This window comes from Ammodytes marinus (assembly GCF_949987685.1).
Source record: "Ammodytes marinus genome assembly, chromosome: 15".
In the NCBI taxonomy this organism is placed as follows: domain Eukaryota; kingdom Metazoa; phylum Chordata; class Actinopteri; order Uranoscopiformes; family Ammodytidae; genus Ammodytes; species Ammodytes marinus.
This window is the reverse complement of record NC_137219.1, coordinates 24,447,270-24,705,922: the sequence shown is the minus strand read 5'-3', so window position 1 is coordinate 24,705,922 and position 258,653 is coordinate 24,447,270. Positions and strand designations below refer to the sequence as shown.

At 41.2% G+C, this 258,653-nt stretch overlaps 6 protein-coding genes across 10 annotated transcripts; 2 read left to right on the top strand and 4 right to left on the bottom strand.

The window, feature by feature from the left end:
* Positions 1 to 16,149: 16,149 nt before the first annotated feature.
* Positions 16,150 to 126,654, top strand: daam2 (dishevelled associated activator of morphogenesis 2). 5 transcript variants are annotated; one of them, XM_080042303.1, is made up of 27 exons: positions 16,150 to 16,302; positions 56,655 to 56,930; positions 67,735 to 67,824; positions 83,109 to 83,183; positions 88,546 to 88,640; positions 97,683 to 98,016; positions 99,318 to 99,428; positions 99,727 to 99,830; positions 100,343 to 100,409; positions 100,552 to 100,669; positions 101,169 to 101,307; positions 103,942 to 103,965; positions 104,536 to 104,594; positions 104,754 to 104,938; positions 105,449 to 105,748; positions 106,359 to 106,466; positions 107,940 to 107,969; positions 109,750 to 109,859; positions 111,085 to 111,169; positions 111,582 to 111,688; positions 112,536 to 112,624; positions 116,469 to 116,637; positions 116,996 to 117,103; positions 117,441 to 117,501; positions 117,803 to 117,934; positions 121,520 to 121,690; positions 122,785 to 126,654. In XM_080042303.1, the coding sequence occupies exons 2-27, from the start codon at positions 56,763 to 56,765 to the stop codon at positions 122,995 to 122,997; spliced, it is 3,252 nt and encodes a 1,083-aa protein (XP_079898429.1). In that variant the 5' UTR covers positions 16,150 to 16,302; positions 56,655 to 56,762; the 3' UTR covers positions 122,998 to 126,654. The 5 variants fall into 5 exon arrangements, with proteins under 5 accessions (XP_079898429.1, XP_079898431.1, XP_079898432.1 ...); XM_080042304.1 differs by lacking the exon at positions 16,150 to 16,302 and adding an exon at positions 43,032 to 43,169; XM_080042305.1 differs by lacking the exon at positions 103,942 to 103,965.
* An 8,712-nt stretch (positions 126,655 to 135,366) lies between these two features.
* On the bottom strand, positions 135,367 to 146,650 carry LOC307262008 (interferon-inducible GTPase 5-like; the record flags this gene model as incomplete). The annotated part of the gene is made up of 6 exons (XM_080042738.1): positions 146,597 to 146,650; positions 142,590 to 143,152; positions 140,388 to 141,021; positions 137,478 to 138,040; positions 135,797 to 135,905; positions 135,367 to 135,403 (listed from the first exon to the last, which is right to left on the bottom strand). Exons 2-6 carry the CDS (start codon positions 143,143 to 143,145, stop codon positions 135,367 to 135,369), a joined length of 1,899 nt encoding a protein of 632 aa, XP_079898864.1. The 5' UTR covers positions 143,146 to 143,152; positions 146,597 to 146,650.
* A 6,707-nt stretch (positions 146,651 to 153,357) lies between these two features.
* On the bottom strand, positions 153,358 to 159,212 carry LOC307262007 (eosinophil peroxidase-like; the record flags this gene model as incomplete). Its single annotated transcript, XM_080042737.1, is given in 12 exon segments — positions 153,358 to 153,388; positions 154,553 to 154,790; positions 154,899 to 155,069; positions 155,159 to 155,417; positions 157,006 to 157,166; positions 157,573 to 157,817; positions 157,819 to 157,934; positions 158,028 to 158,234; positions 158,327 to 158,450; positions 158,767 to 158,798; positions 158,800 to 158,909; positions 159,092 to 159,212. Coding segments are annotated over 12 exon segments (1,815 nt in total).
* A 10,876-nt stretch (positions 159,213 to 170,088) lies between these two features.
* LOC307261341 (prosaposin-like) lies at positions 170,089 to 174,747 on the top strand. The gene is made up of 10 exons (XM_080041858.1): positions 170,089 to 170,179; positions 170,291 to 170,346; positions 171,273 to 171,347; positions 173,074 to 173,196; positions 173,307 to 173,420; positions 173,517 to 173,594; positions 173,751 to 173,934; positions 174,165 to 174,223; positions 174,302 to 174,367; positions 174,447 to 174,747. Exons 1-9 carry the CDS (start codon positions 170,128 to 170,130, stop codon positions 174,356 to 174,358), a joined length of 798 nt encoding a protein of 265 aa, XP_079897984.1. The 5' UTR covers positions 170,089 to 170,127; the 3' UTR covers positions 174,359 to 174,367; positions 174,447 to 174,747.
* Positions 174,748 to 197,824: 23,077 nt separating this feature from the next.
* On the bottom strand, positions 197,825 to 200,581 carry LOC307262006 (interferon-inducible GTPase 5-like; the record flags this gene model as incomplete). The annotated part of the gene is made up of 2 exons (XM_080042736.1): positions 197,825 to 198,462; positions 200,026 to 200,581. 2 exons carry the CDS (start codon positions 200,579 to 200,581, stop codon positions 197,825 to 197,827), a joined length of 1,194 nt encoding a protein of 397 aa, XP_079898862.1.
* A 26,964-nt stretch (positions 200,582 to 227,545) lies between these two features.
* Positions 227,546 to 250,582, bottom strand: LOC307262005 (cilia- and flagella-associated protein 100-like; the record flags this gene model as incomplete). Its single annotated transcript, XM_080042735.1, has 11 exons — positions 227,546 to 227,668; positions 227,957 to 228,046; positions 229,442 to 229,648; positions 234,433 to 234,562; positions 234,959 to 235,113; positions 235,201 to 235,243; positions 237,411 to 237,750; positions 245,442 to 245,617; positions 245,757 to 245,837; positions 245,932 to 246,095; positions 250,550 to 250,582. The coding sequence occupies 11 exons, from the start codon at positions 250,580 to 250,582 to the stop codon at positions 227,546 to 227,548; spliced, it is 1,542 nt and encodes a 513-aa protein (XP_079898861.1).
* Between the last annotated feature and the right edge of the window lie 8,071 nt (positions 250,583 to 258,653).

Genomic DNA, 258,653 nt, shown 5'->3' with positions numbered 1-258,653 from the left:
CTGTTCAGTTGTCCAAATAGAGGATGTATTGCACTTTACGACGCTGGAGCTCGTGACTATATGGCATATGGAATACTGCAAGGTGGCATTTGATATAGAATCATATCTTGACATGGACAATACCAAGTTGTTTTGTCTCTCTCTGTAGCTCTTGAAATTGTAAGGTCATTTCCATGTCAGGTAATAAAATCCTGTTTGCTTATCCTCTGTGTGTTCGTCTTTCTTCTCATCTCCTCCTCTTTCCCCAAAGGCCTTGACAACCAACATCAGCAGAAGTCTTTATTAACAAATATGGGGGAAGTTTGAGTCTTTGCATTATACAAAATTCCACTATTCCGAGAAGGAAGAAAAGCCACGTCCACTTTCTACAAAACAATTATACTACAGTGTAGTTAAATCTGTTTCCTTGACAGACAAGTGCACGCTGTAAACACTAACCCGAGGGCTGTACCGGGCCTGTTATAGGGAGCTGTGAACTGCTTTTTTTTTTTTTTAATATCCTGTTTTTGGTCCATGAGTTGTCTTTAGCTTTAGCTGACATAGCTGTGGTTTCACCCCACAGAGGCAACCAACTGTACTGCTGAGTTCAAATGCACGGAAAACACAGACTCCAAATCTGGATGCGAGGCACTTTTACTCCCAACAAATACGTTTTTATTGTTTAAAACCTTTGCATGCATGCTCAGTGTATTTTCTAGCTTCATATTCATATATCAGTGATTTCTGACACTTTTGACCTCTTTCATATTTTCTCTGTTGGGTTGCCAGTGTGATCAGATGACAACTAAAAAAAAAAGTATGTTAGTGTCACAATGGAACTGACACCATGGATGATGATTGCACATGCTGAAATTTGCAAACTTGAAAGCATGCCCACACACATACACACAAACACACACACACGCGCACACACACACACACACACACACACACACATACGCACACACGCACACACCCACACACGCACGCACACATACATACATGTTTCATAAACTCTGAAAAGACAATGATAATTTTTGTTTTGATTACAGATAATGGTTTGCTTCAAAAGAGAAGGAACATTTCATAACATGTAGAACCGAGGACATGTTGTGCTTGTGTTGACAGCAAAGAAGAAAACCTGTTTTTTCAGTCATCTTTGCCAGCAAAAGTCACCTTTGTCTGTCTGTGTGTTTGTGTGTGTGTGTGTGTGGAACTGGCAGTTTATCAAAAAGGTGTGTTCTGTGTCAGAGGAGAGGGAGTTGAGCCTGGCTGGGAGTTGAATGTGCTATAGCGCTCTCCTGAAAGACTATCCCTGCTTTCCAATACCCATACTTCCATACTATTTAGTATGCCAGAAAAAGTAGGATGTCCCAATACATGCAGGTCAATTGTAGTATGCTGAAAATACATAAATGCCCCACTAACTCCAATAGCATTTTGGAGTATTCGTCTTTATTCTTGACAGTTCTCGACATTATGAAAAAAAAAACTTCCTTATTTATTTATTTTTCTCTCCTGTGGCCCTAAAACTCTTCTGTACTTTAGTATGTAGTATAGTAAAAAGAAAAAGTATGCAATTTTGAACGCAGGGTATATCTGGCTCGGTTTGTGTGGTGGTGATTTTGTTTGGGTGTCGACTTGGTGCCCACTTCAATGCATCTTCTATTACTAACTGGATCATCAGTGCAACATGCAGTAGTGAGGACATCTGAACATGAGCCAGAGACATAGAAAAGCGGAGAGAAACAGTTGTTGTTCCTTCCCGAAAATATACATATGGTCTCGAACACCTGAAAAAAACGTTGACTTTGATTACATTTATTTTGTCAAAAGGTTTCACAAAATTATATTAGGAATTACAGGTGTATGTATGTTAGGATAAGTTCAACACTACCAGATGTAAGCTTATTTTAATAAATGTGTAAGCTAGATATATTTTATATTTCTTCATTTGACATTTTATTTGTAGACGTAAAATAATAATAGATTTTAGCATTGAACAGAACATTTACAGTCCCATAATGCTTTGCAATCACTGGTGCATCTCAGATGTCAACCCTAATTCACTTACAGTAACTTAAATGTGAAACCTGAGTGTGTGTTGAACCTGAGTGTGTGTTGAACTGAGAAATAAGAACTTGTTGGACTGTTGGATTTGTGTGTGTGTGTGTGTGTGTGTGTGTGTGTGTGTGTGTGTGTGTGTGTGTGTGTGTGTGTGTGTGTGTGTGTGACATGGACCTTATTAGAAGTCAATATGTTGAATTAACAAATGTATTTATTCTAAGGTAAATGAATATGAAAATGTAGATAAAGTGCACAACCCATCATATTTATTTTATTTGAGCGAACTAGATGTCAAATTTGTATTGCCATCGCATCACCCAGTCACCCTTGAATGACAAACAACAACCTCTCCTGTGGAAGAGCCTTGCTGTAAACTTAGAAACATCAAAACGTGGTAGCCTATAATATTTCCTCAATTTTTTAAGGAAGAATTGGATTTGTCTCTACAGGGAAACCCCTTGTTAAAAAATGCCATCCTGTTATGCACAGTAAAGGATCCCACACAGACAGTGTACTTGCCACTGCTTGCTCACAGCTCCATCAGCAGCCAAACAACAAGCAGTTTGGGGAAGTATTTGTGTTTTTCTCTGCATATCTTTGTTGTGCGATCATTTCTTATGCATGCGCGGCTATGTTCTGTAAACGTGAACATTATTTGTGAGCGTACACACGCACACGCACACACACACACACACACACACACACACACACACACACACACACACACACACACACACACACACACACACACCCAGGCTAGTCCACTGAGCAGTAAACACCACAGCTCCTGGCTAATCAGTCCCTTATGAAGGCATCTCTTGGCGTCCCTTTCAAACGGAGCGCGGTTCTTCGATCGGGGCCAGGCCATTATTACAGACTAGGGCGTAGATGATGCGTCAGTTAAGTTGCTGCCTCTCAGTGGCTTAGTGGCTTGAGGTTTAGATAGATTCCATAGGATGTTGCTCTTTGACTGTCTGTGTGTGCTTGTTTGTGTGTGTGTGTGTGTGTGTGTGTGTGTGTGTGTGTGTGTGTGTGTGTGTGTGTGTGTGTGTGTGTGTATGTTGTCCCAGTTCTGTCTGAGTGTGGCCGCAAGAAGCTTTGTGGTGGAATGCCAAGATGCTCCTCTCCAACCACAAGGGACGATTAAAGACAAGACAAGCTTCTGCTGCCATCGTACCTTGCTTATACTGTGAGCCACTCAGTGTCGTCACACACACACACACACACACACACACACACACACACACACACACACACACACACACACACACACACACACACACACACACGTGAAATAATGCATGCTAGAGTGAATACAGCAGTGGTGAATGGGAAAGACATGTTTTCAGCCCAGGGCACATTGGTAACCATGTTTATTAAACAAAACCAAAAAAAAACATAAGTACAGATATATCGTCAAAGGAAAAACTACCCGTAACCCCCATTCAGCCATATTGAGTTCTCACTATGTCAACTGCATGGGATATGCCCTTGGTAACATCTGAGTACACCACATTCACACAGCTATATTGAGTCGGCCTGGGAACAAGGTGGATTTGAAACACCAGTGCTTTTTGCAAAGTGACTGAGTGAATAACTGTTATGGTAGCTAGTGGAAGGTCATTAGTGTGTGTGAAGTGACCTGTACAATGTAAGTTTGCTTGTGTGTTTAAATATGACATTTTTAAACTTCCTAATGTCCATTTCCCATTCTGACCAATAATGAACAAGTGTATACAACCGATTAAGATCTTCACTCATGCTCACTTGAAAAACATTTTATTTATAGGTTAACTGAAGGTAGAATTACATTCACTTTTGCATTCAAAAGTAATTAACATAATATTCATCACCCCAGAAAAAAAAACTCAATACGGTAAAAAAAAAAAAAAACGCACAACAACAACAACAACAAAAACCAAAATGTTGCAAAGTGTGTTACAGAGGTCAAAGAAGGTAGATAACACAAAAAGACTAGAAAATGTCAAAGTTCAAGAAATCCATAAGTGCAAAAAGAGTTCTGGCACACCAAATGAAAACAATATTTTTCAGTGTCTGCGCCCTAACACAGGAGAGGTCCTTCTAAACCATTGTCATACAAATCCGATTCCATTTCAATCAAATCATTTCATTAGAAAAACTTTCAGGGAGCTGAATCATAATATTGTATATATTTATTTATATATCTTTTTTTACAGTATCCCTTTCAGTGTAGGGACCTTGTACATATCCTTCATTGTTAATTCCAGCCATGACCCAGAATTAGCACCAACCAAAGCGTTGAGTATATAGCTATCTCAGGCACTCACCATGCTGTAAAGTCCAACGCTATTTAAAAGTCTGGTATACTTGCAGCAGCAGCTTCTCCTGGCCTTCTTCTTTCCCCTCCACTACTTTATTTTTTCTGGTCAGTAAACTGCGTCCAAGGGAATTCTTGAAGGCTTTGGTTATGTGTTATTCTCTGAGGTCTTCTGCCCTGTGTTATGCTTGCAAAGGGCCCAGGCAGGCGTATCATACTTCAAGCCTGCATTCCTCAAATACTGTATATGAAAAAATCTCCCAAGACCGGCAATATTGTGGGGATGGATTTTAGGGAACGTGCAATAAGTCATAGACAGTGGAGGGTGACCTTTTATAGAATTTATTTTTTGAAACCAGTCACCATGTTTGTTTCTCTGTCAGAACCAAAAAAGCAATCGTGATGGAAATATGGCAAGCTGAAGGTTACATGCTTTTGAATCATGTGTGCTGGAATGTTTTTACTCATGCTCTTCCCTAACCGAGTTCTTTTTTTTCACAGCAGTCAATGTGATTGTAAAATACAAGCCAAAGACAGAGGAGAAAAAGGGCTTATCTTAAATACTTGACAACACCCCACAACATAAAGGAAAAAAGCAGTTTTCCAAGCAATTGTTGTAGAATTGTGACTTTTTTATAGGAGGGGGGGAATGAGTTCAGGAAGAAAATGCTTGAACTTGAAGAAATATTTCCTGGGCCAGTGTTTGAATATCAAAAACAAAGCAAAATTCACACGTATTAAAAAATTTTCTACGGAAATGCCGTATCTTGTTCTCCAAAGATAATCTTGAGTTGTATTTCCTGCTGTCAGTAAACATCATGTAATCACATAACTCTCTCTCTTTGTTGGCCTTTTGATGAGAGCTTGATAAACACGCCTCAGCACACTTCCAAAACACTATTTGCCGGCGTGTAGAACGGCTCCATTTGCCTGGAAAATCTGATGCATACCTTCTCCTTTTATAGCAACTCTCTTGCTTGGTCTTTTTTTTCATTTTCTTTTAAATAAGAGGTGGAATTTTAAGGCCATTGTTGCATAATGGACATTATGTCATGAGTGTATATTGATGGCAGCCTGGAATATTTCTCTTGTCTTTTACTTTTAGACCATTGAAATAAACCTAAAGCCATCTGTGTTAATAAACAGTATGTGCTTATATTCCCTTCTGTCAACTCCCCAGGCATTTGTCTACATTTTTCAGAAAATATCTTTTGGAAAAGATATTTGGGAAATGATGGAAATGGTAACATCTCGTAAGGCCCTTTTCCATGACATGGCACCTGCTCTACTCTCCTTTCCCATTAGAATATATGATAGTACCAATGAATAATGTATTCATGTTCTCAACTTGTAACATTAATCAATGTGCTTATGTGCACTGGGATCTCTTCAGAGAGTGGCTGGTAGACTGGATTGTATTGTTGGTGACCAAGGTGAGGAACCTCTGTACTTTTTCAAGCGACCACTGTGTGGTTGTCTGGGATTGAAAGAAAATAGACTTAAGGCTCAAAAACTATGACTGGCTGCTATAGCTTGGCTGTCTGTTGAGCAAGATTATAGGTCGCCGCCCACTGATGACGCTCTGACCAATCAGTGGTCTGCATTGTTTCACGTTACTGTTTAGACCCCGGTCCCTGGAACCTCGTCAGATGTGGGACCAAAAAAGTAGGTAGCATACCAGGTATTTTTTCATGGTAGAAAACCCAACAATGCTTTTGATAAAAGTGAATGAACAACACTCCGTTTTGTTTGTTCTTAGTTCTCCTTACACTTTGTACAGTACATGCTTGTCAAGTGACTCTCCTTTCCCCTGCTCCTCCCTCCTGTCTATTCCCTCCATCCTTCCTTCCATCTCTCCATCCCAGCTGTATGTGGTGAGGACGTTGGACAGCGGGTTACAGGGACATTGGCTGGGCGGTCCCACATGCTTGGTGGCTGGGGGGAAAGTAAGTGGATTAGGGCCTTCCTTCCTCCGTGGGTCTGAAAAGGCCCTGGAGCTCCAAACGCAGAGCTATAACCACCCAGTATAAATAGAACACAGTGGGGTTTGAGAGAGCCCACATCTTCTGTCAGGCAAGTAGCATGGAGGCAGGTCAGAATGAAGGATTGAGTATACTCACAGAGAACACGTGTACAATGAAAACATCGGTTAATGTTGTGAACCCTTTGTAGCAGATTGGGAGAGCAGGAATGCAGTACAATGAATGATCATGAAATAAAAGACGGGGTTGAAGGAGAGCACTAGAGGAGTACTATGTGCAGCTGGGATGACAAACAGACTAAGCTAAACAGAACTGTAGATACAGTATATTGGAGATATTGGGAATGGGATTTCTACAGTTAATCCCACTTCTTCTTCTTCCCACTTTTTGTGAGCGATGATGACTAGGCCAAGTGCCAGGAACTCTCCAGGTCGACTTTCTCCAACACACATATATAAAGAGGACACATATATAAAGTTATGTAAGACTACAGTGGGGAATGCTCTCTGGCTATATACTGTATAAACTGAATGTGGGAATTTGACACAAGAGCACCCCCCCCCACACACACACACACACACCCCTAGTGGGTCCGCCAAAATTCCTGGAGGATTCTAGCATCCAGAATTCCTCCTCCTCTGCAGTATATGGTGGAGTTACAATGGAATACCTGAACTCTTCTGGCCTTTTGAAGTCCTATTCACAGGACGTGAGCGGTTAGTCCACACTGTTGTTGCATGCCATTCCTTTACACAATAAGCCCGTGTTATGTCACTGGCTAATAGCCTATACCCCTGGCCAGAACCCCATGATGTGTCAAGCCAGTTCAGGGAAGTCAGATGGGATGTATGGGGCGAAAAAACACACCAAAAGTAGTAGCTTTTCAATGCAGATATTGTGTCTTGATAAAAAGAATGTTTTTTGCTCTGCACTATTCACTTCTTGCTTACATAATGCTCTACATGCAAAGCAGTGTGAGGCCACTCCATCAGACTTCATGTCTCGTTGTATTATTTAGAATCCGTCGCATGAAAATAGAAATGGGGACAATTCCTTCAGGACGTTTTTTTTGCAGGAACAATGAGTTGTGTTTGTAGATGACTTTGTATGTCATTTCCACAGAGGCCACACTTAAGAGATTAGAGTGAGTGTGTTTTGAAGTAGCTTTATTTTTAATTTTGTTCATTTTCCTACTGTCCAGAGAGCAATGCAAATTAAATTTATTTAGTAGTTCATAAAAAATCTATATTTTTGTCAACCTCATTGTCCACTACTGAAGGCATAGACATTGTTTTTTCCAGCACTGGTCAATACTGGAGATCTTTGGCTATTTTTCTTTCATAACATGTATTATTAGGGGAGACCGGGGTAAGTAGGCACACTTTTTACTCTAGTGAGAATTGCTCATCACCTAAACATCTTTCAATAGTCATTCCTACATTACATTGAAGCTTAAGGTGTTGGCTTGAAATGTGAACCCCATTTTCCAACTTATTGTAATAAAGAAGAAATGTACCATCAAAGACACTCTAACACATTGTGACAACCAACCCCATCAAGGGGTCGGTTGTCACACACACTATGGGAAAAATCTTAAAAAGAAGGCAAGAAAGCAGAACTAAATTTGAAAGTTTAATTTCATTGTCAAGTTGAAAAATAGGCCTACATAACTTTATGCATCTTAACACAAAATGAGCAAGGAATAAACAAAAAGGAAATCCATATTAAGACCAACCTTCTGTATGTAACAACATAAAGAACAAAACAAATAGGTCTAACAATAATAGCCTACTCTAGGATACACACATTCACTATCTGAGTTACAGTGATGGCAAATGTAGGGTCTGCTCACTAACTAAGCAGAGATTGTGTGCCCACTGGTTGCACATACAACACTTCTCCCATACCTCTCATGAATGGGTGCTGGAGAACGTTTCCATACAAACCAAACACAAACTATCATCTTCATCTGATGAAGACTTCTCCTCCTGTCTCTTTCTCTTCTGTTTCTTCTTCCCCAGCTGGGGTGGAGTGCACTGGGGTGCAGTAGCCTTGGCAACTGGTCTAGTTTGGGATGCACTGGGTCGTTTTGATTTTGTTGCCCTTTTTCTCTTTTGCATGCTAGCTGCCTTTCCTGCTCTATTCTCTCCTTCTGTGGGGCGTCAGTGTGGATACAGCTTGACATTTTCTTTTGTTATTGGGTTCCTTTCCTGGATAACATGTGACAACCAACCCCCCAAAAAATGTGACGACCAACCCCAACTGGAATTTCTTGCTAGCATCAAGGCCAACAACCATCTGACAACTAATTAGCTTGCTAAAAACAATCTAAACTATAGCTTACCCTTCACACTTTTTTAGGGTAACAAGTGTTTTGTTATAAACCCATTGTGTAAAAGCCTAGAAGAAAAATACTGAGGAGCTAAATATTTTCAATTTGACATGAAAAACACTAAGTCCTCTCACCTCAAATTCAGCAGTCTAACTCCAAGGAAGACTATGTAGGTGACCTCTGATCCCAGTTGTGGATATTTACATACCAAAATTTAACAGACAGCACCTTCTGGTTCCGAGATATAACGATTGTGACAACCTACCCGTGTGACATATTACCCCGTTCTCCCCTATATTTGATTTATACAAAGAATAAAGTCTGTATCCAAAATCTGCTCTGTAAAAACGTTGGGCACTGATATGTAAATATGAAATAAAGATTTGTATATTCTGCGTATGTATTCAAACATTTCAACTGGCAAAGTTTCATGATGATGTATATCATCATGCAAATGCCATTTTGCCCCATCCACATGCAGTGTCTCGCCAGAATGGATTTGCAATGATATTCTGTATCTTTAAAAAGCTCTCTCTCTCTCTCTCTCTCTCTCTCTCTCTCTCTCTCACACACACACACACACACACACACACACACACACACACACACACACACACACACACACACTCTCTGACCATACACCAAGTAGATAAAAGCTCCAGTGCTCAGCCACCGTGACATAGAGAAAGACAAATGTAGATAGACTTCTTTGATGACAGACAGGAAATGAAAGGGAGTGTATCACACCAGGCAGAAATAGAATAGAGAGGCGCGTCTTATTGATTCTCAGATTTCGTGCCAAAGTCATCACACCATATGTAGTGTATGTATATGTGTGTGTGTGTGTGTGTGTGTGTGTGTGTGTGTGTGTGTGTGTGTGTGTGTGTGTGTGTGTGTGTGTGTGTGTGTGTGTGTAAAACCAGCATCGCCTGCAGTTTGATAGACAATAAAGGCCCTCTGAGTTGTGTTAGACAGCACAACCAGTTCAGCTGTTCAGAGCATGTCAGGTCAGTTGAAACATGAAAGTTTCCGTAAAAAAAGGGTGACATTGTTTTTTTTTTAGCTATTAAATGTTTCCCATTGTAGCCATGTGTCTCTTATAGATCCCAAAAACCACAAATTTAAAGACGGATATCGCGCGTGTATGTTCAGCCAGCCACTGTATGTTTTACGTATTGTGACACAACTCACAACTCATTTCATATTATAGGACCATTCTTTTTGTTATGCATTTGAATACAAATTAGATATAATTAACATGTTATACATTTCCCAACACATATTGCATTCATTTTGGAAGGGCTGCTTTAAGATACTTTGCTGGGTACCACTGACCCACTGCCTGTCATGCAACCTATTCATTTGTCATTGCAGCCAAACATTTCAAACTAACAGTGTTTAAGTGGTGTCAGAGATGACACAATAGACAATACATGTCAATCAGGAATCGGTCACAGGGGAAATTGACCATATGTGTAAAATGTTATTATATAATTGCATCTGTAAAGTATTCTCTGCTATTTTGCCATGCACATAATCCACATTTTGTTTTGCTTAATTGAGCCACAAAGCCATTCATTCAGGTGGCCATAAGGAGCGTGTGTGGTTTCGCGTGCCCAACTAAAAATAGAGTGGAACTACCAGCCCAAACCGGTACTGTCGCAGTCAGGTTTAGGAAAAAACAGCCGTTGCTAGTAATGATACCTTCAGGGCTGTTCACAACAGAAAGCTCTTGATTAAAATGTAATGTCGGATCATCAGATTAACGAACAAAACGCTGCAAGGTGTCCTGTGGAGGATTACTTCTTACACACACAATGGTTATGTTTACCTGTGAGTTCCTGAGAATCCTCATGCGTGTACACAAGATAAACAAAATGGGGTCGCCCAAATAATAGAGTTCAGTATAGGGAACCCTTTAGGGTAACATGTATGATGTGAATCTAAGCATTATAAGAATTCAAACAGCATATTGACAGGAAAAAGGCAAACTGTTTAACCTCTTTGTCATCCTTTATTTATTCTGGGACATTTCCCTTACTCTCTTTTTGCAGGAATGCCTTGCACATATACAGTTGTTCTCATCCAAGTGACATAGACATCGATGAAACATGGCTGACCTCTCCCACCGTTGCTCTGTATCACAAAGTTAAAATCACAAAGTTAATGCAAGAATGTAACCAAATACTGTGGGTAATATGATTGAAGCACACTCAAATCAAATAAAATCAAATCAGTTTTATTTGTATAGCCCACAATCACAAATACATTTGTCTCAGAGGGCTCCCGCCCCAACACATACACCCACTCACTGTGGTGGTGTAAATCCAACACTAACTTTAAATCAAAACCTATGCTGTGGTAGGTATTTTGCAAGCTTCTTTTTCTTTCTTTTAGACAAAAACGAATTAAAACTAATTATGTATTTGGGGGACCTGCCTTTGTTAAGTCCTGGTTGGCTCCAATCAAGTTGTTGATTTCAGAATTGACTCTGTACAGAAGTTTTTTTTTAGCTAAATAAAGTTGTGAGCAGCCTTTCTATTTATTGGCCTATACACCATAGCATGTGGCATTTTGAACACATTTCATCTGGAGTGATGGAGTCCACATGTACATCCTGGGGCTCTTTTTAATTTTTTAACCAAATCCTGAAGCAAACTGACAACACTGTGAACAATACAAGTAGAACAAATATAAATAAATATGCAAGCGCAAATTCAGATTAAAACACAAATGTGACACGTGGAATATATTAAGTCCTTTCCCTCATAGCGATCCCCTTATTTTCCCCCATTTAGCCTAATGGACAAACATATCGGAGTAAATGTCACCACTTGCATTGAAGGTTTCAGTCATTTGTTCAGCTGGCTTGTTACTCACGATTTGAGGTAAGTGACCGTGGTCAAGGGCATTTCATCCTGACAAGCAATCCTGTTTCTTGATACCCAAGGTTCAATATCATGCAGTTGTACCCAGTGGCGTGGAAATGAAAAATGCTTTATGAAGGTATCATAAAGTGTGTGTGTCATGGCAACAGCATGGATTTCTTTTAAACTTTGATCTAGACGAGTATTCAGTAGAGAAAAGTATGGAGTCTTTACTTCAGAGTTTGATGAAAAAGTTACATTTGTTGAAAACTAAATGGCTGGTTAGGGCAACTTATTCATTGCATTCTCTTAAAATTCGTATTTACTCTCCACTACACTGTGCTTAAATTATGATATGAATTTCCTAAATGAGTATGCAGTGGTCAAAATGAAAGTAGAAGAGGGCTGAAATAGCCTGACTTTAAGTACCTAGCATTGGTCCCACTCCAAAAACAATGGATCCATACACAACTCAGCCCCAGCTCCTCAGTAGTTACAGTCACTTCTCAAATGTTGGAAAACTCCCTTCAGAACCACAGAGCAAAAATTATACAATTTTGTGGCACATAAACTGATTTTAATGCGTGAAGGTTTTTCTTACTAAAGTATTGGATACAAATTATGTATTTATGTAGCTATTCTGGCTGTTCTTTATACGCTCATAGAGAGACATTTGATATTTTTGATGTATTTTAGTTTGGGATGTGTAATAGAGCATATGCATGGATCATGTCAGCGTGTCAGCAGGTTTGACTGTATACTCAGAATGATGTGTGTACGTGCATACTAAACGGACATGTGGGTATTGAGTTAGCGCCGTCTCTTGCCTGGGCCAGACACCCCTGAGATGCTGAGGTGTCGACTGGACCTTTTCACATCTGCAATCCTGTCAAATCAAGACGGCCTACCAACAACTCACTCAGGCCCCTGCCTGACGGACGCTCACTAAAAATCCTCCCCGTAACTGCATCTGTTAGTCTTGGCTTTCCCTCGCAGAATATAAAAGCTTTAGGGTTTCAAAGTAATTGGAACAGTTTGACGTGGTCCGCTTGATTTCTGTGCCTGGACACCACTTTTTTTTAGAAGTGGTCCGTCTCCTATTGCCAAACCCCTTGCAGTCCAGCAGTGCCTGTGTGTTCCACACGTTTGAAGAATTCCAAGTGCACTTGAGTAGTGACCTCTGAGTTTAAAAGCCAGAGTAACTCTGAGACCCGAACAGATATGAACACTCATCGGGAAGTTCAATTTGTGGTGGCGTTACTAAAGAACACTCTTTGCCTTAACATAGTGGGTCCCGTTTACAGAGCCTATGCTGTGTATAAGCACCAGATTACTTTTCAGGAGATGTTAACCGATTCTGACAAAATGTGATTTTAACTACAAGCTTCTCCGGAATCGCCCGCTCCACCTATAATTAATAATTATAGGTGGAGCGAATATAACATGTCGTATTTATATTTCAAATAATAGAATAGTTAAGATATAGGTCTGAACTGACTCTTGGCACCACATCAAGTAAAACCTCACTGTGTGTGTGTGCGTGCGTGTGTGCGTGCGTGCGTGCATGCATATGTGTGTGTGTGTGTCCCGTGGGTGTCGTGCGTGCCTGCTTGCGTGCGTTTGTGTCCAAACGTCGCCAAGTCTAATTGAGCGACTGTGTTTTTGGGGGTCAGGCTGAAAGGCTCAGGTTGAAGTTACTGGTGGAGTGTCATTATCTGACATGGATCTAACTCCCCCTATGATATACTATCCGCTCTGGATTATAGATTTGACCTGCCCTCGGTTTTGCCAAATTGAAGAGATTAATGGAGGCCTCTCGCCTGGTTCTGTCCCAGGGGCTGAAACACTTGCTTTGGACTGGCTAATGTCACTGTGTTGTTTGACAGGCCCGGGGCTGTGGAGCTCCCGGATAGTTCCATCAACTCCTGAAACTTTAGTCGACGTGACCGCACACTCACCGTCTGACTAACTGGACACTTGAGGGAGTTGATACCATTTTAGTCCTGACCAGAAAGTAAAAAGAAACCAATGAAAACTGTATCGCTGTATTTACATTATTTAAAATCACAGTCTTAGTAGAGTAGAGTTTGTTTATGTAAGGTGAGACACTGCAGAGCAATGAAAAATTCCATTTATTTTGTCATTGGTGAAAAATCTATATATTTGACAACCTCAGTGTTAACTACTTAATGTTAGACACTGCAGGCAATAACATTGGACCATAAAAGGTCCAAACTGTACATTTAGGGGTTTATTTCACTAAACCATGTCTGTTTGCGTGTCTACACAGTATTTCTCCTGTACGGCCACTATCTTCAACATTAGTTTTTTTCAATACTCTGAACCAAAAATCTCAACTTCCATCGATTCTTATCATTATTCTGAAGGTTATTACAGATAGATTTGTTCTTATTTTGATACTTGTCTGATTAATGATACATTGTGGTCTTGAAATCGTGCCGAAAAATGCATTTATAAGACCTGTACATAGTATTTTATCCAAAATCTCTTTGGTACATTTTTTTAACACTAATATGTTGTAAAAAGTAAATAAAGGTTTGAACTCTGGCTTTCTCCCACATCTAGGAGTAAGTAATCAACTGGCAAAGTTTCATGATGATATCCGTGACTTAAACATAATACCGTATTCACCTGCAGAGTCACGCCATATCTGGAAAGTAAAAGCACACGAGGATTTTGTTTGAACTGGAAGTACAATGACCACTAATCAGCAACCCTAAACCCCCACACTGTTCTGTATGACAGTGTGTGAAAGAATGCTAAGAGCTTTGCAAACTATTTTGCCCCAATAGCACAACGGTATGTGAGGAATCCCAAACAATGCAGGTAGCGGGTATGTTTGTGCTTTCATTTTCACACCATGGGAGCCACAGTTTTGCAACACCTTTACAGGCTGTCATATCACACACCATCTAAATAGTGAAGCCCTTTGCTTATTTAAGTTCCTAGTTAAACTTGCTACGAGAATCTTCTAAAAGCTTGTGAAAAAGTCAAAATGTTCCTTTGATGTTCATAACTGACATGTTGCAAAGTTGGAAGGAAATCCCTCAAAGCGTTCATGAGATATTGCACTCACAAGAATTGCCCGGACAGACGGACCACAATGCCATTCTTCAAGTCTTTTACCTATTCTGTGAGAAGCTTGCCCTCTTAGCCAGCTGATGTTGTTGTTGCTCATGGTTCATTCATGTAACTTAAGAAGTCATCGTCTCCATGTGTTGAGAGAGACAGTATCATGGGTCCAGCCATGACACTTTTTTCCTGACAGCTCTTCATCTCCCATACATACAGTGAGCCTCTCCACAGCGTGAACAAGCCTGCATTTCACGGCTTCACTCACTTCACCAACACTCTGTCTTGTTTACTGACCTTTAGCGGGGGGGAAAAAACGATTTTTCTCGCTGAAGATTCATCTCACACACTTCACCCATGACATCACTAGCCTGGCTCCGCCCGCCCACCTACTTCCGCCCAAATTTTCATTTGACAGCACAGCAGGGGTTGGTATTGTTTCACTCTCCAACACATGTAATGTATCCATGTTTAAGTCCAGGTCCAGGTCAGAGTGGATGGATTACGGGCTGTGAGCAGATCAAAACACCAACCATTCATACTTTTTCCTTCATATTTCACTGGTTTATATGCTTAGCAGCTGTGGGGGGGGCAGCCGGACCTTTGCTTTATTTTTGGGAAACTTCATCGGAGGTAATTTCACAGTAATCTCTCACATTATTAATAGTTGCACTGTTCAAACTGTTTGTGTTGTCCAACTGATCAATGAATATATAATATAATGTCTGTTGTCTGATTTGTGGTTATTACTTCACAAAGGGTTATCTGTTATTGCTTTTCTAAAATATGTAATGCAATGCCATACCTGTTTTGCTACAGGGAGCATTTAAGTCTGTATAAGGTCTGTATATTGTGCGTACATCACCATCTTTAAAGCCCATTATCTCAACATCAGTTTTTTGATTACTCTGAAGCACAAATATCAACTTCTAAAACACTTAATTGTCTGATTTATGATACATTTTGTTCTTAAAAACATGCAGAAAATGCCTTTTCAACACCTGTAGATAGTATTTTTTGATTTATATAATGAAAAAAGGCTCTTCAAAATCTGTTCAGCAAAAATGTTGGACACTAATATATTGTAAAAATTAACTCTGGCTTTATCCAAAATGTCGAGTTTTTTTTTAAATAGATGCAAATGTGGCATACGCACAATTAGATATCGCCAAATATGCACCTATATTTAAACATTTCATAACAAAATGGTCAAAAGAAAAATCATTGTTTTAATGTTTGTAATCAACTGGCAAAGTTTCATGATGATATATATAAGTTATAAAACGTAACCATATTCACCTGCAGTGTCTCACCATAACAAGCTCATGATCAGGCTTGTCATGTCAACATCATCCTCCAACGTGGAGGATGATATTGACGCATGCGCACACAGAGTGGAGAGACAGAGCGACGGACAAGCCAGGCAGAGTGCGGTAGCTTTAAGAAGAGAGGGGAGGCGTGGTGCTGCTGTTTTGACCGACTTGTCAGTGCCTTCACTCTCCACTATCATTCACGCTGAATGAACAGCCCTGCACAGCCAAGCGCTGGGCATCGGCTGGCTATTTATTTAGCCCCAACGCCAGACTTGAGATTGTGTCCACATATTTGCCCAGTGCACAGACAGGGACAAGGGATTATTGTGACCGAGCCAGTTAATTGTTTTCTACGCAACGAAGCTGGAAGGTGAGTTTACGATTTTTACGCAAAGTCAATTTCTGAATGGAGCGGTACCTTGTGATGGTAGGAAGCAAGAGGGATCAAGTCATCGGCTGGTAAATTGTAAAAGCTGTAACCTAGACCCAGCTGCAGTGTTGGATGCTTTTTTGGGTCATTTTTGAAATGGGATTCAAGCACCACTCTTGTGTTTTAAGATGCTACTGTGCTTTGCCTATGCTGTTGTATTTTTTATTTATTTATTGCTCACAATGCCAATTAAGGATCCAACACCTGATTTGAAGCCCGCTTGTCCTCTGGATGCATTAATATTGAAGGGTTTATGGGGAGTTTGAAGTGACTAGTGGCTTAATATTGCCTGCTACCCATCACATTTCGCACGTTATCGACCGCCATTAGATGCCAATTGCATATGCATTTTGTGCGCATGACAGTCTTCCTCCATAGGTTGTTTAATTGTAGATGTGACCTTTGATGACAACATTATCACTTCCCGCTATCAATACCGATATGTGACATAATGATAGAGAGTATGTATTCTCCACATGATGCGCAATGCATTTGACCTGGTTATTAGGCTTCTCCATGTTCACTGGAATACACGGACACATTTTATTTTCCCGTGGCCGTCCAAAGAGGGCGCTGCCTCTCCTCAGCAGCTCTGTCACAGCACATCAGAGTCATACTGCAAAAAAAAAATTGTCTATAAATATATCAAGGCATGAGTCATAACGTTACATTTAGTTTAAATCAGGTGGAGGATTCCCGGATCTGAGTGAGCTTCTCCTTATTTTTTTAATCATGTTTGCTTCAGTTTAATAGCTTTTTCTCCAAGAATAAAAAAGATGAAATGTCACTATAATATTTATTTATAATATATTTATGAACCTCCATATACTTCCCTCTGTTAAGGATGAAGGGAATTATACAACCTCTTTGAAAAATATTTCTTTACTTGTTTGTTGAAAAAAAATCCTACTTTCAGATTAAATTGATTTCTATTTTTATTTTCTGATGATTGACTCTTCTTGCAGTGGGCACCTCATCCTATTCTCCTCCTGAGCTCCAGCAACTTTTCAGGACGTGTTTTCCATCCAAACATATAATATTTACTTCTGTAGCAGAACACGGGCCTCTCCTCATAACCTGGCTGTTCTAAACTGCAGCACGCATCAAACAATTAATATGCCGTTGATTGGTAAAGGATTTTTATTCTCCTACATCAGTTACATAATTGCTGTCCCCCCCACCCCCTCCCCAACCAACATTCTACATTTGCAATCAGAAAAACAAAGCTAAATGCTAGTACACTTGAGGGCATCCATACCTCTTAAAGCCCACACTGTTTGTCAATCTATTGGATGGGGATCGTATCGAGAGCTATTTAATCTAACTGAACATCTGGCAGTGATGGCAGCTTTGAGAGCCTCCTGCTCAGTTGTTTAGGCTTTGCAAGCGTAGCACCATGCTAAGCACTACAGGGCTCCAGACTAACTTTTTTCATTGGGTGCACCGGTGCGCCTAACTTTTTCATCTAGGTGCACCAGCATATATTTTGGGTGCACCAAATTAGTGCTGCATGAATTGGAGAAATGCGATTATAGTGGCCAATATTGCGATTTGCGACGCAATATAATAAATGGTAGGCTATTATGATTCTACTTTCTTGGTTTTCAAGGAAGATTTGAGAATATTGACAGCTTCGATACCTGATCTCAATTTAAAACAAGCACATATTAAGAATCAGTGAAAATATAAAAAATAAAGCTTCTACTAGGCCTATACTGTTTTCAAAATAATAAAAATTATAGTTAAAAAATGTAATAAAAAAAAAAAATACTTCCCCATTAAAATAAATGCATTCTTCCAAAGACAATAGTCTTTATAAGCATTATCGAGTCTCCTTATCGATCCGGGTCTTTATCGATACCACTATCCATACTTTTCTATTATTTTGTTGAAAGATAACTGGTATTATTGCTTTAATTGCCCATAAGATGATCAGAGCTCAAGATAGGATGTTAAACAGGTCATAATTCCATAGTTAGGCTACTATCTATTTTATATTGCTGAAAAAACAAGTTTTTCACCAAAACTGTATTATTAAAATTTCTCTCCAAAAACCAAATTTTTTTTTTTTTTGTTACATTTGAACACACCATGATGACCTTTTATTTACCTTTGCCTAAAATTTATATTACCGAGGTGACCTGAACACAACACATTTGACACCGTTAGCAACTTTTTTTAAGCTAACTAGCTCTATATCACATGCTATATCCTGCCGATTTTAACATGGATTTGAAAACTGGATAACTATTTTTAACTGACAGGACTTTCTACACCGTCCGGTTGTATGATAACTACCGCTGCTTTGAATGACTGTTGATGCGCACGGTGCCGACTCTCTGAGCCCGTCTGCAGCAGCAGCTGTGCGCATTTTTTTTATTTTTTTGGACTACAGGTAGACGGATACTGAGTTGAAGGAGTTTTTTTTCAACCCAAAGACAGTTCATGGTAGGCAACTCTTTTATATGCCTTTGTTTTCCGTCACAGTTCAGCATGGATGCTGCTGCGCGTCGGCGTCCATGTTTGTTTGTTTACTCTGCTGTCGACTCGGCAACCGTCTTGCACGCCGTGTAGGTGCGCGCGCAGATACACCGACACACACACACACACACACCCTGGCTGTGTCTTGATTCAGAGACCACGCACTTGGTAGGACGCAGTCTCGCGGTCTATGAAGGCTATAGCCTATGAAGGCCGATTTTAAGGCCGGTTTTAAGGCCAACGAGCCTTGTTAAACGAGACGGTCTCCGCAGGTCTCCGTTTACGAGCATTTCCGGTTTACGTAACAAGCCGTTACCTTGCGTGACGACTCGCTGCTCCTGTGCTGCCTAGCAACCCTGATTGCTGCCAACGGAGACAGCCCTGTCAGCGGAGGAAAAAAGAAAAATAAGTTGTCTACCAGACGAAAAGAAAAAAAAGTACAAGAAAAAAAGAAAGGAAGATAAAAGTTAAGAAGATGGAGCAACACGTTGCTGTTTTGTTATTTTTTATTTTATTTTATGCAATCTCTGAAAAAAACGCAATGAATCTTGGGATATGTTGGGCCACGAAGGATACATCTGATGCAGCCTTCAAAACTGCTTCAAAACCGTGAAACGAAGGCTGCATTTCACGACCGCATATGAGGAGCCTTGCAAGGAGCCTTGCAAATGGGACAGCCTTTGCGCGCCGCTATGACGCAATCGGTCTTCAAATGCAGCCTACGAGGCCGGTTCCAAGACCGCAACCCCTGAATCAAGACACAGCCACTGTCAGAGGGGCGCTACCAAAAAGACGAGAGGAGCAGTTGGAACGTATAGACACACGCGCGCACATTTATCCTACATTGAATCGCAATCGCAGCAGCCAATTTTGCGGTTATGTAATTGCACTAGCTGCTCACATCGCAATTAGATGAATCGTGCAGCACAACACCCAATATTACATTTAATATGACGTGATCAATTTCAGGTGCACTGGTGCGACCAGTGGAAATATCTGGTCGCACTCCACAGATTTTTGGGCGCATGTGCGCCCAAATTAGGCGCACTCTGGAGCCCTGCACTAAAATCATCCCCTCCCCTCCCCTCCCCTCCCTCCTCTCTCCACACAGCTTTGCCTGTAAAGGAGTACTTAATATCTGCTACATTCTTCCTACTGGATCAAGAATGGTGGGAGTGTCCACGTAAGCCCTTTGCTGTTTTTCTGGCCAAAGTTCAGAAAAAAAAAGAGAAACAAACATTTCAAATAATTCTTACGGATGAAAGGATTGAAAGGGCTTATGAAGTAGAAATGACATTTTAATCATTGCTAACCCTTCAGGAGTAAGTGGCTGGCCAGGATTTGTCCATGTAAGGCATGCCCACGGAATTTTCAACAATGTGTTAATGCACGATACTCTACTACAGCCAGGCATCAATAGGCTGCTGCCCAGTGAACCCCACAGACTGTGTGTGTTAATGGACAACATGAGCGCTGGATGGATTTATTGAAAAGCCCGGCACTATGGCTGGCTGGCTGGATATACTGTACACCTCCTAAAGCTGAGCTGCATCCACTGGAGCTTTTTAATATGCTCTAAGCTTTTTCACAGGTTCAGCCTTCGGGGCATGTCAAAAATCATACGTATAAAACTGGAATATGTGTCTGTTTACCCCCTCACATCCGACACAAGAGCAGCTGCTGCAGCAATTTGGCTTAGCTGGCCGTATTTTTTAAGTTTCCCAGTTTTGATTATAGTAGTACATAATATCCTTGTCCAGCTATACCTGTGTGTTTTCAGAAGGGAAGGAGGCAAGAATAACAGGACAGGACATCCAAGAGTAACAAAGCCACTGGGCTGAGGTGCTGAGGTCCGTCTGGCTGTGCCCCCTGCTGACTAAAGTGGAGGGTATAGTGAACTTCTGGTTGTGTGTGTGTTAGGATTGCTTCTGTTTGAGGAAGGATGGCTTGTAGGCGTTCAGGTGGATGTGTGTGTTTTGACCATGTATGGGGCTGGCCATATGGTACATGGCTGCAGCATGAACATCTTTTGCCAGCAGAGGAAAGACAGAGCAATGGTTTCCACCTGTCTGAGGCAGAGGTTTACTCACTTCTACCTGGGATGGAAGTTTTGATTGGCAATTGTTTCTGATATCATTGGGCCCTTGAAGGTGATAATCTGATATGGCGGGCAAGATAGGTCACTCAGTAGGTTTATATGCACATTTAAGTGGATCTACGGTTATAGCTCAACTAGGCCATTTCATTGGACTACGGCCCTTGTCCCAGTATATAAGCACCAGAGGGGAAACAATTGATTGACCAAAGTATGTCCGACTCAGCTACGATAAGTGGTGATTTGCCCCCTGTCAGCTGCTTTTGGCTTGCTTGTATTGGACCCTTTTTCGGTTGACCTATTACGTCCTAGACAAAATAACAGACTAACACATGTTCTACTGTTAGTGAGCAGCAGACTGGTACCATGTTGAGTGGTGATGTGGATAACTCTACAGCGCTGTACATTTAGTATGTGCTGCACACACATGTTTCTTCTTCTTCCTTGGTTGTTGTTGTTTTTTTTTTCCTGCCCTGGGTTTTTTTCAAAACCCAGGGCAAGAGACTGTAGAGCATGTGCAGAGCCTAACCCTGGCCAGTTAGGGTCTGATTGAGACATACACATGCAAGATGCATGAGTTATTCCACTCCTGATCTCATTATCTTGGTGTGTTAGTTTGAGTTTCAGAAATTAGATTTAGTATGATTTAGACGGACTGGCCTGTCACACAACTCTGGTTTCAGTCAGACTAACACAATAATTTAATTTTTTCTTCCAACATCATGTTCACATACGTGTTAATAGCTACCCTGCTAAAGGCTTCTGTATGTTGTGTGAAGCTGTTTCACTGGTTCATTGTATGCTTTATAATGGGCACATTTGGTCCAATTGAGACTTTTGTTGAATCAGTATTCAACAGGTCATTACATCATCCAGATGAGCACTGAGCCCCCCCCCCCCCCCCCATGTACACAGCACTTGCACCCTTTTAGTTGAGCATTCCAAGTCAATGGCTTTGTCCTAGTGTTACCTCATAAACCTTGCATCCCACAAGTTTGCCCGCCACTGTGCATGTATGAGGCCTTGGGTGGTGGATAAGCAGGCAGCATGCTGGCTTACTGTATATCTGTGCAGAGCTTTCTGGCACGGAGTAAAGGAGCCTGGAAGTAATTAGCAGTGAGGTTTTAATCCTTTACCAGACTGTTTGTTGTCTGTTAAAAGTGCCCCCCCCTTTTTTTCTACCAATCCTCATTTACTAGTGGTTATGACCCCTGTCCCACCCCACCCCCCAAAAGCATAGAAAGGTTTACATGTTGGTGATATACATACTCTCTTCAGTTGGATCCACAAAGATCTAAAAAACAAAAATGTATGTTCACATCTTTATCTTTACTCTGCTAAGGGTCATTCCTTTAGTATGAGTATGGCTCTGGTTTACTTACTTTTTTAATGGGGGTGCGAGATTTAAAAATACGTTTTGGTTTTATTTGAGGTTAATATACCTTGAAATGTATTTATGTTGTTTATATAATAAAAGTTGACAGATACCTGATGTCTGGTTGCTACAGGTTCTGGTCTGTTTCTCCAGTACAGTAGTTGGGAATGAAAACCCTGGTAGACTCTTGGCATCAGATCAGCATTGTGGTTACCCAACTGTGAAGCAGTGCTTTGATATGATCTTGATGTACATTTGCTGGCACTTATTCCTTAATAATAATGTGTATCTCTTTGCGTCACACTTCCATCCTAGTCTTGTTATTGTGGTAAAGTTACGCAACTATCGATCTATTTACCACGATGGCTTGGAAAGCCCAATATCCACATAGGCCATGTGTCATACCTGTTTGATGAACGAGGAAACCTCTCGTCCAATGGGAGCTATTAAACTAAACAGCGCTTGACACTTTGCATTCTTCCGCTGCCCCCCCCCTCCCTCTCCCTTTTCTTCCTCCGCAATCTGTCCCTGTAGTGTAATTTCCTGCCCGTCTCACCAGACACACACACACACACTCTCTTTCCAAATCTAAAAAAAAAACAAGTCACGCAAGGATCTAGTTAATTAAAATATCATACTTTATTATAGGATAGACACCTCACGCACTATTCTCCCACTTCTGCACTATGTGTCATTGTTTGCTTGGCGTTTGTGTACTCAGGCCACTGTAGTGTTTTTGGAAACAGTAGCTCGCTACCTTGACTACCTGATTAGACTTGCATGCTTCCACCACTGGAATAAATTACAGGCAATTTCAGTCTCAGTTTCAGTCGCGAGTACCAATTCTACGCAAGCTCGCCTGTGGCTACGGTAAAGGTGGTATTTTGCGTTAAGTGATAATGAGGACCGGATGGCTGGTTCTTCAATCACATCAGGTCTGAACACACAGGGAGCAGGTGCTCATGGTAAGATTGGATTTTTAATGTCTAGAGGAATTATTATCCTATCACTGGGAATAATTTAGCACTAGGGGGTAATGGAGGTTGAAAATATCCTAATATATCTTGACTTCCTGACAGCCCCCCCTCCACCCCCTCTCAGAAAACTATCTAAATAAAACGGTTGTTTCAGTCCCCTGTCTCCATGTAGTCACAGGCAATTAGCTCCCGTCAAAATATGCTGCTGGACAGAGGGTTGCGACTCGGGCATCCAAACCCATTGCTCCTGCCCCTTACGTTTTGGCTAATATCACTCTGAACTAGCAAGAAAGGGCCAGATAGATTTTGTCAGTAGATGGAAGGAGGGGTGCAGGGGTTCCACTTTGGACCTGTGCACGTGCTACCTCTCTGAGCACAAAGCAGCTCTTTCACTTGGGAGCCGGAGCACATATGGAATCGTTTATCAAACCTCCAGTGCGTCAATCCTCCCCGTATTCTTCTCGGCTGCAGGTTTCCCCCTCACCTCCGCATCTCAGATTAATTTACAGAAATGAATCTGGCTTTTCCCTCTGAAATAAGCTTTAAATGCTGCACATGTAGATGCTCTCCCATTGGCGCATCCTCCTTGGTACTCTTCAATACCTTTTTAATATAAACACCTTACTGCCTCGAGGTGGGTGTACCACCTACACTCATCCACATGAGGTAGATCATTTCATAGTGATGCATTTCTTCAAATTGGGCCAGTGGAGTTTATAACAATTCATCCACTGATACTTTCACCATGTGCCATTTGGCTTCAATTACAGCTTTCTAACTATTTCACCTACTTTCAGGTTATGTGATCTTAATTCAAGGTCTGCCTTTTAGTAGATTTTGCTTTCGTCGAATTTATTAATGTCAACCCAAAATTCTAGGAACGCTATTTTAACAGTAACACGATAAGAGCGTGACATCATCTCTAAGGATCTGCCTCTAAACTGCACAGCTGGGTGTAGATAACGGAGCAGCTTGGATGTTTATTTTTTCCCCTTCTGCATTCCAGCTTCTTATTTATAATGGCTGTGATATGCAGCTCGGGGGGTTACTTCTATAAAAGGAAGTTTGAAGATTTTTGCCGATCCACTCGAGGGGAGGCTTGCATGCATGCCACATTTAGATTTCCAAGAGACGGACATCAATCATTCGGTAAAAGAATGGCGAGTTTGGCTTAGGTCAAAGACAGTTGGAGACATGACTGAAAAAAGCAGACACTGCAGAATCCCTCTTTTGTATCATCCAGGTGTTTTGAAGTTCTTGTTTGTTCTCCTCTCTTATTAGTCAAAAATGCAATTAGCAATTGCCAAAGCAGATGTGTGAAATGATCATAATAGATGCAGCTCTCTGTCAGAGGTCAAACCTATGTTTTTTGTTGAGAATGGACTCTACACATGGTGAACTGTGGGGAAAGTCGACCTTTGACATGTGACTTGGTGAACTGCATGGCTGGCCCTCTAAGGAACAGAGCTGTGTTTACAAAGAGTCTCTCATTATGGACTTTAGATAGCTAATGGCATTCAGAATCCATCCAGAGTCATGTGGCTTTGTTTTGCCTGGGACTTGCAGCGCAGTTCAGCCAGTTCATCTTTAACCTGAGGAGTTCATCTGCTTGCAAGCTAAGTAGCTACGGTACCTATTGCAAAACCGAGGACAAATCATTTGGCACAGATTGTCTGCCCCTGGGTTTTTCTTATGCATTGTGCGTTTCCCATAATCAAATCCTCCCTAAATTAGCCTAATGTCCTCAACACTAAAATCCAGATGTCCTTAGTGGCCTGACACCCCATTTTAATGTCTAGCAGATGGAATTTGTAGTGGTGGATTGTGCTGAAAACAGATTACCATAATGAGGTCATTTACCAATGAACTGTGTGGGTTTTGGCAAAACCATCTAATAGAGGCCCATACCAGCCCTCTGACTTTCTAAAGTTATTTACAGGTTAAAAATCCCAGAAAGAATGCTGAGTACTTGCTTGGACCACTGAGCAGCCTTTCCTAGAACGGTGTTTGTCTACAGAGTGCAATTCACTGTGAGGGGGCCTCCTCACAAGAGGTACGGCATAGCATGTACTTCTTTGGGCTGTGTTATTGTAACTATCGGATCTTCCTCTTTCCCTCCCTTCCTCCGTCTCCTTGGTGGATGAGGGTCCTTTTTCTCTGCCCTGTGCGGTTCTGTTTGTGTGTTTGATTGTGGGAAAATGTCTTAACTGTCCGTGAGAGTCCCCCGCTCTCTGGACTGGCTTTTCCCTTGGGGTCCTCCAGGCTTGGAGAGGCTTGAGCTCCACCACTGCTCTGGGGCCCCTCTGCTCCCAGCAGCCCCTAGAGGTTGTACTGGTTGCAGAATTCCACTGCCCTGTCTTTCGAGGCCCAGAATCACTTGACCAAGACGTTTTTATTATTATTATAAGCAGTCCACTGTCTTTATAGCCAGGCTTGACAATGACAACAAAGTTTATCTTTTGAAAAGGAGGAGATCCTTCAGGCGTCTGAGCACAGTGATAAAGAAGCCTGGCCAAATGCACTCCCTACCAATGAATCATTTCAGATTGGGTGCTGAGATGGAGACATGTGACACAGAGTGTTGAGAATGGGCCAGGCTGTGGAGGGTTTACTTTGGCAACTCCTGCAGAATGTCCTGGCTCCAACGTCGGTTGGTATTGAACCTGAGATAGGTTGAGTTTATAGCTCTGAATTTGCAGCTTTGTTAATGAGACGTGTTCTGGTTCATGTAGAGTATATTTCATTGGACTGAGGGAATTGCCTCATTAAACTAAGTCTGTGGCTTTTTGTGTATTTAAATTTTGAATTCCACTTTTCCTGTCAATGCATTCAGTTGCCACTGACGTTGATACATTGGTAGAGTTTTAGTTTCACATCAGTTTCATGGGATTCCCCCTGAAGTACAGGGTTTGTTTCATTCTCCCGTAATACAGTAGTGTAACTGGAGGTTATCAGATTAAATTCAACAATGACATACCTGTGTTTGACTTTAAACTGTCGTTCTTAAAACAGCAATAAAACTCCCACCTTCATCCTCAATTCAATTTCAGCAACTGTAATTCCCTTCGCTGGTGTGTGACAAATGCTTTTATCAAAGTGTTCTAAAGCTGGAGCCTCTTAATAGGATTGAACATTTAGATCTTGTCTTCTTGGCTTTTTCCTTTGTAATCCATCATAATTATCTTATACTACCCTCACCTGCAGGGTTTGGAAGCCATACAACCATGAATTGTTCGACCCAAGACAGAAAGAATGGTTTGAACATACAGTATCAGGAAAAACCCTCCCCAGTGAGGGGAGTATATGTTTTAAAACCAAAAGCCATTGTTGAACAGTAAAACATTTTACAAGCTCAACACTGTCAGTCTTCTTGGTAAGACTTTTTGTTTTACTAAATTTGGCTTCTATACCTTCCCACGCATGTCTTTCCAATCATTCAATGACTTTATGGTGCAGTTCAAATCTCTTAAGTAGGATGGAAAGCTGTGACAGACATTTTAACTGTGTTCTACAGGCTCTCTCCAAGCCTGTGATGCATCATCCGAGCTAAGTGCCATCTCATTGTGTTGGAGCTTTGAGATGGATGGCCGAGTGCGCTTAAGGGTCCAGGAATGATAACAAATGGTTTGCTTCTTTTTTTTTATTGTTGCTATCGAGTAACTAAACAGACAAACACCATCTGAAGAGTGGACGTGAGCCATAGATCCTTCATACCCGACAAAGTTCTTCTCAAAAACTCCTTTTCGCCAAGCGTCGAACCGCGTGGTTGGCAACAACTAAAGCATTGAGAGAGCGTATGAATAGGGGTCTGTCTCAGGAGAGGCTAGTTGAAATGGGGCCTGTTTTTGCTTTTATCCCTCTGGAGAGAGGCAGAGTGATCTCGCACAGGTTGTTGTACTGGCATTGCACTTCAAATGGACCTTTTTGAAAGGCAAGGCGTTTATTTGCGCTGCGTTATAAACTGTGTCATTTTCCCCAGATCTAGCAACCGTGGGTGTTCTCCATCACCGGCACACTTTGCCAGGCCATTTCTTCCTCACCGTTTGGTTGGGATGTTCTTACATATTAACCTGTGACGCTACCCCTAACTCCCCATCCTTACCTGCTGTTGGTATTTTTCCCCGGTCTACTATCATTCTAAAAAAAGGATACTTTTTCTATCTATACTTTCCATGATCGGATAACCCATGTGGTTCTCGTGCAAATCCTGGGTCTTCTTTCCATTTTTAAAGTTTTGCAGATGGAGAGTGGGGGGAAGCATGTTAAAACAGTTGTCATCCTCCTTTTGTAAAACACTCCCCACTACCTCATGGTGAATATCACAGGTGGACATCAGGTGACCATTGTGTTGCTGTTCTTTTGGTTACTGGGATACTGCCTCCCTCCCCCCCCATCCTCCTCCACATCCTCCTTAGCATGGTGCAGCAGCCTCTCAGAGCAGTGGGCTGTTTTTCTTCTCCTTTCCACTTGTATAAACCAGGGGACTATCTGCCATCAGCATTCAGGAAGTGCGGGGGTAAACAAATGACAGGAGCCAGCGAAGGGAAACTCAAATGACCCAGGATATGTCCTAAGCAATCACGCAGAAGCGGGGTTATTTTTGGGTAGTTTCTGTATCTATGGACATTGTGTTTTCATAAGGCCTTATTTTTTATTTGTTTATGTGTCCGGGCCAGGCAAACTCGTTTTCCTGCACTCTGAGATTACATTGGTTGGGGAAAAAATTAAGTGGGTTTGCTGCTTCCTTTTCATTGGAAGCGTCATCATCCCTGACTTTGCCGAGTGGCGCATGATGCAATTTCTTTTCCAGGCCTGCCATTGACTAATTAGTTATTTAGAGTGTATTCACTTGCAATACAGTCAGTTCTTTGCCTCTGCGGTCGTGTAGCTCCCGTCTAACTCCTCTCCACTAATGTGCCTTTTGGCTGTGGTTGCTGTCACTTCTTTATGCTATTTCTGGTGTGCAGTTTAAAAGGAAGGATAAGGGTTTGCCTTGGCAATTTTCAAAACGAGTGTCAATATGAGAGAAATGCAACACCTTGAGCCTGTGTCCATCTAAACAGAGCCTTATATATTTCTTTAGGCAGTGATCCATATAGACATTTTTTAAAGTTCATCCACCCCCATCCACCACCTCTCATTTACCCATTACCTTCAGGGTTGGCTACCATCAGCTGTGCCGTGTAGCAAGAGGACATTAAAAGATACTGTTATCATCGGAGAAAGAGAGGGAGATTAAGAGGTGAAATAGGTGGGGGGGTGGGGGGGGTCAGCTAAATCACACTGATCCTAGGACAGTAACCATGTCCTTAACCACATGTACTGGGATTGACCCTAGATGGGGGCTGGATTAGAGGTATTAGGCAGGCGGACTAGACCCTTCATGCAGACTTTTAATCTGCTATCAATCAATACACGTCACTGTTAACCAACCCCCCAACCTCTATTCTGCTAACCTTTCAAACTACATTTTTTTATGCATACTTAACTGCCTCAATGACTGAGGTGATCATCTTTAACATATATGGATCTTTACCTTATATGGATGTGTGCTTTTTTTTCTAGTCATACTACTGAAAGTTAAGTAATTGGTTGTGGAGTGCTGATGGGAGTGACATTTTGAGCAAAACATTGAGCTGTGTATGTGACCGTAAAGGTCTTGATAAAAATATTTACGGAGTAATGACAATTTGGCAAAGATAATTAGATGAGATTTTTAGTGAACTTAGTGTGAGGTTGGAGCATATGATTTGTACCTTCCATTTAAGTTAATGTAAAGGCTGCAATACACTGATAGCATGATTTGTATAGTTCCCAAGTTCATAGACTGAAGCAGGAAGATATTTAATTCGTATAAAAGTGTCATCTTTCTTCAAATCTTTTTTGAATTGCTCCAAGGCAGCTTCTAAAAAACCGCCTTCCCTTCCTCTCTCACTCTTTCCCCTTCCTTGGATCTCCACCATGGCTCATGTGCTGGGCCCTGATTCGCTGCCAGGTTGCCTTGACGACTGGAGCGCAGTACATAAACTGGGCGATGTTTGGGGAGCGCGGCGTCGTGAGGCAGGAAATCTTGAGCATTCTTTATCTCTCACCCCGTGGATGTTGCTCTCAGCCGTTCTCAGTGGGGAACTGGAGCCACATAAGCAAATGGGAAGCCTTCTTCTTTTTCTATCAGGTCCTATTTTCCAACTTTGTTTGTAAGCCAGAGATAAATAAACTCTCTTGAGTTCTGGAACAACCTATGCCTATTTTTCTTTCAACAGTGGGAAGAAAAATGAAAGGAGGGAAAAGGAGAAATCGTTAGCGAGAGCCAGAAAAATTAGCAGTACGTTCAAATATGATCAACCTCAAGGAGCTTTCTCAACGATGGCTGAATTTTTCATTCATTCTGACTTCCATTCAGAATTCTTATTTTTGTCACGCAACACAAGACTCAATTCACCGATGAGTGAGCATGCATCCTCCACTGCACTATATACGGCCTAAACATGCATGGACTCACTGTATATAGCACAGATGAATGAACACACTCTCTAACCCTCATTACATTGCCTTCCTGACATTCCATCCAAGCTTTGAGGAAGAGGAAAGGGATCTGCTGATGGGCGGCCTTGTTGGTCTGGCCCATGAAACAGAATGGAGGGAAGCAACCTGCTGTGATGCATTTGTATGTTGCATTCATTTGAACACACACACACACACACACACACACACACACACACACACACACACACACACACACACACACACACACACACACACACACACACACACACACACACACACACACACACACACACACACACACACACACACACACACACACACACACACACACACACACAACTTCACAAGCACACAAACTTGCTTAGAAACAAAGTGCTAAAGCAGACCGATCATAAATCTGTTTCATACTTTTGGCTACTGGTCAGTGCAGTGGTGTGCAGTTCATTTCCCAGACCTGTCCTTTTTACCTGTTGTTTTGCATTTGTATACACTTCAACTTAAAACACTTAAGTAAGTACTTAGTAATATACATTACACAGTTGTTTCCGTTAAACCTAGAACATGATGAACAATACTGATTACGATATGCAAATGCTGAGATTTAGGATTTACATTGTGTTGCGCTTCAAACACTGAAAACGAAAGGAAGATGTGGGAAAAATGGCCCCAATCAATGTTGTACAATTTTGGGATTATTTGTGGTTTGAGAAGACAGATGTGCAGCATAAAGCACATCGAAAAGCACCACAACCATGACAAGTGTAAGGCGAAAAAGTGTAGGGATGTTTGGAGACGCTGTAGCCCAACTGTGGATGACCATTGCCAGACAATCTGTATGAAAAGGGATCATAAAGGCACAATCAAAATGAAAATTGAAATATCCGTCAGAAAAAGTGCGATTCAATATTCATTCTAACTTTATTTAATGTCGATAGCGCAAGCTCTCATTTACAACGATGCTGAGAGTGTACAACACATACGGCTCGCCCATAGAGGGCGATAGGGCGCCGCCCTCCTTGAGCCATATCAGCAAAAAACGAAAATATAATTATGAATAATAATGATGTTTTTTTGTTTTTTTTTGTATTAATAATCATAATTTATGATTTCAATACAGTTTTTACCTGCATCTAAGTCTGAATATCATTGTACAATCAGCGTCTGTGCTCTGTACCGTCACTCTGGGGCGATGTCGGGCTGGTTGAAAATCGCCCCCAGCGCTCTCATAGACATCAATGTAAAACTTTTTTTTTTCAAACTGCAAGCCTCGCAATGCAATCTCTATGGGTTCCGGGGGTGCTCGCCCTAACGTGTTGTCGTCATACGTACAGTAAACAATAAACCAATTACAGTGACTGATACAGTCACATGTCCAGTATGCAGCCCAGAGCGGTCATATTCAAGACCAACACAACTTTATATCAACTCAGGCTAGGCTGGCAAGCTACTTACTTGATCGGACTCGGACTAGGTCTTTCCCAGACAAAATGTAACCATCAAGCAAGTATCTACCAAGATGGATTGGGGGATCTTATAAACGCGGATTTTCACGGGGCTCGTTTGAACGGCTAACGAGGCTAGCAGGATGCTAATGCGCTAACGCTCTGTCCTGCTGCCGCTGCATGATGATATGGACTGTATACTGGCTTTTTATCCATCCTGATGGCAGCACAGAGACCGCATGGATAACTTTGGGTGTCACCCCTATGCATCATCTCTCAGAAAAGGTAAAACAAACATTAAACATCAATCTGCATATACGAGCCAGCGCCGTTCAACAGCTGATCGGCTATTGAACGGCGATCAGCTGTTGATCGTCGTTTAGCTGACAGCTGCTTTCACCGTCCGACATAAACCCGCCTACCAAGTGCTGTAGACAGTAGTAACCCAAACCAATGTGATGATTAGCACTGTTAATGTTGCACATGCTATGCCAGCATCCATTTTTGTCTCCTAACTTTTAAAGGAAGCCTATCTGAGGAGCACACTGGTAGATGACAAGTTATCTGTGATGGCCACAGCCGGATAATTAAATCATTTTAGAGCTAAAATAATTTTATTCAAGAAATTAACTAACTTAATTTCCAAAAATACTGTACAGTGCAATGCTTGTCTAATGTTGCCAGAGTGGTTATGCCAGATGAACAGGAAAAACAAACAGTTAAATGCAATATGACATTGTCATATGCTATCTGATTTAGGTTAATTTTGGGTCATATTTCCCATCATGGCAACAATTGCCCCCCCTGAGATTATTGTCAGGAGCCGCCACTGATACCGTGAGAATACAGAATCAACAAGTCGGTAAAATCAGTCCATAAAACAATATAAAACCAAGATTAATTGAAAATTGTATTAATTGAAAAGCAATGACAAACATATTGGCCAAATAGTTCTTCACTTCATTAGGCCAAAGCTGAGTAAGACATTTTGGCTTCACCTAAGGAACAGTGTCACTCCAGTAGCAGGCTGTTGACAGGGTTGCTTTTCAGACATTTTCTTGTTCTCTAATCAATCTGTTTCTTTCATCACAGTCTAAACAAAAAAATCAATTCTCATGATTATTTAAATGGAGGCTTAAGGCTGTATTTAAAAAGGGAAAAGGGGTGAAGTTATGAAGCAAGGTCACTGGGTTCCATTTCATTATCCCGCCCCTGCATGTCAAGAGGGCAGGTGTGTTAACTGTTGTGGTCATAATAATGCCAGTCCTCTATACATTCCCACTGTCTCGGGAGGAAAAAAGGGCAGACTCATTGTTCTACCAAAGGAAACTAGGATGCAGGCAGAGGAAAAGCTGCAGAAAAAAATAAAAATAAATTGCTGACCCACATTTTTGTTCCAGCGTGCAATAGGACAACCATTCGAAACCCCCAACCTGACCATTTAACTTTAAATAGCATGTAATCTGAACAATGTGTGTTGATTGTGTGCTGCCAGAGCACTTGTGATTAATCCAGCTTTGTACTACGGAGGTCAAGGCTTTTTGTCGGAGTAGGTTTTCATTCAGTGGAGGCCAGTGAATGGGGCCGATGTTCATTGTGTGACAACCATATCTTGTACACCTTTTTCTGGAACAAATGTTTAAAGCATGGGTAATGCAGCCTTTAGAATGACATGCAAATTGAATAACAGCATATAGTGACTTAAATGATGCCTGTAGTCCTGGCTTCGATCTCGCTCATTGGATTCTACACATGGCCGCAGTTATAATGTCCCTGGGGATACACTGCTAATTGGGTTCAGTAAAGGTCATGCTATTAAGTAAAATCTGACTGGCAACTATTATGTATACGTCTGTGTGTGAATGCTTGCTTCTTTCGCAGTTGTGAGGACCAAACAAGAATATAATGTTTGTGATTGTGCAGAGCTTAAACTAAGGAAATGTTGCTACTCTTCAAAGCCTGCATTAACATACTGTATGTTTTGACCACTCGGGTGCTGCAAAAAAAAAAATTAGATGCAAACACAACATCTTGTAAGCAAACAGTTGCTATTAGCACATCCATCAGATTAAGATCGGTTTTAGTATTCATTTGGACTCATGATTTTACAAATGTAAGTCAAATATTCACTTTGGATGGCTCTGTTTTGGCTATGAATGACACCATTTAAAAATGTTGTGAAAAGCCTGCTGTATGGAGGGGTGAGATGTAGGAAGGGGATGCGGGTGCACACTGCCCAGTCATGGACTGTCTCGCCTCATTTTCTCATTGTGTTGAACATGAGAAGTGAAGAAAGTAGTTGTATAAAGAAATAGAGAATGCATTACGCGCCCCACACACATCCTGCGTCTACCTCTGGAGCGCGTCGCGTTACCTTACTGCTGCCTCTCTCGGACTTTTCTCGGACACACATGCAACGTCTCAGCAGCTGCTGCTGCAGCGCTGCTTCTAAAAGCCCTATCTTTCTACATAGAGTTTTCATAGATAATTCCCATTAAAAATGAAGTTCTTTCATGTCATCTATGATGCATATGATTTATATTGAGTCTGGACAGTAATCCGTGCGCCCCATTGCCATTTTCTTTCTTTTTTTTTGCCATATTTTCGCTTGTTGGAAGTTTTATTTTGAAGGGGACACACCAGGAAATGGTGAAACTACAGCGAAAGCTGCCAGTATGAAGTCAATATGACTCTCAGCAGAGTTTCAAAAATCACTTTACTGATTTATACGGGAGAGAGAGAGGGGGGTGTGGTCGGGGAAGAAGAAGGTCGTAGACACAGATAGAGCAACGGAAAACTGTTGCGCTCATCATGATCTCTTTTATTTCTTCACTATATTGGATCTCTATATGTGTCATTTATCCAAAAATGAAATGCCAGAACTAATTGAAAATTAGGTTTTAAATCCCTCGGATTTTGATTGCACAATCGTGAAATAAAGGGATTATTCGCGTATACGACTGAGGGATGTTTTATTTTGAAATAAACACACCGGGTAAACGTGTAACTAGAGTGAATGCTGCTGGTATGACTGTCAGCAGAGTATTTCTCTATCAGTTAAAGCACAGAGACGCGAGAGAGACGCGCTGCTCTCAGAAAAAAATAGGCGAGCCTCCTGAGGTGAAGGGGAGCGTCGCTGCAGACGTGCCTCCGACGCGCCTCAGCAGTGCGTCTGAGGTTGGATGTGTGCTCGCTCTACGTTGATTTCACAGTCTGTGACCAAAAGTCAGACGCAGACGCGAGGTAGACGCGCAGTAGAGGTAGGATGTGTGTGGGGCGCGTTATGTTCTGACCTCTGCAGTGCACACACCATTGACTGACCATGTGGTGTGGCCATACTTGTCTGATTGTACAAAATTCCCACTTGTGGTCAAGGGGTTTCTAGATAGTCTGTTCAACAATCCAACCAGCACCACATTTCACTTATAATGCACTCTTCACTTTTTCAAAGGGCAACTTGGGCATGAATGTAATCAGTGGAGAGTCCTCATCAGTGTAGCATTACAAACCTGTCCCATGTCAGAGCAAAGTGATCTGATTCAAGCCTGCGTTCTTAGATAGTCTTTTTGTAAGCTTGATTTCACAAGCGTTGTGGGTGTGTGTCTGTGTACACTTTTAGCAACAGTATAATGAGCACGCCTGCAGAACTGGCTTGTCAGAGTGTGTGTCATTGAGAAGCCGGATGAATTTCAATGGCACGGGTGCTTGACGGGTGCCTGCCCTGGGCTCAGCTGGCTTTAATCAACAGCATCATTTACCCCTCTTGGGGGGGTAATCTGTGCACAATGGGCCCCCTGAGCAACACTCATCTGCTCCTCTGCTTCACACATCATGGTGCAATATGTATTTATAATGCCTCTCCTGCACACACAGCAAGCATACACTAAACAGTATTTTTCTCTCAATGTTCTAACATAAAAATAGACATATTGTTTGTTTAGAATAAAGAAAAAAAAGAAGCTGACACATCCACACTGTTTCAAACAAAAATACTTCATTGCAGTGGTCCAGAATGCAAAGAGTGCTGGATATATATATGGGAAACGTATGTAAATATCCTGTACATATTGTTTGAATGTATGCAGTTATACAGTTAAACAGTGTAGCACAGTGTCAGATGTGGTAGGTGGTAAGATTAGTCTTCAAGTGATATCTCTTCTTGCACTGTGACATAGATGGAAAGGAGTGGATTGACAAATTTAAGATTGGGTTGTTATCTGTTTAGCTTGTGTGTAATCTCCACTCACTTGATTTGTGTACGCAGAAACCTGATTGCTTACTGCAGGCTGGGCTGAGTGCTTCTTATCAACCAAAAGAGCGAGGTAGTCCCTGAAAGTATGCATGACAAGGGCCCTGTGCAAGAAACATGTTGACCCAAACAACAACAACATAAACATAATCCATGTTATTGTCCAACATAAAGACACTGAAGACAATGCTCAGTAACTATTCGGGAGGCCTTTCTTTGCGGGGGAACAATATGTGGCAAAGGGCTCTTTAAGTTAGGGGGGTAGTAAATCAGTGTTATAACATGTCTGACCGTCCCCGCCATACAAGAGGCAGCTGGACAGATACACTCCGTTTGGCTGGATGGAACAAGAGGCACATGTGCTTGTATAATGCTGATAGGTCGAAGGTCTAATGTTGCCCAGGCTGGTTTTCTATACATGTATACATGGTGCACAGTCGTAGGGGAAATCCCTTACATGGGGGGGGGGGGGGAACATATCCAAATATGTCTCTAAAGGGGTTTTGACTTATTCTACTGTTGATCTTATTAAAGCTACTGTTTTCCCCATTCACAATTGGAAATTATCATCTTTACTTCAGCATTATAATGCAATAACCACTGTTTGAATGGACAGAACAGATTGCTCTGGCCTACTGTGTAGAGATAAACAGGAAGTGATTGTTATTGTTATGTCATCTCTAGAGAGCTTGTAAAACAGTTCCAGCTAGCGAACTACGATCCATCAGGGTACCGACCAAGTTACTTCAGTACTACAGTGTACCAATTCTTGCAAAATCAATCGGTGCCAAATTTTGTAAACCTGAGAGCACATCAGAGTGAGAGAAGAGAGAGAAAGTAAGAGAGCGAGACAACATCAACATCGTCGTCGCAGCTTCAATTCCATGGTCAGCCCAAGTCTTCCAATGTGTTCACACTAGAGTCGTCCTGCAACCGTAAAGCTCAGTACCTGAACTAAACGGAGAGAATAAAGCACAGTAACGGTATCAGTTCAAATGTGAACGGTACCCGACCCTAGCAGCATTACTCAGACTAAACTTTGGGTTTATTAAGGTTAGTTTGACCAATAATGGCTAAGCAAGACAATAGGGTATGATACTAAACTTGGTTAAAAGGAAATTCACTAAATCTAGTTTGTGATAACATCTTTTGAAAAGAGAAGTTTACTTTTTCCTTACTGTGGCTTCAAAGGTTTAGTCAGTTCTTGCTTTGGCCGGCACAGCATTATGCAAAGCTTAGTTAATTATTTCACCAATTTCTGTGCATTATGACATTAGCTAATCATCACAACTATACCCAGCTGATTTAAATGTGTGGCACACTGTCTGTTTCCAGTGGTGCAACCAGGTTCAAGGAGATTCACACCCGTAACAAGAGCCCAGGGGTCAAGGAAAAGGGCTAAAGGCCAGCCACACAGATGTGCACCTGTTCACAGGGGCCCTTCCTTTACTAGAACAGATGACTGTCAGATGTTTTTCATGGAGATACTATGACAGTCATGACCGTGTGTGTGTGTGAGTGATATGAGGGAGTCGGGTTACCCCCTAAAATGCCCTGTTAAAAAATCGGACCAAACCTTCCGTTACACTTCCCAGACATACTTGGCCATACATGGACAAATGCCATGTTTTGAAGGGACATTAAAGCCTTGATTTACATTGTTATGAATGGATGTTAAGAAGGCACATTCTTACACCTGCAAAAGCTCAGATGTGGGACTAGGCATTTGGGTTCAGTCTGTGGTCAGCAAAAAAAGGAACTAATTATGAAAAGTCTCTCCTGAAAATATTGGTACCTTTTTTGAGCGTTTTCTTTGAAGTGCGGCATGAGAACCGATAATAAATTGTATTGTCAGTTGTACAGCTATAGTTGATCTCTGTGGAGAGAAGTCCCCATGTTGCCAATATAATATCAACTGGGATATATAAACCTGGCTTTTTAATGAAAGCATCTGGAAAAGGAGCAAGGCCACTACTATTCTCAGTCTCTTTTTCTCTGTTCCCCAGTTCACACACCTGGATTCGTTCTGGTCAAAAAGGACGTATGATATGTGATGTATTTGAACAAAAGTAATGATTTCATGTAGACCCTTTTTGTTCATGATGCATATTTCTAAAAAACTGGATGTGTCGTCCATCCTGAAAAATCTAGTGTCTACATCCAGTTTACCCAGTTAAGCAATGTAGCACAGTGGCACATGTGGAGGCTGTGTGGATTTCGCTGTAGCTTTAGATCTCAAATTGCACTGTGATCTAGATGGGAAGGAATGGAGTGGCACATTAAGATCGGGTTGTTGTTAGTTTTGCTTGGATGTAATTGACCATCATTCTTTTATTCCATTATTATTCTCACCCTCTTTGTATAGTTGACATAGCCGGAATCATTGTGGTAAAGAAAAGGCCCTACAAAAAGTGATGTTTTAGTATTAAGTTGGGTTACTTTGCGACAAAACCGGTTCTAATGTCAAAACGACCATCACAGCATTTCCACTGTGAGATGAAATTATTCTGACATTATTGGAGGTCTAACAGTGATGGCCTTCATGCCCACAGATCAAGGCATTACGTCATTAGTTAACATGATGAAGCTGTCATGAGTCAGTCATCCGAAAAGCTTGGACCATTGTCCAAACATGACAGCATTTAGCTGGCACATACCCAGGCAGACAGCGGAGGTACTTTGGGAGCAGGCGGTTGGCTGACCTCTGACCCTGCCCAGTCTGCCCCATGGGACAAAAGAGCCATTCAAAATAAATGCCCAGTGGCTTTGCAAAACACCCCAAAAAGCACTCTGCTCTCAGTTCAAATGACATGGTAACCATGTGGAAATACTTGTTGATTCTCAGTTGAGATCGGTAAAAGCAGGTGGAGTACTGTATTGCTGATGGGAGAATAGAGAAAAGTTAGAATAGAAGTACATCGTTGCAGTGGAAAGTAAAAATGTATGTACAGGAGGGATATATGATTTGAATTTTTGGGTTCAAATGTGTATTTTTGGTGTCCAATAGAAGCGGTTTTCATGGTTAATAGTTCTAAAAACCCATTATTTTACTTTCACCGCCCATATCTTCTCCACCTTTTTTCCTGACATTTTTTTCCATCATATGTCGTCTTTAATAAAGACAGGAACGCTTGCCACCGTAAGAACATAGTGACTTCAATTAGATTAAAAGTTTATGGCTTAACAGTCATCAGGCTACTTTTTCTATGAATGCATTTGAAAGATGGAGAGATATAATGTTCCCCGGCTATCATGATTAATAGCAAACAAAGAATAAGACTATGTATGAAAATGTGAGCGTGTTTGTTTATGCTGTCACAAGTTCAGGCTTCGTGCAGCGGTGGTATTTTTTTCTCGCTGGTAATTTATCTCTGGGCGGGCGTGAAAGAAATAGTTGTGTGTGTGTGTGTGTGTGTGCAAAGTGCTGTCACAAGGAATTCCTGGCTTAAACAAAACAAAGTTAAATGAGAGCTGCCTGGTCAGAAGAAACCCCTAAATAATACATTAAGGAACAACATGTCGTAAAACATGACTGTCATGTTTGCTCTGGCAACTGCTAGTTTGGAGGAGGACTCTCGCCACTTTTCTTCAGTGACAACCCTGGAAAAAGCTGCTTCAGATGCCAATGCAGTTTTAAACACCTCTTTACAGCCTTTTGCTCCAGCTGTGTTCTTGGCCAGTTATCATGCTTGGCCGTTGTATAATAGGTTGTAAGGAGAAAGTGTTGTTTATGAGCCTGGAGACGAGACCACCTTGGATCACCCACTTCTTATTGTTCAATAAGTCCAGGGGTGTCAAACTCTGGCCCGCGGGCCAAATCTGGCCCGTTTCAATATTTAATCTGGCCCGCGAACCAATTCGGCAATTCCATTCAATTTGGCCCGCGAAAAAAAAAAAAAAAAAAAATTGCGATTTTTTTTTTTTTTTTTTTTTCTCATGTGGAGCCTGTGCCATATTGGCACGTCGCACACGCTCCCAACCGTTAGGACACTCGCATAGCTTACCACTAGGAATGTCTGCTGAAAGTTCCACAGCTCAGGATTTTAAGCCATGAATTGATGGACTTGCATTGAAGAAAAGATGTCAGTTTTCTAATGGCTGTAAATAGGCCAATCTATGGGGCTAAATAGCATGCTAATATGATTATTGATTGTGTCAACTGTCTAAGGATGAATGCTAACATTATCTGGTTTCTAACTTTTGCCTGAAGTTACAATATAGCTCACTAACTAACGTTAGATACCCGCTGATAGCCCACCCCTTTTGTTTCCAATGGTGGCTTTGCATTTCATTACCAATGTAAAGTGACATAAATAGTTAACACTGGTGCTGGGTCATGATTCCTATAAAAAAATAAAATAAAAAAACGTGATATGTTTTGAATGTGCAGAAAGTTTTGAAAAATCCAAGAGAAAACATATTGTGGCTCAATCCAGGATGCCTGAGAGCCATACTGCATTATAGTCCTTTATAATTGTTTCACCAGGAACCTGAATGTTGTCTTTTCCTTTACAAAAATAAAGACATTTCCACAATAAATTGACGCAGATAAGGCACAGAAAACCAAAACAGATAAATCCACCAGAATACAGGAAATTAAGTGTTTGACGCACAAAAATTTCTGGGGGATCACCCCCATACCCCCCACATATAATTTGTCCCCCAAAATATGTAAACAAAATCTAGCCTATGCCTCGTATGTACGCAGGTTATATACCTAGATATGTTGTTTGAGTTTTGGATTAAAAAGAAGGCATGTCAGTAAGCGACATATCTGGCCCTTCGTGTGATTATCATGTCGTAATTCGGCCCTTTGTGAAAATGAGTTTGACACCCCTGAATAAGTCCATTCCAGCTTCTCACAATGTGCCAAGTTCCTTTTTTTTTTACTGCCCAAAAAGTTGCACTGGTTTTGCCAGATGGCGATTTTCCCTGTATCTGCTTCCTTAGTGGGTTACAGGAGAGTTCAGACTGCCTGATCAGCAAGCTTCACCCAGCTGACTGACAAGTGATTGTGTGGAGCTACCTGTCATTTCACCAGGAGCAGACCTAGCAAATAGGAAATCGCCCTACCTGAAGTGCAGATGGTTTTATCAGTCGTGACACCATCCAGTTTGATTTACTGTGGGTAAACACCGACCTCACTTGCGTTTTTAAAGGAATGTTCCAGGGGTGGGGTGTGTGTGTGTGTCTGTGTGTGTGTGTGTGTGTGTGTGTGTGTGTGGGGGGGGGGTGTATGTGAAAGTTCACCAAAGCCAAGTTTGTAGAGGCAGCAAACTGTCGCTCTAGTTCACAATGTGGACGTTTGAGAAGAGAGTGTGGAACCTCTTTTTTTTTTTCATTCTTTCTGCAAAATGCTTGCTGTCCAAGACAAGTGGGAAAAAAATCCAAAAGGAAAGCTGAACAGATTGACCTACGGGTTTGTTCAATTTCATCCGGAAAAGGTGGAAGTATGTTTATTGCAAGCAAACCTAGGCCACTCCCTTCATGTCAATTAACAGTCCGCTTACCAAGATTTGGAGCATGAGCTTACCCTTTAGTCTGCAGAGTTTCCTCAGGGTGTCATCCCTTGTTCTGTGGATGGAGATATGACACTAGAGATAGAATTGAAGTAATGCAAACCTGACAGTGAGGCTGCACAGAACAGAGAAAGACAGAAGCGCTAGTTAAAGTTGACATCATGGAGATAAACTGGTTTCGATTGAGAGTGGGGCTAATGAATGAGAGCACTCTGGCATTACGGCCAGCAACTTGGTTTCATCTGTCTTCTGTCTGTAGAGAAAGATGAAGAATGGTGTTATGATTCCTGCTTCATCCACTCTTTGGCATATCAATGCTATTTACAGTTTGTATGCTGATTTTCACAACAAGAACCACAGTTTGATCAAGAAGAGATGGTGGATCTGACAACCCGGTAACTGACCTGCTAGAATGCGTGTCATGTATGATAAGGCAGAGACCCTGTCCCAGCAGTCCATGTCTTTGCCCGTCTCTGCCCTGTCCCTCCTGTCAATCTTTATTATCCAATGTTATAAGACAATACCCGAATGGATGGTGGATCTTGTACGCATTTGGGTTCTGCTTGATCGGCTATGGGACACAGAGCCATTGTGTTTCTGATACCGACTATCAAATGCTATTGATTGCCTAAGACCTATTCACAGCGCAGTATCATAGGTGCAACATGTATCAGTCTTGCCCAATGACAAACAAACCCAATCATTGCCTTTTGATTTTAAAGGTGTTTATAATTGTGTCCCTTTTGAGGTTACTGTCCTTTCCCAAAATCTGGTCAGAAGCTTTTTATCTATATGGACATTATAGAAGCAGATGTCACCACCAGACCAGCCATCACCTTGCCCAACTTATGTAACAGACACACAGTCTAGAGGAAGATAAGACCACTCAGTATGAAATCAATTCACATGTGACCTTTTGTTTTCAAAGAGTTGGACTGTAAAGGAAAAATGCCAGGCATCTAGTAATGTCAGCAGATTTGTATTGATCAGTGAACTTTGGGTGAGGAGGTTGTCAGTGATGTCTTAAGGTCTTATAGGTCCGACAAAAGTGAATGAGGAGAAAGGATGATGCGGGGTCAGGGGTCTTTGTCCTGGCCAGTGCTTTGGCAGTCCTGAGGTTTGTACACTGTCTGCACTCGCCGACCCCTCCATATTATCACAGCAACATACTTCAACTCCACTTCACAGAAACCATCCACAGTGTGGCCCTCCAGCGGACCCTCCCCCCCCCACCCTTCAACCGTTACATTTGGCTACGTTTATGGTGTGGACTTGACAAGGTCAACAGAGCTGTACAATCAAGATATCCTTTCTCACCTCCTCAATGGACACTAATTGGATGTCAGGAGAAACCTTTTCCTGTGTGTGTGTGTGTGTGTGTGTGTGTGTGTCACAGGGGAAATTCCTAATAGAGAATCCCATATTTGGCTAGACTTTGAGAGTATGAGTGCTCCTGTGGGTGTGTTTGCTAATGTATGCGTTGGCGATACGAAGACGCGACAGGAAAAGGGGTTTCCTTTGGGCGTTGTGTGATATTCCCAAATCTTTTATTTTTTTGTCTTCTCAGCTAGAGAATGCATTGGGTGGAGTCGGAATTATGGGCAGGGGTGGAAGCACAGGCCACCAAGGGGTCATTTCCTTTCATCTTGCCTTCTCCCTTGGCCATAAACAGAAGATATATGCACATTTGTACATGAATGCATTTTTCTTCCAAGAAAGTCCATCCCTTTCAATGCGGACATCCACATAGATGTTGTCATACACTGGAGTTGGAATCCAGAAGGGGAGGGGAGAGGGGGGGGGCTTGTGATCTAAAGACAGAGTGCCAGAGAGAGAGAGAGGGAGAGAGAGAGAGAGAGCGGGGACAATGTCAACAGCTCAGCTCCAAGCACAGTCAGCTGAAATCCCTAGCTCAGCGCACAGGCTCGCGGAGAGCAGACACAACGCAGCAGCCGGGAAACCTCATCAGACTGGGCAAAGGCAATGGATTTCTGCCACAAAACACAAACTCCAAATGGCAAAAAGAGGGAGCTAAAGCCCAATGCTGCAGAAATGCTATAAATTATTCTTGTAAGCTTGCTTTTTTTTTTAAAGTTCTTAAATTTCCATTTTGACACGGACACAGGGACAATCCATCTCACAGGGCAGACAGTCTGAACTGGGTAAGTAAGAGATACTTGATCTTGCCACTGATACTCGTAACCCTTCCCAGTCAATGTGAGGACTAGCGACACCACAATGTTGTTCACCAAGTAGTGGGAGACTGCATACATATCTACAGATGTTAAGGTTTAAACCCAGTCTGTCCATGCACTGCGTCCCACCTTTTCAATCCAGCCATGAAAACAGCCAGACTATCGTAGCCAATAAAATATGTGTAAGGCTCAATAGAAATCTGAGCAAGAAGGAAGCTGGTGGGCAACAAATGCTACTAATCTGACTAAGCTGGTAAAGTTTCCACATTTTTGTGTTGTTGTGATTGGAGTGAAAGAACATTATACAGTATTTAATTTATTTTCTACCATGGTGGTTTTATAGGTCATAAATGCCAGCAAAAGCTGGCTTGTGAAATGTGCATGGTCTTTATGTTTGGGTTCTTTCTCCAGTGGTGTTGACAGCATGCCTTGCTTCACCCCTGTGTGTGCTGGTGCATTATATGAGCAGGGCTTTTTTTCTTCTCCGCATATTGGCGGTATAGTCTTGGAATCGGTTTTAGGTGAGAGTCTGTTTCATTTTCTTTGGAAATGGCTGCATGATTTCATGGATGGATGGGGCTTTAGCATTATTAAGTGCAGCAGGAGAGAGTTAAGAGATTGATATCCATGTTTGGTTTGGAAAAAGGTCCAGGACATGAATGTGAACTTCTCCATAAAGTTCAGGCAAATAGTTGGAATTTCAGGACTTGAGGGAGGATGGGACAGTGTCATATGAAATGGTCACAGGCCTATTTTGGGTCCTGGATGTGGACTGATCAAGATAATCATCAATCACACAGTCAGCCCTTTGGTGTTACCAGTGGCCCAGCAGCCAGACATTCCATATATGCTGTATATCTCCTCCCAGCAACAACTAAACCCAATATGGAACTAGACGAGCAGACTTCTTCTTACTTCTAAATGGAGCCGGCTTCTTCTTGGGGTGTTGTAATTGCATTTTCTTTTATAGACCATGGCAGCTCATACCAACAATAAACACAGGGTCATAATCTCCTAGGGATCCTCATTAGAAGGAATTCTAAAGCCCCCTTTTCCATTTGGAAGCATTGCCTATCCCAGTCCAGTGGCTGTCATCTTAGCAGTAAAACCATTGCATGTGTCAAAAGTACAGTGAAGAAAGTTCATACCCCAGCCCTCCAAAAGTTCCACCTGTGAAACTGGTTTGGGATGCCTTATGGTTTGAATAAGTCTGATTGCTTGTGTAGCACAAAACATTCCGAACCAATACCACAGTGTTTGTGAAAATTTTTTAAAAGGCTGATCTGGAAGATAACAGCAATATGGAAAGGAAAAAGACAAACAGTTTTCTGGCAACATTCAAAGTAATTAATTCCTTTTTAGTGGCTTGCGTTTGAAGGCTGATGTTTTTTTTACAGATTTTTACAGTCATAGGCAATGTGCATGTTTGTTTGATGTAATTTTGCATTGTGAACAAGATAGTATCCATTTCCACCACATTAAAGGCTTACTCTCCGGTCTGCTGGAAACCTTCCTACACTCACGTGCACCAGGGAGCATGCAGAGTGACATCGCTGAAAGATTTAGCGTGTTGGGAGGGCTTAACCGAAAGTCGAGGACCTGCATGTAGCATACATACACACACCCACTGCTGCCTCAGCGCTCTCTGGGCTTTTCATATTTTATTGCCCATTACGGATGCATGAACTACTTTTGCAGGATTAGAGGTAGTGCGAGGCAGAGTTAGTCAATGATGGTCTGCCTTTTATCACTTCAGCCCTAGCTGCTGACTGGCAGCTCAACAGCTGTCTCATTAGGATAGCTGCAAAGATAAAAAGATATGAGCTATGTAAAGCCGCTTAAATTCAACTATCGGTCCTTTTGGCTTGGACTATCATCATGTTGTATTTACAGTGGAGCTGTTAATGTGTCTGGGGGACAGAACCCAGGAAGCTTTTAGGAGTGAGGCTGCTTTTCTTCTTTCTCCTTCAGTGGAAGTGCCCTGCCTGAGTGTGTTAAATGGAACTATTGTAATATGTGCCAGTGACACACTTTCTGGGGGCTTGTGATGTGTAAGCATATCTCCTCCTTTACAGTGCCTCAATTCAGTGCAGCATTACTCCAGGCTATTTAAAAAAAATCCTGGTCACTTCAGAGAGCTCTGCCTATATTGGTTACTATAACTGTCCTAGAAGAGCATTCCAGTCATTACCCAGAAGCCCTTCTCTCCTCTCTGCTGCAGCTGTTGACCTCTCACCCTGGCAAGATTAATAGCTTAACAATGCACAATATGGGGTGCCCCCTTCCATCCGCTGACATTGATGGACATATTGAAACCTTGGGCGCAAAAGGCTGAGAAGCCAAACAATGGCACACTGACAAACACATGTCTATTGAAAAAAAAACTGCTGAGCTAACCATCGAGTAGTGTTGTTAGCAGAAGCATGAAACCATTTGGTGAATAGCGGGTGAGTCAGTGTGTGTTTGCTGTGTTTGAAAGCTCATAAGTTACATCTTGCACAGCCAAGGGGAGCTGGATCTTCTCAAGCCCTCTGTGTCATTTGGATGAGCGCACTGCACTGATGGAATGGATTTATTCCCTCATGGGGTTGAACACAAGAGTCTCTGGGAAGACCAGCATCCCTTCCCTCTCTTGAGAGCCATGGTAACCAGCTCTGAGGTTGTACCCGTGCCAATGTAATTTTTCTAAATATATAATAATAACACGTCTTTAGTTGGACTGGGAGCTCGTGATTCCGGCGTTCCTCCCATATGAAATAAGAAAATGGATTTGAACCGACAGGGTAGCGCTTTGGGGTTCGAGGGGAATGGGGACGGCAAGTATCCGATTTCATTCCGAGCCCTGTTAATGTGTGGGAATGTCGGGGCCTGTGGAATGTGGCGTGGCTGACTTTCTTCTCAATCCCAGTATTAATAGCATGGTTATCCCAGTGATCCGCTCTATTTAACAAGCAGCGATGTGACTTGAGGAGTTGTCCCGTCGGCCGGGCAGAGAAGTGGGTCAACAGTGGGTCTGACTTTCTGATGTTGCCCCCCCCCCCAACACCCCCCACCGTCCCCCCCTACTTCAACAACTTTCTTCCTGTGCCAACAATAGCATCTGTATTTGTATTGTTAGAGCCCCATGCAGCAACTGGGACACTTTCCTTGTGCAATATGTGGTTGATCTTCTGAACACAGTTACTACTATACAAGCTCAAAACAGGAACACAAATACATTTTTAAATAACGCATTGGCAAGTTGTCTTACAAAAAGGGCCCCCAAAACTTGTCTGCGAAGGATTGGGGAGTTGTTGTGCGATTCTCCCCCCCCCCCCCCCCAAAAGTCATCTTCTTCTGCATGGGTTCTTATTTCAACCTTTCTCCATGAGTCTTGTATGTGTGGTTCGTGGCTTCTAAAAAGGGCTTTAGCATGTTTGATATTTTTTCTTTCAAACTGCAACTGTGCAAGGTTTTTCTATACACAGAGTTCTTTTTATACACACGTTTTTGCTTTGTTTTGAAAGGAAAAGTCAATATAAAAGTTATAACAACCCCCTGGTATGAATGTTTTCTCACATAAGGAAATGTGTTTTTCTGTTATTATTTTGAATGGAGCTGAATGAGATGCCTATTATTAATGACATCCCTGGAGGACTGGAAACATCTCCCCCTCCTTCTTTTCCAGTGGTTTAGTTAAGGCATTTCCTCTTTATGGGTGAGGTGGGTTACTATGCCTCATAGCCCCATTAAAACTAGCAGTGCTTATCTGAATGAGGCTAGAAGCCAAAAAGACCTAAGGGAATTTTTAAAAATGTTGGTCGAGAGTAAAACAGTTTATGGTATGATATTGAAAGACTGCCACGTAGGTGGTGGATATCTGTATGTTCACTGTTTATTCAAATCAAAGTGGATTGATTTGTATTAAAATGACACAATATGGACATCACGTACAGTTTGAACCGCTAGTATAGAATCACCAATATATGAATATGATACGAAGAACATTTAACAACCAGTCAATTTTCCTGAAGGGACAATCAAATAAAAGGTCAGTAACCACTGGGCGACTGTATATAATTACACTTTCCTTGCATTGGCCGACAAGAGCTGTTTGTAAACAAAGGAAAATGAAGAATGTCTCTCCGTCTAAATGTGATTGCATTTGCCTTGAAGACAGTCTGGAAATATTTAAGCAACAGTATTAACGACAAGCTATTAGAGTGATTAATAACAATTGTGGTTGTGGTCAATTTTAAATGGGGATACTTTGACTTATTCACTTCTTCCTCATGTTACACAGAGAGCTGGCCTGATACTGTATGACAGTCCCATGGGTCTGACTCAACCACACCTCCAGGTTCTCTTGCTATTGTTCCTTCTTACAGACAGTATATACACTTGCATTGCTTTGAACCAGTTTGAAGTCCATTGTCATGATGTCTTGGATGTTTCATTTCACTATAAGGTTTCCTGCCACGTGTTTTGCCACTGACTCAGTCTTGGCCCAGACTATGTCCTGGTGTCACCGTCTGAAGGCACGGCTCCCAGCCCAACAGCTGAATAGGTTTTTCAGCTGTCTCATCCTTTCATCCTCACAACTTCCCCTATCTTGATTGCAGGGCAGAAAGGAAGTGATTGAGGGAGAACATAAGCAAAGGGATGACGGAGGTTTGGAGGGATGGTTAAAAAGAGTGCCGGGGGTTAAGAGAAGGGTGGTTTTCTGATCTTGTGATTCTGAGCTCTTTTCCTGGAAGATGCACGTAGGCATGAGAGCATAGACCCTCCTTATCAGTAGCCTCCTATAACCCTTTTAGAGTGTCTGTGGATGGAACATAAGCATGGTCACCATGAGTTGGTTTCAATGACTGATTGAAATTATTATTCAAACTTAACTTTAAAGTGGCTACGAGGAACTTTCAGTTTGTTTTTTACAACCATCCATGGTGATTTTAGTACGGTTTAGCAAACGCATGCTTTTCTCTTCTGCCGGACTTAAATCGTTCTGTCCAGGTTCGCGGGAGATCGTTCCCGTGCAATGGAAAGAATAATTGCTACATACAAATTGCAATGTTTTGGCTGATGGTCTCGTTGGCTGTTATGGTCCATGTATGATCATCAGAGGAAAAATTGAGACTGTTTCATAAACATTTAAAAGTTCTTCGTAGAAGGTTAAGGTTTGAACTTATTTACACGTAACATTAACTTAGTATTTAATTGCTTTCAGAAGTGACACCATACTTTATTTTGAAAATCATTCTCTTCCTGGTTATATAATTTGTTTTCTGTACCAATTTAAAGAGGCGGAGAATGTTTTGGATTTAGCCCATGCTGTCATCGCTAAAAATAACTGTCCACTTGAAGATCAGATGCACATGGGACTCCAAAGCTAGGGGAGGGAAATGTAACGTTGCACTGGCTGAATGTGCTATCCCTGCCTGCCTTAGCCTACCCTGTCGGGCCCCAGCAGAATTGTCCAAACCAAATCCTCTGGCCCATTGTCCAGGCAGGTCCACATGAGAAAGCCACTCTGTGTACACTCTTATGAAAGCGCTGGCCCTCTGTGTGCTTTCAGAACGAGCGCAGGAATGCATCGCATGCAAATGTACCGTGAAATAACGGTAGCCCCTCCGCTGTCAGCTCCAGTCATTTGTCACTCGAGGCCGTAACTCGTTGCTAACCACGGAGACTCTCGCTGGAATAGATGGGTGATGTCACACCTCAGGAATGCAAGTCACAATGTTTGCGGTGGACTAGACACTGCTGCATGTTTCTAATGTGCAGCACATTTGTGTTGATGTTTACATTGAATTAATCAAGGATGCTTCTCAGATCAATGACATTTCACAATTCTTTTGACATGAATCTTGTAAGCTGACCACCCAGGGTTCTAATCCACATATAATTGAATGAGTGATCCATGAATAAAATCTCTTTAATTGGTGTCAGACAGAACAAACTAAGATATGTGTTTATATATGTGTGTGTGTGGGGGGGAGATGCTTGCCTGTATGTTGCAGTAATGTAATTGATTAGCGCTACAGTGTGGCCTCTCACCCTAGCGGGGCAAGATGTATGATGTGTACATGGCTTCTGTGAGGCCTGAAGCAGTGACACTGGGTGGGCCACATATCGGATGGGGTCAATGGGAGAGTGAGTTTTCAGTGTCCCAGGTGATTTGGCTTGGAGACAGTAGCTTCGGGGGAGAGGAAAATAATACAAGCGTCCATTTAGTCATTGGACAGACAGGCAGACAGTACAAAGGGATGGTAGGCCATATCGGAGAGGCCATGTCGAGGGCACCAGCCTCCAGAGGGTGGCACGTCTCCAATGTATCCAATGGCTGGGTTTGAATAGCTACGTCATGTCAAATTAATGAGTGTGAGCGGTGAACTACCACATCAAATGACACAATTCCAGTACACATCCATGACTATCAACTAGTATGGGCACATTCAGACATGTGTGCCACCCACAACTTCATTAAGAACTGTTGGTGTGTGTTGGTGTTCCAGCCTGTATCATTTGTGGTTCAAATGACAGTTTTTGACCATTTTGAATGAGACTTTATGATTAAACGTACAAAAGAAAATCCCTTTTCCACAGCAAACATAGGTGTCACCAAATCCACGAGGACTATTAGGATGTATGCTTACACTGGTGCTGGCTCAGTCAGTCAGATCTGTGATTCATTTGCCAGCTGCATGCCCACAACACCAATCCCTTAATCCGCCCTGCTAATGGCATCTTGTTCCTGTCTGTGCCAGCGTGGCACTGCTCCCCCCCCCCCTCCCCCCCCATATCTGGATGCTGGCTGCTTATGTAAGTCTGACTCTACCCTCTTGTGCGCGCCCAGCACCCCGGCAGGGATGGTCCTCATTTGTGGGACCCAGAAACAATATGTGTGGAAAAAGAATGTGTGCTGTAGGCTTGCCTCTGATCTTTTTATTCAGTGCCTCTTACTAATCTGGTGCTCTGTCTGCTCTGCTGTGCCATGCCTATTGTACTTTTTTTTAAAAGGTTTTATGGACGCTTATTTTCTCGCATTCCTTTCTTAACCTCTTGTGTATTACTGGCTTTGGGGTTGAAATAGCTGTTATAAGCATCCACTCATCTATCCATGTGTTCTAAAAAGATGACAAGTGTACTTCTTTAAAGGGAAAGAAGTCGGGTCACAGGTTACGTCAAGTCAAGTCAGTTACTTCCACCCAAGATACAGCACTGTTACCTGTAGTATGCAGACTTTATTAAGACCAAGTATTAGTAGCCCAACTAATAATGCTATTATTATTATTATTATTGGCCAATGTATATCATTATCATAATAGTAGTAAGCAAGCTAATGTTTGTTGTAAGGGAACACTAGCTTGTATCTGGCTAATGTTTGCTAACATCAACAGACACTCACCAATCTCAATGTGTCTCAAATGATGAACAGAGTTCGATGTTGTAGTTCGGCTGTCAGAAATCTTTGGTGAGCAGGTATTACATTGAGAAGTGTGTTGTTTTCCTTGTGGAATTTCACATTTGAATTTTTTTTCAATGCAAAAGTGAGGATCCTTGGCACAGACGCAGCCATGGCGATGGTCTGGTCTGTGTTGTTGTCATGGCAAGGGAGTTTGACTGACAGTCAGTCATCCAATCAAATCATGACAATCACATACCAGGGACCTGTTTGAGTCTGCGCACTCCAGACAGGAGAATGAGCAATATGTATGTTAATCCAGGGGCACGCGGAGTACCTTTCAGTTCGAGTGGAAAGAATAATGGGAATGTGTAGAGTAAAAGAGTGTTTTGATTTTGGGAGAGAAGGAAAAACAACAACAGAATCTTGACTTTGTATTTGGTACTAAAAGCATTGTGTCGTGTGTGACAGATGTTGGGGAGAGCATTGAAATGATGCGGGCACAGATGTTTGGGAGCCTGATCTCTGCATAGATAAACTTCTTCTGTCTCTCTCTCTCTCACACACACACACACACACACACACACACACACACACACACACACACACACACACTACGAGCAGCAGCCCGTCTCTCCTCACTGTATTGCCCCCTCCTCCTCCAATGACCTACTTCCCGGCGCTGGGGCTCAGGCGATGAGGTAGTGGGGCTGAATGAGAAGTGGCAGCGGTATCTCCCTTTATCCCTGCCTCTCTCTCTCCCTCAACTTCTACATCTCTCTCTCTCTGTCTGTCTCTCTCTCTCTGTCTCTCTCTCTGTCTCTCTATCTCTCTGCTCGACTGCTCTCCAGACTCTTCCAAACACAGAGCAGGCAGCAGGCTTTCTCCTCTCCTCTCTCTCTGCTTCTGGGGGCTCACGGTGTGTGAGTATATGTGACTGCATGTGTGTATGTGTGCTCACATCTGAGTCTTGGAGTGGGTGTGTCTCTGAATGTGCATGCGTGTTTGTTGCAGTTGCAATGCATTAGCAAGGGATGTCGACAAAATGTGCGTTTTCAGTCTTTCTGCCACTCTGTGTGTGTGTGTGTGTGTGTGTGTGTGTGTGTGTGTGTGTGTGTGTGTGTGTGTGTGTGTGTGTGTGTGTGTGTGTGTGTGTGTGTGTGTGTGTGTGTGTGTGTGTGTGTGTGTGTGTGTGTGTGTGTGTGTGTGTGTGTGTGTGTGTGTGTGTGTGTGTGTGTGTGTGTGTGTGTGTGTGTGTGTGTGTGTGTGTGTGTGTGTGTGTGTGTGTGTGTGTGTGTGTGTGTGTGTGTGTGTGTGTGTGTGTGTGTGTGTGTGTGTGTGTGTGTGTGTGTGTGTGTGTGTGTGTGTGTGTGGAACTTCTTGGCTGTCATGACAAGCCGATAGCAGTGACACAACTCTATGCACCTCTTCCTACATCAACCATTTTGACACACAGAGGGGATTGTAAATAGCACAAGGAACATAGACATCCACTGTAAGTCTTTCAGTGATAGATTTAGTTTTTCCTAATGCAACCATACATCTGTTTCTAAGCGATGAGCAAGGAAGTAAGTGTGTGTGTGTGTGTGTGTCTGTGTGTCTGTGTGTGCGCTTCTGTGTTTGTGTGTGTGTGTTAGAGAGTGCAGTTTTCCATGTCACATTCATTGGATGTGTGACAACTCACTGACACGAAAGAACCAGAGAGGGAACAGCGGAGAGAGAGAGAGAAAAAGAGCAAGTCTGAAAATGGAGAGCACAGCGACAGTGGGCACACAAAGAGAAATGAGGACAAATACATGGAAAGGATTTAATATTTAGAGAAATTCTTTCCGATCCATCAATCAGCTACATGTTGTAGCCATTTCTTGACCAACAACAGTACATCCATCTGCCTAGTCTACTTGTGTAGTGTATTTTTTTACAACTTAAGCAGACAATATACATGTTTATTAGTTAACTTAAGAGTTGTTGAATTACCCCCGATTATTCCAAACGTTGTGTGCGCTGACAAAAAAAAGCTGGTGTTCATATACAGCTTAGGATCTGTAAATGGGTATTTTAGTCTTAACAAAGGGGCAAAGAACCGTTGCCATGAAGGGTTGGGGCTACTTTTATTTAAGTAGGGATTCAATCTTGGCCTATATCGATAGCATTGTTGCTAGCTACGGTGGGTTTGGCCAAGCCCCTTATTTTACATACCCGTCTACAGGGCCTTGGCTGTTCGTAATAACACCAGATTTTGTTTCCGTCAAACGCACAGTACAGACGGGTAGCAGTTTGTGAAGATACGTATATCCCTTATTTTGACAAGATCTAATACTGATTTGGGCTTCGATTGACACGGCAAAGAACAAAGCTTCCAAAGATACAGGTCGGTCTTACTGTTTCACACTTTAGATATAGGCTAGCTGTTTGCCCCCTGACCCAGTATATATGCCCAGGCTATAGATACATAAAACAGTCTCTCAAGCAAAGAAAGTATGGGCGTCAAAAAGGAAGGAGCAGAAATATGACAAGGAAGTGACTTGGAAAAATGACAGATGTTACTGTCAGAGTGGGGCTGATGAAGGGAAATGTCAGTCCATTCACCCTGAAAGAGAGCAATAATGGAGATGACAGCATATCCCAGAGGGAAGGGAGGGAGAGGGGGATGCAGTGAAAGGCAGGGCAGATAAGAGGGGCTCTCAGGGCACATATGGCAGTGGACATGGTCAATTTGGATTGTGTTTGTGTGGCGACTCCACCATACAGAGAGACTCAATAAGGTTACACATGCATAGCTACCATTGCTTTCTCATATTCCCCTGTATATATAGTAGAATGTATTTCTATGTGTATACACTGTAGGTGTATATTTGGATTCTTGGCCTACTTTCCATGGGCATGGGCTGGGACATGGGCCAGCAGAAGTGGTGTTGAGTGAGGACTGGCCGCACGTGGGCCGCTGTGGGAGAGCGAAGATAGGAACAGAGACACGCGCAGACACACACACACGCAGACACAAACGTGCACACAGACAAAGGCTCACACACACACACACACACACACACAGACACACACACAGGCGTGCACACACACATACAAAGACACACACAGGCGCACACAAACACACAGATCGTAGTACAGGAGGCTGAGGTTGTGTTTTATCCCGAAAGGCTGTGAAACCCCTTCGGAGCGGCTACTTTTTCCATTAGGCCCTGCCAGCTGTCTACAGCAACAATAACTAACTCACCACCATAAAGTTCTTGGCACCGGCTCATACTTTATCTTATAGTAATAAAAACGATGAAAAGCCGTCACTCATAATAGTCCGAGGCAGAGCCTTTTCAAATGTCAATCTATGGAAAAAATCTCCATGATTTACCTCCCTGAAATGGCCTTTTAAAGTGCTGTACCGTTTCCTTTTTCCCCCATGACTCAACACAATGAATACTCATCTGTGCCTTAACAATTTTTACATGCAAGTTTTGCTCAGCATGCCATGCAAACATCTGGTTTGATACAACTTACTGTAGAAGTACTGTGTTCTTAAAAATCACAGATTTTGTAGTAAAGCACTGTTCATATTCGAACTAAGACTTCTTACAGGCTTACACAGGCGTTGAAACACCTTTTGATCACTCTAGGTTTCCCTCAGGTCCATACTGGTTTTCCAATGTAAGTGATTGGAAACAAACTATCCACATCTTGTTCTGAGTAAAAATCCATTCCTTTATAGGCTACAGCCAAAGCTAATATTAGGCTTTTCAACGGTCAGAGTAAGCCAAATCGTTCGGGGATCTTCTAAGTTACAGTTATTATAGTGCAAAAATTCATTCCCCGGATAAAAACAAATGGGGGAATTTCGCACTACAGTACAAAGACCTAATTGTCTTGATAGACTGCTGAAGCCTAATGTTACTATGTTGAACACAAGAAGCACTGTAGGTTTATGTCTGCAATTTCTTAAAATTAAAATTGTGTTAAACGACAGAATGAACAAATTTAAGCAACCGTTTTAATGTACTTTTTTTACTTGGTTTTTCGCTCTCACATTGGTAATACTGGCACAATACATTTGTATTTCATCAAATTTACAAAGACTAAATGGCGGCTTAATTATATTTAGCTTATGCAATTTGCAGTGTCTGTTCATAGGGATTGGGAGTAGCAGGGAGGGTCAACAGGTCATTTTGCCCTGGAACCCCATAGTATGTTAATCCTGCCCTCATCATGGGATTTCTGGTATTGCAATCCTGACTTAAATCATAAAACCCACACACTAGTAAAGTATCAAATATACCTCACAACAAAGGCACACATGCATACTTGAGATGCCACACGTGCTATAATTGACATTCTGCACACTGATGCAACGACTATGAAACAGTCTCTCTCCGTAATGGAAAGTGATCAAAGTGAATAATTGAAGACACAACACAACACTTGTCAGAAAATAAGCCAACTGACGGTTTCTACTCAGGCGTCTCCCGTGTTCAACCAGCCAAAAATAAACTTTTCTGTTTTTTTCTTTTCATTTTAAAATAGCCTCCAGTTCATTTGTTCATCTGCACACAGCTCTGCCTTGACAGGGGAATGGCTGATCCAAGGAGGCAGAAAAAAGTAAATGAGCAAACGACGAAAAGGGCAAAATGGAAATGTGGTGTTTTCTCTCTTCGCCCCCCCCCCCCCCCCCTCCTTTAAGCTTGTGTCGAGAGCCCTGGCGCATTCATAAAGAATTTACCATCCGGCTATATTTAGACGCCGCGCTGAGAACTGGTATATAGGCTGAACCAACGTGTGGGAGTGTGATGTAGGAGAGTCGTGCTCTGTCAGTAGATGTAGTGTAGATTGTGGCTTCTCGTGGAAGCTCATGTCATAAACTTTCACTGCCATATTAAACAGACTGGTTGAAAAGCTCCAGCCATTACTTAATGCTTGTTGGGGTTATGTTTAAAATCTCAATAAAAGTCAAAACATTTGGGAGTGGAACGGAAGTATTCGCTTATTTGATAAAAACTCCCTTTGTTAGTTTTGCTTCTGTGTTCTTGATAGCAACTTCTCGGATAGTTTTTCTTCATAGAGATGGCCCCACAAAAAAATTCTTGGCCAACTATTCCTGCTGGAGTTGCATGTCCGTTTGCATAACAGGCTTGAGGTCCATTCATTCACGAATGCAGCAAACTCTTGCACAGAAAGGAGCTTTTGGCAACTGTGTAAGCTCACATTGTGCAAGTAAGAATGTTGTCGATAGGACACACTATGGTGTGTATTATGCATACAGTCACGACCACCCATATCCTTTTTGTATACAGCGTTGAGGAAATCGTCCAGCATGTCTCGGCCTATTCAGTCCCCTCACCTCTGTTGTAGGCGATGTCATTTGTTACTGTCCATATACACACAATGTATGCTCCATTTGAAGGAGTTGGGGCACTGGTCTGCACAAACACACATTCAATGCACAGGCACCATTGTACCTCACGGACAAGCAGTGTCTTTGTTAAAGCATAAGAGCAACTGATGTCAAGACAAGGATATGATGGCACTCTCCCTGCTTCCCTTTTTGCCACCCAGCAAGAGACTCCACCCTGACATATGTTCATGTGCAAAACTGTGGAGGCAATAAAAGAAGACATGGGACGAGAGTAGAAGAGAAAATAGTGTGTTTACAACCTTAGGACTTGTTACTTCCTCTGTGCTGACGGAGCTCTTTATTGTTGTTCTGGATGGGTTTTTTTCAAGATGAGGTCAATGCATTTCTTAAGGTGGCATTTCCCCCTTGTTGAGCTGTGGTGGCTGTTGCTGCTCATGTATCTTACTGTATTTATTTCCAAACAAACTGGGGCTGAACATTGAACAGTTGGAGGTAGTTTAAGGTTAGGTTGATAACGGGGGCAGGGGGTGGCTTCTCCCCTTATAAAGAGAAATCTGACTGGGGTTTTTGAACAAAGGTTTTCAGAAAGGTGGAGGTGGATGAAAATAGTCTCTCTAGTCACACCGGGGACTCATATTAATGTCTAAATTAGCAGCATTGTAAATATCTCCTGTAACCTTTTTCTCCCTCTTTTTCTCTGTCTCCCTTCTAGATGATGCCCCCTAGATAGCAGCCTCGTCGTCCTCTCCACTCCCCCCTCCCCCCCTGCCCCCTAGCCCCCCCCCCCCCCTTCCATCACTGCACATCCAGCACAGCCACCATGCCGCCCAGAAAGAGGACGCGGCCGGGCCTGGGCTTCCTGTGCTGCTTCGGTACCAGCGAGCCCCCGGAGATCAACCTGAAGGACAGCGTGCCCCTGCAGCTGCTGGAGTTCAGCGCCCCCATGCCCCCCGCCGAAGAACTGCACGCACGCTTCTCCGAACTGGTGGTGAGTAAAAAAAAAGAGACAGTGTTAACCCTGGAACTTTTTCTGAAGCTGAGCCGTGCACTCCTTTCTTCCTTTCTTTTGCGTGTTGTTCCCTTTCCTTGACCAAACAGGATTAAGGACAGGAATTGGAAGGGGATTGGATCTTGATGGTTGGATGAGGCTATGCCCCAAACCAAACATTCCACAAATTCAGAAGCTCATCCTTTTTCCAATACACGCAGCCCACCTTTGATGCAACAGTTTCCCACTTCTTGCCCAGATTACACCTGTTGACATCGGTTTTTTGGACTGTGCTGGTGCCAGGCCTGCATGGCGGGAAGTTGTTGGCATATGCCAATGGTTTTGGAGAGGAATCAGACAAACAACAGCTGTGGGAATGGGGAAGTCTGCTCTGAGTTTCAGATGCCATGCAAGCCGGTCCTGGCTATTTACTGGAAGAACAGGGGCTTTGCTGTTGCTGTCTCCTTGTTTGTGCTCCCAACAGTATCCCACAACCATAGATATCCTCCTACCTCCGTCTCTGTCTCCCTCTCTCTCAGCAGTGTGCTCGGCATCATGGCTACAGGCAGGAACTGCTTCTGGCACTTTCAGGTCTTACTTGTGCGGAATGCTAAACTTCACTGCCTGCAGAATATATCACTCCTCCTCCGACTGTCAAAATCAATTCAGAAAGATTAAGTGAATTTCCATTTGGGGGGATAGGATATTATTCACTGTTATCAAGGCAGATGTTTTCCCAGTGGCAATCCTCTTTCCAATTTCTCAAGCTAATTTGACCCGATTTTACCCTAAATTTGTAGTCTTGTCTTCCCTCATAATCACTGGCAACTCACTAACCATTAAAAGAACCCAGTAGCAGCAATATATTTAATGAAAAGTTCGGATTGTAGCAATCAAGAAACTGATTGCCTCAATCAGTGTCTCCAGACTGGAAGGACCGAATGCCTTTTCGGCGCTGTAATAACTCCAGCCTTTTTTTTTGTGAAAAACCAACACAGTCTTCATATGACGCACTTGATGCATTATGTTGCCTCAAAGAAAAAGCACACATCAATGAGGTTTTTACACGGAAGCAATGTTATAAAACCGCATCGGAGAATGCTGGAATTAGATAAAAACATGCCGTTTCATATGGGAGTGCTTAGACAAATCATGGGCTTCCCCCCACAATCAAGAAGACTAACTGACCCACAGCTTATTCAGGGGTAAATATCTAAGCCTTGCGATTGAGGCTGACACAGATGCAGAGTAGACAAATCCATTCCTGATTTGTAAACCTATTGACTTGGAGCTTTTCCGAAACCCAGGAGAGAAAAAAGGATTTGGCCCCTTTTTGTCGTTGGATCTGGGCCCCCTCCACATGTTGGGAATAGATTATTCTTATGATGGACGCTGGGACGGCTATATCCCATCATGTTGTGTACAAGCTGAGATGTTTAGTCTTGGGGGTAATGTCAGTTTGAGTCTGCTTCAACTTCTCTTGACTGCAGTCTCAAGCATTCAATGTAGTATTCAAAGGTTAAGGTCCAACTGAAGTTCAATTGTATGTATGTCTCTGCCACGTCATACATATCTGCTATGAATATTTAGTTATATATGCATGTAAACATATCTGTTAATTTCTCTTGGTTCTGGTTAGATGCTGGCTAATAACCTTACTTTAAAGCAAGATGTCTCTGTTTGTGTGTGTGCAAATGTATCTGATTTGCTTCATACTTGGTGGGTCTGGACTTTGGTGTGGTCAATCATCTGTGCTGTTACGTTACTGGTCCTTGGAGTGGCCAAAAAGGTGAAGAGTGCACCCTTACCATAAACAGTATGCATAGACACACATCCAAACCCAAGCTACAGCACTGGCACATCACGAACAAGCACTGCTCTAGCTCTTTTAACACATGGACGTTATTGTTGACTCCAAAAAGGAATGACTAAATGTAATTTCAGGTCAACTCTCAAATCATGTGATCAGATGGAAATGTTTCAAAAAGGAAAAATTGTTGTTCCGGATAGACGATCGCTCAAACTTGTGACAGTTTTGATTCATGTCTGCTTTGATTGGATGACCAATGCATAACGCTGCTAACTACCTAACGATGTTCATCTGGCCAAGGCATCGGTCCCCCCCCCCCCCCCCCCACATCTGCTTTACGGATCCCGCAGCCCGACATGCTGACACTTTTAAACCAGTTGTCCAAGAATCTGTAGGACCAGACCTCGAGCAGTCACTCTGTCTGGATGCAGCGCTTGTGACGCTGAAGAAAAATAAGAAAATGGGAGACTAACATAACATAACGTCTTTCCGTGACAATGGCAGACAGGGATTATTGTTCTAAAAAGCCTTTTCCCTGAAGAGGAGAATGAGACTCAATGGAGCCTAAGAGTGGGAGCGACAGTTCCGGGCCAAACGGAGGAGTAAACCACCTCCACGTGTCCTCCTGACATCCATACTGGTGTCTTCTACTCTGTCTTGAGACCCAACAGTTCAAACTCAGCTTGCAGAGTTAAAGTGGCTATATGAGGAACTTTCTGTGTGTTAATTCTAGCGGTAGTGTTTTTACGATGCCAGCTGCTGTTCCTGGGTGAGCATACCCAGACAAAGGCATTAAAAAAAGCGATGTAAAAATAACATTCTTAGCACTGAAAATTAGGGTTTCAGAAATGTTTAAGTTTTGTTTATGTCCTCGTAGCTGCTGAGTGAATAGACTCCAGTTAATCATTAGCAGTAACTTGTCTATGGCGTCATGGTTGTAATTTCGAACAATCAATGGAACACATGTCTGTCCATTGTCCTTTTCTTGGAAGATCACCAAGCTTTGGCGATACAGTTAGACTAGAAACAGACACGTTATAATGGAGATGGACTGGGTACCTCTTATCGTATATATTTCTGCAATTGTTACTAACCACCAGTGGACAGACTGGCAAGCTCTGGTGTCTCAGAACCACACTTTCTATGTCTGCTGTCAACCCACCTGCTGTTTTTACCTTATCAATGGAAGATAAATTCCGCCAAGCTTCGGCTAACTTCTCTGCTATTTCAATAGAACACGCAGTATAGAATGTGTAATGTAGCAAAACGGATGACTTATTGTGCCTGTGGTTTGGCTTACAAAAATGATATTTCAGAACAAGCATATGTGGGATCTATCCTTGGTTCCCTTGTGTAAACACTTGCGCTCCGTTTTTTCCAAATGTGCGTCAACTTATCCCGGAGAAAAACCTCAAAGTCTGCCATAAACCAATATGAAAGCCTCCCGTGCCAATAACGGCCTTGACAAGCCCCATGCAAATGAAGCTGGAAGCAATCGCCTGCTGATTTGGACACATTGAGCACAAGACCACATCAGAGGAGCTAATGGATCGCTTCAATTAAACTACACATTTGCAGCTGGCTGCACAATTTCCTGATAGCAAATGTGTGCCCGCAGTTCTGGGATCTGTTTTTTCTTTTTCTTTTTTATTCGGATCTGGGTGCATTTTTAACAGTTTCTTTCCACCCAGTGTTTCAAGGCCTCGCACGCATAGTTGAAATACAGGCCATGTGTGTGAAGTTTGGCAGTGCTTCAAGAACAATGACAGCTTTATTTTTTGTTGATCAAGGCAATTCCCTGATTAAAAAACCTTATTTTTCTTCTAATCAAATGTGAAATTGCTCTCATACTTAGGTGAGTGAGACTGGGGTCTGCTCAATCATTTTCGTACATTAGTTAATTTCTACCTGATGGACTTTGGTCATTCAGGATGCAATTTTAATTTCTTCAAAAAGAAAGGGTGGTTTGGGGACAACTACAGTAGAATGCCTCTTCCAGGTTTCAGTCAATGGCAATAAACACATTGCGTTTACTGTGGAAAGGTCTGCATATGGTTACAATGTGTTGACACGTTTTCAGGGGCCCAAACCCAACTACCCAATGCTGCTGAACCACTGTAGACTAAAATGTTTTTAAAAAAGGAAAGTGAACACTGCAAGAATGCAAAAACGCAAAAGATTGGGAGACCTCAGAGGGAGACCTGGCATTATTCTTTTGTCATACAGGTTGCAAATGAATGCGGTCATCCACTTTTTAGGGGAATCTGGTTCTGATGTATTTAAAGGGGAGACCTTGTCTTTCACCCATCGGCGATGAGTTGTGTGTTGAGATGAGAGAGAGGATAGAGTGTACAGAATATCCAGCCAAATTGTGCGCAACTGAATCAGCTCTACTAGGCCAACATCTGGCAAGTACAGTACTGGCAGACATCAGATTAGTGTGTGTGTGTGTTCATCTCTTGCCCTCTTTTTTCTCTCTGTTTTGTCTGTCTGTCTCTTGTTTTTCTCTATGTGGGAGCCTCATTCTTTTTCTGTCTCTTAATTTGGGACGGTTTTAATCCAAACCACTCTGGGCAATGGTCCAGCAAAAATCCAGTGTTGGGCACTCTGCCTCTGTGTGCCATAGACACTTTAATAGTGTCCGCTCCGTGTGGCCTTCAATGCAGCCATGATAAAATGAGACTTTTCTTATTTGAAACCCCAAACTTCTTCATGAACAACTGGGACACTTTTAAAAAACATAAAATCCTCTCGTAATGTTTCCCTCCCGTGTGACGTTCGAGGCCCGGACACGAATTGGAAATATGCCTTGCATGACAGGAGGGAATGGAAATGTTCTCCTCCCTCTGAGCCTTTTGGGAGCCAGTTTCCTTTTGCATTTTTACACACCATCGTTCCTTTCTGTTTCCCTGCCTCCTTCCCTTTGCATTTGTCCAACCGGCTTCCCATTGCTAATGCTCTCTTCCTACCTTTGTTGTATGGCCAGCTAGTACTGTCCCGAGCCAAACGTTATCATGGAAGTGGTCAGGGCCTTGTTTGGACGAGAGGGAGAGGCGGTAGGCTAGCAACAGCTATACTGACTGAGTCATCAAAGAGAGGATACTATGACTAATCTGAATAGTGTGTGTGCGTGTGCGTGCGTGTGCGTGCGTGCGTGCGTGTGTGCGTGCGTGCGTGTGTGCGTGTGTGCGTGTGTGTGTGTGTGTGTGTGTGTGTGTGTGTGTGTGTGTGTGTGTGTGTGTGTGTGTGTGTGTGTGTGTGTGTGTGTGTGTGTGTGTGTGTGTGTGTGTGTGTGTGTGTGTGTGTGTCCAAAATACAGTTCCCAACATATCTTAAATTTAGGAACTTGGTAACTGACCGTTCTCGTTTGTGGTAAATTACACAGAGCCAGTCTTTGCCTCGCTGTGAGGCTGGGCCTGTTGCAAAAACGCACACACACACGCACGCATGCACGCACAAACACACACACACCATCTCACTGTATCTCGTTTGGGTCAATAATGGCAGCTACAGCTTCCTGTGGGTCCCCTGGAGGTTTCATATGACTTCCTGCCATCTTGCCTGTCTTTCCTTTGCCTTCCTGTCTCGCCCAGAGTGGCAGGATGTGTGTGTGTGTGTGTGTGTGTGTGTGTGTGTGTGTGTGTGTGTGTGTGTGTGTGTGTGTGTGTGTGTGTGTGTGTGCGTGTGTCAGCCCGACTCCAGACTCTCAGCCCAGTACTGCAAGACTTCACAGGAGGCAACGACATTCATATCCATTTAGGAAATGACACTCTAGTTTAGACACACACATGCATGTGAAGAGGATGTCATTCTTGGACCACACACACATTTCCCATTTAGGTGGAGCTTCACACCTTCTCAATCAGTTGTCACGGAGACACACCCACTCCCCCCCTATGCCAGCCACACCTCTTTACTCATGTATTACTCTTCATTCACCTCAAATCAGAGAGGCTATAACAATGTTGCCAAAGCATCAACATACAATGTGTCCAAATATTCGGACAGTACACAATAAAAAGTAAAATTAACATTAACACAACATAAAGATTGATTTATATTAATTGTATTAAAAAAACAATGCTAACTTTCACCTCAAAGATGTATAAGTAATTTCCTGGTCGACATATATGCTAATTATCACATTGGATCTTGTTGGTTTAGGCCCTAAATTATCTTATTATACTTATCCCGTTAATGCATGTTTAATGTTCGCGCAGAGAAAAAGTTATACTTTCCACATTCCTTTGGGTAAAATTGATGGTGGATACACCTTTTCTATGAGAGTACATTCAGTAATACCAGTTTAAGTTTCACATACATGATTTAATTGGAGGCTAAGAATTTAATCATCGAATGATGACATGGAATTATATTCCTTCAAAATGTATTCCTAAAACATTTTTTAAATTTTTTTTATAACTTACCTCCACCTGTCAACCCTATCTTCTGTAATAGAATAAGAAAGCCCATTGACTTGACAGGGGCAGCTCAGTCAGTCACGGACGGGACACGACAGGCATATCTCAACAACCGCAACATTTTTAGAATTTGTAAAATTATTCGATAGGCAGTTCTTGGAGGGGAAATATGAAAGAAGCTGTTTTAGGACTTCTTAGGTATGTATTTCTTCTCCTCTCAGGCAGCAGCAGCAGGTGTAACAATATTAGCTTTGGTTTCTGTGAATTCCCAACCGCAGCTCGCTGGCAAAGGAGGACTGGGGGGCACATCAAGAAAAGGTTTTACACAGCACAAGTATAAAGTGGTTCAGTTTTGTTATTTCTGAAGATAGACAGAGAGGGGGCCTTGGGTGTTATTTGGGTGTTTGTCTTGACGTGAGGCCATGCGAGGTGGATGTGGTATTGGATGAAAGTTTGGATGTTATGGGGGCTGGAGGTGGAAGAATAAGAAAAGGTGGGATACTGCATGGAACAGGAAAGTAAAAAAGAATGTCCTCTGGCAGACGTGACATAAACATTCCTCCACCCACTGGTGTCCTCAACTTCATCTTTCCTTTCTGTGATCCAAAGATCAACCACGTCTACCTGACTAAGAACTAAGTGAAACATGCAGTCGGTGTTTTGAAATCTTAACATGCGTTAGCCCCTCAGCCCTCCCTGTGCACCTCTGTTTCCCTTGTTCTTGCTATACCATACTAGACTCTTTACCATTATGCAACTCACACATCTTGAATCTTATGTAATGGCGTTATGTCACACATGTATTTCTGAATTGGTAAATGGACTGGACTTACATAGCGCTTTCTAGCCGATTTTCTCAGCCCCAAAGCGCTTTACATATCTTACCACATTCACCCATTCATACACACACTCATATACTGATGGCAGTAGCTGCCATACCATGCAAGGCGCTCTCTGAACCATCGGGAGCAATTTAGGGTTCAGTGTCTTGCCCAGGGACACTTCAACATGTGGTGGGTATGCGGGGTATCGAACCTCCGACCCTGCACTCCAGAGGCGATCTCCCGACCCACTTCGCCACTGCCTGGATTTCTTAAGGGCTCCATGTTATGCTCATTTTATGGCTCAACATAATAATTTTGGTTTCTACTAGAAACTGTTTCCATGCTGTAGTGTCCAAAAAAACCTTTACATTTCTCACAGTGCCATTGCTGAATCTCCTCTTTTCAGCCTCTGTCTGAAACACTCAGTTTTAGAGCCTGTCTCTTAAACCCCATCTTCCGAAAAGCCCAGTCTGCTCTGATTGGTCATGAATCTAACCGCCGGTTTGAATCTTAACTGCCAGTTAAATTCGAGGGAATCTGGGGGTGTGCTTTTCACAGGTGGAGGTAGTGCTGGGTTAGGTTGGTAATGGAGGGGGGCGTGGCTTCTCCCCTTATGATGTCAGAAGATGTAGAAAAAGAGAGATGGTTGTTCTTTTTCATACTTTGGGAGTCTCTAGACTGGTTGAAAAAACATTAAAAAAATCGCATTATGCATTATAGATTACCTAAAATGTCCTAGGGTTGGTTACCTGCTCCCTTTAAACTGTTGAACCTGCCTGTCTCAGACACCTAAATCCTCATTTTTATTGCTGACGTATATCCTGCTCTCATATAACCCCTCTATATAAGACCTTCATTTGAAAGGCCTGGGGAGTAGCAGAGAGAGAGAGAGAGAAAGAGAGAAAGGAGCGTAGAGATCAACTGCCCGGGCTCAGCTCCCATCTGGTATAGGTCCAGGTGTCTCGTTTGCACTGACTTCCACACCAGCTTCCAGTATATCAGCTCCTCTAAACAGCATGCCAAAGGGTTCTGACCAGGAGCAGGCGACAGGCCAGAGACGAGCTGGCTTCTTCTCCTTCCTCAGTTTCTTAAGCCTGGGGATGTGGAGACAAGGATTGTGGTCCAGAAAACCCAAAGCGGAAATCTGTAAAGATTGAAGGACAGAGAAGTCAGAGGTTACATGTTTATTTTTTTGCTCCACACTCAAAGAGCATACAAGGTCACAAATAACGGCACCCTTTTTTTTCCTTGTAGCTGGTAATGTGGACAGTGTGGGATCATCTCTAGTTGTTGGGCACAATGTATCGTTGAATTCACAGTGCGGAGATGCATAGGAGTATAGATTTCCAAATGCAGTGTTTTGACACTCAACTTGTTCTGCTTAATGTGTGAAACGAATGTTGAAACTAAAAAGCTACGCCCATGCTGAGATAAAGAACGCTTTGACCGAAATGTTCTCTTAAGCTTCTTCTGGGGGGGGGGGGGGGGGGTTTCTATCTGTATCAGACCCCCTTGAAGTTCACACTCTTCAGATTTTTCCTCTTTTTTTTCTTTTCTTACCAACGCCACAATAGTGCTGCTGCTGATTATCCAACTGAAAGGACCGGTAGGCGAGAGATGATGTCATTCCTCACAGTGTCGGGATGCTTGGAATGTGGGCCACCTCAGCCCACCCCGTCCATCCAGCTGAATGGATGAAAACAAACCCTGTAGATCTAACTGGCCAGCTTTAAAGAGGCCCCCCCCCCCCTCCTCCCACCTTTGGCACCAGTAGCCATCTTCCCTCTTGGGGGGGGGGGACGAGAGGCCCGGCACTTCTGGGCTGACGTCATGGTAGCACAGCCCATTATGATGAGATTAGCATGGAACTTGAAGCACAAAGCCCTGCACCCATAGCATCTCATCCTCTCCATTTTCTTTTCTTTTTCTTTTTTTTTGCGCTTGTCCATTTCCAGAACCACACACCACCCCTTTCTCCTTCTACCCTCTTATTCTTTTTGTTCAATGCATGTCTCTCACCCCACCTCCCAAGCGTTTATTTATCCATCTCTCTCTCCTCCCCTACCCCCCTGTCACAGAGAGAGAGACTCATTTCCTGCTCTCATATGCATTTCAAAGGGTTGAAGGAGGCTCCGTGTACCGAGCTGAAGAATTGAGCAGAGCAGCAGTGGTGAATATTAAAACCACCGTCTCTGTAGTGTGTGTGTGGACTAGGGGTGTGAACGGTTACAAAAAATTGTAAACGGTTACACGACCCCTTTTTTTTCGTGTACACGGTTAACCGTGACGTCATTGTCCTCGTGCCCCCGCCGTCTTGTAGGCGCGCGCGCGCGCGCACACACACACACACACACATACGCGTTCGTTCGCCTGTAAACACACAATTGACATGAACTACGCTCGTTTACACACCTCTTATAATAGGTCCATGGTACACACACGTTCGCCGTCATAATCGCGCTTCATTCATTTCCTGATTAATATAGCCTATCGCTTTCTACATGTCCACGTTAAATGCATGTTGAACAGGTGTTATAAAGTTCGGGCTACTTACAAGCGTAGTTCACGTCATCCGGGTAACTTTAATCTTTAGGTTATCTTTCATCACTCTTCCGTGGCTGTGAGTCGGTCGAGCCCCAGCACGGCGACTCCCCTTGTGTGTGTGTGCGCGATACACACACTCACTCACACACACACACTCGCCGAGGGACAGACAGATTCTCGGCAGACTAGCTTTTATCCTCCCCAATTAGTTTATTAGTGATGTAAAATAAATAAACGCGTGTCTCCAGAACATATTTAAAAACTTTGAAATAAAAAAATAAAAAATAAAATAAAAAACGGTTTTCGTTTATTGATTTTTCCTAAACGGTTATGATTTACTAAACGGTTACACGTGTACACGTGTACACGTGCACACCCCTAGTGTGGACACCCGCCAGTTCTCAGTCAGACATTGCTGTGACATGTCACTGTGTAGAAAGTGACTCACCCAGACATCTGAAGTCACTGCTAAAGTGATTTGCACTGTATTGTATTGTTATAGGGATGACAAAACAACAAGGGGGATTGTGGGATTGTGTCCCGAGGGGATGGGTGGATTATATTCATTACTTTAAATGGTGCTCGACTATTATGTATGTTTGTCGTGTTTGTCTTATTCATTGTTTTTCCGATCCTTTTATATAATTATGCGTCTGCGCCGGTGACAGCCAAAGGCTGGAGGCAGTGTGTGTCCGGGTGGCCCCCTCCGTCCGTCGGGGCCATTCTTGTGAATGCAATATCTCATGAACACTTTGAGGGATTTTCTTCAAACTTTGCACAGATGTCCACCCTGACTCGAATATGAACTGATGAGATGTTGGAGGTCAAAGGTCAAGGTCACTGTGATCTCAAATCGTGTGAGCACAATATTTCAAGAAGGCATTGAGGAATTTGTGTCAAATTTAGCACAAACTTACGCAGGGCGAACGGATTAGATTTAGGAGGTTAACGGTTATGGTGGCCTTACATATTTTGAGGCTGCAGTGATCTTGTACCATATTGTAGTTTCTTAGGAGCTTAACATTCTTTTTAAAAGCATTGCCGACCACCACTGTAATTTCATGGTTAGGCAATTGTATAACCAGCAAGCAGTAGTAGTTAGTTTTACTCCAGTATTTCTCATCACATTGAATTGAACACTGCAATGTGCAACGGTTTAGAAAATGAATACCGTGTGGATGTAACGGCCTTCTTTGTTGTTGCAGGATGAACTGGACCTGACGGACAAAAACAGGGAGGCCATGTTTGCCCTGGCCGATGAAAAGAAATGGCAGATCTACTGCAGTAAGAAGAAGGTGAGTGCTTCCCTTTGCCTTTACTTCACTGTGTATTAGCTCCAATCTCTGTCCCCAAAACCCTCTTCATACCAGAGCCCATCTTTTAAACAGCTAAGCCACAGCCAAGCCCCCTCTTCCAACTTCTCATTTCTTCGACAAAGACATAAACATATCCACATATTACACCAGCAGCTATATAATGTACAATACTTTTTTTGTAGGCAGTATTATTAGAGCAGTATCATACACATGTAAACAAAACAAGAGCACACACAAATGCACCCCGCGCCCCCTGTATCAAGTGCTCCAATCTTTAAGTCTCCCCCTCCCTACGGCGGAGCAGGCAATTTCCCTGCGCTGTTTAAGAATTGTTCAGCATACCGTGGAAGCACTAGGACATTCTGGTTAGCCCTCTGGTTCACCCCTCTCTCTCTCTCTCTCTCTCTCTCTCTCTCTCTCTCTCTCTCTCTCTCCCTTCCGCCAAAACATCTCTCGTTCTCCTCCTAGCCTTCAGCGTGTCTCAACACAACAACTCTGCATGGTCTCACTTTGTGGTCAAATATCCAGCAGGAAATGACATTTAGCTTGGGGGGAGAAGAAAAAAACATGGAATTCAGCCACCCGTCTCTCTCCTCTCTCACTCGATAGCAAATTGAATAAATAGTCATAAACCCTCCCCTGTGTTTCTCTGCTAATTTAGTTTTTTTGCCCATAGGTTTTTTTGTTTGTTTGCTGGAACCATGCATGTGGATTGAACCCATACTTTCTCTGTCCAAGGCAAGCAGCTCTGATATGATGGGATTTGACAACCTCTTTAAAAAGGAGTAAACAGTGTGTGCGTGTGTGTGTGTGTGTGTGTGTGTGTGTGTGTGTGTGTGTGTGTGTGTGTGTGTGTGTGTGTGTGTGTGTGTGTGTGTGTGTGTGTGTGTGTGTGTGTGTGTGTGTGTGTGTGTGTGTGTGTGTGTGTGTGTGTGTGTGTGTGTGTGTGTGTGTGTGTGTGTGTGTGTGTGTGTGTGTGTGTGTGTGTGTGTTTGCACCTGCATGTGTAAAGGTTTGTATTTGAATGCGGGCCAGTATTGAGTTACTAGGAAAAAGCAGGGTAGTGGAATTGCGGTGTGTTTTAGAGAGGATGTCCAGGGTTAGGATGGAAGCTGGAGCACCGCACCGGTTTACAATGTAATGCAATGCTGCTCAAAACAATACAAGAACAGGATGGGATCTTTTGTTTTAATACATTATAATAACCATAGGAGAGCTTTGCCCTTTGAAATGCATTGCAAAGTAAGAGAGGGGTTTACATGCTTGGCAGAATTTGCATAAGTGAAGCCACATAAAAGGTGCATATGTTCAATAAAACTCCAATCGGTTGAATATCTCACCGATGGAACCACAGATGTTTATGAGGACTCTTTGTTGTAGGAAGTAGTGGGGGGATTCATTGTAATTAAAGCTATAGTGCTGCGTAACCTTTTCTTATAGTAAATGAATATTCTGTTACATTCAAGCCATCGCCAAACGAGTTGACCCGAAGTTGATTAAGCCTACTAGCTCCACAGCACTCTCTCAGTATATTTCTCAGTATGGCAGCGTTAACAAACTGATGTCACCCTCAGACACTGGCGCAGGAGCTCAGAAAAATCCCAAGAAGCGCCCACAAAAGGTTTAAGTTGTTGATTCTACTGCTAAGAAAAAAACCTGGACGTAAAGCAGAAAGTTTAAGGTGCGTGATCACGGAAGGCTGTCCTCATGCAGATGCACTGACAGCGTTGTTGTAATCACAGAAGTTACGCACCGTAGCTTTAAGCCAGATAAAAAGGTGCATGTTCAAGAAAACTCCCCAATAGATTGAATATCTTACCGATGCAACTACAGACATTCATGAGGACTCTTTGTACTGTTGTAGGAGGTAGTGTGGGGGGGGGGGGGGGGGGGTTATTTATCAAAAGAAAAAAGTGGCATATTGGAACCGAAATGGCTTGCCCTGTGCAACTTTTTTAGCCGGGTTCAGACGTGGGTAGGATATATTAGTTTGTCGTTCCTCCCCCCCCATCTCTCCTCAGTCTGTAATGATTTCCTCTGTGAAGGGAAGGTGAAAAAAAAAACTCAGCTTTGTGTCCGGGCCAGGAAAAGTGAGAGCAAAACCAGGGTAACACAGTGCACAGCGGAAAAGCCGGAGGAAAAAAAACCCCAAACAAACCCCTCCATTCATGGATAGAGGCGGCAGCGGCATTATGGAGAATGAGGGGGGGAAAACAACTGGCGTGCAATATCGGATAATAACCTGTGTGTGTGAATATGAAGGCAGGAAAGAATGAATACTTTCCTCACATACACACACACACACACACGCACACATTGACACTCACTCTCACTCTCACACACACACACACACACACACACACACACACACACACACACACACACACACACACACACACACACACACACACACACACACACATACACACACAAACGCCTATAGGCAAGAAAATGTGCACTTTATGTGCAGGTTATGCAGACATAACCCACACACAGACACATACATACAGTGCGCCACACAGTAGTGCCCAGTGTTCCTGCGAATGACTGCATGACAGTGAATTTGAATAGAGAGCAAAGGATGGCAGAATTTCCCCTCGGCCGTTCCTGTCGGCGACACACACACTGGTCCCCTTGTTTGCTCCGGCCAAGCCACGGCGGCTCCAGTTGTTGTGGGTTAGATAACAGTTGGAGTGAGGGCCACAGAGGGGCATGCTGAGGGGGGACAGACTAACTTTGTTCACCTGCAAAACAAACTGGCCCCAACACATTTAACCCCAGACCACTGACTGGACCTTGGCCAGTTCCATTTTTATTGCAGTTTGAATTCCAAATCCAATTCTTTTTTTTTAAAGCTTTTTCACATAAACCAAAAGAAAAGAAAGGTTTCTTCGTGGGGTCTCCTAGGTCTTATTGGAGCACTTGAACGCCTCAGTTCAAATTGGTTTGACATTTAAGATTCAGAGTTTTCAGCAGAAGAACTGCAAAGATGTGTTCAGTTGTTCTTAGACAACCTTCCTTTTCACATCACACAGAATCATTTGTTTCAACTGTTGATGTGAAAATATTGATAAATGGAACTTTAACATTGAGGTTGAATGCTCTTTGGCCTGAATGAATGAATACATGGCCCCCTGTTTTAAGTAGCATCAGCCCATCACCTCAGGTCCTCTTCCAGTGTCTAGCTGATAGCAGCAGTCAGTGGTGATGTAAGGGAATTAGTGTAAATATGCTCTCTGTGTATACCATGACTAACTCAAACATCTTGTTGAGGCCTTCGGGGCTTAGCATAAGACAGCAGTATCTGCACCTCTTATCTCAGTCGACCACAGCCGTGTGTGTGTGTGTGTCTGTCTGTCTGTCTGTGTGTTTGTGTGAGTTATATTGGACTTTCTCTGTAAAATGACTGAAGGGCTTTTCTAGATTTTTAGTGCACAAATGAAAAAACAATTAAGCGATGGCATGAGTAGATATGTCTTATAGATATATTGCATTCCTGCCTTTGAGTGAGGGCCGGTTGTGCGTGTGTGTGTGTGTGTGTGTGTGTGTGTGTGTGTGTGTACGGTGCACTTGTTTTTGCAAGCATGCCTCGCGTCCAGCAGCCCCTCAGGTAGAGAACACAATGTTATATCTAATAGCTCCAGATAATCGCTCAGTGCTGGGAGCCAAGCGGGGTTCTCCTGACTCCCATTAGTAGCGCTGCACTGACACACACACACACACACACACACACACACACACACACACACACACACACACACACACACACACACCCCATATAATACAATATGGCCCTTTATCTGTGGCACAACTTTATATATATACTATACTATCTATGGGCATACCACTGACAGAAGCAGCATTGACCCATTATCTACTGTCCATAATTTCCCCCAAAAAAGACGCTCTACTGTATTAATCAGTTTCGCTGTCTGAAATGATGTGAGTGGAATGTATATGGTTCCATACGCAACCACCCATTGCCATCTCCTAACAGTAGCAGTAGCACATGTATTTAAGTACGAGCTATGTGTGCCCTATCCCATTCTCTGAAACTAATGTGACCCCCAGGCACAGACTTGTGCTTTAGCGTGTGCTGTGTAATGTCAGCTACCCTTTTAAACAGGCGGCAAGTCTTACATAATGCTCCAGAATTCAATATCCTGTCCATTTCCTGCCTCTCTCTCTAGGTGAGACTTTATATCTCTGGGCTTCCATAGATAAATATTCCTCGCCGAGAGATTGGCTGTTTGGAATGTTCAGACAATCCCCCCCCCCCCCCCCCCCCCCCCCCCCAGCTGACCCAGACAGGAATATATTGCGGTGAATACAGAAACAATTTAGACTTTAAAATCTATGTCTCTCTGTGACTAAGTTTACTGTTTCTAGATAGCCCAAGAGCCATTTTCTTAACTGACCTATACAATTCAGTGTATGCAATTGGCATATCTTTAGTGGAGTTGTGCCTTGTAGTGTTACAGATGGACAATTTTTTTCCGTTTCAACCATCAAACTGTTGCTCATTTGACACTGCCAAGGACATCATTATAGGCTATGTGTATTTTGTCATCCATATCGAGTACTATTTGTTTCTGAAATAATTTAGCAAAATATCAAAGTTGGACTAAGGAGAAACCCAGATGAAACTTTTTGTTTTTGATCTGCAATTTTGACAGCTATCGGATTTCTAATCACCACCTACACCAAATTCAATTTATTTTCTCACAGAATTCTCTTATTTCTTGCCAAGTGCAACATCTCCAAACTGTCTTTTTTGCAGCCCCTTTCTTTGTTTATGAGGTCCCCCGGTCTTTGAAAATCCAGTATTTCATTCAGTACTGTTGCTGTCACGAGAGCTTCTTCATTACATCCCCCCCCTCCCCCCCAGTGAGCCTCTTTTAACACATGTGAAAAGAGTGTAAAGGGCCCGACGATCACTCCAATTGCTAGTGTAACTGGAGACCTCATGGAAACATTTTAACATGTCACCGAGTGCCAATGTGTAGATGCTGGCCAGCCCATCTTATAAATGAGACTGCACTTGAAACGACTGGGCTAAGTTAACTACCAATGTCTTAAGATTGGAAAGCATGAAATTGTAAATATGCAGAAGACTATGTTAATATGGGTGGGCATGTGTTCAAAGGGGTCAAGCCGATGCCAAAGTTAGCAGGGTCCTTGAATTAGCACAGCAGCTTGTAGCATGGTATCATCTTCTCCTTAACTTCCTACCATTTTCACGCTGATCAATATTTCAAAAGTGAGTATGTTAGTCAGTCAATAGAAAACCTCCTATAACACTTCAAAGTGCTTTGGGTTCAACTGTGGCCAATGGAGTGCTTGGCCTTAAACATGATCTTGAAAATGTAGATGTGTGTGTTTCTAGCAAGCTGTGAAGGACTATTTAGGATACATTTGAAATCTTTAAGAAGGCTTGTTACATGACAGAGGCCGCGGGGGGGAAGCTAAAATATGTTACACAGTCTACTGTTTCGACAGGTGCCTCTGCAAAAGCAATAGCCTGCTGCCAACACATATATTCTTGAACTTTTTAGCTTTAGTTCTAGTATTTTTTTGTTTTCACATTAAACAATATATAGCCCTCAACAGATGTCGTCGTAAGTAACAAGAGGAACACCTTTTACAGAAATCTACCTGCTTGGGGTTTTCCCGCCCCTGCTTTGCTGGGACTGTGGTATTGTAAATCATAGTAATGTCCCCAGACGTGAGGAATGTACAGTGTAGTGCAAGTGTGTAATTGCCGTAATAGAACGATGGGGTTGACCTTAAACTGTCGCTGCGGTGCACGCGACTAGAATGTTTTCACCCAGAAGAAAGGATAAGAAGAGGAGCTCTGGTTGTATATACTATATACTTTATACATATAGAGTATTTTTTTAAATGCTCTCATGCAAAGGTAGAAACATAGTCAAACGCTGTGTTCATAGAGGCCTGCTGTCTTTTTTTAAAACTTGTAACAGGCTCCATTTTTTGGAGTCTGGCTTCTTATCACAAGATTTTAATACCAGTCATCAACTGTGATTAACTCCCAAAATAGTTTGATCGAGAAAGCAGCAGCAGCAGCAGCACACACGAACAGGCTTGCCATCAATTCACCTCTTTTTCTGAAACCCCATTAAAAAAGGCCAACTATCCAAGAAAGTGCATGGGACTGATATGACTATATAGGATAGGACCCCCCGACAAAACAACACACCACACGTTGTTATAATTTTTTTAATTTGTCCGCACAAAAACAAGACGAAAATTACAGTATTTTAACTCCTGGCTCGTGAAACTGCCAGAGTAAATGTTGCATTGGACTGGGCATGTTTTCTGAGGGGCGTGTCGCCTGTAATTCAGCCAGGCCAGAGAGAGCGAGAGGGAGAGAGGGAGGAAGAGAGAGAGAGAGAGGCAGTTAAAGTTGTTAATCTCAGCATCAGGATCTGTCTGGCACCGCGTAGCGAGCGTGTCAGCCATAGAGTGAAAACGACGGCCAGGTTTTTTTTTTTTTTTAAACACATGAGCCTAGTAGCACAGTGAGGGCGATTGTTTTTCGTTATAGAGTAGCTCTTTTTAGCTTGTGCTGAAATGTTGGCAACCGTTGTGTAGATCAGATACCGTGGTCTTTACAAGGACTGATATATCCACATCGACCGACCTTATGCTCCCAATCAACAAGCTGTAGTGGGGCCGCTTGACTCTTCATGATTTATAAATTACACGCAACTCTTTAGTATGTGATAACTTGGAAGTCCATTGGGTTGCCAAAGATAATAAGAGGATTTTAAGTCTAGGGACATTTCAGGCTGGTCCCAGAATTGGCTTAATCAACAGTAAATGTATTTTTCCTCTTAGCTGTGCAGTGCAACCATTTAAATATTGAAGCAATTGATTTGCCATGTCAAGAAGGAACACAGAGATAATTGATGGGCTTATGCTGAAGCATGAATGTCCCTGTTGTAAATTTGAAATTGTAAAACGTAATTGAGGAGAGTGATACAAGCTATAGGAGAGCTCAAATTGCCCATGATGGCTCCGACATAGTTTAATGGATAATCTTGCAAATAATCTGTTAGTGTTAGTGGAGCATTTTTATAATGACTTTTATAATGTGCTTATTGCTCAAAGCAGATCATGTCGTGCGTGCTATTGTCATGCTTGGTTACTTTTATTACATAGAGATAATATGTATTTAATATGACAATAGCAAACAATAAATCACGCACACATGTTTTTTGTATTTCCCCTGATATTTTTATTTCCCCCTGAGTTTTTAAATCAGAAGTTATATTCTCTACAAGTCGACATTTTAAAATACACTTCAAGAATTTATCCAACTCCAACTCCAATTCTGAATTATTGTGGCATACTGTGCATTTCCAAATCTCGTTGACATGCACACAGTAAAAGAGAACCAACAACCCCAACGTTCCACCAATGCTTTTAAGCCCAGGCTAAACAAGAGCAGATGTGAACGGGGAACATGGTCTCTATTTCCCCCTGTGACTCGGTTGCTCGTGGCATCATGCTTCCTCTGATTGGACCGACAAATTGATCTCAGACAGAGCCATTTAAAAAGCAGTTGTTGAGTGCACTTTGTTCCTCGAAGCAGTTCTCATCTCTCTCTCTCTCTCTCTCTCTCTCTCTCTCTCTCTCGCACAGCTGTCTGCCTCTTATATATTTTGACATTTCTCATAGACGAGTGAAAACCTTGACCTGATGGGTCCCTCTTGTGGAAGTCTCATCATAAAGATTAGGTCACATTTGCATATATATTCATGGAAGATAACTGGCTAATATTGCCATTCAGTGCCTTTAGATATTAGAGAAGAAAATATACATACATTCTGGCTGTGGTTAGAATTGGAAAAAGTAAGTCACAGTAAGTTGGGTTAGTATTCTGCCCTTCCTAGACGTTGGTGCTGAGTTTGGCAGATAGCTAAACAGTTCTCCAAATGACAGACAAAGGCTTCCAGTTTAGGGTGATTTATTGCCTCTCATTTAGATAATTCCTTTTTGTAAAACTGAAATACAAGAACACATGCATACAAAACATTAACATATGCATGTGCAAAACGTAAGTATACATGTCCACAATGTATTATTTAAGCCAAACATCTTCACAATAACTAGCATAACTGCTATAGCTAACCATTGGAAACAACAGGCGCGAGCGCCGCTAGCTTAATGCTAACATACATGGGAAATGCCATTGACGCGCTAACGAAGTTAGCATTACTAGCGCGGTCATTTGTAACAGTATTTACCACATTTTACTAACATACAAACAACAACATGAACCTAGTACTTACAGATATATATTTTCTATGCTCTGTGGAAACGAAAAGATGACTGCTGACTGTCCTGCATTGAATGTGCTCTCCCTTGCTCCACACTGACCAACTGTAGCAGTTCTAACTGTGGCAGGCTCACGTCACACATTTATATTAACACTTGCTGCCAGTAGAGGGCAGCACACTCCCTGCCTGGTAGAATATTTTATACCACTACACATTGTCATTTTGTAAGAGTAAGATTACCTCTGAGATTGGTCGCAAATACACTTTAGGAGTGCCCTGCTTGACTACCCTCACTTCTACCTTACGAACCCTATTGTCCTGACTAGGTACAGTCTTAACAACAAGTCCAGTGGGCCACTCAGTTCTTCTGACTTCTGAGTCCTTCATCAGTACGACATCTCCGACCTGTAGATTACGTCTCTCAGAATGCCATTTTCTTCTTGGTTGAAGCGTTGCCAGGTATTCCTCTCTCCATCTCCGCCAGAATGCGTCTGCAAGTCCTTGTACTCTCTTCCAGTGCTTGTTGGATAGATCATTAATATCGAAGTCCCCTGCAGGAGCAGCCAATGTATCCATCTTCTGTGTCAACAACATTGAGGGAGTGAGAACTGCAGGCTCTTCGGGGTCAGAAGATACTGGAACCAACGGTCGTGAGTTCATAATGGCAGTGACCTCTGCCATCAGAGTGGAAAGAACCTCGTGTGTGAGATGTGACGTGTTCATCTTGAGGAGAAGGGCATCCAGAATGCGTCGCGCAATGCCGATCATCCTTTCCCAAGCACCACCCATGTGGGAAGAGTGGGGAGGATTGAAGGTCCAGATGCATTTGGTGTCTTGAAGATAACTCTTTAGGTCAGAATCCTCTGTGTTGAGGTTGAGCTCTTTACAGGCTCCAATGAAATTTGTACCGCGATCTGATCGGAGCGTTTTTACAGGTCCTCTAATGGCAGTGAAGCGTCTGAGGCCATTGATGAAGCTGCTAGTGGTCATGGTTTCTATGACTTCAATGTGCACTGCTCTTGTGCTCAGACAAGTAAACATGATGGCCCAGCGTTTGCTTTCTGCATGGCCTCCTCTTGTCCTTCGGGAAGTCACTGTCCATGGGCCGAAGACGTCCAAACCAACGTTTGTGAATGCCGGCTCTGAAGAGAGTCTATCCGATGGCAAGTCTGACATCTTCTGTTCTTCCAGTGTTCCTCTCAATTTCTTGCATGTCACACACTTATGTATGACACTGGAAACAAGCCTCTTTCCCCCAGTTAACCAGAGTCCAGCTGATCGAACGGCCCCTTCGGTAAAGTGGCGTCCCTGATGTGCAACTTGTTCATGGTAATGTCTTACTAACAATGCAGCGACATGCGTCTTGGGGATGATAAGCGGATGTCTTTCATCAAAGGACAGGTCTGCTGAGGATGTGCGGCCACCAACTCTCAACAATCCATCCTGATCCAAGAATGGGGCCAACTTTCGAAGTGGACTTTGTCTTAGGATTGGATCTCCCTTAGATAGGCATTGGAGCTCCGGTTTGAAGCTGTCCCGTTGTGCAGCCTTAATGATGATGGTCATTGCTTGAGTACCTTTGTCTCCTTTACTGCTATCACTGCCGGAAGCTTTTGTGACACTCTTTGCTTTCTTGACTAGCCTTGTGACTGCTCTAGCCAACGACTTCCAGGTGGAGAACCTCTCAAACCTCTGGGATCCAAGCAGACTTTCCGTCATCTTCGTACTTAAGGTCGTCACATTTGGGCGAATCTCTTGATCCATTTCTGGATGAACAAGGTCGAAGTTTTCAGTTGGAGTATTGTTCTCTTGCTGAGTTTTTGACAGGAACGATGGCCCTGTAAACCAGTTGGTGACTTTGAGAGCAGCAGCAGCAGCTACTGGTCTGGTTCCATGGTCTGCAGGATTGTCTTCGGTGTTGATGTAATCCCACTGGTGTGCTTGAGAAGATTTCCTGATCCGTGTGATTCGGTTGGAGACATAGACATAAAATCGGCGGGAGGTATTTTGAATGTAGCCAAGCACGATTTTACTGTCAGTGTAGAATTTCACTCCATGAATGTCAATGTCCATTTCGTCTTTGATGTAGTCTGACAACTCAACAGCCAAGACAGCCGCACAAAGTTCAAGACGTGGAATTGTGTGGGCTGGACGTGGAGCTAACTTGGATTTCCCCATAACAAATCCTACATGACTGTTCCCTGCTGTGCAGACGGTTTTTAAGTAGGCTACAGCAGCTATAGCAACGTTTGATGCGTCTGAAAAAACACAGAGCTCTCTGTACTGTGTCTGAGTAGCCAGGGAAACTGGAACGTAAGGTCTTGGGATCTGGAGCTGTTCTAATTCCTTCATGGAGTCTCTCCAAAGCAACCATTGCTCCTGTCTTGCTGCTGGAAGTGGAGTATCCCAATCATACTGTTCGACTGAGAGTTCTCTCATGATGTTCCTTCCTCCTACCGTGACCGGTGCTACAAAGCCCAAAGGGTCGAACAGACTGTTCACTGTAGAGAGGATACCTCTTCTGGTCAAAGGCTTGTCCTCTTGAGACACACGAAACGTAAAGCTGTCAGTTTCGAGGTTCCAGCTGAGACCTAGACTCCTTTGCAGAGGCAGTGGTTCTACTCCTAAATCCAGGTCTTTCAAGTCTTTAGCTCGGTCCTCAGGAGGGAATGCTTGCATGACAATGCTGCTGTTGGAGGCTAACTTGTGCAGCCTTATGTTGGACTCGGCTAGCATTTCTTGGGATGCTCGCAAGACGTTTATGGCTTCTTTCTCACTTGGGAATGACGCAAGTCCATCGTCCACATAGAAGTTGCGCATGACAAACTCTCTGGCATCAGTACTGCCGTTTGTCGCCTCCAGGGCAGCACGTCGGAGGCAGTAAATGGCAACCGCTGGCGATGGGCTGTTACCAAACACGTGCACTGTCATCCGAAACTCTTTCACTGGTTTCTGCAAGTCATTATCCTCATACCACAAGAACCTTAAAAAGTCTCGATGTTTCTCAGACACTGTGAAGCAGTAAAACATTTGTTGCACATCTGCTGTAACAGCGATCTGTTCTCTGCGGAATCGTATCAGAACTCCCACCAGTGTATTGTTCATATCAGGCCCGCTCAAAAGCACGTCGTTGAGAGAGACTCCGTCGTGTTTGGCACTGGAGTCGAACACTACTCTTATCTGGTTTGGCTTCTGAGGATGATAAACACCAAATATGGGTAAGTACCAACACTTCTGACCTGGCTCTAATGGTGGAGCTGGCTCTGCTTGTTTTTCATCGAACGTCTTTTGCATAAAGTCGATGAAGTGTTTTCTCATCTGTGGTTTTTTGTCTAAAGTGTGCCGTAGGGATGAGAGACGCTTTACGGCTTGAGGTCTGTTGTTTGGAAGGCAGTTCATTGATGCCCGAAAAGGTAAAGGGGCAACCCAGGTACCTGAACTGTCTTTATACACTTGCTTCTCTAGTATCTCCAGGAACATCTCATCGTCTACAGAATGAGCAGGTTTATCATCGTGCTGCGTCCTCTGAAACACTTGGCTGCCAAGATCGTCTGTTTCTCTCTCCAGATGATGCATGGGGCATTGAAGACTCAGGTTCGGAGTGTGACTGAGCCTTTCTCTGACTTGAATGTTGTTGTTGCATGGACTCAAGAGTGAAGCTCGTCCATTTTGCAGGATGTTGGTCCTGTACACACTGACACCGGTTGGCTTATGTGCCCCTCCCAGACACACTTCTCCTACAATGACCCACCCAAGGTCAAGACGTTGCGCATATGGTTCGTTGTTGAGCCCATTATACTGTTCCCTGACCTTGTGGACACGGAGAACGTCTCTGCCAAGGAGGAGGAGAATTTCAGCTCCGGGATCGATTTCTGGAATTTTGCTCACTACTGTCTTCAGATGTGGGTAGTAATAAGCAACTTCTGGTGACGGGATTTCTTCTCGATCATCAGGTATCATGTCGCACTCAATTAGAGTGGGAAGGGGGAGCTGAGTTGAGCCATCCATGGACTCAACAACAAAATGGTTGGCACGTCTTCCCGCTACCTCCATGACACCTGAGCATGTCTTCAAGGTATATGGCTGTGGGTGTCCATCGATGTTGAAAAGGTTGAAAAAGTCTGTTTTTGCCAGTGAACGGTTACTTTGTTCGTCAAGAACAGCATACATCTTGACGGCTCTTTCTTCCTGCCCAAGAGGATACACCTTGACCAAACACATTTTTGAGCATGACTTGGAGCTGGTTGAGTTCCCACATATTTCAGTGCACTTTGATGTTACAGCAGTTGGATTCGGGTCCTCTTGCTCCCTGCCATGATCTAAAGTGGTTGCATAGCTCTCTGGCTTTTGTGGAAGAGGTCCTGGATGTAATGCTGCAGGATGCCGCTCGCTACCACACTCTCCGCACTGTATTGTCTTAGTACAGTCTCTGGCCATGTGGTGAGTTGAGGAACAGCATCTGAAACAAATGCGCTTTTCTTTTAGAAAAACCTTTCTTTCTTCTAAGCTCTTGCCTCTGAACAGGCGACATTTCCTCAAAGGGTGTGGCTTGCCATGCAGTGGGCAATGTTTATCGGGATCCATGGAGCTCCCTTCTTCGGTATTGTTCTGATTGGCTCCTGTAGCTTGTGAAACATCAGTTTTCCTGACAGAAACTGGAGGTTGGTGTTTCTGCTTTACCCAATTCTCTGTTCTTTGAGTGCTGGCACTAGTGACATAAGCAAAACTGGGATCGTTGCGAGTCTTCGCTTCTTCAGTTATGAAGTTGACAAAACATCCAAATGGAGGAAAGGACACTTCATGGTCCTTCTTGTACTTTGAGGCAACCCTAACCCATCTCTCTTGAAGGTTGTATGGGAGTTTCGCTAGAATAGGATTGACTCCATGCGCGGTATCAAGGTGAGAAAGGCCAGTGAGAAAGCCATTGAACTTTGCAGCATGCAGTTCCAACAGAAGATCCCCCAACTCTCGCAGACGCTGGTTCTCTCTGTTTGCAATCTTTGGAAAGTCCTCAATCTTTGTTAGCAGTGCATGCTCAATTATTTCCGGTGCTCCAAAACACTCCTCGAGTCTCTGCCACACCATCCTGAGACCAGCTTGAGGGTTATTGACGTAGGCAGCTCTGATTCTTTTAGCCTGTGAAGCTGACTGTGGGCCAAGCCATTTGGAAAGCAGGTCTAGCTCCTCTTGATGTGAGATGCTCAGATCTTGTACTGCACTTATGAAAGATGTTTTCCAGGCCCAGTAATTTTCTGGTTGCTCATCAAATTTTAGCAGACCTGAACTGATCATCTCTCGTCGCATCAGATATTTTGCAAGATCTGAGGTTTCTGTCGGTTGGGCTCTCACAGGTGTGGTAGTGGGTAAATTGGGCTGAGGATGGTAAAACTGGTCATGGTTGACTGACGTCCTGCCATAGGGACCATAACTACAGCTGTTAGGTTCCATCTTTGGGAGCAAATCACGGCTGTGTTGTGGTGCAGTCATTTCTTCCATGTGTGTTTGTCCAGCAGAAACATATGGCAGAGGTTTGAAATCCTGCCGTGATGGTGCTGGCGGCCATTTGGTGGTTTTGCTGCCTCATCGATGTCCGCAGATCTCTGTGGTGCTGAGGTCTCAGGAGGATTTACTTGAGGTGTACTCTGACCAAAGTTTAACCCTGAATGCAGCTGCACATACTCTTGTGTTCGCTGAGCTGGGTTAGGTGGTGGCATGTTGTTTAGTTGGGGCTGTTGTGGGTCTCCACTTTCCTGCGTGGATACTTCCCATGCTTGAGCCTCAGCTACTGCCGCCGCAGCTTCTTTCTGTGATTTGAGTACAATCAAGTCTGCGTCTAGGCCAGCTTGTTGTTTCAAGATGTCTGCTTCCTTTTGTGCAAAGGAGAGTTTGACTTTTGCGGCTTCTGCCTTTGCACGTGCTCTGAGAGCAGCTGTAGATGACGTGGTGAGCTGGCTGGAGCGTGATGAACCAGTTTCTAACGATTCTTCCTTTGCTTCGTCCGCAGGAGTTGCCATGTTTGCTGAGCCTTCTCTGTTGCTCATTATGTGCAACTGAAAAACAATCTGTCTTGTTTTTCCAGCAGAGCGTGATGAGAAGGATATCTTTTTACTATTCTGCCCTTCCTAGACGTTGGTGCTGAGTTTGGCAGATAGCTAAACAGTTCTCCAAATGACAGACAAAGGCTTCCAGTTTAGGGTGATTTATTGCCTCTCATTTAGATAATTCCTTTTTGTAAAACTGAAATACAAGAACACATGCATACAAAACATTAACATATGCATGTGCAAAACGTAAGTATACATGTCCACAATGTATTATTTAAGCCAAACATCTTCACAATAACTAGCATAACTGCTATAGCTAACCATTGGAAACAACAGGCGCGAGCGCCGCTAGCTTAATGCTAACATACATGGGAAATGCCATTGACGCGCTAACGAAGTTAGCATTACTAGCGCGGTCATTTGTAACAGTATTTACCACATTTTACTAACATACAAACAACAACATGAACCTAGTACTTACAGATATATATTTTCTATGCTCTGTGGAAACGAAAAGATGACTGCTGACTGTCCTGCATTGAATGTGCTCTCCCTTGCTCCACACTGACCAACTGTAGCAGTTCTAACTGTGGCAGGCTCACGTCACACATTTATATTAACACTTGCTGCCAGTAGAGGGCAGCACAGTTAGAGTTAGGGTCAGTAGCAGCCTGCTTTGTTTATCACACCTTTGGGGAAAGTGAATATTGTAAAGGAGACTTTACTAGTCCTTCAAAGGTTAGAAAGTTGGTCAAAGATGAACAAGATGTTTGCGAAGTTTCCAAAACGTTGCTTCTAAAATGAAAAGGTTTTCTGTGAATCTTGCAGCTGCCTGCCATAAGTTACAGTGTGTAAGTTGTAAGTGTCGTCTTTAAAGGATTGTAAAGTGACTCTTTGTCTTTGTGTCCTCGCACAGGAGCAAGAGGACCCCAACAAGCTGGCCACCAGCTGGCCCGACTACTACATCGACCGCATCAACTCCATGGCTGCTGTAAGTCAAACACAATGTCTGAAAGTCCTTTCCCCCCCTTTTGTTGATGAATGAAAATTCATTGCTAATTTATATTTTTAACCATTGCAATACAATCCTATCTACAGCTGACCAGTGCTTTTGAAGGGGTCACTGTTCCCTCAGTCACTCTTGTCTGAGACCTCTCTCTCTCTCTCTCTCTCTCTCTCTCTCTCTCTCTCTCTCTTTGGCTTTGCTTTTTATCGCCTCCCCACTGACTGCTCGTTACATTCACACGAGCACATTCCATGGCTGTGACCCCGCGATTCACACACACTGTGATGACAAACAGGCCATTATGGCACTCAGCGGTCCAGTCAGCAGGGAAAGACTGAGCAAAGCCAGGATGGCAATATTCATTATTCCTAGCTAGTATGGCCGCCCAATAAAAACAGCACGATGCCGTTTACAAAACCAACCCTTTACCTCAATGATCTCTGTATCATAGGGTTAGGGTTATGTCTTAATGTCCACTGTGATGGGAGATGTATTGTTGTATTGTACTTTCGGCCACTGACCGGTTTGTGGCCATTGACACCATGACCCCCAAGTCCTTCTGTGGGCGACAAGTTGTCTCCCCCAATGTTTGTGGATCGTAAAAAGGGACATTTTGAGAGAGGGGCTCTGGAAGGGTGACACGTAAACATGAAATTTAAAGATAAACAAGTCATCTGTGCAGACAGTCTGGTGATTACAGCTCTCATATCAGTAATTGCCTCTTCAACGTTCCATTAGGTTCCATTTTTTACTTAAAGAGGACCTATTATACTACTTTTATGGTCTTAATTTCTTGTTTTACACTGCTATAGAGCAACCTGACACGAATCACATCACAAAAAACTATGTAGATTTTCGGGAAGCTCTTTCTCTTATTTTGGCGATCCAGCACGTCCTGTCAACACTTGAGTGTGTGTGCTTCGGCAATCTCCGCTCCCTCCGCCTGTGCATCGGCCATCTCCGCTACCCTCCCCCCCCCCCTCTTGCAAACCCCACTCCGTTGTGATTGGTTACCTTCCTTCCGGAACATTTTCAGTGGCGGGAAGCGCGAGCATGGACCTATAAGGGCGCGAGGCAGACGCGAACAGGGAAGTGACAGCATTACCATACATGGAAACATCCGCGTGGTCACGTCACAAATTTTTATGCGACGTCACGAATTATGAAAGGGTAGACCGCTTTGAAGACGTGACTTCTCGACTGGCTAGAATAGTGTTTAGTGCTCTGCACAGACACCCCAGACGGTCAGCAGGGAATACGTCGAAATGCATGTAAGTCATTATTTGATAATTTAGTATGGTTAAGCATGACTATGAATCATCATAACAACGTTTATAGGTCATAAAAGTCAAAAAGCATCATAGGTCCTCTTTAACCTTCTGGTATCATTCAAATATACTACTCTTTACATATATCAAGTAGCCTGGCTCCGCACGCCTACCTACTTCCGCCCAAATTTCATTTTCCTTTCAGTAGTCAGTCTGGGGCTGCGGTGAATTCACGTGTTTGAGCTCAGGAAAATTTCTGGCGGTCCAATCAGCGAACAGAGCGAGTGGCTGAGAACGATGACGTCGAAATCGCGCTCCAGTTTCAGTTGAATGCTGCGACCAAACGTTATGCGATTGGTTGGCTGATCCAGAGTGGCACTGGGCAGATCCAATAGTTTTAAACTTCAACAGACACCCGCCTCCAAGTGAGTGAACGTTAGCCAATTACAGCAGTTCCAGAACTTCTGTACAAATGAAATGAAGTATGATGGTCTGGTTGGACCAGGCTATATATCAAGGCCATTTGGGACAAAACATTTCCTATCAGAAAACAATGTTATAACAATATTATAATGTATATAGATTGATTTTCCACACTTTTTGGGGACAACATTTTCTGATTAATTTCCGTCCTGATAGTTTTTGTGCGGAGCTAGATTTAAAATTTGGGAACCATTTAAGGCCTTTTGATGACAAAAATGTCCCATTGAGTCCCATTATAACAACATTTTTCAACCATAATTTACGTAGGCCACCATAATCATAGAGACAAAACATAAAGGCATTTAAATATGTCTTTATTGCCGTGTTGTGTGTTTTCTCTATTGGAAAACGCCTGTAGCAACGACTCATGTTAAACGATGCTATTTGTTACAGCTGTCCTTGTTTACTGGCTCCACTCAGGAGGACAGCAATGAGTAACTTCTCAATGGTGCACCCGGTACCTGAGACTAGTGTTGAAGTCTGGAGAAACGATTTCACTGTCTTTTTTTTTAAAAGGCTCAGACAGCACACACACCTATACACACTCAAACAAGACAGTACTGTAAGTGTAGTCGAGGAAAAAGTGCTGATTTGCGAGTTGCCAAGAATTTCAAATCCGCCAGGGCTGTTGTGGTGCCTCTCTGCTATTAGGTGTCAAGACATGTTGTCAGGAGTTGTCTTTTAACCTCTCTCTCTCTTGTTTTTAACTATAGCTTCTCCAAAACAACCCGAGTGTGTACATCATTTGTATGTAGTCTTCAGTATATACTTTTTAAGTAATTTTCGATTTTGATAAAACAAGTGCAGACAAATGCCAGTGATGAGATATTTGTCCTTACCACTGGTTTCACTTACATATATTTTCTATGAAGTGTTCTCGATGCAACAGTTGAAAAATAATGTGTTCACATTGTAAGCAGATTGAATTATTCTACATCGATGGCAGAATTGGTTTTGAATGCACTACAATACTGTAGATGTAATATCTTTATAGTTTTAGCTTCTGCCATGTTTCCTTTTTGCTCAGGCAGTCTCTTGTCCAAGCCCCCACTTTTAGCAGTCTCCCCTACACTCACCATAACTCAACCAATTCAACCTCCCTTCCTAAATCATTTTTTCGCTCCTACTATCACTTTGCAAAATTGTATCCACCACCTTGCCCCAGACAGCATTGGAAAGCATTGTAACATTTGGAGGTTTCCCCCTTGGTTGTATATGACTCCATGTCTAGCTCAGCAGGGATAGTCCTTCCACAGTAGCTGAGTTATTGGATGAGCTCATTTTAAAACTTTCCCTGCCTGGAGAGATTACTGTACGAACCAGCATTGTGATGTTCCTTCATAAAACCATGTCGGAGCCCCGAGGTAGTTTATCAGCCCTGTGACTCTGACCATGTTTTCTGTATATTACTGTGTCCAAGCACGGTGTTAGAATGAATAAGGCATTCTGCAGATGGGTACAAATAATAGATCCAACTCGGAAGCAAGGGAAAAGGGCATTTTATATGCCAATGGTGAATAATTTAACTGTATTCAGCTATTGGAAAATAGGGACTCGAATCAGCATTACAAACTGTTTTCAAGTGCTATGAAACCTTTTATATTTTTTTTCTTATTTGTCATTATTCAGCAAATACCAACAAATAAAACCAGACTGACACCCAGTTGGAGCATTTAGTTTCTAAAGAACTATATATTTTTCTCAGAAGTTGGTGGAGACCCAACACAGAGTTTAAACAGAGTGAATATTGTACATACAGTACAAACAGATACATTCTTGAGGCGGCCAAAAGTATGACACAAAGTCAATGATAATGTTGCTCTGTAACTGCTGCATGTGTGAATAAGCAACAATATTTGCTATATGAATTTAAAAGGTGACGGTAATGTTCATATTTCTTGGTCATATGTTTTATGTTTGAGCATTATAATAACACCTTCGCCTTTATCAGTACCTTCATAAAACATATTCAAGGTAACACATTGTCCATGTCTATTTCAAGCTAACAAGCTGTGTTGTTAAAAAGACATGATTGCTGCCTGGAAAAGTGAACTTTTAACCATTGTTCTTAAGCCTACCGGCTAGTTTAGAAGATGTTCCTGCAATACTCGATAAAAGGCTATTGAAATGTTTTGGAACTGTATGCTCCAATCTCTTTGTAACAGTAGCTTTGTTACTGCTGCTTGGCATTTTATTGGGTTATAGTAAAGTCATATCAATGATAGAGTGATGTTGTTGGCCTTTATTGCTATTAAACTAATACTTTTTGTTTTACTTCATCATCAGTGACCCACATGGTCCGAATTAAGGTTTTGATGAGCTGTACTAATCACTCACTCAGTTAAAAGAGGATTTGTACTCCAGGGCATAGTTGTGGCTCTGGGGGGCACTTCCCATAATAAGGATTTTGTGGAAGTACCTGCAGCTGGTTTACCAACAGGCTCTAATCACCTCCTTGTGTGTGTGTTTGGCCACAGGTTTAGAATGAGCTTACCAATAGCAGATGTGGGACGCAGCCCATTTGGCTAGACTCATTGACACGATGAACTGGGGCTAGCAGCACGTCCCAGATCATTCACTCTCCCCAAACACTTTGTGTCCAACTTCCCCATTGACTAGCAAACATATTCGTTTTAGAGGAACGGGAGCCAGAGCCTCTTCCGTCCTGGCACAGGGGTAGCACCAACCATCTGGACTTGAGGCTAAGTCGACGTGATGGATGTTTTGACTGCACTGTTTCTAGATTAAACACTCCTCACACTCACCGGACAGACCAGGGCTGTTGTTAAGTAGTCAAACATGGCGCCCCGGCTTCACTGTGCTTTGTGTTAGGTGCTGTTGGTTGAAAAAGTCCTATCTTGATGTGAAATATTTGCACCTATAACTTTGACATGTGTCTTTTCACAAGCATTTAATGATTTAGAAAACAGGTTAACATTAAAGCAAATAATTATTTCTGGCAAATGATTGGGCAGTCACTGAGACTGGCTTGTTCCAGTGCTGAAAAGACACAGTGTTTGAACTCTAGCACTTGGCAGTGAGCTGCCCGTGGAAAAAGCCCAGAGAGGCTGAACAGAAGCCCTGTGGCCCTGACTAATGGGAGCACAGCAGCTCTTTGATGTTGCTGAGGGGAGGCTTTTAAGTGATGCAAAAATGCATTAACACCACCACTGGACTAAGTGCTTATTTTATTTTTTTATAAACATCATTTCTTGTAGGCTTGGTTGGAGCTCATTGCCTGCATGACTTATTTTGGCATAGCAAGTTGTTTAGCCTCAGAGTTCTGTAAAAACACATTGTAAGGTGTGTGTGTGTGGGGGGAGACACATGATCTGTTTAACTTGTTATTAGCCCACTAATGAGGCTCTGATTGAAACTAACACATTCACTTTTAAATCAGTAATAAATATTTTCTGTTACCGTTGTAGTGCTGCCAAATGAAGAGTTACTGTAACATCCCTGTGTTGACCCAGTAGAAACAATGGAAATACAGACTTCTTGTCAGCAGGCAGCTTGCCCAATGGCACCTGCACAAGAAGAAAGATTGGCCATATTAAATGAAGCTGCATTTCCAAATCTTCACTTCCTGTCTGCAGATGCAGACCCTGTTTGCCTTTGATGAGGAGGAGATGGAGATGAGGAACAAGGTGGTGGAGGATCTAAAGACAGCCCTTCGGACTCAGCCAATGAGGTAAGTCCTATTTCTCTCTCCGAAAAAAAAAACACCATTGGTACAGAGCGCCGTACCGGACGGTTTACCTTCAAATCATCTGTTCCATAGTATTGCCCCACGTATTAGATCAATGGTTAATATGTAACAATCTACAGTAGTCTTTACTGCAGGATCACAGTAATACAAAATTAGGAAAATTGCCCATTTGATATATTTTTAGATCTACACTCCGATGTCTTTTTCCCTTGACTGTGTTATCGGCGGCTGTTAAGCTTTACTCACCACCTCAGAGAAATGTTCAAAGACTTTGCCAACGAACACAACCCACCTCCCTCTGGTCGTCAGCAGCTCCTTTCCAGCTGTCCATCAGACTGTGCCAGGACCGAGGCTGGGCTGTTGAGTCTTTATCAAGGGGAGATATGAGTGGACAGGCCTAATGTGCAGCAGTAGTTACAAAACCCCACGGCAGCCTTGGTGTCTGGGTCACGTCTTGGGTGGGTGTGTGTGTGCATGTGTGTGTGTGTATGACTCTGTTTGTATCTGCTTGTATGGGTAACAAGACTGAGACTATGTAAGATATAAAGCTATAGTCTGTAACTTTTTCATATAAATGAATGTTGTTCACATTCAAGCCATCGCATTATGAGTTGACACAAACTTGATCAACTGCACAGAACTCTCTCGACTTCATTGGAAATTAGGCTTTGCAAACTGGTGTCACCCCCCAAACTGGCGCATTGCTCATGAATCGTGGTTTTCAATCTGTACATTTCAAGATGTATAGAAGAAAAAGCTGTTGTCAAGGTTTTTCGGGACTATGCCATGAGTAAAACATACTTTTGTATTCAGTAACTGCTTGTTCCATTATGAAATGTATGGTAAATCCAAACTTATGAATTTAGTAGAGTTTTGGATACTTCAATAATGATATTTGCACAGTTTTCCCCTCTATTTGGTTAGTTTCCAGAGCTTTTGTTCTCTCTGACTCATTAACCTCAGTGTATGTTAAGTATACTTCATTCACCTCGTGAAAATTGGCTGTCATGACTTAATCAGCACGATTCAGTGAGGCACCTGCACCCATAGCTGTAAACATAGTGAGTTATAGCCCATTAGCATGTAGATGTACTGTAGCAGTGATGTGGGGAGCAGGTGTGTCCCACAGACTATGGCTGTTCAGGGAAAACCTAGGCAGTGTGTTAATGTGCCATCAAGTCGCGCCTTTGTGACAAATGCGTGGCCAAGTCAAAGATGACAGCTGAGATGTCTGGGAAACTGTGTGTGTTTTAATGTGGTCATCAGCTTCACCTTAAACATCCTCTGTCTGTGTGTGTGTGTGTGTGTGTGTGTGTGTGTGTGTGTGTGTGTGTGTGTGTGTGTGTGTGTGTGTGTGTGTGTGTGTGTGTGTGTGTGTGTGTGTGTGTGTGTGTGTGTGTGTGTGTGTGTGTGTGTGTGTGTGTGTGTGTGTGTGTGTGTGTGTGTGTGTGTGTGTGTGCGCGTGTATGCATTACTGGCAGCATTATGCGAGACATGGTGTTTTCTGTCTGCATTCAAGCTTTGATTCATGCCTACCATTTGGATGACTGCCTTAAAACGGCCACCCCTCTCTCCCTCCCTCCTTCCTTGCCTCTAACATTTCAGAGGCAGCTGGGGCCTGCTTGTGAAGAGGTGCCCTTGTGCCCCACAGCCTGCTCTGAAGGGCCACAGGACACACACACATGGTGGGCATGCAGGGTGCCAGTCAAGACAGCACAAAAGCTGCATTGTCAGCAAGCCACCCACTGTTGTCACTTTTACCCGCAGGCTGATTTTATTATAAGCCATTGAAATGATAAGGTCAGGTCACATGTTCTTCTCTGTGTTACTGTGTATGTCATTATTTATTTATTTATTTATTTTGACAAGTTTGATTCTTCAGACATCCCACCTATCCTAGTCATTTCAGGAGTTTTTTTCCAAATTGGTGCTGACACTGCAAGCCAGGTCAAATCTTCCACATCCGTGTATCAGTTTGAGTATCAGTGATACTAGGCATTCATTAGGTTCTTTTTCCTAGGGTGGTATGTCTGATTAGTTCATTGGAAAATAGCGTAGGGTAAGAGTTAGGATCCCTTTAAAGGTCAACTTATCACATCATAAGGGGAGAAGCCACGCCCCCCATTACCAACCTAACACTACCTCCACCTGTGATAAGCACACCTCCAGAAACCCCTGAATATAAGTGTTAGATTTAGGGCCAATCAGAACAGAGTGGGCTTTTCGGGAGGCAATATGTTACTTTTAAAGATCTACTTGTGACTCTTGTTGAACCTTTTGGTCTTGGTTGTCCTTCAATTTCGAGCAACTAAACATATTTTGTCCCTCCAATATTACTTCATTTTAAGAATCTTTGGAGGATAACAGTTCAGACAAAGCTAAAAATAGGCATTGGGCCGATCAGGTTCAACAGATCAATATCTGCATTCATACTGACTTTAATAAGAAGATCAGGTATCAGCCATGACATGATGAATGTGAGGAAGGTGTAACTCAAGTAGGCAGGATGACAGCTAGGTTTAGCATTAAACATTGACAACAACAGTGCGAGCGAGCAGACAGCAGGCTGGCAAGCTGTGTGAGTTACAATGTGCTTTGTTTACCAGAAAGGGTTTCATTTATAGTTCCCTAACCAATTTAATGGCCAAGATGTCTTATTGCAAATATAAATTTGATTAATTATAAACACATAAACCCCCGAGACATTTGGGAAAACTGCCTTCATTTCTAGCTTATGTGAATTAATGGCTTATCTCATTTTCCCTGCCAGCAGTTATTGCTTTGTTTACCAGCTGTCAAATGGAGCTTGAAACCAATCGGGGGCCGCGGTTTTATGTCAACACGCAGAATAGCTGAAACTCAACTGGAATGGGCATGTGTGAGAGGGCCAATATACAAACACATACTGTTACCGCCAGCCCCTGCCAGTGTATAGTCGAATCAAATCTGCACACAAGTCTGGTGTACATTTCGATTTATCTTCCAAATATTTAAATAGGTATGTGTACACTCTGTGTGCTATTTTAACTACATCGTTAAGTGTTGCTTACATTCTATTCACACTATTTACCTTAACGACTCGTGCGCACATCTGCACTGATGTCAATGTCCGTGCTGATGAGCGTGCCGTGTGCATTTTTGTATCTTGAGACGTGACATTCCTCAACCGCTGCTATTTCCGGGGGATGAAAATATTTGCACGGGCACACAGGAAATGAAGCTCTCCCCCCCGGGAGGTCACTGAGGCTATACACTGCTAGGCCCACAATGCACTGCAGTCTTACTTGTCAGCAGAGCACATCGCAACGCTTCCCAGAGACAGCTCTCTGGACAGACAGTGTTTCTGCTAAATCCCTTCCAGCAAGAATATTGACTGGAAGTCGACTGCAGCCGTCTCCTGTGTCAATAAAAGCCCCTTTGGACCATTCGCTACTGCCACATTGCAAATGTGATCCATCAAAACATTTTCCCCGCTGGATATCTCAAAAGATTCCTGCCCAACAGAGAATGAACTTTATATAGTGTTTTGGAATATTAGCGGTATAGCACACTTTACAGACTCTTGGATGGAGCTATGTTTTGGCTTCTTTTACAGCTGGATTGCTCACCCTGTGGTTCCTTTTAGGGGGATATATAGAGAGAGAGATGAAGGTCGGTGGGTGGATTCATATATGTGTTGGAATGAACTGATAGAGAAAGGGGAAAAGGTGGTGTAAGGAAAGTGGGTTGTTGATCCCCAATAGATTATAATGTTAAAGTTATTTACATGTTTTTATGTTGTGTTTATTTGCAGAGGGACATGTGTGTGTGTGTGTGTAGCATAAACCCATGCCAACCAACCAATGCCAATGCACTTATAGCCAAAGCTAATTTGCAATGCCTGTTCCTAGCTGAGCTTTTAAAGGAATAGTTCAGCTTTTTTTTTAAATGTTAGCTTTTTTCAGTGACTTTGTTGTGGTTTCACCTGTGTGGCTAGCATCCTGTTAGCTTGATGCACAGCCGAGTGCCCCTCACTCTGTTCCAGGTTCAGCTCCTGTGTGCTTGTTTATTCTGGGTGCATGACCTAACCAGTCCACTCAACCGCTCTTGACTTTCTGCACTCCTCAACCTTGTTAGCCGACTGAGCACTCTGTAGCGATTTGTCAGAAACAACAGTAAGATCATGCACACCTCACTGAAGGTAGAAGATGTAAGTGAGCTTTGTTGTATTAGAAGTCTTCCATAGCCAGAGCCAGCATGTCTTGGTTGGCCTCGCAGTGTGGTCATGTTTGGTTGGGCCACCTAACATAAGTGGGGAAAGCTCTATAAACGCAATGGTCTGTCCCCCCTTGAAGGTCCTGTGTCCCCACCGCTGTCTCCTCAATAACTTGGAAAAACATTGTAACCAACCATGTGTGTTTGGTTATTAAAAGTCATTAGACCAGGGAGGGGTTTAAGTACGTTACCTTAAGTGATTTTGTAATTCATCAATAGAGATATTGTGGTGTAGACAAACATGGCTTTAACGCATCTGTATTATAAGACCGCCGCCCGGGGGGGCCTATGAAACCTCTCAGCAGTGAGTGATGCAGTAATATGAGTGGTCAGGCGAATGTTGGAGTTTAACCGTTGACCGCTGCTCTTTCAAAACGAATAGGTGCGAATGTTCCTCAATTCAGCAGGATGCTTATGTAGCAATAATAGACACTACCACTACCTTACATATCAATTTACATGCCATTTACTGGGTTTCGGCTTAGTCATGTTTTTTTTTTGTTTTTTTTACCTATGCAGAGGAACAACAAATAGTATCCTTAACCATAACCCATCACAACGCCATACTTTTAAATAAATTGCTAAATGTGACTTTTACTCGTATTGTTCACGACAACTGCTTGGCCTGGCTCAGCTTGTCAAGTCTGTGTGTTTTGTCCGTAGGATGTAACAGATGTAACTTCAAATCAAGTCAAGCAAAATACTTGAATTAAAAGAGAATACTACTTGTTTTTGCCAATACATAAAATACACGTCTTAGTAAGTATAGTACTAATAGTCATTTTTATTTTTATTTCTTTGGTAGTGCAGAGAGACAGAGGTGAAATGGGGAAGAGAGGGGAGTGACATGCAGAGAACGACCGCGGGTGGGAATCGAACCCGGGTCTGCTGCTGGGCCCGGCCCAGGGGGGGGGGGGGGACGCCCTACCAACTGAGCTAAGGGCGCCCCAAGGTTCTGATTTCTGTGCGTGTGCATTTGGTTCAGTTAACTGGTTACAGGAGCCATGGTGGAAACATGGCCCACTTCATGCTATGTCTCACACACATTCACAAACATAAACTTCTCCATGTGCATTTAACGATACCATGCCGTGATATACTATACACATCACAGATGTTCTCCTTGGCCGGGCCTTTTATTGTGATCTGTGTTATGTGTGTGTTGCTGCCCTTTGTTCAACTCTTTTTATTTTACCAATAGCTATACGCTGGGCCTCACATCAGGTTCAATTTATTTGAGTAAGAGCCGCGGTGATATCATATGACTTCCCTTCTCGAGCGGCGCAGACACCTCAAATAGTTTAAAGCAGCACCTCTGAATCACCTCCCGGGCCCTTGTCCACACTCTGGCCCCCTTGTGTGTGTGTGTGTGTGTGTGTGTGTGTGTGTGTGTGTGTGTGTGTGTGTGTGTGTGTGTGTGTGTGTGTGTGTGTGTGTGTGTGTGTGTGTGTGTGTGTGTGTGTGTGTGTGTGTGTGTGTGTGTGTGTGTGTGTGTGTGTGTGTGTGTGTGTGTGTGTGTGTGTGTGTGTGTGTGTGTGTGTGTGTGTGTGTGTGTGTGTGTGTGCTTTGATAGGTTTGTCTGTTTGGGGCTTTGAGACAAGAATGAACACTGGACTGTCTGCCACACATGGGTCATCCATAGTTCAGACAGACAGGCAGACTGTTTTGCCTGCGCCGCGAAAACCTCGAAAAGTCCACACGGTTTTGAATGAAATTCTGAATTTAAATCTGAACATCTGGGTTGGTTTTCTGCACCGTCCTACTCCATTTAGAACATCGTCTGCCTTTGATTGTGGGATTTTTACACTTCTAAGGTCAATGTGCATTAGATGACCATAAAGGGGCTTTAATGCTGCTAACTAACAACATTGGCTATCATAAAATAATGTCATATAGAATAGATATCTAAGAGTTTTGCTTGAATTTCGATCTGGACCAAACATAAGGTTTCTTTAGAACATCCTTGGCCTTGACTCAACGCACAGCGCAGTAATTTTTGGCTCCACTGTCACTAGTCCAATTCCAAGTTCTAGCCCTCACGTCTTTCTTTTGTCTGTCTGAAGATCGTGTGTGTGTGTGTGTGTGTGTGTGTGTGTGTGTGTGTGTGTGTGGTTGGCTTGGGCCACTGTATTGTATGCAGCAGTCGTTGAGCTCTCGCTGTTTTAAAACGCAACCCCAGTGGCTTTTTGAGTATGCAGTGGTCGTTCCAAAAAGAAAAAAGAAAAGATCCTGAATGTCAGCGGATGGGGAGAGTTTTGGAGGAGACTCCAAAGTCAGAGGAGATGGAATCCATTCTGATTTAAGTGCTCACTGGAGAGAAAATGAAAGCTTGTGGGGGAGTAGAGGGAATAGTTGGACGCAGGTTTTTTGTTAGCTGTATGGCGGATTAGTCGACGTTGAATGTCCTTCTAGGGAACCATGCACATGTGTTTGTGTGACTATATTTTATACACGAAAGCATCCGTACTCTTACTTTTTCCTGCTCACGCACTTACACACGGTTTACGGTGCATGGGATGTGTGCTGTGGGTAAAAGCCAGCAGAGCAGAGTGAAGCCGTGAGTCCTTTTTGAACCCAGACTCCAAGAACAACATTCTCTCACCCTCTGCTTTCCATACATTAATCACAAGTATGTAAGGCCTTCAACTATGAAGCCCATCTTTCTCTCTCTCTGTTTTAATGGTGGCCCCACAATTCACGACCAGTCGCATGGCTAAGTCATACTGCCTACTCTCTGCTGGCCAAAAGTCTTAGTCACCATAACACAGTAAGATGTGTAACTTTAAGGTGAGACACTGCAGGGGAATAGGATCAAATGTTTGACTTCACACAGTGTCTGAGCCTGCCGTGTCTCACCTTAACACTCGGGTCACGTCTGCCTTATTGCGCTATAGTTAACAGTGTCTGTGTTACATCTGAATCAAGTCATCTCTATTATACTGGATTTATTTTTCACCACCTGGGTGTGATGAGTGCAGGGCCCAGAGACCACAGCTTAAACAAGAAGCACATTGTCTTGCTGGAAGATCTTGTGTGTGTGTGTGTGTGTGTGCGCTCTGTGAATCCAAATGCATCGTCAAGGAAGGTTGGCTTTATGCATGCATGTTAGTATGATCTCATCCAGGCACTGCTGGAGATCAGAGGATTATATCTCTTTGAGAGATTTACTGGTCTTCATGCCAGGTAAAGAAGTGTGTGTCAGTGTGTGTGTGTGATTGTACAACTAGTTTTGTGAGAACCAGTTTCAGTTTTAGACGTCGAGAGTGAGGACATTTTTGAAAAGTGAGGACATTTTGGCCGGTTCTCACATCAGGACAGGCCTTTAAAGGAGCTGTTTGAGGGTTAAGACAAGGTTTTAAGGTTCAGGTATGAATTAGGGTTAGTATGAGGGTTGAGATTAGGCGATTAGTTGTGATGGTTATGCTTAGGATAAGGGCTAGGGAATGCATTATGTAAATCCCTACAATCGTGTGTGTGTGTGTGTGTGCGCGTGCTGGGAATCTGAGACCGATGGTTCGTGAGCATAGGGAAGAGTGATGGCCTCGATTTATAGGAAAATCATCTTTTTTGCGTTGTGTTTTTTTCCACGGCTACCCGAGAGCCAAGACAGGGAAAAGGAGGAGATGGAACTTCTGACATGAAAACAATGTATCTGTTACAACAACCAGCAATACATTATTCCAACTCTCAGACCCTCTCTCTCTCTCTCTCTGGCATCTCTGGCTCCATTTATAAGTCCTTCATTTGTTTGAAATAATTTATGGGAGACTATCAGGAATCTTGAGTGAGTGGGAAGGTCATTTAGAATACAGCCCACAGTGTTCTGACTAGATGTGACATCCCTCTGTGTTTACATGTCCTGCCTGTCAGCCAGTGAGGAGGTGTGGAGAGGTTAATGACTCGCTGCTCTCTAATTAGTTCAGCTCATTTGGTTTGCCAGTAGGAGACCACATGAACTTGGGCTGTGACAGTGAGAAAGTTTCACATTTTAAAGGAGCTCTTTCTTCTTGTTCCGTGGCCCTTTGATGACTTTTGTCTGGATGTGAACCTTAGAATGTTTTTTTTAAAAAGATTCCAAATAAATACATTTGAAAATTAGTCCTAAGATGATTATTTCGATGTTTTAAACACAACCCTCAGTGGCGTTTTGAGTATTCAGTGGTCGTTCCAAAAAGAAAAGAAAAAAAAAGGAAAGAACCTGCACTCCACTCGGCGGAGCGTGAATGTCAGCGGATGGGAGAATTTTGGAATCCTCCCTGCAATTAGGAAAAATAAAAGTGTGGGATAGGCTATATTCGGCTGATTACCGATCAAGCTCTAATTTTTTACCATTCTTTTTTTTCCATCTGTTTGCTTTGTTAGAATTGCTGCTTTTTATCAGTTTAAAAACTGGGGGGGGGGGGAATTGTAGATGCCTCCTTCAGCTGTCCAATATTGTGATGTGGCATTTAGTGCAATTTATGTGGTGTTTTGTGGATGCAACTACAGTACACAATGAAAAGTACTATATATCTGACCACCTTAATAATGAATCTGTACCGGGGAGTGCTGGGGGTGTAGTGGTTACAGCCACCCCTTCTTGTTGCAGAAAATCCTGGTTCGATTCTGGCCCTGGTCGTTCTTTGCAAGTCATTCCCCTCTCTGCCGCATTTTATATCTATCACTCCAAACTGTATAATAAAAGCAAAAATGACAAATGATCTTTGAGAAACGGTCAAGAAAAAAAAATTACACTCATAATTCTGATTTTCCATCCTTACCTCCCACCAGGTTTGTGACGCGCTTCATCGAGCTGGACGGGCTGACCTGCCTGCTGAACTTCCTGCGCAGCATGGACTACGAGACGTCGGAGAGCCGCGTCCACACCTCGGTCATCGGCTGCATCAAGGCTCTGATGAACAACTCGGCCGGCCGCGCCCACGTGCTGGCTCACCCCATGAGCATCAACACCATCTCACAGAGCCTCCGCACCGAGAACGTCAAGACCAAGGTGGCCGTGCTGGAGATACTGGGGGCCGTGTGCCTGGTGCCAGACGGACACAAGAAGGTGCTGCAGGCCATGGCTCACTACCAGAAGTATGCTGCGGAGAGGACTCGCTTTCAGGTGAGGGAAAGGGGGCAACCTGAAGAGATCTTTTATCACTTAAATAGTCGGGGTGATAAAATAGCTTTGTGAGGCAATAATGGTGAAGGTGTTTTTGAAAGAATAGCTTTGCACACTGCCAATGACTTCACACTGGAAGAAGTTGAACTATGGATAATGTTAGTTGGGGCCTAATGGGTTGTGCAATAGCTTCACAGTGTTCTATGTAGGGGGGGGGGGGGGGGGGGGGGGGGGCTTGTATTGATGTGAACTTTGTTTCTAATACAAGTTTCCCCAAGGGGACAATAAAGTCTAATTCAATTGAAATGGAGTTGAACTAGAGCAAAAGCTACCCTAAGGGAACAATTGATTTACTAAAGCTGCTTAGATGAAGTAGTTCAAACTATTTTAGAAAAAAAGATCAAATTGACTAAATAAACATGTGGTATGAAATTATAACAAAACAGTTCAACATGCAAAAACATGCTGCGAATTAGTTCTTCAAAGGTTATACATAAACCAAAAAATAACATTTACATGGTCAATGGGGGTTCCATTAGAGAAGCAATGGTAACATTTCCAGAAAATAAAATGTAAAAAAAAAAGTAATTTAACTTGTATCACTATGCAAATATGAACTAACAGCAAGCTATAGCGAAATGTAGGCAAGATAAACTACTAGTCTAATTACACTGAGTTGACTACTCCCCAAAGTTGAATGGTGAATCACCCCTCATGGTTAAAACATACTTGGGGGAACATGGGGCAGAACGAGATTATGGGAACGGGCAGACCAAATATTTCTGAGAAAAATGCTCAAGTAAATCAAGCTGTGGTCATTTTTAAGTTGTAGCCTGCCCCTCAGACGGCTGGCCTCTGGCTAAGTCAACACTGTGTCCATATTAAAGGCAGGTGAGGACATTCAGAGTAATGTGTTTGTGCTTTAGTGACTAGCAGGACTGAGTCAACAAGCCACGTCTCACACACTAGGTCCCCCCAGGGGTTTGTGGGTATATCATGCTATCTCAGGCTAAGCTAACACCACAGGAGCTGAGTGATTCACAACTTCTGAAGGCCTTTTTCTAATGTTGGCACCAGCTATGATGAAGTATGTCGGTGGTGTGAGTAGTGTGAACAGTGACTGTGTGTTACCTGGTTCTATTCAGCGTTATACTAGTACAACCTTTTCTAAATCGAGATTGTTTTTCATTTTTTTCATCTCTGACCCAGTTGCTATGTGATGATTTTTGTTCAGAAATACTGTATATTTGAAATCCATCCTGCTTGCTGAATAACGTTCCCATGTGCCCCTGTCCACCTAGACGCTGCTGAATGAGCTAGACAAGAGTACGGGACGCTACAGGGACGAGGTCAACCTAAAGACTGCCATCATGTCCTTCATCAACGCTGTGCTCAACGCAGGAGCCGGGGAGGTCAGCATACAACACACACACACACACACACACACACACATGCCTTTAACATTACACACTCTAACACTCATTGTACACTAAAACCTCACTGTTGGGTCAGTATATGAAAAAAAAAATTTAAATATGATTTTTTATTATTTTTTTGCATGGGTTTTAACCATTCATACATAGCTGAAGCTGAGTAAAAAAATTAAAACTTTAAAAAAACTTTCACTTAATACTGTGTGAATGTATTTGATGTCCCATTGTTACCACCTGTCTCATCATCGGTCTTTATTGTTTGTTCTTTTATCACTAGGACAACTTTGAGTTCCGCCTTCACCTCAGGTATGAGTTCCTGATGTTAGGCATCCAGCCCGTCATCCAAAAGCTGCGGGAGCATGAGAACGCCACTCTGGACAGGTGAGAGGGAGAACCCATCAGCAATCAAATAATCCTTCTCTGTAATACTATGTACACATATTGTATTAGAATCAACCATTTTTCCCCTGCACCTATTTTCTTTTCTTCCAGTTATTTAATAAGAATGTATTCTGCATGAATAAATATATATTCCTTTGGTTTGTCAGAAGTTATTTCACAGTTGTACACGATGTTATCCTACATTACTTCTAGGTCTGAGCAAGAACCATGAACGTCAAACACAGATATAGAACATTGTGTATGTAAGAGTGTCTGAGAACCCAAAATAAAGTAGCGTGTTATTTTCTTTTGCGGGGTTCTTAAACATGTAATTGGTTCAAAATTGTGTCTGTAAACAATGACCCTACAACTGTGAAAAATGAAATGCTTAATTTCTTTTGTTTTTGAGCTGTCAAAGAGGGACATTTTTTTCTCCAGGACCCTGAACACAACACAAGGGTCAGATGGAAATGCAGTAAACACTTCACCCTGACACTGTTCTCTCTGCCCAGGCATTTGGACTTCTTTGAGATGGTGCGGAATGAGGACGACTCTGAGATGGCCAAGAGATTTGATATGGTGAGTTAATACAATCTATCCACAATCTATTCACTTGTCTGACTGATGTCGGTACCCGTGTGCTTCTATGGTTGAGTCAAGCAGGTCACTGATCACACTTGATAATAATTCAAAAAACTCTTTCTTTCTTTTGTCTCAACAGACCCATATAGATACTAAGAGTGCTGGTGCCATGTTTGAGCTGATCAAGAAGAAGCTGAGCCACACAGACGCCTACCCCAACCTCCTCTCCATCCTGCAACACTGCCTGCAGATGCCATGTGAGTTCTAAACATACAGCCGTTCATGTATTGCTAGGTCTGGATTTATATTGCATAAATGACAAGATCATATTTCTGGAGTGCATTTTACATCATAGGCAAGGGATGGGTCCAATCCAATATCGGTATCAGGTCCACAAATTATTTTAACCATGAAAGAAATTACCATTGTCAGACCATAGCTATGTGATATAGCACATCAAAAATGATTTAGCAATGAACAAGTTGAGTTCTGATAAGCATGTTTTTAAATTAGAGTGGCTACGTTGCTTTAGCCTTTCTCTCCTTACACATAACTTTAGCAAAATAAAAAATAAAAAGTATAATAATTACGATATCGGACAGTAACGGTATCGGCCGATATCCACAAGCCAGACATGACGGAATCGGATCGTACTGAAAAAATAGTGGATCAGTGTATTTCTAATGATAGGCTTACGTTTGATCATTTCTAACACTGATGAAAGCTTACTGTTTGTATGTGTGACTCCTCGCCCAGATAAGCGTGGCGGTGGCAGCGTGCAGCACTGGCAGCTGTTAGACCGGATCCTTCAGCAGATCGTTCTACAGGACGAGAAGGGAGAGGACCCCGACTGTGCCCCGCTGGAAAACTTCAGTGTTAAGAACATCATACGCATGTAAGTGGACTCTGCTTATTCTCAATCAAAGCAGACATGCCTCACAAGGGCAGGATACTTCTGCCCATTGACAGCCGTTTCCTATTTCTTTGTTTTAATGCATATCTGTTAGGAAAGCTGGAATAATGCAAACACTAGTCTATGAGTGCGTTTCCAGTACACATGCTTTCATTATATTTAGTATGATAGAAAAAGATTTAGGACGTCCCAATTCCTGATGTCACCCAAATAAGCGGAAGTCGGCCGCAATTTTTTGTGTGGAAATCGGCAGCGTTTTTGGCGATTCTGACCCACAATCCACTGCACACTGTAAGTTACGTCACATCAACTGAGCATCTGAGTGAAAACAACAAGCAATGTGATGGATATTTAAATACATGAGTCAAGTTCAAGGCACAGTCTTATAATGAAATACGTTTTATGAGTATACATTTGTCCCAGTTGCATTCATACTGCATGCATACTACATACATTTTTATGGATAGCTGCATTATGTAGTGTAGTCAAAAGAAAGAGTATGCAATTTGAAACTCAGTGTATATATACGTCTACATTATGTGTATTTCTTATCATATGATAATAATATAAGTGGTGATCCAGGCCGAACATTAAACTGTAAATCATACTATTACAGTGTGTAGAGTGTTACTGTAAATGCACTGTGCCATCGTTTGAGTGCTCCATTTCCTCTTTTAAAAAGCTTCTCTTTGTCCTCTGAAGCTGCAAACATGCTCTCAGTTCTGGAAGAAAAAAAAAAAACCTTGTGGGTAAAATGCATTCACTCCAAATGGTTTGTACTAAGATCAAAGACGTGTCTGATATCACCATTATGCACTGTAATACATAACTGTGTTACAGTATGTCGGAATATTCATGGCACAGCTACAAGGCGCGGAGAAGGCACTTGGATATACATGAGTTATGCACCAGAGCTGAAAGAAAACATTCATTGTACATCATAATTCAACTCTTTCAACACTCTTGGCCTGGCTGTTTTTTTTTTTTTTTTGTATTTATTTTGGAGCTATTGTGACCAGTGATGGGAGAGGAGAACATGATTGCTCGGGGGGAAAGGAGAGGTGAAGTAGCAGCAGGGGGTTGTGGGTAGGAATCGGAGGAAGAATTGGCTTTGAAAGGAAAGGAACACGGAGATCAAAGGGAAACCCGGCTCTAATCGCATTAAGCTTCGCAAAGGGCCGGGCCAAGTCAGCCATGTTCAGGTGCAGCGAGGCAGTCTGCTTGACAACATGGGGAGGGGGGGGGGGAATAATCATCTTAGAAAAGGAAAAATATAAGCATTATGACTTGGGAATATATATTGTTATGCATGTCAACACTGTCACTCTGAGGCATTAGTTTTCCTATATGATCATTGAGATTTTGCTGGGTTTGTGTTGGTCCTGACTTTTCAAACCAATCTGGACATGGTTTTAGCAGCCAAAGACTGCTGTATGTGAAGTAGAGTGAATGTAGTGTTTAAAGTTGGTATGCTAGGCCTCTGTCCATATATACACTACATTTGGTAGGCCTTTCTCCCACCAGTTGACTTTCTCTCTCTCTCTCTCTCTCTCTCTCTCTCTCTCTCTGATGTGATGTCATTCTTTTCTTTTCTTCTCTTCCACTCTCGCCCTCTTCTTTGTTATTTCAAAAAACCAATCTCCAGATCAGTGATGGATGTGTTTAGTCTCAGCGGTGAAAGAACCATCAAACATGTAGCGTGGTAAAACCTTGGCCCCTCCAATGCTATAGCTCCTGCTTTTGTTCACTTAATTCAGCCGCTACTACTGTTTGTGCAATCAGCGCACTTGAGCGTGATTCTTTTCCAGTCAGTGTACAGAAACGTGAACTTGCTATGCTGTTGCGAATAACGGCCCGGGCATCCATTACTGTCCTCCATACAGATTCATCACAGCGCCTGAAAAAACTATACCTCACTTCTACAGTACTGCCAAAGTCTTGTTGTGGTTCCATAAACTCTTAAGAAGAAAGTAAAGTATGCCTGGAAAAGAGGGCGCGTAAACGGAGAGTTCCTCATTGTTTTGGCCTCATGCCGGAGGTTAAACGGGTGAAAATGCACAGCGTGTATGGTGCTAAGAGGGGAGGGGGGGGGGGGATGCTAAAACAACTGTTAAAACAACTGGGAGACACAGGCATTCATCATATGCGGTCACCATGACTCGGACTACTCACACTGTGTGCCTGACCCAAGATGAACACTCTTGTACAAGTCACATTTTCCCACGGCCATGTTTATGTGATTGTGTCCTTCTGTTGGAATGAGTCGGGTCATTTAAGAGTCGCTTGAGCTGGAGTTAAAGAAGAAGTGATTTTATAACTAAGTTCAACCAGAAAGGAAATCAATGCCTGAGACTTGGCAGCAACTTAACTTATTACACTGCTGAGTATCACATTGTACATTTTGTTGTACATTAATATGCAATGACAATACAGAATCATTTAATTTGCTTTCCTCCATACATTATACATTGCCTTGTAGATTTTCTTGTGTGAATTGATTTACAAGGCATTAAAGTGTAAAGTGACTGTATTGGTATGAGCATTCAGCACTCTCTCTGTTCATCATACTCTGTGCCTAGTGACGCTGTGTAAACATGTGTATTCTCTCAACTCTAGCCAAGGCTTCCACCGATGCTCAAGGTTTCCAATCTTTCTTCATCTAGATTAATGTCTAAAAAAAACACTACATTTAACCAACTTGCCTATTTCTTTCATTCGATGTATTAAATGTTTCTTCCTGTTTTTAACTCCTCCATATAATGTGCTACTCCAATTTCCTCATTACCAGGAACACTCCTTCTTCACATTCAGTTTCTATCAGAACATCAGTGTTACCCTGTTTAACATCAAGCCTCAAGCTGACCAAAGTGCCAAAATGTATAACCCTGATTTATAATTGATTTCAGGTCTTATTTTTGCACTAATGTTGTTTTTTTGCAGCTTAAAAAACAGCTAAACTTGCTTCAACCCAGTCAATGCCTGTGATGAGTCCGAATTCCTCTCACTAGAATGAGGTCTAGAATTATTTTTTGATGCTCAATGGTTTTCCAATCCAGTGATTTTTTTTACATTTCCTCAAAAATGATCCAGCGTGACTTGGTTGAACTGCATTTGACCCCTGAGCTCATGCTTTTCTTTCTTTGCCAAGCTGTGCCCAGTGTAAGTGTGTGTACTTATTCATTCCTGTGTGTGTGTGTGTGTGCTCCACAGGCTGGTCAATGAGAACGAGGTGAAACAATGGCGAGACCAGGCAGAGAAGTTCAGGAGAGGTAAGACTTCACTTTGATTTGACACACTGCACTCTGCAGGTTGAAAGTGAAAATGCATCATTTAAATACATCGCACATTTGCCAGCCTGCATTTATCATCTTAAATATCCACCACCATACTAACACACTTTCTGCCCCAATGGTTCCCTCTTTTTTTAGATCATGTAGATATGCTAGCCAAACTGGAGAGGAAGGAGCGAGAGTGTGACACCAAGACCCAGGAGAAGGAAGACATGATGAAGACTCTGAACAAGATGAAGGACAAGCTGCAGCGGGAGGGAGTGGAGCTGCGCTCAGCCAAGGAGCAAGTCATGGATCTGTCCACGCGCATCCATGACATAACTGTGAGCAGTGTTAGCAAGCAATTCTATATATAAAATATGACAAGTAATCTGTTTTATGCATTCAAAGTTATTTATTTTTTACCTAAAGTAACTGTCAACAGGGCTAGGTTAACTGTATTACTGTAGCTAATGTTCACATGACAGTTTCCAAGCTCCAAAAAAAAAATAGTAATAATTGTTTTAAGCGGGTTGTAAACTACAACCTCCGCTCCTGTAGATGTTGCATACAGCTAGTTGCCTCATATTGCCAGGTGCCTTCCACATTGTTGTGACATTCCCTTGAAGCAGCATGTCCGAAGACGGATGACAATAGTAGAGCAGCCCCTTCCAAATACAAAACCGAATAACGCAAAATATGCTTTGTATCGTGATATACCATATCGTGACTTAATGTATCGTGTATTGTATCGAGACGTCCTTGCCAATACCCAGCCCTAATCTGAATATGACGTACTGTCAGTGTAAACACAAGATCTTAATCCTTTTTATTTCCTGCCTCTCATCCAATAGGGCGCCAGCGTGTCGTTCCCTGCTCCCCTCCCCCCTCCTGGTGGTCCGGTGGCTCCTCCCCCTCCCCCTCTCATGTCTGGCTTTGCTCCTCCTCCTCCCCCTCCTCTACCGTTCAGCAGCTGTCCTCCCCCTCCACCCCCTCCCCCTCCGCCCGGGGGTCCGCCTCCCCCACCCGGAGCCCCTCCCCTCTTCGGAGCCCCGCCCCCTCCCATGTCCTCCTCCTTCAGTACCATGCGCTCCAGGTCCCTGCCTCAGCCCTCTCATCCACTGAAGTCCTTCAACTGGGCCAAGATAGGAGAGGTGAGAGAACCAGACTACTCCGCTGTTGTGTCATAACATTAAAGCTATAGTGCCTAACTTCTTCTGCCCTCCATGAGGATATTTTTGAGTAATTATAACAACACTGTCGGTGCATCTACAGTACATGAAGTAAGCCTTTGGTATACGCCCAGGCTTTTTCTTAACAATAGAATCAACGATGACAATCAACGAACAATCATTTCTTGGGATTTTTTTGCCCTCCTGCGCTAGTGTCAGAGTGTGTGTGTGTGTGTGTGTGTGTGTGTGTGGGGGGGGGTGACACCAGTTTGTAAATACTGAGAAATACAGATAGGGTTTTGTGGACTTTTGCCGATGGCATGAATTTTGCCAACATTCATTCATATGAAAAGGTTACGCACTATAGCTTTAAAATTCATGTATTATTTTTTATGAAAGCCATGGTTGTCCAAAATAAACATGGTCATCCTGCTGTATAAAGACATGGTCTTTTAGCTGATATGAATGCACCACCAATTGAAAGCAGCTGTTCGTCCCTGGTTTGTATCGCACAAGTAACAGTAGTAGTAGAAGTGGTACATTCAATGTTTATCTGTCGCTCACCCCTTGTGTCCCCTCACCCCCTCTCCAGAATATGATCAACGGCACCATCTGGAACGACATCGATGACCTGAAAGCTTTCAAGATTCTGGACCTCAAGGACATAGAGAAGATGTTTTCAGCCTACCAGAGACAACAGGTTTGGATTTCTCTAGTGCCAGAGCAGAAGCAGTATTCTAGAATGCATTTTTGGGAGCTGCATTGTGTTTTATGATAGTTGTATGCGAGTATCAACACATGTACACAGAATAAGCCATTATTTGACTGTTGTTTTAATACATTTTAAGAGTTACATTGTGTGTGTGTGTGTGTGTGTGTGTGTGTGTGTGTGTGTGTGTGTGTGTGTGTGTGTGTGTAAGTGTGTGTGTAAGAGGACTCTTTTGAGAGTGCCTCTTGGTCCAGCTCCGGGCTAACATGAGCAGCTGTTCACTTCTAAATGCCTTATTGTAGAGATGCCACACTGCTCGAGCTTTGCCCTTTGTATGCAGAGCATTAAGTGTACTAAGTGGGGGAACTGACCGGGTCTTCAGGGGCTCATGGAATCAGGGAAACACACTTTACACTGAAGCAAACGCACTACAACAAAAAGAGGCAATTGAATAAAAGCATGTACAGGGACTTACAGGACTAATAGGGGTAATTGCAGTATGCACGCCTTCGGGGCATGCCATACAGTGCATAGCAATTACTTATTTTTGTAGTACAAACTTAATTACACACCACCTGTCATGTGATAATAGTATGCGCTGTTGCATAAATTGATCTATTTTACCCCCTCTAATTGGTTGAAGTGGAATGTTAATTTGCCCTAACGAGTTTCTAGTAATCATAATGTAAAGCAGGGTCTTTAAGGCAATACTTAACCCTTATTGAGGAGGCATTACCATTGTTGAATCCTTTATAATGCCTTGTAGTGGCATGCTTTAAAAAGCCTTCTGACGACTTCCCTTCTGGGGTTTTAATAGGGAATAATGGGTCATTTGAGGTTGGTGCCGCCGGGTATTTATTTATACAGAGCAGGTTTTTATTGGCACAGGCCAACAGTTAAATAGCAGATCTCTATGGATATAGCCACACACAGAAAGCAAGGTCTTCCTGGCTGTGACAGCTCGGTTCCATTTGGCGAGAGCGAGGCGTTCAATTCAACTGGACAATATTGCAATGTTTACAATACTTGCTTCTTTTTTTTAAGCTCGTCATTGGTGCTTCTTTGGAAATGGGCTTTTGTTTACATTCGCCCTCCGTAGGATTAGTTACCGCACTCATTTTTCATGCTCTTGTTTTTCCATGTCGAGACAGAAAGAAATCATTCATTATAGTGATCATGACCTGTTTAAGAATACAGGAACCAAAATAGAACAGAGGTTAAAAGCTTTTTTTTCAGATATTTCAGATTTTTTTACATAGATTTCCTGAGCTCCTGAAGACTTGGACAGTCGATTACTATGGTTATTGTTTTTTCACAGAGGGCTCCCAAGCTTCAGCTTGCTGTGGGCATAGTTGGAGTTCTTTTGCTTTAGCCACCACCTTTTTTTCTGCTTAAAATGCTAATCTTTTGCATGTTTTCAATTGTTTTTGTCTCTCTCTCTTCACTCTCTCCGACTGGCTGCAGGACCTGCTCACTAACCAATCCTTCAAACAGGTGAGTTAAGGCTTTTCAAGCATCTTCATCTTATTGTTACGGGCCTACGCTGCTCCAGCACCTTCTCTTCTTACTTGCCTCTTACTCATACAATGAAAAGTGTGAAAATGTGACTTGTGTCTGCTTATAGGATATGATCATATGCTAAGCGTTTGCTCGTGTTAATGGGATGTATGAACCTAGATAACATGGATTTATTGCACTGCAGCACCTTAGCATTGCAGCAGTAGCTTCAGTGCTATGTGTGCGTCTATACGGGATGCGTTCATGAACAGTAGCAAGTTGTAGGTCAACTGTGTTCTGTAGTGATCAAAGCCCCACACAAATGTACTACAGTTAAACATCTGTATATTTCTCATATACAACCATCTTTAACGGCCATTCTCTCAACATCCATGTTTTGTCAATGCTCTGATACAAAAAAAAACTTCTTAAGCACTTGCATCAACTGAGCTTTCCCAAATCATTCTTAGCACTATTCTGATGGTTTTCATGGAAAGATGAATTCATATGTAGTGACTTGTCTGATTTTTGATACTTTTAAAAAATTTAAAAAAAATCTGTTTTTGCAAAAACTCACTGGCTTCATCAAACATCTGGATATTTTATTTTTGAAAGAGATGCAACGGCATGCTTAATAAGTTGGATATTGCCAAATTTCCATATTTATTCAAAATTAATATTCTGAAGAAAAATGCAGTATAAGGAATCAACCTGGCAAAGTTTCATGATGATATCTATAAGTAAAACATGTCACTCTATTCCCCTACAGTGTCTACCCTTAATGGCCATAGTCTGTCACCCTTGACTGGTCAGGAAAAGCGCAAGCCTTGCACAAGAATACAAATACAGTCAAAGCACCATGACCACATCACAGTCACACCACTCAATAACGTTCAGTATTATAAAATCTGAACGGGCATGTCTCCAGCTCAACTAGATTGAGTGCACATGCTTATACACAAGTTGGCAGGGTCACACGTTACATTTGGCAGGCCCAGTCAATGGGTTGTTGTACCCCCTTAACCCAGTGCCAACCTTATTCTGTTGCCAGGCACCTTGGTTCAGCACAGGCACTTTTCTTTACAAGCCGCATCTGTTTTACATACGTCATAGCCAGCAAGCTTAAGAAAAAGCTATTTTCTTGGCATTTAATGAAACTCGGTCTATAAATAAAAATGTGTTTGCAGTTTTTCCCAGACATGCACTCTTGCCCCTTACGGATTAACCTGAAGCAGCTTTTTGAACGGTGTTTCCGGTTCCTCTTTGAGAGCTTTATAGGTCTGCCTGCATTGTATTAGCACTGACGTCTCACCAAATAAAGTCTCCTCTCACTTGGCCTGCTTTTCATATCATTTTCATACACCTTTCACAAGTCAGTCCTGAGAGTTTTTCTCTCTCTTTTCTTTTTTTAATGAGACGTGCATTAGGACCACTGACAACTGACGCATGACACATTGACACTCACAGCCAGCGACCGCAAAAACAGCAAAAAAAGCAGGTCAGGGAACTTGACCCGAGGCCAACTAAAGTATTGGCAGGTTTCAGGGCTGCAACAAATGGCCTTGGTTTCTGTGAAGCGGCAGCAGCAGCGAATGAACACATTGTTAAATGCTTGGGAGGGAGGGGGGAAGAGGGGGTCACACCGTCTCTTTAACAAGATACAAATGACAAACAGATGTGAGGAGGAGACGTTTGGCTTGTGCTCTGCGTTTCATAGGAGGACTCAGAAGTGAATGTTATGCTGCAAAGTGAATCTGGTTCTTCTGTCTGTCTGCAGAAAGAGACAACGGGCTCTATGGACGACATCTACGTCAGCACGCGGAAGGTCAAAGAGCTGTCGGTCATCGACGGGAGACGAGCACAGAACTGTGTCATCCTGCTTTCAAAGTAAGGCTCCCCCAGACTGATGGAATAATCATACTATCCCTGCGTTCCAAATCACATACTTTTTTCTTTTTACTACACTATACTAAAGTACAAAAGAGTTTTAGGGCCAGAGGAGAGAAAAAATCAGATAAAGAAGATTTTATTTTGGCGAGAAATGTCAAGAATAAAGACGGATACTCCAAAATGCAGATGGACTAGTGGGGCATTTATGCATGTTCAGCATACTACAATTGACCTGCATGTATTGGGACATCCTAAATCTTTTTCTGGCATACTAAATAGTAGGGACATATGTGGATTGGAACGCAGGGCATGTTGTACTGTCTCTCCCCAGAGCACAGGCTATTGTGAAGGGGTTAGATCTATAACCCATGGTGGAGGCTGCTGCTGCTGCTGCTGCTGGGGGGCAGGTGCTTCTCTGTGTCTCTGGTTCAGGAAATGTGTTTTTAATGGACACACGAGGACAGGACATCTGTCTGTGTAATTGGATTACCGTCCATGCAGTTTCTTCTTTGAAAGGAAGGAAACAAACTGAGCCCTATGAAAGACAGACAGAAAGCAGATTGCATCAAGGTTTTTTCTCTATATTTAGAAACATTCATTTACCAACTACCAGTCCCCACATTGTCATATAGAATTAATTAAAACCTGTCAAATGGGACGTCGTCGTGTCCCGACCCCCCCTCCCGATGGTCTTTGAGTTCAACTACATCTGATCCGGGATCATTTGTCATCATTTAAGATCCACTCTACAACATGGTTCCCGTTTGTATGTCTCCTAACAGCACAGATCCAAAGCCCTTTTTAGGGAATTTAAATCCAAAGCCCACTTTACAGATCGATGGACAGGCGACCATAGACCTTTCTCTGTCTGACAGAAGTGCAGCGTGGGCCCAGAGGCTCACTCCCCCTGTCAATAGGAGATGACCTGAGGGCACAGAGCAGACCTGAATGGGGTCAGCGTTTGGTCAATAAGGCTCTGATGCATAGCCATAACAATGCTGCTATTGATTACAACCCAGCACACTTAGTCCTGATCAGATGCACTGCAAAACAGCTGGCAGTGCTCCCGGGCCGTACACTGGCCAAGACTAGTATTCACACAGTATTGGTATCCGCCCATCACACTTTCCTGTATTGTTTGTGTTTGTAATCTAGCAATTATTCACATTAAAGGTAATAAAAAAATGCCTTTCAATAAACTATTCTCTTTCTTTCTCTGCAGGTTAAAAATGAGCAACGAAGAGATCAGGAGGGCCATCCTAGAGATGGATGAGAGAGAAGAGCTAGCCAAAGATATGTTGGAGCAGGTGATGTTCACTACTTTATGAATTATCCTGTATGTAGGCAGCAGCGTAGTGGCACTGTATAGTGAGTGTTTGGGTAGGTGAAATCCACTTCTATGGATTAGATTGATGGGGAAAGAAAATTGATGTTCCAAAAAAGGCTTCAAGCAGGTTTGATGTACAGTACTAATGCCTAATCAGCACTTAGCCCAGACCAAGTGATATAACTTAAGATCTTATTTATTTCTGAAAAAAAAGCAAATCATGTCAGCCTGTCATTTTGCTTAGCTAAACTAATATTACAGCTAAAGTAAATAAAGCTAATCAATATTAAAAGAGCTAACTTTTTACCACTACTATAAATATGTCGGTATGCTACAGAAACGATAGCATTTGGATTCAAACCATCATTACCTTTTTTTTTCTTTCTTTCCAGCTGCTGAAGTTTGTCCCAGAGAAAAGTGACATTGATTTGTTGGAGGAGCATAAACATGAGCTGGAGCGGATGGCCCGGGCTGATCGTTTCCTCTTTGAAATGAGCAGGTACACAGGACTACATTGTTGTGTGACGAGCAAGGGGGGGGGGGGGGGGAAACTGTCAATTTTGCCAGACCATCTGCAAAAAAAATTTGAATTGCACACAGATGCATTTAGTTTGGGGACATTGGTTAGAAAGTGAGATATGGTGATGAAAGAAACAGCTTCCACTTAAGCCAGCGTAGTACTTTAATGTCTACGGCGTGTATGTAAAAATGTCCAAAGGGAACTACATGCAGAGGTTGTGCCGAATCAAGACATCAGCCAGACGATCACAAATAGATTCTGAAATATTGAAAATTGTGAGTCATCATTAAATGAGTAAGAAAGTCATTGCTTCCCAATGCCCATTTGAGGACTCCCGGCATATCGGAGAGTTGAGGGCATTTTAAAATCGGTGCCTTTTTTTCTGCATTCCATCCTTTCCTCTGAATCTCCTCTGTTTGCACAATATAATTAAACCTTTTCATTTTCCTGTGGGGGAGAAATATTACCCATGACCACTTGCTTTCCTTTTGACCGCATCTCCTTTTGGTCTGAGGAATTCATCTGGGATTTAGTTACTGTATTTATTTCTCTTTTTTTTTCTTCTTCGCCATTTAATATCCCCTGGTCCCTCTTTGAAACTCCCACTCTCTCTCCCTCTGGGGAACCATTTGGCACGTTTAACATTAGCCATTTGTCAACTCTCTCCCACTTGATGTGGAGCCTATTAGATGATGATAAAAAGCCCTGTGAAAGCCGAGAGAGGGAGTTTTGTATAAATGGGTGACTTCTAGCTTTGAACTGTCACTCCCCTGCAGACAAATGTATCTCACCTCCTTTCTTTTTACCTCGCTCTGCCCTTCATCAGAATCGACCACTACCAGCAGAGAGTGCAGGCTCTGTTCTTCAAGAAGAAGTTTGCAGAGCGTCTGGCTGAAACCAAGCCCAAGGTTGAAGGTAAGGACAAACACCAACCCTCTCTCTTTTTCTCCACCTCCACCTTTCTGAAAAAGCTGCCTTCAAAAATCCCATTCACACAAAAAAAAGTCCCAAACAACTACAATGTTGTTTTGGGCAATGTTGGCTAAAAACTACATTACCCATCACACCCCTTTCCTCAACCTCTTCTACTTAGTTTTTAGTTCATTGATGTGTGCTTTTACGAGTCAGATTCACCAAACCCTGTTAACATTACAAACTTTTACAAAAGCGTTTGTTTCCGTCTTCTGACATTCCCTTGTTTGCAAGGACAAGGGTGTTCATGAAATGTGATACTGAGCATAATCCAAGGGTGTTCAAAACTAAAATTCACTCAGTGGAACTGCAGCTCCTGCTTTTAGAAATGAACAATTTAGCAACGCCAATATACACAATCGAAGACCACTTATCACATGTTGTGACTGGTCTTTGCATGAGGCCTGTTGCTGCTTTTGGAATTAGTTGACAGTAAGTTGAATGCAGGATAAAAGGCTGGAATATCAGTAGACATTAGCCCACTCTGTTCACTGTCCTATTACAGTGAACCTTGGTACATGGTTTGAACTGTTTCTCAAAGCACTATTACTCACAAATGGAGCAGAAGATTACATTTTGCATAACATGCTTTTGGTCCGTGCCACGGTCAAATGGTTGTACACGCTTAGGAAACAAAATAAAAAATACATTCATTATTACAGCCACTAAAAAATGTCACTAGCTTTAAACACTTTGACCAATGCTTTTCACAAGGTTTTGTGAAACCCCTTCGTTCTGCTAAGTGTGCACTTGTTTGTGAATGGTTAGCGCGGGTGGCCAACTATGTACAGTATTGGCCCCGCTGCAGTTTTCTTTCCCTTGAAGCCAGCTTCCAGGTTACCAGGGAGGCTGTTTTGGAAAGCTGGCTCATGTTGAGAGGGGGAGAGCCTCTCTCGTCAACACTCACTTCAAAGTCTCGGGGAAAAAAACCTTCCAATGAGTTCCGTAGACGTGCGTGTGCGTGCGCGCGCGCGTGTGTGTGTGTGTGTGTGTGTGTGTGTGTGTGTGCACATGGGTGTGTCGTGGTCGAGCCAACATGGTGTTTATTTTAGCCAGAGCTGTTTCTCAAGCGGCCTATATGTCTTTCTCAGCTTTAATGCGAGACACTGCAGGCAAAAAAACATTTTTTTCAAGCTCTGGTCATTTTTGAGAATTTTTTCTTATTTTGCTTCCATACCTTCTTTCATACTAGTATGAATAAAAGGTCCAAAATGTACATTTAGGTGTTTGTCTAAACCTTTTATGTTTATGTCTATGTCTCCTATTCAACCATCTTTAAGAGCTATTAAAGCGGCTACGAGTAACATTTAAATATCTTTTAAACAGCCTCATGTTTCCTCTGATAATCATAAATTACCTTTAACAGCAAACGAGACCATCAGTGCAAAGAAAGACGTTTTTAAATAGTTTTTATTACTGCTTTTGGTCTGGTCGCACACCCAGTCCGATTTTCGGTTCGCTCGTGCAAGCTCTATGGTCACATATCCGTATTGGTCGCAGATTTCAGTGTGGCGCAGCAACGTGAATTGAGAAGCCTATCCCTCCAGGTGAGGGAAGGGGAGCGGGAGCCTTGTTTGATACAGTTATTTGTCGTCATAATGACTGATAACGGGGCTGAACCATCAAAGAAAAAAAAGAAAATGCAATGAAGAAAAGCTAAAAGGGAGAGTGATATAGGCTACGGGGGGGGGGGGGGGGGGACAACGTGTATACAATTTCACGAGAGCGAAACTAGACTGCAGTGTTTACTCCTAAATGAATGAGCGGTTGGTACTAACACAAAGTTTGCTTTGCTTCACCATCATCAGATAACCATTATCTGAAATAGTAATTATTTACAACAACATAAACACATTACTTATTACAGCGTGATCCATACTAACTGCCGTCTATCGTTCATTCGCTTTCTGTTATAGGTCCATGAGTCGGACACGTAATCTTTCAGCTCCGTGAGAGAGAGTAGTTAGGTGACACTGCTGCATCAACTCATTGCAATCAGGTGCGTGTGGCAGTGACTGGCATTAGTTCATGCAGTGTCAAAACCACTCTCACGGAGCCGAAAAGAGTCCTCACACTTTCAACACACGGACATGCACTATATTGCTCCCTTCTCAGTTCACACTCACGCTCCTGTCACGAACTAGAAAACAGCTTTGCGACAGTGGGCGTCGTAAAACTACTACCGCTTTTGTCCAAAGGGGACGCCAACGTGCCATGTTACTCCTAGTGGCTTTAACTCAGCATTAGTTTTGTTCAATACTCTGAACTATAAATTAATAAATAAAGATTTTAACTCTGGCTTCATCCAACATCTATATTTTAGTTTTTTTAAAGAGATTCATATCTACTTATCATTTTACTAAATATGTATATTTAATAAAACCTTTCTAAGAAAAGAATTGTAACCTCAAAAATAATTGTTTTAATGCAAGCAATTAACTGGTAAAGTTTCACAATGATATCCATAAGTTAAAAATGTGACCCTATTCACCTGCAGTGTGTTGCCTTGAGGTGCACATTACATTGCTTGTGCCAGTAGTGTTTTATTTTCTGTTAGCCCTGTGTTTGCTGTAGCTTTTATTTAGCCAGAAAGTCATTCCACTCTAGTCTGAGGTCAAATAAAAACTGTATCTTCTGACATGCATTACTGGCTGCCTGGAATGGAAAAAGAAAGTACAAAACAGAGGAATAATCCTGCGAGTCCCGATTCCAAGTCTCCAATAATCTTTAGTCGTCGGCTCCAACGAGAGTTCCCAGACCACATGTTCATCGATGCCCGTAATAAAGTTCTCATCCCCCATTTTTATTATTGATTTAACTTTTTGTCATGTAGTGCAGATGAGAGTGTATTTTCCCAGGACCACCCACTATGTTCAATGGGGAAGCATTCAGTGTGAGGCAGTGAGCCACCGGGCCTTTTCCCTCTATCCAGCAGAACACACTGGCCAGCAGCAGAACTTTTCCCATGCTGTATCACTGCACAAGAGAACTGTAACAATAACAATAAGGATTTTGTTAATGATTTTCACATTCACACTGAGGTTTTCCTCTTTAGTGGTGGTGGTGGTGGGGAAAGAGGGGGGAACCACCTGCACTTTGCCAGACAACTGTGTTCTCAAGGGAAAGACACAGACAGCGTGAGGCTTGTGTTTGGAATATTCCCCTTTGCACCCAGCTGCTGTTTTTATAGATGGATATGGAAGGACTTGATGACTTTCCCCTACTGAGCTGCTCTGCCCGGTTTGTAGCGGGGGGAATATATTGATCAATCATTATGAGGGATGTTTTTAAAAAAAAGTGAAGATTTAGGTCATATATATAGTTGGGACTTTTTTAGTTTGTGTGTGTCCGTTGGGAAACGGAATGGAAAAGGGAATGGGGAAAAAGTGCCGGTTTATTATGTAATATATGAAAGGGGAACGCGCCAGAAAGCAAAGTGCACACATGTCCTTCACCAACTCTGTGATCTCTCCAGCTGCTTCTCTCGCTCTCTCGCTCTCTCTCTTCATTCATTCTTTATTTATTTTTATTTTTTTATCCTTTATTTTAGATTTTTGTTTTCTTTACAGTAAAAAAAAGACACATACACAAAATACACTTACAATAACATCAACAACAACAACAACAACAGAATACAAAAACAGAAAACAGTCTATACAGAGTAAAATCAAATAGAAATACAAACAGCAGCAGGGCACATGAAACAGTAGTCTATGTTCCAACAATGTCCAAAATGATTTCCATGTCTTGACTCAAACTGTCTTTTGTCCCTTGGTTCTTCCCTTAGCCATCCTGAATGCGTCCAGGGAGGTGGTCCGCAGCAAGAGGCTGACCCAGATGCTGGAGGTGGTGCTGGCCTTTGGCAACTTCATGAACAAGGGCCAGAGGGGCAACGCCTACGGCTTCAAGGTCTCCAGTCTCAACAAGATCGCAGACACCAAGTCCAGCATAGACAGGTGGGCCACAGCGGCTGGAGGTGGATGTTGAATGAATCCTCAGGAAGATTTAGCATTCTGTCTCCAAAATTCTGTCTCCTCTTCTCAGTGTCAGGATTTAGTCAATTGGGGAGTTTTTCTAATGCCTGATTCAGATAAATGTCGGCACGTTTGTTCAGAATTGGAACTAAATGGCGCTTAATGGAAATGGCTTCTGCAAATTAAGTTATTATAAAGAGTTCAACTATATGCAAAACTGCCAAAGAGTTAAAGAATATTGTGTTTGACATGGTCCTGTAGTAAGCAGCTCTACAAGGAGTAGTGTTTACGTAGATTTATTCAGTTTAAAAAATGTTTGTCTTCCCTTGTGCTTGAACAGGAGCATCACCATGTTGCACTACCTGATCATGATCTTTGAGAAGAACTACCCGGACACACTGCAAATCCAGCAGGACCTGTGCAGCGTACCAGACGCCGCCAAAGTCAAGTGAGTGCACCACAGTTCACTGTAGGGGGAGACATTTTCCCTTAGCCCCCTAGTGTCTTTATTACAGCAGATGTACAATGTTGTTTATTTATCCTGCTTTAATGTTTTGCCGTGACAACAGTTGTTGTTAATGCTACGATTTATGCCAAGTAGGTGGTATATTGGTTATAATAAACTTACCTCCTTTAACAGTTTTCCTTTTTAAAAAGTCATCAAAAGAATAAATTAGGAATCTAAAATTAGACATCAATATTAGTACAAAACAAAGGCAGGCAAGTGTAGAACAAGACGATAGATAAAGATCGTATCCACATCTGTTCTTTTGTCTTTCTTTCAGTTTGGCGGAGTTGGAGAAAGAGGTGCACAGTATCAGGAGTGGACTGAAGGCTCTAGAGGCGGTGAGTTGTTATGCATGTTTGTCTCTCTGTGATTTAGTGCAGCGATGGTGTTGAAATGCTGGTAAGGTTTCACAGGGGACATGGGCTGGCAAATGTCATATTTGCAGCTACACAGAAAACAAGGGCTCATGTTCATGCACACATTAATGCACACACGATATATTTTTCAAAATTTCAAAATACAATCTACTGTTTTTTTTATTTTTTATTATTCAGTAACGGAAACACTTTCAGCGTTCTTCCCTCAGCTTAAAGTGGAAGTTTACTGATACATTGTTTCATGTCTCCCTTCCCCCCATAGGAGCTGCAGTACCAGCAGAGCAGGACGAGGGAACGTGGGGATAAGTTTGTGGCTGTGATCGGGGACTTCATCACGGTGGCCGGCTTCAGCTTCTCTGAACTGGAGGACCAGCTGAGTGAGGCCAAGGACAAGGTATAGCTGACTGCAGAGCTGCTCTCTTGTATGGGGGAACAGAGTATTTAAAGGGGGAGTCCGCGCTTCTGGAGATCATTCCTGGTCAAAATCACTTTCTGTCAAAAATCTGTAAAATATCTACTCCGGATAGGCTATTAGAAAAAATCTGGTGTCAGTAAACACAGTCTTGGCTCTGTAAACGGGTATGTAAACAAAAGGGGGCCCTGCCGTAGCTCACAACATGCCTGTTTACAGAGCATAGGCTGTTTAAAAACACTGGATTTTTTTCAGCGAACACACAGCACGGACAGGTAGCGGATCGTGAGGAAATATTCACTGATTTTCACAAAAAGTGATTTTATCGGTCCATAGCGATGACTTGAGCATTCCCGGGGAAACCCAGCGTTGACCGATTACACTTGGATTCCCCTCTCGTCCTCCCTTTGTCTTAGTCTCTGTGAGTTAGTGGTTTGAATCCACACGCTCATTCTTTGCAAACAACCGTCTGGGACAAATGGCCTTTTGAACCCCTGCTGGCTTATGTATTGATGTATGGTAGGAAGTACTGTATGTGAGCTGAAGATACCAGTGGGACTATGGGGATCCCAAAGTGAGACAGTTTGAGACAGAGTTATGTGAACATGTTCTTTCATTTGCAGGCCGTCTGTGCTCTGTTGCACATTAAGCATCCTGATGCTGATGATGTTGGCATTTACTAAACCTTTCAAACTGGTGTCTATAGTTGCATTAGCACAGATATTACACTCTACTTTATTTTCAGGCTTTTCATGTATCCAAAATAATTTGCAATTGGTGGAGCCAGTGATTTTGGAGAACACTCATCGTCAAAATCACTCTTTGTCAAAGTCAGTGAGTATCTCCTTATGATACGCTACCTGTCCTTACTTTATATCCCCTTTAAAAAATCTGTACAGTATAGGCCCTGTAAATGGGTGTTTAAACACATGGCATGTTACAAGCGCGCACACAGTATGTGCATGTAGCCGATCACGAGTAGATGTTCACTGATTTTGTTTTACATTTTTTTGTCAACAAACATTCCAGAATCACTAACTCTACCTTTAAAGGCTCCAAAGAATTAACGTTGTGTTAAGAGAGATTGGTAGAAAGAGAGGTGGACAGGCCCTTGGGTTACATTTGGAGCCTTCCCTCTACTTAATTATTTGTTCAAGGAGGTGGTCGGTAAGAAACTTGGAGGGAGAAACGGGTCCAGTCGGGACGTCATGGGAAAAGAACGGGAGGAGCGGGCCACCGGCTTCTGCTGTAAAACAAAAGAAGCTGTGTTCGCCGGCCCAGACTCTAAACACACATGTTTCTTAACACAACGTGTGTGTGTGTGTGTGTGTGTGTGTGTGTGTGTGTGTGTGTGTGTGTGTGTGTGTGTGTGTGTGTGTGTGTGTGTGTGTGTGTGTGTGTGTGTGTGTGTGTGTGTGTGTGTGTGTGTGTGTGTGTGTGTGTGTGTGTGTGTGTGTGTGTGTGTGTGTGTGTGTGTGTGTGTGTGTGTGTGTGTGTGTGTGTGCAAATGTGTGGTTGGTAAGTGGGGAGTCTGACGCATTAACTCAGGGCTTGTCCAGGCTCCCTGACGCTCTGTTAGGTTTCCAGTGGAATACAAATATGGAAGTGTGGGTGTGTGCACTCATTTTCGGTCACAAGAAGGTTTAGGTGGATCACTAAACCAAGCAGGCAGTCCAGTGAGGCTCGTAAAGCTTCATGGCAGTGTGTGTGTGTGTGTGTTTGTGTGTGTGTGTACAAGAGAGAGAGACATACACAAATACACACACACCCTCAGGCAGACACTACTACATACATTACACAGGATTACAGTTGTCCAGGGTCATGTGGGTTATTGGGACAGAGGTTTCCAGTGCAGAGAAGGGATTTTGCTCCTCTCCAGACAGATTGCTTTGGTTTATCCTTTGCACAGCACATCCACACAATCAACATGTACACAGACAATACAGCACAAGATTCGGTCTGTGTCCAAGAACCAAAACAGCCCAATTTCAAATGGTAAAGGGCAGAGCATGGACATTTCTAAGATATTCCATCAACAAAGGTACTGCTGTAATTCTTTTATGAAGTGCAGTTCTCAATGTGGTCTAAAAAAAATCCGTTTTCAGGTTACCAAATGTGAGTTGAAATGAAAGAAACAGTGTGTAACAGTCTGCTTTCACCAGAGAAGACTTGCAAGACACACCAAACCAGTGTCTTTAAACGTTTAAGCCTGTTTGCTTTGAAATATACCAACCTCAGATTGCTGCCATTTTCCAAAGGCAGGCAGAAGGGCTGTTTGTCCTTGATCAAATGTGTTTCCAGGATCATGCTTTTGTAAATGCAGACACAAGCTAATTGATCTTTCAGCTAGATGCTAGCTTTGAGATGTTGGGTCAAATATCGGAGTATTGTACACATTTTAATGTTGACCTGTTAGCGGCGCTAGATGACAAAGCCGAGCATCATGAATATATTACAATTCATTCTAAAGGACATGCAATTGGGAACAGATTTCATTTCAATCCATCCAATAGCTGTCCACGTATTTAACTGTGATCCAAAATTGTCATCCCACTGTGGTCCTGTGGAAAATTCAGTAAATTGATTAGGGCATATTCTCTTGGAACCACAAATGGCTGAACAAAATGTTTTGGCAAAAGCTAGCCTATGATAGTTTGGACCTTTTTTTATTTGAGCTGAAGATTTGGACTGACTGAACCACCAACAGATCAAACAACATTTCCTTCCCAAGATCCCTACACTTGACTTGTGTGCTGCTTGTGTGTCAAGAATACAAAAGTGTGTGTGTGTACTCTAAGCACAGACCACAGGGGATGAGAGGAAACGGATTTGACCAGACACATAATTACGAGAGGGAGAGGGATGATGATGGGGGTTGCCATGGTGACCAGCCCATAATTACAGGAATACATATTTTGCATCCTCAAAATAAAGTGGGCCCCAACTCCTTTACATGACAACACTAGAACCACATGTAAACTAGCTTCCTAATATGGTGTTTTCTGTCATTATACTCAGCCAGTAGTTTTGTAGATATTAAACAGAGTAATAGTGTACAGTATAATATATAATGTCACAATTTGTCAATGATGTGTATCAGCTTGATATGCTTTAAACAGGTATAATGTTATGTTTAAGGTTATTTGCTGGGCCTCTATAGTGCAGTACAAAGCTGTGTCTGTGTGTAGGAATGTAGAGTAGCTTGGCTGCAGGCATGGCCCTGGCACAGAGCACTGGACATATTGGACTGAACAGGGTGGGCATACGGTGGTCAAAGCATGCAGTCATTCTCCCACCTTGCGGGTGTGTGCTCCTGCAGTTATTGAGATCACACAACGTCAAGCATGCCTGCCAGCAGATGGATTCAAGCAAAGGCATTCATATGCAGGCTCACATGTGCCTTTCAATACAAGAACCAACTGTGAGCAATGTGGGCCATAGCAAAGAATACAGCACATTCGATAACGCATTTTGTTTTGGTGTATTAGCGATGTACATGTTTAAAGTCCGTTTTTAAAAAGTCACTCCCTATCAACATCTAAGGATTGCATGGTTGTCTCTGTGCAGTTTACCAAATCTCTGAAGCACTTTGGGGAGGACGAAGGCAGGATGCAGCCCGATGAGTTCTTTGGGATCTTTGACATCTTCCTGCAGTCGTTCAGTGAAGCGCGGCAAGACCTGGAGAACATGCAGCGACGCAAAGATGAGGAGGAGAGGAGGGCACGGATGGAGGCCATGGTGAGACACACATTTATGTCACCTTTCCATTTCTCTTCTGTACCCTGCTCTACCCTACCATACCCTACTCTGCTCTACTCTACCCTAACCTACTCTACTCTACTCTACCCCACTCTACTCTAGTCTAGTCTACTCTACCCTACCCTACCCTACCTTACTCTACCCTACCATACCCTAATCTACTCTTCTGTATTCTACTCTACCCTACTCTAGTCTAGTCTAAACTACCCTACACTAACCTACTCTAGTCTACTCTACCCTACCCTACCCTACTCTAGTCTACTCTACTCTACCCTACCCTACCCTACTCTAGTCTAAACTACCCTACCTCTACTCTACTCTACTCTACTCTACTCTACTCTACTCTACCCTACCCTACTCTACTCTACTCTACTCAACTCTACCCTACCCTACCCTACTCTAGTCTACTCTACTCTACCCCACTCTACTCTAGTCTAGTCTACTCTACCCTACCCTACCCTACCTTACTCTACCCTACCATACCCTACTCTACTCTTCTGTATTCTACTCTACCCTACCCTACTCTAGTCTAGTCTAAACTACCCTAAATGGTAAATGGTAAATGGACTTGACTTATATAGCGCTTTTTAGCCGATTTTCTCAGCCCCAAAGCGCTTTTACATATCTTACCACATTCACCCATTCATACACACACTCATACACCGATGGCAGTAGCTGCCATGCAAGGCGCTCTCTGAACCACCCTACACTAACCTACTCTAGTCTACTCTACCCTACCCTACCCTACTCTAGTCTACTCTACTCTACCCTACCCTACCCTACTGTATTCTACTCTACCCTACCTTACCCTACTCTACTGTATTCTACCCTACCCTACCCTACTCTACTCTACTGTATTCTACTCTACCCTACCCTACCCTACTTTACTCTTCCCTACCCTCCCAACTGGAAAACCTCCCCAGGGAAAGGACCCAAGATGATTAGAGTAGAGCCGGTACCATGTCATAGAAAAGCACCATTAGTGCCAACACTACCTGTGTTGTGAAAGGTATTTTCATTTTATTTCAGTGTTTCCATCTTTGTCCCCTAACCCCCTGTCTTCTATCTTCCAGCTGAAGGAGCAGAGGGAGCGGGAACGGCGGTCCAAGAAGAGCGGGGCCTCAGACGAGGTCGGCGGGGAGTTTGACGACCTGGTGTCGGCGCTGCGTTCCGGTGAGGTCTTTGACAAGGACCTGAACAAATTCAAGCGAAACCGCAAACGCTCCGTCAACCAACTGGTGGAGGGTGGGGGTCGCGAACGAGCGGTCACCAAGGTCAACTACTAGGTCAGGAAAAGGAAGGAAACAAAAAAGACACTAGACACTTAAATACTGCCATGGTGTAGGCCTCTGAACACCTTCAGTCCAAGTCTTTGAAGAGTGACCATTGACATTAGAGAGGATGTAAATAATGGCCGGACTGGACATGTAGCGACATGTATGGACAGCCACGGTGTTTTGAAGGATGCAACACTCTCTTCGCATTGGTCTTGTAAAAGTTATTTCCAACCAGTTTGTCCTGGACGTTGTATGATCCCTTGAGCTGGACGAAGGACAATTGGGATGGATAGATGGATGGATGGATAGAAGGAGAGACCACTGTGACACATTATCCCACATCTTTTGACCATAACCTTTTAACACTGTGCTCAAGCTCCCCTGTCTTTTCACGGCTCTTTCTTCCCTCACATCCCTTCCTCTGTTCCTCAGTAAGTTCCTTGGTGCTGGAGCAGCTCTTTCTTTTTGCTTAATGGTTCTAAAATACACAAGACTTTGGGAGCAGCCGGTCACAATGTACATAGGCTCAAGGTAAAGACGAAGGCATGTGAAAAGGAAGACTCAAAGAAACTGAAAAGAAGAAAAAGAAGTTGGGAAGGGGAACTAAGTCAGTTATGGTTGCTCCGAGTGTCCTCCAGAAAGAGAGACTAGACTGTTCATCCACAGAAGAGGTGGATATTCATGAACCTGAAGAAGATTGAGTAAGGATACACAACAGTCATCACTTCACAACGGAGGATTCATCCCAACGGCCTGCTCTGGCACACAGCATTCCCAGGGAGGATGAACGTACGTCCCGAGCTGCGATTTGAAACGATACAACTCTTCTCAAGGAAAGACTACTTCTTGCTCAATCCGCCTGACAAAACGGTGGGGTCTAGCCTCACCTACACTCTTCAACTGTTCCAACATTGTCCTGGCATTAATCAGTGCCAAAGTAAAGAGAAAACTAGTGTAAATGTATTAATACAAAACATTCTGCAATTAGGCGTTGTTATATATTTATATTCAGATGCAGACAAGCTAATTGCAAAGATGTAGAGGTTTTTTTTATGTTTTCATGGCATTTGGGGGTTTTGTACACGCAATGCATTATTTGTTGGTGTTGCAGGTTCACATTGCTGTTGAAGTGAATTTCTATACATTTTGCGCTTTATGTATAAAAGAAAAAAGAAAAGAAAAAAAAGGCAATTGTTTGTCCTTTTCCCACCTGTATGTCTTGTTTGCACTGTCGCATTTCTGACAAACAATACACTCCTTGGTTTCCATGAGCTGATCCACAGTTCCCTCTGGAAAAAGTCCTCTCTGTACTTAAAATGATGTATAAGAAAGATGATGAAAGAATGCCAAATATGAATAAGTTTAATAAGCTCTCCCTGCTCAGTGTGCATGGTTCACTTCTGAATGTGGAGTCTGTTTTAAAAAATGCAGACCATGTGGAGTTGCATTAAGGGCCAAAAGGATCCTGTATAGCAGTTCTTACTGCACATATTATGACTCTCATCCACAATATCACTTAGATGAGTTCCACTGGTGCTAACACACCTGTGGTCTCTGGACAGAGGCAGCAGTCAAGTTGATGACTCACTCTAGTAATTGATCCTTCACTAATATAAATTGAGTTTCTGTGTGTTGGCATTGCAATATAAGACCATAAATAAGTCATGGTACAACCATACGTAGATAGTAAATAATATGGATGTAGCACACACGGCATCCAATAATCCTGGTTTGTGCGCGTCGCCATTTTGTGAGATTTTTACTCCGCCTCACGTCGGGGGGAGGGAGATAGGTGACATATACCTCCGAGGCAAAGTGAGGGACAACGGGCGGAGAGCTGTCACTCAAGAGATTGCGCCAATACATTTTAACCTCCGATAAAATAAAAACTAGCGTGGTCCAAAAAAATGCACCCCCCTCAGTGTTGGCATGGAGATATGACCTAAACATACAGACTAAAATGGTTTTGTGGACCAGGCTGTAAATAGGTTTAATAAGACTTTGAAAACGGCCTGTCTAACAAGTGAGTCAAAGAAAAATTGCTCAATCGTGGTACCACCCCCCTAGTGGCACTTCCGGGTTACTACAGTTGTGGTCACTTCCTTATTGGATGCTGGTAAAAATCGCTGAGGTTGGGGCTTGGGTACAACAGAGCACATAAAAAGTATACACATGCTTAAAGTGGCTTGATTCAAAATGTCCAATTCTTTAATTGTTTACACTGGCATAACACTTAACAGGAAGAGAACAGCCTCTGAGAGAATCATAACAAACTGTACAGTGTTTGCTATTGAGATGCAGCTGACAGTTGTAATTAGATGATTGGCGCCATCTTGTGGCTCCAGATAAGTCTCCTAAAATGAAGTCAAACAGGTAGTGGAGGCATGTGATCAGAGAGGTTGGACCTATAAACCTGTACATAGAAAATCCCACTCCCTGTTCTAACCAGTCATTGCACAGAGACTACTCATCCTACCAGAAGTGTATTCCTTTAATGTCCCTCAAGCTGAAGCAGGGAGGAGCTGGTGTGAGCTTGGAAAGAGGATGTGAGACTACAGAGTACAGAGAGGATCTTTGAGTTCCCATGTTTCCCACTTTAGAGATTCAACAGTAAACCAAATAGATTCAAATGTTCAGACACTTTGACATACCTAGAAAAAGCCCCTTAAGTCCCAAGGGCAAAATGACATATGATTGCCTATTCTCTAACCAGCATCTCATGTATATTTGAGCTATTCAATTTCCTAACCTCTGCTCCTTTTGTCTAACAAGTTAATCAGAGTTAGTATATCAGACTTTGGCACACCCTTTAACCTCTTAATCCAGAGCTTTAACCTGTATTGTAGTGCAGACTATTTACTGAGGGGTATCGCAACATTGTCAGTATTATTATTACATGTTTATGTTGTTACATGTTTGGATGTTTATTTGGCCATTGACTGGCTGATTTTTGGAGTGTACAGATGGAAATCAGAGGAATGAAATGAGTAGCTTGTTCAATGCACTTTTATAATGGGACATTTCCATTTGCAGCGCCATTTTGAGGTCCCTCTAGAAATGTAATAAAATAAAATAAAATAACATGGTGTGGAGAAGAAAGAGAGGAAAGGGGGTGAGTGTGGTTGGGGAGACTGGCTGGGCCACTGGAAACACGTGAATAGAATCATTTAGTGTGTAAAAGCAGCAGAAGGAGAATGTTTTCTGACACCACCACAGTTCTGTCTCATGGTGCACTTGGCGTCGTCCTGCATGCCTAAAGAAGGGTGCACAAAGTGTGACGTGTTGACTTTGACCTTTCATAGAACATTGCTTGCAACATGGAACACTTGTTACACTTGTTACTTGTAACACAACAATTTGTACTGCCTGAGGAAAAAAAAGCTGCACCCAGTTTTAGAGGTTGTATAATTGTGAGGAGTCAGTATTTTTATGGTTGGAAAAATTTAAAAAAAAGTATCCTCCACTGAAAGATGTACAGTTGAAAGAGAAGAAACATTTTGTACACCATTCTTGATGTTTGAGATGAGATTTAAAAAAAAGAAAAGATGAAAACAATGAGGAATGTTCCATTTTTCCTGTAAATTGTACCTCTATTTATTTGCCTTATTTAGTTTGCTATATTTTGTATGTACACACAGCATTACAGCAAAATGTTATATTAAAAATATGAATCATTAAACTGTGGTCCGTGTATGATGGATAGTTTGGAGACTTGTAGGCTATAGGAATGAGAATTTTTTTCTCGTGTCTAAAATGTTATGTTTTTTTTCTCTCTTTCCCCGTGTCTTTTGTAGGGTTAAAATAAACTTGTATCCCTTAAAACTGTTTATTCTTATCACACTCATTCATTGAGATGAATGTTTGGGTCCTAGGTGGATTGACTCTGAAGGAACTTAATGGTGAGTTCTGATAAGTGGCGAACTTAGCCATTTGGGGGCGTTTGCATAGATCTAGTCATGTACGCATAATGAGATGATACTCCATACAAACTATACATACAATCAGGGCTGGACTGGGACAAAAAATCGGCCCTGGCATTTTTGGCCATGGCAGCCCACCATGATTATTTATACGATATGCGGAGGCAGGAGCGTTGCACCAAATTCTGGGCCCCTATACAGGAAGTCCTGATGGGCCCTCTGAGAGGCGGTCTTACAACACAAACATGTAAAAGCTATGTTTGTCTATAGTCCAAAACGTATGAGTGACTAGTCCCTCTCTGAGCCAGATAACAACACAATGTTTCTATTGATGAATGACCAAATCATTACGCGTACTTGAACACAACCCCTGGTCTAATGACTCTTAGTAAACATGCACACGCACAGTGTTTCTCACAGGAATTTGGGAGACTGTGTCGTGGACCCTGGACCTTCTAGGGGGGTCCGGGGGAATGCTCCCCCGGAAGATTTTTTTTAAAATGTTAAAGTAAAATTCATCAATCTGGTGCACTTTGAGGAGAAAACTAAGGCTAAATCAACTATTTCCTATGTAAGCTATTTAGTACCATTTTCTGGAATAATTTATAGACACAGAATGACCAAAAAGCAGAAAGAAGAAATGTACATGTTTAAAAAATCCAGTCAGCTTCGGGATTTTTTTTACCTTCGTTTGTATTTTTTAATGGCCCAATATAGGCCCCTGATCTTCGTAGCCCTGAACAATGTTATTTAAAAAATAACAAATTTACTGACGAATGAAAGGCCCCTGATATCTGTTTTTTTTCTCCCCTAAATAACATTTGTCGGGCCTTCAAAGATCAGGGGCCTATATTGAGCCAGTAAAAAAAAAATATATATCAAAAAAAAAACGTTTTTACTTTTTGAGTGCAGCCCCCCTCTGCCTTGGGCCCCCCAAGCCTATCCGCCGTCCGACGGCCCTGAACGTAACTGACCATCGTCAGATGCTCATAATTACCGAGTAGAAGTTGAATTCGTGATAATACAATTCAATGCAGCCTCTGAATGGGCGGCCCTCTGCTGTGTGTGTGTTTGGGCCAGGCCCAGCCTAGAACCATTCATAATGAGTAATGGCCTGGGACAAAGTTTTATTTAACTTTTAGGTGAAGTTGACAGCCTGCACGCACATTTAGACAACTGTTACAAACCGTTAGCTTAAGCTAGTGAAGCTAACACAATGTAGCATGCTCCTCCTAATAACACAAGGTTTTCCGTTTGCTCTGTCGAAATAAAGGTGGTGTTTTGTCCGCTTTCATTCTCAGATATTAACTGATTTAGTGCATTGATGCTATGAAACGGTGAATACATTTTTACAACGCAAGTTTAGTAACAACCTCAACACTTTTTTTCAACCAAACATGTTGCTTCTATGTAATTACGCCTAGCGACCAGTGTGGTTGTAGTAATGATTGATGGCCACAGGAGGGCGCCTGCTCTCACACTCTGAATAGGATTTAACTGGGGACCGACTCCATAAATGTCAGTGGGTGTAGTACCTCATTGTGGCCACATGAGGGCAGTAAAGAGACGTCATTATAAAGAGATGTATGTCTTATTGAAACAAGTTCCTCACTGAAAATAGACAAACAGTTCTTAAACATCCGGCAAATATACATATAATATTGTCGCAGCCGTTTTAATGAGGCTATTGATTTTCTGTTCACAAAGATGTCTGACTTGTTTATTGTTTATGGAAATAGACATTTTGAAATGAAAGCTACATTTTGAATAGTTTATTTAGCATATTATTAACACTATTTATGCCTAGGCTGCTTTGTTTTCTGATACCTGTAGGGGTCTGTGGGCGTGCTTTCCGCACCGCTCAGGTACTTAGGCCAGGTGTGTGTTTTGTTTTGATGAAAACTAAGTGTCAAGAGAAAGAGGCGGTGGTTTAAAGAAGTATTTTGACCGCTTATTTAAGTTCACTTGTTGCTTTCAATGGTTCATTTGTTTGCCAGTATATTTTCCTTTATTTAGAAGAACGTTTTGTTCTTGTTTGAGCTGTAAAATAAATACAATAATTTTTTGAAATCGCGAGTGCTTGGAATTGTTTGGAAGCGAGCTGACCTCACCTTCTGTACCCACGGCCGAACGAAGAACAGCCGAGACAAATATAATTTATAAACATAATCTTTAATTTTTCTTTCATAATTTTTTCACAGAGATTAATTAAAGAGAAATTAAAAAGTGATTTTAATTTAATTTTATTACATTTGTCTTTATCAAGTGTATTGTGTGTGTGTGTGTGTGTGTGTGCGTGAACTATTAATACTTCAGATATAGTATTTGTGATAAAATTTAAAATAAAAACATAATAATCTTAATTTTAGACATCTTTTGTTTTTATTATATTTTTATTCTTATTTTTCGATGATCGTCCCTACAGTCAGAATATTCAAGGCATTTTGTGCACAATGTACAAATAGCACAAATTGCAGTACATGCATCTGTACAAGCTCTCACACACACACACACACACACACACACACACACACACACACACACACACAGGAGTGTAAGCAGTTGCTTAAGACACTAAAGAGAGACAGGCGTATCTTGCTGATTGCAAGGTTAATTAATTTGTTAGCCTATCTATCGGAAGTATTGCTTGTATGTAAATGTTTCTAGTTTTAAGGTTAGGGTTAAATTTTGGCATTTTAAGACATTTTGTGTTTTTCAAAATGACTTTAGTGTGCTACCTTTTCAGATCCATACAAATACCTACCCTAAGAACACCATACCCACTGTCAAACATGGTGGTGGGAACCTAATGCACCAAGATTTTTAACAACAAAAAGCTCATGAGGATATAAGCTTGCTTGAATTAATTTGTTGACCTATCTATCGGAAGTATTGCTTGTATGTAAAATGTGTCTAGTTTTATAATGTTTTATTTTGAAAGGTTTAACCGGTAGTATTACTTGTAGTGATTGCGTCTAGCTTTATATGCAGTTGTAGTTACGGTGTGTGGCCACAGGGGGGCGACAATGTCCGTGCTTTGAATAGGGTACCGAATTAACTTCTCTTCTGCTTTTTGGACTCGATCTGAAATTTCGTTGTTATTTAAAGTCATAGATATAATATACACCGTACCGTATATATGTCTATGATTTAAAGTAAAGTCGTTGCAAGAGAGTGATGTATACTGTTTGCTTAACCCTCTACTGCATAGCGTTGCCATATGGCAACAATTACTTTATCTCAGTTTCACTAAAAGGCTGTATTATAAAATCCTTTTATTCTTGATTAGTTTTGAACAGGGGACTTTTACTTTGAAGAACAAATAACTCATGGCATCAGATAACCAGGATATCCTGAATGCCACTCCTCTTTTCCTTTGACTTATGAAGCAGTGGAGGCCATGGCCCGGGGGCTCCCATAGTTGGCTTATTGTTCAATATTTAAAGCAAAATTCCAACATAAAAAAAAATGTAAATGCTATCTCAGGATAGTTATCTTTCAATTTGTATCATTAAAACCAATTTAGATTTAATACTTTTTTTGTAAAGTGATCAAATCTATTTGTTGCCGTATGGCAACAATATGCGAATTGGAGGTGATTTTGGTGTATTCAACCTATTGGACTGCCATTGACTTACATAGGCATATGCACTATTCTAGGGTACTCCAATATTATGTTCACTTATTTGTTTACTTTTATTTGTTTTTATGAGGGAAAAACATTTTATCTATGTTTTGTAAGTTTAGACATTTTGGAATAAACCAGTATTTATCCATACAACATGCAGGCTGGATAGTTAATCCTCTAAGGAGTGTACAGTATGTGTGTGACCATCGTAAGGCACTGCTGTGCAATAAGCATGCTGTCTAATCAGCATCTTGATATGCCACACCTGTCAGGTGGATGGATTATCTTGCAAAGGAGAAGGGCCTTTTGAATCCACAGATAAATCTTTGACTTCAGCTCATATATCTAGCTCATGAAAAATCAGAGCGAAAACGAAAGGGTTGGGTTTATATCATATACTATCTATGGTTTATATACAGTATTTAGTTCAGTTTGTATGATTTACAGTGTCCACAGAAACTAACTTACACACATACACTCAAAGGTGTGCACACACAAAAACACATACACTCTTTAGAGTACACACTATCTAATACCTTCTGTAACTGTGCCTGACTCTGATGGTGAACTATAACGGAGAAACTGCTTCTTGGACTTTCATAAGGTGTGAAATAAAGGATGACCAAATTTAATTAATGAAAATAGTTAAGTAAATCAAATGAATAATACTGAATTAGATTTATTTGATATCAAATAGGAAATAAATGTAGTTTTTGATGAAGAAAATCATGTCCCATGGTCTTATCACAGGTGTCTACGATGTTATCATTACCATACACAATCCAAAATAATTGAAATTAAATGTATTTAATTGCATACATATTAGATTATACATCTTACACAATCTAAGATGTATTTTTTGTTGTTTTATTTTCAATAAAATCACGTATTGACAAAACACGTGATTTTATGGTACTTTCCTCGACTGCGCGTTGTTGCCATATGGCAACAATTTATCAACTACCCCCCCTAAAACATTTTTTTTTAAATTTTCAAATATTTCCTCTATTTAAGCTATTTACAATAATAAAAACACATAGAAATATTTTTATCATGTTTAAAAAATAATTCATGCAGTAGAAGAAGTTAGTGATAATAGCTCTTTCCACACTGCTTACTACAAACCTTCTTTAAATGTCCATGCTATAAACCGTTAGCTTAAGCTAGTGAAACTAATTAAATGTAGCCTACCTTCCTCCTTTTAACGCGTGCTCTGCCGAAATAAAGGTAGTAATAGTAATAGTAAATCACTTGAGCGCACCTTTAAGATGGAACAATTATTAACTTTTAAACAGTCTCTTCTTGGCTCTAACTCTTATTGGACACACTATTTCCAGTCTTCATTCTATGTAGGCTAACCTTTGCACTAGATTGTCAGAAGAATGTGTGATGTTGGCATGGTATGAGGGCACTGTGTCATGTTGATCAAAAATAAAGAATAAAGCCTTTGAAGCTTCTTTAATTTCCCTGTCAGGTGGACTAACTCAGGTGGACCCTGGAGCAGTTAAGGAGATAACACAGCAGGCGGATTTACATGCCGCAATTGATGCTGAAGAAAAGGGGGCCACCGCGCTCACTGTGGCCACATCATCAAAGAGAACCTGGCTATTAATGGGCACAGAGAACACTGGAGGCTGCATTACCATCACATACACCTCACTTGAGTCCCACACTAAGCTGACAAAAATAAAATAATCGGATACAGTAGTAAACTACAGAGATGAAGTAAGCATGATTGGTCTCATGATGATAGTAGGCCTATTGCATATTTGATTATTTAACCACATTAATCTCAACAGGCTAAAAGTGTTTGCAGGGTACATTTATTTGTTTGTACTACATGTGATTTGCTGACAAATATAAACAATTACAGAGTAGGCCCATAACCGGCATTATCATTTAGGCCTACTCTAAAATATACCCCAGGATTTCACTGGATAATGTAATGTTGACATATAAATAATGGCAACTCATGGCACCAACAACTGGGATTATGATGACCAAATTGTTTGATATACAGTATTATGCATTATAAGCATTTTATAGTTGTAAAATGATGCTTATTTAAGTAAAAACAAAATGCTTGCAGAAAGTGTTTCCTTGGTGACCGACCGGAATGTGTGACGTATGGAGTTCTGTTCCAGAAAGTTGAGTTCTGTGACACAACCATCAGAATTCTGCTCAACTCACACTTCACCCAGAACACTCACTGAACACACATGCTCTTTATCTGTGCTAGTAGGATCGATTCTGTTTGACTACTCTTGAGACTATCATTGTATTTACACTAGTGAATTTTTCGTTGTCGGTATTTTGGTTCTGTATTTGTTGATGTACAGCAACACAATATCCATGGAGTTTATTGAAGGAAGCAAGGGAATCTACAGACCCATCAGGGTATGTGAGAGAGTTTTACTACTGACCGGAGTTCAGCTTGTAACTTTTCTGGATGTGTTTTAGAAAACTATAAATAACATTTCATGTTTTTCTTTTAAAGGTTTTGTTTGATACACCGATATATGCTCGGGCTATGCAGATCTGCTGGCATATTCTAAGTTACAGGCTTCATGTAAGAACGTCTATCCTTCCAAAGCCTACACTTACAGTCATATGAAAAAGTTTGGGAACCCCTCTCAGCCGGCAACATTGCACTGATTTGTTGAACCATGTACAGATACACAATCTGCAGCCAGATGTTCTTGCAGGTCTTTGGAGGTGATCTTTGGGTTGTGTGCAACCATTCTCACAATCCGCCGCATATGCCGCTCTTGTACTTTTCTTGGTCTGCTAGACCTGGGTTTAACTGCAACTGTGCCTGTGTCCTTCCATTCCCTGACAACGTTCCTTACAGTAGAAATTGACAATTGAAACCTTTGGGAAAGCTTCTTGTAGCCTTCCCCTAAACCATGATAATGAATAATCTTTGTTTTTAAGATATTTTGGGAGCAGTTTTGATGGTCCCATTCTGTCTCACTTCAGCAGAGAGTCAAAGAGAAGTGCAACTTGCATTTAGGCACCTAAAATACATTTTCTCATGATTAAACAGACATTTCTATGAGGTTCAAGGCTTAACAACATAATCCAACCAACTTTGTGTTTAAAGTCATCAGTTTTACATGCTGTTACAGGCATTAAAATCAACAAAACCACAAGGGTACCCATATTTTTGCACAGCCAGTTTTTCACATTTTATTTTATTTCACACAACCAAATACTGCTTTTCAAAAAATCTTTGTTTGGAAAACATCCCAGTAGTTAGCTGTTCCTGGTAAATTAAAGACATACCACTTTTATCTTTTTTTTGTGAAAGCAGAGTCAATTATAATGCCGGCTGAGAGGGGTTCCCAAACTTTTTCATATGACTGTATATATAAATTCAAATTCTGATACACTGTCTTGTCATGGCTAAACATGACCTATCTCCTTTATGTTTATAGGTCGCAATTATGATGGAACTCTTCAGGCTTCAGCAGAAAAACCAGATCCCATCTCAGGTGACTGCTGAGGACATGATCAACCTTATTTTAGAGGAGAGCAAATGCTCACTGAGAGAAGGGTGAGTTACTGAAACACATACAGACAGCCTTAACTCAGCCCATGTCATACTAATAATACACTAATGATACAAAGAGTTACAGTAAAAAAAAATACAACTTATTTTTCGTTCTGTTTGAAGTCTCTGGGAGTTTGAAATGGAGGGTTTTGATGATGAAGAAGCTAAGCCACTTCTGAAGCTGGTAAGACTAGAATCCTGAAAACACGTAGAGTAGATTGGAGTAAATTGTTGCATCTCACATAGTTTATTTACTGAACATGTCAAAACTGAACTGCACATCTAATGTCATGTTTCAGGCGTATGCAGTGAACGTCAGCAATAAAATGAGGGACGTTGAGTGTGAAGCTATGATTCTACTCAACTCTCCAGAAGCCCTGCCCCCTAATTTTCAGTGAGTCACACATTATGACACATATTTATTAACAGTTTAATTAAATGTTTTCTTTTAAATTCATCTGATGTTCTGAACATTTATTTTATTAACTTTAACTTACAGACATCCCAGAGTCATCAGCACAGCGCAAGACTATGCCAGGATGCTGATAGCGAAGGAGCAGGAGGCACCAAAACAGCTCTGTCCATCAGAGGTGGTGCTTGAGGTCGTTCCAAGAGTCCTACAGGGCTTCTTGGGGCTTCCTGATGGCCCACACTTAAGCATGCCTTCCCAACAGCTCAGCAAAATGTCTGTTGGGGTCACAAAGGCCGTTATGGACGGGGTCTGCAGTGCCCTTACAACTGAACATCAGGCCACCTTCTCCCGCACCGTGAGAGATGAAATGGTCCAGTCTGTCCTCACTCAGATAGGACAGACCTGGTCACCTGATGTCCTGGTCAACAAGATCGATTGCCTTGTTCCGCTGCTGCTCAGTGAAATAGTTCAGGAGGCAGTGGGACAGATTTGTGCCTTGTTTCAGCCCCACGGCCCCAAAGTGCTGACTGTCACTACTGTAACCACTCCAGTCCAGGAGGATTCCGACCTGACTGTAACAGAGCAGCAACCAAAACCCAGTCTCGCTCAGTTTTGGCTCTGGATTCCGTCACCCCTCCTCCGTCCAAGCAGAGTCTGCAGACAGCCTCTTTTGTAGCTCTGTTTACTGGAGGTCTTTTGTCGAGAGATCTTGGACTCCCCCCGTTCACGGTGCAGGCTCTTCTTGTCCAGAGAAGAGGATGTTGGATCCGGCAACTCGAAGGACCATTTGTTAAAGGAATTATTAAAAACCAAGTGTTTGTAATAAAAGAATTTGAGTCAAGGCAGGCTTCAGAGCAGGTGAAATTTACTTGCGGACAGCAGCAAGGGAATCAACAATGTATCTGGATTGGTACATGGTTGAATACAAAGAAATGAACAGTGTACATGGGATTATATGCAAGAGAAGGTGGTGTGTGCGCAAACACATACTAGGTTTGGTGTGTCCAGCCCTTGTTTTGCTGGCGAAAGCAGAAATGTTTTTAATTAGGCAGATAACAGGATATGGGAAATTTAGGGAGTCTTTTCTTCTCAACTACTGTGCACATGAATGCGTCATACCTCTGTATGTGCCAAAATCTTATTAGGCAGTTTCTTCTTCAAGGCTAAACAACAACTTTTGTCTTAGCAAAACACTTTGGGGCTGTTAGTTTACTGGGACAAAGTTCAACAGCCAGAAAGCATGTATTGTGCATTAAAATATTATACAATCATAAAGCGAATTAAATTCTGTTAACAGAAGTTCTCTCTCCAGAGTCTCCTGCAACAGATGGAAGTCATACAGGTGGAGCTCAAAGCTGGACACCAGGAACACTTGTGGAGACTCAACACCCTCTTTTTGAAGACCTGTGTCACAAGAGGATAGACATGTTGATTACAGATAAAATCAGATAAGAATAACTTTATGGTCCACCTTGGTGGAAATTTGTCTTTGGCTTCCCACATACACGTATAACATGTTGAACACATAACAGTGGCACATACTGTACAAATACACATCAAGACAAGACAGAACAGTGCAAATGACAGTTAGCAGCAAAAAAGTTAAATAAATACTATAGAAGGCAGATCTGCCGAACAGTGATAGAATCAGACTGTGTTCAATGCCTGAATGGCAGAGGAAATTAAGGATTTAAAAAAAAATATTGCAGCTGGCTCTAGGCACCCTGTATCTCCGTCCAGACGAGAGCAGTCCGAAGGATGAGTGTAGTGGATGTGCGGGGTCTGAGGTTATTGTGTTGGCCTTCCTGAGAATTGCTCTGTCAAATATTGTGGGCAGTGGTCTTTGTCACTTGCCAATCACCTTCCCTGCAGTTGACTATTTTGGCGAGTTTATTTTTATTTAAAACACTCAGGTTCCCATACCAGGCAGTTATATTAAAAGAAAGTATACTTTCGACCAGGCTTGTGTAAGTCATCTGGAGAATATGCTGGTTTACATCAAAACTCCTCAACTTCCTGAGTAGCAGCAATCTTTGGCTGGCTCTTTTACAAATGCTGCTTGTGTTCACATTCAAATTTAGGTTGTGGTCAATGATTGTGCCCAAGTATTTAAAGTGTTTTACCTGTTCCATTTGCAGGTTGTTAAGTTGCTGTCTCAACTGGTTGTTGATCTTATTATAAGTTCTTTAGTTTTGACCACATTGATTTCTAGCTTACTAGCTAGACACCAGTCCTGAAGGACACTGAGCTGGCTAAGGTATGCCTCCTCATGTGTGGCATCATCCTTCAGGAGGAGGCCAGCGAGTGCCATATCATCCGCGTATTTAAAAAGTGTAATGTTACTGCTGTGAACAGACATGTTATTGGTGTATATGGAGAACAACATAGGGGACAGAACCTTGTGGAGCCCCAGTGTTTAAAACAAGCTCATCAGAGTAGACCCCATTCATTAAAACTCTCTGAGGGCGGTCAGTTAAAAAAAAACTTTTAATCCAGTGAATACGATCGCCATTCACATTCAGCTGTAGAAGTCTTTGTAAAAGAATGTCAGTTTGCATGCTGTTAAAAGCAGAGCTAAAATCTATAAAAAGAAGGTGAGCAAGTGATTTTGGTTGCTGTAGGTGTTTGACTAGGTGATCTACTATGGAGAGGGTAGCGTCTTCTGTCCCCGTGTGGGATTTATAAGCAAACTGTAGTGGGTCAAGTTGATTCTCAACAGGGGACTTAAGGTGCCTACCCACTACTCTTTCCATGCATTTTGCTAGAAGGGGAGTAAGAGCAAAGGACCTAAAGTATTTTAATGACAATGCTCTTGATACTTTAGGCACAGGGGTTATAGTGGATTTTTTCCCATGATGATGAAATAAAAATAAAACAGAAACACTTGAGCTTCCTCGTATTATGAAACAATTCCCAGCAAATATCTCCAAGCCACACAAAGACAGATGGGTAGCACACACATATATATTTTTTTACCTTGAATGCAGTTGTCCCTGATTTGTTTCAGAGTCCTCTCTGCATTGAACTCCCTCTGACTTCTTTCCTCATCACGTAAGGTGCCGTCAATCTTTGAGCGAACAAAGTAGAACTTTTTTCCCATCCTCTGAATCTCCTTTGCGAGCTTCACATCATTTTCTCTGAAGCGATCAGCTGAGATGATGATGAAGAAGTCAAACTTCTCAAATCCAACATGCTTCAGGTACTTGTCAGCTGGAAACCTGGTGGTGCCAATACCAGGAAGATCCCATAGTGTAACATTGGGATAGTTTGGATGGGGGTAGGGTGTAACCTCCATGGTGGTTTCTACACAACCAGTAGGGGCTGCTCCCTCATCTCTGTTCTTTACGCCTCTAAAGGCATTAACAAAGGTGGATTTACCAGAGCCAGACTCTCCTGTGATGGCAATATTTAGTGGAGTGTTATTCTGCTGATCCACCAAATCTTTCATCTTTGCAGCTGCTGCGGCAGTTCCATTGTTTTGCAGTTCTAATCTGAATTCTTCAGCTTTTTCATTTTCAAGTGGACTATCCATAGTAAACCTTGAAAAATGAAGAAAAAAAGAAAATCATTCATCGTGCCCAACGAAGAATGTATTGTACAAACATATATTGTTTAATGACAAATGAAACATCAATACTATCTACATGAAAATAAAATGTGTTTTCAAAAGTCTAGTATTGATAAAGAATCATGATGTTAAAATTATAATTAAAGGTGCTCCTAGGAACTTTCAGTTTGTGTTAATTATGCACCCCCTTTAGACAACAGCGGTAGTCTTTCTACTACGCCAGCTGCTCCTGGGTGAGCGTACCTGGACATTAGGAAAAACTATATAAAAATAGCATTTTTTTTTTGCACTGTGGTCTCGTTTGCTGTACAATTTAATTTACGATCATAGGAAAAATTAAACTGTTTCAGAAATATTTGAAAGTTCCTCGTAGCACCTTTAATATCTGTATTATTTACTTTAAATGACACATTGCAGTCCCTCACTGTGACCACTGGAGGGCAGTAAACAGTCATCACATTGATCAACAGGTGTGAACAAGACACATCACTGTAATTTAGCAGCTTTTGAAATTAAACAAACACAAAAACAATGGTGTTTCTAATGTCCTGTCCCTCAGTAATCAGCACGTGTTAATTATGAATACAGAATCTATTAATAACTACAAAATCACCATAGATGATGAATAAACTCATGTTTTTATTCCCCTTATGGAAATTAAAGTACTCTGAAAGCTCTAGATCATTAACATTCAGGCTGCATAGTTGGATTCTGCAGGTATATAATCTATAATAAGGCTGACACTATTAGTTGATTCATTGATTTACTTTCCAATGACAAATAATGTATATTTGCCAAGAATAGTCTCACACATTGAGTTGCTTTTGTCCCCAGTTCCTAATCTTTATGGACCAATCTCTTTTCAACTTAACAGAAATAAAGATTCATGGAAGGATTCATTCTAAATATTCAGTCAATTTAGTCAGGAGCTCATTATAAGAGTCTAGACACATCTAGAAAGACAGCTGTGTCTACAGCATTTGATGGTTCCAATTAAAAACATCAAGTCAGGGAGAGAATAGCTTGTAAAGATTTTCAACAGACAAAAAAGAATGTAAAGGTGCAGCATTTATTTTGAGCATATTTTTTATAACAATTATATCATGAATACTGTCAACATGGGTACTCAAATGTTTATTCATAACAGCAGTGAGTGATACATAATCATGATGGTTAACATTACAATTAAAACATTTTTCCTTAAGATTACGTTGTTGCAGTTCCTCACTTGGACCACAGGATGGCAGTAAACAGTCATCACGATAATCAACAGTTGCCAACGAGACACAATAACTGAAATTACTTTTAGCTAAGATATTTTGAAATTAAACATTTAAAAAAAAGGTGGTGATTCAAATATTCTGTCCCTCACTTGTGTAAACAGCATTACAGGGTACAGGGGGGCGCACACAGTTTGATTACCATGTGTTAATTATTAATACAAAAACTATTAATTCCTTCAAAATCAACAGAAATCATGAAAGTGAATATAAACTGCATATAGATAAATGAATGTGTTAACAGCTAAATATATGATGTATGTGTAGGCCTATCCAAAAATCAAATACAAAATATTAAACTATGATTTCTATAAAGGATTCATGAATCATGATAGATAGTTGTACATTGTTACTAATCAGCAAAATACTTCAAAAGGTTGTTTGTACTCTCCAGGTTAAAATGTGCCTTTAAATGCCACTGTCATATCACACTGACGTATTCACACCCAGTGCCTTTGTGAACACCCTCTGTGCATCCTCAGTTAGCATGGAGAGGAAATTATTGAGAGCTGTGTAAATTGTGGTAAGAGAGGATCATTGCTGCTGGGATTCCAAGTATTGGAAGGAATCTGGCCCCTTCCTCTGCTACCATTGATGCAACTTTGTTTGTACATTGCAATAGCAGATTCTGAATGAGGTCACATGTTGTTTTGGTTGCAGCCAGTGGTGAAAGAATTACATCAAATATCTACAAGGCACACCTGTAATATCAGCAAGTCTCTATAAGGACTCACTATCAAGACCAAACTCAGATACGTATTGCTTCACAACAGAAACCAGAAAGGTCACAACAGCGACAAAGAGAGCCCAGGAATTGGTACAGCTGCTGAAACTGCAGACAGAGTTACATTGTATTTTATTTTACCCTGGAAAACTATTTTCAAAGAACTACATAAGAGTAATATGCTATATACAGCTATGTTAACAGCAGGCCTACTGTCACCAAAGTAAAATTACTCATCAAAAAAAGCTGAGGCTAAATGTTTCAAATAATAAATGTTTTAATGTACCTTATTTCCATTATCCCTATTATATCACACTGGGGTGTTCAAACCCAGGGCCTTTGTAAACACTTTCTGTGCATCCTCAGCCAGCATGTTGAGGAAATGACTGAGAGCTCTGTAGGTGCAGGTGAAAGAGAGGACCATTGCTACTGGGATTCCAAAGAATGGAATAAATCTGGCCCCTTCCTCTGCTGCTTCTAATGCAACTTCACTTGCAGACAAGGACAATATCTTTACGATAAGCCCTTTAGTTATGTTCTTTCCAGCCAGTGGTGATGTCATCACAGCTTTAAGATCATTCAAAGGCACATTTGCACTCAGAGCAAGTTTCTCCAGTGACTCGCTGTCAAGGCCAAAAGAAACTTGGTAACCTTTGACCTCAAGAGCCATCATGGTAAAATCAGCAGCAAAAGAGATCCCAGTAACTGGTACACTTGCTATGAGTGCAGATATAGAGGCAAGGTATTTTATCTTGTCTTGGAAAGCCTCTTTCTTCTTGTTGATGATCTCCAGGCTGATATTGGGTATGGCAAACAGCAGAGCATTCCTCTTGTGTTCAGGAAGTTCTCTCTCCAGAGTCTCCTGCAACAGATGGAAGTCATACCGGTGGAGCTTAAAGCTGGACACCAGGAACACTTGTGGAGACTCAACACCTGCTTCTTGAAGACCTGTGTCACAAGAGGATAGAAATGTTGATTACAGATAGGAATAACTTTATGGTCCACCTTGGTGGAAATTTGTCTTTGGCTTCCCACATACACGTATAACATGTTGAACACATAACAGTGGCACATACTGTACAAATACACATCAAGACAAGACAGAACAGTGCAAATGACAGTTAGCAGCAAATAAGTTAAATAAATACTATAGAAGGCAGATCTGCCAAACAGTGATAGAATCAGACTGTGTTCAATGCCTGAATGGCAGAGGAAATTAAGGATTTTTAAAAAATATTGCGGCTGGCTCTAGGGACCCTGTATCTCCGTCCAGAGAGAACAGTCCGAAGGATGAGTGTAGTGGATGTGCGGGGTCTGAGGTTATTGTGTTGGCCTTCCTGAGAATTGCTCTGTCAAATATTGTGGGGAGTGGTCTTTGTCACTTGCCAATCACCTTCCCTGCAGTTTTGACTATTTTGGCGAGTTTATTTTTATTAAAACACTCAGGTTCCCATACCAGGCAGTTATATTAAAAGAAAGTATACTTTCGACCAGGCTTGTGTAAGTCATCTGGAGAATATGCTGGTTTACATCAAAACTCCTCAACTTCCTGAGTAGCAGCAATCTTTGGCTGGCTCTTTTACAAATGCTGCTTGTGTTCACATTCAAATTTAGGTTGTGGTCAATGATTGTGCCCAAGTATTTAAAGTGTTTTACCTGTTCCATTTGCAGGTTGTTAAGGATGACAGGGGGGGTGTTGCTGTCTCCACTGGTTGTTGATCTTATTATAAGTTCTTTAGTTTTGACCACATTGATTTCTATCTTACTAGCTAGACACCAGTCCTGAAGGACACTGAGCTGGCTAAGGTATGCCTCCTCATGTGTGGCATCATCCTTCAGGAGGAGGCCAGCGAGTGCCATATGATATTTAAAAAGTGTAATGTTACTGCTGTGAACAGACATGTTATTGGTGTACATGGAGAACAACATAGGGGACAGAACCTTGTGGAGCCCCAGTGTTTAAAACAAGCTCATCAGAGTAGACCCCATTCATTAAAACTCTCTGAGGGCGGTCAGTTAAAAAACTTTTAATCCAGTGAATACGATCGCCATTCACATTCAGCTGTAGAAGTCTTTGTAAAAGAATGTCAGTTTGCATGCTGTTAAAAGCAGAGCTAAAATCTACAGAATGCGAGCAAGTGATTTTGGTTGCTGTAGGTGTTTGACTAGGTGATCTACTATGGAGAGGGTAGCGTCTTCTGTCCCCATGTGGGATTTATAAGCAAACTGTAGTGGGTCAAGTTGATTCTCAACAGGGGACTTAAGGTGCCTTCCCACTACTCTTTCCATGCATTTTGCTAGAAGGGGAGTAAGAGCAATGGACCTAAAGTATTTTAATGACAATGCTCTTGATACTTTAGGCACAGGGGTTATAGTGGATTTTTTCCATGATGATGAAATAAAAATAAAACAAAAAGAAACACTTGAGCTTCCTCGTATTATGAAACAATTCCCAGCAAATATCTCCAAGCCACACAAAGACAGATGGGTAGCACACACATATAATTTTTTTTTACCTTGAATGCAGTTGTCCCTGATTTGTTTCAGAGTCCTCTCTGCATTGAACTCCCTCTGACTTCTTTTCTCAGCACGCAAGTTGTCATCAATCTTTGAGCGAACAAAGTAGAACTTTTTCCCCATCCTCTGAATCTCCTTTGCGAGCTTCACATCATTTTCTCTGAAGCGATCAGCTGAGATGATGATGAAGAAGTCAAACTTCTCAAATCCAACATGCTTCAGGTACTTGTCAGCTGGAAACCTGGTGGTGCCAATACCAGGAAGATCCCATAGTGTAACATTGGGATAGTTTGGATGGGGGTAGGGTGTAACCTCCTTGGTGGTTTCTTTACTACCAGTAGGGGCGGCTCCCTCATCTCTGTTCTCTACCCCTCTAAAGGCATTAACAAAGCTGGATTTACCAGAGCCGGTCTCTCCTGTGATGGCAATATTTAGTGGAGTGTTATTCTTCTGATCCACATACTCCTTCATCTTTGCAGCTGCTGCGGCAGGTCCATTGATTTGCAGTTCTAGTCTGAATTCTTCAGCTTTTTCATTTTCAAGTGGATTCTCCATAGTAAACCTTGAAAAATGAAGAAAAAAAGAAAATCATTCATCGTGCCCAACGAAGAATGTATTGTACAAACATATATTGTTTAATGACAAATGAAACATCAATACTATCTACATGAAAATAAAATGTGTTTTCAAAAGTCTAGTATTGATAAAGAATCATGATGGTAAACATTATAATTAAAAGTGCTCCTAGGAACTTTCAGTTTGTGTTAATTCTTTAGACAAAAGCAGTACTATTTTTACTAAGCCAGCTGTTGTTCCTGAGTGTACCCAAACAAAGACTTTAAGAAAAACTGTATAAAAAACCCCTTCTTTGCACTGATGGTCCTGCTGTAACATTTATGATCATCAGAGGAAACAAATATTTAAAAGTTCCACCTAGCACCTTTAATATCTGTATTATATACTTTAAATGACACATTGCAGTCCCTCACTGTAACCACTGGAGGGCAGTAAACAGTCATCACATTGATCAACAGGTGCCAACAAGACACTACTAACAGAAGACATGCTTATAGGCTGTGTCTTGATTCAGAGACCACGCACTTGGTAGGACGCAGTCTCGCGGTCTATGAAGGCTATAGCCTATGAAGGTCGATTTTAAGGCCGGTTTTAAGGCCAACGAGCCTTGTTAAACGAGACGGTCTCCGCAGGTCTCCGTTTACGAGCATTTCCGGTTTACGTAACAAGCCGTTACCTTGCGTGACGACTCGCCGCTCCTGTGCTGCCTAGCAACCCTGATTGCTGCCAACGGAGACAGCCCTGTCAGCGGAGGAAAAAATAAAAATAAGTTGTCTACCTGACGAAAAGAAAAAAAAGTACAAGAAAAAAAGAAAGGAAGATAAAAGTTAAGAAGATGGAGCAACACGTTGCTGTTTTGTTATTTTTTATTTTATTTTATGCAATCTCTGAAAAAAACGCAATGAATCTTGGGATATGTTGGGCCACGAAGGATACATCTGATGCAGCCTTCAAAACTGCTTCAAAACCGTGAAACGAAGGCTGCATTTCACGACCGCATATGAGGAGCCTTGCAAGGAGCCTTGCAATTGGGACAGCCTTTGCGCGCCGCTATGACGCAATCGGTCTTCAAATGCAGCCTACGAGGCCGGTTCCAAGACCGCAACCCCTGAATCAAGACATAGCTATAGTGAAGGGGCTTTGTGAGCGGCAACTTTCCTGTTAAGCATACTTCAAAATAAAAGTTGACTCACATTTGTCCAGTTAAATGCTGTTAATGTTTAGCCAGTGAAATGCTTTTACTGTGAAGCCGTAGCCTTAATGCTCCTTTTGTTGAACAGTAATTTAACCGCTGCGCGCTTCACAAACGTGAGTCGACTTTTATTTTGAAGTACGCCTAACAGGAAAGTAGCCGCTCACAAAGCCCCTTCACTATAAGCATGTCTTCTGTTTTCACGAGTTCAATGCGGTGAAATAAGAGGACAGAAAGCTTGTAATTTACAATACTTGTAACCCCAAGCTTACACCAACCGCTTTATGAACGTTAATGGCATTACTTTTCGGTTACAGTAAGGTTGTATGCATCAAATTGTACCGGAAGAGCTATCTACTAGGCTGTGTCACCCATAGACATAATAAATAATATTTATTATGTCTGTGCCCCCCCAGTATAGAACATTGGACAACCAAGAAGACTTTGCTTTTAAATAATCCCGTCCTCTTTTAAGAGGCAATTGCCTAACAAGCTTGTGTTTTAAATTAGAGAAATAAAACATATTTTTACATGAACACTCATGTTGTCCTTCATGAACACTCATGTTGTCCTTCTCTTTTAATGAGATATTATAGGCCTATACACTGGTTTTATTTATATTTAATGCTCGACTAGGCTACTCCTCCTAAATTTCCCCGAGCTAACTCCAGTTTAGGAATAACTGCCTTTTCATGTAGTGCCCCTAATTCATGGAATGCTCTGCAGAGCAACTTAAAAATGACTGCTCTTCCTACTCTTGGTTTATTTGAATCTATGATTTCTGAATTTTACACATCTGACTGTAACTGTTTTAGCAGAATTCATTGTTCATTTAGTATTTTATTTTTGTTCAATTTTTGTATTTTGTATAGGCCTACTTTATTTAAATTAATATATTTTATCCTATTTTATTTCTGTTCTCTGTTTATGTTATCCCTGTGATTGTCTTGATTGTCTTTATTTATTTATATAGCTCGTCACTGCAATGAACTGTCAGCGCATGTAATTAATCATATCTCATTAAATACCAAACTGATTTTCACGCGGTTTTCTTTGCTGCAAAGATCATACATGTAGCTAAGATACAGGGCACAAGTTTCGACGTGTTTTAATATTCATAGTGGGCTTAACAGTCATAGAATATTCTGATATGATATAGTAACCAGACGTCCGAGATCAAAACGAGGAACATCCCCCGAAAAGGGGGAAAACGGAGACATTTCCAGTTTGACTAGCAATCTGATTGAAAAACCAATGAGGTGTCAACAAAACGGGAACAGGTAGTTGTTTCCATAGACATAATAAAGGATAGACGCCGCGTTGGGCGTTGAGCGCGAGAAATGCGGGCGCCATCTTGGACCGGTCAAAACTGATGAAAACAACCACCATTCCGACTTGTTGTCATTGGTTGTGTCTGTCTTTCACAAATTAAGGCTGCACCACATTGCCAAACTCGCCTCGCTTGAATTACAGAAAGGGAGCACAAGAAAGAAGCTCTGTAAAACAGTCCTCTTTCAGGGGTTTTAGCTAATCAGAGATCAGAATCAAAATCCTTTTATTTCTCTTTGGAGTAAAATGCGATTGTAAGGATGGTTAACTTTATTTCATACATTTGAGTATTATTGTTTGCTGTTGTTGTTTGATTTTCCCTTAATTTAATACTTTTGATTGCTGTGGTTTTGTATTGAATGTGTTTTTAAATGTACCACGCTGCAAGGCACGCATTGATTTCCTGTCTGTGTCTGAGGAACCAACTCGAGACTAGACTGAACTTGGTATTCCCCCCCATAGACACACTTTATTATGTCTATGGTGTCACTGCTGACTAATGGCTTGGCATGGCTGCTACACTGCTACTACAGCGATTTCGTCCCGTTTCCTCTGAAAACATGTGTACGAGTGAAGATGTCAGATAAATTGTGTCTGAACGGGGGTTTTTTTTTTTAAACCAAAAACGGGAAAACTGTCACGTTTTCACCGTGTAAAGTGCCCCTACATCTTTACAAATCAATAAATACTCACCCCTTCCTTTAGAATACAATGTTATGATGTAACACTACCCATAAATGTGACCTGCGTACGTACATCCACTCACATTTATATTTACAGAGATATCACAAGTTAGTTGGATCTTTTAAATCTAATTGTGCCTGTTTGATAAGCACTTCACCTTCTGTTTCATTGATAGATGTTCTGTAAATAAAAGTAGGCTTTTGCTCAATATTACAAGCTACTCACCCTGGAGTCCAACAATTGAAACAGATGAAACGAGCAGACTTCCCTGAGTTACTATGAGTTGTTCAGCTGTTAGAAAATGCATTCCTCCAGTTTCTTTTAAAGAGGAGAGAGAGCAAAAGGGTGGGAGCGCGTAACAAACGGTCAGCCCCTTGTGTAGTAACCAATCAAATGTCCTGTGTATGAAAGTTACCCGTAAAGCAGCTGATTTACAAGAAACATGCTGTTACATAATTTTACTCCCCCTGCAGTCTACTATGTGAATTACCCTGCAGCACTGTTCTCTGCCTTACAGCTTATATGGATTCATGAGTTGTTCCATTTTTGTTCATTCGTAAACCTTGTTTAACCCTTTTAGAACCACGGGGATCGCTGGTGACACGTTTGCGCTTGCTTACTTCTCATTCCTGTAACTTTTTAACCGTTTCTGCTATCTACATCATTCAAAAACTATCAGAAAGCGGAGAAGTATACTGCCCTACAAAGGCAAAAGACCTTAACCTACCAGAGTGTAGAACTGAGAAAAATGAGTTCAAAGTTATTTTGTTGTCCTGCCAAATCAGTTGTAGGAAGATACTTGAAAATTTGGCATGTTATTGTATGAAAAGGAAGTTATTTATCCCCCAAAAATCTAAAATTTTAACTTGACCTTTGACCCTTATTCGGAAGTTACTGTACTCTGCCTTTGTATTATCTGCAAAACAATAATGGGTCATACAAAGGCAAAATACCTTAACTTCTATTCTATTGACAATTTGGATTTGTATCACTCTATATCAACATTCCCTGTTATAACAATGATAGCATTAAGTGAGTGTTGTCTTGTTAGGCATAATACTACACAAATTGAATATAAAAAAAAAATGGGAATTTTATGGCTAAAATTGTTCTCTTATATGCCATTTATAATTTTCTGATAAACGTATAGGAATATGGTTGTGTTTGATGCCATTATGTGCAAGTTTTCTAGAGTCAGTGAAAAAACACTGCTTTTTTGATGGAATAGAAAATGAATGTATATTTTTAGTTTGTTAGGTTTGGTTAGGCCCCACTTCATACCCTGAAAATCCAGAGATAGCACGAGCAAATTTGCGTTCTTGTATGAAGACATACTTTTAGACTAGGCTACATAGATGTTTAAAAGTGGTATTCAGCAAGTGCCATGAGACCAAAATCACTTTATGACAGCCGATCACTTTATGGCACCGCACTGGAAAATATACAAGCCAGCGAATGGGCTAATAATACTGATAACTCTTTATCAGTGGCGATTTTGGGTTGGAAACTCTGGTGGGGCCATGCAGGAAAAATAATCTTATAACGCAATCCAGAAATACCACATATTACTACCATCACAACAAACACAAAGTAGCAAGTGACAGAGGGGACCAAAATTGCAGCTGAATAATGCCTTCACTCAAACGCGAATCTGACGACATATATTTGGCTATTATATCAATAGCACCACCAAATGGCAGTGTTCAAGATCTCACAATATAAAAAAACTGAAGATCGAAACAACAACGTGGCAACAATAAAAACACAACGGCGCACACCCTATAGGCCTACACAGCAATCAATATACAAAGCTGTTAACAGAATTTAATTTGCTTTATAATTGTATAATATTTTAATGCACAATACATGCTTTCTGCCTATTGAACTTTGTCCCAGTAAACCTGACAACTCCAAAGGGTTTTTGCTACACTTTAGGACAAACTTGTTGTTTAGCCTTGAAGAAACTGCCTACTGGAGAGTCTGGCACATACAGAGGTATGACGCATATTCTGTTATCAGACATATGAAGAATAACACCAGCTGACTTTCTGGGAATATCTGCCTAATTAAAATGTTTCTGCTTTCGCCAGCAAAACAAGGGCTGGACACACAAACTTGGTGTGTTTGCGCACACACCACCTTCTCTTGCATATAATCCCATGTACAGGAGTTGACACTAAGGTTTCAAAAGCACTTGCCCATAGGGCAAGTACAGGTAATGTTTTACTTTCCCGAATGTCGTGTTCACTTGCCCAAAAAAACTGTTAAACAATGATATATATAGGCTAATCAAATTATACATTTTAGCGAACCGTATCTCTTAAATGCAAACACAGCTTACTAGTCTCATCCTGACCACATACAACCAACAACAATTCATATAAGCCTAGATATCATGACATCACACTACACCAAGCGCTTGGTCCTGCTGCAGCATCGTAAAAGGGCCTCTTTGTGCCATGCACCTGGCCTGGTTTTGGCTCAGAAAACTCAGTCTAGCTCAGAGTCAAGCTGAATGTTAGCTTCCACACAAAAGTGTTCAGAAAAATTTAACTTATTTTACTTATTTAAAACGGTCACATTGTGCGAAAAAGTGATAGTCTGCCATAAAAAGTGCACCATGTTAAAGCTATTGCCCAGTTACACTGTAAGTAGGGAGGGGGATCATTAATTTCTATTCATATTGATACCATTATAAAGACTCCACAATCCAAATCTTTATTGATACTTTTCTATTATTTTGTTAAAAGAGAACTGGTATTATTGCTTTAATTGCTTATAAGATTAGAAGAGCTAAGGATAGGACTTTAAACAGGTCATAATTCCATATTTAGGCCTACTAATAATGTTATATTGCTGGGGAAACAAGTTTTTCACCCAAACTGTATTATTCAAGCTTCTCACGAAAAACTTAAATTTCTTTTTTTCTTGATGTTACATTTGAACACATCATGATGTCATTTTATTGACCTGTGCCTAATAATCATTTTACTGAGCCGACCTGAACACATCACATTTGAACCGTTTGCGATTTTTTTTTAAAGCCAACTAGTTCTTATCCTGCAGATTTTAATATTGATTTAAAAACTATCACATTTTTTAACTGCGGGACTTGCTACACAGTCTCTCGTTTGCGTTTGTTGATCACCGCTGCTTTGAATGAATGATGAGACGGTGCCGAGCCCGTCTGCAGCATGGTCTGCAGCGGTAGCGACTCAGCGGACGTATTTTATTTTTATTTTTTTGGAGACAGAGTTGAAGCGGGTTGAAGGAGTTTCTTCAAGACAGTCGAAGGTACAACACTTTTACAGTCTATGATGCAGACCAGTGATGGAATAATTCGCCAAAGTAGGCCTAATTAGTTGAAGATGACCCGACTCTACTCGATATTTAAAATTACATCATGTGACCTACTGGACTCCATAGCGGTATCGATAAGCTCAAACGTTATTGATTTCTGGGGTTTGAATATAGCGGAACCAGGTCCGTAGCCTAATAGAGCCGGCTTTCGGAACGTAGACAGCGAAACTGCGCGCACACAGGCTGTTGTGTGTGTGTGTGTGTGTGTGTGAGAGAGAGAGAGCGAGCGAGAGAGAGAGAGCGAGCGAGAGAGAGAGCGAGCGAGAGAGAGAGCGAGCGAGAGAGAGAGCGTGATGCTGCTGGCTGCCGCGCCAGCTGCTCAATAGTAAATATAGCCGATCTATTTTGTGTGAGTTAGCGGGAATTTTTTTTTTTGCGGACTCTAAAACACATGAATAAATAGCTTAGACTACTGACAACTCATCTAAAATCCACTTGCCCGGTCGGGAAACCAAAAAGCAATATCAACTTGCCCGCACATTATTTTCACTTGCCCCGGGCAAGCGGGCAAGCGTTAGTGTCAACCACTGTTCATTTCTTTGTATTCAACCATGTACCAAGCCAGATACATTGTTGATTCCCTTGTATGCTGTTTGCAAGTAAACTTCACCTGCTTTCAAGAAGGCCTGATTCAGTTTCAATTATTCAAATACTTGGGTAAATGATTCTAGTAACAAATGGTCCTTCGAGTTGCCGGATCCAACATCCTCTTCTCTGGACAAGAAGAGCCTGCACGTGAAGACGGGGGAGTCTGCGACTCTCCACAGAAGACCTCCAGCCCGTTGCTACAGGGAGAGGCCGTCAACCAGAGGTGGGTCGTAACGCGCTACATTTACTCCGTTACAAATACTTGAGTAACTTTTTGAATAAATTGTAATTTTAGGAGTAGTTTTATTGCAACATACTTTTACTTTTACTTGAGTAAATATTTGAAGAAAGAACAGTACTTTTACGCCGTTCCATTTGGCTACGTGACGGTCGTTACCTTATTTTTTTATATATTTTATTTATTAGCCTACATGCAAGAGCTATTTCTCTCATGATTTCTCTCCCCGGGGACGTCTTCAGCCAACATCTCTATCACGTGACTATTTCAACCAATAAAAACCACATTACAAAAGCTTGCCAATCAAATGCAGCCACTTCAGTCACATGACAAGTGTTGTCATGTTGTCATAGGGCTCAACAATGTCCGCGGACTTTTTTAAAGTAGTACTTTATATGTCCATGGGTTCTGCACCGATGTTGTGTCCGTGGCCGTGCGATGTAGGTTAAACGCATATTTTACCGACTATCTGGGTGAGTCGAGAAAATGGAAGAAACCGCTGATCTCCCTGTAGCACTCACTTCGCATGCCCCAGTCTGGCTGTGTGAGAGTCTGAGAGTGGTCTCTTTGTTCAGCCACTTTGTAGTTTCATACGTTAAGTGAGTGTGCCAGCAGGTTTTGATGTGTAACGAAGTTTAATTTTGTGTTTTATATTTTTGGGGCTAAACACAACCTAGATAATTTTCTCAGGGCCAGTGACATATTGTAGGAATTTGTTTTAAAATGTGTATGTGCAAAACAATTGCAACAGTGTTATAAGTGTATTGGTTTTAATTAATATAATTTTGGACAAGCCTAATTTATTATCATTTTATTTGAAGGGTGATGTATTTAATTTGGCAGATAATGAATGTATTATTGTTTGAGTTCAAGGGTTATTAATTTGATTTTTAAAAACCTTATTTATTGTTTTATTTAAAATTATGTTATTTAACATATCTTTATTTGAACATTGTTGTTTTATATTATGTTCGTGTCTAATCTGTACCGTTTGTGTTACTCTGTATATTTCAAAAATAAATCCGGAGTAATTCAGTAGGCCTACTTGTACTCTTGAGTACTTGAGTAGTCTTTTCACTGCATACTTTTTTACTCTTACTCGAGTAATAATTTTTATAAGTACTTTTACTTCTACTTGAGTAATTATAATCTTAAAGTAACTTACTTTTACTTGAGTACATTTTTTGGCTACTCTGCCCACCTCTGCCGTCAACAGACTCGACTTGGACGGAGGGGGGGTGACGGAATCCAGAGCCAAAACTGAGCGAGTCGAGGCTTTCTTGAAATCAGGTGAATATTAACAGCTGATTTTGTTTTGTTTAGAATACATCACATAGGGTGTTCTAGTTTTAAATTGGTGAATTTTGTTAATCAATTGGAGGGAATAGGGGTGTTCACCCTGTTAAATTGATTACTGGGTAATTTAATGTTAGATTTTACATTTTAAAAATTAAATTACTTGTAAAAGAGTGAACAGTGAAGAGAAAGGTGGTGGCCAAAGAGATGAATAAGAGAATGTTGTTGAAAGTGTAAGAGGAAAAAGATTGTTTGGAACTGATGTTATAAAGAAAGAAAAAGTATGTAGGGGAAGGGAGATATAAGAAGGTTTTAGTAAGTGTGCATACAATTGTTGTGCTGTTATGATGGGTTATAAAATGCTTGTCTCCTAAAGATGACCAGAGTTCTGACTAAATTGCTAAAAAGCTTTAAAGTTTAGAGCTAAATATCTTGCCAATCCAAGCCCCATAGTGAACCTTAAAGATTAAAGGTGCAGCCAATCTTTTGAAGTCCCAGCATAACTTACAAAAAGCGTCCTTTTGTGTTCTTTTTATGAAAATGTTCACTAAAAAGAATTGTTCAATGCTTTTGATTTGAACTACAAGTTAAAAGGGATTTGTGTGCTGAACAATGTGATCATAATGTGTTATGTGATAGATGAAATGCATGTTTGAAAAGAGAGAAGGAGAGAGCACATGTAAAAAATGTGTGTGGGAGACGCAGTCTCTGTGAGGTGAAAAATGGGAGTATCTGAAGGAAAATGTGTGTGTGTGTAACTGAGCCCAGACACAGACAATGTGTGTGCGAATTCTACCCAACACAGACAAAAATGTGAACTCAAGAACGAAATCAAACCTATCCTATATGTTGTTATGCATCATTGTGACATCTAGAGCAAGCAAATTGGATAGGATGATATTTTAGAAGCTGTTTGCCCTAGCAGAAGAATGAGCATTTGTTTTGGAAAACATGATACTGCTCTATATTCATTCTGCTTTCAGATGCAAGAAGAAGACGAAGCTGACCATGCTTCAATAAGGACAAATTGGACACTGAGGAACAATCTGAATAGGTTATGGTAATGCCTAACCATTCCCCCAGTGACTATCATATGAAGGACACTTTGCGTCAAAATGCCACAAAAGGGACTTGTTGACCATCAAGACGACCTAGGTTCCTGTTCCCTGGCTTCTGCAAAAGACTGTCCTCTCTGAAACTGTACATAGACGATGTTGCACCAGTACACAAACTTGCATTTTCACCAACTGTGATGTTGATGTACTTGATATTCTGCTTAAATGAAATTTATTTACTCATATGCTTTACCTTTTTGCTTAGAAGTGTATACATAGAAAGTTGCATTAAATATTATAAAAAGGGTGGAATGTTAACAGAATTTAATTTGCTTTATAATTGTATAATATTTTAATGCACAATACATGCTTTCTGCCTATTGAACTTTGTCCCAGTAAACCTGACAACTCCAAAGGGTTTTTGCTACACTTTAGGACAAACTTGTTGTTTAGCCTTGAAGAAACTGCCTACTGGAGAGTCTGGCACATACAGAGGTATGACGCATATTCTGTTATCAGACATATGAAGAATAACACCAGCTGACTTTCTGGGAATATCTGCCTAATTAAAATGTTTCTGCTTTCGCCAGCAAAACAAGGGCTGGACACACAAACTTGGTGTGTTTGCGCACACACCACCTTCTCTTGCATATAATCCCATGTACACTGTTCATTTCTTTGTATTCAACCATGTACCAAGCCAGATACATTGTTGATTCCCTTGTATGCTGTTTGCAAGTAAACTTCACCTGCTTTCAAGAAGGCCTGATTCAGTTTCAATTATTCAAATACTTGGGTAAATGATTCTAGTAACAAAAGCCACCACTCACAATATACCACAGCCAAAGAGCCATTTCACTGACAAGTGATCTGCACTGGCTGAGTCCTGGGAGAGCAGGCAGGCAGGGCTCTGGCTAGAGGCTTTGATATGCAGACCAGCCAGCGGGAAGAAAGATGAGAAACCCTAAGATCAAACACCAACCAAACTCTCCCTCACTGACTGAAACCCACTGCAGTGTTAATGGATGGATGGACCAAATGGGCCAGTAAATGAATGCAGGATCAGATTTTTGTCTTGGGAGAGAACAAAAAGCTTATTGAGCTCCAGTCCATTAGTATGAACTCACTCTGAATTGTACGTCACAGACATTTGATAGTCGGAACGGAATCGCTTAAAAGGGAAACCATATCCCGTTCCTCTGCAGTCCGATCGCTTCACGAGTGTGTCACCACAGTTAATTATAAGAGGAACAGACAGGCTGGACGACCTCCACACACACACACCTGCTCAGCATACAGTAATAGTCAGGATAAAAGATGTTAATAAGAGGAACAACAAGAGGAACAGAGAAAGGAATTAAAGTCATCTGAGACTGTTTTTAAAATATATTTATATTTGTCATTTGGAGCTGACCTTTATTAAAATTATGAAGCCACTGTATAAAAAAAAGTCTCTGTTTCTTTGTATGTTACTTTTATACATTTATAATTTTCGAAAAAAAAAAAGGTTTCCGTATAACTGGACTGAAAGCAACACAGGCCGCATGAATTTACATTTGTTCTTTCTAAAAACAAAAAGAGAATCCTTCAGAAGCCCACGCCTCCATCATAAATACCTATGACTGTAATCACACACATACTGACCTGTCACCCTGGCGGATCCTCTGGAACTGTGTCGCGATGAGGCAGGCGAACAGAGGCCCCACACGGCCCCCGCGGACAAACGGCTCTGACAAGCCTCCCATCCAGACGTCGATGTTGTCGGCCGTACCGTAGAGCTGCAACAGCCGACGGGCCAGGTCTGCGTTGTTCAGAACCCGAGCAAGCTCTGCCTGGTTCCTAGGCTGAGACAGGCTGCATAACTTGCGGTAGGCATTGTAGCCTAGAGGAGTGAATGACAAGTAGACAAAGAGAGAATAAGGTCCATTGAGAAGGTGATAAAACTTTAGAAAGAAAAATTAAAAGGCTGAATTTTAATTGAGGTATCTACCAGGCAAGCCATGGTCACGTCCCCTCTCCATGTTGAGCGAGCCCAGGTCCAAACCCAGAATCATCACAAACTGGAACAACCTCTCCCTGACAGCATCCACCATTATGTGATCCTGAGTGTTCAGCTTAGCAGGGCGGCCGACCAAACCACGGAGCAGAGGGTCAATGCCACCTGGAGAGACAAAAGTCAAAGTTAGGGGAGACAGTTTAAGACGGAGTGATACACCAATAAGTTACCAAGCTTCTCTCTGTATGGCTTACCCTCGTAGACGATTCTCCAGGGAGTGAAGAAGGCTTTGTACAAAAGGACGCTTGGGAAGCGATTGTTCTCCCTGTAGTTTGCATCCAGACGGGATAAGAATGGCTGGATGGAAAGGTGGGCAAAGCGGAAAGCTGCGGTCGCAAAGACGTTGGAGATGCTGGGATTAACTCTGGGATTGTAACCGGGGTAACGGCCAAGCCGTGTGCGCATCTCGTTGTCACCCACAATGTGTGGCAGATAGTCCCTGAATACAAACGACTGACAGAGACAGGGAGAGTCATTCGAAGTTAAAGACAGTGAGTGTATGAAACATGCTCTGGAGATGTAAACATATGAATGTGAATGGTGAATCAAATCAAATCAAATCAGTTTTATTTGTATAGCCCAAAATCACAAATACATTTGTCTCAGTGGGCTTTACATTTCATACAATATGATATATGATACAATATGATACAATATGACACCCTGCCCTTACACCCTTAGCTCGGCTGAGAAAAAACTCCCAGTAAAAACCCTTTACCGGGAATAAAAAAATTTAAGAAATCTCAGGGAGAGTCGACAGAGTAAGGGATCCCTCTCCCAGGACGGACATGCTGCAATAGATGTCATAAGTAGAGAAAATCACGAAGGCATTTGATCATTGACCAGGTGATTACATGGTAATACTAAGTAAAGTGCGAATAGTGTGGATGCAGGAAGACTTCAGATGCTGCCAGAGGATCCACACCGTCTCGTCTCCACCAGGGAAAACTAAGGTTTCCATCGCCGGGATTACATCCCACGTCTCCAAGTGGCATCCTTAACCACTGCAACATCTTTCACGTTGATGGTCCATTCTCAGATGTTACCGGAGGGGGGACCAGATCCACACCGTCTCGTCACGAGTCCTGGAAGAGGACAGACAGGCAACCAGTGAGCAAAGCAAAAATGAATTTAAAGATTGAATAAGCGAGCGAGTAGAAAGAGTGCTATCCTGATGCACGGCGAATCAGTGCTGATGTGAGGCAATAGCAGACGGGGAGCATCCGTTCCTAGGACAGCTAATTCCGCACAGAACTCGGAGTCAGTCGAGTACCATGGAGAGTGCTTGGTAGACAGAGGGAGAGAACCCCCGGGGCAACGCTCAGCCAATCATGGAAGATAGACAGAGGAGAACAAATGTCAGAGAAATGGTATCAGTTATGCAATTAGCGTCGGCAGGACAATTTTCAGTGGGAGGACAACCAGTACTCAGGCCCAGACAAACCGAGACAGCTCCTCAGGCTGTTAATAATAACGCTATAACAATGGTAAACAATATGAACACAATTAACATTAAATTACATTGATTTACACTCTACCGTTCCCCACCGACACACAATCGGCGCAAGCCCCCCAGACCCAGAGCCTGCCCCCCAGCACCCCGCCCACAGAGAGCACGCCCCAGTGCGGCACTAGTCCCGAGGAGGACCGGGGCCATAGATAGAGTATAGAATAGGGAAATAGTCAAATGCACCGCTGCCACGAGGAGCAACCACAGCCGAAACCCCCGGAGGGGCGGCCCGTACAGCCCACTCGGGCCCGCCGGACCGGCCATGCCCAGCCCATGAGGCAAGGCCAGAGGCGCCAAGCACAAAGGGCGCGACGCATCCGCCGCCGCCATCGGCACATCCAGAGCTAGGACCGGCCAGAGGAGCACCGACGCTGGGCAGCGAAACACAGACGCCAACAGTGACGCCACAGAGTGGACCGCCAGGCAGGGACAAATGATTAAAACAGTTTAAAAACTGTTTAAAAGCAGTTAAAACGCAAATTGCATGGATTGCTTCTATCCGCCCCGTGACTGACTCTTAGGTTGAGCTACCTGTGTGTAAGCACCCATGATCTTGCGGGCCTCTTGGTAGAGGGTCTCACTGTCCCAGTGTGGCTTTATTCTCTTCAATCCACGAGCCAGGCGGTTATGTTCACGCAAAAACAGTGTGTGCACTGACGTCAGAGCGATGTTCTCGTCCGCACGGGTATCACCTTAAAAAGAGAAATGTAAACATTATAATGTTGATCAGTTTTGGCACACCTGTCTATTAGGGGTCCATGAGTGAATAATGGTTAATAAATGGCTTTATTAAGGCTTTATAAATCAGAATAATACACAAAAAGGAACAGTTAGTTTATAGTTGCTCTCTTTTTTAAATAAGGTAAAAATACTTGTATTCTTATAAAATATTTATAATTTTCATATTCATATTTTTAAATGCTCAAAATGACATGTAATGCAATTTTGTGAGGTTTGAAGTCAGGCTGCAAGCTAGGATTTTAATTCTTCTTAATTCCACTTCTACAGCTTATAGCTGATCTATAAAGCCCTAAAATAAAGGAATAATCTACCATTTACAAAGATAACCGTTAAGAGTTAACTTGCAAGATGACCAACCTGTGATGAAACAGGGCACCTCTCTGGCGTTGATGTCGTTAGTGACTCTTCCGCGAGTGGCGCACATGTTCACCTGGAGAGGGCTGAAGGGCAGCAGCTCGCGGCCGTTGTCTCTGAACTCTGTGTTGACGCGCAGCCGGCCGCCATCATTACTGAGGTCGCGAAGAGACAGAGCAAGCTTCTCCTCCGAGCCGTACACCTGGCCAAGATCCAGGAAGGCCGTCAGGGCGTTGATCTGCTCTCTCGTTGGGTTCTCCGCCGAAATTGAAGGCCGAGAGTCCTGTACCGCAAACAGCGGCGGATCTGAACGCAGGGATGCAGCTGTCTGGGCCGGTGGGCAAGCGGGGGTCACCAGGAGGAATCTGTTTGTTAGAAAAGGAGGCCAAAGGTTACGGAGAGAATCTTTTACCGAAAAACATTATCGCAATGTTTAGGTTTGAGGTTTTGAAACCAACCGGGATGGGGATGCAGGGCTCAGTTTGCTCACAACTCTCGTCGCAGTCGATCCCGTTGCTGAAGGAGCGGATGCTTGGGGAGATGGGCGTGAAGGTGAGATCGTGGTCGTTCCACTGCCCAAAAAAGGTCAACATGTCAGTGAATTCCCTGTCGTTTAAGACGCCTGCGTCCAGAGTACTCAGGATGTTGTTGGACACCTGTCTCACCTGAGAGCAGAGGAAGATTGTAAAGTATTAATTTTGAATCAGCTTTTATGTCAATAGAATCAAAGAGAGTGTATGGGATTTCAATGTTGTACCAGTGGGAGCAGGAAGTTGTTGAATCTTTGGTTTTTGCCTTTGGGTAAGAAGATGCCATCGTCATATTCGGCAGGTAGCCAGCAGACAAAGGGGGTGTTGGAGGCTCCTTGACGAGGGTTATTTCTAAAAGCAAGCGAGAAACGCCCGTGTTGGTAAACGCTACTTGAAAAATCCCAGGGAAGTGTGCACATCTTCTGTAGTTTTTTGCCTAAGATGTTTAGTTGTATTTCAAATGCATTTCCTCTGAACGTAAGCAACACTCGATCTTACACACACACACAGTTTCCATGTGTGAAAAATAGATAACAAAAGTTGATGATGCAGATATTTTGTAATGTTACAATGTGCAAGGATAAGTTCTTTGAGGAAAAGGACTTAAATGTGAGATATATTAACAATGTATGGGTGTAAGAATCTTGTAAAGAAGTGTTTGCCTTACATGTTGTTGCAGACGCTGGTGCCTTGTAGCGCTGGTGCGATACTTGTCAAGGTTTGGTGTGGTGCGGCATTGTGGAAGAGCGACTTGAGCTGAACATCCACTTATCTCTGCAAGCTTTTCCAGGTCGTCTCTTGAGAGCAAATCTGAAAAAAGTGAGAGAAACATTTCATGAATCCGAATGTGTGTCTGTGTTTAATTTTTACGTCTATCCCTAATTACAGCTTTGAAGTTCTACACACACATATTAGGAGGTAAACCTCGGACTTTCAAACAGGACCAGGAAAAAGTTGTCCCAAAAAGAATGTAAGCGTAATGCATGTCTGACCTGTTGCATTGAGCGAGCGTTTGTGCACATGATGCACCCTCTCCTGCAGCAGACGGAGAGTTTGTGCCATGTAGTCTGCAGATCTCACAGCTGAGCGGGTGCCAGCTCGAGGCTGCTTCATCTATTTACCCGAATAAACAGCGGTGAGTTCAAGAAAATAATTAATATTAATCATTATTAATTATATTAATCATTAGCACATCTCACTTCAGCCCTGAACTGTTTATTTTCTAAGCATATAATGCTCTGTGGTATCAAAGAACATAAACCATTTTTTATTTAAAAAAGCATATGTCTACAGATATTTTTCATTCATAAAAATAAGGATGATTTTTAACGCTGTATCCTTGTGCCTGGCATTATGGGAAATATTGTATTGCTCATGGCATGCATCTCCCATTACTTTCAGTGACAGAGCAGGTACTCCAGTAAAGTATGTCCACATGTCTTACAACTACATGTTTTGTAATGGTTACCTTTTCACCGCCACCCCTTTCATCACCGGACTAAAACAGCACCACTGAAACATTTTCAGCATCTCCTTGTTGCAGGTGCATTGCATTTGGCAAAGAAAATCCTAAAATTCTACTTGAACATGCTGATTCTGTCACATGTTCTGTCAGGAGCCAGGACGAGGAAGAGGTTTCACAAGCTAGGCTTATACAAAGACAGGAGGAATTTATAAAGTGAGAAGGAAAGAACTACGCGTGGAATCCCGCCGACTACTTGCCAAGACAACTATGGTGACGCCAGGTACCTGGATACCCCTTAAAAGCACGAAGACAAATGGCAAAGCCTTTTCTGTTATTGTCTTTCAGGACCTCATGAGTCTGTATTTACTTCCCTGTACACAGTTAGCTTCCCTCACTATATGTGCTAGACAGGAAGTGCAGCTCTATGTCAAAAAAGTCCTTGTATAACCAACATCAAAGTGGCAATAAAAGATTCATCTTTTTAATTTCACTGCAAGCTACTTTATATTAGAGTTTAAAAACACCAGACACTGATCAGTCACTTGCTGCAGAGTTATATAAATTACTGGAATGACACTCTTGTGCCACCGAAAACAACTGGTCATAATAAAGATAAGCCAAGAGACATCTTTGGGAAATGAGTCAGTTATGAAGTAAATGTAGGTCATCTATATAGTATCACTGCACAATACCAGTTCAACCCAATCCTAATCCTTCTGAAAACATGACAGCACAGCAGAACAATTTAAATATAGGCCTACGTATTCATTTCTGTTAAAACTGAAACTGAAAATCATGTCGATTTGTTTCTTTCTGTAAACCCCACATTAAAAGGCTCAATTTCTGTGTTTTTCAACCTTATTTCGAAGTTGCATAGCCCCTCATTAGCAGCTATAAGAACCCTGTGGGAGCAGGACCTAGGTTCTGCCTTCACAGATCACATGTGGGATTCAGTCCTGGATCGGATACACTCTACCTCCATGTGCGCCCGACATGCTCTTGTGCAATTTAAAGTAGTACATCGTATCCACATATCTAAAACTAAATTAGCTCGTATGTTCCCCGATGTAGATCCGACCTGTGATAGTTGTAAGAGCGCACCGGCATCACTCTTTCACATGTACTGGTTGTGTCCCACCTTGACTGAGTTCTGGACATCAGTTTTTCAAACAATTTCTGAAGTACTTCAGCATCAAATTAAGCCGAACCCTTCCACTGCAATTTTTGGCATTGCTCCAAATTCGGGCTTACCTAAAGTGAAGCTGAGGGTACTAGCCTTCACCTCATTACTTGCTCGTAGGGCTATCCTACTGAAGTGGAAGGTCCTGCTCCTCCTTCCCACTCACATTGGATTCGAGACATTATGGCATGTATGAATTTAGAGAAAATACGTTATACTACCCAGGGATCCGAGAATAAATTTGACAGAATTTGGCGCCCCTTCCTAAATTATTTTAAAAAACCAACAACAACTATAGAAGAGTAGCTACCTCCCCCCTCTTTTATTTGATTTAATTTTATTTCTTTATGTGTTTTTTTTTCATATTGATTGTTTATTTCTGTTTCTTGTAGTGTATATTTCGTGTTATTGGGTGTGAGAGTGGGATGTGGGTGGGGTATGTTCGGGAAAAAAAAGGGGAAAAAATTTGTATTCATTGTGCTACAATTTCGTTACTAACATTTAATAAAAAAAACCTTTGAAAGAAAACTGAAACTGGGTTTTGCTGATGGTCTTGTTTGACTGTTGAAGAATGGTAGAGTTTTAATTGACGTTTTATCCAAAGCGACTTCCAATAAGTGTAGGTACCATGAAGGAACAAACAGAGAAAAGAGTTTGTCTAATTCCTCCAAAAACTTACAGGGACCTGGTGGGCAGTAGATAACAACAATGTTTAGTTGAATGGGATGAGTAACAGTAACAGCGTGGAATTCATATAGTGGAGTAAAATGTGGCAGCTGGTAGAGACAGAATAGCTGTGTCTTGATTCAGGGGTTGTGTCATAGCGGCGCGCAAAGGCTGTCCCAAGAGTTGGCAGAGGAGAGAAGAGCAAGGTTAGATGTGTTGGTCACGGGTATCAGAATGGCAGTTCCACAGGCCTCCTGTGACTAGGTGGTGGGTGTGTGCTGAGCGGGTGGGACAGATATGGCTGGTTGTTTACGGTAGTGTTGTGAGTGTGTGCGAGGCTTAAAGTGTCTACGAGAGGAAACACAAACAGGAATTGAAAGTATGCACATAATTTTAAAGGAAAGGAACCAAAGCGAAGTATACTTGGCCTCCAACGAAGACTGCTTTGTCTACCTGACCACACCCCTGGTTAGTCAAGCAAGCACCTGAAAGTGATGGCTCAGCAATAGATACAGTATCACGGCTGAAAAACAAGACACTTCACACCAAATCAAGACTATTAAGCTAACAGATAATAAGTCAATCAAAGCTTAGCCTTTGACCGAATTACAGTTTCCTGAACTTAAAAACTTAAAGGGGACATATTATGAAAAACCAAACATTGCCGGTGTTTGGGCACACTGTTTAGGTTATTGGCGTCCCTACCAGCACACACAAGCTTCAAAAAAACAAATGTGTCAGTTTCTTCAGGGATGCTTTTTTCGAAAAAAGGGGGATTTGAAGGTTTCTTCCAAAAAACACCGACTGATGACGAAATTGGTTGGTTTTCATTAACATAAATACTCCCACGGGAAAGCTTACCAGAAACTCGGTAGTTGATTGGCAAATCAAGACCACACATAGCTGAGCCTCCACTGCTAATGCAACAACAGAGGAGAAGCAAGCTGCAGTGTTAGCTCATCCTCAAGCTACCATCACACCCCAGCCTCGAAGCAGACCGGGGCTGAATGGATTTACTTAATTTTTTGTTTGGCTATGCCAAGCAAAGGTTGGCAATCTGTTAGTGTGATCTGCCGTTATACTGGAGTGTGGAGGAGACTGTGTGCCTGGAAGACTGAGAGACACCATCTCTCCTCTGGAAATGTAAGTAGTCCTATTTAAAAACAAATCTGTCCGTTTATGAGTTCAATGTGTGTAATGTGCTTTAATTTATCCCTCCTAACATAGCTGCCAAGTCTCACTCTTTGGCCATGAGACACACGCAAATCAACCCGTTCACACTCTCACACGCCACACCTCAAATTTCTCACGCGGAGAAATTAATCCCCAAAATAACATTTGTTTTGCGGGACTTTTATTTTCAAATGTTATTTTGAAAAGCTAACAAACATGAGTGCCGTGACTTCCTCTTTCTGAACGCGCATTAACGTTATGCTTTGATGTGCACGAAGCGGGAGGCGAGCCCCCTACCTGCACCTTCTCTTCCGAGGTGTGTGTTGATAGCCTGCCAAGTTACCGCTGATAAGAATTGTGTCCCCGCCGGCCGGTGAGCGCGCGTGCATCAAACATATTAACCCTTCAATTTCACTCAAGTAAATTCAGAAGATCTTTGGATCGTTATGTATATTGTTTTTTGGTAATTTAGTTTGAAAATTAGGTTTGCAAAGTAACAAATGGCTCATCCGCCAATAAAAATGCTTTTATTCTTCTGTGTAATGAACTGTAGCCTATGTATTGTATTGCACATTTATAGCACTTTTCATAAAACTAATCAAGGTAGCCTAAGAGGAGGGACCAAGTAACCCAGATGTTTTATTTTAGCCTAGTAGTTTGCATTGGTGTTGAACTGTTCCCTAATTTTTTTCTTCTTTGAATAAAGCCTAATGCTGCTAGTAAAATACCACCAGCCACTCATCCCTCAATAGTAGACATGATATAGAATAATTACCTTTATTACAGTTTAACCAAATGTTTTAACAATAGGCTACAGGAGATATTTGAAAGCACTATACACATGAATTGTAGGCTATTCAATAAAATGTGTGTCAGCGAAACCGTGAATGTTCTCTTTTACTTTACATAAAAATGAATGCAGAAAAGGCACACATTGCTTCATAAAAATTCACCAGAATGCAGGAAATGAAGTGTATAATGCTCAAAATTTTCTGGGGGGGACCCCCAGACCCACACTTATAATGTGTCCACACCCAATGTTTAATTAAAACCTGTCCTACGACTTTTGCAATGCATTAATTTGTCCTCTAATAGAAACCCAGCCATATAAATTATTAACAGAATGCATGTTAACATCAGGCCAAAGTAGAAGAATTATCTCCCTGTTTATAGATAAAAAAACTTTTATCTGGCTCACCCCATGGGCTCACCCCTCTCAGAGTCCATCTATTTAAGAATCAGTCGGAATTCTTTTAGAGTAGCAGAGGACTCTACAGAGTGAGTAGCTTTAATTAAGTGTATAATGCTCAAAGTTTTCTGGGGGGGACCCCCAGACCCCCACTTATAATGTGTCCACACCCAATGTTTAATTAAAACCTGTCCTACGACTTTTGCAATGCATTAATTTGTCCTCTAATAGAAACCCAGCCATATAAATTATTAACAGAATGCATGTTAACATCAGGCCAAAGTAGGAGAATTATCTCCCTGTTTATAGATAAAAAAACTTTTATCTGGCTCACCCCATGGGCTCACCCCTCTCAGAGTCCATCTATTTAAGAACCAAGTAACCCAGATGTTTTATTTTAGCCTAGTAGTTTGCATTGGTGTTGGGACTGTTCCCTAATTTTTTTCTTCTTTGAATAAAGCCTAATGCTGCTAGTAAAATACCACCAGCCACTCATCCCTCAATAGTAGACATGATATAGAATAATTACCTTTATTACAGTTAAAATGTGTCAGCGAAACCGTGAATGTTCTCTTTTACTTTACATAAAAATGAATGCAGAAAAGGCACACATTGCTTCATAAAAATTCACCAGAATGCAGGAAATTAAGTGTATACTGCTCAAAATTTCCTGGGGGGGACCCCCAGACCCCCACCTATCTTTCAAAGGTTTTTTTATTCATCAAAAGATTTGCGAAGCAAATACAGTACAATGATTTAGTTGTTCCCCTTTTTTCTTCCCCCGAACACACCCCGCCCATATCCTCCCCACCCAACCACAAACAATCCTGCATCAAAAAAAGAAAAAAAAAAAAAAAGGCAATACACAATGTTAAAAAATTATATAAACGAAATACACGCTACAAGAAACAAATAAACAATCGATATGAAAAAAAAAAAAAAAAAGCTACTCTTGTATTATTGTTGTTGGTTTTTTAAAATAATCTAGGAAGGGGCGCCAAATTCTGTCAAATTTATTCTCGGATCCCTGGGTAGTATAACGTATTTTCTCTAAATTCATACATGACATAATGTCTATAATCCAATGTGAGTGGGAGGCAGGAGCAGGATCTTTCCACTTGAGTAAAATAGCTCTACGAGCAAGTAATGAGGTGAAGGCCAGTACCTTTAGGCAAGCCCGGATTTGGAGCAATGCCAAAAATTGCAGTGTAAGGGTTCGGCTCAATTTGATGCTGAAGTACTTCAGAAATTGTTTGAAAAACTGATGTCCAGAACTCAGTCAAGGTGGGACACAACCAGTACATGTGAAAGAGTGATGCCGGTGCGCTCTTACAACTATCACAGGTCGGGTCTACATCGGGGAACATACGAGCTAATTTAGTTTTAGACATGTGGATACGATGTACTACTTTAAATTGCACAAGAGCATGTCGGGCGCACATGGAGGTAGAGTGTATCCGATCCAGGACTAAATCCCACATGTGATCTGTGAAGGCAGAACCTAGGTCCTGCTCCCACAGGGTTCTTATAGCTGCTAATGAGGGGCTATGCAACTTCGAAATAAGGTTGAAAAACACAGAAATTGAGCCTTTTAATGTGGGGTTTACAGAAAGAAACAAATCGACATGATTGGCTGGCGGTTTGTGAGGGAATTGGGGAATTAACTTCTGCGTAAAATGCCTGATTTGCAGAAATCGGAAAAAATGAGTCTTTTCGATACCAAAATGTTTTGTCAATTGAGAAAAACTAGCAAATAGATCATTAATAAATAAATCACCGATGCATTTTAAGCCTTTTTTATGCCAGATCTTAAATGCACCATCCACTGTCAAGGGAGTAAACAAATGATTAGCTGCAATTGGGCTGAAAAGTGAAAAATTCTGCATTCCAAAATTCTTCCTAAATTGGGTCCAAATTCGAAGGGAGTGCTTAATCACGGGACTACTGTTGGGAATAGCCGAAGAGAGTGGAGGTGCGGCGCTTAAGAGGGCAGATAGGGACAATGGGCTAATAGCGCTGGACTCCATTGTTACCCAGACTGGGGCTGAGTCGTCAAGGTGAAAATGCACCCAATACACTAAAGAACGGATATTAGCCGCCCAGTAATAGTATTGGAAATTAGGCAGGGCCATTCCACCTGTTTGTTTGGGTCTTTGAAGAAAAGCTTTCCATTCCAAATATAATTAATCATTAAAGAGTCAAGGGCCTGAAAAAAGGATTTGGGGAGAAAGATGGGGAGACATTGGAATTGATATAGGAACTTTGGGAGTAATGTCATTTTAATTGAATTTACTCTACCTATGAGAGAGAAAGCCAGAGGAGACCACTTCGATAATATTTGCTTCGCCTGATCTAATAATTTAAGGAAGTTCGATTTAAATAGGTTTTTAAAATTTCTGGTAAAACATACCCCAAGGTAACTCAGCTGATCTGTCATCACTTTGAGTGGGAGAGCTGTATAATCAAGTTTAAGAGCTTCTTTATTAATCGGAAAGAGTTCGCTCTTACTCAAGTTAAGTTTATAGCCAGAAAACTGACTAAAGACCTCCAACACAGAAAGTGCCTCCGGTAAAGAGGTGGCTGGCTTGGCGACAAACAAAAGTAAGTCATAGGCGTATAATGATACCTTATGTTCAATTCCTCCTCTCCATATCCCCTGAATCTGTTTGTTACCGCGAATGGCAATTGCAAGTGGTTCGATTGCAATAGCAAAAAGGAGCGGGCTCAAAGGACAACCCTGCCGGGTCCCACGGTGCAGATCAAAACTACTTGAGTAACGGCTGTTTGTTAATACTGAGGCAGAAGGGCATGCATATAGTAATTTAACCCAAGAAGTGAAAACAGGACCCAAACCGAATTTTTCAAGGGTGAAAAACAAATAATTCCATTCTACTCTATCAAATGCTTTTTCAGCATCCATAGAAGCGAGGCATTCTGATTCAATATTTCTGGGGGAATATAAAATGTTCATTAGCCGGCGGGTATTATAAAATGATTGGCGTCACTTTATAAACCCAGTTTGGTCGGGGGATATGATAGAGGGGAGAGCATCCTCCAATCTATGGGCGAGAATTTTAGCAAGTATCTTCACATCCGTATTTAATAGTGAAATTGGTCGGTATGATGCACAATCTAGAGGATCTTTATCCTTTTTTAACAACAAGGAAATACAGGCCTGGTAGAACGAAGGCGGGAGTTTACCTGAGTCAAATGAGTCTGAGAACTGACCCCCACTTATAATGTGTCCACACCCAATGTTTAATTAAAACCTGTCCTACGACTTTTGCAATTAATTAATTTGTTTATTTTAGTAAGATTTTTTATGTTTTATCAGATTTTCCAATTGTCTTTATTTCTGATTTATTATGAACAATATATAAACTTACAGGACACTAGCAAAAATGAGTGGGTGGGAGAGAGGACACGGTTTTGGGTCCCTCGGACAAAAAATCTCACTCCAAACTTTTGGTGAAACTTGGCAGCCCTGTATAATAACCAACGCCGACTGAAACGAGAGAATGTCTCTGGGTTAAGTAGTTAGCGTTAGCGTCCGTTAGCTTTTATGCTAACGGTTAGATCTGTGAGTCTGTCCGTGACAGCCCCTGTGTGAAAAACAGACGGTGAAACTGTACGGTGTGTTGGAAACTGAAGAGTATTTGTTTGTTGTTGACAGTGTGTAGTTATGCAAGCAGTCGTGGTACATGCAGCAGTAGGCCTATTACATCTCTAGTGTAATGTACACTATAACAGACAGGAATACTGTAATTTGCCTCTGCTGCTGTTTGTTTCCTGTCCATTATATTTCAAAAAGCACACAGTATCACTCAGAACTCGTTGCTTCTTGAGCAAGGGTTATACTGAATCTATTCGTAGCCTATCTTATTTAATAATGGAAGAAAAAATATATTTATTAGTTTGTAGCTTTGCCATATCTACAGATGTATGATGTAGGCTATGTAGGCTACATGATGTAACATTGATTGTGCCATGTTTTACAGATGAGTGACCTGACGGAGCGTTGACCCACAAGGACCGTCACACTGTTCCATCAGAGGACTGTTCACTGGGTGGGACAGGTGGTCTCCTTCAGGGCCCACCAGCAACAACTGGACAGTTACATACAAGTTATGGCTTTGCTTCTGTTTGATATGTACACTCTATATTTCCATTTCACTGGCTATGAATAAACTGCTTTATTTTTAAGGATGGTTTTGGTCTTTTTAAAATGTAATGATACTGTTTCAAAGAAAAAATCTTCAGAGAGATAAAGGGTTGAATTAAAAAACGTAAAGTCAATACATGTAGATCGGTCAGAAAACTAGTCCAATATCCTGACTATGAAAATGTGTTTTTTCAAGTAATCCTTTACTACACGAAGCAAACAGTGACAGTTTAAAAAAAAACACAATACATTTTTTTACAGTAAAACTTTATTATGAATGAGTGATCACAATACAAATTATACATTATCTACTAGATATTGAAAGGGTGTCAGATAATTTGCAGCTCTGACTGTCATTTGTTCTATACTTTTTTTTTACAAAAGATAATGCCTTTTCCTTGACATGATACATTCCTTTCCTGCCGCTTTACTGTACATTTACATGTTACCTCAGCATGGCTTCACAACCAAAGCTTTTTCACTCCACTGGGTTGTAGATCATTCCCCAGTTTAACCTGTAGAGACATACATAAAACGTTGTATGTTACACGTTTAGAGAGTTTTTGCATAAATACTTAGCTCATATTCTGTTACTGACTGTGACATATTTAAACTGTATTTACCTGAGGATAATGTCAGGAAACCAGAAATCTTGATGCAATTTTCACAGTTTTCAGCTCAGACTCCTGCCTGACCAGGTTCAGTTGTAAAGCTTTTGGTTTAGAAATGGTAAGTGTGCTGACATTTGCTGTAGAAATGAAGCTAAACATGGTAACATCGATCTCCATGCTGCATTGGCCAAAAGTAAACAAAACTGACAGCTGGGCGTGTGCCATGCCCATATAGGTAGGTATAGAGTAAATGAGCAGGGCGGTGCATGCACGCCCATGTAGATCTGACCAGTCAGAGCAGACTAGGATTTTTGCGAAGGGGGGTAGATGTCAAAAACAACCTTTTGAGATAGAGGGCAGAGAAGGCTGGAAAAGGCGATGAAGAAATGGGAAATGGTAGAAAAATATTGAGTTTTTTGAAAAATAAACCATGAAAACCTCTCCTAGTAGACCTTGGAAATACACCTTCAAAACCGAAATTTAGCATAATATGTCCCCTTTAAAAACAGTGTGAAAAGAAAACTTACTTTTGTTTAGCTACATCAATGCTGTTCATCACCAGTTATTCTTTATTACAAACATTGAAAGCCCTCAAACTATTTTCTGAAACATTTTCTCACCATAAATAAAAAACAGAAACATGTTCTGAGGGAATTGCATTGAAAGAAAAAGGGTTGAAATCCTCAAACAAAAATTAACTAAAAGTACACACATTATCAAAGCATAAAAATCAAATTTAAGATGACAGGTATGGGGCGCCCTTAGCTCAGTTGGTAGGGTGTCCCCCCCATGGGCCTCGGCCAGCAGCGGACCCGGGTTCGATTCCAGCCCGCGGTCGTTCTCTGCATGTCACTCCCCTCTCTGCCCCATTTCAACTCTGTCTCTACACTATCAATAAAGCATAAAAATATCTTTAAAAAAAATAAAAAAAGATGACAGGTATGTTCAAAAGAAGTCCGACGAGGAGATTTAAGGTGGTACTGATTGCACTGTTTGTTATTATAATTTGTATTATTATTGCTGATAGAATCTGGTCAATTGAGAGGAACATTTCAAAGCAGGGCGATCATAAAGTATGTGTCACTAGTTTTTCAGTATTTTGTGTTGTGATACAACTATTTTGAGGACACAGGGTATTGTTCATGTATGTGTTGTACTAGAAAGGATGATGTGTAGCAGTGCTGCTGTTTTTTTACATTAACGGGTGCAAAGGCAACATTAACTCCAACAGACAAAATTGCTAAATATGTCAGCATTCACTGCTTGTTGACAAAACTATAATATAACACATTTGGAAACTCCTCTGAGTTTCTAAAATGAACTATGAAAAGTGTTTGCACCTCAGTGTGAGGATGTGAAACTATTACTATTATTGGCTTATTGAAATCGAGGGGAAAAATGGTTCTGCTATGTTGAGAAGAACAAATCTGAAGACACTAGCATAAGGTTTTTTTTTCCTGTCAAAATGTGTTTGGTGGGGGCTGTAGGTGGCAGGTGGACCCAGTCAATATAAGCGGCACTCACATTTCCCTGTACAGTCCTCAGGAGGTACGACGTTCAACTAAAAGCCTGCAGATAGAGGATGGCCTCGCTCAAGACTGCTTTGCTTCTCTTGGTTTGTCTCCAGGGCTTTGGTGAGACTATTATGAATTGCATTGAGATGATAAATGACGACGTGAATAGTGGAAAAAAGTGATGAAATGTTTTACAATGAGATTATTAATTATGTATATTTCCACCTGCAGGTCTGACTTCTGCTTTTAATATCGATGGCTTGCAAAATCCTGATGCCCTGAAAGCAGTAAGTGCATATTTTGTGATTTCTAGTAACAAAATTATATTTTGCGTATAGAAACATAAATAATATAACAGAACACACGTTTTGAATATCATGTGCAATTTCAAAATAAGAGATGTGTGTCATCCTACTGTACTTACTGAAACACGACTTAACCAATGTTAAACATCATTTAAAAATACATGTTATTATAAAGAAGTTTGGATTTCCCATCAATCCCTAGATATGGTTTATAGAATAATTGTATAAATTGTGTTTGTGAGCTAAAATAATTGAACACCCTATTTTTCCTTCTTCAGTATTTTCAGCAAAATGAACATAAGTACATGTTTTGTCATTGTTATATAGGACCAAAATAAATGTAGGACCTCAAATAAATCCAGGAAACAAACAGATACAAACAAACAATCAAACCATGTTCACACATTTGAGTCATTTGCTATCAAAAAGTTGCAGCATATCAATATTAAAAGGAAAATATTTTAAAAGAGGAACAGACAACTAAATTATACGCCTTGAGTCTTGAATCATCAAAAACTATTTTACCTCTGTCATATACTTTCTTTAAATAATTTAAGAGAAACCCCACATTTTTTTAAACTGCACAAAAGGACATTAAAAGCAACGTGACATATAGTATATAAAGAGAACTGAAATTTGCTAATCTTCAAAATCAGGAAGTAACCCCCGCTCCAAGAAGATTTCACGTACAAAAAACTGTCACCTTTTTTTTTCTAAGTTTTGGATCTCGTATACCTGACCTGACGCAGCCACAAATCAGTTTGTTCCTCATGAAATACTTTTTAGAGGAACATTTAAATCACATGCACACAACTTCAATGCGAATGATGCACCTGGTATGTGTGAGAGATACGTAAATAAGGCTATCATTTATTTTTCATTGTGTGACTTTAACTTTTTTTACTCAGACTGGCGACGTCTGCCAGGACTGCACCCAAATATTCCAACTGCTTGTCGACCTGTTTTCCAATGCAGACCTCCAGGTGAGTTCAACAGTCGAGCAAGCAGCGCACACATTCCAGGGGATCAATATTTGTTCACTGATATTATTATCGATACTGTAAATGTCCATATTCATACGTCAAGGTTACATACACACCAGGGGCCTGCTACAGTAGGATCTGTGGTTTAATAGTTTACATTATAATATAAATAAAAATCAATACATTTCAGGAAGTGTTTCACACTTGTTCATCTTTATCAGTTCCGTTGAAGCACATTTTACACATTCAGTCAAGCATGAAAAGTGAATGTCACAGACACACACATTTTTTATTTTTTTATATACTTCACTGGGGTATTTCAGTAAACTTGAATTTATTTCCTTGCGACTTAATTAACCCAAACTATAACCACTGACTCAAAACATCTGTGTGTGTCCCTGACAGCAACTTAAAGTGAGACACACACAAAAAGGAAATGTACTCTTTTAGTTTTGGTACCAAGTTCCTTCCCGTTTTCTACATCTAGGGCCTAACTAAAGTTGAATTGAAATGTCACAGACCGTTTTCGTTCCTCACCTGACCATAAAGATCTTCTTTCCTCTGTGACCAGTGTGGTCTGTGGTGGTGGGGAAGCTTCATCTAAGTCCAAACAGAGAGAAAAAACAATATCTTCAATTGTCATCGCATTTAACTGAAATGATAAAAATGTATAGGCTACTACAACATTATGAAATACTGTATTTAGACATTTACAAAGGAACCAATACATAGCTTCATGAGCAGTACAGTTATGATGAGGTTATTATTTTCCTAGAAGCAGGTTAAGAGTGCATTTTTTTTTAAATCAAAACTCCTTTAACCTTTCAGCAGTTGAGCTCCTCAGCTATAATAGACTATGCTCAACAATTGCTGCAAAATTTAGCCAGTTTAGCTCCTGTTAGCTAGACACCTAAAAATGCCATTGTTAAAACAAAAAAACAATGCAAATGCTTTAATAAAAACAGTCCACATACACAAAACCTAATCTAGTTTTCAAAGTCCACAGATGCTACCTAGATATCTTGTCTTACTTGCTTTTTTAAACGTCTAACTTGGTTTTTATTTTGTCCCTAAAGGGAAAATGTGTTAGCGAGTGGCTTACCTTGGCAGCTTTCAGCTCTCAAGATGTTTTTTCTTCTTTTTTTTTGTTAGCTTCTACCTAGCTATTGATGAGGCTCATAGTGAGCCTGTGATTGGTGGGAAAGTGATGGGGTGACAGTAGCTTCTCCATCATGAAAAGTAGAATTAAATTAAATTAAATTAAATTAAATTAAATTAAATTAAATTAAATTAAATTAAATTAAATTAAATTAAATTAAATTAAATTAAATTAAATTAAATTAAATTAAATTAAATTAAATTAGAACATTAGAATTGTTACATTAATTATTGTAACATTTGCTATAAACATAAATTAAGTTGAAGCAATCTAATTATTAAACACTTAATATGTTAACTCAAAATTTGTGTTTTTTAAATTGACTGTTTTTTAAATTATTTTTTTCTATTAAAAGTAATACATTTTGAGCTATAGCATTGCACCTGTTGCTCAAAGATTATATGCAATTGACATAGTTTGCACATCATATTTAATGTTATTTTGTTACATGCATGTCCCATAGCTAAAGACTTTTAAAACACTGCCATAATTCAATTGCTCTTGGAAGGGAATAATGTCTTGGGTGCCCTGAATTCAACATTTGCTAAACAATGTTTTATATTTCAGAAAAAGATCATGAGTGGCATTGAGGATTTGTGCAACCACCTGCCTGAGCCAGCGGGTAAACGCTGCAAAGAGGAAGTGGACAAGATGCTCCCAGTGGCCATCACCTTCATTACCAGTGTAGTGGTAAGTTGCCTGCTGGATTCATTCCTCTGGGTTAAGTTTATCGAAAAAGTATCAGGGTTAAATAATTCTGGTGTGTTCATTGCACTGAGGTCTATTTTCATTCTCTGTAGAAACCAGCAGAGGTCTGTAAAATCCTTGGGCTTTGTGTCACCTCTGACAAGCAGGAGAGGATGCTAAGTTATCTCATCAAGGAGGCTCTCGAGGTTGCTGTGACGGGTGAAAATGTCAGTAAAGTACAACTTGGATTCAGACATTTGAAAACAATAATATAATACTGTATATGTGTAAAGGTCATCACGCTGTCTGTGTCTTTCAATCAGGAGCAGCCACAACAATGCTCCCTCTGCATTCTCATTTTCAAGACTTTGGAGGAAATGCTACCTAAAGAAAGGACCGAGGTGAGTCACACACATGCACTGAAGAAACACACAAACAATCAGTCTCTTCATGTCTGTGTGTGTGCGAGGCACAAAGAGAATAGATACCCAGGTGCCTAGAGACTTTGTGGTCAACACGGTGCAAGCTCACCCTCTCTCCCTCCACTTCCTCTTCAGGATGCTGTGATCAAGCTGCTGGAGGAGATCTGTCACATTTTGCCGTCCTCCTACCGGGATCAGTGCAAGGACGTCATTGACAAGTACAGCAAGCCAGTGCTGGATGCCATCCTGAGCTACGCCAGCCCCAAGGCCATCTGCGCTCTCCTCCACCAGTGCAAAGGGCAGGAGGCTCAACTTGTGGGTTAGTGCAGCTCTCACCTTCAAACTACTTGATGTTTTGTTTTGTGGCCCATCATTACTGTTATTAGTTACATGTGTTTGTCTTTTCAAATGACAGAGAACACATTTGGTCATATGTTTTTAGAAGCTAGGATTCAATCAAGTGTAATACATTAATATTTGAATGAATACATTTTATTTTTCATTTGTTTATCAATACTCATTCAAATGTCACAATTGTTTCTCTTTCAGATCCATGTACTTTACCAACGTACAGGTGCAAAGACATCAAGACTGCCCTCAAATGTGGGGTAAGTAAGCGACTAAGACATTGACTTGTTGAGTGTGTGGTTGTTCAGAAAGTGATCTCATCTGTCTTCTCTACGCAGACTGTGTTTTACTGTCAGAAGTTTTCCTGGAAGCCTCTGTACTCCAACATGCTTTAAATGGTTAAGGTAGGTGGTATGAGAATTTGAATCAGTGTTATTGAAAATACAACAAACATATTAAATATCACAAAATGTTTCCTCTTAGGCTGAATACATGAGTCAACCCAGTGACCCCAGTGGATGACCCGGATCATTCAACGTCAAGCTGCAAAATATATAACCATTTTCCACATCTGTAGCGTTCTGACTGTTTTGATATGTTGTCTGCAATGAATGAAGAAAACCATGAGCTTGCTAATGGACACAAGGATTACTGTATTTGAACTTCAGGAGTAAAAGGAATGATGAAAAGATATGAAAGATTATCTACAAAATCATCCAAATGAATGATCTGCATAAAGGATGTTGCTATATCTGTGTACACGAGTTATTTCTATAATTTTGCTGAAGCTTTTTGCACTAATAAACTAAATTCTTTATATAAAGTTTAATAGATTTAATATCTTATGTGTATGAGGTCTCTTCTTATCTTTCACACACATTCAGAATTGCTCAGGGGAATACCTGAATTTATAATAAACCAATATAAGGTGGGCTCACAAACATGAACTAGTGTACAAGATTTGTGGTAGACTGGCATCCGTACAAATGATCATTTTAACCATAACTTAAAATTTGGATTGAAACTACACAGTATGACCTCAATTCGGAATCATAAATAATAACCAAAGACACAGCTCAAGGAAGAGTGCAGTTTATTTGAAGGGTTTTAAGATGGAGCTCAACAACAAATCAGACTCCTCAGTAAGAAGTATCGGAGAGGGAAATGATTATTCCTCGGGGTAGAAATGGGTAAGTGGGTAAATAACAAGATATTTGAGAGTATATGGAGGCATTGCAGAAAATGAGCAAAGGCACTTTTACACGTTCAGCAACCACACCCACAGATTCAATCAATTAAAAAATATTTCAATAGAAAATAAGTAATGCTCCTCAAACCCACCCTCATAGGAGACCATGTAAACGGGCTGGTTTCTCTGTACAACACCAACCAATAATTGGTCTCGCCTGTGGGGGAGCTTAAGGATACAAGCAAATTGTATTAAAAAAAAAGAAAGAAAAAAATTGTCTTTGGGAGGTTCAGTCATTTCACCTTAGGATCTTTCGCTCTGTGGTTCATATTAGAGGTTTCTCTGCAGTATGCTAAAGGAACCCCAGGGTGACGCCAGAGGGACCAAACTAAAGGCAAGGCATTACTGTCAGCAAAGTAAAAGTAATTTTAGCATCATATGAGGAAACAGTGCCACTCGTTGCTTCTTGAGCAAGGGCTATACTGAACTTATTAGTAGCCTATCTTATTTAATAATCGAAAAAAAATACATTTTCATTAGTTAGTAGCTTTGCCATAACTACAGATGTATGATGTATTTCAGCTAGGCTACATGATATAACATTGAATGTTTCATGTTTTACAGATATGAGTGACCTGACGGACCACACTATCTGTTCCATCAGAGGAGACTGTTCACTGGGTGGGACAGGTGGTCTTCTTCAGGGCCCACCAGCAACAACTGGACAGTTACATAAAAGTTATGGCTTTGCTTCTGTTTGATATGTACACTTTATATTTCCATTTCACTGGCTATGAATAAACTGCTTTATTTTTAAGTATGGTTTTGGTCTTTTTAAAATGTAATGATACTGTTTTATAAGAAATCTTCAGAGAGATAAAGGGTTGAATTAAAAAAAACGTATAAGTCAATGCATGTAGATCGGTCAGAAAACTAGTCCAACATCCTGACTGTGAGTTTCAAGTAATCCTTTACTACACGAAGCAAACAGTGACAGTTAGCAACACAATACATTTTTTAACAGTAAAACTTTATTATAAATGAGTGATCACAATACAAATTATACATTATCTATTAGATATCGAAAGGGTGTCAGATAATTTGCAGCTCTGACTAATTATTTCTATACTTTTTTTTTTTTACAAAAGATAATGCCTTTCCAGTGAATCTTGACATGATACATTCCTTTCCTGCCTCGTTACTGTACATGTTTACATGTTACCTCAGCATGGCTTCACAACCAAAGCTTTTTCACTCCACTGGGTTGTAGATCATTCCCCAGTTTAACCTGTAGAGACATACATAAAACGTTGTATGTTACAAGTTAGGAGGTTTTTGCATAAATACTTTATGCTCATATTCTGTTATTGACTGTGACATATTTAAACTGTATTTACCTGAGGATAATGTCAGGGAAACCAGAAATCTTGATGCAATTTTCACAGTTTTCAGCTCACACTCCTGCCTGACCAGGTTCAGTTGTAAAGCTTTTGGATTAGAAATGGTAAGTGTGCTGACATTTGCTGTAGAAATTAAGCTAAACATGGTAACATCGATCTCCATGCTGCATTGGCCAAAAGTAAACAAAACTGACAGCTGGGCGTGTGCCATGCCCATATAGGTTGGTATATAGAGTAAATGAGCAGGGCGGTGCATGCACGCCCATGTAGATCTGACCAGTCAGAGCAGACTAGGATTTTTGCGAAGGGGGGTAGATAACCTTTTGAGATAGAGAGCAGAAGAGGCTGGAAAAGGCGATGAAGAAATGGGAAATGGTAGAAAACTAATGAGTTTTTTGAACAATAAACCTTTAAAACCTTTTCTAGTAGACCTCGGAAATATACATTTAAACCCGAGTTTTTGCATAATATGTCCCCTTTAAAAGAAGATGCTAACGAACTTTAGCTGTTATGACCGTGGGTTATGACTTGTTAGCTAGTGGTTATGCTGCCTGCAATAAATTATAACCACACGTTGCTTCTCATCATTGAAATTATTATGCAGACTAACTTTGGAAGTGTATAAAACATTAGCAAACAAGACTTACACTTCATAGTTTCCGTGGGATGAATTTCTGACGGCTCCGTGTCCTGCAGGCCCTAGCTAGACCCTAGGTCTGTGTCCGACCGTGTGTCTGTGACCGTCAGTCCAGCTGAGGCTCGGGACAGAGATTGTGAAGCTGAAGCAGCTCAGCTGTTTATTAAACCACCGCAGGTCCTGGTGTTGTATGGGTATCCCCTCCTCAACGTATCCCCTCCTCAACTTCACCGTGTCGCACAATAAGCCTGTCCTGTCTAAAATTATCGGGAAACCACCGTGTGTTTCGTGAGGGAGGGAGCTGCGTTATTGATGTAGTTCCGTCGCTTCATGTCTAATGGTCTAAACCAGGGGTTCTCAAACTGAGGGCCAATTTAGGAACCCAACACAAAAAATTTAAAGAACTGAAATAATTTCAATGGCCAGCGTCTTTGCGTCTTTACAGTTTACATGTATTGGTCTGCATCCAATAATGTGTAATTATTATAAACATTTTAATTAATAAATGAAGGGCTAGGTTTCATTTCAACATTGGTGGGGACACATTAAAAGCATGGGTCTGGGGGTTGTCCCCCAGAAAAATTTGAGGTTCGAACACTTAATTTTGTGCATTCTGGTTAATTTTTATGCAGTCATTTGTGTCTTCTGTATTTATTTATGGTGGACATGTTAAGGAAAAGACAACTAGCTCCCATTGACACAAATCTAATGGAATATAAATCAGTAAGGCACTGAGGCATTCTGTATTGCATTCAAATATTTATTCTACTTTATTGTTCAAAACTTTCTGCACATTGAAAACGTATCACCTTTTGGAGTGTTTTTTTGTAGGACTGACGCATGCAGCAGCAGTGTTAACTATTATGACACTATACATTGGAAATAAACAGGGTGGGCTATCAGCAGTCAACTAGGCAGATAGTTCCATGGCTATCAGCAGCTAGCTAACGTTAGCTTGTTCGCTAAAAAAGGCAAAAGAGTTAGAAACCAGATAATGTTAGCATCCATCCTTAGACACTAGTAGTGGTCCCTCCTAATAACACAAGGTTTTCCGTGTGCTCTGTCGAAATAAAGTTGGTGTTTTGTCCGCTTTCATTCTCAGATATGAACTGATTTAGTGCATTGATGCTATGAAACGGTGAATACATTTTTGCAACGCGAGTGTAGTAACAACCACAACACTTTTTTTCAACCAAACATGTTGCTTGTATGTAATTACACCTAGCGACCAGTGTGGTTGTAGTAATGATTGATGACCACGTGAGGGCGCCTGCACTCACGCTCTGAATAGGATTTAACTGATTGAGAACTATTGAACTGACTCCATCCCTGCGTTCCGAATCGCATACTTTCTACTATATAAAGATTTAGGATGTCCCGATTCTTGTGGCCAGATTTAGGATGGTTAGAAGTACCCGGATGTCCTACTTCATCTGGCCAAGATTAACGAATTAGTTAGTGTTGAAAACTGCATCCTATTTGGGCGATTCTGACCCACAATCCGGTGCGCACGTGAAGTGACGTCACATCGACGAAGCCTCCATATGAAAACAAACGGGGATGTGCCGTATATAAAATCAAGAGGCAAGATCAAGGCGCAATGTTATGATGACATAAAAGAGTAAAATTATGTCCCAATAGTATGCCTACTGCATCCTAACTAGATTTTTTTTTATCGTCTGATGTAGTATGTAGAATAGAAAAAAGAAAGAGTATGCGATTTGGAACGCAGGGTAGGTCTGTGAGTGTAGTACCTCATTTTGGCCACATGAGGGCAGTAAAGAGGCGTCATTATAAAGAGATTTAAAGGTGCTGTAAGCGGAATGGTTCTTTTAGCTAACTTCCTGTCAGTTACTGCAGTTAGCAGTTCGTCCCTACGTCACCACATTAATGCACTGCAGTCTTCAAGCAGCGAGTTATCTAGCATCATCTCAGATCCATGAGTGTGATAAAACATGATAAAAACCATCAAAACAGACATCCTGCATTAACATTCACCCATCTCTCGCTCTGGCGTGCACCGGCAGTGAGACCATGAGTGAGACGGGTGTCGGTTTGTAGCGTTCTCTATTGTGATTGGATAAAAATTTCGGAATCCTCCAATAACTTTATTTGCCTTATACATGCAGAGCAGCTGATTGAGAGATCGGCTTTATGAAACGCGCACATTATGTAAGTGATCACTGAATAAAGAGCAATTTAACACTTATATTAACATAAATAAACCGCTTACTGCACCTTTTATGTCTAATGGAAACAAGTTCCTCTCACTGAAAATAGACAATAAACAGTTCTTAAACATCCGGCAAATATACATATAATATCATTTATAAATATAATCTTTAATTTTTCCTTCATAATTGTTTCATAGAGATGAATTAAAGAGAAATTAAAAAGTGATTATTTTTATTTTTTATTACATTTGTCTTTATCGAGTGTATTGTGTGTGTGTGTGTTCCCGTGCGTGCGCAGTGCACACATCAACTATTAATACTTCAGATATAGTATTTGTGATCAAATTTAAAATAAAAATGTAATACTAATCTTAATTTTATACATCTTTTGTTTTTATTAGTTTTCGATGATCGTCCCTACAGTCAGAATATTCAAGGCATTTTGTGCACAATGTACAAATAGCAGTAAATGCACGTTTACAAGCTCTATCACACACACACACACACACACACACACACACACACACACACACACACACACACGAGTGTCAGCAGTTGCTTTAGACACTAAAGAGAGACTACAGGTGTATATTGCCGATTGCAGGTGAATTCATTTGTTAGCCTATATATCGGAAGTATCGCTTGTATGTAAATGTGTCTAGTTTTATAGTGTTTTATTTTGAAAGGTTTGACCGGGAGTATTACTTGTATGTGATTGCGTCTAGCTTTATATGCGGTTGTAGTTACGGTGTGTGGCCACAGGGGGGCGACAATGTCCGTTCTTTGAATAGGATACCGAATTAACTTCTCTTCTGCTTTTTGGATTCGATCTGAAGTTTCGCTTGGTTGTTATTCAAAGTAAAGTCGTTGCAAGAGAGTGATGTAAAATGCTTGCTTAAGAAGAAGTTAGTGATAATAGTTCTTGCCACACTTAACCTGATTAGTATTCAACTGCTTACTACAAACCTTCTTTAAATGTCCATGCTAAACCGTTAGCTTAATTAAGCTAGTGAAGCTAGTTACATGTAGCCTACCTTCCTCCTTTTGAAACAGTCTCTAACGCGTGCTCTGCCGACATAAAGGTAGCGGTTTGTCCGCTTTCATTCACAGATATTAACCGGTTAGTACATTGATGCTTTGAAACGGTAAATGCATTTTTACAATGCGAGTTCAGTAACACAACCAGCGCTCCCCACCGCATTCATCAATACACCAAATGAGGGAATTTCTTCTCGAAGAATGATGTTCATTCCTCCAAGAGTTCAAGTGTCTTGCGTAATCAATACCAAGGCACATTGAATCTGTTCCTATGGCATATAGTGACCTAACACCTTCATTTTCCCTTTTCCTTTAATTTGCTTTATACCTAGCCAATACCTTAGAAAAAGAAGACATGGTATCTCAGCCTTAGCTTCTTTGACTTTATGGCAGTGCGTAGTAAATCACTTGAGCGCACCTTTAAGATGGAAAAATGATTAACTTTTTAAACAAAGTCTCTTCTTGGCTCTAACTCTTATTGGACACACTATTTCCAGTCTTCATTCTATGTAGGCTACCTTTGCACTAGATCAGTGGTTCTCAATTATTTTCTGTCATGCCCCCCCTAGGGGACAGAACTTTTTTCGTGCCCCCCCTAAATTGAAATTTGAGAACCTGCTAATATTTATTTATTTATCTGTACAAAACCACTGTATGAGTTTCTGGCACGAGCATTCTGCATACAATCACCTTGTTTTCAAATTAGATATAACAAAAATTAACTGAGATAACTTCTGCAGCAAAAAAATTCAAAGTTCAATTTATTAGCTCAATTTGTAACATTTAAACAAGACTACTCAGTCTGTGTGAATCTCAGGACAGAGAAACAAGAGCAAATGATTCACTGAGGTTTGCATTTTATTAAAAAAAAATTGTAAACATAGTTAAGGTGGTGTTTTTTTTTATTATTATAGGCCAATAGGCCTTCTGTGATGCGATAACCAATAATTCATTAATGTTATTATTAGTCTACTTGCTTGATTTCTTTTTAGACACTTGGAGACACGTGAACATGTATTTACTGCAAATCGCGGCCTTTCGCGCGGATATGACCATACACAAGCACACATCGCGCTTGCTAGCAAAACATTTTTTTTATTTTTCTATTTTTTGTCAGTTGAAAATCAAGGCAGCCTGCGCCATCCTCCTCCCCCCCCCCCCCCCCTGATAACTCACGGCGCCCCCCCAGGGGGGCGCGCCCCACCATTTGAGAAGCACTGCACTAGATTATCAGAAGAATGTGTGATGTTGGCATGGTATGAGGGCACTGTGTCATGTTGATCAAAAATAAAGAATAAAGCCTTTGAAGCTTCTTTAATTTCCCTGTCAGGTGGACTAACTCAGGTGGACCCTTGAGCAGTTAAGGAGATAACACAGCAGGCGGATTTACATGCCGCAACTGATGCGTAAGAAAAGGGGGCCACCGCGCTCACTGTGGCCACATCATCAAAGAGAACCTGGCTATTAATGTGCACAGAGAACACTGGAGGCTGCATTACCATCACATACACCTCACTTGAGTGCCACACTAAGCTGACAAAAATATAAATAAAATAATCGGATACAGTAGTAAACAACAGAGATGAAGTCAGCATGATTGGTCTCATGATGATAGTAGGCCTGTTGTATATTTGATTATTTAACCACATTAATCTCAACAGGCTAAAAGTGTTTGCAGGGTACATTTATTTGTTTGTACTACATGTGATTTGCTGACAAATATAAACAATTACAGAGTAGGCCCATCACCGGCATTATCATTTAGGCCTACTCTAAAATATACCCCAGGATTTCACTGGATAATGTAATGCTGACATGTAAATAATGGCAACTCATGGCACCAACAACTGGGATTATGATGACCAAATTGTTTGATATACAGTATTATGCATTATAAGCATTTTATAGTATGCTTATTGACTTTGCCATTTAAGTAAAAACAAAATGCTTGCAGAAAGTGTTTCCTTGGTGACCGACCAGAATGTGTGACGTATGGAGTTCTGTTCCAGAAAGTTGAGTTCTGTGACACAACAATCAGAATTCTGCTCAACTCACACTTCACCCAGAACTCTCACTGAACACACATGCTCTTTATCTGTGCTAGTAGGATCGATTCTGTTTGACCACTCTTGAGACTATCATTGTATTTACACTAGTGAATTTTTCATTGTCGGTATTTTGGTTCTGTATTGGTTGATGTACAGCAGGGGTCCCCAAACTACGGCCCGCGGGCCAAATGCGGCCCGCGGCCCGCTTTTTATTGGCCCGCGGCCGATTTTAAAAAGATAATGTAATTTTTTTTTTTTTTTTTTTTTTTATATATTTTTTTTTCTTTTTTTTTTGCATTTCTTAGTTAACCCACTAGTGCAGGGGTGTCAAACACTGATTGATTGGCCCGTGGCAAAAATATAATAGGTGAGTCAATCTAGGGAAAAAAAGGGCTTAACCCCAAAAAAATTGATACAAAAGGTTTTTCAATGGATTCCAGTAGTATTTGGTGTGCTGAATAACATACTAAAAGTCTACCAAAATCTACCCCCCAGAAAGCCCTCATTTCCAAGATGGCGGCCGAAATGGCGGCGGGGAGCTTGAAATGGCTATATCTCAAATTGAAAAAATGTTGCAAAGGAATTTCAACTGATTTTGGTACCTCTGGACATGCTTACAAACATACTAAAAATCTAGGAAAATACACCTTCCGGAAAGGCTTCATTTTCAAGATGGCGTCCAAAATGGTGGCTGGCCAAGCTTAAAATGGCTATATATCTCAATAGAAAAATATTATTCAAATGATTTTTCACTTGATTCTGGTACCTGCAAATATGCTTATGACCATACTAACAATCTAGGAAAATATACCTCCCAGAAAGGCTTCATTTTCATAATGGTGTCCAAAATGGCGGCCGGGAGCGTAGAATGGCTATATCTCAAATGGAAAATGTTACAAAAGAATGTTTCAACTGATTCTGGTACCTCTATACATTAAGAAAGTGCGACAAATCTAGGTAAATATAACTGCTAGAAAGGCGTCATTTTCAAAATGACTGCCTGATGGTATAGGGGAGGGCTGGGCGATTAATTGAAATTCAATTTCGATTACGATTTTGGCGTCCCTCGATCATGAAAACAAGATAATCGTAATAAATTGATTATTGTGTCGCACGCCGTGTCTTGTGTGGTAAATGCAGCGAACCCTTCTGTGCCCCCACCCAAACACTTTCGCTTTCAGCGATTGCAATGCAATGGTTTATTCAGCATAAAGTTAAAGTACTCGCCCAAGACTGATGTTAAATCGAAACACAAAAGCCTTGCGTGAGCGAAATAGCGAGTTGCCAGTTGAAACTCCGTGACGGTGGGTAACGGTGTCATTCACAGTGACACCTCGCCAGTGTGAGCCGCCGCACAGAAAAGCCCTGTGGCTTTACGGCTAAAATGAACCGGGGATATCCTGCCTGTTAACGTTGTTGATGTGGAAGGCTTCAGCTCAGATCTTGTCATCGAGACGACATTGATGAGGTCATTGAAGACGCATGGAAGTGGAATGACTGACAATCAGAGAGCCCTTTGGACCATGTCAAAGTGCATAACATCACAGTACAACACCGCAATGCAGGAGTTCACAAACCAGACATACACAACATCAGAACAGCACAAGGACTCAACAGAGGCAAGGATGAAAAGGGATGCTGCTGACCTGGAGAAGATCACTTCAAAACTTGCTATATGGTCACCTTTCTCTCCAGACTCTTCTTTAAGGAATGTTTTTACAGGTGTTGTTGCTGAGGACGGAGTGAACGTGCATGATTATGACTCTGTTGGACGCAATATCATGCACAAAATGATTGGACAGCCTGCATTCACGTTCTCATTTAGTAGAAAGGATAAAGCCATAACCCTTGGACAAAAATCGTCTATCAAGGTTGCTCCTGATCGAACAATTGATTTTGCACTTCTTTTTCAACGTTTCCTGATTGTCTCCCAAACTGGAGAGCTATCATTGGAGGAGGTTATGCGTTACGAACTCAGTCCTTTCCCTCCTGCCCTCTTTGAAGCTGGAAACATCTTCCGCAAGGCTGATAAACCACAACTTGCGCACGCAATCTGTGATCATGCAAGTGATGCAATCCTAGATTCTGTACCAGAAACAGATCATTATGTTCTTGATGGAGGTTCACTCCTTCACCGAATACCATGGAAGCACGGACAAAGCTATAGTAAAATTGTGCAGTCATATGCAGACTTCACCATCCAACATTATGGCTCAGCTACAACCATTGTGTTCGATGGCTATGGGGATGGGCCATCCATTAAAGACAACACACATCAAAGAAGAGGAAACAATATTCATCCCATTGTCAACTTCACTGCTGAGACAGAGTTCTCAGGTAAGAAGGAGGAGTTCATGTCAAGAGATCTGAATAAACAAAGGCTGATCCAAATGATAAGCGATGAACTGAAAGAAAGGGGTTGCACTGTGGTCAATTCAATTGGAGATGCTGATGTAGACATCGTAAGGGCCGCAGTGGAATCATCTCTTCTTCACACCACTACGCTGATTGGAGAAGATACAGATCTCCTTGTCTTACTACTTCACTATGCACAGAGAGATAGTAAGGGCGTATATTTCAGATCAGACAAGTCAAAAGCTGATGGCAGTTTTAAAGTGTATGCCGTAAACCATTTAAAAGAAGTACTTGGACATGATGTGTGTTCTCAGTTGATGTTCATCCATGCTCTCACTGGCTGTGACACAACTTCTCGGATCTTCGGGGTTTGCAAAAAGACTGCTTTCCAGAAGCTTGTAAAAGGGGATCCCGTCCTTCGATCTTGTGCCAATGCATTCATTGTCCCAAACCAGACCACAGAGGTGATTGATGACCTTGGGTGCCAAGTAATGGCTGTCCTCTTTGGTGGAAAGTGCACAGATTCCCTTGCAGCAATGCGATATAACATTTTCAGCAAGAAGGTTGTCTCAGCTTCATCAACTGTAACGCCTGAACGTCTGCCACCAACTGAATCGTAGAGCGTACTACCAGGTCATGGTCTGGATGGGAACAGAAGATGGTATGGATGCCCTGAACTGGGGGTGGAGCCTGCAGGACAATAGATTTGTCCCACTCATGTCAACAACGAATGTTGCTCCAGACAGTCTCTTGAAGGTCATTCATTGTAACTGTACCACTGCCTGCAAGACACTCCGCTGTTCTTGCAGAAAATATGGACTACCTTGTACTACTGTCTGTGGACCATGTCAACTTAAGGAATGTGACAATCCACTTAACAAGTTTCTTCCAGAGGAGCCCGAAGATGATGATGAATAAAGACCACAATAAGTGTGGCATTTATGTTATTCAACAACAACACCACCTTTCTAGTTTGAATAGTAACCAATTTGAACCATTTAACCAATGTAAGCTTACAGGCAGTCATTTTGAAAATGATGCCTTTCTAGCAGTTATATTTACCTAGATTTGTCGCACTTTATTAATGTATAGAGGTACCAGAATCAGTTGACATTCTTTTGTAACATTTTCCATTTGAGATATAGCCATTCTACGCTCCCGGCCGCCATTTTGGACGCCATTGTGAAAATGAAGCCTTTCTGGGAGGTATATTTTCCTAGATTGTTAGTATGTTCATAAGCATATTTGCAGGTACCAGAATCAAGTTAAAAATCATTCGAATAATCTTTTTCTATTGAGATATATAGCCATTTTAAGCTTGGCCGGCCACCATTTTGGACGCCATCTTGAAAATTAAGCCTTTCCGGAAGGTGTATTTTCCTAGATTTTTAGTATGTTTGTAAGCATGTCCAGAGGTACCAAAATCAGTTGAAAATTCCTTTGCAACATTTTTTCAATTTGAGATATAGCCATTTCAAGCTCCCTGCCGCCATTTCGGCCGCCATCTTGGAAATGAGGGCTTTCTGGGGGGTAGATTTTGGTAGACTTTTAGTATGTTATTCAGCACACCAAATACTACTGGAATCCATTGAAAAACCTTTTGTATCAATTTTTTGGGGGTTAAGCCCTTTTTTTTCCTAGATTGACTCACCTATAATGTAATATGGCGCTTTTAAATAATTTAAATGCACTCATTATATTACAGACAAATATGTCCCATAAAAGAAAATGAGCAACAAGCCCATCCCAGAGGACCCTGCATAATATTTTATTTTAAATTAATATTATTATGGAAAATCCATGCGTCCTTCTCCAATAGCTTCTAATTCATCTGACACAGTGCCTCCATTTTTTTTTCATACAAAATTCTTCAGATTTAGCCTCTTAATTTCCCTCTCAAAGTGCACCAAATTCATGCATTTCGCTTTAAAAACTTTAAAAAATCTCCCGGGGGGGCATACCCCCGGACCCCCCTAGGAGGGTCGGGACCTCGGCTGGATACTATTTTCACCCTGCTGGACATTGGACGCAAAGGCAGAAAATACTGGGTGTATCATTGCCATATAAACAAGAGGGGGAATGTGTCTGTTTAATGTGCAAGGAAAGTGTTGCCGTGAAGAAGGATTACATTTTACGAAGACACTATGAAACTAAACATCAGAGCAGCTACATGTCCTGATAAATGTGTTATTTTTGCAAAGTGGCCCGGCCCTTCGTAGATTTTTCTGTATGTGGCCCTCAGTGAAAAAAGTTTGGGGACCCCTGATGTACAGCAACACAATATCCATGGAGTTTATTGAAGGAAGCGAGGGAATCTACAGACCCATCAGGGTAAGTGAGAGAGTTTTACTACTGACCAGAGTTCAGCTTGTAACTTTTCTGGACGTGTTTTAGAAAACTATAAATAACATTTCATTTTTTTCTTTCAAAGGTTTTGTTTGATACACCGATATATGCTCGGGCTATGCAGATCTGCTGGCATATTCTAAGTTACAGGCTTCATGTAAGAACGTCTATCCTTCCAAAGCCTACACTTATATAAATTTAAATTCTGATACACTGTCTTGTCATGGATAAACATGACCTATCTCCTTTATGTTTATAGGTCGCAATTATGATGGAACTCTTCAGGCTTCAGCAGAAAAACCAGATCCCATCTAAGGTGACTGCTGAGGACATGATCAACCTTATTTTAGAGGAGAGCAAATGCTCACTGAGAGAAGGGTGAGTTACTGAAACACATACAGACAGCCTTAACTCAGTCCATTTCATACTAATAATACACTAATGATACAAAGAGTAACAGTAAAAAAAATACAACTTATTTTTCGTTCTGTTTGAAGTCTCTGGGAGTTTGAAATGGAGGGTTTTGATGATGAAGAAGCTAAGCCACTTCTGAAGCTGGTAAGACTAGAATCCTGAAAACACGTAAAGTAGATTGGAGTAAATTGTTGCATGTCACATAGTTTATTTACTGAACATGTCAAAACTGAACTGCACATCTAATGTCATGTTTCAGGCGTATGCAGTGAACGTCAGCAATAAAATGAGGGACGTTGAGTGTGAAGCTATGATTCTACTCAACTCTCCAGAAGCTGTGCACCCTAATTTTCAGTGAGTCACACATTATGACACATATTTATTAACAGTTTAATTAAATGTTTTCTTTTTAATTCATCTGATGTTCTGAACATTTATTTTATTAACTTTAACTTACAGACATCCCAGAGTCATCAGCACAGCGCAAGACTATGCCAGGATGCTGATAGCGAAGGAGCAGGAGGCACCAAAACAGCTCTGTCCATCAGAGGTGGTGCTTGAGGTCGTTCCAAGAGTCCTACAGGGCTTCTTGGGGCTTCCTGATGGCCCACACTTAAGCATGCCTTCCCAACAGCTCAGCAAAATGTCTGTTGGAGTCACAAAGGCCGTTATGGACGGGGTCTGCAGTGCCCTTACAACTGAACATCAGGCCACCTTCTCCCGCACCGTGAGAGATGAAATGGTCCTGTCTGTCCTCACTCAGATAGGACAGACCTGGTCACCTGATGTCCTCGTCAACAAGATGGATTGCCTTGTTCCGCTGCTGCTCAGTGAAATAGTTCAGGTGGCAGTGGGACAGATTTGTGCCTTGTTTCAGCCCCACGGCCCCAAAGTGCCGTCTCATCTGACTGTCACTACTGTAACCACTCCAGTCCAGGAGGATTCCGACCTGACTGTAACAGAGCAGCAACCAAAACCCAGTCCAGAGACAGACTGTGCTGTGCTGCCACCTCCACCTGCTGGACCTCTGTCTACCACTGATGTTCAAACCAGAGAAGATCTGAATGAGAAGCCAAGCCCAAATAAGGACCTGGAACCCCCAGCCAAAGAACCAGCTTTTGGTGCAGTTCCACCTCCCCTTACACCCCCTGCTGAACCTACACCTGTTGGGATTCAGACCAGGGAGGATGTAAATCCAAAGTATTTGTTGATGAACGGCAACACAATATCCATGGAGTTTATTGAAGGAAGCGAGGGAATCTACAGACCCATCAGGGTATGTGAGAGAGTTTTACTACTGACAGGAGTTCAACTTTAAACTTTTCTGGACGTGTTTTAGAAAACTATAAATAACATTTCATGTTTTTCTTTTAAAGGTTTTGTTTGATACACCGATATATGCTCGGGCTATGCAGATCTGCTGGCATATTCTAAGTTACAGGCTTCATGTAAGAACGTCTATCCTTCCAAAGCCTACACTTATATATAAATTCAAATTCTGATACACTGTCTTGTCATGGCTAAACATGACCTATCTCCTTTATGTTTATAGGTCGCAATTATGATGGAACTCTTCAGGCTTCAGCAGAAAAACCAGATCCCATCTAAGGTGACTGCTGAGGACATGATCAACCTTATTTTAGAGGAGAGCAAATGCTCACTGAGAGAAGGGTGAGTTACTGAAACACATACAGACAGCCTTAACTCAGCCTATGTCATACTAATAATACACTAATGATACAAAGAGTAACAGTAAAAAAAAATACAACTTATTTTTCGTTCTGTTTGAAGTCTCTGGGAGTTTGAAATGGAGGGTTTTGATGATGAAGAAGCTAAGCCACTTCTGAAGCTGGTAAGACTAGAATCCTGAAAACACGTACAGTAGATTGGAGTAAATTGTTGCATCTCACATAGTTTATTTACTGAACATGTCAAAACTGAACTGCACATCTAATTTCATGTTTCAGGCGTATGCAGTGAACGTCAGCAATAAAATGAGGGACGTTGAGTGTGAAGCTATGATTCTACTCAACTCTCCAGAAGCCCTGCCCCCTAATTTTCAGTGAGTCACACATTATGACACATATTTATTAACAGTTTAATTAAATGTTTTCTTTTTAATTCATCTGATGTTCTGAACATTTATTTTATTAACTTTAACTTACAGACATCCCAGAGTCATCAGCACAGCGCAAGACTATGCCAGGATGCTGATAGCGAAGGAGCAGGAGGCACCAAAACAGCTTTGTCCATCAGAGGTGGTGCTTGAGGTCGTTCCAAGAGTCCTACAGGGCTTCTTGGGGCTTCCTGATGGCCCACACTTAAGCATGCCTTCCCAACAGCTCAGCAAAATGTCTGTTGGAGTCACAAAGGCCGTTATGGACGGGGTCTGCAGTGCCCTTACAACTGAACATCAGGCCACCTTCTCCCGCACCGTGAGAGATGAAATGGTCCTGTCTGTCCTCACTCAGATAGGACAGACCTGGTCACCTGATGTCCTGGTCAACAAGATCGATTGCCTTGTTCCGCTGCTGCTCAGTGAAATAGTTCAGGTGGCAGTGGGACAGATTTGTGCCTTGTTTCAGCCCCACGGCCCCAAAGTGCTGACTGTCACTACTGTAACCACTCCAGTCCAGGAGGATTCCGACCTGACTGTAACAGAGCAGCAACCAAAACCCAGTCCAGAGACAGACTGTGCTGTGCTGCCACCTCCACCTGCTGGACCTCTGTCTGCCACTGATGTTCAAACCAGAGAGGATCTGAATGAGAAGCCAAGCCCAAATAAGGACCTGGAACCCCCAGCCAAAGAACCAGCCTTTGGTGCAGTTCCACCTCCCCTTACACCCCCTGCTGAACCTACACCTGTTGGGGTTCAGACCAGGGAGGATGTAAATCCAAAGCCAAGTCTGGAAAAGGCCCCTGCAGAAACCACCACAGAAAGTGACTCTAATGTTGTTCCAGTGCCACCATCACCCCCATCAGCTAAACATCCATCTAAGGTTCAGGCCAGGGAGGCTGTTAATGTAATGCTCAGTCCAAAGACGGACCCAGATACCACAGGAGACCCAGGCTGTGCTGCAGTCCCTACTGAACTTCCATGTTTTAGAATTCAGGCCAATGGGGATGTAGTTAAGAAACCATGTCTGGAACAGGACGCTGCAAAACCCACCACAGAAGTAGACTCTGCAGTTGTTCAGGGTTCTCTGGCTCCATTGAAAGGTACTATTGAACCTTTGATCATCATTACATCGCAGAATGGCTTGACCGCCAGCCTGGCTGAGAAAGAGCAGCCAAATGTCAGTCAAGAGACAGTCCCTGTTGTGGTTTCATCTCCACCAGCTGGTCAGACCTCCACTACTCAACCCTCTTGCATAACTGATGTCCAGGAAGAAGAGGATAATGATACGATCCCAAAACCCAGCAGAGGTGTGGTTCCGGCTTCAGCAGCTGCCTTGAACCTTCCTCTTGAACCTAGGGTCATTGAAGTGTACTCAGAAGTCAGGAAAACAAAGAAGAAGAGATCTCAGCGCTTCTTCCGCTGGCTCTTCAAACCACTACTCTGTTGCTTCAGAGCCAGTGACAGAGACTGATTGACTATTTTGTATTCAATGTATGTATTCAATGTATGTATTCAATAAATAAAGTTAAAATTAAAATAATTGTGGTCATTTGCTAAATGTTGATATGCTGTGCTGATAATAAAATAAGTACATTTTTCAATACAAAACCAACTCAAGCACAGAGGAGTCGGCCAAGATTTCAAGATTGAGTCCTGGACTCACAGAGAACTATCTGAAAGCCAACTATCGCTTAGCCATAAACAAGTCATGTCAGCTCAAGTTACTGCTTTGGAGTTGTGGCCATTAAAATACAGTGTTGATAGGGAACCCCCAGGTCTTGGAGTTTAAACAGTTAGCTGAAATCCCTGCACACATTTCCCCCCTCAGTCGTCAAGCGGAAGTAACTTGTGTGTTGGAAGCATAGAGTTTGGAATACTAGTAATTCCATTAATGATGGCTTCAAACTGGATGGTGTTGACATTGAGACATATTGATCATCTGGTCAGTTAGCGGTTTCCCAGGGCTGAATGAAAAGGGAAAGCGTGGAAAACAAATGTTTGTCTCTGTAAATTTTGCCTGTAGTGAGACGCTCAGCACTGAATGCTGACTGGTCGGGTTGCTTCTCTATTGATTTCAGACTGGAATGGGCAGCAGGCCAGCCAAGGCCTCTGGTTCTGACTGTCTGGCCAGATTGATTCGTTAATGTAAAACCATCCATACTTTAATTCAGACAACACACAGACAAAAAAAAATACACAGGCGCAGGCAGTGACACCCAGGCCCACACCAGGGAAGATGTAGGCATTGTTTCCCTGACCCGGGAACAGAGTCCTCCCGTCAGGCAGAGTGACAGGGTCAAATGGGCTGCCACTGGCAAAGATGCCCCGCCCCTGCAGCACAATGTGGTATCATTTTCATTATTATTATTATTGGTAGTACTAGTATTCCCCTGCCCTTCTGTTTTTTGTGAGCTCTCAATCCAAATTTCTGATCCAATTAACAGAAGCCTTGGTTGATCGCTTAAAGCAGCTCCGAGTAACATTTAAATATCTTTTAAACAGCCTCATGTTTCCTCTCATAATCATAAATTACCTTTAACAGCAAACGAGACCATCAGTGCAAAGAAAGACGTTTTTATATAGTTTTTATTACTGTGTTTGGTCTGGTCGCACACCCAGTCCGATTTTCGGTTCACGCGTGCAAGCTCTATGGTCACATATCCGTATTGGTCGCAGATTTCAGTGTGGCGCAGCAACGCGATTTGAGAAGCCTATCCCTCCTGGTGAGGGAAGGGGAGGGGGAGCCTTGTTTGAGACAGTTGTTTGTCGTCATAATGACTGATAACGGGGCTGAACCATCAAAGAAAAAAAAGAAAATGCAATGAAGAAAAGCTAAAAGGGAGAGTGATAGGCGGGCGGGAGGGCGTTGCCAAGCAACGTATACACAATTTCACGGGAGCGAACTAGACTGCAGTGTTTACTCCTAAATGAATGAGCGGTAGCCTACTAAAACAAAGTTTACTTTGCCTCACCAGCATCATCAGATGACCATTATTCATCTGAAATAGTCATTATTTACAACAACATAAACACATTACCTCATCGTGATCCATACTAACTGCCGTCTCTCGTTCATTCGCTTTCTGTGAGGACACGGAATCTTTCAGCTCCGTGAGAGGTGACACTGCATCAACCATTGCTATCAGGTGTGTGTAGCACTGACTGGCATTAGTTGATGCTGTGTCACTACCGACTCTCACGGAGCCGAAAAGAGTCCGGTGCCCTCACACTTTCAACACACGGACATGCACTATATTGCTTCCTGATCATTTGAATCTCGCACGCCCGGCACGAGCTAGAAAACAGCTTCACAACAGCTGGCGTCGTAATAATACTACCGCTTTTGTCCAAAGGGGCCGCCAACGTGCAATGTTACTCGTAGTGGCTTTAATCGTACCATGCAGTGCAGCTTGGTTATTATAGGAGGGATACGATAAAGCACGTCACAGACATTCAACTAACAATGGGCCAGAATTATTTTAAAAATAGGACTACTTACATTTCGGACAGATGGTGTCTCTCAGTCTTCCTGTACACAGTCTCCTCCACAGTCCAGTAAAACGGCTTTTAATCACACTTTTTGATTGCCAACCTTTGCTACACAGCGTACAAAAAAGTGATGCAAATTGTCCACAACACAAAAGATTAGAAAAAAGCGCTGCAAAGTTCACGACAAAACACATTACAAAAAAGCGCAGCAAATAGTCCAAAACAAAACGAAGTGTTTCCAGAGGACACTTAAAAGTGATGCACACGTTTGGACACTCTTGTTGTTGATGCAGATTTTGACCATGATTTTGACTCACAGTGCTATTAAGGTTATCTTTCCGTCTACACTAGCCTACATTATGAATATGAATTATTGAATCACGGACTAATCTTTTTGGCAGCTACCGTACACCATACAATTTCACCATCAACAAGTCAGGGAGAGTAACAGATAAAGGTTTTATAAATAAAAGAAAACTGTCTAGTGTTTCTTATATTGCATGTTGTTATATTTTATTTCTACAATATATAAAGAGAGGTGGAAAAGTGTTGGTATCTTGCCCACTGAAGAATGTAAAGGTGCAGCATCTTCATAATCATATACTGTATGTTTTGTTAACAAATCTAACATGAATACTGTCAACCTGAGTACAAACATGTTTATTCATAACAGTAGTGATCAGAATAATGACGAATAACATCAGAATTGACATCTGTATTATTTCCTGTAAATTACTTTGTTGCAGTTTCTCACTGTGACCTCTGGAGGGCGGTAAACAGTCATCACAGTGATGATCAGGTGCCAACGAGGAACCATAATAATAGTCACAGTTAGTTAAGATCTGAAATTAAACAATCAAAAACAGTGGTGTTTCTAATATTCTGTCCCCTTTTTAAATAGAATTACATGGTAGAGGGGCTCACATAGTGTGATGACATTTTAGTCATGAATATAGAAACTATTCATTCCTACAAAATCCCGAAACACAAAATTATTCATATCATGACAACTCATTTTAATCAACATTTTTATTTTAGGTCTTAAAGGTATTCATTTATGGATGATAGATTAACAATATTCTGAGCAGCAAACTACATGATAATACTAACATATGAATATAAATGACCAAGCTGAGTTGTTTCATCCCAAAAATAACCCAAATACATCATAATACACAGTTGATATTTGAATACAAGATAACTCCTTAATAAATGATTGAGGCACTTCTTAATGTGCTGCAAAGCTATAATAATGGTATGTTTCTATGATGCATTTTAGCACAAATCAAATCAAAGACACAAAACTTGTATAAAGGATTCATGACAGAAGTATATTGATATGACAAAATAATTCAAAATGCCTTTTGTACACTGCAGTGTTAAGTGTGCCATTAAACACAACTGCCATTCACTTTACAGTATCATACTGACGTGTTCAAACGCAGCCCCTTTGTAAACACACTTTGTGCATCCTAAATAAGGAAATAATTGAGAGCTGTGTAGGTTGTTGTAAATGAGAGGATCATTGCTTCTCGGATTCCAGGTATTGGAAGTAATCTGGCCCCTTACTGTAATACCATTGTTGCACATTGCAAACGCAGATTCTGAATAAAATCACTAGTTGTTGCTGTTGTAGCCAGTGGTGAAAGAATGACAGTAATCAAATATTTACATGGCACACCTGCAATATATAAACTCGCTATCAAGATCAAACCCAGTTATGTATTGTTTTACAATGTATTGTTTGTCGCGACTGTGGCTCAGTTGGTAGAGCGGGTTGGCCGATGATCAAAGGGATGGAGGTTCGATCCCCGCCCTGCCACCTGTGTCAAAGTTGTTGTGTCCTTGGGCAAGACACTTAACCCACCTTGCCTCGTGTGAATGTCGATAGTTAGCCTGCTATGTGTGTGGGAATGGAAAACAGGTCTCCCTTGCAAAAGGGTCTTCGGTCTCAATGGGATATACCTGTATAAATAAAGGTTAAAAAAAAAAAAAAATGGCAACAAAGAGCCCAGCTGCTGAAACTGCAGACAGAGTAGCCTTGTATTTTATTTTGCCCTGGAAAGCCAATTTCAAAGTTTACCTAGATAAGAAAAAAATATGTATACGGTACTGTCACTAAAGTAAAATGAATCACCAAAAATAATCTGAAGTTCGATAGCATTGCACACTTAATGTTTTAGTGTTTTTAAATGTGCCATATTTCCATTCCCCTCATATCACACGTTGTGTGTAGTAGCCAATCAAAATGTCCTGTTTATGACAGACAACTGATTGGTTACCTGTAAAGCAGCTGATTTACAAGAAACATGTAGAGATGCATAATGTTACTCCCCCTGTAGGCAGACATGTGAATTACCATGCAGCACTGTTCTCTGCCTTACAGCTTATTTGGATTCATTAGTATTTCCATGTTTGGTCATAAGTGTAAGTCAGTTAGTTAGTGATAAAAAGCATAACCTAACATGTTTCATGTAATTGTCTTAACAGTTCTTATCATCTCTCCTACAAGGAAGTTATACACGTTATAACTGCATCAGACTGACCTTTACTCAAACTTAGTCGAGTCATCAATGAATAACTTTATTTATTATTTTACAACACTTGTACTTTATTCAATAACAACACAATAAACTCAAACTATAATGAATAAGGATACTAAAACAAAAACAATGTTATGTCTCTATTAACTTTCCACCACATTAAGATTTATCCTATCCTATTAACTAAAGCTGTCTTTTTTTAAATATCATGAGAATTTTATGAAAGGAGGTCAATTAAAAAAACAAGACAATGTGTACAACTTTAGAACTGTTTGCCATCTGACATGGAGAATTTAACGAGCAAAAACTGGATTTAATAAAAAAAAAATAACATCTGATTTCAATGAACATTTAATGATTTGCAGTTAAATGAATAACCAGAAAAAAACTGAAGCTGGATTGCATTGCAAACTTAATGTTTTAGTGTTTTTAAGTGCCATATTTTTATTCCCCTTATGGAAATTAAAGTACTCTGAAAGCTCTAGATCATTAACATTCAGGCTGCATAGTTGGATTCTGCAGGTATATAATCTATAATAAGGCTGACACTATTAGTTGATTCATTGATTTACTTTCCAATGACAAATAATGTATATTTGCCAAGAATAGTCTCACACATTGAGTTGCTTTTGTCCCCAGTTCCTAATCTTTATGGACCAATCTCTTTTCAACTTAACTGAAATAAAGATTCATGGAAGGATTCATTCTAAATATTCAGTCAATTTAGTCAGGAGCTCATTATAAGAGTCTAGACACATCTAGAAAGACAGCTGTGTCTACAGCATTTGATGGTTCCAATTTAAAACATCAAGTCAGGGAGAGAATAGCTTGTAAAGATTTTCAACAGACAAAAAAGAATGTAAAGGTGCAGCATTTATTTTGAGCATATTTTTTACAACAATTATATCATGAATACTGTCAACATGGGTACTCAAATGTTTATTCATAACAGCAGTGAGTGATACATAATCATGATGGTTAACATTACAATTAAATTTTTTTTCCTTAAAATTACGTTGTTGCAGTTCCTCACTTGGACCACAGGAGGGCAGTAAACAGTCATCACGATAATCAACAGTTGCCAACGAGACACAATAACTGAAATTCATTTTATTAAAGATATATTGAAATTAAACATTTAAAAAAAAGGTGGTGATTCGAATATTCTGTCCCTCTCTTGTGTAAAAAGCATTACAAGGTACAGGGGCGCACACAGTTTGATGTTAATTATTAATACAAAAACTATTAATTCCTTCAAAATCAACAGAAATCATGAAAGTCAATATAAACTGCATATAGGTAAATTAATGTGTTAACAGCTAAATATATGATGTATGTGTAGGCCTATCCAAAAATCAAATACAAAATATTAAACTATGATTTCTATAAAGGATTCATGAATCATGATAGATAGTTGTACATTGTTACTAATCAGCAAAATATTTCAAAAGGTTGTTTATACTCTGCAGGTTAAAATGTGCCTTTAAATGCCACTGTCATATCACACTGACGTATTCACACCCAGTGCCTTTGTGAACACCCTCTGTGCATCCTCAGTTAGCATGGAGAGGAAATTATTGAGAGCTGTGTAAGTTGTGGTAAATGAGAGGATCATTGCTGCTGGGATTCCAAGTATTGGAAGGAATCTGGCCCCTTCCTCTGCTACCATTAATGCAACTTTGTTTGTACATTGCAATAGCAGATTCTGAATGAGGTCACATGTTGTTTTGGTTGCAGCCAGTGGTGAAATAATTACATCAAATATCTACAAGGCACACCTGTAATATCAGCAAGTCTCTATAAGGACTCGCTATCAAGACCAAACTCAGATACGTATTGCTTCACAACAGAAACCAGAAAGGTCACAACAGCGACAAAGAGAGCCCAGGAATTGGTACAGCTGCTGAAACTGCAGACAGTTACATTGTATTTTATTTTACCCTGGAAAACTATTTTCAAAGAACTACATAAGAGTAATATGCTATATACAGCTATGTTAACAACAGGCCTACTGTCACTAAAGTAAAATTACTCATCAAAAAAAGCTGAGGCTAAATGTTTCAAATAATAAATGTTTTAATGTACCTTATTTCCATTATCCCTATTATATCACACTGGGGTGTTCAAACCCAGGGCCTTTGTAAACACTTTCTGTGCATCCTCAGCCAGCATGTTGAGGAAATGACTGAGAGCTTTGTAGGTGGAGGTGAAAGAGAGGGCCATTGCTACTGGGATTCCAAAGAATGTAATAAATCTGGCCCCTTCCTCTGCTGCCACTAATGCAACTCCACTTGCAGACAAGGACCATATCTTTACAATAAGCTCTTTAGTTATGTTCTTTCCAGTCAGTGGTGATGTCATCACAGCTTTAAGATCATTCAAAGGCACATTTGCACTCAGAGCAAGTTTCTCCAGTGACTCGCTGTCAAGGCCAAAAGAAACTTGGTAACCTTTGACGACAACAGCCATCATGGTAAAATCAGCAGCAAAAGAGATCCCAGTAACTGGTACACTTGCTATGAGTGCAGATGTAGAGGCATAGTATTTTATCTTGGCTTGTAAAACCTCTTTCTTCTTGTTGATGATCTCCAGGCTGATATTGGGCATGGCTAACAGCAGAGCATTCCTCTTGTGTTTAGGAAGTTCTCTCTCCAGAGTCTCCTGCAACAGATGGAAGTCATACAGGTGGAGCTCAAAGCTGGACACCAGGAACACTTGTGGAGACTCAACACCCTCTTTTTGAAGACCTGTGTCACAAGAGGATAGAAATGTTGATTACAGATAAAATCAGATAAGAATAACTTTATGGTCCATCTTGGTGGAAATTTGTCTTTGGCTTCCCACATACACGTATAACATGTTGAACACATAACAGTGGCACATACTGTACAAATACACATCAAGACAAGACAGAACAGTGCAAATGACAGTTAGCAGCAAAAAAGTTAAATAAATACTATAGAAGGCAGATCTGCCGAACAGTGATAGAATCAGACCGTGTTCAATGCCTGAATGGCAGAGGAAATTAAGGATTTAAAAAAAAATATTGCAGCTGGCTCTAGGCACCCTGTATCTCCGTCCAGACGAGAACAGTCCGAAGGATGAGTGTAGTGGATGTGCGGGGTCTGAGGTTATTGTGTTGGCCTTCCTGAGAATTGCTCTGTCAAATATTGTGGGGAGTGGTCTTTGTCACTTGCCAATCACCTTCCCTGCAGTTTTGACTATTTTGGCGAGTTTATTTTTATTTAAAACACTCAGGTTCCCATACCAGGCAGTTATATTAAAAGAAAGTATACTTTCGACCAGGCTTGTGTAAGTCATCTGGAGAATATGCTGGTTTACATCAAAACTCCTCAACTTCCTGAGTAGCAGCAATCTTTGGCTGGCTCTTTTACAAATGCTGCTTGTGTTCACATTCAAATTTAGGTTGTGGTCAATGATTGTGCCCAAGTATTTAAAGTGTTTTACCTGTTCCATTTGCAGGTTGTTAAGTTGCTGTCTCCACTGGTTGTTGATCTTATTATAAGTTATTTAGTTTTGACCACATTAATTTCTAGCTTACTAGCTAGACACCAGTCCTGAAGGACACTGAGCTGGCTAAGGTATGCCTCCTCATGTGTGGCATCATCCTTCAGGAGGAGGCCAGCGAGTGCCATATCATCCGCGTATTTAAAAAGTGTAATGTTACTGCTGTGAACAGCCATGTTATTGGTGTATATGGAGAACAACATAGGGGACAGAACCTTGTGGAGCCCCAGTGTTTAAAACAAGCTCATCAGAGTAGACCCCATTCATTAAAACTCTCTGAGGGCGGTCAGTTAAAAAACTTTTAATCCAGTGAATACGATCGCCATTCACATTCAGCTGTAGAAGTCTTTGTAAAAGAATGTCAGTTTGCATGCTGTTAAAAGCAGAGCTAAAATCTACAGAATGCGAGCAAGTGATTTTGGTTGCTGTAGGTGTTTGACTAGGTGATCTACTATGGAGAGGGTAGCGTCTTCTGTCCCCATGTGGGATTTATAAGCAAACTGTAGTGGGTCAAGTTGATTCTCAACAGGGGACTTAAGGTGCCTACCCACTACTCTTTCCATGCATTTTGCTAGAAGGGGAGTAAGAGCAATGGACCTAAAGTATTTTAATGACAATGCTCTTGATACTTTAGGCACAGGGGTTATAGTGGATTTTTTCCCATGATGATGAAATAAAAATAAAACAGAAACACTTGAGCTTCCTCGTATTATGAAACAATTCCCAGCAAATATCTCCAAGCCACACAAAGACAGATGGCACACACATATATTTTTTTTTACCTTGAATGCAGTTGTCCCTGATTTGTTTCAGAGTCCTCTCTGCATTGAACTCCCTCTGACTTCTTTCCTCATCACGTAAGGTGCCGTCAATCTTTGAGCGAACAAAGTAGAACTTTTTTCCCATCTTCTGAATCTCCTTTGCGAGCTTCACATCATTTTCTCTGAAGCGATCAGCTGAGATGATGATGAAGAAGTCAAACTTCTCAAATCCAACATGCTTCAGGTACTTGTCAGCTGGAAACCTGGTGGTGCCAATACCAGGAAGATCCCATAGTGTAACATTGGGATAGTTTGGATGGGGGTAGGGTGTAACCTCCTTGGTGGTTTCTACACAACCAGTAGGGGCGGCTCCCTCATCTCTGTTCTTTACCCCTCTAAAGGCGTTTACAAAGGTGGATTTACCAGAGCCTGACTCTCCTGTGATGGCAATATTTAGTGGAGTATTATTCTGCTGATCCACATACTCCTTCATCTTTGCAGCTGCTGCGGCAGGTCCATTGTTTTGCAGTTCTAATCTGAATTCTTCAGCTTTTTCATTTTCAAGTGGACTATCCATAGTAAACCTTGAAAAATGAAGAAAAAAAGAAAATCATTCATCGTGCCCAACGAAGAATGTATTGTACAAACATATATTGTTTAATGACAAATGAAACATCAATACTATCAACATGAAAATAAAATGTGTTTTCAAAAGTCTAGTATTGATAAAGAATCATGATGGTAAACATTATAATTAAAGGTGCTAGCGGTACTATTTTTACTAAGCCAGCTGTTGTTCCTGAGTGTACCCAAACAAAGACTTTAAGAAACTGTATAAAAAAAACCTTCTTTGCACTGATGGTCCTGCTGTAACATTTATGATCATCAGAGGAAACAAATATTTAAAAGTTCCACCTAGCACCTTTAATATCTGTATTATATACTTTAAATGACACATTGCAGTCCCTCACTGTAACCACTGGAGGGCAGTAAACAGTCATCACATTGATCAACAGGTGCCATCAAGACACTACTAACAGAAGATATGCTTATAGAGCTGTTAAGCGGAAGTGGCGGAATTACGGGACATGGGGCCTATCGGCTGAAAAAAAAATGAATGGGAGTCTATGGAAAGTAATCTACTATTTTCTGGTCACAGTCATTAAATGCCTTGGATTACATATATGTTTTGTATGAGTCTAAATGATCATTTTTCATGTGAAGAGTTTGACGGTATGTTGTATGATTATTCGTCTAACGGCTTTTGAAATTTTTTTACGAGAACAACTACAAGTCTTGTCGCCTCTGTGACGTCACCTCAACACATTCCCTCCACTTCTCGACTGACAGTGCTAATGCTAATGCTAATGGCTGGCGTGGACAACGCCAACAATCTCCCCACTCGAGAAATTGAAACTCTCCACATGTCCACTTGTGTAGTGGTTTTCGCCACGCTGAAGACTTTTGTCTTGTCATTGAAAGAAGGCGGTAAAGTGCATTAAAGACACAGCCATGTTTCTGAGCTAAGCGGATGCGAGTGGTGGTATATCATAAGTGTCAAGAGCAGCGAAGAGCTGTAGTCCACAAAAGCGCTCTGCACAAAACCTGAGCGTATCCAGCTTCTACTCGCTAAATTGTTCCATTCTTTGCACGAAAAAATACCATCTAAATCCATACAAAACATATGTGTAATCGAAGGCATTTCATGACTGGGACCAGAAAATAATACATTTCTTTCCATTGACTACCGTTGTAATTTTTCGAGCCGATAGGCCCCATACCCCGGAAGTAAGCAACTTCCGCTTAACAGCTCTATAGTGAAGGGGCTTTGTGAGCGGCTACTTTCCTGTTAGGCGTACTTCAAAATAAAAGTCGACTCACATTTGTCCAGTTAAATGCTGTTAATGTTTAGCCAGTGAAATGCTTTTACTGTGAAGCCGTAGCCTTAATGCTCCTTTTGTTGAACAGTAACTTAACCGCTGCGCGCTTCACAAACGTGAGTCGACTTTTATTTTGAAGTACGCCCAACAGGAAAGTAAACGCTCACAAAGCCCCTTCACTATAAGCATGTCTTCTGTTTTCACCATGGACATAGTTCAATGCGGTGAAATAAGAGGACGGAAAGCTTGTCATTTACAATACTTGTTTAGTTTAGTTTTAGTTTAGTTTATTTGTTTATAGTTTCGTGGACAGTCCCCTTTGAGAAGGAGCAGCTTTAGCCTATTTGGCTAATTTCCAGCTGTAGTCCCCGGCCAGTTGTCGGTAGGCAACCTACAATACATAACAGTAAAAAAATTTAAAACCCAAGCTTACACCAACCGCTTTATGAACGTTAATGGCATTACTTTTCGGTTACAGTAAGGTTGTATGCATCAAATTGTACCGGAAGAGCTATCTACTAGGCTGTGTCACCGCTGACTATTGGCTTGGCATGGCTGTTACACTGTTACTACAGCGATTTCGTCCAGTTTCCTCTGAAAACATGTGTACGAGTGAAGATGTCAGATAAATTGTGTCTGAACGGGTTTCTTTTTTAAACCAAAAACAGGAAAACTGTCACGTGTTCACCGTGTAAAGTGCCCCTACATCTTTACAAATCAATAAATACTCACCCCTTCCTTTAGAATATAATGTTATGATGTAACACTACCCATAAATGTGACCTGCGTACGTACATCCACTCACATTTATATTTACAGAGATATAACAAGTTAGTTGGATATTTTAAATCTAATTGTGCCTGTTTGATAAGCACTTCACCTTCTGTTTAATTGATAAATGTTCAGTGAATAAAAGTAGGCTTTTGCTCAATATTACAAGCTACTCACCCTGGAGTCCAACAATTGAAACAGATGAGACGAGCAAAATTCCCTGAGTTACTATGAGTTGTTAAGCTGTTAGAGAAGCATTCGTCCAGTTTCTTTTAAAGAGTTTATTATTGGTCAGCCCCTTGTGTAGTAACCAATGATATTGTCCTGTGTATGACAGTCAACTGATTGGTTACAGGTGTGGAAATCATGAAGTCACGTGACAATGTCACATGACCGGCACACAATTAGGCAGGAAGCAATAAAAGTTTGCCGGTATCAACTAGGCCCCCAGGATGCTGCCTTCTCCGAGCAGCCAGCATGGACATGTGGCCAACCCATTGGTATTGCATGATAAGGGGTGGAGCTTATTTTCATGCGGCCCGTAGGCAGATGTCCCTGTCCACACAGTACAAGCAGCGAACAAGATTGTGTCTCTGCACATTTTTTCTGGATATCAATCATAGGCTCATACTTATCTTTAGACCATATACTATTAAAATGTAAGTTTTCTCATTTCAAAACGCCACCTCAAGCGTTTTATTAGCCCAACAGCTTTTAACGGCTTTCAGTTTGTTTTCGCCAGGCTAGATGCTACAGAACGAGACACCCGCCTCCAGTCCGCTACGCTTGCCGCCCTCTTTCTTGATAGGTCCATAATGCCGCTACGTCCATGCTACGTAATGCTTTGGGCCGCATGGAATTTCCGGATTATACTTCCTTGTTGCTTCTCTGCGCCTATGAGCAGCTTTCATAGGAATGAATGGGCGCCATGTTTCAATACGGTGTCCATTTCTTTATATGTCCATGGTATCAACACACTCCGGCTGTATCTTGATTCAGGTATTGCACCCTACGTAGGCTGCATTTGAAGACCGATTGCGTCATAGCTGCGCGCAAAGGCTGTCGCGTTTGCAAGGCTCCTCATATGCGGCCGAGAAATGCAGCCTTCGTTTCACGGTTTTGAAGCAGTTTTGAAGGCTGCATCAGATGTATCCTTCGCAGCCTAACATATCCCATGATTCATTGCGTTTTTTTCAGAGATGGCATACAATACAATAAAAAATAACAAAACAGCAACGTGTTGCTCCATCTTCTTAACTTTTATCTTCCTTTCTTTTTTTCTTGTACTTTTTTTTCTTTTCGTCTGGTAGGCAACTTCTTTTTCTTTTTTCCTCCATTGACAGGGCTGTCTCCGTTGGCAGCAATCAGGGTTGCTAGGCAGCACAGGAGCGGCGAGTCGTCACGCAAGGTAACGGCTTGTTACGTGAACCGGAAATGCTCGTAAACGGAGACCTGCGGAGACCATCTCGTTTAACAAGGCTCGTTGGCCTTAAAACCGGCCTTAAAATCGGCCTTCATAGGCTATAGCCTTCATAGACCGCGAGACCGCGTCCTACCAAGTGCGTGGTCTCTGTAATGGGATACAGCTTCCTTCTCGCTACTTTGCTGTGTGCACCTCGGCTCTACCCCTGTAGTCCAGGCATTATATAACCTGACCTCTCAAAAATTGCAACAGAAACCATTCCAACTGTTTTTGATTCATGAATATGTAATACATAACTTACTAAAAGTCTTAAGGAATCCAAGTGGTGGAAAGTTATTTTCTAAGGGTTTTCTTAACCATACCTTTATGTCAATTTTCAGCTTCCTAAAGTACCGTTTTATGGTAGAGGGGATATGTGCAAAATTGTTAACCCCTTCAGAAAAGCTTGAAACTTGGTACACTTAAACAGTTTGGGGCTCTGAACATTTTCAGATATTAAGCCATTGCAAAATTTAATCATGGTTGCCATGGAGACCATTTTACTTTCCGCCATAGCCTAATTATGCATTTTTCATCATAACTCCTGAACCAAACATAATACCACATAACTAGTGATGTCTAACCCTATGTTTTCATGGTCAGGGATTACTATGATACCACATACAACATCAGAGACAGTTAAGGTCAATAGTTAAGGGTGAATCCAATGTTAATTTTTTTTTTTATTCATACATTCTTTTCTGATATCCACACAAATCGTTCATTACTGTCCAAATCAACCGACAACTTTGTTTAACAAGAGATATGGTACAATGCATGTGCAAATAAATGATTAACTATGAAGTCATAATATTCATTTGATTTAATTTTCTTGCCATACATTTATGAAACGTTTTAGATAACAATGTCAAGTTATTTTTGGGTAATTTTTGCCTTTATTAGTTAGAGAGAGAGATCAGAACCATATGACCCGACAGCAGACCTGGAACTCATATGGAAAACTGCCATCCTGGTTGTCTCACAAAGGCAAGAGGAAGTGATAATGATTTTCTATGCAGCCGTTGTGCACATTATGACAGGGAAGATGTTTGGATTGGATTTGCATTGAAAGAGTCCTTAATTGCCTGATTCTGCCCGATGCACTTGTTGTAACTCCCCATTAGCTGCAAGGAGATCCAAAATACTATGATGAAGAGATGTCATCAGCAGATGATACCTGCTGGAGATCGTTTATAAAACTCTGGTGTCAATTAAGTTGCTGCAATATATGCAAAGCTGATAGACGATGTCTGCAGAGAAGGCTTGCCATTCTGATGTGATTCTCAGAATAAGATGACTTCTCGAATGCAAAACTGAATCCTTAAAATCCATTGGTAGACATATTTTGCAAGGTTCTGAGAATTGGGAAACAATATCAGAAATGCTTCCTTTCATGACAGTATCAGGGCATAATCTCTACACAAAATCAGCTCACATCTACAGTATGTGCAGACAGGGCCGCCCATAAGGGGTATACAAGTGTGAAAGCTTTCTGGGCCCAGCCACTTGGGGGGCCCATGGTCTTTGGAAGCCAAGAACCTGATAACCTTTATTTTTAGATTTGTATGTCAATATCTATTCAAAGTTGGGTGTTTACACAGAGCCGCGGCTCCGCTTAAGGCCATTTAAAAAGCAGTAGAAAAGCTACTTGTGTCTGGGTGTGGTTGTGAAAAGTATTTGGACCCCATGAAAAAACAGGTTGGGTACCTTTTGCAGTTCTTCTACATTCTTATAAACAGGACAGGCTAGTTACTCTGTCATTGTCCTGAGTCTACAAACAAAAGGCTTTGACATAAGTCTTCAGGTTGACGGCCAGCCAGGTCTGACCAGTTTTTCAGAAACCTGGCCAATTGACCAACCAGCCGGGTCATACCACAATGAAGCTGACGAGCAGCATCATCCCGTTTTAATTATTGCCGTAACCACCAAGGTCCTGCTTTCTGTATTGTTTCTAAAAATAAAAAATAAAAATAGACCTTAAAAAGTTCTTAATGCAAAGAAAGATACAAGGCACAAAGAAGTTGGAAATAACTGAAGGAACAGATTTGTGTTCAAAGATTAAGAAATTTTTTGTAATGACTTCAGTAATGTTTTCAGTAATTTTGCAGTGATGAGAGCAGAATGAACTAAGCCTAAATGTTGCAACCAAATATAGGCCAACTTTATAGTTTTGAAGGGTAGGTTGGTTTGGTTATTCATGTAGAGAACCGCCTTTTTTTTCTTTTTTGTGTGAAGAATTTGTTGTCGATGTTAATTTTTAAGCGTTATTTATTTCAACAATACCACCAAAATATTTCAAATGATTTATTGTCATGTGCAAAAGTTTTTTCACAATTTGCACGTTTTCTATGCTACTAGTTTCTGTTATAAGATACATTTACACTAATTGACTGCACCAAATATTGCACTGTTTTGTATTTCTGCACATGACAATAAATCATTTGAAATATTATGGTGGTATTGTTGAAATAAATAACGCTTAAAAATTAACATCAACAAAGGAGGCACGTAAACAGGGCGAGCTGGAATACCACGGCCACAAGCTCCGGTTCTACGAGGACTACAGCGCGGAGGTCGTGAAGCAGCGGGCTAAATACAAGCGGGTCATGGCTGTGCTTTATCAGCGCAGACTCCGTCCCTCTCTCCTCTTCACAGCGAGGCTTCGCATTACTCTCCAGAGCGGCGAGAGAAAGTGGCTGCAGTCCGTCTCTGAAGCATCTAACTACTTATCTACACTGGGTGTGAGTCCGTAGTAAATACGATTGCCTGCTGTGAGTATACAATGTGGACAAATGCTCTTTTCATATCCCCAGCCAAACTCTTAGACTGATGGTACTATACGCAATTTATTTTATTTTTTATTTATTTTTTTCAATGAGTAAATTAGCTGGGTGAACGTGACATTTTTGTTGCTTGTCATTTTGACGTATTGTCTAGCTCACTCGCTTTTTTTTATTCGTATCTCTATTTTAAAACTGCTAGATAAGCGTGTCTGTTCTTTACTTTTTATTTTTTTGCCATTTGGACAGATTGTCTAACTCACGCCTTGTTCTTTTTTTTGTATTTCGAATTTGTTGGTTGAGCACGGTATGTTTGTTTATGCACGGTATGTGTGTTGTCATTTTGACAGTTTGCTGGATTGTTCATAGTGTTACTAGCTGTTATGGGGTGAATTGTACAAGACTTATGTGGGAAGCTAGCATAGGCTAGAAAGTTAAGGCTTGGAATGTTTGTTGTGAGACTAGTAAGGGTCTTTCGGGGTTTGCTGTTGAGAGCAATGTATGGGGTGGGTTCTGGGTGGGATGGGGTGGTGTCAACTGGGGGTTCAGCTGATGGGTTAGCACCTGCTGTGTTTTCAGTTATCTGTGTTTTCCTTTTTTTTGTGTGTTTTTTTTCTTCCTCTGTATTTTGCTACTCTTTTTGTTATCGGAGCAACTCTTTTTACTCTCACTATAACTGAGCTAGATGAAGGGAAATCTTAATTTAATTAGTTGGAATGTCAAGGGGCTTAATCACCAAGTGAAAAGGGGTAAGGTCTTAACCCACCTAAAACGGCTCAGGGCTGGAATAGTTTTCCTTCAAGAAACCCACTTGCATGACTCTGACCATGGGCGACTAAGTAAATGCTGGTGTGGACAATTTTTTCATTCTAATTTCAGGGCTAAGGCCAGGGGCACAGCTATCCTTATTGATAGTAATATTCCTTTTGAGTCCTAAAACATTATATCAGACAAAAATGGACGTTTTATTATTGTTTCAGGCAAACTTTACAATAAGTCAGTCATCTTGGCCAACGTCTATACGCGCCTAACGTCGACGATGTAGAATTCTTTAAGAGATTTTTTTCTCAACTCCCCGATCTCAATTCCCATTCTCTTATTCTTGGTGGGGATTTTAATTGTTATCTAGATCCAGTCTTAGATCGCTCTTCCCCCAAACCTGCCACTCTTAGCAGATCTGCAGGTTATATCAAATCATTTCTTGCTGATTATAGCCTCTCTGATCCATACAGGTTTTTATACCCCACAGGAAGAGAATATTCATTCTTTTCACATGTCCACCACACTTACACCCGAATTGATTATTTTTTTGTTGATAATTCATTGATGTCAGACCTTAAGTCATGCAGTTATGAAAGTATTGTGATCTCTGATCACGCTCCTCTGCTCCTTCAACTGGCTTTCCCTGACGTTGAGTATACAAGAAGGCAGTGGAGACTCGATCCATTGTTGCTCACAGATGAGAGTTTTCTTTCACACATCTCTACACAAATTAAAACTTTTTTGAGTATAAATAAAACACCAGATGCGACAATTTGGGAAGCCCTGAAAGCCTATTTGAGAGGTGAAATTATATCATTTGCAGCATACAAAAATAAGTGTACAAAACAGAAACAAACTGAAATTGCTGATCAGATTCTGAACATAGACAGACAGTATGCTAATTCACCTTCATCTGAACTTTACAAAGAACGTTTAAAACTTCAGACAGAATTCAACCTTCTTTCCTCTCGTCAGGTTGCTGACCAGTTGCTTAGGAGCAGAAGTACTTTTTACGAGCATGGTGACAAGATTGGCAAACTCCTGGCCAATCAACTGCGCGGATTTAGAGCAAAGCAACTCATCCCTGGAATACGGACAGACAGTGGGTGTACAACATCAGATCAGAAATCGATAAACGAAAAGTTCAAAACATTCTATTCAAATTTGTATAGTTCTGATTGTATAGTAGACGCAGCGGTGATGGAAACCTTTTTCAGTAACCTAAACATGCCTTCCCTTTCTCAAGACCTGAGACATAGCCTTGAGGCACCTATTACTCAGAGGGAAATTATTGCAGCAATAACATCTATGCAATCAGGCAAATCTCCTGGTCCAGACGGACTTCCATCTGACTTTTTTAAGAAATTTTCAGCCGAATTATAGCCTTTTTTATGTTCAGTATTCTCAGACTCATTTGACTCAGGTAAACTCCCGCCTTGGTTCTACCAGGCCTGTATTTCCCTGTTGTTAAAAAAGGATAAAGATCCTCTAGATTGTGCATCATACCGACCAATTTCACTATTAAATACGGATGTGAAGATACTTGCTAAAATTCTCGCCCACAGATTGGAGGATGTTCTCCCTTCTATCATATCCCCCGACCAAACTGGGTTTATAAAGGGACGCCAATCATTTTATAATATCCGCCGGCTAATGAACATTTTATATTCCCCCAGAAATATTGAATCAGAATGCCTCGCTTCTATGGATGCTGAAAAAGCATTTGATAGAGTAGAATGGAATTATTTGTTTTTCACCCTTGAGAAATTCGGTTTGGGTCCTGTTTTCACTTCTTGGGTTAAATTATTATATGCATGCCCTTCTGCCTCAGTATTAACAAACAGCCGTTACTCAAGTAGTTTTGATCTGCACCGTGGGACCCGGCAGGGTTGTCCTTTGAGCCCACTCCTTTTTGCTATTGCAATCGAACCACTTGCGATTGCCATCAGAGGTAACAAACAGATTCAGGGGATATGGAGAGGAGGAATTGAACATAAGGTATCATTATACGCCGATGACTTACTTTTGTTTGTCGCCAAGCCAGCCACCTCTTTACCGGAGGCACTTTCTGTGTTGGAGGTCTTTAGTCAGTTTTCTGGCTATAAACTTAACTTGAGCAAGAGCGAACTCTTTCCGATTAATAAAGAAGCTCTTAAACTTGATTACACAGCTCTCCCACTCAAAGTGGTGACAGACCATCTGAGTTACCTTGAGGTATGTTTCACCAGAAATTTTAAAAACCTATTTAAATCGAACTTCCTCAAATTATTGGATCAGGCGAAGCAAATATTATCGAAGTGGTCTCCTCTGGCTTTCTCTCTCATAGGCAGAATAAATTCAATTAAAATGACATTACTCCCAAAGTTCCTATATCTATTCCAATGTCTCCCCATCTTTCTCCCCAAATCCTTTTTTCAGGCCCTTGACTCTTTAATGATAAATTATATTTGGAATGGTAAACACCCTCGGTTAAGGAAAGCATTTCTTCAAAGACCAAAACAAACAGGCGGAATGGCCCTCCCTAATTTCCAATACTATTACTGGGCTGCTAATATCCGTTCTTTAGTGTATTGGGTGCATTTTCACCTTGACGACTCAGCCCCAGTATGGGTAACAATGGAGTCCAGCGCTGTTAGCCCATTGTCTCTATCTGCCCTCTTAAGCGCCGCACTTCCACTCTCTTCGGCTATTCCCAACAGTAATCCCGTGATTAAGCACTCCCTTCGAATCTGGACACAATTTAGGAAGAATTTTGGAATGCAGAATTTTTCACTTTTCAGCCCAATTGCAGCTAATCATTTATTTATTCCCTCGACGGTGGATGGTGCATTCAAGATCTGGCATAAAAAAGGCTTAAAATGCATCGGTGATTTATTTATTAATGATCTATTTGCTAGTTTTTCCCAATTGACAAAACATTTTGGTATCGAAAAGTCAAATTTTTTCCGATTTCTGCAAATCAGGCATTTTACGCAGAAGTTAATTCCCCAATTCCCTTATAAACCGCCAGCCAATCATGTTGATTTGTTTCTTTCTGTAAACCCCACATTAAAAGGCTCAATTTCTGTGTTTTTCAACCTTATTTTGAAGTTGCGTAGCCCCTCATTAATAGCAGCTATAAGAACCCTGTGGGAGCAGGACCTAGGTTCTGCCTTCACAGATCACATGTGGGATTCAGTCCTGGATCGGATACACTCTACCTCCATGTGCGCCCGACATGCTCTTGTGCAATTTAAAGTAGTACATCGTATCCACATATCTAAAACCAAATTAGCTCGTATGTTCCCCGATGTAGACCAGACCTGTGATAGCTGTAAGAGCGCACCGGCATCACTCTTTCACATGTACTGGTTGTGTCCCACCTTGACTGAGTTCTGGACATCAGTTTTTCAAACGATTTCTGAAGTACTTCAGCATCAAATTAAGCCAAACCCTTTCACTGCAATTTTTGGCATTGCACCAAATTCGGGCTTACCCAAAGTGAAGCTGAGAGTACTGGGGCCTGTTTCAGGTAGCTGGTTTTACATACTCTGGGTTTAATCCTGCGCTCTGAGTTGGTCAACTCAGAGCGCAGGGTTGATAAGCAACTCTGGGTTTTCGGTTTCAGAACAGTGGATCAGCGTTGGGTTTATCAACTCTGAGCGTGTTCACTCTGGGTGGAGCGTGTGCATAAAAGCCATCGTCAATGGATCGCTGATAACATGATTCACCATGGAAACAGAAGAAACAAATGATTGATCCTCCCACTTCTCCACTTCTCAAAAAAGAAAAAAAGAAATCTCCGCTCCTCCCACTAGAGTTAGAAATATTAACGAATGAGCTTATGGTAACCTATGGAGAAGAATTAACGGGATATTGTCTCATAACTCTGATCTAATCTCCTCGGCAATTCAGAAAAAAACAGAGCAAACATTTTTTGTCAAGATAATCATTTCTCTTCCGTATGAGAAGCCATAGTCTATTTTAAAAAGTTACGCATATCAGCTGTAAAGTAATAAAGCTGGCGCGGCACAGCATTGCTTACAGTGCCTAAAGCCTACTGTGCAGTAAACAGAACAGACTGTCGCTTCTTTTAAATGGGGAGTGAAATACATTAACGTCAAGACACATTAGGTGACAGTTTCCATTGAAGAGCCTGATTGATTTATTACCAGATCCATTTTCCTCAAGTGATCACAGTTTAAATTATTATATAATTTTTATATTCATATTAGGCTATTTAACGAGGCTTGTCTGTGACTTTAGGATCGCACAAGTGAACTACAACGATCGCGTGCAGCCGCAGCGTTACATGAATCCACCTGACATAAATCTGTTCAGTGGCACAGACGTTAAAAAACATACAATAGGCTACAAATAGGTTTATTAATCTGAATGTAGAGCATGTCACGATGTGTAAGGTGGCCGCCTATATGAACAACACGAGGGCTGAGAACAAGGCTACTGATCAGATAAATGATTGGTCAAACGTAAAATCATCAGGAAATGATAAAAACATCCCGATGGAGATTTCTATAGAGTGATTTTGCTTCAAACTGTACAGGGACGCGTGTGACAGTGACACTCTTTCTTCAGTCGGAGCTGCAGCGTAAAGTGAAAACAAACTCGGGTAGGTCTAACCACCTATCCAGCAGGTTAGACCCACGGCGTATGTTGCCGCAGTAACTGACTCTCGGTTGCGCTGAACCTGCTACCTGAAACGGAAAACCCAGAGTTTCCACCAACTCAGAGCGAACAAACTCTGGGTTGCCTCAAAACCAGCTACCTGAAACAGGCCCCTGGCCTTCACCTCTACTTGCTCGCAGGACTATCCTACTCAAGTGGAAAGATCCTGCTCCTCCTTCCCACTCACATTGGATTAGAGACATTATGTCATGTATGAATCTGGAAAAAATTTGTTGCACTACCCAGGGATCTGAGACTAAATTTCATAAAATATGGCGCCCCTTCCTAGACTATTTTAAGAAACCGACCACATTAATTGAAGAGTAGCTACCCCCCCCCCCCCCCCTTTTTATTTGATTAAATTTTATTTCTTTGTGTGTGTTTTTTTTTCATATTTATTGTTTGTTTTTGTTTCTTGTGGTGTGTGTTTTGTGTTGTTGGGTGTGAGGGTGGGATGTGGGTGGGGTATGTTCGGGAGAAAAAGGGGAAAAAATTTGTACTTGATGTGCTACAATTGTGTTATTATTAACATTTAATAAAAAAACCTTTGAAAGAAAAACAAAAAACAAAACAAAAAAAAAAACACATTCTCACTTACAAAGCCATCTGTGTGTGTGTGTGTGTAAACTGTAACGTTATTTGGATTAAATTGCTATTAATATGTGAAAAAAAAAAATTAACATCAACAACAAATTCTTCACACAAAAAAGAAAAAAAGGCGGTTCTCTACATGAATAACCAAACCAACCTACCCTTCAAAACTATAAAGTTGGCCTATATTTGGTTGCAACATTTAGGCTTAGTTCATTCTGCTCTCATCACTGCAAAATTACTGAAAACATTACTGAAATCATCACAAAAAATGTCTTAATCTTTGAACACAAATCTGTTCCTTCAGTTATTTCCAACTTCTTTGTGCCTTGTATCTTTCTCTGCATTAAGAACTTTTTAAGGTCTATTTTCATTTTTTATTTTTAGAAACAATACAGAAAGCAGGACCTTGGTGGTTACAATGATTAAAACAGGATGATGCTGCTCGTCAGCTTCATTGTGGTAGGACCCGGCTGGTTGGACGATTGGCCAGGTTTCTGAAAAACTGGTCAGACCTGGCTGGCCGTGTCAACCTGAAGACTTATGTCAAAGCCTTTAGAAGTTATAGTCCCCAAAGGGAAATATTATGTATTTTATGGGAAGAGATAATTTAAACCTGTTTGTAGACTCAGGACAATGACAGAGTAACTAGCCTGTCCTGTTTATAAGAATGTAGAAGAACTACAAAAGGTACCCAACCTGTTTTTTCATGGGGTCCAAATACTTTTCACAACCACACCCAGACACAAGTAGCTTTTCTACTGCTTTTTAAATGGCCTTAAGCGGAGCCGCGGCTCTGTGTAAACACCCAACTTTGAATAGATATTGACATAAATATCTAAAAATCTAAAAATAAAGGTTATCTAGGTAGGTTCTTGGCTTCCAAAGACCATGGGCCCCCCAAGTGGCTGGGCCCTAGAAAGCTTTCACACGTGTATACCCCTTATGGGCGGCCCTGTCTGCACATACTGTAGATGTGAGCTGATTTTGTGTAGAGATTATGCCCTGATACTGTCATGAAAGGAAGCATTTCTGATATTGTTTCTGATATCGCCCGACATGCTCTTGTGCAATTTAAAGTAGTACATCGTATCCACATATCTAAAACCAAATTAGCTCGTATGTTCCCCGATGTAGACCCGACCTGTGATAGCTGTAAGAGCGCACCGGCATCACTCTTTCACATGTACTGGTTGTGTCCCACCTTGACTGAGTTCTGGACATCAGTTTTTCAAACGATTTCTGAAGTGTGTGTTTTGTGTTGTTGGGTGTGAGGGTGGGATGTGGGTGGGGTATGTTCGGGAGAAAAAGGGGAAAAAATTTGTACTTGATGTGCTACAATTGTGTTATTATTAACATTTAATAAAAGAACCCTTGAAAGAAAAACAAAAAAAAAACAAAAAAAAAACACATTCTCACTTACAAAGCCATCTGTGTGTGTGTGTGTAAACTGTAACGTTATTTGGATTAAATTGCTATTAATATGTGAAAAAAAAAAAAAATTAACATCAACAACAAATTCTTCACACAAAAAAGAAAAAAAGGCGGTTCTCTACATGAATAACCAAACCAACCTACCCTTCAAAACTATAAAGTTGGCCTATATTTGGTTGCAACATTTAGGCTTAGTTCATTCTGCTCTCATCACTGCAAAATTACTGAAAACATTACTGAAATCATCACAAAAAATGTCTTAATCTTTGAACACAAATCTGTTCCTTCAGTTATTTCCAACTTCTTTGTGCCTTGTATCTTTCTCTGCATTAAGAACTTTTTAAGGTCTATTTTCATTTTTTATTTTTAGAAACAATACAGAAAGCAGGACCTTGGTGGTTACAATGATTAAAACAGGATGATGCTGCTCGTCAGCTTCATTGTGGTAGGACCCGGCTGGTTGGTCGATTGGCCAGGTTTCTGAAAAACTGGTCAGACCTGGCTGGCCGTGTCAATCTGAAGACTTATGTCAAAGCCTTTAGAAGTTATAGTCCCCAAAGGGAAATATTATGTATTTTATGGGAAGAGATAATTTAAACCTGTTTGTAGACTCAGGACAATGACAGAGTAACTAGCCTGTCCTGTTTATAAGAATGTAGAAGAACTACAAAAGGTACCCAACCTGTTTTTTCATGGGGTCCAAATACTTTTCACAACCACACCCAGACACAAGTAGCTTTTCTACTGCTTTTTAAATGGCCTTAAGCGGAGCCGCGGCTCTGTGTAAACACCCAACTTTGAATAGATATTGACATAAATATCTAAAAATCTAAAAATAAAGGTTATCTAGGTAGGTTCTTGGCTTCCAAAGACCATGGGCCCCCCAAGTGGCTGGGCCCTAGAAAGCTTTCACACGTGTATACCCCTTATGGGCGGCCCTGTCTGCACATACTGTAGATGTGAGCTGATTTTGTGTAGAGATTATGCCCTGATACTGTCATGAAAGGAAGCATTTCTGATATTGTTTCTGATATCGCCCGACATGCTCTTGTGCAATTTAAAGTAGTACATCGTATCCACATATCTAAAACCAAATTAGCTCGTATGTTCCCCGATGTAGACCCGACCTGTGATAGCTGTAAGAGCGCACCGGCATCACTCTTTCACATGTACTGGTTGTGTCCCACCTTGACTGAGTTCTGGACATCAGTTTTTCAAACGATTTCTGAAGTGTGTGTTTTGTGTTGTTGGGTGTGAGGGTGGGATGTGGATGGGGTATGTTCGGGAGAAAAAGGGGAAAAAATTTGTACTTGATGTGCTACAATTGTGTTATTATTAACATTTAATAAAAAAACCTTTGAAAGAAAAACAAAAAAACAAAAAAAAAAAAAAAACACATTCTCACTTACAAAGCCATCTGTGTGTGTGTGTGTAAACTGTAACGTTATTTGGATTAAATTGCTATTAATATGTGAAAAAAAAAAATTAACATCAACAACAAATTCTTCACACAAAAAAGAAAAAAAGGCGGTTCTCTACATGAATAACCAAACCTACCCTTCAAAACTATAAAGTTGGCCTATATTTGGTTGCAACATTTAGGCTTAGTTCATTCTGCTCTCATCACTGCAAAATTACTGAAAACATTACTGAAATCATCACAAAAAATGTCTTAATCTTTGAACACAAATCTGTTCCTTCAGTTATTTCCAACTTCTTTGTGCCTTGTATCTTTCTCTGCATTAAGAACTTTTTAAGGTCTATTTTCATTTTTTATTTTTAGAAACAATACAGAAAGCAGGACCTTGGTGGTTACAATGATTAAAACAGGATGATGCTGCTCGTCAGCTTCATTGTGGTAGGACCGGGCTGGTTGGTCGATTGGCCAGGTTTCTGAAAAACTGGTCAGACCTGGCTGGCCGTGTCAACCTGAAGACTTATGTCAAAGCCTTTAGAAGTTATAGTCCCCAAAGGGAAATATTATGTATTTTATGGGAAGAGATAATTTAAACCTGTTTGTAGACTCAGGACAATGACAGAGTAACTAGCCTGTCCTGTTTATAAGAATGTAGAAGAACTACAAAAGGTACCCAACCTGTTTTTTCATGGGGTCCAAATACTTTTCACAACCACACCCAGACACAAGTAGCTTTTCTACTGCTTTTTAAATGGCCTTTAGCGGAGCCGCGGCTCTGTGTAAACACCCAACTTTGAATAGATATTGACATAAATATCTAAAAATCTAAAAATAAAGGTTATCTAGGTAGGTTCTTGGCTTCCAAAGACCATGGGCCCCCCAAGTGGCTGGGCCCTAGAAAGCTTTCACACGTGTATACCCCTTATGGGCGGCCCTGTCTGCACATACTGTAGATGTGAGCTGATTTTGTGTAGAGATTATGCCCTGATACTGTCATGAAAGGAAGCATTTCTGATATTGTTTCCCAATTCTCAGAACCTTGCAAAATATGTCTACCAATGGATTTTAAGGATTCAGTTTTGCATTTGAGAAGTCATCTTATTCTGAGAATTACATCAGAATGGCAAGCCTTCTCTGCAGACATCGTCTATCAGCTTTGCATATATTGCAGCAACTTAATTGACACCAGAGTTTTATAAACGATCTCCAGCAGGTATCATCTGCTGATGACATCTCTTCATCATAGTATTTTGGATCTCCTTGCAGCTAATGGGGAGTTACAACAAGTGCATCAGGCAGAATCAGGCAATTAAGGACTCTTTCAATGCAAATCCAATCCTAGCATCTTCCCTGTCATAATGTGCACAACGGCTGCATAGAAAATCATTATCACTTCCTCTTGCCAGCATCAACCATAACATGCCCAATGGACCCCAACAACTAATATCAGTGTGGAAGCCCCCATGTCACTAACCTCTGGCTCAGCTGCTTTCATAAGAAATGCCTTCCACCAGTGGTTGATAAAATTTGATGATTGGGGTAGAATTGTGGTAGTGGGCATGTTCACATATGAACTTACATGCGGAGTAGATGCATGTAGGGTCACTACGTCTCATATCAACCAATGGGGTAAACACAAAGGATGTTTTCCCCAGGTGATTGCCATGCTGTGCAAATTGCATCATACTAGACCATGCTGGCCTTTGTGAGACAAACAGGATGGCAGATTTCCATATGAGTTCCAGGTCTGCTGTCGGGTCATATGGTTCTGATCTCTCTCTCTAACTAATAAAGGCAAAAATTACCCAAAAATAACTTGACATTGTTATCTTGAAAACGTTTAATACATTTATGACAAGAAAATTAAATCAAATGAATATTATGACTTCATAGTTAATCATTTATTTTCACATGCATTGTACCATATCTCTTGCTAAACAAAGTTGTCGGTTGATTTGGACAGTAATGAACGATTTGTGTGGATATCAGAAAAGAATGTATGTATAAATAAATAAAAATTAACATTGGATTCACCCTTAACTATTGACCTTAACTGTTTCTGATGTTGTAGGCCTATGTGGTATCATAGTAATCCCTGACCATGAAGACATCACTAGTTATGTGGTATTATGTTTGGTTCAGGAGTTGTGATGAAAAATGCATAATTAGGCTATGGCGGAAAGTAAAATGGTCTCCATGGCAACCATGATTAAATTATGCAATGGCTTAAAGGTCACATATTATGCTAAATGCACTTTTTAAATGTGTTCTAACATATCCATGGGTCCACGGTGTGCCTAGAGACTGCCAAAATATTTAAAAAAATAACACTCTCCTTTTCTCAGAATCCCCCTTTCTGAAACCACCACCCCTCCCCCACCCAATATACTCCAGTCAGAATTTTCCCCTTTTCTGACCTCACAAACTGGAAAGCCAGAAGCTTCCACTGTGCAGCCCACACCCCTATTTCTTATTGGTCCACGGCCCTGACAGACAGAGGGCGAGGCGTATCTGGCTTCGCTTCCGGACAGGGGGCGGGGGCAGCGCAAAGATTGTATATTTACGAGGGGAGCTGCAGCTCTTTTTAAAAAATAGGCCATTGTGAGATTAGCTGAACTTCAGCATAGTACAATAAATTATCTGAAAGTTTTTTTCAGCAAACAATTAAAGAAAAACGTATTAGTGACCACTAAGACCATATAATATGGTGTATAATAGAACCGAAAAGTGTATAATATGGGAGCTTTAATATCTGAAAATGTTCAGAGCCCCAAACTGTATAAGTGTACCAAGTTTCAAGCTTTTCTGAAAAGGTTAACAATTTTGCACATATCCCCTCTACCTTAAAACAGTACTTTAGGAAGCCGAAAATTGACATAAAGGTGTGGTTAAGAAACCCCTTAGAAAATAACTTTCCACCACTTGGATTCCTTAAGACTTTTAGTATGTTATTAATTACATATTCATGAGTCAAAAACAGTTGAAATGGCTTCTGTTGCAATTTTTGAGAGGTCCACCCATATTTTCTCACAAAATGCCTGTACTACTGTGCTGCCTAGCGATATAAGGACACACGTTTCCTCTCTTAACGGAGAGAACTGGGGCCAGTTCTGGCAGGTAATTCCGAGTGTTTTAACCACCTGTTCTATAACCTGTTGCGCTACTGCATTGTTTTTAGTAGGCTACATGTCCGTTTTAAATCACCCGTTGTTTTTATTGTATTGTTTCAGGTCACTGAACGTGACAAAGGGTTGCTGTGGCCAGTAAGAAGCCTCATTACGGGTAAACTAAGCACACATGTTATGTTGTATTTTATTTTGCTTTTAGCCATGGTTTTTTATAATCTTATTTTTATGTTGAGTGGAAGTCCCTCACCCCTCCTTCCTGAATTGCTGGGCCACAGGCAGGACTAGTGTGTATGTTGAGGATACTCATACAAAGTAGGCTAATCTACATTGTGACAATATTTGCTGATTATACCATCGGGCTGGCAACTAATTGTTACTTTGTTTTGTTCTTTTAAAAGGGACCAGGCCAGCCACTGTTTTCTACTGTTTTTATATTTTCTTTATGTTTGTCTGTTTTATTTTGGTAGAACCCATCAGTAGCTCTTATGGCTAGAATTTTGTGACTCAGATTACTCCCCTTCTACATTTCAGGGATCTCTGTTGCCCGTGGCGACACATGTCTAAGCTTTCTGTGGTGGGACTGCACGGTTTGACACTTTATTGTACTGCTAAATGCACATTTCTTATTTACTTCTTATGTTACATATGTTGTAGATAGTGCATGTGTTTTCCCGTTTTGTTTGGTGTTGGCTTTTGTTGCTTTCGTTTCTTTTGTCCTCCACAGTGGCTATTCAGCGTGCACGTGCGGACCAGACCTTTTTATACCAAAAGGAGAGTAATGCTGTCATCTGAGACGTCTACTATTGCATCCCTCTCTTAAGAGGGTTTTAATCTATAGTCTTCAATAAATAAGATATATTTTTGCACCAATTCATGCCTCCATTTCATTGTTCATGTTAGGGGAAGATACATCGGTAAAAACGACACACTTATAGCTAATGTAAACGGGTTCCTCCTGCCCATCAAATTGGAGGTGGCGTTGTCAGGCATAGAAGGTAATCTTACCTATGGTTACCACACATGTAAAGCAGTTGATTTACAAGAAACATGTTATTACATAATTGTACTCCCCCTGTAGTCTACCATGGGAATTACACTGCTGCGCTGGTCTATGCCTTACAACTTATTTGGAATCATTAGTAGTTAAATTTGTTAATTAGTCTTAGTCATTAAGTTGTGATAAAAAGCATAAGCAGGGCTGGTTTTCCCCTTTCCTGAAGTGTTTTTTTTAATTTTTTTATATTGTAATTCTTAAAATCTGACCGTGTGTGTATATATATATATATACCGTGTATGTATATATATATATATATATTTTTAAATTCAATTCTTAATCACTAACTGACTGATTGCACCATTTCTTCCATCTCTTGAATTGTTGTTGTGTATTCGTTTTTGTTAATTTGTAATGTTTACTTAACAGTATTTTTAATGTTTTAGTTTTTAGTGAATGTTGTACTTGGAGAGCAAATGGTTGCCGAAGTCAAATTCCTTGTTTGTTTACGCACACCTGGCCAATAAAGCTGATTCTGATTATATATTCATGTAAATGTTTTACTAAAATCTTGGTTTTGAGCCTTTTTGAGACATTGGTGCATATGATACCGGTCTATTTAAAGAAACTTGACTTGTCCTGCCTATCTAAAGGTATAGAATGTAAACGTATTGTTCCCTTTAAGGCAGAGCCTCCTCCTAGCCAACAGTAAAATGGCAAATCTATACGGAGAATCACTGTGTTAAGACACACCTGAGGAACAACTGTCCTTTTGCTATCTTCCAATAATGGATTAATGTTGTTAATGCACTGGCTAGATAATCTCTCACACACCAATGAAGCTTATCAAAACTTCAGACAGGAATACTGACTATCTGCGCTGTGTTTTTTATTTGATTCCTCCCTCAGTTCCATTCACACTCTCACCTAGTTCTGCTCAACAAACCCTGCCTTCCAAATCGCATACTTTCTACTATTTAGTATGAAAGAAAAAGGGTTTAGGATGCGCCAATTCTTGTGGCCAGATTTAGGATGGTTAGAAGTACCCGGATGTCTACTACATCTGGCCAATATTTTTAGTGTTAAACTGCATCCTATTTTGGCGATTGTGACCCATAATCCGGTTTGCAACTGAACTGACGTCACATCGACGGAGCCTCCATATGAAAACAAACAGGGATGCGACAGATATAAAAGCAAAAGGCAAGATCAAGGCGCAATGTTATGATGAAATAAATAAGTAAAATATGTCCCAATAGTATGCCTACTGCATCCTAACTAGATTATTTTTATCGTTGGATGTAGTATGTACTATGTAGAATAGAAAAAAGAAAGAGTATGCGATTAGGAACGCAGGGTGCATCAGCTCATTATGGGAGGTTCTCTATTAGCTTAAACCTATCATATTCACCTTAACATCTGTGGGCCAATCACCTTGTTCCTGTCAAACATTTAAAACCTTCCTAAACTTGCAGTCATTTCAGCGATCGATGCAATTCCAATGATGGATGCAACCCTCCTCCACCCCATTCACCTCCAGTCCTCATCACCTCATCTCCAGACCTTCACCTCTTCACCACCACCAGTGTCCAGGCTCCATCGGGGTGGTATTCTGCTCAGCACAGGATTTCGCTGCCCCTTTCAGATGATTTTGCGATGGAGTCTAATCGCCTAAGACTCTTGTAATATCTTCAGCACATTTCAATAAATGAATTGTCCATTGATTAAACCTTTGATTCATGAAGTTGCCCCTGATTGAAATGCTAATGTAATATATCAAATATGATTATGATCTGCGTGTTCAATGGTCAAAGAATGTGTTTGTGTTGTTAAATATGATGTAGTGAAAAACAAACTTTTTGCATTCTGCAAACTTCTATAATCCGTATGATCTGTATTGTTGCACAAATTAGATAATTATGGGTAAATGTAGTTGTTTGTCCTGGTAACAAGCACACAAGGATTTTCTATCCAGCCCAAAAAAGGAATATAGAACCCGACCTTGTACATATACATCTACTAAGCACCTCTTTAAGTCCCACTGGTGTTCTGTCTAACAACAGATGGCTTCTTTAAAACTGAAAATGATATGCACAGCAATTTGTAAAACAAACAAAAACATATGTTAATATCCCTTACTATAATACTATGATTGGGAAAGATAAGTTTGATTTACTTATTGCTGCATTTAGGCTTTTTTTATTCAGTTTTGCAGATTTAGCAGTAACCATCAAATGTGTCTGTTCTGCGAGCACAGGGTCGTGGAAATTTGCTATACTCTTTAATGATTATGACTGCAACACAGTGCTGCAGATCTTCACACCCCAATGACTTCATAGCGCAATATAATAACGGAATTAACATCACCAGTTCTTATCATCTCTCCTACAAGGAAGGTATACACGTTATAACTGCATCCTGCCACGTTGGCCCTTAGTGGCCAGTTAGACTGACCTTTACTCAAACTCAGTCGAGGCAATGTCATCAATGAATAACTTTGTTTATTATTTTACAACATTTTTACTTTATTCTATAATCACACATTAATCTCAAACTATAATACATAAGGATACTAAAACTACATTTTTTTTATACACTATTAACTTTCCACCACATTAAAATGTATCCTTGAACTAATACCAGCGCTGAATGGTTTCTGTATCTTATTCCTTAGCAGATTGTGCATCACACTGATTTCTCAGGGTGTAGGCAACGTTTATCTGTGTGACTGAACCCTTTAGCAACGGTTTGGTTATATTAATAACACTCCAAAAGAACAGCATTGTTTGATGGTCTTTATTTCATATTTCTACCACAACAGTCAATAGCCCAATACATTTTGAATGAACTGATGAAATACATTAATGAAAAGTCCACATTTGAACTAAAGCTGTCATTTTTTAAATATCATGAGAATTTTATGAAAGTACATTTCCCATGTGGATCCGTTTGAGTCAATTAAAAAAGCAAGACAATGTGTACAACTTTACGGCATCTGACATGGAGAATTTCATGAGCAAAACTGTATTTAATTTAATCAAACAATAAACATATGCATCTAATTTCAATGAACATTTAATTCGATCCTGATTTGCTCAAAGTATAACCTGATTAGAAAACTATGATTTGTTTACAGTACTTTGACTGCAGTAAAATTAAAACAGAAGCTTCATTGCATTGCAAACAAAATGTTTTAGTGTTCTTAAATAATTCTTTAAAAAATAATGTTTTTTGTTTGTTTTATTTTTATTTTGTAACAGTAATCTGTGTATCTGAATCCGAATTTGATGAAAATGGGGGCGGGACCTGATAAGCCTTTGGCTTCTTCCGTCTCCCTTCGGACAACACAAAGTATGATGTATGAATATTTGCAAGAGAAAATTGTGTATTGTGTGGAATTGTCCGAAAGAATAATAAATAAAAAATAAATAAATAAATAATAAATGTGCCACATTTTCAATCCCCTTATGATATCACAGTGATGTGTTCAAACCCATTGAAGACCCTTTGTAAACACTCTCTTTGCATCCTCAGCAAGCATGTTGAGGAAAGTACTGAGAGCTCTAGGTGGAGATAAAAGAGAAGATCATTGCTGCTGGGATTCTAAATAATGGAATAAATCTGAACCATTCCTATGCTGCCATTAATGCAACTTCACCTGCAGACAAGGACAATAGCTTCATTATAAGATGTTTGCTTATTTAGTAGTAGTAGTAGAAAACGTCATTGTCCCCGTGGGGCAGTTGGGTTTGTGGCACAGTCGCACTTCATGACGTGACATCAGACAAATGACACAAACAGATAGTCCATACATCAGACACCGACAGACATAACATGAAGAACATACATTACACACTACAATACACTATACACCTTTGGACATGACCAGGCCAGCTGGACATCTAGCTTATTTTGACTGATTTAAGGCTTTTATGGCTTGTGGTACAAAAGAGAATTTGGATCTGTTCTTGGTCATAAGGGGTACGCAGAAACGACGACCAGATAGCAGTAGTTTAAAATGGGATGCCAGGGGGTGTGTACAGTCACATACAATGTTATTGGCCTTTTTCACCAGTCTGTCTTTGTAAATGTGTTCAATGCTCGGTAGTATGATCCCAAGTAACCTGCTGGCAGTTGTAACTGTTTTTCTGATTGTCTTTTTCTGTGACTCGGTGGCATTTCCAAACCAGCAGACAATACAGAAGGTTAAAACACTTTCAATGAATGCAGTATAAAACATTTGGAGCATTTTGTTATTTACATTAAAAACAAGCATTTTCTTTAGAAAGTACATTCTTTGCTGTGTCTTAGTGTGCAAAAGATCAGTCCATGAGTCCCATTTAAGCTTGTTGTCCAGTACAATGCCAAGGTATTTGTAGTTTGTAACAACCTGAATAGTCTCCCCATTGATAAAAGTGTCAGTGGACTCAGTATTTTTCTTTTACACAATGGGTTTATCACAAAACACTTGTTACTCATACAAAGTGTGAAGGGTAAGATATAGTTTAGATTGTGGTTAGCAAGCTAATTAGTTGTCAGATGGTTGTTGGCCTTGATGCTAGCAAGAAATTCAAGTTGGGGTTGGTCGTCAAATTTTTTGGGGGGTTGGTTGTCACATGTTATCCAAAGGCTGCAGCCAGAAAAGGAACCCAATAACGAAAGAAATTGTCAAGCTGTATCCTCACTGACACCCCAGAGAAGGAAAGAATAGAGCAGGAAAAGGCAGCTAGCAAGCAAAAGAAAAAAGGGCAACAAAATCAAAACAACCCAGTGCATCCCAAACTAGACCAGCTGCCAAGGCTACAGAACGTTATGTAGGCCTATTTGTCAACTTGACAATGCAATTAAACTTTCAAATTTAGTTCTACTTTCTTGCCTTCTTTTTAAGATTATTCCCATTAAGATTACATTGTGACAAACAACCCCATAGTGTTTGACAACCGACCCCTTGATGGGGTTGGTTGTCACAATGTGTAAGGGTGTCTTTGATGATTAATTTCTTCTTTATTACAATACAATAGAAAAAGTGAGGGGTACACATTTCAAGCCAACACCTTAAGCTTCAATTTAATATAGGAATGACTATTGAAAGATGTTTATGTGATAAGCAATTCTCACTAGAGTAAAAAGTGTGCCTACTTACCCCGTTCTCCCCTACACATGTAAAGCACCTCTTTAGTCCCAGGAGTGATCAATAAAACAACAGATGGCTTTTAGAAACAAAACATGAACAGGCATGTTCTATACATACAGTATACAAAACCAACCTCACAAAATGTGACCTTAGGACTTGACTACAAAAGCAAAATCTTTATTTCCTCCTAAGAATATGGGGAAGCTTTATTGTCACAGTTGCAATTATCTGGGGCCTCAGTGCACACTCACGTCCTACGCGTATTTCCCTTCATAAATCACAATCCGCTCCAAATGTGGCACAGCCTTTGCAGGTTTCACGTAACGCCCGTATTTACCCATAAATAGTCCTTAAAACACCCCAAATTAATATAATTTACTGAGTGCATGAAGGTGATTGTGGCAAACTCCGACAGAAAGGGAAATCTGTTTCTGTGCGTACGCCCGTGGAGGACCTCACATTCTCCTGTCAAGTTTGTTTTTTATAAATCCCAATGTTTGTGTTGAAATTGTGTGCACCGTCTTATGTGCATTTGCCACATTTATAAATGAGGCCCCAGATCCTCAAGTGATCTTCACTGACTTACAGTGTCCTGGCCCTTGATTTGCCTTGCTGATATTATCTGCTTGATCTGATCAGTGGAAAAATAATGAATTTGTATTGTTTAACGTGTTGTTGTACTCTACAACATGTGTAGCCAGTGTTCATTGTTGCACACATGAAATTATTTGTGTACATCTTTGGCTGGGAACAAGCATGAAAAGTAAGGTTGTTATATTATGTATATTGTATGTATGTAGTCTACGTGTTTGTTAGGCTCTGTACCATCTCTGCCATAGACATATGGCAACCATTGCCAAAACATGACAATAAGAATGTAATCTAGTGTTCTTATGTTTCACCTGTTATGAAAGCAGACATCTGTAACTTCCAAGACTCAGACTTTAGTGAATAAACAAAACAATTTGTGCAGTTAGAAACTCAAGATAACAATCATCAGCTCATTTCAATATATATACACACACACACACTTTCCATATGCACTGTATACAGTATATATGTAGGGGAGAACGGGGTAATTTGTCACATGGGTTGGATGTCACATTCGTTATATCTCGCCACCAGAGCGCGCTAGCTCTGAAATGTTGATATAAAAAAGGTCCAGAATTGGGATCAGAGGTCACATACATAGACTTCCTTGGAGGAAGACAGCTGCATTTCAGGTGAGAGGATGTTTTGTGTTTTTCATGTCAAATTCAAAATATTTTGCTTCTCAGTATTTTTCTTCTAGGCTTTTACACAATGGGTTTATAACAAAACACTTGTTACCCTCAGAAAGTGTGAAGGGTAAACTATAGTTTAGATTGTGGTTAGCAAGCTAATTAGTTGTCAGATGGTTGTTGGCCTTGATGCTAGCAAGAAATTCAAGTTGGGGTTGGTCGTCAAATTTTTTGGGGGGTTGGTTGTCACATGTTATCTCAAGGCTGCAGCCAGAAAAGGAACCCAATAACGAAAGAAATTGTCAAGCTGTATCCTCACTGACACCCCAGAGAAGGAAAGAATAGAGCAGGAAAAGGCAGCTAGCAAGCAAAAGAAAAAAGGGCAACAAAATCAAAACAACCCAGTGCATCCCAAACTAGACCAGCTGCCAAGGCTACAGTAAGTTATGTAGGCCTATTTGTCAACTTGACAATGCAATTAAACATTCAAATTTGGTTCTGCCTCCTTGCCTTCTTTTTAAGATTTTTCCCATTAAGATAACATTGTGACAAACAACCCCATAGTGTGTGACAACCGACCCCTTGATGGGGTTGGTTGTCACAATGTGTCAGAGTGTCTTTGATGGTAAATTACTTCTTCATTACAATAAGTTGGAAAAAAAGAGAGACACACATGTCTAGCCAACACCTTAAGCTTCAATTTAATGTAGGAATGGCTATTGACAGATGTTTTGGTGATGAGCAATTCTCACTAGAGTAAAAAGTGTGCCTACTTACCCCGTTCTCCCCTATATATATTGACATGAATTAAATTTTAATAATAATAATTTTATTAGCAGCCAGCAAGAGAGCTGTAACACGGAAATGGTTGCAGGACGATCCTGAGTGGAGTTCAGAGAGTTACTAATCTTCAAAGTATGGAGAGAATGTCATCACAAGCTGTGTTTTGCTCTTTTGAGATAACATGTATATCTACAAGTGAAACATTTATGTGAATGAATAGGTGACCAACTATTTGTTCCACTATGTTTTGTTATATTTCGATTGTTGTTTTCATTTTTATTAAGTACTGTATAACAAAACATATTCAAAAATGTGATTGTTGAATGATCTTCATATATTATTATTATGACTGTGGAAACCAAACAGCTATAAAAAAAAGTGTTTTAAACTAGCTGCCCTAAACACCCTTAGAAAGGGAAAACTGTAACTTTGGTTTGTTGCAATATTGCGATTACTTTCCCCTTCTAACACATTTGACTTTTCATGCCAGTGAAAACACACAGTATGTTTAATTGTTTTTTTACTCATCCTGAATGGTGAAAAGGTAGGCATGGAGTTCATCCTCTGCAGGAATGACGTCCTCCTCACTGACTTTGACCTTCTGCTCAACAGGGATGCATCTGGGCATGAGCCTTCTTCCAGTCTAAAAGAAAAATGTTTTAGCCTTCCTCTAGGTTTGTTATGTAACTTCACTTTCTGAAAAGGACTGTGCTGACTACATATAAGAGCTGAAAGATAATGATTAATGAAAAAAAAGGTATTAAACAATTTTTTGTATTTTTAGTGTAAAATGATGCCCTTACCTAAAAAAAGGCAGAATTATTAGCGTTTCTCCAAATTTCCCATAAACCACACATTTAGAAGACATGACACAAATATCACCAAATGGCATAAAGAGTTGAATGTATCCATTTTGAAGTGAAAGACTCACAATTTTCTTGCTTTCACCCAGGGATCTTTTTATGCACTTCTTCATCCTTTCCATCTGTTTCTCCCTCTCCAGTCTCAGCTGTTCCTCACGCTGCCTTGAATTTGGTATCGCCATAAAAAAAAGGTTTTCATTGAACATGTTCTCTCGGGAACCATGTGTTTACAACGTGCATTTTATTTTTTGTTTCGTTTTTAAACATTGAACACAGAAAAGGTCTAAAAATACCAGGACTCAACCAGCCTGCTGAGATGTGTATTAATATTCTGCTGACATTGTCCAAATTTTACTAAAATACTGCTGTTCCAAAGGATTATTACACTCATACATGATATAAACATATACATGGCCATGTACAAGTACTATATGTGTAACAAATATCCAAAAAAGACAGTTGATAGAAAAAATTACATCCCTCTAAAGTTTGAGTGAATGTACCATTCGCAGTATAAATATGCAAGCATAAGCAAAGAATGACACACGAAAGTCCAGTAACCTCCAATGAGCAGAAAAAAGTGTATTACAATTATGAACCTGATATACAGTAACATTTGGGAAAATATTCCATGTACTTGCTCTTATACATACGAGTGTCTAGCACCCTCCAATTAAGAGGCCTACAGTCAGTAGCCCCTTTTAAACAGCTGGGGGTAGTAAAATTGCAGACACAATCTGTTCCGCCTCTCTGTATAAAAGTGTTCTGCTTGTTGTTGTGGAAGAGGGGCCAGTGTGACATTCCATAGCCTATGTTCTTAACGTGCGAAAATGGTAGTAGTTGAAGGAAGTGTGTTTAACATTAACCACGACGGCCTGATGTCCCGTAAAAATCACCAAATAAAAGGAACGGCGTATAATCTAGCTGGTCATAAGGTCCACTGCTCAATCCAAACCCCCACGCTTCATTTTCCAGAGTTTATGAGTGTATTTCGGCCTGGGAAAAGTTGTAAAATGAAGTGGGAAAGCTATGGCTAGGCTAAGCCATGCTGCGACCGGATCGCCGCCGCTATTATTATCCTGAAGTCTGAGCGTATATCCACATTTATTTATTTCTGTCTACAGTAACGTGACTTCACACACTGTGTGTATGTCAGAGCCAACTCGCTCAGAGCCAACCTGTCACACAAACACACACAGGTGAAGCAGCGAGTGGAGTTATTTTGTCAGTTAGGTTAACAGTCCCAGTGATGTTGGACTCAGCGCGTAGCGAGATCAACCAGCACATCACAGGGACAGTAAAATACGGCCCTCTTACTGCAAGCCCCAGCACTTCTGCTCTCAATTCACCGGCAAGTGCTGTTGTTGTAAAGCAGCTGACCGGCACAGCGCTAAATGTTTACGTCGCACCTGACGCTGCTTACAAGCACCCCTCTTTCATTCCTGAACGCTATGTAAATTGGCACACTGATGCGCCAGCAGAAGGCCGGCATATTGGCGTATTTTTGTTCTGTCAATATGCCGCAATCTCTGTGTAAAAGGGGCTAGTGAGACAAACCTGTTCCTTCTCTCGCTGTCCTTGATCCTTCTCAGAGTCTCCAAGCTTTCATCAGGGATGCTCTCAATGAGCTGGAGCAGTAAAGACATACGGTACTCAACGCTGGACAGCTTCTCCAAGGTGCTGAGGTTGGTCAGCCGGCTATCAACGCAGCAGCGGTGCACTTCTGTCACCTTCAAACCCAGATCATCCAACAAAACATCCTGTAAGCAAGAAAAAGAAGTAGAGTAGATGAATGACTAGCATGCAGGCACAGGGCTCCGGACTAACTTTTTCATCGGTTGCACCGGTGTGCCTACATTTTTTCATCTAGGTGCACTAGCATATATTTTGGGAGCACCCAATATTACATTTAATGACATGATAAATTTCAGGTGCATTGGTGTGACCAGTGAAAATATCGAGGCACACTACACAGATATTTAGGCCAAAACGGGCGCACAAAACAGGTGCACTCTGCAGCCCTGAGGCAGCAGCATTTCTTTGTGCTAACTAAATGAAGGGCATTTTCCATCCTTCTTTGATGACAGACTACCTATATCGAAGTGTTTATTGTTACAATATGGGGGCAGCAGCAACACCATTGTATTGCAATTGCAGTAACCTAGCAAACAGGGGCACAGCACAAGTCAAATGCAAACACAAAAGTAGCCTACAGTAATACCGAGTTTATAAGAGTCGGGCAAACGGTTGTTCATTAAAGCTGGGGTATATGATTTCTGATTGGTCAAAGTTAACATGAGCTGACACTTTGACCGTCTTTCTTTGCCAGCGATGGTTTGCATTTAAACAAACAAGGGAAACATCTTCTGGCCAGCAATATGCTCTTAACAATAAAATCGGTTCCTAGCGTCACTCCTCTTGCAAACTCTGTCCAGCATGATTGACTATCTCCACACCTGGTCAGTCAAGAGGTAGTTAGCTCATGTGACACAGCCTCCATGACCACTAGTCCCCATGCATCTAGCGCCCCCTCCAGGCCTGGAACATCCATTACTATAAAAACTCACCCAATCCCTGTATGTCAGTCTGTCAGATCATCATTAATCCCTCCTCATAGATTTTACAGGTCACGCCACAGACCACTTGGGATTACAAGTAACTTGAAAAATGTACCTATTATGTGTAATAGGTCAATTGTGTTGGACCACCCCGCTGTTGATAACCTGGACATGAGCATATCAAAGCTAAACTCACCAAACATCCTCAAAACAAGAAAGGGTTTGGGTTTTCTACACTTAAACATAAGAAGTTTGCTTCAGCACAATAAATTAGACCATGTTAACATCTTAGTATCTCAGGCTGACCCAGATGTCTTGGTTCTGACTGAATCATGGTTGAAGAGCAGTACACATGACTCTATGGTGGCAATAAATGATTATAGTTTATTCAGAATAGACAGGACCACACGGGGTGGGGGAGTGGCTGTCTATGTTAAATCACATTATTCTGTATCATTACTACATGCTGTCTCTGTTCGAAGCTGCTTTGAATTTATTGCTTTGGAATTGTCTTTATCGTTAAATGATTGTGTTATTGTAATTGGTGTGTACAGGCCCCCTTCAGCAGTAAATAGCTCCTTGAGTGAGCTAGCACATTTAATCTCTCCATATGTAAATAGAGAGGTCATTATGATGGGTGATTTTAACATTGACTGGCTTTCTGGTGCCTCTGAACCTTTTAAAGAAATATGTAGCAACCTAAATCTTACACAAATAATAACTGAGCCCACAAGACCAAATCTAAAAAACCCAGCAAAATCAACTTTGATCGATTTAATATTATCAAATCAAAGCAATAAAATAGTTTCTGCTGGTGTCTTTGAGCTTGGAATCAGTGATCACTGCCCGGTGGCCTGTATCAGAAGTATTCATCTTAAAAAATCTCAACCCAAAATCATCATTAAGCGTAATTTTAAAGGTTTTAAGGAGCAAGCATTTTTAAATGAACTCTATCAAAGTGACATTCATCTCACAAGTGAAATATCTGATGTGGAATTGGCCTTAGAATTTTTCACCAATACTTTCTCCTCCATTTTGAACAAGCATGCACCCCTTAAAAAGCACAGAGTAAAAAATAGATCAAACCCCTGGTTCACAAATGAATTGTCCGATATATTTGCAGAGAGAAATAAAGCATGGTCCCTAGCTAGACGCTCTGGTGAAAACTCCAAGTGGACTGCTTTCAGACAAATCAGAAATAGGTGCATATCCATGGTTAGGAAAGCTAAATCAGACTACTACCTCGAACTAATTTCAAACTGCTACTCCAACCCTGCACTATTTTGGAAGGCTGTGAATTATAACAAAAACAATTCTAGCACTGTTCCCAGTCAGTTAAAAATAAATGATCAGATTTTAAATGATCAGAAAGAAATTGGTTTAGCTTTCAATAAACACTTTATAGCTGCTGGTAAACTCTTTCACAATGGAGTATCTACGCCTTATACGCCTACCACCACGAGAAATAAAAATAGCATACCACCTGTCTCTAAAACTCCTCTTTTCAGCCTTGTTCAAGTCCCAACAAGTATTGTTGTAGATGCGCTTCTTGCCATCAACCCCAGGAAGTACATGGGAGAGGACAATTTGGACCCATTTTCAATAAATCTCTCTGCACTTATCATATCAAAACAAATAACCCATATTTTTAATCTTTCCATCTCCTCTGGTATTGTTCCTAAAGTCTGGAAAAAAGCTCACGTCATTCCATTACATAAAGGGGGTGACAAAAGTGATCTTAACAATTACAGGCCAATTTCCAAACTCCCATGCCTGGCAAAAATTCTAGAATCAGTCATTAATACTCAGTTGAAATCCTTTTTATCCAGTGCTTCCATTTTGAGTCCATTTCAATCTGGTTTTAGGGCAGGCCACAGTACTGTATCTGCTGTCACTTTGGTCTTAGACAACATTGTTACAGCTATCGATAAAAAAATGCACTGTGCAGCACTTTTTGTTGATCTGTCAAAAGCTTTTGATACTTTAGATCACCATTTGCTTTTAGAGAGGCTGCATGAAATTGGTTTTGATTATTCTACATGTAGCTGGTTTAGGGACTATCTCTCTGATAGACAGCAGTCAGTTAAGCTGGGAAGCTACCAAACTGAGTTTTTAACAGTTACAAATGGTGTTCCGCAGGGCTCAATTTTAGGTCCAGTCCTATTCACAATTTACATCAATAACATTGTTTCATCACTACAAAACTGCCATGCCCATTTGTATGCGGACGACACTGTACTGTATTGCATTTCTGATTCAGTGCAACAATCTGTTCAGAACCTACAGAGCTCTTTTAACACCCTGCAGAACTGTCTAGTGGATCTCAGGCTTGTCCTTAATATAGAAAAAACAAAATATATGTGCTTTTCCAGAGCAAGAATTACACATTTTAATGATCTTATTATTCACACAAATAATGGATCTCATATTGAAAGAGTCACTGAATATAAATATCTTGGCATCTGGATAGATGAAAAACTCTCTTTTACATTTCACATAAAAAATCTTGTCTGTCGTCTCCGACAAAAGATTGGCTATTTTTATAGGAATAAAGCCACCTTCCCGTTGTTCAGTAGGAAAAGGATTATTGAGGCAGTTTTTATGTCTGTCCTTGATTACGGTGATGTGGTTTATCGGCATGCATCTCGTTCATGCCTTAAACTCCTAGACTCTGTATTTCACTCTGCTTTGAGATTCATTACAGGAGATGCTTATGATACACACCATTGTGTTTTATATGAAAAGGTTGGGTGGTCCTCCCTTAAGGAGAGACGTGATGCACATTGGCATATTTTTATATATAAAGCTCTGACTGGAAAGCTACCACTATATTTGACAGAAATGCTGCTTATTTCAGATGGGCTTTATCAAACCCGCTCAACTGACATGCTCATGTTATATGTCCCCTATGCCCGGTCTGAGCTTGGTAAAACCGCTTTTAGCCATAGTGCCCCTGACTCCTGGAACAGCCTACAACATACAATTAAAATAAATACACTCATAACTGTTAACCAATTTAAAATTATTATTTTGAATCAGCCCCTCTACACTTGTAACTGTTTTAATTAGGCTATTATGTCTCTCATTCAATTGATCTGAATGTTTTAAATTGTTGTTGTCTGTGTGTGTGTGTGTGTGTGTGTGTAAACTTGTTATGTATTCTCATTGTATATTGTGTATCTGTACAAACTCGACGTCATTGTAAAAGAGGGTCACCCCTCAATTGATCTTTCGAGGTTAAATAAAGGAAAATGAATCAGAGCGAGGCTCCGATTATCTGTTCTTATTGGCTGTTGGGACTGTCCATTCACTTTGGCACGACTTTGTTGGTGTAGAGCGTGTCAGGGAGGGACCATAGAGGAGGGACCAAAGAGAACAAGTGGAGCGGTTGAGGTATTTGGATTCGAATCTCTATCCAAACTGCCATTTTCTCCCCAAATCCTCCAACCCAGCTTTAAAGCATTTCTAACCGGCTACTATTTCCCTTCCGACGCCCTGTGTCTGTTGAAAAAACGCTGATTTAAGGTGAAACTGAGTTATCGTGTTTTCAATATGTGTGTGTGTTTTAGCGTTGCTCCAGGTTGACAAGAACTACGCTCGTAGTAACTTTAAGTAAGTGCATTAAAACTTTCACAAGTAAAGAGCCAAAACTGTACAAGCACAGCATGCTATGCTAGCTCAGTAGTTAACCGTTACAAACAAGCCAGAAAGGAAGCTGGCTGTATCGTCCAGCCATTTAGCTTAGTTTGCCATGAACACCTCCTCCCTTCCTTTGTGTATGTGTCCCCAGCCGGGTACTATATTCACCCTGCTGGACATTGTATGCACAAGTGGAAAACAATGAAGTTGCGGCTGCTATCACATCTTGTGTGTTGTGGACGGTATGATGTGGCACAGCCCTATTGCCAGGTGCAGCTTTAAGGCTTGAAATAGAGTGACGTTGGAATGACACTTAGCTAAATGTTGAGTACATTCTGTCTCTTTACCTGGTCCTCTGTTCTCAATGAGTCATGAAGCTGAACCTTCTTTTTCAGCATGGCACCTTTGTCCTTCTCTTTGTCAATTCTGTCCTCAATATCATACACCTGCAGTGTCAGATTCTCTTTATCTTCTTTCCTATAGGCAGAGATGAGCATTGGATTAGATTACTGTTGCTCAGTATGTATTATTTTATGACTTTTGTGTATATTGGCTGTCTTGTGTGTCTTCTTTATTTACTAATACTTTTTATGAAGTGGGTTTGTTTAATATTACATTACATTTCATTTAGCCGACACTTTTATCCAAAGCGACTTCCAATAAGTGCTTTCAACCATGAAGGTACAAACTCAACAAGAATCACGGAAAACAAAATAAATTTCAATTAAGCCAAACTATAAAATGCCACATGTAAGTTCTGCATTGTAGGTGTTCTTTTTCATTTTTTTAAATATAGATATTATATATAAAGAAATATATATATTATTTTTCAACATCAATATGCCCAGCCTTTTGGATAAACATAATGCGTACATTTTAGTCTCGGCCGTCTCGATGGTCTGCCGGAGCTCATCCAGTGTCTCATCCACCCTGGTGGAGTTCTGGATCAGGGACAGGTTCTGGTCGGTCAGCTCCATCATCAGATCTAGTAATGGCTGGGGATCGGAGAAGAATATCTCCAGTTTCTCCTGCAGGAGACGGAAAGTGAAACAACAATGTGAGCACTGCAAATAAACACTGAATATAAAAAGAGGTAATACCTAAAGAAAACTGACCTCATTGTCTGTGTTGTCTCTATTCCGTTTAGAAATTGGGACCCTGAAATAAAAAATAGTTTAGGCCAAGGAGAGATTAAGATGTAGTGATTTATGAGGGGATACATAATTTGGTTTTCTGTATAGCTTTATTAAACAACAGCAAAGAGAATGATGAGAGAAAATATTAACATAAAGAAAATGAACTGAAAATCTGAAAGTTATTTTCATATTCAAAGATGAAGATTAGCATGAACCTTTTTTTTAGACTTCCATGGTGTAAATGTATTTTCTCAAGTATGTTTTTTCTTTATATTGTCATTCTTTTGCCTTACTGAACAACAAATCAAAGTCAAAGATAACCAATCTTATTATTGACTACGACATACATTTAAGACCAGTAGTGGATGTGCTGTATCACAATGCTCATTCTTATCATAGATTTGTTGATGTCTCCTTACAGTGTCTTGTCGTTGTCTGAGGACAGCGTGGGTTCTTTGCAAGAAGGCAGCACTCCCCCTGGGCTGGACTCCAAGCCTGTGCACATGTTATTAATCCTATCAGATTACTAGCTCCTCAATATATGCACCACTCTGTTTTGGCACCTATTGGGACGTTAAGGTGGGTGGGATATTTGATTAATTGGTAGAATGTGGCCTAGATCAAATTTATTTACAGAAAACAAACTTTTTATTACAGAAAGAGTACATCTGTGAAAAGTCTGTTAAGTATAATTCATTGAAAGGAAGCCAAGTGAGGCCAAACCTTTAGAGAAAATAGTAAGTTGCAGCTTGGATGTATTTAATGAAATTTAAGAGCTATTTGAGCGCCTGGTCATTCTCCAGGATTTACAGACGCCTGTAATCTGACTGACACAACACACGCTCTCTCTCACTCTCACACACACACACACACAAACAAACCCCCCCAAACACACACACAGTCCTCCTAAACATCTCATTAAATTATACATTTTATTATAAATGTGTAGTAATTCCTCACAAGGGAAGCAACATTTATGTAGCGGTCACAAGTGGTTCAGATTAATTTTGCTATTAGAAATTATCTGAAGATTAATAATACCTTAATAATTTCTTAAAGTTCAAGGGGCACCAGCTCTCCACTTAGGAGTGCAAAATAGCAAAACATTTCTTGTTTTATCAATGGTTTAAAATTAATGTTGATTAAGTCTAGTGATCAAATAAATAATATTAATAAAACCTAGTTTAATTTTCACTCTATAAAATCTAATAATAAATCAATTATTATTGAACTTACAAATCTGATAATATATCCACATTACTGAAGGTTAAATGAATTCTTGACGTAAAGAGGTTGACATACCACAAAATATTCACACAAATGAATGACATAAACTTCCAGTTACAAAAAGAAAATGCATGTAATTTATTAACAGAAAGTAAATAAAATCAACACATCTAAGGGGCACTTTACACGACAACACAAAACGGTGCATACGCGAAAATATTCTCGCGGATGCACTATATCATTTACATGAAAACAGCAAACGCAGGCATGAAACCGCAGGTTTTTGAGATCATCTTCCAGGGAGGATTTTTTGGAAAACAACGGTTTTGGTTTCTTGTAAACACCGAAACCATTTTCCCTGGTAACGCTGACGTCACGGCTCCACTTCACGTATGCGTAGTCTATAACATTTGCTGCCAAAATACCCACACGCGAGTTAGAAAGTTAGAAGACAACATAAAGTTAGAAGACAACATAAAGTTAGAAGACATAAAGTTTCAGTCTCAGTGTAAACCCAATTACAAAACAACAATGAACAGTTCAAAATCAGTAAATATACATTTCCAAGTTAACAGTCTTTTAAGCCATGGGTTCTTGCTAAGCTAAGCTAACTGCCCAGTAGTTCATACGATACCAGATGTTTACACAGCGCTCATAGCCGTGCTTGGGTTCTGGTCCTTTGGCACGAAAAAGGGGTTCTGCTTGGCAGGGTCAGTCGTGATGCAGCTCTGTTGAGCTGGTCCTTTGGTTCTTCAGTAGCGGCGTGCTAACTGGCGTTGTTGTCTCTCGGTTGTAGCTCTTAACTCAGTAGTTCTTCTTCTTCTTAAAGGGTCTGGCCTTGGTGGGAGCTTGGTCTGTTCCCTGGTTCTTCTGGTTCCTCTTTGGGTTGCTTGGAGCAGCAGGTTGGATCCTTGTCCCTCTTTGGTTGAGAGGGCCTTCACGGCTGTTTGGACAGGCCGTACTGTAGGGCTTGGATCAGGGAGAGCAGAGAACAACGGCCCTTGCCCGGGTCCAGGAGTTTGAGAGTAGCACCAGGTCTTTCACTGTGGAGAGGCTGATTGCCGGCTCCAGAGAACTTGGTGGATTCCCCCCTCCCAGTCTGGAAGTTGGGGAAGAAGAGAGCTGTACCTCCAACCTCTCTTGGTGGAGGCGAGGAGAAGAGAGCTAGAGAGCTTAGCCTCCTTTTTGGTAGGCTAAACGTGAGTGTTCCGCCACTTCCGACGGTGGTTGGAAGAGAAGAGATGCTGCACCACTCCGTTTGGAGGTGCGTAGAGAAGAGAGCGAGCTGTACCAGCTCACTAGCTGTTATCAAAAACAGCATAAGACTTCTGACCAATGGCAGAAGAGACAGGGGGACACATCCTGGCTCGGCTGGCTAGGTGTGAACCCAAGACAATGGCCTAGCTTCAGGCAGAGGTGTGAAACACAGACAATGCCTCGGCACTTGGCAGAAGAATGTTTGGGGGGGTTTTGAGAGGCACCTATTTGCAGACCCATGGGGAAAGTGGAGCTCCACCGGAAGCCACGCCCCGAACTCATTTAATTGGTTAGAATTGTAACCTACTCTGAATTTGTTTTCTTCTTTTTGTTTTACTGCCGGAGTTCACCTAACGGTGAATAATAATACACAGTTTCCACCGGTTATGGTGCTAGTACACAGTAAAATACGTCAGTTTGTTAAGGGTCCCAAGTGGCCAGGACGGTGGTAAAAAAGTAGATGTTGAGGTAGAAGATGAATGAAGCAACGAAGCTTTGTGTACATCTTCCGAAATCCGTCTGTTTAATTCACAATTATCACGAGTAGGTCAATCACATACAAATATAAACTCTTATAAATGAAACACAAAAAGTGCCACCACATTAAAATAAATAACTCATTTTAAAAAGTGCAAACACATTAAAATACACAACTAATTAAAAAAATTGCAAACACATCAAAACACACAACTCATTTTAAAAAGTGCAAACACATCAAAATACAAATACAAAATTCACATGAACTTTTTTTGTTTTATTTATAAGAGTTTATATTTTTATGTGATTTGTGTCTTTCAGTGACCCCACATTATTATTGTGTGTGTGTGTGTGTGTGTGTGTGTGTGTGTGTGTGTGTGTGTGTGTGTGTGTGTGTACTTTACAGTACAATCATTGAATGAAGCTGTCAAATGTACCGGCACTTATAGCTGTCAAATTTACAAATCGTCTTCTAAACCAATGAAATTGAGAGTTCATGGTTTTCCACCAATGAAATGACGTTCGGGGAGGGACAACGCTTTTGACCAATGAACGAATGAACTGAGTTTGGGGCGTACAATTCTGACCAATGAAATTCGTTCGGGGCGTGGCCCCATCCTATTTCCGGTGGAGCTCCGTTTTCAATGGTTTCCCCCATGGGTCTGCAAATAGGTACTCTTGGGGGTTTTGACACCAACACTCCAACAGAACCAAGTAATTCACTTCAGAGCTAAAAGTCTTAAGGTGCGAACACACTAGGCATTTTACACGCGTAAGATTTACGTGCGTAACGCGGCTAAAATGTTGCTTGATCATTTTGTGTCAAAAAAGGTTATACGCGCGTAATGTGACGAGTCTCCCTCCCGATATTGTATTTCCCTTATCAACTATGGCTGCGATCAGAACCGACCCGACACAACAGCGTGCATGTCCACACAAAAACAACAACAATACGGCCAACAACTGTGCCAAAAGACAAACTGAACAGCACAAACAGCCTAGCATTAAAACAGCATTGCATATTCACGGCAGCTACATAACAAACACAGTTACAGCAGCATCGGTGCACGGCGGCACAACATAAAGGCAAGTAGCCAAAATTACCCTACCTGGCTGTGACAGGGGACCGTGGCTGGCGTAGATCAACACCGGTGCTTCGTGTACTTGTCGTGAAAGTCCCGCGGACAGTCGTCATGTTTGGGTTCATAATATGAGGCGCTAGCCGCCCGCACACAACAGGGTGAGTTAACTAATGCTATACGGCGCTAACTTTGTTTATCGGCTAAAGCACAGCTACACATATTCACTGAATTAACCAGGAAGTCCATTCTCCTGGTTTACTTTCCCCACGTATAACCCCGAGCGGCTTCATACAGCACCGGCCGCCGCAATACATTTACTCCTCGGTGTCTCGCATCAGCCTCTGTGTACAGTACACTGTTCTCCGACCCTGCCAATGTATGTGACGTAGGGTCAAGCTCAACGCTGATTGGCCAACGCGGCTAATCGTCTCGCGTAGGAGCAACAAAAGTTCAATTTTTTGAACTCCTCGCGTAGCTATACGCGCGTAATATATACGCACGTAAAGCTACGCGCGTAAAAATGTTGCTTTAGCGCGAGTGAAAATGTTGCTTTAGCGCGAGTGACGCATTTACGCGCCATGTACGCGCGTAAACCAATGGTTCCCTATGGAAAAGGGGCGGGTTTCATACGCGTCTGTACGCGTGTAAAATGCCTAGTGTGTTCGCACCTTTAGGCCCTGTTCTCACAGTGAAAACGTGACAGTTTTCCCGTATTTTTTTTTTTTTAACCCCGTTCAGACACAATTTATCTGACATCTTCACCCGTACACATGTTTTCAGAGGAAACGGGACGAAATCGATGTAGTAAGCATGCCAGGCCAGCAGTTGGCGGTACAAGGTAGTAGTAAATAGCATTTCCGGTGCATCCGGTGTCGGCTGTAAGAATTGAATAAAAAGGCGCGCCTGCGCAAGAACGATTCTTTTTCACAACTCGTGTCCGCTGTTCACAGCATTGGTGCAGCAATTCCATATTTTGTTGTAGGAGCGATTGTCGGCACGATAACAAACTCATCAGCAACAGCACAGCGAATACAGCTCGGTGATTCGCCATTGTTGTTGTTGTTTTCCAACTGGCGCACATGGACCTACAAAGACGGCGCATGCCCATTTATCTCCAAACACAATGCGCATGTGTGAGGGCGGAGCCATGGCGTCAGCGTTACCAGGGGAAATGGTTTCGGTGTTTACAAGAAACCAAAACCGTTGTGTTTTCCAAAAAATCCTCCCTTGGAGGTGATCTCAAAAACCTGCGGTTTCATGCCTGCGTTTGCTGTTTTCCTGTAAATTATATAGTGCAACCGCGGGAATTTTTCCGCGTTTGCACCGTTTCGTGTTGTCGTGTAAAGTGCACCTTAATGAATGAAATACATGTCTATATTCACGACAAATGCAACCCCTCCCCGACCGAAATGCACAAGCCGCTAATGGTCAAATACAGAATCATCAGCGCGGCTGTCGGCTATTTCAAGTTCCATGTTCTTTTTTTTATACTTTTTTTTTATTGAGTTTTTAGCACATCACATCTACACATAGTAGATCAACTTGCAGATGCCAATTAAGTGCAGATAAAACTAAAAATTCAACAATGAACAAACAATTAAAACAAATACAAACAAAGCCAGCACTGTTTTCGCCATAGATAGTAGTAAATACACGCTCACAACAACACGGGGGAATAAATAAAGAAGCGGCTGGTTTGACGAGAGACCACTGGCTTGACCACAGTTGGTTGAAAGAATAATTTCCGCCGTGTGTAGTCACCAAGGCTAGAGTGAAGTGAGTCTTGTGTTTTGGCGAAAACGTGAGCGCGGCACTGTTTATTGTGTGGTGTTTTTCCTCGTCATTAAATGAACCAGTTGGCTACACTGTGTCCTACTGCTACGATTAGCTGCCGCAGCCAGCGCTGTTCGCTCACTGTCTCTATCAGTTGCACCGAGCCGTCTCTGTGCTCACAACAACACGGGGGGAATAAATAAAGAAGCGGCTGGTTTGACCAAGCAAAAACGAGAGACCGCTGGCTTGACCACAGTTGTTCCACAGCCCGATAGTTTGACCCACATTCTGGCGGCGGCTATCGCAGTCCAGCCTAAACCCTGCCCTACCAATAAGGGTAGGGTCCGCGGTGGAAACACCACAGAGATTCTTAAAAGTGAGCTGTCCTGCTCTGAGCCGCTCCGACCCGACCTACTCGGTGGAAACAAGGCATTAGGAGTACTTTTACCAAGTATCTGTCCCTCTGTAAATTAACCAGTGAAATGTGACCAAAGTACAAGACAGTGCATGACAAAGGAATATTATATCCAAGCACATTAATTAAGACTAAATGTACATCTTTCCAAAATGACTTCAGTTTTTCACAACTCCAAACAATATGTGTGTGGTGTGCTTCTAAGCAGCCGCACTGTCTCCAACATGGCTGAGGTGTTGAAGATGCTTTACTACTGATTTTAGGTGTAATAAAAAACCGCACCAAATTTTTCCAGTTGAAAACCCTCAGTTGTTGTGAACTTGTGGAAGTACGTTGAGTTTCACACATATCGTACCATACATCTGATGAAATTTCTACATTTAATTCTTTTTTCCACCTTAATTTTAGATACAATGTTGAGTTACCCTTACATTCCATAATACTGTCATAAAACATGGAGATTACTTTAACACTTTTACTATTTGGTTTATATGCATTGATCATATTCTTTATAACTGGGTTTATTTTGTGGGATATTTCCATCTTCATTTCTTTATTATAATAATCTCTAAATTGTATATACCTAAATAAATCCCGATTATGATAAAATGTTTCTTTTAGTTTTTGGAAAGTCTGTAATTCTTTGTTTTTTCCATCAGTGTACACACTGCCTTAAAACCTTTTACTGCCCATTGCTTAAATATGGCATCATTTTCTCCTGGTTTAAATTGAGTGTCAAAGGCTATCCATCTAAGTGCTTTCTGGTCTTTCCTTAGTTTAAATTGCCTTACAAAATCAAACCAAAACTCCAGTGAGCCAGAGGTTATTGAATCTATTTAACTTTTTCTCCTAGAACCGACTGGATCTGACAATTTCAATTTCTTTCCATCTAGCAAAATAGTTATCATTACACCACAGAAAAAGGGGACGGAACTGAGCTGCATAAAAGTAATCTTTGAGATTTGGGAGTGCCATTCCTCCTTTATGCTTGGCCAATTGCAGTGTTGTGTATCTTATTCTAGGCTTCTTTCCTCCCAAATAAATCTAGAGATAAGTTTATCCCAGGTTAAAGCGGCTACGAGTAACATTTAAATATCTTTTAAACAGCCTCATGTTTCCTCTCATAATCATAAATGACCTTTAACAGCAAACGAGACCATCAGTGCAAAGAAAGATGTTTTAATATAGTTTTTATTACTGCGTTTGGTCTGGTCGCACACCCAGTCCGATTTTCGGTTCATGCGTGCATGCTCTATGGTCACATTTCTCTATTGGTCGCAGATTTCAGTGTGGCTGCTACCAGCTAGCCACTCCGCTCGATTATAGTTTTCTTCATTGAACGTCCAAAAAGCCTTGCTTTCTCTTCACGCAGTTTCAGCTTCGGTGTTGGCCTGCCATCAGATTTTATTTTGCTGCTGTTGTGGTAGTTTGGTAAAATTATTTTTAAGTAAATACTCTAAATCTCCACCCTCCATAACTGCACTTGCTAATTAGGCTACTCAAAAATTAGAACAATTCAAACATGCTAATTTTGCGCTATTTGTTTTGTTATTGTTTTTTCGGTGATGTTGATAATGATGCTTTGATTTGATTGGTGTGAAGCCAAGGGCCAAGTGGCTTCCCTTGGCACCCTCCTGACCAATCAAAGGAGGGCAGTGTCATGACAATAGCCTCACCTGATTGGTCAATTTATTATTATTTTTTCACCAAGGGATGCCAGCTCGGGCTGGCTTCCTCGCAGACATACAGTGTGCAGTGTCGTGTTTCGCCGCGTCTTCAGTATGTAACTTTAAAGGGGCGCTGTTTCGTGCATTGTGAAATGCTCAATGAGAGGAGAAAAATGGGGAAGAAATGCAACACAGCACTAAAGAATTACCGAAACGGTTAATATAAATGTTTTTATTGGATGGCAACTACAGCCTAAAAAACAGAACTCCGGGAGAAAACGCCACTGGAATAATGTGAGCTAAATGTGGTGGAAGATGAAATACATTTCATATTATACTGTCCACGATCTACGACAACATTTAAAAAAAAAAACTAGGGCTGTCAAAATTAACGCGTTAACCCAGGGTGATTAATTTCTGGAATTAATGCGTTCATTTTTTTAACGCATTTAACGCATGTGCAGAATGATCCGCCCCGTGCATCCCACCCGCTCTACACTACAGTCACTCTTACGCTGTGGCTGACCCAGGATCAGTAGCTGCGCACAGCCAAACATAGCAGCACATAGCACGCTGTGTCGCGGCTGGCAGTTGCTCTCGGAAGCAACAGGAGAAACATTCTGCTCTGTTCACGGGAGGAAACAAACGTCTGCAGTTTTCAGAGGTGTGTGTACGTGACAACAACGTCGGCTACACACAAACACACACACTGTAGCGGAGGAAACTGGTGGATGTATCGGTACCGCGCTGATCTGCTTGTATCACAGGTTTCACTTCAGAGGTGTCGGCCAGAACAGCACTTATGGCCAAAAACGTCAGACTATAAGCATGAGACTAGGAGAGGAGGAGTATGGTTTATCCGCTCTTTATTTTCCTTCTTTCACAGACACAGCAGCATAGATCGTGGGAAAAGAAACACAGGCTTAAACTCCGCTTGTGACTCGTGAGGAGACGTTACAACAGCTGTTGCGACCCGCGAATCGTGGCCGTTAATAACATGCATAAACTATAGCCTAATTTATAACAGCGATCGGGACTGCATGTAGGCTACTTACTCACGGGTGATTCACATAAACTCAAATAAACACGTTTCACATGTGGAATGATCGATTACTGCGGCAACGCTCACACATCCGACCGAGGGAGAAGAGAAAGGAAACTTACTAAACAGACTCTCCGGCCGACTGACGTCACGGCCCTAACTGACAGTTATCCACACTGAATAAAACACATCTTAACACACTGTAAAAAATATCAAACACTAACTTATGAACTTTGGGGCCTTTTCTACACACAGACACACGAACAAACTGCAATCAGGTTGTATTCAGGAATGCAAAACCATGGATTCACTCAATACATGCCATTATAGCCTATGCTATATTTGCTGAATAGAGACAGCCAAATTTAAGTATGGTGTGGTTGTTTTAGTTGATTATAATTTATTTGCAGTAATTACACCATCATTTGGATTTTCAATGAATAAAAACTACATTTAAATGTATATATTCACCTTCTGTCCTTTATCTTTCAATTCATATAACAATATACAGAAAAAATGGTAATTTTTTGGGCCTATTTCGAATGGTAGAATTAATCGTGATTAATCCATGGAATCCTGTGATTAATCTGATTAAATTTTTTAATCGTTTGACAGCCCTAAAAAAAATGTTATGTTCCTGATTTTGACTTGAGGATTTTCTCTCACTTTGTTTGCGCCCACTCCCTTTTCCCTGGCTGTGGCTGTTGTAGATTTCTCATTTTCTGTAAAAGTAACGCAATAGAGACAAAATCCTCATGACTCTTGGGTTAATTTTTATGTTTAGTTTTGAATACTGTCTCTTGTACATAAGGGGCAGTGTTTATAGACGAGTTTCTGTGCAACGTCATCGAACATGTGCCCGTGCATATAGAGGTCAGAAAGACTCGAGCAAAGTACAAATTACGAACAGTTATTGTGCTATTAACTGTACCAAGCACCAAACATTAAGATGGAAAATAATTAAGAAATACCCCCCTTGTATCTGTTTGCTAAAAGTAGAAGAATATTGCTACTGGCCATTAAAAGGGAGGATCTGTGATGCAAATCGTAATTTAGTTTAAATGTCATTTAATGACAAATTAATCAACGAGAAACTTTTTTCTTTTTACTCAATGTTATTGTAAATAAGGGTCACCCCTCAATGATCCCTCCAGTGTAAATAAAGGTTGAATGAATGAGTTTGTATGGTGTGGTTGCTGCGTTGCAGCTCACTTGAAACGACTGGCACCATCATTGAGAAGGAATTACTGAATTCTGTATATTGGACCTTTATTACTTACCCTGTCTAATTGCTGACTCCTGAGGCTCCCTGTTGTGCTCATCCAGAGTGTTTGTGTCAGATGGGTCATTAGTTTTCAAAGCCTCTGCCTCCTGCCATTCTGGAGGCGAAAGCTTGTACAGAATGTTCTTGTATCTCTTATATTTATTCAGGATTTCGTCAATCTGGGCAAGTTCACTGTGAAGAAGAAAGACTGGGATTAGATCCATACAACTTCCCACCACAAAATAGTCATTGCAGACCTCCAAAATACCTCACTTGTATTTATTGTTCTACCATGTTGATATTAAATATTGCAATATTATCAAAACACTACCTTTTTAGAGTCCCTATTTTGTCAGTTAACATCTCAATCTCAGCATTCATCTCCCGATTGTACTTGTTTTCTTTTTCAAAACTGACAAAAGAGACATTACAATTATTAAAACGTTGGGTTAGTTAATTTAATGTGAAGTTACTATTGCAACAAATCAACTGTATTGCTTGCTCACAGTGTTGTTGCATTCTCAAGTTTCTTCTCACTGCTCTTGAGGAACTCTTCATAGACATATTGCTCTCTCTCAATGATGTGTTCAAGCTGTTTCAGATGTCGCTTCTTTGCTTCAATGGTCTTGTCCATCCTTATAATATCTGACCTGTTCTTCCTTAGAGACACCTGTGGATACAAGGATGAAAGTAAATTAGGTACTACTGTTCATAAAGGAGAGGAAGAACAAGCCAGGCATAGATTGGCAGAGCAAATACTGTGGACACTTGTATTTACATACAGTTAATATTGAAGTTTCATCATGGACTCAATCAACAGTGCAGCACTATTGGCCTTTTGTAATAATAAAACTATACTGAATAAAAGAATACTACAATATGTGAAACTTTATTTCTAAAATAATCGTTGGACATTTTGGAAAATATTCTCCCTTGCTTTCTTACTTTGGGTGTGAACGTTTACAAATTTGTCTAAACGGTTACACGACTGCAATTTTTTCGCGTACACGTTTAATCGTTTCATTGGGGTGCGGACAACGTCATTGTCGCACACGCACACAGACACACACACACACAAACACTTGTTCGTTCACCTGTCATTATTGCTTTCATTAATTTCTACTCTGTGGAACGACAAATTAGAATAGTCTATCGCTTTCTACAAGTCCATGTTTATGCAGGTTAAACAGGAGTATAGATAACGTTTGGGCTTTTTAATTTGGAAGGTTTTATTGCACCTACTTACTAACGAGCATTGTTCACATCAACTGGGTTACGTCAATCTCGTTTATCTTTCATCTCTCTGCTATGGCTGTGAGTGTACACGCACATATGTGTCTGTTAACTGTCCGCAGTGCTGGCTGATACACACACACACTCTGAGCGGGGTAAACGGAGACTAGCTTTTTATCTGCTCCAAATAGTTTGTGCAATTTCCGATTTGAAATTAATTTGTGTTTCGAGAACACATTGAAGTAATTTTCAAAACTTAAAAAAAATAAAATGTTTTCGTTCATTGATTTTTCTTAAACGGCTATAATTTACTAAACAGTGTACACGTGCAAACCCCTATTTCTTCGCCGCTTAGCTCAGCCGAAAGATTGTAAACATGAAAAACTGCTTGTCTGGCGCTAACCAAAGTTACAAAATCAATATAGCAAAATTTCTAAAGCTTTTTTCACCTATACAAAAAACAAATAATAATAAAAATAACAAACTGTGGTTCCCCTTATCTCAAATAACCCCTTAAAAACTTGTGGCTGTATTCCCTTGCTTGCAGACTTTATGCTGAACTGCACGCTTCATATTTAACAGACAGATATGAGAATTACTGTATATTGTTTTTCTCATTTAGGAAAGCGATGAAGCGTACATTCCAATATTTTAAGACAATGTCTGCGCACCGGCGCATACACCTTAGCCACACACCACTCCCTTCTCCCTTATTGTTTTTTTTCCCAAGGGCCCAGGCTACGTGTCCTGTCCTGACACCCTTCACTTTACCGGCAGTATGTTCAACACAAGACTGATCCAGCTTCAGTTTTAACTGTGAACATTCATTACCTTATTATTAAAAGGTCTCATATTATACACTTTTCGGCCAATATTATATGGTCTTAGAGGTCCCTAATACGTTTTTCTTTAGTTGTTTGCTGAAAAAAACGTTCAGATCATTTATTGTAGTATGCCTCTATACCCTGATTTTCAGCTAATCTCACGATGGCCTATTTTTGAAACCGAGCTGCAGCTCCCCTCGTTTTATATACAATCTATGAGCTCCCCCAGCCCCTGTCCGGAAGCGAAGCCATTGGCCTCGCCCCGTCTTTGCCGTGCCTGTTACCACGGTCAGGTTTACCCGTGAGAAGAACCATGTCTAGTGCTAGTAACGCAGGAGCTCAGCCGCACTTTGAACAGTTTGACATGACCGATCCTTGTCTACATGAAAGACTAAGTTCATACAGATGCACTGACAGCCACAAGCTAATGGAAACGGCATGTTCACGATGAACAAGCTGTGAGTTTGCCAACATGGCTCTGTGTATTCAGGCTCGAGAAATGCAATCAGATCGTAGGAGCCTTTTCCCCCAACAGCGTGCTAACGGACACGATATCTCCGGTTATCATTTTGGCAGTCAAACTAAAGTTTCTTTAGCGCGGTGGCCCTCACCGGCGAGGTGTCACTGTGAATGACACCGTTACCAACCGTCACACTGTCACAGATTTTCACCGGGTGAATCCAGGGTATCTGCAGGTTTCAGCATGTCAAATTTAAGACTTTTTAAGACCTTTTTAATACCACATTGAATGAAATTTAAGACCTAAAACACAATACATATAGGCGATATTTGGGGGGTCCAGCTGTATTACAACCCAAGCATAGGTTGTGTGTCACTCAATGAGACTCATTCAAGTTTACTGTTTGTCTGTTTATTGAACATAAAGAGATAATCATTTATATCAGAAGCTAGGAAGAAAGTAGCCTCTCTCATGGTATCTGCACATTTTAAGACCTCTAATGAACACCAATACCTTGGCAACATCTACAAACTACACTACAGTATATGCTCTGTAGAGGTTTATTTTGAATATCAAATATTCAATGCACTAATTACAGAAAATAAAAAATGTTCAGCAGTCTGAATGAAGACAATGTCCCCCCGCATTTACCATCAAATAAATATAAGATCACTGTAAAGGCAACGTGAAAACCCATCATTACCACCTTTTCAACCTATTATAGAGCTGTATCAATTGATTGACATTTTCTGATTAATCGAGTCAAAAGAACAGTTTAATCAATAAAGAAAATGTGTTAGCTGCAGCATGCAGTATTATAATGAAATACAAAAATCTGGTAATTTATGGGGAAGAATGTCCTTCCCATTTTAATTAGCCTACTTATTCAATAAACAACAAACTTAGTCCATTAATTTTATTTTTCAGAACTTATGGCAGAAACTATTTAAAAATTGGTTCCACAGGTGAATGTTTTTGCACTTTCAAAATCGGGAAATAGGCTACTGTAAAGTAGGCATAGCATAGGCTACTGTATACAGGTTTGCATAACGGGACCTGCGGTAATTTGCAAAATGTTTTATTTTCTTCATATTGTTGCAGGCAGCCAGGTTAATAAACTGCGGGTATTAGGGTTGTACCGAATGGTGATGGAAATGTAGGCTACTGTCTGCGATTGACGGGACGATCTGCAATAGTTCTTAACCAGCCGTCAGAGAGCGAGGGCAGAGTGGAGAGAAAGAAGGCGACAGACAGAGAGAGAAGCAGAGACTCGCGTCTCACTCTGTGAGCTCATGGCAAAGCGACCCGAATGACCGTCTAATGAGCAGCTATTAATTAATAAATATAGATAAATAAACATTTTACTAAACACAATCAATCTGTTTGTTTCTGTGTGATTTGCGTTTGGGTCAGTAGCCTACCTACATCGCCAGCGGGCGGATGGTTGCACACCTACGGAGTAGCGGCAGTGTGTGGTCGCGGGGTGAATAAAGCCAGCCATGATATTTGTCGTCCACCCTCCACCTCTCACTGAATTTATAAAAGCTGGGCATGCATTTCGCTGAGTCGTTCCCCTTTCTTGCTTTCACGTGACCGACTTCAAATTCGGAGGCAGGGGACACACATTCTTCTTCTATGCAACAATATGCGGATCACAGCCACACACGGCCGTACTGCCCTCTAGCGTAGTGTCGGACTTTTATGAGCAGTTAGTTAGAAAGTAGCCTCTCTACATCTCCTTCTCGGAAAGTCGCGGAAGAAAAAATATATATAACATTGAATAGTCCTGCCCCGACAAATTTAAGACCTTTGAGAAATGGATTTAAGACCAGCATATCACATTTTTAATTAATTTAAGACTTTTTAAGGCCTTAATTTTAGATATATGAATTTAAGACTTTTAAGACTTCCGCGGCCACCCTGTGAATCGCTGCTTTGCTCGTGCAAGGCTTTTGTGTTTCTAAGGTGATTAAACATCAATCTTGGACGAGCATTTTAACTTTATGCTGCATAAAGCATTGCACTGCGCCGTGTTTCATCCAGTTTGAAAAAATGCTCCCACACTGGACTCTGACTTTTTCATGCACGCACCTTACAAACTGCTCCTGCTGCGCGCTCACAAACAGACGTGGACTCGCATACGCGGTTACGTCTCTCTTTACTGCCATTTCCTGGTTTACAAGCGCGCAACTCTTTTAAAAACATATTTCCTTAGTGTCATTTAGTTCGCCAATTTTCGGTAATTTTGTTTGGCTTTTTAACTGTTTCCGGCCGAAACCGAAAATTACTAATTTTGCCATTTTCGGTGGCCGAATGTTCGGTGCATCCCTAATATTTTTCCAGAGGATCTCGGGGCCGTGAACCAATAAGAAATAGGGGGTGGGGTTATCAGACTACTGCACGGTGGAAGCGGGTACACAAATCTGTTTGGTGTGTGCCATGACGTCGGTCGTCGTAGATGTCGTCGGGCTTCTTTTGAGCCGATTGAACATGTTCAATCGACGGCGGGCAGTCTTTCAGTTGGAGCAATTTGATTGGTGGAGGGCTAGCGAATCAGTGAATCACTTCGCAGACACTAGCGAGAACGCATATGGTACGGCTACTTACCTCAGGATGCAGAACATGGAAGAGAGGGTTCATGTTGCCTTCCTATTTGGCAAAGCCAGAGTGGCTCCCCTGAAGCCCGTCACCATTCCCCGTTTGGAGCTCACCGCTGCCGTTGTTGCAGTTAGAGTGGACAGGATGCTTCAATCAGAACTCCAGCTTCCACTAAAGAAGACCTGCTTTTGGACTGACAGCACATCAGTTCTTAAGTACATCAACTTAAGAACTGATGTTCTTAAGAATGAAAGCCGAAGGTTTTAAACCTTTGTCGCAAACAGGGTCACCACCATCAGGGACAACTCGGAAGTCACTCAGTGGAGATACATTCCCACATCCCTGAACCCTGCTGACGATGCTTCAAATGGCTTGAAAGCAGAACATCTTGTGAAGCAAAGGAGGATGGAAGGCCCAGAATTCCTACGGGAACCTGAGGAAGCCTGGCCAGCATTTCCAGTGGATGTCAGTGTCACTGCCGAGGACCCGGAAGTAAAAAGAAATCTTACGGTCAATGCTATACTTGTTGACACTAACGCCACTTCTGAACTGATAACCTATTTCTCTGATTGGCAAAGATTAAAGGTTGCAGTTGCTTGGATCATCAAGCTCAAAGGAACTCTGCTCAAACTCAGTAGGAAAAGAAAAGAGTTGCAGGTTGCGAACGTAAGTGCCACTGGAGCACCAGCAGTTGATGTGCATGGAGAAATGCAAGCGTTCACTGCATCACTTGGGAATCAGAAAATGTCGGTGGAAGATCTCAAAGAGGCTGAAACGTCCATAATCGCCTTTTGCCAGCGAGAGAGATTCCCCACTGAATTTGCTGCCTTAGCCTCTGGCATGCCGGAAGTGGCAAGAAGTAGCAGCATCATCAAATTGGATCCTGTAATGGAAGGAGGACATCTACGAGTTGGGGGGCGGCTGAACAAAGCAGCAATCCCTGAGGACATCAAACATCCCCTCATCTTGTCAAAAGACCAACACATATCTGACCTTATCCTCCGTCATGTCCATCTACAGCTTGGCCACGGAGGCAGAAATCATGTTCTTTCCACTGGATCACAAGTGGACCTTCTGCGGTGAGGAAGATCATCTCAAGATGCCTCATCTGTAAACTCCATGGAGGAAAGACTGGAGAGCAAAAAATGGCAGACCTGTCAAAAGAAAGAGTGGTTCCTGATCTTCCGCCATTCACTAACGTTGGCGTAGATTATTTCGGGCCAGTTGACGTAAAAAGAGGCCGTAATATTGTGAAACGGTATGGAGTCGTGTTCACTTGCATGACAAGCAGGGCCGTGCACCTTGAAGTTGCATATTCTCTCGCATCATCAACGCATTACGACGGTTCATCTGTTGAAGAGGACAGGTTTCACACTTGAGATCGGACAACGGTACCAACTTTGTGGGAGCAGAAAGAGAGCTACGAGAAGCCCTAGCCTCTTTAAATCAGGACCGTATTGGAAGTGCCTTGTCGAAGAAGGGAATCAAGTGGAGCTTTAACCCTCCTGCAGGGTCACATCACGGTGGAGCTTGGGAGCGGATGATAAGGATGATCAGGAAGATCTTGTGTTCTGTGCTCCGTCAGCAAACCTTGGACGATGAAGGATTTCATTCCGTTCTCTGTGAGGCTGAAGCTGTGCTCAACGATCGCCCAATCACTAAACTGTCACAGGACCCCAACGACCTTGAGGCATTAACGCCGAACCATCTCCTACTCCTAAAAGGGAAACCAGTTCTCCCACCAGGACTTTTCGACAAAAAGGATCTCTATGCAAGGAGAAGATGGAAACAAACCCAGTACATATCTGATCTCTTTTGGAAGCGGTGGATCCGAGAATATCTACCACTGTTACAGGAACGCCAAAAGTGGAACCAGGAGAAAAGGAGTTTCGTTCCTGGAGACCTGGTCATGGTCATGGACTCCATAGCACCTCGAGGGTCATGGGTGCTAGGAAGAGTCATGGATACCTTCCCTGATAAGAGAGGTCTGGTACGTGTTGTTCGTTTGAAGACAAAGACAAGTGTCATTGAAAGACCCATAACCAAAATCTTCTTACTAAATTAAGCTAAAGGTTGATAGGTTCCTATCTGAAATGGGCAAGTTTCTTTTTTGTATCTTTGGCTCCTTTGAATTATGTTTTAATTGCTCTTGCAGACACAATTAGGGGCTGGAGTGTAGGAGCCATATTAATACATTATGTTATTTTCAATGTTTAAACACTAGGGGGCTGTATTGGGTGTGGCTGAGATAATTGGGTCAGGCAGGAGGTGATTTAAGCCAAGGAAAACCAGGAAACAGGTGTTGATTGGAAAGCAAACAATTTTTCGACTGTGCCCTTTGTGCCCTTGATATGGATAGTTATCAGCAGTTTGTTTTGTTATTTTGGTTTCTAAATGTATTATGAGATAACGTATATTGCCAGTGAATGGATTTATAAAGGAGAATAAACCTGCCGTACTATTGTAAAACTTTTCTCTGTTTATTATTTACTGAGCGCACTGGGCGCACGTCGGAACGATCCATTAAACAACCAGGTAGTGGCTTCGAATAGGGGCTTGGCCGCTACACCATCATTTCCGGCTTCCGTATTTTTTTGGGCCACAATACAGATTAGCGCCGCCTACCGTTATGGAGACATTATGTCCCGCGCAAGCGCAGAGAGTACGGAAAGTCAGTTGTCGGCTCGGTGTGTTCTTGGCACTTTTTTGGCCGCGACGGGCAGAATGGAGCTGCCTGAAACGGCAGACTCCATTTTCGGGTAGTCGGACCGGTGTGTCCTGGCCTATAGACGGCGATAATTCTGAGTATATTGGGGGGAGGGGTGGAGGGTTTCAGAAAGGGGGAGAGTGAGAAAAGGATAGTTTTCTTTTTTTATATACTTTGACAGTCTCTAGGCACACCGTGGACCCAAATTTAAGTTCAAAAACATCGAAAAAGTACATTTTGCTTTAAGGGTGTAGTCACACAGGGAAAGTCCGCTAGTTCACTTGCTTTGGTCCATACCAAAGAGAGTTTAGATTTTTTTTGTTTGGTGTGGTCCACTTTCATATTGCCCCTTTTGTAAGTGAACCAGCATTACGAAGCAAAACCACACGTGATCTGAGGTCATTCATTCATTGGACAGACATTCTGGGGTGGAGAGAAGCAGGAAGAAAGAAGTAAAAACTACGAAATATATCATTGATATAATATGGGGTTAAAAATAATAAAAATGCCTACATCTAGCCTGTAAATAAAGTAGAAAAAAAATCATATTATTGTTGTTTCATATGGTTATAATATGAAGCCCTATGACGATGCCACGTTATGTGGCTTGTAGTGTACGACGTGAAACATAATTTTTACTGTATGTTTGCTGCTGGACGTGCGGCTCGCGAGAAGAATAGGCTCATGCCGACACTCAGCTGATTAACCCTTCCAACTCGGAGCCCGCACTTGACGTGCTGATCACATGATCACGTTCGATCCGACGCAGCATAGAAACTAACAAAAAGTTGGTCGAAAGTACTGGCTTAAAGCTATATGCCAGTCTTTGTTTCATTTAAATTGACCTAGTATAACCAGAGATATAATGGTTTGAAGTTGATACATATCTATTTTATTTTCGCGGGCTCAAAAGTATGAGAATTCGATGGTCGCGGCCATTATTTTGTCATTTTACGATCAGAAAATGATGCTGGAAACTAGTTCCTACTCAACAGGCTGCATTTACCAGGGAGGGGAGGAGGAGGGGCAGGGGTTGGCGGAGTGATACGAAGCTACACCAAAAGAGACGAAGAAGAAGAGTGACAGGGGGCGGGAGCTGTGGGAGAGTCTCTCTATGCGAGAGGGAGACGAGGCTGCTAGCTAACAAAATTGACAGACTCGAGAGGAAGATTGAGAGGTACTGAGAGGTTTGAAGATAGACTACTGAGAATGTTTTAGTCATATTGAAGAAAACTTTGAACGTGAGTCAAGCTATCAGCTTGTTCTTTGACATGAAGGAGGAGGACAGTTCATCCTCAGAGTCAAAGTATGACTATGTAGGCTACATAAAGCTATTGGTGTCTGACTGAAGCACTGAGTACACACACAGCAGCCAGCCTTCATAACGTGTAGCCTACAGATACAGTAGCCTAATAATCTGTTCTTTACATATACATAATAATAATAATAATAATAAAATTTTATTTGACAGGGACAATACATACAACATTGCCACAAAAAAATGGGAAAATGTGATGCATATAAGACGTCTAGCTTCAGCTAATTTGCAGTCTTTGTCCCTGGGTCAGGCTTTAAAATACAATCAAAGATACTAAATACAATAAATGCAGTGATAGAGATACAGTGAATAATACAATTAATAGGTACCATGAGTCAATACACACAGCTGTAGTTATACATTTCAGATTAAAACATAATTAAATTTAGCATTAAACATTAGTAAAGTGCTCTATTAAAATAACTTGAGAGACGTTAATGTTCACATTTCTGCTGCTGCTTGAGCCACTGTTTAACTTTCACACTAAAACTCTTTAGTTCTGTTTGGGATTTAATCTCTGATGGTAGAGAATTCCATAGGTGTGTACCTTGCACTAAGAGAGATAATTGGCCAAATGTTGTCCTGCATCTTCGAACTATACAGTTTTGTTTGGTTATACTCCCTGTCATTGTCCGGCAGTTGTCAGTCTTTTTAAAGATCTGAGACATTGCTTGTGGGGCCAGTCCATTTAGGCACTTAAAAACAACTTTCAAGGAACAGAATTTTATAAAGTTGGAAAAAGTCAACAAATTGTATTTCTCAATAATTTTACAATGGTGCCATTTCGGTGGCTTCTGGTCTAAAATTTTTAAAGCTTGTTTATAGAGTGAGAATAGGGGTCTAGTAGCTGACTCAGTGGCCTGGCCCCAGGCAGTGATGCAATAGGATAGATGTGAAAAAACCATGGCATGCAGATACAAATGAGATGCCTTAAAGGAGAGGCATGACCTGATAAGTCTAAAGCAGTTCAGACTAGTTTTTACAGTTTTAGATAGCTTCTTTATATGTGAGTCAAACTTAAGTTGAGGATCTAGAGTTATACCTAGATATTTAAACTCATTTACCACCTCAATTGCTTTACTATCTATAGTGATGTCAAATTTCTCTAGGACTTTCTTTCTTATTGAGAAGCACATTGATACTGTTTTTGTGTGATTAAGTGTTAAGTGATTCCTTTGTAGCCATTCTGAAACAGTAATCATCTGTCTGCTTAAGATCTCTGAAGCTTGACAGGGATTCTTTGCTGAAACATAAAACACTGTATCATCAGCATACATCTGACATTCGGTGTCTGTGCAAATGTCAGGTAAATCATTTATGTATAAGCAAAAAAGAATAGGACCTAAAACTGATCCCTGTGGCAGACCAGTCTTACTGTTCAGAGGAGATGTTTTCACATTCTGTAAGCGAACACACTGTTGTCGATAATTCAAATATGAGCTTAGCCAACTGACAGTAAGAGCAGAAAAATTAAATTTATGTCTTAGTTTACTGACAAGTATGTCATGACTTACAGTGTCAAAGGCTTTCTTCAAGTCCAAAAACACTGCTCCAACCACATTTCCATTGTCAAGGGAACATTTTATTCTGTCAATGAAGTGGCACAGTGCCATCTCAGTTGATTATTTTTTGCGAAATCCGAATTGCTTAGAATGATAAAACTGATTGTTTTCAAGGTAGGTCTTTAGTTGATTAGCGATAACCTTTTCAAGTACTTTTGACATTGCTGGGAGAATTGATATCGGTCTATAATTACTGGCATCAGTTAATGCACCAGATTTATAAATTGGGGTAATAATAGACATTTTAAAACTTTGTGGAAATTTCCCTTCTTTAATGGACTGATTTATTAGATGAAGTAATGGGCTGATCAAAATGGCACTATATTTTTTCAAAAATAAAACATCAATTCCAAATGTATCTTTTGCCTTTGAGTTGTTTAAATTCATTATGATTTTTAGAATTTTTGTATGGTCAGTTGGTTTGATGTTAAAATAAGAAGTCTTATCATTAGTTATGTTATTTAAGTTTTGTAATCGTTGAGAATCTAAGTTGGGTTCATCTGTGGTAAGAGTTTTTTGGAAGTTTGATGTAAGTTCATCTACCGATTGTATGAAGTATGTGTTTAATTCATTAGCTATGTCCTTGATATTAGTGGAAATTATTCCTTTAATACTAAGTTCCTTTATTTCTGCATGGTTCTTTGACTTACGATTTAGAAGTGTATTGATATGTTTCCAGAGGCATGAACTGTTCCCACCTGATTTTTTTATTAGTTGCATGAAATAATTTGTTTTGGCCTTTCTTAATTCAGTTACAATCCGGTTTCGTAGACCCTTATAGACAAGGGTATCTGTATGTAATTTTGTGGACAATGATTTTTTTAATGCATGATCCCGCTTCTTCATCAACTGATTAATGTCATTATTTATCCATGGCAGATTTTGTTTATGCTTCAAGTTGAGAGGGCAAGTGAACTTTTGGATTACATCTGCCAGAGTATTTGTAAGAATATCACAACATTTGTCTGTGTCACTAGTTTGCAAGACATTATCCCAATTTAGATGTTTTAATTCATGTTCAAATTGATTGACTTTTTGTTTAGGAATTCCTGTTGGCACATACTTATGATTCTGTTTGAAGGAAAGTCTCTGAAGGCGTTTTTTATTAAGTTTCCTAATTATTAGGATCATATTATGATCAGATAATCCTGTTAACAAATTATATGTTTTTGACACTCTGTCCGGTTTGTTTGTAAATATAAGGTCTATTAGAGTTTGACTTGTCTTAGAGATTCTGGTTGGCTCTTTAATGATTTGGTGTAGTTTATGTTTGGACATAACTGTTTTAAGTTTTTGCTTACAGTTTTTGTCCAGCCAGTTTATGTTAAAATCTCCAAGTATCATGTTTTCCGATCTATGATTTAATGTTTTAAGCAAATCATAAAAATTTTGATAGAATGTTACATTGTGTTTTGGTGGATTATACAAGACAACTAGAAAATGCATTTCCTGCTGAAAATGCGTGTGAATGCTGAAACAGCTTACGCTAAACTGGATAGCTGAGTATGAAGATTTGAAAAAGTTTATGAAGGTCATAATTGTATAAAAGGAGTTTAAAAGGAGTTGAAAAGTTGAATATATAGAGGTTTGAATAATATTTATTTCTGAAATTATGAATACGTTGAAAGATATGGATAAAAAACTTAAAACTGTGAAATAGTAATTGAATAGACTTGGAGCTAAAGTACATTGATGGCTTGATGGAGGGCTCGTCTGAGGACGACCTAGAGAGAGAATGTATATGAATCAGCTAAAGGAGTATGAAGATGTGGAAAAGTAAGAAATAGTCTAAAGTATGAACGGTAGTGAATTGTTGAACTCTAATTGAAACAATGTGGAATATTTAAACATTTCTAGATAAAATTATTATTGAAAGACATGACATTTTTTTTCATGTGTGAAATAGGCCTTCAAAGAGCAGAGTGTTTACCCCATTTCAACTTTGTCTCTCCAAACTGTCTAATAAAGCGGAAAAAAGAAGAAAAAAAATCTAGAAAAAAAGTGAAATTGCCCTTTAATGGGCAGAGTGAGTCACCCAGCTGAGTGTATGTCGTATTGAGGGTCTTTGATCAGGCAGAAATCCCACCTTTTAGAGGCCTCAGAGAGGTAATTTCATCCGAAACTTCACCTCAAACCACTGTCTCTAACTGACGGACCGTGAGTCTAACTGACAAAATTATTTTATTGTTAGAACCAGAAGAATCTGATGAAGACACAGTGTGAAGATTATGTCTGTAATGTGAAGAATATGAGAACCAGAGCCTTTTAAAAGTGTGGTACAGTCTGCCTTTCTCCAGAAATGTCATGTCTCAGTTATCATGGCGGCAGTTGGTTGGACACCATTTAGCTTGGAAACCCAGACCTCCCATTGTGTAGGTCCGATTTCTTCAGTAGTCACATCTATGCGACCGGCAGAATGTGTCCTACATTTTGAAGTAAAAATTATCCACGTAGGGTTTAATTTGTGGGAGTGAGAGGCAGTTATGTGGAAGGTTTTGGTGTATTTTTACACCAGTTCTACACTGT

Bases quoted from the DNA above. Each gene is read 5' to 3' on its own strand.
- daam2 (XM_080042303.1), top strand. From the start codon at position 56,763: ATGCCGCCCAGAAAGAGGACGCGGCCGGGCCTGGGCTTCCTGTGCTGC. The intron at 104,595-104,753 runs GTAAGACTTCAC...CTCTTTTTTTAG, and splicing joins GGCAGAGAAGTTCAGGAGAG to ATCATGTAGATATGCTAGCC. The intron at 107,970-109,749 runs GTGAGTTAAGGC...GTCTGTCTGCAG, and splicing joins CTAACCAATCCTTCAAACAG to AAAGAGACAACGGGCTCTAT.
- LOC307261341 (XM_080041858.1), top strand. From the start codon at position 170,128: ATGGCCTCGCTCAAGACTGCTTTGCTTCTCTTGGTTTGTCTCCAGGGC. The intron at 173,421-173,516 runs GTCAGTAAAGTA...TCTTTCAATCAG, and splicing joins TTGCTGTGACGGGTGAAAAT to GAGCAGCCACAACAATGCTC. The intron at 173,935-174,164 runs GTTAGTGCAGCT...TTTCTCTTTCAG, and splicing joins GCAGGAGGCTCAACTTGTGG to ATCCATGTACTTTACCAACG.